Source organism: Antedon bifida, chromosome 4 (assembly GCF_963402885.1).
Source record: "Antedon bifida chromosome 4, ecAntBifi1.1, whole genome shotgun sequence".
Taxonomy (NCBI): domain Eukaryota; kingdom Metazoa; phylum Echinodermata; class Crinoidea; order Comatulida; family Antedonidae; genus Antedon; species Antedon bifida.
This window is the reverse complement of record NC_136229.1, coordinates 22,960,141-23,217,124: the sequence shown is the minus strand read 5'-3', so window position 1 is coordinate 23,217,124 and position 256,984 is coordinate 22,960,141. Positions and strand designations below refer to the sequence as shown.

Sequence of the window (256,984 nt, the reverse complement as noted above, 5' to 3'; positions counted from 1 at the left end):
ATCGCTCGGTTTACGAGACGTGCATGTATATTGACACAGCTCATTCTCTTATAGTTCACGCCAATGCAAACAATAGTCACTAGTATTAGTGGACACAAATGGTGGATAGACATGATTTTCCCATTGCCAAATTGTATTAAACGGCTGATTATGATGTTTATGATAACCCCAGAAGCAATTTAAGTAGTAACAGAAATGGTTGCTATGTACAATGTCATATTACACAATGGTATATATGCTACTTCAGTATCCCAGCTCTCTGTTATTACGAGTACCTATTATTTAAAGGTTCTGGTAGTAGTAGTAGTAGTAGTAGATAGGCAAAAATTGCTTGATACATTCATATCGCTCTGGTATCGTGATAATGTGGGAGAGGTAAGCTAAATTTCAATATAAATGAACAAAGTTACACATTTTTAACGAAAAGTCAAAAATGATGACTTGTACTCTTATAACCTTATTGTAGAAAATGACTTTATTGACAGTAGACATAATACAGTAGTTGATACGATTCTAGGTATTATGCAATTAAAAAACATATATTTTCGTCAATACTTTCTTTGCACGCGTCGTTCTTGTGTTGCATCCCCCCTTGTACTGAAACTTAACGCAAGGACGCAACCCCATTGTGAGATGACCTTATATCAAGAGACAGTTCGAATAATCCATTGCTGTGATTGGTCAAAGGACTTGCGCTGCACTCACGTCCTTGCGTTTCGTCCTAGTGGGAACCGAGCTTAAAGAGTAAGAGTAGGCCTTTACAATGTATAATACAAGTAATTGATCTGCCGTGATTGCTTGAATTCAACCAATTACGTAAATAAACCAAACTAAACTGTTGATAGACCAGTGATTGATTTTCATCGTGTGAATGGGGCTTTGATTTTGCCTGCCGTGGATCAGTTTTCAATTATCGATTTCGTACATTTTTTACAAAATCGAATAAATAGCTAAGCCACAACACATAGAACCTGTCTGCTGGGTTCTCATAGGGACAGGTCGTGTATGTATCCGATCAATAATTATTATCTGTGAAATATCAGCGATTCCACAGGTGGGCCTAGGTCTGTGATTGTGTGAGATCCTACAAGGTGCTGGGAGAGATGCAATGACTTTGAGGTTTTACTAGTAACAAAGCCAAAGACACGCGAATATGCAAATAACAGTTTAATTTATTCCTGATTCAATGAAAATTATTTAATTACGATCTGAATTATTGTTATTAGTGCTATTTATAAATTTTATGTTTGAAATGTAAAAAATAATAATGTCGGCCTACTAGATGGATTTTATTATATATTTCAATGTAGACCACATGACAACATACATATTTAATCTGAATCTTGTCAACGAAAATTAACAAACCTTTATTTGAAACAAAAAAAATTACATTATAAACCGATTTTAAAGAGTGGTAGAATAGAAAAGTTACGAAAGATATTATTGTCTCCTTGAAAAAATATATATATTTTTTAAATGTTTTTGCCACAATATGAATATGCCATTTTAATGTCACATAATAGTTATTCACTTTGATCAATTGTTTACCTGAAAAAACTAAACTAAAGCAGTCCGATTGACTAGAAGTAAATAGTTTTTTGTTTGAATTTAGGCCTAACCGTTTATTTTGTCTTTTTACAAGTGAGAATATCATTTTTTTTCTACGGAAGTGATTTTATTAAAACTGCGAAATGGCCTATTCAAAGTATTTCTTTGTATTAATCTTCAATTTTCATGTTTTTGGAGGACAATGATCTTTAACGATTTTGCAGGTAAAGTTAATTGATGTTACTCCTGGTCTTCTTTCTTCTCTGTTAAATTCATTTAGTACATTTTTGCAGATGCCGGGGATCTTATCATAATTATGTCCATTGTAGTCTTATATAACAAACAGTTTTTTTTTTGGTATTTATTTGTGGCTTCACAGAGTGCTATATCTCCACTTACTATCGATTTCCGAAGTAGCATATAGGAATATTTGGTTACAAAGCATCCCATTTGTATCATTAGATTTTACTACTTGATACATTGTGATAAACATGGGATGTTGTATTACCAAATATTCTTACTTACTTCGGAAATACTGTAGATACAGTATAGTACCGAGAATCGGCTGTGGCTTGATATTATATATGAAAAGAGGGCTAACTGCAATATACAGTAATCAGATCAATTGAATTGACTAAATACTTTGCACTCCCTTCCCTCTGGATCCATACGGTCCAGAGGAGAGGAATGCTATTTACGTAAAAGGCGATCGTCTATACATCTATTTAGATTGGTGGTTCACACTTGGCGCAGCACAACGACGTAGGCTCAGCGCAACGCAAGTTAGTTGGACACCAAATTAAAGCTTGGTTCCTACTTACGACGCAACGCAGGCGATTTGACAAACACTCGAAAGTGTTCGGATAACCCCATTGCTTGTGTTGTGGCCAGGGGAAGAAAACCAGGGAACCTCGCAGTCCTACCTCACTCTCAGTAGTCACCCAGTTGGCTTGATCTCACGCGCAGTATATCTAGCCCATTATCATATCCCCGACCTACGTACCTACCTCCAAACCATAAACCGAATATAATTAATACAAACGTATATTAATCATACATTAACTAATGACCACACACGTTTACAAACTATACGCGATAATTCTACATCGATCAACTACTCTGTTGAATAATGCCGTTCAAATATTAATTTCTTGCCACGTGCAATTGCATTGTTTTCGGAACTTGATCGATTAAAACGCTTCAAGGCAAAGTTATATTTTACGACTTGAAAGAAGCGTCTATGTTTCTATAGTGTGTCGAAATAGCAATATTGGGTTTGTGATGTATTTGTTATAGAGACCATGCCACCCCCTTCCCATCCTGAGTATCCAATTCACTTACTGTTGCTGCAACCACTTGAGTGGTGGAGGGGTTGGGTAAGGATATAAGACAAAGCCGCTTTATAATGATCACACATAAGCGGTATCCATAGCTTTTGTGAAAGTATCAAGCCTTCGGCAAAGAGGGTACACTTTGGTGTCAACCTAAAATCAAGGGAAGATAATTTATAGGCCTATATAGACAAGTATTTATGATAGAATGGCAATAATAGGCAGCAAGGGACAGACGAAACGACGATGCACCGCGTCTGAAATTGTGTACATTTTTTACATTACATTTTTTTTTTCAAAAGAATGATATATATAGTTATATATAGTGTGTTGCGTAACATTGTAAATAAATTATATAAATAGACTCTCGCATGTATTTGATCAAATTTCTAAATAACAAAGATCAGGAGAGTTAGGGCAAAAACCGCTATCGTATGAAAGAAGTCGTCAGGTTCGGATCCAAGAAAAGTAAGCAGAGTTCCGTGAACAAAAAATGAAACTTAATAATGAGATGGTGATTATGTAGTTTGATACTTTGGTTCTGGTGTTGATCCATTTGCATCTCAAAACGAAGCTATACTAGGATTATTGGTAACAGATGAAACGTCAAATGTGCAAAAACATAATATGTACAAAGGAGGATAAATGAAGAAACTAAAGGAGCATTTTGCTTTTAAAGTGTTTAATTCAGTTGAAGTTGTGGTAATCTTTTATATAAGTGATGTTAAGTAGCTCTGGTGACTGGTACACTTCAGAGACAAAGATTGTATAAAGAGTGCTTGCCAGACTAAATGGAAAATATTGTTATAATGACTGCAATAATAATAACGAAGCACTTTGAATAGGAGACTATCACAACGCTTCTGAATTATTGATAACTTAACTCGCATTCCAATTGTAAATAACAAAAGTGGCACGCGAACAAGGCAAATAAACGTAATTACTGACCATGTTAAAATATTTACTAAAACGAATATGTTTTGTACGCAGTTAGTGAGGTTAGCTACCAAGACGGCATAACAATTGATCGGTAACATCATACGCTCTTTATTAATAATTAGCAGCTATTGAAAGTGAACCACTCGAGCGGAACCCTTGTTTCTTTAGTGCCGTTTATTCGACAACTTCGTCTTAAATAAGCTAGAGATGGATGAGTGTTCTTTTAAAACAGGAATACCACTATATAAACTGATATAAAAGAATGATAATTTCAATCCATTTTACAGTCCAAGTGTAAACACCATCTACATATATAGATGTACACTGATGTTTACGTTTCAGTACCGTTTTTCTTTGAAAGACCCGGACCTAAGCTTTCAAATCATTTTCATATATTATTAATGCCGCCCCATTTTGCAACGTTTTATCATAAAGGAAACAACTACTTATACACGGAGACGTAAATCTCCCTGCTTTATATTGATGCATGCATATAAAATAATATATATGTAATATAATTAATTAAAACCATAATTGATGTACTTCAAAAATCCTACCTGCATCAGCGTTGGTGCAAATTGATATTATAGGTTGTTTTTGTGGAAGATGCTATATTGTTAATTTTCTGGTGAATTTGTTAATAGTTTTGTATGTTTTGTATATGGATGTACTATTCCTAATTCGTTCCCGATGCAACGCAAGGAAATAAGTAATTTGACCAATCATACGCGATGAATTATTCGGACTGTTGCTTTGTCATTAGTCGTCTCGCTGCTTGCGTTGTCTTAGTGGGAACCAAGCTTAAAGCTACGTTCACACTGAGCCATGAAGGACTATATTTTACGTTTGTTGACCACACACGTACGGTACGTTTATACGGAATGAGTAGAGTGTGCACTACACCCATTTTCCACGATTTCTTTTTCAGGCCATAGAAAATAAGCTCGGTGTATTATTCATGATCTCTGCCTTAATCTCATAGGAGAAAAAATGTATCCAGTCTCAATGTAAACGTAACGTCTATTTTTAGATAAAGGAGTATTAATAGTGGATCATAGTTTAAATAAAAGTTGAACAGTGACGTCAGCTTCGTAGTCTGTTTGTCGGGAAATTAGCTGTAAACGTAAGCAAATCATTGTTAAACGGTCTTAAGTTCGTTTATAAATACTTTGTTTCATCTTTCATTTTATATCATGTAAGGTTTATTCTTACTTTACAGTAATTTTGATTGAAAAGGAGAGTTATCATAAATTATGTATTGTTGTCAACTTTTAATTTCCAATAAATTAATTATTGTCTTAAAAACACAGCTGCTCAATTAAATGTTTAACTGGAAAACTTACAAAGACTTTTAACCCATACCTCCACAATAACAATCTTCTGGCTGAACTTTATAATTTTCTGGAAATTGTTATATTCTATTCAGACTAACTTGCATTATCGAAGGCAGACAACAAGGCACATTATACAATAAAAGAGAAAGTACGGTATCAATGAACAACGGTCTTTGAATTAAATATTTAACCTTAACTTTAAAGAACTCCTGAAGAATTGCTGAATAGTCCACTAATCTTTTTTTGTGTTAATCTTAAAATGCAATCACATTCTATGACTATCCTGTAAAAACATCAACATTAATCGTACACAAACAAAATAGAAACGGGTTTATATTGTAATTTTAATATTTGAGCAACAGACGTCGCTACTATTACTTTCAATCAATTGTTTGTGTTATTTCGCGCGCGCCTCCTCATTGTCTCCTTGGATTATCTTTATATGCCTTAACACTAATGCACAATACCTTCTGAAGACACTGAAATATAAAGACCTGTTTATAGGAATCCAGCATAACAGATGAACATTTACAATCATTCACCAACATGTTTATTCAGTTAAAACATGAAAGATCCTTGCTTTAAACCCCAGGAATCCTGTGTGAATAGAAATTTCTTGGAAATTATGGTAAATACCATCTGTTTATAAACCAGAATGAACTTACGTCCGTTCAGTTTCAAGTCAACTTGTTGCTCGATCAACTGTATTGGCACGTTTTAGGCCTACACTTGTTTTTTTAACTAATTGCCCAACTCAGATTTTATCAGTTATATATTTATCAAATTGTATAAAAATGAAATCTTTCTTGAAATATAGTAGGTTAATAATGTTTGCACATGAAAACAATTTTATCTAGCTTCAGTTAATGATGAACCAATATGATAAGTCAACTTGTTGATCAGTTCAACACCGTTGTCTTGAAACGTGTTTACATTAAATTATATTTTATGAACTATTACCCAATGTTTGTAACCTATTTATAATAAACGTTATATTGAACATAGAATAAAGTAATGATAATTGAAGCAGAATAGAGGTCTATACACAATATAATACGAGTATTATTACAGGTATAAGAGATTAGTTCCAAACTTAAAGACGTATTGTCACCCAAACATTAAAAATAAAAATTAATAAATTCAGACTTTGAATACGTCATTTTGTAGTTTTAGTTTTAATAACGTTAATCAATTCCCATAGAAAACAACCCCAAAATAATGTTTTCACAAAAAGACAAAATAAACGGTTAAATTCAACCAAAAACCCATTGACTGGCGGCCAATTTGACTGTTTACCTTTACACAAAACGTTATAGCAGTTAACTGGTTGGATAAAGTACGGTATACGGTAAAGATTATAAAAACCCCTTCAATATGTGGTGGGGATAGCAGAGGACTAGTTCTTGCCCAGACGTTCAAAGAGTTGAGATCGATCATCAGAGTAAGTATTGTTAAAACTATCAACAAAACGCCTTTAATATCTGGTGGGATACCAGAGGACTAGTTCTTTCCCAGACGTTCTAAAGAGTTGAGATCGATCATCAGAGCAATTATTGTTCAAATTATCCACAAAACGCCTTCAAAATCTGGTGGGATAGCAGAGAACTAGTTCTTTCCCAGACGTTCTAAAGAGTTGAGATCGATCATTTAATCAGAACAAGTATTGTTAAAACTGTTAAAATTCAATTCTTTCCCATAATCAAAAACAAAACACTTGAACCATCAATGACAGTGTTTATGCTACAAATCGAGAAGACTTTTCACAATTGTTACAATAGCAATATTCAGAACAATAAGTGAAAAAACAAGAAAACAAGAAAAATCGAATATACTAAACAATGCGGAATGAAGCCACCATTACATGGTTAAAGAGATATGTTATGGATAACTGGTAATGAATCGTAAAATTAGTGTTTAGATAGGATAAAGCGTTTACAATTCAATTAGTTCTGACTTATTGAGGCAGAAACTTCTTAAGCATGAATCGTGCCTGGGCACAGGAGACATGGGAAAGTCAACAAACACAGAAATCTCAGCTGAATGGTACTGAGGACTTGGTCAGCTGGGTAGAGATGTGTGGATATTCGTATCACTAGCCACGGACACATAGCAAAGACGGATTGTGAGAAAATTGACTTCATTGTTACCGAATGAATTGTAACAATTGACTGACACACTCCGTTATTGAAACTCAATCGGAGAAAAATCGCTTGCGGACACCAACGTCCACATAAGTGTATATCACTTCGACTTGTTATTCTTATGTTTTGTTGTCATCAAGTATTGAAATTGATACCTTCTCTATGTATTCATTGTACGAAATACTGATACGAACAAGAGGACATATTACATAAACGTCGCTCTCACGTGCCTACGGTATCCACGTGTCCGCGTTTTTCCTTATTTACGTACATGGGGTATTAACATGATATTCATCATTGGTGATCAAACACGCGTATTGCTATAAGATTATCAATAGCAAATATACGACTATAGAAACGGTGAAACTTTGGCCGTTTTCTACCATTTGATAGCCATGAGAATCTCACTTTAGGCCTCCGGGCTTTTGCTGACTTCTTAAATCTCAACTGTTCAAAAAGTCATCATTCCAGATATGTCAAAGTTATTAATATTTTGCTATTTTTTAGTTACACTGACTATATCACTTTAAAATGTCAGTTATACATGGGTTCAAACCACGACGCAGTCCTAGAATTTACCGCATGTCCAAAAAGCGGTTGATGGTGAGATGTATGTGTTTCATCATCCTGGTAAATGGATAAATGAGAACATTATCAGTAAACTTCCTATCTTCATAATTCGTACAGATAGTCAGGGAGGAGTGAATGAGATCCTAACGAATACCGTTACCGCTGAGTTACAGCGATGTATTTTGCTTTAAAATCTGCCCCTGGCCAACATTTTTTCATCTCTTTTTTTTAATATATTGAATTGATTTTTTGCTAGGTCAAATAAATAAACGAAACGAAAAATACGTTCTCGCTACAAACGTTTGCTAATGTGAATAATAAAAACAGAAACACACATTGTATATTGTGTGACGGAAACTTTTTCTGGAAAGGCCAAATGAATAGATATTTGAAGACCATTGATTAATGCTGGGTTCTCACCACATCGTGCGCGCAACGCAAATAATCTGACCAATCTGAAGCGACGGATAATTCGTACTGTCGTTTGTGATTGGTCACATTAATTGGGTGTTTTTTTTGCGAGAACCAAGATTTAGATAGAGTATCTCGTCTGTTTGTAATACCCGGTATACGGGTTTCTAACTGAAGCTCTCGTACTCTTGTATTCGTTCGTTTTAAATTAATGTTGTCCTACAAAACACCAAACCCAGGTGTCCCAAATAAGATAATTTGCGTTTTGTGTATCTGGTCGTCTGACGACGACAAACAACTCGCGCACACCTTTCAGGCGAGTGGTTAAACCAAGTGTAAGGTCATTAATCAGAGTACTTAAGTTTTTATCGATTACCCTCTCACGTGTATCGACCTATGATCAAATCAATTCGAACAATGATGGTGTATTTCCGATGTAGGCTTGATTCCCAGATTCTAAATCGTTTACTGATGATACCTAGTGTTAATATTACAAAAGACACTAACTAAATTATTGATTTGTATTCATAAAGACTAAATATCATAATTGTATACGTCCGCTTCTCTAATGTTTGTCTTGTTTATGCCCCGAAGATCGACACCTGAACCAACTGTGATGTCATCACTCACGTGACACTTGTTGCAGCAGACGATACATTCGTATGTGAGGAGTAATGATGCCTTTGGCAGTTTAAAGCACTTTGGTTTACGGACAAAGGGGATAATTATACTGTTGTTATTATTCTAGATAAATTTATGTTATTACAGAATCGAATATTTACTAAGAATTTTAAAATCATAAAATTGACAACCGACCGACTTAAATGAATGCTGGCTATGGAGTTTCAAATGTCTTTGTTGTCATTAATGTTAATTTAATAATTCTGAACATTCTCTGAAATCATTTTAAAAGAGCCGACAAAACGCAGATGTGATTTTGAAAGAAAAAACAAATCATCGTATGAGCTAAATTAAAAATGCAAATTAACTCAACTGGTTTGTACCATTAGCCCCACGTTTAGAAATCAAAATGTGTAGGCCTACAACGCTAGTCTGAAGCAATAGACCTGTGTTTTTAATTTTACAAATGAAAACCGACATTATTAACCATCATTTTATGTGAGCAATAAAAGGGGAGAAAAAAAACAATTTGGAGTCCGGAACGAGTAAACAGCGTATCGGAAGCTAGTCCCCCAGACGCCGAGTTGGTCTAAATCTGATCTTATTAGAAGACAGTGGATGGCATGTTAATTAATGTCATTTAGCCCCATTTCAATTAAAACCCCAAAGAGTTTATAATATTATACGATGGTAGGTCTGGTAATTATCTTCGTTTGGGACACAATGCAACTAATTTTACCAACGCGTCACGCGTCACAACGCGACTGGTTATCGCGTGCGAGTTAGATTCAGAAAAGTGTCTTGACTCTAAAAAAGAAAAAAAAAAGTATATAAAAATAGGGTACACATGTGATCATTTTGTGAATGACGCGACCCTCGCCACCTCTGTACTTACACGTACCTCTGCTTCATTGTACATAGTCTAATTCCGTAAATCAGACTTAGGCCTTACATCAACATGTACATGTTATTAATGTTCTCAGGCAACGCAAAGACGTACGCGCAATAAAATATGAATCATATCCTAACTGTTGCTCTTGCTATCGGTCAAATTACGTGTGTTACATGTAGGAGGCCTAAGTTGCCTCCTAGAGAAAGTTCCCACTAGGACGCAACGCAAGTGACCAAGCGACAGTTCGGATTATCCGTTGTGTAGTGATTGGTCAACTCACTTGCGTTGCGCTACGTCCCTGCGTTTCGTCCTAGTGTGGGGATGCGGTAGCGCGTTGGATAGCATTTTCAAACAGATTTGTCTTGCAATTTCATTCAAATTGTCAATTAAGGGGGGGGGGGGGGGGGGGTCGGGTGCGGTGGTGTTGAAGATGGCTATGAAGGTCCATGGACAACATTATATGTGAAGGATAACAATCGGAGAAAGGTGTGGTTGGTTGCATCTATGCTCGTCGGCAGCTTGAGTGTGAAGACAATTATTTTATAATTTATACATATTGTTTGAATGTACCAATATCAATAATTAATTCATTGTTTATTGTGTATAGAGGCATTCACAACTTCAACTAGATGCGCAGAAAAAAACCTCTTTGTATAAGTTCGCTTTCTCCGTTTATTAACTAATAAAAACCTTCATTGTTGCACTGCATTAAACAATTGTTTACTTGTTTTGTTTTTATATAATAAACAAAAGATACACACTCGTACATGAATTTTTAAAGAGCGGGTGTTATCATTACCTTGCCAACGAGGCGGCGCCCAATTTCACTTACTCGCTAAAACAAGCCTATACATTGTCTGCTTTTTAAGTCTGTATATATTATCATGATTGTTTTTATTGTCTTATGATTTTATGTATCAAGGGCACACATGCATGCATTGTTTCAGAACTATTTCATTGAAGCTTAACGTCTTTGTATAAGTTCGCTTTCTCCGATGTAAAAATAGGTCTAGTAGTCTTCCACTCTCTCCACCCAAGGACTTGCAATCTCTATTTTAGTAGTCCACGCTCACAGCCAACAACCACAGGTGCAAGAAGAACTGAATAACGCGTATATGGGTGACACGATTAGTGTGCATTAATTTAAAAAATTGAATTAATGTATTTTAAAAAATGAATAAATATACTACAACAGACTATACTACAAAAAAGTTTAAAGTTTTGGTAAAGCAAGAGACATAGGTGGCGCTATCACTCAACTTAATTGTTGCTATTATTGTCATGACGAACGCGCAATGGAGGATGGTTGAAAATACTTATAAAAGGATAGCATCAGTACGAAAAGATAAAACAATGTTGAAAATCAAATATACGTAAAATAGAAACATTGAGTCGATCAGGTCGTTAGTAAAAAAAAACTTATAATAAGGTTATATTGCATCATGTGAATGCATGCCTATTATTAACAACCAACCTTTATTATTTCCTCTTTTTTTTCATTCGGGTATAGATTATTACAAAGAGAAATTGACACAATTAATAAGAATGAATGAATGTGTTAAAATGTATAAGTCTAATACTTAATTTATAGAAATTGTATTCTAATTATTACAATTAGTACCACAAAATGCATTACAATATTTGTTTTATACAAAAAAAAAATCCCACAATAATTATAAAAAAAATTTAAATATTTGCTTATCAACGATACCAAAACAAAGTAAAGTAAGATCCTTCCATTTAGTTTAGTCAAATTAAGAAGTTTCCTTTCACACGAGACCATTTGATACCGGCTTTAATTATTACAGCATGAATGAATTCATTATCTTAGGTCTTTGTCATATTCAAAAACAGAAAAATGAATACTCTGCGATATTATTTTCTAATTAAAGAAGTAATAATTAACTTACTAAAATAAAAAACGGAGACAAATTCTAACCCTCTAATATCTTCGACTACTCAGCAAAAGCAGTTTAACTCGGATAAACGATTTGCATTTTACACAAAATTGCAACGTTTTATATATTTTTAACTCGAAAGTTTGGTGAGGTAACAACAATGGGAGAGGTAGAAGAACCGTTGAATGGATATACTTTGTATAATATATCATTTTGAGAGGTGGTCTGGAAGCTAAAAACAAGCGGCTTCGATAGGAATGTCTATCTCGACCCAAAAGGACTATTTCGAACAGAACTGAACCCGACACAATAAAAAAATATATATACATTCGGAATTCGCGCGCGTTAAATTGTGTTTTTTCGTGCCAGGTCGCATTATTTTTTTTCCTATGAGGTTAAGGCAGAAATCATGAATAATGCATTACCTTAATTATTTTCTATTATAAAAAATTGCAAGATAGCTGATCTACTTCCTAAATATACTAAACCTAACCCTCTAAATAATCTCTCTCAATGATGTCATAATTAATTTTGATAAAAAATACTGTCGGGTCTTAATGTCATTTCCTAATCAGAGTAAAAATAAAACAGTACCGAACGAGAAAGGGACGTACTATATACAAGAACTAAAAATAGAATATAATATTATTTTTTTCGATAATTTTGTCAATTCAATAGAATAAAGCCACGTTCACACTGGAAAATAAGAGGTGAAAATGGTGTAGTGTAGAATAGAACCGTTGTTTACACAACATAACGTAGTGTGTGATCGAAAAAATGTTACCGGCCAGTGACCGAATCCGTTGTGTGAACATAGCTGTAGTATTAAGAAATACGTATATAGCGCCCTCTTGTTTTTTTAATTAAATAAATAGTACGTAGTGTATATATTACATAATAATTTAATATCAATAATTTATTATTATTAAATAATTATATTATAATATCACAATGAAAACATATCATATTTTGTTTGCTAATAAACATATGCGTTCGAGGTGGTAACAGAATATACTGTGATATATGAGGCTGCAGCTAGATAGAGAAGGTTGGTTTCATCTGAGATTTGTTTCAATTGAAAAAGAAAACTTTCGTTGTTAGCACTCTCAGTCTCAGAGACTTGCTTATTTAATATTAGTCGATCAGTGAAAAAATAGTTCATTTTGTAACGTTTCAAATATACATTCATTCATTCATCAGGCCATTATTATTATTTTTGTTGCTCCATAATCAGACTACAGGGTGCTGTACTACAATTACAATATACAGTATATGGCCTTTTCACATGAGGAGGGTGAATCTAAAAATAGATTAGAACGTATTGGTTAGATTTATCACATGATAAAAACTGCGTTCTGGAGTTACAATTGTGACGTAGGCGTTCACGCGTTTCAGATTCGTGTGCAGATGCAAATTCCTGCTAAAATCGCGATTTCGGAAACGCATTCAAGATTTTATCACGGAACATGGAAAACAGCGGAAATGCCGGTGAAAATTACATTCACCAATAACAATTTCAAGACTCAAAGTCAGGTTTTGATGTAAATAAATTATGAAATTGCTATTATTGTTTTTTTAATGTGGTATTAAATGTAATGAACTCAATTGAGTTTGGTGGATTGTGTAACGCATGTTACGTCATCACCTGATCTGCACACTATCTGATGATCAGAATAATTATTGGAGCACAAGAACGCAGGGCACCACCAGTTTGCTCGTTTTTTCTGGTTGATGATCCTGGCAAAATGGCTTCGGTGAAATGGTAGGTAAGTGATGTGATTGTTTACAAATTATAATTTGTGTGTTTACCAAGTGTCAGTTGGAATACGGCAGTCAGTATTGTGATTGTATGTGTATGCGTTTAGAGGTATTTGTGGACTTTTAATACTACGATAATTAAAAACATCTCGATTGTCATTTGTTATATTATTTTGTTACTCTTCCTTCCACCACCGCCACATCTCTGTTCAAAACACGACGATAAGCCTCCCTAGCAGCTCTTCACACTCGCTGATAAGTATGTACGTACGACCGATACAGCAGACAGTGAGTGGCAGGGCGCCAACATTTCAGGCGTTCACTTTTACAGTAGGCCCTAGGCTAGTTAAGCATAGCCTAAAGATTAGGCATATTATCTAGCCTTACTATCTAGTAGGCCTAGTAGGCGAAGAAGAAGGCCAAGTCTAGCTAGCTAGGCCTATCTATTTATAAATTAAAACCAAAGCCTTACAATTAAGGGCAAACTAGGCCTAGCTTATTATATAGGCCCTAGGCCTAGGCCTATATAATATATTATACACGGTTTTTTTGATAAACATGCTGTTGAGATAGTACATTAAATAATGAACGGTTTTTTTCAACAGAAGTTAAATAATGTGGTAAATATTTATGACATTAACAACTAGCCTACTCCCCACATCTCCATTGGACTACTGCACAGCTCCAAATAATATATTTAATTTAAAAATATGATTCATAGAGAATTTCTAAGTTTGTACTCTCAAAAAGCATACATCAGTGGGTTTGGGTGCACTATGTACACAAGCTTTACGTCCCATCCGAAGGACGAGGCAATGAGAGTAAAGCATCTTGCCTAAGCATACAGTTAGTATGGTACAGATAGGCTCAAACCCATGCCTATCACATGCTAGTCCGATATTATCATTACACCACCACTCTCCGGTATATACAGAACCTGTCGCCGGTCTTCCATCCAGAATGCAACCGGGCCAAACATTGCATAGCTTCGGTGATCTGACAGTGTTTCATCGCTGTAAAATAAGATTTCAAATTAACATGGTGTCCAGTAATCCCCTGAGAATTCTTTTTTTTTTTATGCTCAGCTGGCCACAACAAGACAGTAGTGCCATTAATTAGAATAATTACTAAAACATTAATTAATCCATGGAATCTTTGAATTATGTACACACACCATGCCTAGTTAGGGACAAAAATTATTCTACCCCAGTTACTGCAGTAACTAAATTGTGTTATTTAATTATTTAGCAAGTTTGTTTTATCATACATACTGTAGCATAAAAAATGTAGCTACTGTACTGCAGTAATTGCAGTAAAATTTAACAAGGCCATATACATGGATGCAGTCGTGTGTGCAAATTTGAGTTAGTGTTTACTGACCGACCGACATAGTGAGCTATAGCGTTGTGCGACTACGCGATTAAAAATAAAGAATCTCATTTAAAATGAGTGGGCTTATATTATGAAACATTGGAATATTGTGAAACATTGCCAAAATCGAAGAGTAAATGGATTTAACTTGTAAGTGGGTGTATTCAGTCAGATGATATCTCAACATCTGTCCTAATAATGTCACAGCCTTTCCCTGTTTTTTTATAAATCTGAAATTGTTAAATAGATCAGAGCTGTAACTTTGTTGTAGCACTCGTATCCATTATCCTCTATTATTCATCTATTTCTGCATGCACAATCTTTCTCATGCATAACTTGACATTTACTTGGATTTGAAAGATTTCATTAACTTGAGCCTATCTGCAAAGCTCGTTGAGGCAACTCTACAGATCTTGTTGATTAACCTTATAAGTGTAATCCCCCCAAGGGATACATCATCATTTACATATTCCTGTAATTAGCTCTGATCTTGCTAACAGTACACATGATATAAATAGATTTTGTTATAATGTATTAGACAAAAATATCATGTTTGATAACCCTCTGAAGCGATTGACAAATGATTTTAGATGTAAATTATAATGTGATCCGGTGATTAATCCACAAACATTGATCAAATAACTTTGAACATTTTTATTTATTTTTATTACTGAAAGAAAGTATTACTGAAGGAAGTATAAGATTAATTATACTGCAGTAATTGTAATCAATCTTCCTGACTAAAATTGCAAAAGGGAAAAATACTCCTACCCACCTGTAAGTCAATATAGTTTGAAATTGCTTTATAAAGTTTCAACCACTGTTTTTCAGTATGTTACTAAAATAAAATACATAAATATATTTGCGTACAAAGCAAAATCAGCTATTTTATGATCCCAAGTGCTATACTAGCCCAACACTGGGCATAATTGAAGATCGGTATAAGATTAATTATACTGCAGTAATTGTAATCAATCTTCCTGACTAAAATTGCAAAAGGGAAAAATACTCCTACCCACCTTCTGCATCCCCTTTCATTTTAGTTTTGATTCTAACTGATATTAGGATTTTCGAAATACAGAGAGTAGCTCTTATGCCTATTTTTTTCGGGCACGTTTTCTCTTTCATCCTATAAAATGGCATGTTTGGTTTTCATGCAATTTTCATTTGCTGTATTAAGTATTGTAATGCCAGAGGGAAGAAGATATTTGCATATTTTTATCACTTAAGATTTCTACACTGCTTTAGATAGAATCAATCAATCAGTTTGATAAACATGCTGTTGAGATAGTTACATTAAATAATGAATGGTTTTTTCAACAGAAGTTAAATAATGTGGTAAATATTTATGACATTAACAACTACACCCCACATCTCCATTGGACTAATGCACAGTTCCAAATAATATATTTAATTTAAAAATATGATTTATAGAGAACTGCTAAGTTTGTACTCTCAAAAAGCATACATCAGTGGGTTTACGTTTTACGAAAGCATCATCATTACCAATACAATATGATGCGGTCAGGTGGTGAAATGGTCAAGAAGTTGCTGCTATCAAGGCCGTAGCTAGAGGATAAAAACAGACAAGGCAAAGATGCTTTAAATATATAATTATTGTTATATAATTTAGATTTAGAGGGCGCTATCCCTAGGACCACCATACTAATGATTGAATTTTTTTTTGTTCTTCTGTGTTTGTTTTTTTATGTATGTTATTGAAATAAATCAAATCAAAAGGTAAAAGAAATAAAGGTGGGTGTTGTAAACTGGCCAAAATTAAATGAGAATGAAGTGTTATTCGTTAAAGCATAGAGGCAGATGAATTGTTTAAACAGGGAACGCTAACATATTGTAACATAATAATCTGTCAAAAATAGTTCACATTTCATTTTAACTATCAATAGGTGGGTGCCAATAGCCCTACTCTTTTTTTACGTATTGACATACTACCAAAGGTTGTTACTGTAGTAAATCGACCATTTTCTGCAGCTTGCAAGTAGCATTCAAGGAAAAGCCAATCAATTCGGACCAAATTCGCTGAATTGAGTTGGCACTATATAGTACAGTAGATGATGTTGTCACGAAACTGTATAAACTATGTCACAATAATAATTTGCAAATAGAGTTATCATTTCTTTGATTTCTACTGTAATTTGTTTCAATTTCAAAAGAAAAACGCAATGCTTTGTTAAATATTTAGTTTCCAAACTCTGTAAGACCAATGAAATTGGTTTTTTTTTCAGTTCACTGAGTATCAAATCCAATTAAACTTGATTGCAAAATAAAATATAGTCAGCCCTGTAACCTCTGTTGTCTATTGTTAAATCAAGGTTACACTTTCACAAAAATACAATGAAATACTGCACTGCAATATTCCATATACCTTTAATGTTACTCTAGCCATTTTAATGACCTCATTTGACTTCTTCTTCCTCCTTCCCCTTCTCACTGCACTCTAATGCCCTTGTTTCTAATGTATTCATATACACACTGACAGTGGAAGAAGTACTGTAGCTTCAGTAAGTTCATAAATAAAATGCCCTTTTAGATTAGACTTTTCCTATTGTCTAATTTGTTTTCTTATTATTTGATTAGCTTCTGGTCTTTTGATGATAGCCATTCAAAGCCATAATAAAACTTTTTGTAGCAGTTAATAATACTGTACAAGTCCACATTCCATTGCTTATTATATTTTTCTTATTACAGTATATTTTTCTACCTTTGAAGAAAAGCGTATAATATATTATGTTTAAGAGAATGAATGAAATTTAAAAACACTATCACTGACTTTAATGTGCAGTAAAAAATAGTATACGGGCACTTGTTAGAGGGAAAGTTTGGAACTGCTTACACTACAGTATACAGTAAGTCAATATAGTTTGAAATTGCTTTATAAAGTTTCAACCACTGTTTTACAGTATGTTACTAAAATAAAATACATAAATATATTTGCGTACAAAGCAAAATCAGCTATTTTATGATCCTAAGTGCTATACTAGCCCAACACTGGGCATAATCGAATATCGGTTTTTGATAGCCCAGGGTGGTTTATACGATATATTGTGTGCTGAGCTAAATCTAGCCTCACTTTAATGTGGGAAAGCAGACGAATCCTGAAATCAGGAAGCTGTTTAGCTGCAACCATCATGGAATTATCTGACCTTTTAGATAATTGTTATTAGAATAAGGAAGATATTAAGTCTTATCTTTGTATCGGCCCCTTACAAGCATCTGAAGAATAATAATACCTACTAACTAGTAATACACATTTGTTGGTATTGTTCTTGGAACTGGGATTATATTTTTTACAGTAGTTGCCCTGTTTGGTTGATTACACTAAACTCATTCATTAAAAGTAATTAAAATATGCTGTTTTAAAAAATCAATGATATATTTTTGTTAGTGATCTAAAATGCTGTTAAGAGTGATTGTTTTTTTCGTTTAATATGTCGCAAGACGAGAGGCGTAATTGACGATGATATGAAGTAGATAAGACAGTTTACCCCCATGAAAGAGAACAACAGAACAACCCATAGAATTAAATTACAGTACAGGTTTAAATTCACAAAATTTAAGTCAAAATTTAGTAAAGTAATATTATACTTGCATTGTTATATATATTCTTAATTCAAATTTTAAAGTAAATATTTAACAGTTTCATCTAACACATAATATTGTGATATGAGGCCTGGTATTATGGAAAATATAATTATGATATCCATAAATAGATAAATTTGAAATCAAAAGCATTTGACTGAGAGTGCTCAGAGTTGCTACTGTTGTAACATAGACAACACGCTGTGCATTTAGCACTTTTTCACACTGATCAAAATTCTTCACATTGTGATGAAAATTAATAAATATAAAATATTCATATAAAAATAGAAATCTCATTTTAAGAAACATTTTAAATTAGGAAATAAATACACAAATCGAAATAATTATTTTGCTGCGTAACATTGTAACAGATTATATTAGAGGCGTGGAAGGGATCCAACAGCATTCATGGTTGACCGTCTTCTGTGTCTGACCGTCTTCCGTGTCTTACCTCCCCCGCATCGCTTCTTCGAAAACTCTCTATACTGAGATCAGGCGAGATCGAAGACCCCTTTTACATACAATATAATAAATAAAATCAGCAATGACATATTATGCAAATATACACTTAAAATGGTTTTAAAAACCAGATTTTCATAGATCTTAAGACAGATAAATTCTGTATGTTTTCAAATGGTTTGCTGAAATTGTTGAATAATTATTTTTTGCAACAATTTATAGAACACTGACTGTTGCTGTTGCTCTCATAAATTCTGATAAATTAATTTATTAGAGGTAATAAAAGAAGCACTAAATTATTTTGTACATAAAATATCAACTCGTTTCTTTTAAATTATTGATGACTATATGTATGTACACTATTATGTAACTGACTGAATAATAATAAATCAGGGCTTCCGATTAATATTATCAGTTTAACCTAATGATGCTAAGTAAGTAAATGTTATTTGAACCTAAATTACATTCTAGAAAACATAATATTTAAAATTTGTTATTGATATGTCAAGATTTTATCTGTGTCAAAAGGTACTCTACTGTATAGTACTTACAAAAATGATTTACTTTTTTTTTCCAATGTAGAAGTTTACAAAGCATCACCGCAGTAAACATTAGCATGATCCCCCACCCCCCTTTTACCCCACGAAAAAATATCTGGCTAATTAATTATTACCAATACATAAAAGCAATGTTTAAAAAAATACATTGGAAGTACTGCAGTGATTGCAGTTGAATAAATCAGTACATTAAGGAAATTGGTTTTATTATTAACATTCAAATCAAAACAATTTTTAAATATTCTGTAATGAATTCTGCATTAATTTGTAGCTTCTTTATGTTAGTGTTTAAATGCCAAGAAGCGCTTCTATTTATAGAAAGCCTATCTCTATAGTTACAGCTTACTGTATAAGGCCAATGCCAATGATGTCTGTAGTAAGAGGCAATTACTGTAGTGTATAAAGGTCATTGTAAAAACTAATGGCCAGAAGAAGGTAGAATTAACAACTCATTTTAACTAAAATTGTGTCATTTTGAAGATTAAAATCTATTGACGACAACAGAGAGTGAGAAAATGTGAACACATTTTAAGAATAAAGTATACGCTTGAATTATTCACACTTACAGTTATGATAAGACTGTTGTACAAGGTCGAGACGACATCATAGAACGTCAATTGTGACTAAAATTGTGTCATTTTACAGAAAATTGTATCCAACAACACCTACTGTATACTCGGGCATACTCAGGAATGAATGGTTGTTTTGATATTCCCAAATTTCTTGTTCTTCAGTCATTTTATATACATGATTTGGATGTAGAAGAATGCGAACAGCGGTGTAGCATAGCTTGGATGAAATACTAATGCTGTACATCTACGATATAATAATTGTATAAACTATATCGTGTCATTTTGCAGGTTAAAATCAATCGACGAGTGAATATTAAAATTACAGAAATTACTACACCAAATAGGTGGAATGGATGTATACATGGATTCTACTAGCTGAACATAAACATTTTCTGCTCAGGACGGAATAAAAACGGATTGTAATATATTTCAGGAATTTAGAATACGAGAAGGATCAACAATGAGCAAACATACAGGTAAATGATCATTAACATTCTTAAATATACTGTTGATTATAACACATTTTGTATCATGTGCTGTACATTAGTTTCTTCCATTTTAATGATTGAAGCTACTATTGCACTTTTAGCTCTTTGAAAAAAAATTTGAATTGTGCGATGTAGTATGCCAGACCTGTAGAGTGCGCCATCTACACTATAACTTCTTTATTATCATGGTTAGACTCCAACTGCCTAATTGTTGCATGACCTTTGACATTCTGATTCAAGATGGAAACAGCTGAATAATTTAATTGAATAAAAGTTTACTCTAAAAGAACATAGGTGTGAAAATAATGAATGTTTATAAGTTGAATAGGCTGAATATTTGAATCATTACTTGAAAGATTGACTGTTTCATTATTATTATTCAACAAGATGTTGTTTATTCTTGATAATAACATACTGTGTACAGCCTTACCATGTTGAAACACCGGGTCTCGTCAGATCACCGAAGTTAAGCAACGTTGGGCCCGGTTAGATCTTGGATGAGAGACCATCTGGGAATTACCAGGTGTTGGATATGGAGCTGGGGTCCCATTAGGCATTTGAAATCAGCACTGCTGACTCTTATGGCAGCCCCTGCGCCTAGTATCTGCATCAGACGTATTGGCTTATGCCTCTCCTCTCGTTAAGGTGGGCACTGGACGAGAGAAGCCCTTGGTCAATATTGGGCCGAGCCAAAGGTGCTATAAACAGTCCTGGCTTAGTCATCATTCAGATGAAATGTAAGACTAATTGACAATGTCATTTACGACAGAAGTTGGCCATTAAAAAAGAAAAACGTACTGTAAAAAGCATTTAATACTGTACTTTATCATTGTTTCATATAAAATTTTGATTACAGTATTCCTAACAGTTGACAGTGACTGTCAGTCTGTTATTACATGAATCATGTTTTGGTATTTTTAGTGAATTTGTCAGAATATCAGCTTGTGTTTTATGAGTTTCCTAATATTGTATGATCTTGGCCAATTGGGAGAACCGACCACGCAGTTTAAAGAGGAGTAAAAAAAAAATAACCTACAAATTTATTTTAAAACTTATATTATCAGTAATTAAATGGCACTGTCTATTTTTTTTCGCAAATGAATATTTAAGATAAAATTGAAAGTTTTCTTCATAAAGCTTGGTTGCCACTAGGATGCAACGCAAGGACAAAAGTATAAGGCAAGTAATTTGACCAATCACAAGCAAATGATTTTTTGAACAATCAACATGTTACAATATAAGGCTGCTGAAGCAAGTAGCCAAAACTTAGCACAAAAAAGTAATTCTATTTTCATGGTTTATTAAAAAAAGTACAAACATAATAGTTAGTTAGGTTTTAGACGTGATTTTACTAGGTCCTATATTGCCAATAAAGTATAGTTAGGCTAAATTTCAGACATACTGAGATTAATAAAGTATTTTATATCCCACCGACCTTCGCATCAATCAAACTCTACGCAAAAAAAAGGTTTATACATTAGGCTCATGAGGCTTACATGTTCTTGTTTTTGGAAAAGGTGATAACATTTTAAAAGAGTAATAAAGGTCTGCTGGCAAGAAAAAACGTTTTTTTTAAATGGTTAAAAAAAAAACTGATTATCATAATTCATATCGTCATGGTAATAGAAATAGAACATTTCTAAATTTGTAATATTTATCAAACATTCTCCAATATTCTAATAATATCAAATAGCTAAATAAATATTTCCTCATTAAATATTTACTTAGCTAATATAATATTTGTGTGTTGGTTTCTAAGTAAAAATGTGATTTTATCCCCTTAATCCAAGCGCCATATTGTACCAAACCACACAGCTTCTGTGCTTACAGTATGTTATGTTATTTCACATTTTATTATCAACTAACTGCACAATATTAATTGTTGTTCACGTCTTTTCGTCGTTCAGACTGAAATGTTAAATCAACCAATAGATTGTTTGTGTTACTCTCTTCCTTTTAATGTACAAGGCCAAAAATAGATCTTGCATGCAATTTACAAATCTAAAAATAGTTTCTCATCAAAATAAAGGCTTTCAAATTATCCAGGGTATTTTTATACCCTGGATGGTTTAAGCTTATTCAGCTCTGGCATTTCAAGTGCCACTTTCTTAAGTGTCTTTAATGACATGAATCGACGACGAGTTGGAAATAGAAATCTGTCGTCTTAATGCAGATTGAGGCAATACAATGTGTACCTGCTGCATGTATTTAATATGTTGATTTGATTTATCTGCCTCTGGATAATTTTAAACAATCAGTTTACAAAATGGCCGCTGTAAAGCAAGATGATTACAGTACTGTATTTGAAATTAAAACCCAAACAATTACAATCTGTAATTCATTACAAAATGGTTGGATCTAAATATTATTTTATTTTGGGAATTAGTTAAAGTTTACTGAAGAGATGCAGGTTTATTCTGTTTTAACTGAATAATGATGGATACTGTCTTTAGTTTGGATGGGAGATGCATTCGCAACACCCACTTTCCAACTTCCAACCCTAACTAAGTAGCAACTGATAACCACTTTCCAACTCAAACTAACAACACTCAGTTTCAAACTAGCAACACTCAGTTTTCAACTACAGTTAGCAACACTCAGTTTCCAACTACAGTAGCAACACTCAGTTTCCAACTAGCAACACTCAGTTTCCAACTAGCAATTAGTCAGTTTCCAACTAGCAACACTCAGTTTCCAACTAGCAACAGTCAGTTTCCAACTAATAACACTCAGTTTCCAACTAGCAACACTCAGTTTTCAACTACAGTTAGCAACACTCAGTTTCCAACTACAGTAGCAACACTCAGTTTCCAACTAGCAACACTCAGTTTCCAACTAGCAACACTCAGTTTCCAACTAGCAACACTCAGTTTCCAACTAGCAATTAGTCAGTTTCCAACCAGCAACACTCAGTTTCAAACTAGCAATACTCAGTTTCCAACTAGCAACACTCAGTTTCCAACTACTGTAGCAACACTCAGTTTCCAACTACTGTAGCAACACTCAGTTTCCAACTAGCAACGCTCAGTTTCAAACTAGCAACGCGCAGTTTTAAATTAGCAACACTCAGTTTCCAACTAGCAACACTCAGTTTCCAACTAGCAACCCGCACATTCCAACTATTGCTAGTGACAATTTAAAACTCGCAAAAAAGAAATTGCTAGAAATTGTTGGTCTGTTGCTAATTTTACTGGCATCCAATACTGCCTACACATTGCTGATAAATGATTAATTTGCTGTTGATAGATTGACTTGCTTTATTTATTATTGTTTAAAGTGAACCAAATCAAGACATCTCAAGTTCTCTACGTAAAGTTTACAGTGATTACATTCTAAAAATTAGAAAATGTGTGTGTTCTCCCAAAGCTGGTTTTACTGATTTACCCAAATAAATTGCTTCCAACTGGTAAAATTGTGCAAGAAAATATAACATAATATAAAATAAACACTTGTCTAGTAAGCCTAGCCCTTATAACAAAATATTATAATGATTAATTGCAATTCATCGCCCATTTTTTGTGAAACCTTTATTTTGATGCCCTTTAACTGAATTCTGCTGCCAAGAAATTAGGGGAAATTTAGATAGGTTTTATTTTAGTCGGTTGTTTACTTGCAGTAGAAACAGGCCCTAAGACCATAATGATTTCAATATAATTGTAATGTACTATTAATAGCATAATTTATTGTTGTATCAGTATCCAATAAAGAATAGACCAGTATACAATAGGTGATAAACTAAGTTGTTTACTGCTCAACGTGTGATGTGACTAAAGAAGTACAAGGAGAATCTATATTATGCCGAATCTATAGTTATACTATTGATTTGTATTGTGATGAACTGGCGTGTTATATATCCTATTCTTCCATTCATTACTGTAGGTGCCTTATAATAGAAAATTCAATACACCTATTTCTATTGTTAAATTGTTGTTCTCCGGATATGTTACATTTTTCGTAGTTGAGCAATTTTAGCCTCACACCATTACTACTACTTCTTTATATGTACTTTTATTTTAACTGTACAGTATAGAATACTGTATATTTTTAGTTATCTTTTGTACTGTATCTTTTATGTGTTATTTGTACATACTATAATTCTGTATTTATTATTCAAAACCTTCAACAGGTAAAAACAAATCAACAGTATAACAATGGATCATTTAAAAATTATTGTTATAGTTACTGCAGTAACTTCATGTTTTACTGCAATAATGTATGATTTTAGTTTGTTTCAATGTGTCAACTCAGGATGGCAGTATAGGCAACTAGAGACGACAACGTTAAATTTGATAAAAAAGCTTGTTTGAATGGGTTTTCAGACGGTACATAATAAATGTTCTAAAACATTGATTAAACTAAATGAAAATGAAAATAAATGCACTGTGTGATATCACAGGGAAGGCCACAAATTGCGAAAGCCTTTCAGTTCACCATACAATTTTGGCAGATAGGAATGACAATCTTCAGGTTCTGCTCAGATGCTAGAGAGCATGGTGGCACTCACTGTTGGTCTTAAAGACGACAAGAAGGATCTTGGAGTCCAATATCACCAACCTATAACTTTTTTGTTAAACCAGTTAAAAAGTTAACATTTATTTTTTAAATATCCATTTGAAACCAGATGAAATTTTTTGAGAATATATTGCATTAAGTTTGCAAGTTTGTGCACATGCGTTTCTAAAACAACCAAATATTTTTTTTCCCATCAATTTAAGAATAAAATAATTTAATCTAATCTAGACTTTGTGCCTCAAGCATGCAAACTATATTGATATCACGCAAGTATTTATTTTGTAGAGTACTTATTAAATATAATTTCATATGATTCTGTTTGCTTTTTGTTTTAATTCAAGTTTAAGAAATGTTGCTCTTATAATCTTATGATCTTATGATAAATGTTGGAGTACAAGGTTCAAGCTGAAGTATTTACAATAAATACCTTTGTAGATAGAATGGTTTCAACTTTTACTAGTCTGCCAGATTTATCAAAGAAATAAGGGTTCACATCAAAAGTATTCTACTGCAGTGATTGCAGCAACTACTTTTTTTAATGCAATAATTATGGATGATTTAGTTTATAAGTCAATAGGCACAATTAATTTCAGTCAGAAATAAATCATAAAATGGCATTCATTTGTCAGTGAATATTATCATACTGTTCAATCATCATTAAACAAGGCAGCTAATTTTGAGACAAACTACTGTAAATACTGTAAATACTACTACACATTAACATAATAATCATATCTTTCAATTTTGGCATCAACCAATTGTTGTTATTATAGTAATAGTATATTTTAAGGGACATTACACAAAGCTTAGCATCCTCCAGGTGCCGTAGATTGCCAGACTGCGTTGTAGACCATCAAGTTTCCTAGATTTCCCAGAAATCGTAACAAGATTCCAGAAACTACAGGGATACTATGCTTTCTACCCAATTCAAAACAAGGAAGGCTTTTTACCCATCTCAACTGGCAATGCATGCCCTTGTGAGCACTTGAAATTGACGTCATACCTGTATCGGTCTCCTGCCTAGCTAGCTGGCATTTGATTACAGGGCTTCGTTGATAACACAACGTCATTAGTGCTAGGGTACTCATGTTGTTAGTATTCTGATTGTCTGGTATTGTACTACTATACAGTAGGAGCTTTATCATATGCTGAAGCTACATAACAGTAAGTTTCTCCATTTATTGGGGTTTTTTTTCCAGTAATTTATTAAAAGAAGTTATAATGTTATCGTTTCATACTTTAGAGTTTATCTATTTGTTGTTTTATACTTTCCTATAATAACTCACTTTCATTACTTACATATACCATCTTGACATATTTAGGTATACTTTAGCTATTATAAATTTTAAATTATCAATCTGTTTCTTTGTTTTGTTTATACTGGCAGGATCAATGCAGATATTTAAACAAACATTGACAAAAAAGACTGGGTAAATTTAGTTGTACTGTAGGCAGCAAAATTTGTATCAATGAAATAAGAGAACAAGAATGAGGTTAAAATACAAAAATGTGACATCAGAACCTGGAAAAAAATTGTACCTAAACTGTTTTAAAACTAGATTCCACTTCACTCTTTATGCTCTGTACATGTTTGTTTGATTTTTGAAGACAATAGTAGTAGAACAAAACAATTTTATTTCAAATTTATTTCTTTTTTTAAAATAATTTTTTAGAAAAAACTTATCTAAATTTAACTCGTTCATCATTTTGAAGTTATATAAAATGAAAATTAATTGTGTCTGTATCAATGATGATGATGATATATGATGATGATTAAACATAAATAGACCATTTCACAAATTGATTTTTCTTTGGTTTTTTAATTGTTTGTTTGCCAACTGCTTTACGATCTATTTTCAACTGTTGAACAGTAAGGTCCTAATCCTTCTCTTACCATATTTCTATTGTTTACCAATACTTATTTAAAATGTCTGGATTTACCTAACAAAAAGATGTATAGAGGTGAATGCATATGACCTTAACCTACTTTCTTATAAACCATTTGACCTATGACCTTCTTCATTTATGAACTGGCATACAAATCATTCTATTATTAACTTTCACAAGAGATATGTAATATGTTACAGTAGTATAATCTATCAGTTATGTAATTCCTAGTTTTATGTCTGGATGTCATTGTGGAATAAGGGTTTTCTCTTCTGTCACATGATCAGTCACATGATGATTTAAACATTGTTACTACTGCTTCTGCATCAGTTTTCTACGTAAAATATGCATACAGGTTAGTGATCAAAGTTGACAGTTGTTAGTTTAGAAATGTCCTTAATCTTGACAGTAGAACCCCTTTCACATCGCATCACAAAAACTTCGGAGTTCACACACACCGGGCCCACACACACTATGCAACTGCCAGTGTTGAAGCCCTGGTGTGTGCTCTGGAGTTCTGCTATACAGTGTGAAAGGGGTATTAGTTTACAGTTCATGGAAAAGGTTTATCTTATTCCATTTCAATAATTGATAAACAATCAACACTGATGAAGTTTTATAAAATAATTACTTCGTTTGAAACAACCGGGTGGTTACAGACAAAAATAGTTTGATTGAGAATGCTATATTACTTTAACAAAACTCAAACCTTACATAACCTACCATGCTTTGTATTGATGTCAATGTCAATGTTATGAGGTTATTATGTTATTATGTTTTAGATGTTGCTGGTACTCAACCATTCTGTAATTAATTTCCATTGAAAATTCTGTTAAAATTCAAATAATGAAAGTATTCATATAATATTTAGATCATTAATAATTATGCATACTGATACACTATGCTGTAATGTACTTGAAATTGTATATTCTTTTTATGTGAATGGTGGTTCATTCCATTCATTGGTAGATACAGATAGATATGTCAATGCAAAATTTTCAATAAATAATATTAATCGCGACGTCGAGCCTTAAACGAAAGTGTTTTTCGCATCTGCTCAGTTTCGCGTCAGATTGCGAGTACAGCATTAGCAACTTTTTTTTCGCGCATCCATGTGTATATCTAGTAAAATAATTGGGCTGCATGGAGCGTCATAAAAACTAAACATTTTGAGATGCGATTTCTAGTTATAGAAGGGTGTTTTGTAGAATTTCTTTGCAATAGACGATTGTCACATTCTGTAAATATCAGCCATATTCTACACTGTATCAGGTCCATCATGAATTCACTAATTACAGTAGATGGTGGTCATCCATTGGACACATTTTGAAATGAATGGGATAATATAATTTGCACGTTTTGTCCGCAAGTTCTGTCCAAGGACAGAGATAAAAGTTATAATTAGATTTTATCTTCACTATTACTTTAATAACAACAATGTTGTTTAAAATAGATTGAACCTATCAATTGAGAGAGTGTCTTTGAGTAGAATCGCGTGTATATAAAAGTTTATTGATATTATTCTGGTATTCTACCTTTGTTATTTTATGTACATGTATAAAAAGCAATACTTGGATAGCAGCCAATTATCTTTGTGGCATTGTATTGAGACAATGTTGTTTGTAACTGAAAAGACTGCATTTTTTTCTGACAAACTTAGTTTATTAGATAGTACTGAGACAGGGCTTGTTTGAATTCTATCTTTCCATATTAATTAAGTGGAATTAATTGGCCAATCTGGAGTAGTAAATCTCAACAAATTACAAAATTGAGTCCTTCATACAGTATGTTGAGGGCAGTATTCTCTCTTTCTGAAGTTTTTACGTCAAATCAAAAACAACTATCACAGTGCTAATGTCACAATTGTTTCATCTCTTGTGTTTCAGTTTCATTGTCTTAAGTGACATTTAAAAGGTAAGTGACAAAACAATTGATGTCACTATAAGAGTTACACATTGAGATTAGAAAATGTTGTAACTTGTATAGTTATATAGTTAGCTGAAAATCTTACCAACCATGAGATTTGAAATGTCACAAATTTCACCACTTGGCTCGGGAGTTGTCGGCCAGTCTAGAACCCCGCTAGGGTCTAGTGGCGAATTGGGCTTAAATTATGTAGCTGCAAAAAGAGCACTTTTTTCCGACTGCTACAATGTACGTCTGTATATGGTCTGTCTACTATGTAGTACAGTACTATAATACAGTAATACTGTACTAATACAGTAATGCAGTACTGACCTACTGTACTACTACAGTTACTATTATTGTAATGTATACTGTGTATCATTCTACAATACATTAAATGTACATTAAATTCATCATTAATATGAATACAGTATAATGGTTATAAATGTTATCATTATTTTAAATATTAAACTGCATGGTATTTATTTAACTATTACAGTAAAAATGTGTTGAATTACAGTACTGTACATTACATACAGCTGTGAAATTAAAGTTGTTGACAGCTGAAACCCAACATAGACTGCAGCCGCATTCTGTTTACATCTTTCTTTTCATTTATTCGCTCGTTATATTGATTTCCTAAAGGAAGGTATCGTTTATTTTTGTCGGCGGTGGAACATATCCCACAAAGGGCAATCAATCGGCTATTAATAACCCTTGAATTGATCCATAACATATCCCTGTTGATAAATGGAATAGTCCACTTCCCCTGAAACGAGTCTTGAACCTTAAGGCTAGGACAATATGTAAATAAAATAGTCTTCTATTTTTAGCCGCACCAAATCTCTGTGTGCAAACCTAGATAAAGAATCATTTTATATTTAGGCCAATAGAGAGTGAGTCAGGGCTGTGTCTAAGGTACAATACACGAATCGCAAAGTCTTAGTCAGTCTGTGGACACAGACATACACGCTTGTTATTATATTACTTGATGTATAGGAAATTTCATTAGACTGTTTGAAAAATAACTTGTTTATAATGCCGGAGCTCTGTAAGCCAACAGAGGCTGTTAGCATGCTTAAGATGAACCATACAAGGGATCGTGAGAACCTGAAGCGCAGAGCAGAGAGACGTGTCAGATGTAAGTTTGTTCTTAGTTTAATCTTACGAAAATGTTTCGTACAATTCTGACATATTTTGGAATTAATCAGTACATTTGAGAATAAACTTGCTAACAATTTTGTTCGCAAGTTGTCCTCATAAATAATTTATACGAATACAGTACTGTAGCTTGCTACCACTGTATACTAAACAGTGGATACCGCACTAACGTGTTAAGTATACTGTATATTGCTGCTTACGTCTGTGGTGTGGGGTTGAAAATTAGTGGGGTCTAGCATGGTTAGGTAGAACCCTAATACGGTATTACTATTATATAGTGCCTCAGGTTTCCTTGCCTTATATAGTATTCTACTCAATTATGAATGTTTATTACTTTTATTTCTATTTTCATCATTCTCGGAGGCAATAGCCAATCACAATATGGAGAGGATTATCTACATTAATTACAACCTGAAATCAAACTGTTATTCTACCCTGGATAAATAAATAAATCTTCTTTCAGCTTGTGTTAAATCGAATATTAATTATATTTTTCTATTTTATACTTAAATCTGTTATGTAAATTAGCCAATGAATACTGTAAATATTCTCAAAATTATACTACTGCAGTTACTGCAGTAACTAATCTTTAAACCTACAGTATTATGCAATTATTTAGCAAGCTTTTTTGAAAATCATGCACAGTGTATTGCTGTGCAGTGACTGCTTCATAAACTTCCACATCAAGAATAATTTTGACATGGAACATACACTATAGTAGCGTAGTTTTCTAGGTTCCTACTTGCTTAATTTTGTAGTACTGCAGTATCTACAGTTAGAATAATGTTGACATGGCAACAGATTATACATTTTGTATTTGGTGTATTTTTCTAGGCCCCAACTCGTTGAACCTGTAGTACTGCAGTAACTGCTGTAGAATCATTTTGACATGGCCCCTAAGGCAATATACTTTAGTGTATTTTTCTAGGCCCCTACTCGGTCAACTTGTTAGTACTGCAGTAATCGCTGTAAAATAATTTTAACATGGCCCCAATAGCAATATAATTTAGTGTAGTTTTCTAGGCCCCTATTCGTTCAACCTGGTAGTACTTTCCAGTGCCCTTTTGACATCTGTAATCCACACTTTTCTTTACTCTTATTTTGTTATTTTAATCCCTCTTATAAAATCAGAGTAACTAGTCATTTCCTGACTTCTTTTTCTTCCGTAATTAAAAGGTCATCTCAACTTTTTAAGAATTAAAAAAAAAGAAACGTAGAAGAATGCATTATTTTATACAATTTAAGTGCATTCATTTATTTTTAAAATCCGGAGGCCAATAGGCCAAATTATGATAAATTGATTATTTGTTCTAGTTTAAATATAATATAATTTTAGTGATGTTTGTTTATTAATATCTACAGAAATTAATGTATTGAATGTAAAGTTTAGTATGTGCTGCAAAGTAGATGGGCATGTGTGCGAATACAAGACTCGTACTGTAATCATGTGTTAGTCTTATTATATAAACACCACTAATGACTTTTACATTGCTGCAACTAATTATAGGTTTAACTACTATTTTAACTGGAAATAACTTTCAATATCTTTGAGACTAACCAAATTTTATTACCAAATATTGCGCTAAATTTATTATGTTCTTGTGACAATAATAGACTCTTTAAAATGCACATAAAATGTAAAGTGGAATTTTAAACACACTATAAAAAAAAATACAAAAATAGGTTTAGACACATTGAACACACTATATAATATTTGAATAAAGTATATATATATATATTATATAATAGGTATTATATTATATAATCAATATCAGTTATTGGTTTGACACATTGTTAAGAATATGACTAGTGACATCTAAGTATTAACTACTGGTCTATTATGTGATGGCGGATCGATTATTTAATTTATTTATTCAACTACAGACAATAATTTACCAACAATGTAAATGTCAGTCGCTGTTTTTATTTAAGTTTGTACAAACTTTATTAGTTTTTAAGCTCTTGATAAAAAGATGAAATGTTTGACAAAATAACAAGCACTGATCTATACCTAAGGAAGACTATAGATCTAAAGTTGTTTCCACATGATTGGACGCAAGGCCTGTGTAAAGTAAGACATCGGAAGGGTAGAGTGGATAAAACCATAGGGATATTAAAGTGAATCTCTATGTTTGCGTTGAATCCCTGGGAAACAAACATTATAAACAGCCTCTTTATAGGGATTCTAAAAAAAAAGCAAGCTCATTAAAGTTGTCGTGGTTTCTTTGCTAGATTTTGAGGACTATTATTTTGAAAGGGAATTTCACCAAGAAGTAGTTTAAAGGGGGGTTCCGGGTTTAAAATGAATAGTAAAAAATGTAAAATATATTTGTTTGTCTCTTGAACGGTAAAAGTTTCAATTTATATAAGCGCCCAGTGAAGCAGAACGAAGGCTGTGAAATGAGGCCAGATTACAAGTGCAGCTACGGCGATATGACACTGTGTTACAGAATAGGAAATTCGTGAAATGGTCAATCTTCCGACGACTCGTTATCATTAACCATATCAATTACTTTTGTAAAATTATACTTATCTGATGTAATTTTAGTCGGTCTTCCCATTTATGAAGTCAATTTTCTATGAAAATTTATCAAAACAGTGAAAACTTAGATATGTTTGCACTTTACGTTTGCCGATTTTCGCACTGACTTAGGGAAAGCCTTCAAAATCAATGAAGCGTAACGTATACATTCCTGAGCGAGGAGAGCGAGACGACGATACACATGCTCTCTCTGCCCATGCCTGGCATCGTCACGTGATAAGCAGATACAGTATACAATACCAAACTGGTCGGGTCGAGTATACCCCGTCTATAATCACAACATGAACGATGTACAGTATTTGATTGAAGGTCGACTCGACCTACCGGAATGGTATAGATAATATAGCTCGAATGAGAGAGTTGGAATATTTGTAAACATAAGTATTGCTAATTTTAACAAGTGTAGCCTATAGTAAAAGGCCTGGTAGTATCAATTCGCATAGGGTCTACTACACTAGCTAGCTCAATTTTTAACTGGGCCGGATCGGCCAGGTCTCCTTCCTACTACCTGGTCTACTTGCTTGATGCAGTATCCGCTTTTTTGGAGAGTAAACTAGGCCTATTTTAGGCCTACTTAGACGATCGGGACACCATAGGCATACGTGCGGACGGCGATCGGACCTTGTTTTGCCTCAATATTTACAGCCGATTTTGTAGAACGTTTTAGGTTTAGATTGTTTAGGAGTTTGGTTGATAGGATGGGTTTGGATCCACTGAGTTTTGTTATTTATGGGCCAATCGTTTAGTAGTACTAGTAGGCTAGCTAGGCCCATGATGGGCCCCAATGTAAAACGTAGGGTAGCCATCGTGGCATGGAATCCCTAGTCAGAATGGCTCTCACCCATGACAAAAAATAATTTAGGCTAGGCCTAGCCTAGTACTTGAAGCCGATAATACGATCTGTACTATTCGAGGTATAAAAATAGTATAACTGTATACAATCTATATATAATCTGTACTAAATTTTGTATTTCATTAAATGTCAAATAAATATATGCTACTACTGTTATTATTACACTTTAGGCCTAGCTTAGAAAATCTACAAAAAATGTATTTCACAATGATCGGGTGGTTGTCGTTTGACAGGGGAGAGGGATGTAAATTAGTTGACAAACACACTGTACATGACGTCGCGAGTTTGGAATCCACTGATGACGTGTTTTGTGAATATCTCATGAATATTAATGAGCTTCCCTAAGCTGCTAAAAAACAGACTTTCCATGAATTTACCCTAAAATGTATATGAAATTTAATTTTTTTAATTTCTCGTTATTACTTCTTCATTCTGACATGTCTATATTGTTATAATATTTTTTATTTAATAAATAAACGATATTTAAAAGCAATTTTAAACCCAGAATCCCCCTTTAAGCTCTGTAATAGCTCCTGGTTGTCACCAAGTGAATTATTCAGCATGTTGCAATTTCTTGGAAATTATTTTCTACAATTTATATTAATATTAATTAATTTTCTAATGAGCTAATGACAAGTTACGTAGGCGGTATTTAAAAATATCCGAAGCCAGGATGTTACATAATACTTATGATGTCATAATGCATACTACAGTAATCCTATGACGGTAGTATGCTATATCAATTGTTATTAATAATATCAGATTCTGATATTTATATCCACTCTATGACACGCATAGTAGAAAGAAAAACAGTTAAAATCTTGTAATGGAAATTATATATAAATCCAATATGTAGATAGGGTAAATATTATTACTGCAGTGTTATTGTTGAATTTATTAGACTGTATTTCAGACTACTGTATTCTTAAAATGTTATGGCACAAAATAAAAAAAAAATGATTAAAATTTCATCAATTGATACAATAATATAATAATAAAACCTATTGTACAGTATTATTATGTTATATTTATAAGGTCAGTGAACTATCAATTAACAATAGAATGTTTTTGGGCTTGTCCATAATTTCCGATTTTCCCAAAATTCTGATTTTCACATAATACAATATTTCAAAGAATTTTATGGAAGAATAGGCCTTTTGATGAGTTTATGGGTTTGAAAGACTTATTTTGGACATTTATTAGCACTATAACTTGTAGTCTAGGAAATACATCTAACCACCTGATTCCTTGCTGTATCTGCACATGACATTATAGACCAGTATCACAGGCAAATTCTATAATACAGGCCCACTGTATTTATAATATAGCATATCATTATTATCACATTTCAGCCTAATTCCAGTCATTGAAAACCATTTCAAAGCTTTTTGCTGCAATAGTGCAATGCAACCATGATCTCAATTTGAATTTTTAGAAGGGCATAAGTTATTTGAAATTTGTCCCACTGTTTCTGCCGCCAACCAAACAGAGATAATTGATTCACACAGTATTTAACTGGTTATTTTCTGGCACTGGTGCAATTATTATTTACACATAAATCATTTTAGAATGATTAATGCATCCAATGTGAACCCTTCTTCTCTTTTGAGTCCTATGATAACCCTTCCACCTTTCGTTTGAGATAGATTGACCTCCGTCTCTTTTATTTAGGTCACCGAAGTAGTATTCGGATCACCCTTAGCCTTTACCTAGAAAAAGGAAACAGAACAAAAATTAGATAAAACATAGTTTCCATGGAAAGCAACTTTTTTTAAATATTGCTTTTGGAAATTGAAATCTCCGATTAAAATAAAAATTCTTAGAAATATAAATGCGCATAAAAATGCTTAAAAAAGTTAATAAACACTTTATTGACACGGTTGGCCTTTCATAGCTGCCAAGAAATGTCACATCGAGAATGTGACCCAATGTCAATGTTTTTTGTACAGTCCTAAAAAAAGTTAAACATTTTATATATATATATATTGTATTTGTGCTTCTTCGAATAAGAAAATAAAGATAAACAATTTATTTAAATAGCAATAGTTGGCTTGTGATTATTTTAACAATCATTGAGTTATATATCTTTAAAAGTTTAAGCAAAATAATTAATTATTGTGTAAATTTGTTTGATGGCAAAAGTGAATAAGTTTATTAATAAAACTACAAACAAAATGGCCTATTGAAAGTTTGATTTTATCTTTCATGTTTCGGTGGACAAATACACATGTACACTTTACTTTGGAAATTATTTCAATCAAAGAAATAATATCATTTGTCGGAACACTTCACTAAATCTATCATAATTTATATTGAGATATGGTTTCCTAACTACACTCTCTGAGGTCGTTAACACGATTGTTGATTGACAGGCCAACAATTTGATGGCCTGCCAAGCTGAATCCAAAATTAGTAATCTTGACAGTTCTCGCACAAGTTTGAACCAGTTGTATTCGTTAAGCTTTGCGGTTCTTTTTGCAGACCGTCCTCTTGAAATAAAGTAAAAATCTGGCTAGCCACTTGGTGATGTGCTAGTATAGCTTTCAACAATCAGCGAGCTACTAGAACTACTTTCAAACTTGTTAATTGTATAAACTTAATAATATAGGATAGAAATGGGCTAGCAAAGGGCATATGAGCTAGCAATGGGGCATATATACAGTAGCAATAGGCATATAGTTAACAATGAGGTATATGGGCTAGCAATGGGGCATATAGGCTAACAATGGGGCATATGGGCTAGCAATGGGGCGTTTGGGCTAGCAATGGGGCGTTTGGACTAGCAATGGGGCATTTGGGCTAGCAATGGGGCATATGGGCTAGAAATGGGGCATTTGGGCTAGAAATGGATCATTTGGGCTAGCAATAGCTAGAAATGGGGCATATGGGCTAGCAATGGGGTATATGGATTAGCAATAGGGCATATGGGCTAGCAATTGGGCATATGGGCTAGCAATGGGGCATATGGGCTAGCAATGGGGCATATGGGCTAACAATGGGGCATATGGGCTAGCAATGTGGCATATGGACTAACAATGGGACATATAGGCTTGTAACAAAGTGCATGAACTATTGAAGTTGCAGCTTATATTATTACTTGTGCAACGAGTATTGAAGACAAAAAGAGATGAAGCTGCGGCATTTGTGACTACTGCATCAATTACTACGTACTATTGCACGCCATGTGACCCCCAATCAAATGACAGGAATTTATTTAGGTGTTAAATGTTATCATTGTGTATATCAACTCCTTTATGCTTCAGGTTGTTGACAGTTAATTCGTAGGCTAGGGACCGTGAACGGTTTATTTTAAGTGATCTAAATGAACGTGTAAAGTCAAAAATGACAGAAAGCATTTTATAAGTTTTCACATTTGCCTTAAGGGACTTGTTCTAATATTGTATTATTAGAATTTGATATACAATGTTACTGAATTGTTCAACTTTGATTCTTCACTCTGATATCCATCGATGATCAAACTATCGGTTTGGGTGAATGCCAATACAACGGTTACGAAGCATGTTCTCATTCATGGCATAGATCATTGATTTTTATAGTGAGTTTAACATACTTTAAACTTTAGCCTACAGACGGAAGAGTATAGGAGGGGGAGGGGGGTGGGGGCAGCTTTATATTACTCGTAGATACCTTTGAATAACCTTAACCTATATACATTACTGTAATTATTAAAGAAATGTAAATATTTTTTAAATTTAGTTTTTGTTACATCTTAAAATATTTAACGTTTATTTTATTGAATAAAGTATCTGCCAACATTCAACTGCAGTTACTGCAGTAACTGCATTTTGTTTATTGACCTATTATGGAATTATTTAGCAAGCTTTTTATCTAATCATACATTCTGCATCATTTACTGCAATAATGACTATACTATCTGATAAACTTCCACATTGTTCACAAATTAAAATCATTCATTATTACAGTAAAATGTAGTTACTGCAGTAATATAAACTGTTCATTTCGGGATTATGTCACAATTATTGTACTTCAGTTCTTACAGAAACTTACTTATTTTTACTGCAATAACATGGTTTTAGTTTGTTTCAATGTAAGCTTATGAAGAAGTCACTGCAATAAACAGTGTGTGCTAAATAATTACAGATTAAAGAGTAAACAAATGTAGCTACTGCAGTATTGCAGTTGAATAATTACAGCAATGTCTTAAAATAGCTGAATATATCAAATGTTCACCTGTTACAAATTATTTTTAATTTACAAAATGATAAACAGAAGAACTTGCGCTAATACGTTATTGATTACAACGATAACCGTTATGAAGTATTTTTAGCCGATGGAACTTGTGAAATTCATTGCAAGTTTGTGATAACATTCTGCCTGCTAATCCCTGGGAATACCAGGAATAGTGCTGTTAACCAAACTTTTGTTATATTTTAAAACGAAAACTATTTCACTTTCGATGTATGATACGTTGTTGTTGCCTAAAGGTAAAAGTTAAACGATAACGTTCAGGTAAAAATTTCTTTTAAGAATTTTGTTTAGCAATATTGCTATCAAACTGATAGTCTATATAGTTTTGTATTGTATTTTTTGCTATACAATTTTGTACAAGTGAACAGGTAGCACTAAGCTAGTTTTGTATAGCTTTTTGCTACATGCTACTTTGGAAAAATTGCATGACTACAGTACTGTATATGAGAATATTTGTAATGTTGCTGTATAATAATGTGGATTCTCAAGTCCTACACTCCTTCCCCCCTCAACCTCCTCTCTTTCCCGTCCCCCCCCCCCCACCCCCAGCTTAGCATTTCATTACTATTTAGATTACTATCATAGATCTATCTGAAAGAATGATAATGCATTGAAGTAGGAAGCATGTTTCTGCTTCCACATATAACATCCATGTTGCTCAGATTATGGGTGAGGTTTACCCTCGCACAACAAACCTCATTGAAGCGCTTATTTGACCTTATTAAGCAAATAAGTCTGACAGACATCTCCTCATCTCGTAATGTGGATAGAGATGGTTATTACCACTAATGACCTAATCTGATTGGTCATTGACCTCAAGAAGAGATTCTATACCTTTATATCTTATAATTAATTAGGAAGGAAATTAATTAAGCATATACTTAAAGAATTTAGTCATTTGCTCACACTCTCTGCTATTTATAATAAAACTGAAAGCTTGCTATATTTAATTGTTATACCGTAGTACCATAGTACTATAGTGGACACAGTTAGCCCAGATCTATCTAGAGATTTCTACTTAATAAATTGAGGTTATTCAATTATAATGTAAAATAGAAGTGTAATTTCTACTTTAATAAGAATTACCCTCCCTAACTTTGTCTCTGTCCTGAGCCTAGTTCTTTATTTCATTATTGAAGCATATTAATCCAAAAAAATATTGCATAATTATAGAATATTAATAGTACAGTACTGAGTAGATACTGTACTTGATTGTACAATTATTATATTTCTGATGCAAACAAAACACACCTAAATATTCCTGTCATTTGATTGGATGATTGTTGCAATAGTACACACTATTGAGTCTATACAACTGTAGAATTATTATATTTCTGATTTCTTATTTAAAGATGTACAGTATTTTTTTGCCATATGCCATTTTATTGTCACATAATAGTTATTCATTAAAACTACAATATGGCTTTAATCAAAATCTGATTTTATTAATCTTTATTTTTCATGTTTTTGAGGGACAATACATCTTTTATAATTAACAAGTAAATAGGGCCTACATGTTCATAATACAGTAAATTGCACATTGTAATAATACGATTGAATTTGAATGATACTCATTTAGTTTTTTTTATATGCCATTTTAATGTCACATAATAGTTATTCATTAAAAATTCAATATTCAAAATCTTTTTTTATTAATCTTTATTTTTCATGTTTTGGGGGACAATACATCTATAATTATTAACAAGTAAATAGGGCCTACAGGTTCATAAATAAATATAATTTTCATAAATAAATTGCACATAGCAATAAAATGATTGAATTTGAATGATACTCATTTAGGAAGAGTTGACTCATAGGATTGTTGTTGTTGTGACTGAACCAATCAACTGGGGACTATTATCAAAATATAATGCATTTGTTGGAGCACTTTGTAAACGAATACCTTCTCAGGGGTCCTTTCAAATAATATGTCATATAATAGGTCAACTAGTTTACCTCATCCAGGCACCGTTTTATAATTGTGTTTGATGATGTTTTTAGGCATGATTATTCTGTTTCAATTCATGTATTAATAGATAAAGATGTATTATATAATAAGAAAATAGAGGAACAATTAACACACACAGACACATACAGGGTGAAAACATATCCTCCTTGGCCAGATAATAAAAGTATGGTGCGTGTTTTAATTATAGTACAGTAGGACTATGATATTAGAAACAATTATTATTAAAGCTACTAAAGCTATCATATTTGGGCATATCACTATCATATTTGGGCATATCACTATCATATTTGGGCACATCACGCTAGTTTGATAGTGTAGATAAAGCTTCAAAGTATTGTATAATTTTAAAATACTCTGTACAACTCAAGTAATATACATTTTGTTGAATTAAAAACACTTATGGCAATTTATTTTTAACAAATATCAAAACGAATGCACATGATGCAATGTCTTTTTTTAATTAATTGAATTTGGCGACAGAGCACACCTGCTTTAGGTGAATATTTTTTATCTTTACTGCTGTCAAATTTGTAAAGAACCATTTTAAAATAATCACAATCTCATATTTGCAATGATTGATATAAAATGAAAAGTATTTTGATATTTCAAATAATACAATTAAAGACCAATTAAGCAACTATAATTATATTTCTTTTTAGGGACTGTGTCAATATTATTTTATTGCAGCTACTACAGTAACTATTTTTGTTTACTCTTTAAATTGTATGCATTATCATGTTTAATGTAGGATCATACACACTTGTTACAGTATATATTGTATTGACTGTCTCATAGACCTATTTAATTGTTATTGCAGTAAAAATGTAGTTACTGCAGTATTAACTGCAGTAGAATAATTTTGACCATACTTGATCCATAATGTCAAGTGTATAAAATAATGACTATATTATTGCCTATAATAACAACAGCTGTTCTTTACTAGGTTTACATATGAACACAGGCATATATCTAGACTTGTATTGTACTATATTTCTCACTGGGCTATTGAGATTCAAACTTTTTGTTGCTATTGTATTATTAAAGCCCTGTTCCCACCAGATTTTGTGTTTGTGGCAGAATAAAATGTGATGATGCTTCCAATCTGACATATATTTATCGAATATGCAATTGATTAAACCGCAATTCAACTTCAAAGTGAACCGCTTTGATTGTGTGTCACCATCGCTCCTCCGTGTCTTAATCGAGTCTTAAACTTTCCAAAACCAAATCACACTTGAGCCAGACCAAAAAAGGTTATATGGTCTCACTGAACACAAAAGTGTATAAAGAAATATAATTTTTTTTTTACTATTATAGATAGTAAAGTCTTGGTTCTAAAATATATTTATAGTACAAATAATTTGGACCTTTTAGTCAATTTCTGGATTTTGGGGTTTTTTTTTAGTGCAGTATTGAGATGTGTTGACGCATGTATTATGGAAAAAGCTGATTGTGGTTATAATTTGTTATATGTGTGAAGATTTAAGGCTCAAAAGATTGATGTGGTATACAGGAATAGAATGAACGATATGTGGCTACAACTTGCGAGTGGCAAAAAATGAAATAAATATTGTTCACACAAGCCCGAATATACTGTTAATATTAAAAATATAATTTCAATATCGACTGCACTTCTGTTCAATTGCTCCCAAATAAGTGTTTAAATCAGTGGATGGTCATCGGCAAAAAACAGTAAATTTTACCCAAAATGCAATGTGTTGAGGCTATCAAATGTTCAAGATACACCAGTAGTTGATTAAAGTCAATCAAATATTTTGCAGCTAAAAGTTTCACAGCGATAACTGGTTACATGGCATCGCCATTCTAAGTTTTTCAGCATTAATTTCAAGCTGTCATTATTTTTTTTGAAAAGTTGCCCATGTTTAAAATCTGGGTTAATTTATTTACACTGTTAATAATCGTTTTTTTTCTGCAGCAGTAACAGGACCATTTTAGGAAAAATGGACATAGGAGTATCATACAGTAGAATGGGCTAAAAAGCCCGTCGGTATTAGAGGCTATTATCCAGTTCTATAATTTCTTTCTATACAGGATTTCAGAGAAAAAGTTAATTTGTTGTTTCAAACAATGTGAAATAATTATTAAATGCATAAGATTTTACTTCTGGGTTATTGACATTTAATTAAAAGCATTTCATATGTTTTATTGAATTATTTAATTAAATAAAATATTTCTTTTTTTAGTTGTAGATACTACGATATCAGGCTCACAACGAGACACCAACTCTCATTACAGAATGCATATGAAAGGTATACTATTTTTGATTTTAATAAACTTAATTTACAAATTCTATATTAACAGATATACTGTAACTAATACTAATATTGTATTAATGATAAATGGAAGATACCAACTGAGACAAATATGAAAACACAATAGGACTTAATTAATTTCTGTTGATTCAAAAATCTAAAGACAATATCAAGCGATAGGAGATTAATAACTTAGTTGGTGGGTTGTATGCACCTGTTACTTGTTACGTGATCACATAACTATTATAAAAACATTTTCATTTTTTTGTGTATTTATGATTTTGCACAGATTCTCAATTTTTTCTATTGATTCTTTATGTCTGAAATAAAGAAGGAAAGAAAAACATTAATACCAGATTCACACACATACTGTACACACACTGTTATCAAATGTTATTGAAACAAATTTTACATCGTATACAAATGTGTGAAAATTTATGTGTCAAAAGTCGTCTTTACAGGTGTAAACATTACAATATCTTTATGCCTGTTTCTGCTGCCACATAAATACTGTATGGTATTTTCTAAATACCGTATATATATGATATATTTTTGGCAGCAGAAATGGTGCTCGCAAAAATATACCATATTTTGCCCCACCAAGTTTGTGGATAAATATGGTATTTATAAATTTTTATCATATTTTGTGTACTGTTTCTTGCTGCCAATACTGTATATTTTGATTTTTACACATTGATGGTCTATAGTCAACGAAAGTAAGTAACAACATCAACAACATGTGCAATTAATCTGTTGGGAAACAAAGATTTTGGGAAAATTAAAAACAAACAAGACAGCCAGATTTAGAAAGATAAATCAATAGCAAAAATTAAAGGAGAGTACGGATGTGCGGACTTGTTGTTGAAACAAACAATAAAAAAACAAAAAGAGAATGTGAAAGTAGAGGCTACAACATCGCCAACGACAACAAATTCTAATTCGGGCAAGGAAGGAATAACTTGTTCCCATTTTGGGGGATCGAAAGGCAGGTTGGGTAAAAAAGATGCATTATAACACGTGATAGTGTGAAACGGTATAAAATATACCATATTTTGAGGATATGCAGCAGAAACAGGTCCTATGTAACATTATTGTATGTGCTTATCTTTGTATTATCCTGTGATTATAAAACATTACACCATGACATCGTGTGAAACTTGGTAAGATTATACAGGCAGATATCAAAAATAATTTGTTACGTTTTAATTAATGTCAAAATTATTCTACTGTCGTTGATTACATTTTGTGTTTCAATGTAGAAGACAGCCACTGCAATAAACACTGTATGATTGATACTCAAAACATGCATTAGAATAATTTTGAGATGGTCTGGTACCAAATATATTTTTCCGTGTTCGCTTCCTTCCGTTTCCTTGCTGGTGAATGGTGTCAAAATTGTACAGTACAATCAACTTAAATATATTCGGGTCTAATAAGACCACCAAACACACAATTGGGTCAAGTTTTAACCTAATACATTTAACTATTGAATTGTATCCTGCATTATTATTGTGTGATTGTATCTTGAGTGGGAGCTGGACCTCCCAACATAATGCAGGCTGTCTTTGGATGATGTCATACCAGTGTTCATACATTAAAACCAGCATGTGGTTCTTTACAGTTCAGTAGATCTTCCCTAACTAACCTTCATTCATTCATAGGGTGTCTAATTAACCAGATACCAGGTATTGGTTAATGAACTTTGACCTTGACCTTTAGTGACACAGCCATAGAAGATCAATGAGATTACCACTGAAAAGATGAACATGACATTGAACTTTTAAATATATAAAACTATTTAAATATTTTTTATCAAATTTGTGTTTGAACTTCATAAAAATGGAGCTTATCTTGGTCAATAAACTTCTGTAAAGTATAATCAAATGGAATATTGTGGTTTATTATTTCATCTTGAATTGTCTGAAATTCTACAGTTCTGGGTTCATTTGTGGACCTGGATTACATATGAATTCAGTACCAACAAAAGTGATCTCATTGTATCAGTGGGCTATATTGTTGATACAGTTTAATCAACCTATACTACTTATTTTGTGTTTAAGCAAAAAATGTCCTGTACAACCCTTTTTAAAGCTCTGTCTACACTATCAAACTAGTGTGATGTGCCCAAATAAGGTAGTGATATACCCAAATAAGGTAGTGATATACCCAAATAAGGTAGTGATATACCCAAATATGGTAGTGATATACCCAAATATGGTAGTGATATGACATCATGTCCATATATGGGCACATCACATTTTTTGTCACATAAAGTTTGATAGTGTAGAAAGAGCTTAAAGGGGGAATTATATTTCACGTTGCTTGTTCTGCTTTTACCACTGATGAAAAATAAGAGAGCGTAATTATAAATTTTGTTGCAAAGGTTTATATTTTATAATGAACAATAGAGATTTTAAACTGGAGCGACCCTTTAATTAAAAAGATTTTTAAAATTTCCAAACAACTATATATCTAGTCCTATAATTGTTCAGCCTTGTCTGAAACAATAGCCAAACTTGTGTGGGTGTTTACAACCATGGCCATGTTATTAAGGTGGTTCTACTATAATACAGTATTGTCAACAAGAAGTTGACATTTGAAAACCACGTCATAGAATCAAGAACTCCTTTAAATTAAAAAAGCAATGATGACGTCATTTTAAACGCGTGATTTAAGAATAGATTCTTCACAGTTTAGCAGTGTAAACATACCTATAAACACACTAGGCATGTTAAGCCTTTAGGTTGAGGTGTTCTGCTGTTTCGTGGATTATCTTATTTCTGGATTATAGTAGGCAGTAGCGTTGTACTAAATGTGTATAAAGTAATTGTAAGTAATCAATATTTTCTAGAAATAAAACCTTAACAACAAAACAAAGATTTTTAAATAATATTAAACATTTCTATTTATAATTTTTATTAAAAAGATATTATAGTTATTAGTATTATAAAATCTATTTTAATTTTTTATTTGCAACATAAGGTAAGATTAGGGACCATGTCAACAAAATGTCTACATTTCTTTCTGCTGTAATGTAAAGTATGATGGTAGTTTCAATGTATACTCATTTATGACAGTCGCTACAGTAATTAAAAGAATGTGTATAATTACCCAGGAAAAGCTTAATAATACTTGCAAATAACAAATGAAGTTACTGCAGTAATTGCAGTAGAATAATGTTGACATGATCCCTTAGTATTATTCAATCATTCTATCCAAAAATAGTATAAACTAATCAGCTAAATTGAAAGCAGAATTCAAAACATCTGTATATACAGCCAAGTATAATAAATTAATATCAACATTTTTCAAATTAAAAATATCGTTACCTGCCAAAATAACAATTCTTATTATACTTAATGTTACATTTTTAGAACATGGATAATTAATAGCAAATTCCAAAATTGATGTGTTGATTTCTGTGCCAAGTACATGAAATAAAAGTAAAATTTCAAAGAATTGGACCAGAATGTTTTAAATTTAACTTTTTTGATTTATCTAGTATAATATGTTGCTATTATCTTCCTGTATAATCTTTTAATCATAGTCTAGTATCTAGGCCACCTGTTGTTCAGTACTGGTATTTATCCTGCACATTCCAAAATAAGCACATTTATATTGTCATGTTTGTGGCATTAAACATTACTTTTTTCTTTTTTGGATCTTCTAACTTGTATTCATTGCTTATTTTTTAAACTTGACAATTCTTTCAAAATTACTGTGCTGGGAAACATTTTTACAATTAACTTCCAAAACCAAGAAAACATTTATAATGTTTTTCCAAAACCATTCGTGGTGCTGTAGTTAACATTTTACAATTCTTCCAAAACCATGTCAGTAAACATCTTATGTGTATCATCTTTTAGTTTAATACTAAAATTAAATCTCCTTATAAATTTTCGAAAACAATAAGTTATACATTGTTTTATTTTTAATAATAATAATATTAGTAATTTTTTTAGTTACTTCACAGTAGATATTGTTACAATATGCTCATCATTCAATAATCACAATAAGTTGAAAAGGGAAAAATCTTGTATAATATTTTATTGTTGTTTGTAGTTGCCAGGTTGTTTGCTATTTTTAGCCGAATGTGGGTTGCCAGACAGGAAATGTTGTTATTGAGGTGAAATTTAATCAGTAGTTTAATCAAGTACTTCCGTTAATGAGGCTTGGGTTAAAGACAGAGTATCTCTATCATTTCTACTCCCTGTATGCAATATCTTATGCAACATTATTGTTTTATATCGTTCTACTTTAAAACATTCCACTGTACATACTTTTTCAATTGGCTTTATAACTATGGGTGCTTTTACAAGTTCCCAGGACGTTACAGATATTAATTCATATCATTCCTAACAAGTTTTCAATGGCTGTTTATCTATGAATTTTAGCAGGGCTTTGTTAATTGGAATTTACTGAAAATTATTTATGTTAATTCTGAAATTTTTATGCAAATTCGCTTTCGCTAACAAATTTGTTTTTCAGTGACAATTGTTTTTGTGAATGGTTTTTGTTGATGGTTGATTCGAGGACGTTCCCGTTCTCTGGTGTATTCAGAATGATTTGGACTTTTCAAAAAAAAAAAAATAGCATATGTTTTCAGTATACACCATTATTGCGTAAAACAAAATGACATGTCATTCACAATGATGTGTGAAGCTCTTAATTAAAAGACAATGAGGGCTTTTGTATTTTTAACAATTAAATGACATAATTAACATATTGTGTAAACTGTAGCATTACATAGAAAGTTTCTGAATATGAAATATTAGCAGCACCGGTCTGGAACAAGCTTGTTGGCGTATTTGGTTAATCTTCTTCTCATTTTTTGTTATTTATGTATTTATAGTCGTATTATTATGTTCAGATGTAGATTAAATAAAAAACAAATAAAGCCTAAAATCTTCATTGTTTTTTTTACTCACCCAAAAATCAAATACAGTAAAAACAATATATAATATAAAAAGGAAGAAGAGAAAAGTCAAATAACTGGTGGAAATCTCTATGTTTTTCTGTCAAGCATTAATAAAATCGTTCTTGTTTTGTAGATTCTGCAAACATCGTGATGTCACCAGAATCGCAACGGAGGCAATTGCATCTGACACCGGCGCAGCAGGCTCGGTCTGAACAAGAACTGCAACTAGATTTGATGGAGTTGCGGAAGCAGCAGCAGATTCAGCAGCAGATGTTGATGGAGAATTTTAAACACCAGAGTGATCGACTGGTGAAGGACTATCATAAACAACAGCAGCAAATTATTTCTGTAAGTTTCTGTGTTTTCTTCCCTAAACTATAGCACTATAAAAACCTTTGCTACACATAGTAGATTTCAACAATGGCTAAAGAGAATACACAGTACTGTACAAGAAACTCAGCTACTGTGTAGTCAAATGGCCGAGGGGTTATTAGGCAGGGTGCCGTTTACCGGACCTAAAAAGACCCAAAAATATTGGCATCGGTTCGAGGCTGACTCTGGTTCTGGTGGTGGAACAAGTCTTCTCGGAAATGGATTATAAACCGTAGGTCCCAGGGTACACTTTATTGAGCCGAGTAGGGGGTTACCCTGGTAAACTGGTTCACAAAATTTGTGAGAGTATGTTAGAAATTTCCATATTACAAAATATGAAATCAGTGGATCTCTAAATATTTACAGAACTTAATAATATTTTATTGTAATATTAAATATTACAATATTATAAATGATAAAATACTGTATCATTTAAATCATTTTTTTTTTTTAATTTGCATGAATAATCACTAAATAATAGTAAGTGAATATTTTGTAATACTAAGTTTGTGGGAAAAAGATAAGGTTGATTGTAAAGTACAGTATGTATTATGGATGGTATTCTTCTTTGTTTTATTTCAAATTCAACATCAATTATGTTGACAATAACAAATATTACAAATGAAACAGCAATTTTTGAAAGGGTCATAAACATCATCATCATGAATTTTTCTATTGAGGTTACTGCAGTAACATTAAACATCATTTTTTTAATTTGGCTTATTTATCTATAAATACATAAATTATCAAAAAGTGTAGGATAACTTTTATTGCACACATGTATTTCAAAATATGTGTTCATTTTTTGTGTCTTTTATTTTAATTATATCTCATTATATTCATATGTATCTGTATCATTTTGTTTTGATAGCAAATTCAACAGCAGAAAATCTTAGAGCAACAACAAGCTAGATTGGAACAACAACGAAATCAGATGATAGCAAAGAAAGACAAACCAAGTAAGAATACCAATAAAGACCTGTTACCATGCACAATAAACAATGATGCTAAATCGATAAATATATATGTTAAAAAAAACAAAAGAATTTTGGAAAGTTTTCATCCTAAAACTATAGAGTAACCATTTTAACACGCTGAAATTAATGATTTCAAATGTTCGGTCAAATCGATCATGATCAATAAGAACAACAAAATCGTTGTATCATAACGATTTAATTGTGTTTATTGATCATGTTGCTATTTTGATTAGATTTTGAAATTTGATTTATACTTTATACTATACTTATACTATAAAACAAATTTTAAAAGTTTTATAAGTTCAAGGTAGACTCTGTCCATAGGGATGTTAAATCTCTACTTTTCTACTTCATACAATTTTTTTTTAATTCAACATCTTTTAGGTAAAGATTAAATTTGAAATCCGATATTGTAGACTGAATGTGAATTTTGTTCTCCTGAGCTTGACCTTGCGTTGCTGACATTTTGTTTGAGATAAATGATATTTAAATGTCGTGAACATGTGCACATTTCTTTCTGACATGGTGCCAAAAATGTTCCTTTAAAAAAAACAACATTTTTCAGACTTGAAAATTATTGTGTCAAAAGTTAAATAATGTTATAAACTGATTATAATCAGTTTGTTTGGTAAAAAGCTATTTATTTGAAGGGGTAGTACAGTAGTTAGTAGAGGTTGGTACTACTGTTGTAAACCTGTTTTTGTGTAGTATGGGTAAACTTGTTTCCTACGTGGATGCAACGCAAGAATGTAGACGTAGATGAATTGACCAATCACAAGCAAGAGTTTGGATGATCCTTTGCGTCATGATTGGTCAAATTACTTGTGTTGTGTCATACTATACAAAAACAAGTTAATAATAACCCTATAGACACATCATCCATTTCATAATTCTTTTTTTTTTCTTTTAGATACAAATCCATCAATTGCAGTGAAGCATAAATTAAAAGATTTTGTTTTAAATCGACAACAACAGCAAAACTTTAACCATTCCCCACCATATGGATGGTAAGATATTAGTACATAATACACCCAATGACAATCTAGGCTGCTTTGAAATGCTTTGAAATACCCTATGAAAAGAGATTTTATAGCCATTGACCTATGTCAAAATTACTGCAGTATCTACATTCTACTGCAGTATCTACATTCTTTAATGTAATAACATATGATTTATAGTTTGTTTAATTTTGTTTAATTTTTTGATATTTTTTATTTCTCAACTTGCCAATTACAGGAAGGATATATAAACTATTTTGTATTTTATAATTTTATATTTATGGTGCTAATAAACTGAGTCTCATTTGAGAGTGGAGTTTAAAGAGTTAAACTAAATTAAAGAGTTACAACCCTGGCACTAGGTCAGGATTGAACCCTGGACCTTGGAATTGGAAGGAAGCACATTAACCTACAGCTCCACTAGGGAGTTACCGCCAAATACAATAGTAAACACCAATGCTAGTTAGTCAATGCAAAACAGACAAATAAAAACAAATTAATTACGATCTACATTTATCTACATTTGTTTAATACACCATTTTAATTAATTGAAATTTTAGGAATGCACAAAGATTAAACAACCAACATTCGCCACCCCACGGTGGACAGTATCAGGCGCAAGTTTTTGGCCAGTATGACAACTTTCCTCTTCGCAAGACAGCTTCCGATTCTAACTTAAAAGTACGGTCAAAACTGAAAGAGAAGGTTGCAGAGAGACGTAGTCACGGAAGTCCACTTATACGGCGAAAGGAACACCAAATCAGAAAGGGTAAACCACTATCAAGTGAGTGATTGATATTGATGTCTATAGTTTGTGTTAAATAGAGTATAGTGTATAAACTGCAGCAACATGCAGACAGCAAGCCACTGTTTGGAGAAGATAGTGGTGCCTCTCTACACTAGTTACTGAAGGCTGTCATATCCATCTATAGGATCAGCAAAAAACAGTTATTTATTTTTAGTAGGAGGGTACAAGGCATAAATTTTGAAATTAGTTGACTGGTATAACGCACATTTTCTTAACAAGCTCAGAGTGTGCTCAAGTTTTGGAAACTAAAGTTTTGTCTACACTATCAAACTTTATGTGACAACAAAATGTGATGTGCTCATATATAGACATGATGATGTCTTATCACTACCATATTTGAGCATATCACTACCATATTTGGGCACATCATACTAGTTTGATAGTGTAGACAGAGCTTTTAGTTTGCTAGTTTCGACTGTACTTGACAGTAAACTGTGTTTTCTTGTCTACAGTTGATAATTCATTATCAAGCAGCAGTGCTCCTGGTTCTGGACAGAGCTCACCACAGAATGCAGTTCACCTAACTGAAAATGGCAATGGAGCTTTTGTCACGCACCATGAGGTATTAGGAACTCTACATTATCATCATCATTCATCATTATCATTTATCCTCATTCATCATCATCATCCTTCATCATTATCATCATCATCATAATTGTCATCATCATCATAATTGTCATCATCATCATAATTGTCATTATTGTCATTCTCATTCATCATCATCATTATCATCATTGTTATCATTGTCATCCTCATTCATCATCATCCTTCATCATTAGCATCATCATCATCATAATTGTCATCATTGTCATCCTCATTCATCATCATCATCATTCATTATCATCATTGTCATGCTCATTCATCATCATCATCATTCATTCTCATTCATCATCATTGTTGTTTTTATTGGATTTTAATTTAAATTAGAGAGTTGCAATGTTTTTTTTATTGTATTTGAGGACCCCAATGGAAATGAACTGAAATAAAAATGAAATGATTCATTATCACCTTTATCATGATCAACATCACCAGAATGATTTCACCAGACTGTTGCTGTATCTTTGTCATAATATCTAGTTTTCTAAACAATTTTGTTTTTCTCATCCTGTAGGAACTTGCCTATCCTCAGCTTGTAAAACCACAGTGTAGCCCAGGATCTGGTAGTAGCAACAATATTAATCTTTATGCTTCACCTTCTCTTCCAAACATCTCCATTGGAATCCCCACCCAAACGTCCGGCAAGCTCTCGCCTCAAACGGTAAGTTTCACTCACTATTTTGTCATCTTCTTTTCACACAAACTCATGTAAGTTCTGTTCCGGTGAGTTCTCAATTTGGGAGCTTCAAAGCAGAGTTAGGGAAAAGGTTCCTCTGCATCAACTTTTTAAAAAACTTAAAGCTCTGTCTACACTATCTGATGATATGCTTAAATATGGTAGTGATATGCTTAAATATGGTAGGGATCATCATCATCATATTATTTCATTTTTATGGTTAACATTAATTTGTGAGGCCTTCATCTGGCAGTATGGATTGTGTTATTTTAATAGAGAAGTACCTAGTGGGTTAGTTCAATGCAATCAACTTTAGTTGATTTGGAGGCCAAAATGTAGTCTTAAATATTAGGAAAGTCGACGGACCTCTCTAACATACCCCTTGGTCTGAAAACACTGCAGTTGTAGAGAGAACGTTTGAAAATATGAATTTAGAAGAAAACAGCATATTATCAACATTTTGAAGTATTATTATTTTTTATTTTAAAAATCCTATTGTATAGACAATACATTTGCAATAGAAAGGGTTTTTTTTTCATAAAATCATAAGTTAAAAAACAAGTTGTAGCAATGACATCATTGAGGAACGTTCATAAAAGTGAATGTTTGTTGAAAATGAGAAGTGTGTATATGAGAATGTTGACTATCCGTATACGTGCATCACTGTTGTAATAATAGATTTTAAGAAGATTTTCCGATGACGTTTGAGACAAATTTGGTTGTTGACAATTCTAGATGCATCAATCAACTGTTTGTTTGCTGTGTAAGATGTAGTTATATTAATAGATATTGATTTTATTAGTTTTATTTTTAGTAAAGCGGTCATTGATAAAATCTTTTAATCTGTCAAAGAACACAGCAGTTCAGCGTCAAACTGTTTGTTTTCAATTATTCATGACATAATAAGTGTTGAAATTGAGAGATCAACGTGGATAGCCTGAGTTTATTACTTAGCCGTGTGATGATGACATCATAAGATGATGATAAATTCAATCTCAACATTGATATCTTCAGTTTATTATACCTAGACGATGTATGTTGATGAAATAAAATGACGATGATCAATATCCACCTTTTTTAAAGCTCTGTCTACACTATCAAACTAGGTTGACAAAAAAAGTGTGATGTGCCCATATATGATAGTGATATGCCTAAATATGGTAGTGATATAACATTATCAAGTCCATATATGGGCACATCACATTTTTTTGTCACATAAAGTTTGACAGAGCTTAAGTTTTCCCGATGAAGTTCATTTTTACAATGTTTGCTTCCGTTTGATTTAAAATATATATATTTTATAGTTGTCTGTTCTAAAAATAATTATGTTTGGTGAGTTGAAGCAGCATCATTTTCTAGGATAGAACATTAAATACACTTTAGACTAATTCAGATGATGTTTAATTTAACCCACGTTTTTTTATTTTTAGAATATAAATTATTTATAACTTCAACGAACATAAAACCGATAAGAGTAATTGATAATTTTTAGCGTAAAGAAAGGATTTGTGTTGAGGTATCGGTTGACAATAATGTTGAAAACGACCTCGTTTATTAGCATAGACATCTGGCCGTTGTAAGGATGTTGCAAATGTTCAGTAAAGAGACTGATGATCTTCTAAACTTAACAGGGATGACAGATTTATTTACTGTATGCAGTAACACAATAATAACTTTTAATTAGATGTATTTGCTTATGACCTTTGGTCTTTCATTATAAGCAGTTAATTTTAAAGTTGAATTAGGGATGTCAAAGATTTTTTTTTTTTTTTCAAACATTTGTTAATAAGACTGAACTATGGAAGAATACATAAAAAAAGATCTGACAAGATTTTAACAGCAGCTTAAAACAAATGTTCTTTCAGTTTAAATAAGAGATTAAATTTTGATTTTTACAAAACCAGGTACAAAAAATACATGTAAATACAAGAAAACAAATAAAAATAATCTGTAATTATATCAATTTTATTTTAATTTTTTATATTAACATTACATGAAACTAATCAAATATAATAACAAAGATATTTATGAAATATAAAAAAGTAAAATATATACTATAGCCATAACAGCTACCAATCAATATAATATGTTTGATTGTAAAATTGTAAGTTGAAAATAATGCTAACATTACAATAACAAATAAGCTTGATTGAACGAGGTGTTGTAAGTATGTGTTGCACATTCATTAGTTATCCGCTTGGTATACCAAGCGGATAACTCCTTGTAATTGTATGAGATCAATATTTTTTTTCTGTATTATTAGTTATCCGCTTAGTAGCGGATAACTCCTTGTAATCGTCCTGTTACTTTTTTTTTTTTTTTTTTTTTTTCTTATTTCTTTCTCCCCCATTTTTGTGTCTCACGTATCTCAAAAACTTGTAAACATAACATTTCATAACTTTGTCAACATATGGGCATTTACGTGAAGTTGTGCACCTCCTATTTTTGAATGACGTCAGAGTTGCGCAACGTGACTTACGTGCGTTTTTATGATTTTTTATGATTGATCATAGACTAAAAACAAAGCATAACTTTGTTTTGACACTTTGTGAAAATTTATGTCATATCAGGGGCAAACTTTCTACGGATTAAAAATGGCATGTTTCACAAGAAGTTACGCGCGCACGCGCATTTAAAATTTCAAAATGCGCAAAATTAATTTCTAATCAACTTTTTATGCGTTTCTTGTCATTTTGAGCATGTCAAAAATTCCCACGGGCGCGCAATTGTTTACGCACGCGGTGCGCACGTAGCGTTAAAAACATATTTTTTTCTCTTGAATTATATTTTTCAAGTCTTTCCTAGTAATTTTGAAAACAATTTAGACCTTTTCCAGTTTAAATAACGCCATACGAACACGTTGAATTAGACAATTCGTGCGCGTTTTTTATGAAAAAGCTTAAAAAATCGTCAAAATTATGTCTTTTTTTAAACAGTCATAGTTTCTAAAGTAAACCGTGAACCGTTTATTTTTATTACAAAATCTAGAAGTTGATGAGTTGTAGATATCGGATCATGCATCGATAAGGCTAAAAAAACATTGTGACGTCATCGTATGGCCACACGAATGTAAAATATAGGATTTTTGTCTCTTTCGTTATTGCTCATCACATTCAATGGAGCGCATCACGCTTATCTGTATTCCTTTTTCTCCTAAATTTATATATTGTGTAGGTCAATCAACTTTCTTTAGCATGAGATAAAAATATTTTAATTTTTATGACGTCATCATGCCTAAAAATTTTAATTACGTGGGTCATTAATTTCATCTTTACAGTAAATTTTAATCTGTAATAGCTCGTAAGAATAAAATGTGATAATCACGATTAAAACGTTTTCTGGAAGCTATTGGATTGTAGATACGAATTCATGTAAACATTTTGCCAATCGGATGTTGTGACGTCATCATATGGCCAGTTGAATAAAAAAAGTCGTATTTTCATATTTTGCGTAATAGTTCATCACATTTAAAAGGGTGCGCATCTATATTTTACGTATTCAAATTTCTTCTACACGTTAATATGTTGTTTCTGAGATAATTTCCTTCTGAAATTGCTATCTAAGTGTTTCATTTTGATACCGTCGCCATGTTAAAAATTGGAATAAATGGCGGGTCCCGTAATTTCACCTATTCTACACTGTATGTAATATGTATACAGCTTATACTGTTTGCATGTATATACTATATGACACAAAATTCAGCACTAACAGCATGTCATATTCTTCAGTTCTTGTCATAATGCCATAATCTTTATCTGTGTGCAATATTCCAACGTATGACGTGCACGTGGCGTTTGTCGTGGTGCGGATAACTAACTCGTCAAAGTGACGAGTTTCATGTCTAGTTAATTATTATTTTAGCTATTTCAGGATTGTAGCACACATGACTGATGATTGTAAGCATAGTGTTATGTATCTCTAGGTTGTTAATCATCTCATTGTCAACTATCCACTCACAATCTTTTCGATGTCATTCCGAATTTCAATAATGTCATTTAGAATTTTTGGGGTTGGTAATGCAACAATTTAAGTTGTATTGTATGACATTAAAGAATATTAATTTTATTTATTACATGCAAATTCTATGTCTGAAATAAAGGATGGAGGCAAACTGAATTGATTGAGTTCAATCTTCAACGACTACAGAACTCGGCTGCTCGAATCACTACCTTCACTAACCGTCGCTCTCACATTACACCTCTTCTTCGAGAACTTCACTGGCTCCCCATTGACAATCAGATCAAATTTAAAATCTTGCTCCTTACATTTAAAGCACTTCTTTGTAACCAACCTGCTTACATCCGTCAATTAATCACCATTTATGTTCCTGGACGGACTCTTAGATCATCTGATGATTTCTTACTCTCTGTTCCACGCATAGCTACTAAAACCTTTGGTCATAGATCGTTTTTTTTTTTGCAGCACCCACACTCTGGAATTCACTCCCCGCACAAATTAAACACTGCTCTTCTGTTGCCTTATTTTAAAAATTGCTCAAAACTTATTTTTTCGACCACTAACATGCATAGCGCCATTGATTTTGTACCTCGGTCTTTGAATTGAGGCTTTATAAATTTTGATATAATAATAATAATAATAATATCAAAGTATCTTTATTCTTAAATTAAGAAACTGATAAATTAAATACATGTCAATGTCATATGTTAAACATAGTAAGAATGGCATAAACATCAAATCTAATTGTGTATATTGAATTTCTGTCAATGTCATTTGAAAGTGATCATAATGTGTCTTATCAGATTTAATTGTATATAATTGTATATAATTTTATATTATGCAACTCCTAAAATAGATGTTATTTGTACCATGGAGGAATTATTCTAAATACTAACATACTACCAAATACCGATCCAGCCCATGTACTTTTCATTAAATTGTTTCTTTCTTTCCACAGACTACTCCTCTAAGTAAACGTGTAATACACGGGAAGGGGCTAGCGATAGGCCCTGGTATACTTGCCCCAGCTTACATGACAACAGCTACACCAGGTGAGTTGCCCCGGAATATCATCGCCACTTGGTCAAAAACCTCTCAATCATCTTATAATACAGTGATTAATTTACTATAGGTAATCCTGGGCCATGTGCCTAAAGACATAACATTTAAAAAAATTAAATAGATCAGAGAACATTTTGGCCAGTGCAACATAGAAAAATGATAGATTAAACTACTTTATTGCTACTCATGAAATAGGAAAACATGCAGTGCAAAATTATATTTCCTACTTAGACTTAAGATCGATTATCAATAATCAAAATTATTAAATGAAAATATTCATTGTGGACGTCAACCAACTGCCTGTTTTGAAAAGTGCCCATAATTGCATATATAATATTATCTTTTTAATAAATGGGTAATTTATCATAACTTGTATAAATAATTAAAGGCAACTACCCAACGTCTGGTTTATATTAGATTCAAAGAATTTCACTTTTTATTTTGTTAAGAGCGAATGAAACAACAATACTATCGCCTATTTTTAAAACGTTAATATCCAGGCATTTCCTTCTTGTTATTAGTGTTGAGTATTTTGTTAAGAATTATTAATGTGTAATAAATCTATGTCCAAAATAATGAAAGTCAAACTATATAATATAAAACTCTACCTAAAGCTCTGTCTACACTATCAAACTTTATGTAACAAAAAAAGTTGATGTGCCCATATATATTATTATTATTCATTCACATTTATTTGAAACAATCAAAGAAAAAAAGCAAGCATACATTTACAATAAGTTAAATGGTAACAATAATAATAGGAGCTGTTTCAGGGATCGAAAATAGAAGTAAAAGCACTTGTCTTATACCAACCTCTAAATTGAAAAAAAAGACAAATAATCAACTGTATGACATATCATGTACTAATGTTAGATATATAAATAATAATCAACAAATTCATAAATGTTTCAGATATTTCATTTAACAAATATATGGACACAATGATGTCATATCACAACCATATTTGGGCTCATCACACTTTTTTTTGGTCAAAATAGTTTGGTAGTGTATACAGATCTCAATACTCAATTCACACATTCCCCTGTGTCTTAAACAAGTTAAATAACACACAGTTTTATATGAATTATTGTTTTATGATTAAATTTCTCTGTAAACAAAAAATATTCTTTAAAAAATTCAAATTGTTTATTTTACTGCTCTTTAATATTTTATTTGTTTATTCCATTCTTCTTATTTATTATAGTAACATTTTATATATATTATTTAATACTACTTCTTGTATTGCCATACCATGTTGCTTATCAACTTGCGATTACAACAACACGTACATTCTGCAAGCTAATTACCAAGGATAATAATATACTATTAATAGCACAATCTATACTGCAAACACTTGACTAAATAATCACGTAGTGTTACAATAAAAATTAATTTTAGCAGTAAAAAAAATCTTGTGACGTACATATTATATTTTGATGTAAGATTTAGATAAACCGTAATTTCATAAAATAAACATGATTATTGAGATTTTTTTTAGTTCATAGACAAGTAAAGAATTAAGGCTTATCACTGGTGCGTGTAATCCAAGTACAGTACTTTGTTACAATAACAGTTTTATTTCACTTGATTAGGGATCTTCAGTTTCTGCTTGATTAAAGCTCTGTCTATACTATCAAACTTAATGTGATATGCCCATATAAGGACATGATGATGTCATATCACTACCATATTTGGGCATATCACTACCATTTAGGCACATCACACTTTTTGTTTGTCAAACTAGTTTGATAGTGTAATTTTATTAACTTATGACTCAATAAATTAGGAATCACTGACTTCTGTAAATTGTAATTTTGTTTGTACAAAACAATTAGGTTTAAATTACTGAATTTCAGTCGGTATTTAACATGTGTTACTGAGATTCATGTCAATGCCTCATTTGTGTTTTATATTAAGATATGGAAGACAAAAAAGTAGAAAACAAGATTAAGGAGACTTAAAACATACTATATATAGACTGGGCCAATAACCATGTAATTATCGCATTGATTATAATTGAATTCATGAATTTAAATTTACATTACTAGCATAATTACTTGAATTTCAGTAAAAATAAATCTGGACTCTGATCTATTCACTTTCAATAATACTGTACATATTCATTTAATAACCTTCAAATATAAATTAACAAATTATTTAAGCTGTTAAAATTTATTTTTAGCTTGTATGTTTTTGTTTTCGCTTGTCTGTAAATTAATTTTAGAATAACATCATGCAAAAATAAGGCTGTAACGTTGTCATTTGGCAAATAGAATTAGTTGTATTAGTATGACACCCTATTGAACGGAACAAATATTAAGGTGCCTACAGTTGAGTAAAACACATCTTTACAATCTTTTTTTGACGTCGTCTTTATAATATTGGTTGAAAAACATGCAAAATTTATTTTTTTAGTAGTAGTGGAAAGGAGCAGTTTTAGTTTTTTTTTAGCCTTTTCCCTTTATTGGGTTGTTCCAGTATGAAAAGTTTATCGGGTCAAAAAATAAATAGAGCCAGCAGGTAAGTTTTAACCAATCAAATACCTGCAATCTATGTATGTAGTTAATAACTATTTTAAAATTATATTTTTCAGGTACAGAAGTTAATAGTGCATATAGTGGGAGTAATCCTTCTCTCGTCCAGACTGGCTTACCAACCATTCCTTTAGTACCAAATGCTGTGCTTCACCCTATGATGGGCTCCCTTCCTGCCTTCAAGGATCCCAATACATGTGCAATAGCCCAGGGCATGTCACAACGGATGATGGGGTAAGTACACTCAATGGTGATCTTTCTGTATCACTCTCTAGTTTGAATACGATATTACCCTCTACCCACAATGCAACTGACAGTGTCCATGATCTCATTTAGTGGTGTTATTATCAATGTTGTTGCAAAAGTTTATATTTTACTAAGGACATCCGGGCTACCCTTTTTTGCAAATCGAACACTACAATCTCTTATTGATTGCGCATTTTTTCACTTAAGTTAAATATTTAAGAACACTGTGCATGCTTTATAGGCTCAATAAAAATAGTGACCAGGAATTAAACTAAGTTGATCAATCTTTTTACCTCTTCTGAAACAAATTTTAAAAACTTGGCATGTTTATTCTGTGAGTGATATCCTTTCTGTATAATTTGTTCACAGGCCTGTACACCGCCCTCTAGTTCGAACGCGATCTGAGCCTCTACCCACAAACCCAAGTCAACAGATTCAACAGTTACACCAACAGCAGCGGTTGCTACTTCAACAACAACAACAGCAGTTTCACCACCAACAACAGCAGCTTCTGCAACGACACAAAGCCAAGCAAGAGGTACATACTTATTATTTGTTGTTGAAAGGTCTATCTACACTGTCAAACTGAAGTTTTAGTTTAAGTTGTTTTAAAATGATGTTTTTATGTTTAAATGTGTCGTAGGGCCCCTCGGAAGAGCAGTTTTATTTTATTACTGAGAGGGCTACCCTACTGAAAGAAAACGAAATAAATAAATAAATAAATGAACTAGTTTGACAAAAAAAGTGTGATGTGCCCAAAATATGGTAGTGATATGACGTCACCGTGTCCATATATGGGCACATCACAATTGTCACTTATAGTTTGATAGTGTAGACAGAGCCTTGGCTGCTTTGGTAAGATTTTGGATGAGGCCTTTACAAGATGACATGCAATTTGTTTCATAATATAAAAGTCTTAATTAAATTGAAATTGGCTTTCCTATGAATTTGGTTTGTTCTCATAGATGTATATATTCCCACTACTATTTTGTCAGCTATGTAGACGAAAAGAAATAACTTTTTTTTTTTTGCTTTAAATTGTAGGCGTCAAATTATAAACGTCTCCATGATAGCAGGGTAATCGAACGGTATGTTGAAGAAGATGAAGAAGAAGAGGCAGTTCAACAGATGGCAGATGTTGTCAAAGTGAAACAGGAACCAGTAGATAGTGAAGAGGAGAGAATTAGGTTACAACAGGTGAGTGAGTTTACGAAGCAGTAATGTGAGGATGACGACTGAGTGATTGTTATTTTAAAGCTCGCCACAACTGGCATTGCATAGGGTTTTGTTCAGTCATCATGATTTATTGAATGACTGAAAACAGTACTGCTGTAACAGCTCAGGCTTGACAATATCTGTGTGCGTCTGCCGAACCTTCACAACAATACTTGGTTTACACAATGTTTTCATCCTATTTCCAAGTTATACAGTTCATGTTGACAATCATTACTGGAAAAATTAATGATTTCAACAATTATATTTAATTTTTCTTTTGAATTTTTCAGGAACAAGAAGAGTTGATGAAACAACAATCACTAGGGCCATTAACACCTTCAGGTAAATAACATTAAGGATACCAAGATGAAACAAGTTTTTAGTCTTGCAGATTTCATCATCTTTATACTCTTTTTCAAAATATTACTTGTCAGTTATTTATATTGCTGGCCTGTAGTGTTTCTGTATTCTTTTTCAAAAATTGCTTAAATTTTATTCTATTTGCTGTGGGTAAAATGAACAACCACCAATGTAAATGAGAATTATGAATTATTTTTAATGATGATATGTAGGTCTTGGAGATGATTTGAATTCTATTCACAAACCAATAAGTCGGACAAAGAGCTTACCACCAGGTACATCAAGCACATTCCCAAGAAATGACCAACTCAGAAATGATTGTACAACTGGTAGGTTGGTTTAAGTAGTATCCCTTGGTGTTTTAAGTTATATCCCTTATGGTAGCTTGCAGGCCTTGTCTAGGTGTGCTACAAATTGCAATCCTCAATACATTCAGGGGTGCTGTAGGTGTGATGTTTGTATTTTGGTGTGTAGAAGTTTACTAAATTTAAGCGTGTTGTAAATCGCAATCCTCAAGGGCAGTTTAGGACTGTGTTAGATGAGTGATTGCACTCGTTCGCCTTAAAAGACAAGGCCTGAGCTTGGTATGTTTATATTAGCAATGTCTCAATGCTAATACAGATCAACAACTAGAAATTGTCATCTCACAGAACATGGCAAAACTGTATACCATCACTGGGCTTAAATGTATTACAATTCGTCCTCAGTTGAGAAAATTCAGATTAGGCCGTCTGCATACAAATGGCAGCCACAGAGCAGCATCTAATGATCAGCACACCAGGCGATGAAACCTTATATAATAGTGTAACATGTTCTTCATCGTGCACATGTACAATGTGTGAACATGAGACAAATTATTGTATGTCTTATCTGAAGGATGGGTTAATGAGAGTAAACCATCTTGCCTAAAGATACTGTATTTCTTTTGTTTTGTTTTATATATTTTTTTTTGTAGTTATATATATTGTACATTGTATATTATGTATTCCCATACATATTTAATTAATTAATTAATTTACATTTTGTTTTGATGTTATGTATCAGTTAGAACTTTGTGGCTTATGTTATTTGTAACTTTGTCTGTAAATTGGATGCACCATTAACTGATAAATGTGTGCCACCGATATAATGGTGATTCCTATGAATAAATAAAAATAAATACAAGCAATATGGAACAGACAGGTTTTGAATCCATGCCTCTGATTCTTTTACCATTACACTATATAGCACTGTCTAATATGTCAATCATTGTTGCTTTTTAGGGTTAGCATTCGATCAACAGATGTTGAAACACCAGTGTTCTTGTGGGGACAACTCAAACCACCCGGAACATCCAGGGAGGTTACAGAGCATATGGGCAAGGCTTCAAGAGAGGGGTATTGTTGCCGAATGCCACGTAAGTCAAAGATGGACTATCTTTTGTTTGTTTGTTCATTTTTTATAATATTCATCTTCAATTGAAGAAATTTTGATTATGTCCTCCACTGACCCATGGAACTTCAACATGGACAGATTTTTGGTCTATTATTTTTTATCTAGTGGTTAAGTACTCATTGTGTATGCAAATATCTCAACCTGAAGCCACTTTTATTGTGCTGAATTTTAAATAGAACACGCCTTTTGAAGATCTATGATAAAAATATGTTATTGCTCTTTTATTGATTTATAATTAATTGTAACCAACCCACCAGCTCTACTCTGATTGGTTGATTGATTTTTCTATATTTTTTTGTTGTTGACAGCAACTTCATGGGAGAAAGGGGACATTGGAAGAGATACAATCATGTCATAGCGAAGGATATACTTTATTTTATGGTACCAACAATTTGAATCGATCAAGATTAGACAGTTCAAAACTTGGTTAGTACATTTACATTGTCATTTATAATGTCATTTATAATGTCATTTACATTGGCATTTACATTGTCATTTACATTGGCATTTCCATTGTCATTTACATTGGCATTTACATTGTCGTTTCCATTGTCATTTACGTTGTCATTTACATTGTCATTTACATTGTCATATTCATTATCATTTATATTTTCATTGGTACCAACAATTTGAATTGACCATGATAAGACAATGCAACATTTGGTTACTTTCACACACAGGTCTAACCATGCAATAAAAAAAGAAACGTCAAGTATATTGATGCAGCAAGATCTATGTATTAACTACTTTTAGTGACTAAATAGTTAGATATTTATGACATATATTTATTTTATTTTGTTTGTTAGCAATCATTCCTCGGCTAAACTTTACCTATTTACCGTGTGGTGGTCTTGGTGTAGATTCTGACAATGACACTGTCTGGAATGACTACAATTCATCAGGTGCTGTGAAAATGGTATGTTACAGAGGGCAGCTATCAAATAGATACTTTTAAAGTAGAACCTCTATTAAGGGGACACCGTCAGGACCCAACAGGTGTCCCCTAATCTAAAGAACATATAAAGAATATGTTTCGCCTCGTTTGTTTCACAAGTGTCTTTTGAATACAAGTGTCATAAAGGAACCATACTGCTATAAATAAAAGAAATCATTTTTAAAATTTAATAAACCTATATTAGTTAATGTTTAAAGCTCTGTCCAGGAGTTTGATCAAATAGCGTGATGTTACTGAAATATAGTAGTGATATGATCATCGTTTCCATATTTGTGCACATCACGTTTTATAGTGTAGACAGAGCTTTAGACACTAGTTTGTATGTTACTGAATATGCTTCTTTCTAAACTGTTAATAAATAAATACTGTAAATAACTATTTACATGATGAGTCTATTTTATACTGTAGTTATTAAAGAAGATTTAACTTTTACTTACTAAACATAATTGCTTGTTATTGTTAATGTAGGCAGTGGGATGTGTAATAGATCTTGCTTTCAAGGTATCTACAGGATCTCTTAAGAATGGTTTTGCTCTGGTGCGACCTCCAGGTCACCATGCAGAGGTCTCACAGGCCATGGGCTTCTGCTTCTTCAACAACATTGCCATAGCTGCCAAACAACTGCGCAAAGAACTGAAACTCAACAAGATTCTGATTGTAGATTGGGTAAAGATACATTTTGTGTTTAGTTATTCTTGTACAGTTACTGTAAATCTTCTCAATAGAAACATTTACATTACTGCAGTAATTGTGTCAATGAAATTTACATTTCTGAACTAATTGTTTCAATGTGGCCGAGAATGCAGCATTCGGCAGTTTCAAAGAAATTGGCCTAAAAAAAACACATTTTTCGTACAAATTTTACGTTTTAATATAGCTTAATGGATAAAGGGGAAGTAAAAGGTGCCCCAACTCAAACAGACTTGTGATTTAGGAAGAGATGAGGAACACATTTCGGCTTAGTGCTATTATAATATAGATGTTTTAAGAAAATGGAAAATGAAAAAGACATAATTATTTTTGATTTGTAGGATGTACACCATGGCAACTCAACTCAGAAATTATTTTATGATGACCAACATGTACTCTACATCTCGTTACATCGTCATGACAACGGAAACTTCTTCCCAGGGACAGGTGCTTCTGACGAAGTGGGTATTTTTTATTAATGTTTAAATAAAACAGGAACAAAATGAATGTGCTGTGTAAAACTATTAAAAGTAAATGATATAAAACAATTTAAACTTTTAATCACAAAAAAATGTTCACCAGTCAGTAGATAAAAGTTTGGAAGGTACAGTAAATTTTTCCTATTAGTGTTATGATCAAAAATTTAAATTTATTGACTTAACCTTTAGAAAACTGTTCCATATTAATTTTTTATGTTAATAAAGTAAATGAAATTGTTTTTATTTACAGTGTGGTTGTGGTGATGGTCTTGGATTCAATGTGAACGTTGCGTGGCATGGTGGCCTTGATCCTCCCCTAGGAGATGCTGAGTATTTAGCTGCCTTTAGGTTTGTTGATTTCCAGCATTATGCAATTCAATTCAAAATTCTTTAATCATCCCACATGGGGCAATTCAAATAAAAAGGTCTGGATTGAAATGATCTTACAAAAATATACAAAAAATATACAAAGTAAGGGACCATGTGAAAATGTAGTTACTATAGTAGAATAATTTTGACATGATCCCTTATCATTTAAATGAACAATAATTCTTTTAAACAACTAGACTAAATTATGGCAGAGTTGGACAAAACATCTTCTGACTTAAATACCTGAATCATACGTTCAAATCAAATCATTGTCAAAAACAGTGATATGCTTCGTGAACTGGATTTGACGGTGCCGTTTTGTTAAATAATGAAAAATGAGTATTTCGATTTGAACAGCACCATTTTTCATGAACCATAACAGGTGTTAATGAAGCTTTAGCCTGTTTTTTTTTTTTTTTGCCATCCCATAATTTAAGTTCTTCACTTTTATTAGGACTATTGTGATGCCGTTGGCTAGAGAGTTCTCACCTGATGTAGTGTTAGTATCAGCTGGATTTGATGCTGCCCCAGGTCATCCAAACCCACTTGGTGGATATGAAGTATCGCATGCTGGTAAGTAGTAGAAGTGATTAGTTACATCATGCGGCAGGAACATTGGGATCTGTGCTTCCACACTCAAGTTTTTTAAGATTCTATGTCCAGTCGACGACCAACGATACATTATCCATAGTTCCTAGGTCCTAAGTTGTCGTGTATCATGCAGGGACATTGGGATGTGTGCTTCCACACTCACTATATATTGAACAGTTTTAAGAGCTTCGGCTCGTTGCATAATCCATTTTGTATCAAATACCATGTTTTCCGTTCATTATGATTTAGATTAAACTTATAGAAATATTCTTGTAAAAGAAATACTGTATATATATATTCTGGTGATACAAAATAAATGGTACGTCTAGTACCGCAAATATCTATATTAACAGTATTACATAATTTAAAAATGCTCTATAAGCATCTTAAAATGAGTGTGTATAAGTATGTGTAATTCCGCCCAGACGTCTATATATATATATGACATGTAATGATACACTATAGCATTATACTGGCCCATTAAAGTAAATATGTCTGTCATACAACCTTTGACACCACATGGCTTGTGACATGTGTATTGTATACAGTAAGTTCAGAGTGTCTTGTGTTTCATGTAGGATTTGCATATATGACTCGCCAGCTAATGACCCTAGCTGGAGGCCGTGTGGTGCTCGTATTGGAAGGAGGCTACGACCTGACTTCAATCTGTGATGCGGCCGAGGCTTGCGCCATGGTGCTTTTAGGTAAAGATGGACCAGAGTTACAGTTTTCCAGAGAGGTCATGGAGAGACGACCTTGCAAAAATGCTGTTTTATGCCTACAAAAAACTGTTCAAATTCAATGTAAGTAGAAAGTTCAGTATTCGTTTATTTTCCTCTTTACTTATAATTATTTCATCGACACCCAACAGCAAGATTGCTCGCCATTTACCGGATTGATAAATTGTATCGTACTTATAAACCAAGACTCATTTGAGACTTTGAAGTGGAGTACAAAGAGTTGTGAGTTCCAACCCTGGCACTAGCACAGGATTGAACCCCTGATATTGGGTTTGGAAGGCAAGCACAGTAACCACCAAATTACAACTCTACTAATCATGTGTTTATGCTAATATTTTGTGTCCATGTGTACTCGTGTTACCACTATTTTACTCAATCATAAATTATTACATTAATGAATGAATCATTTGACAGCCGAGTTCTGGACGAGTGTGAGGAACAAAGCTAACCTGGCAGCGTGTTCAGCTAGTGAGGCTGCTGACAAAGAACATGAAGAAACAGTTAATGCAATGGCATCACTCTCAATGCAAGTTAAACAAGAACAACCAGCAGAGTAAGTAACTAATTTTAAACATATCCCTTCTGGGCTCTCAGTTGCCCTCGATCCCGGGCAACTAAAAATGTACGTAGGGCAACTAAAAAATAAAATAAGAAAAAAGACCATGACACCAACTTACCAGATATCTTAATTTAGTCTGAACAGGCCCAGCATTAAAATGATGATTACACAATAACTCATCATATTTCATCAGAAATTCATTGAAAAAATGTTTGTTTGGTCTTGGTAGTGCAAGTGACAATTACAAAACATTTGAATTTGTTTGGACTTTAAAAATATGTTGGGGTGTTCATCAAATTCTAAATTTATTTCAGAGAGGAGCCAATGGATGCAGAAATAATAATAGAAGAAACACAAGCAGATACTTCATAGTGACTGATAGAAGACTACAACATAAGATGCTTCATAGTGGCTGATAAAAGGCTACAACATAAAGATGCCTCATAGTGGCTGATAAAAGGCTACAGCATAAAGATGCCTCATAGTGGCTGATAGAAGCTACAACATAAGATACTTCATAGTGGCTGATAGAATGCTACAGCATAAAAATACTTCATAGTGGCTGATAAAAGGCTACAGCATAAAGATGTCTCATAGTGGCTGATAGAAGGCTACAACATACAGAAACTTCATAGTGGCTGACGGAAGGCTACACTATTGAAGGAAACTGACTATCATCGTTTGAGATGATTTAAAATGTAACCAGCAACTATCTATCAATAAGTTGGTAAAGTAGGGAATTGAATTGTATATTTGAAAACAATATATCAATATTTTTTTGCTGACATGGCAGTTACAGATTTGGCTTAAAATAGACAAGTTACTTTGTACATTTGAACACAAACAGCTTGGGCCAAGTGAAAGATCAAGTGTACATTTAAAAAGTTGTATTTGAACAGAAAAGCTAGTACCTAGAAAAGGATTAAATTTATATTGAAGCGTGACATGGATTTATTTTTCTTATATCAAGAGTATAATATCTGTATATGAATACAAAATATGAGTCGTCTACTTGGTGTAGTTCAGATGTTTGTGTGAACGCATATTATCAAGACAAATTCAGCTGTTTGTGAACTCATATTATCAAGACAAATTCAGCTGTGTGTAAACACAAAATGATGAACATACAAAGGATGATGACAAAGAACAGTGAGTGAATCAAGAGTGACTAAATGTACATACTGTATAAACTCAACATCTTGCGTGTTACCGGCGGGAGATGTATAATAATTTGACAAAATCAAAACATGTTTGTATCCTTAATACAAGAATTACAGGAGCTGAATCCTGTATTTGGATTTAATGTGAAACAATTTCAAACATTGCAATGTGAATTGTCAAGCTTTTTGCTCTGTGTGAACAGAACCTATTTACGAATTCAAGAGTGTAAAACAGACAATGTGAACCTCCAGAAATGTACGTTATTAATGTGAACCAACTTTGTGCATCCAAGCGTGAAGGTTTTGACAACTGAACATTGTGATCACATGATGGTCTTGCTGTTGTATATTTAATATTCTCTTTATGTAATTGTATAATGTTATATTGTACTTAAATTGTAACGTTTATTAAGGGCATTGGATTATGTAAATACGATTGCTGGGTTGACATTTGAACAGATTGTGAATAAACCATATTGTACAAGCTCTTGATTGTGAATACAGTTGCTGCGAACGTTTAGGAGTGATACACGGTCGGTACAATCAACGATGCGATTCAGCCACGTTTTATCCGAGGAAGGATTATGGGATAGATATGCTACACTATATATAGACACACGGCAGACTTGCTGCATAAAACGATCACCACAGGCGGTGTGTAACAAGCGATGCGTAACAGACTTTTAAGCCGATGATGACAATTGGACTACAATGTTCTTTGTTTCTGTATTGTTTGTGGAAATTCAATATTATCGTTCAACACAAAGAATATTAGTTTTCAACAGAGACATATATTACCATGTCTCTGGTTTCATCTTTGAATATGCTCGTGCTTTCAGACTGCTGATGTTGATATCATTAGTCAATTGTTAATCATGTTTAGAGCATCATTCCAAATATTAGTATAAATATCAAGTTTGAATATTGTACCCTTTCAAATCAAAATACTATCACCGGTTAAATTGTTAAATATTAGTGCTACTGAGCAAGCTCCTTCATAAACAACATTCTAATGATCTATTGTTTTATGGTAATGTTTTGTTATTCTGTCATCATATTTGGGATATTCCCATATTGTAATGTTATTAAATGAGTATAATCAATATTATGGGAAATATAAACTATGTATATCACATGAATGTGAAATGTGTACACATGATCCAAAGGTTTATATCTTACAAATCAAATGTAATAATGATATTTAAAGTGTGTTACAAACTTTTCAGTTAGTAATGTTGTCACTAATAGAATATGGTATTTGTCTGTGTACACATTTGTATGGAGATAATTTTACTGTTTGCCTGTTTACAAAGTGTTTCATGCTGTTACATTTTCACCCCACACAATAATGGAATATTCCAATCTATTTAAGATCTTCTGTTTTTCATTTGTTGATATTAATAATTTTAATTTTACTTTGTGTAAGAAAGTATGTTTTGCAAATCAAAGAATGTTTGGCTTTTGTACGTGTTTGTTAAAATAATATGCCTCAAACAATTGACAGAAAAACAATATATAATAATGTATACTGAAATATGAAGTGTTCGGGGCACACGTGTACGCAGCATGCTTTTATATGCTTGTTCAGTGGCCCTGGATGCATACTTTCAAAGCCATTATACATGTTCAGGGGACCAAATATGTGATGACATGTAACTATGTGTGTTTATTAATCATGTTCAGGGCTGCTTTTTAAAATGCTGTTTTCATAATAGACGTGAAGTCGTGATATTTAGATAATTATATTTACTTTAATTTTTTTTTAAACAGATACTTGGATAGAGTACTGTAATAAACCAATTTTGAATGTCCTGATGTTATAGAATATTTTATTAGTAAAACGTATAAAATGGTATAAACTGTATTCGTATGAAAACAGATAGTTTAATGAAAGTGCCTGCTACAGTAACAAACAAATTTTGTTCTGGTAGTATCTACAAATATGTATTTTGAACAAATTTGTCCAAATTTACTGTATTTTATTGAATATGATATATTTTTCACACCTTCTACAAAATGGTTCTTGCTCCGATATGAAATACCTCAAATTTTAAGTTAATTTATCTGAAATAGTATTTTCAAATTTTATTTGCTATTTTGAAGAAGATAGTTAATTCCTGACTTGATAGAATTTAATTTTATAACATTTACGAATATAGAAACGATTGTAATGGCATTATAGTTTTTTGAAATATTAAGAGTGGTATATTTTGTTGTAGAGTAATTCAGATATAAATAAAATGTTAATGTTTTATATTGAAATTGTGTGAGAGCTGTCCCATGGATGCTAATAATCATTGTAAAAATAAATTTCTGTTGTACGCATTTTGAATATATTTATGTCCATAGGTTTTCCACTGTGTCGTTATACATTGAAGAGTCAGTTATAACCCCACCCTTGTATATAGAGTAATATTCATGTTGGATTAATCTGATGCATAACCTCTGGTATAAGCCCACCCCAAACTGGGCACACTTTTCGTTCAAAGGTGGTAGACTTATTCCCGAGTCAGTATGGTGAATGATTGTAATGGGTATACTGTAGGTAACATTACTGGTAACAGCACCTCATATACATTTTTGGGGTTTTTTTTTTAAATTTCATGTAGTTTTTATCTAAACTCCCTAATTCATACAAATATATATATTTACTTAATATGTTGGTTCTTATAGCTTTGGGTTGATACAGTGGTATACGGTGCTATTCTTATATAAATATTTTTTGTAACTCTATTGTTTTGCTGACAGCACCCCACAAGGCGACACAATACCATGCGTCGTTGTTTAGTGCACAAAGCGACGCAAGACGTGTATTCGTTATGTCGTTATATAGTGTTGGAAATGCTTCGTCACCGTAGTATCTGTGGCACATATTGTACGCCACATGTTAGGCCTATACACATTATTGTAGGACTATACCCAATACTGTATTACTATATATTAGGCCTTGTTTGTATGTTACATGCTCTCAGTTCATTTCTCAATCCCTTGTTGTTACTATTATATGAAAGTGAGCAGCGTTTATTTAGTACCTTTTGTAAGCTTGTGAAGTAGTAACTGGCCAATGCTATTGAAATCTGAAATAAAAACAGATTTTAATCATTGTATGAAAAATGTACAGTATCTTATCTACTTTTGTATTTTATTATACACATTGTCTTTTATGCGTTTGTGGCGTTCCATACTTTATTTGCTAGTACTGTTGGTACTTGCAGGTCTTGCTATGACGCGCCATACAAGCGAATAACAACGAATAATGGCGGGCATCAAATAAATTTACTATTAATTTTACAAGACATATGCCTGATCGGATCCGGTGTTGGAGGGAAAAGCGGAGTCAGCTGGTCTGGGCCCCTAAATTTTAAATAAAATTTAATAAAAGTTGAGCATCTCATTTTACAATCTCATCCCTCAATCTCATCCCTCAAAGATTGAGCTCGTTGGAAACATGTTAATTAAATTGTTTTAACAATTTGTCTATGTGCGGAGACTGAACTGTTTTATATTCGGGCAATGGAACATAATTTCATTCGACCATGGATAAATAAGTTAGGATCTCCATGATTCGACGAAAGATAAAATATTGTATTTTCACCCGTCTTGCCTAACCTATCTGTCACAATTAGTACTCGCATAAACATTCATTATTTTTGTATATTATCCATATATTGTTTTTCGAGCTCATACGGTTTCATTTTGAGCTGATTTACATTTATTAATGAATTTGATATTTAAATGGGGTTTTTTCTTTTATAAGCATCTGCTTCAAGAATTTTCCCCTTTTCTTTGTTTAAATCAATTTTGTAATTATAAATGTTAATTTTGTCGTTTATTTATTTACTTTATTTACAAAGTAAATAAAAGAAGTTGTCATTATCATTTACATGTACATATAGACCTATATATAAACAATAAATACGGATCTGCTTCTGAAACTTACATTTACATAATTCATAAATACATAAATTACATCCATACTTAGACCTGTATACATTAAAAATACTGAAAATTAATTCATATATTACGAACTTCATTGCAATTATATTGGTGGTTGTTGAATGCAATATTGAGAGTGTGTGTACTTGTCATTGGCCTTCCACTCTTTACTATCGTTACATTTATCTTAAATGTTTGTGCATATTTTTTATAATACAATGGCATTTGTCAACCTTCCAATCATAATCGTTTCCGCGCGTACTCTTTGAATACTGTATTCGAATTACGCTTCCTCACTTCAATGAAAAAGCCTATCAAGTATTTTACCAAGAGTATATCAAGTATTATCCAGAACCATTTTCAGTTGCGGTAGGCGCCTGAATTGTATCCGTCTTGGTATATAACTGTAGTATTGTTTATTGGCTGCTGGTTGAAAGATCATTGAGAAGTCTGCTGTCGTTGATGCTACACTAATACTAGTACTACTAGTTACAGGTACTGTAAATACTATTTTTCATGTATTTCGTGACGGAATAATCTTCGGAGGAGGATTTTTATCCTAACTAATTTTGTCCTCTTAGTACACAGTAGGTTATACTCGTTCAGTTGCGATCTACTTTTTTTTCTTCTAAATTTAGGCAAACGTATACTGTAGTATTTTTAAAGGCTTGAAAGGTTCTCTTAAGCTCTGTTTCAACACTATCAAACCTTATGTGACAAAAAAATGTGATGTGCCCATATATGGACATGATGATGATGTCATATATTTGGGCACATCACACTTTTTTTTGTCAAACTAGTTTGATAGCGTAGACAGATCTTTTCACATTTAACTGATATTTATTGTTTATTTTGTATCATGTGTGACCAAGTCAGTTTAACCATCATGTTTTTTCAGTAATTTACTTTTGTATAGGCCTAGGCCTACACTATCAAACATAGTTTTATCAGGGAAGATTGAAAATAATAATAATAATAATAATGATGATAATAATGATAATGATAATAATACTGTACTTTTACTCTTCCCTGGTTTTATCAACCATCGAATGTTAAAATAGATTAATTATTTGGTAATTGCCATAGAGGAAATTCAAAAAATAGTTTCTATTTTCTTTATGCTTCCACGATAGGAAATCATATAAATAAAACACACCCATGTGCTCATTGCAAATCTACTTTAAAATCAATGTGCTTGGCTAATCAGTGCAGGAGTGGCCTGTCTGTTTGCAAAATACAAACCATCAAACATTTTTTATTCTCTCTCTCTCTCTCTCTGTCGAAAAAAAAATGTTCTTCTATTTCCTTATATTTCAATATTAAGGTAAAATAATATTCTCGACTAAATCTATTAATCAATTAGTGTTCTTTGAACTAGGCTGGTAGTAGTTTTCTAATAAATATCAAAACATTACCCACTCACCTTTAATTATATTATATTGGACAGCATTATCATTGACAAGATGTACTTAGCTAGAACTCACTCTAAACCGACCTTTAAGATTTTACCAATATAATGTTAAGCACCATACTTATAAACCAGTATCATTGTACACAGTGAGAAACAACATAAGTCTGTGTTTCTATCCGAAAACAAATCTGTATTTGTCTATCAATTATTATCATTACGGCATATTAAGTATGTATGTTTATATTTACCGATGGTCAATCAGTGACACTAATTTACAAAATGTTACAATTATTCATAAATGTACTCTACATATCCAAGAGTTGTTGCAACCTTTACGTTTAAGATGGCCACGTTAAAAAACAAGGCCAACAGCCATTAAGTCGCGTGCTAAAACGCATAGTGATACCGGACCGACAGACAGACAGACCGACAGACAGACAGACCGACCGACCGACTAAAAATGTGTGAATAAAACAACAATACATAACAATTGAACGGCATACAGTGTTGCAATAAGCGATAATGTTATTATGACGATATATTACAATAAACGTTAGGCCTAATGTTACTAGGACTACTACTGTAAAATTGTGACAATTTCACGCATGACAATGTTACTCTATATATGAGAATGTTAATATGACAATGTTTACTACTACTGTTTACTACTAATCTACAGAATGTTTATAACAACTCATATAAATTCTATATTTTATTCTAGAATTCTTATACAGTAGATAGAAATTGTATATAATAAATAAATATCAATAGATATCGATATATTTTTTAAAGATTTCTCTATACAGTTCTGAAGCATTCTATATTTTCTGAATTTTATTTTTAATTTTGTATTATATTTTTTGGTGATATAAAATTACTCTGAACTCTATAACCACTGAACTCTATAGCATGTTCATAGAATTCTATCGACCATTTTCCTCGGGTATATGACAATGTTACTATTTCCAGCGAAGAAGGAAGCAGTTGTGTCAATGATGAACATCCTCCGTACATCATATCCTATAAAAATATTTCACCAACTACCACATGTAAAAGCAAAGTTAGTTTTGTTTTCAGTTGTGAAATTATATTTCTTATATTTACAGTAATTGCGAATCAAATCTCTGAAGTATCAGCGGCGATAATGGTGGACGAATATGCAAATGAAACAGGTGACTTCGTGTCGTCTTCTACCATCAGTCCTTTCCCTGTATCATGGTCACGTGGTGAACTCATCTTTCAAGTATTCTGCCTGTCACTTATAATGGTTATCGGCATTATTGGTAACGGTCTTGTCATCGTGTCTGTAATTATATCACGTCAATTACGCACAGTCACCAACGTCTACGTTGTCAATCTCGCCGTTACTGATCTACTTACTGTTCTGAATATACCATTGACGATTGTAGCAATGTTATCGGATAGCAATGGCTGGCCTCTCGCTGATTGGCTGTGCGTGTTCACGGCGGGATGTTTAATCGTCTGCGTAGCCAGCAGTATATACACTTTGGCCATGATTGCCATTAGTCGTCTGCTGGTGGTCACCAGGTTACGTGCTGACGACAAGGCACTGCCGTTCAGACGTTACTGGATAATAACCGCTTTGATTTTAATCTGGTCAATATCAATATTCATGGCGTCGATCCCAGCTATATTTGGTGTTGGTCAACTTGGCTATGATACTCGATATAGCTCCTGTACCTGGGTGTCGTCACACCCAAAATCATCAACATACAGCGCGATATTAGCTGCAGTTTTGTATCCGGTACCATTAGTTGTGATATTAACATGTTATTTGATCATATTCCGACATTTTCACAAACACATAGAGAAGATGATGTCTAATGCGAATACGGGTGTGAATACCACCAGTGCGACAAGTAGTACTAATGGACAACAGACGTCACGCAACGCCTGGACAGCAGGACAGAAAGGCAGTATGCAACATCGGTTGAATAAAATGAATATTAAAGTTACAAGAAACTTATTTTATGTGGTTGTCATGTATGCAATTTGTATGACTCCCTTCGGAATTTGCTTATTACTGACAGGTAGTGCTTCTATTAAAGCTACGCCCTTCGCAGGGGTTATTCTTATGATGAACAGCTGTGTCAATCCTTTAATCTATGCAGTTAAGCATCCACATTTTAAAGGTGTTTTCAAAAGCATTTTGACTTGCCGTTTAAAAAGTATTGCTGACAGGCCTTATGACATTAGAAATACCTGATTATTACAGAATATGTATATGGTATTGTTACTACCTGTAATATAAGCAAGGTGCTGTTCTCGTGCAATAACTTGATACTTTAAAATGTTAGACATGTAAATTAACTTCTAGTGGAAAATCGAACATCAGTTATTCTGAATAAGTGCGGAATAAGAAACCTTAAAAGGCCTTATTTCAATGGGAATTGTCAATGGCCATCAAGCCTATGTACTGTCAGCTCTTCATCTGTATAAATGGTAATGTAGGGTAGCTATTGTATTGGCCGTTCAATAGAAGTGTAATTATTATAAACAATATGTCTGCTGGCTGATGGCAGTTGATATATTTATCCGTACTTTATCTAAAATTAGTTTTTTATAGGCCTAATTAATTTCGTGCCGTCTGTTTGATCTTTAATAATACCGGTATATTAGCATTGTAATTAATATTGTCAATATTTATTTGTAAGCATAATATCACTCAACAAACGTACTAGATTAGTTTGTGCGTGTTCATGATTAAATACTATACTATTAAGTACTATAATCTTTTAAATCATTAAGGTTTCTCTTACCTAATGTTTCATTTTATTTCACTTTACTATTAACTTAAATATAGTAGAGGAGCCTAAATGAAAGCATAGCTCAAAACAAATATAAAATATAAATATAAAATAATATTACAAAATTAGGAACTCCAAAAATAATAATAATTAAGATTTTTTTTTCTTAACTAATATGTTTTCTCTAACACATATTTTTAACAAGTTCAAAAATAAGACAAGTAGGCCTAAATCTCGCAGTTACTGATCTACTTACTGTTCTGAATATGCAATATGCCTTGGACGATTTTAGCACTGTTGTCTGATAAAAATGACTGGCCTCTTGCTGATTGGCTGTGCGTGTTCACGGCGGGATGTTTAATAGTCTGCGTAACCAGCAGTATATACACGCTGGCAATGATTAGTCGTCTGCTGGTGGTTACCAGGTTACGTGCTGGCGACAAGGCACTGCTGTTCAGACGATACTGGATAATAACCGCAGTTGCGGTTATATTCAGTTGCACTATATAACAGTTGTACTTCATTTAGATTATTTTTCTTTTCGATCGTATTAATAATATATTAGTGTATTTAATATTTCAATATTTATTTGAGTACATGATATATCACTCATGTAGAAAATAGCTTGTGTGTGTTTATTGGTATTAAATTAATATAATCTTTTAAATCAAGATTTATTGTCTTTTTATTCCAAATAGTTCTAAATTTACTCAATTTCATTTCATTATTTATTTGTTCTCTTTTAATATTTCAATAAGCAAATTCAATTCAATAATCCAAATATTTTTAGGATAGCCCCCTCTATTGTTTCCAAGTTCACATTCTATTACAGGGAGTGGGAACAGAGTTAATAAAATCAAGGCGTAACTGCCTATAGTATGCAATGTATGTGCTGTCACACTAAATAATTCTGCTTGGATGAAAAAAAAAACAAAGTTGGATCCTGAATTTTATTACGAATCATGTATATACGATATTTGATGACACTCGACTTTGTTCGTTTGCTTGCTGTATACGCACAGTGTAAAGACGCTGGATTGGAGCTTAGTGATTGGCGACAAGAATCCTCACGTGGAACGTTTTTATTATTTTTAAATGTTTACATATATTTATATTACATTGGGAAATGTCAGACCGGTGTACAGTATACATTCTTCTTTTCTTCATTCATCACCTTCTTGTTCGTAACGATGGTGAACATCTGGTACAGTGATCTTAGAATAACATACCTTTCTAATGTAACAATCTTGTTTGGCACTACACTAGCTATAAATACGATATCGAACAAAACAAGTCGCCAAAGTAGAGACAGAACACTGGAAATCGATGTATTTATATAGGCATACATCTGTACATGATGTGTACCGTGTATACCCCTGTAAATGGCATGACACTTTTGAATGTTCCAAATGGTTGATTCAACCCCCCCCCCCCCCCCTAAGGGGACCATTTTTTTTCCTATCGCAAAATAATAAAGCTATTTATATCGTTATTAATTAAAAAATGGATATCATAATACATGATGAAACTTTCTCTGGCTTTGGTGAAACGTTGGCTGGTCAATTTTAAATTCTTAATTTTTTAAGCCGATTAATCAGTGTTCATTTCGGTACTTTATTTGTTTTGTTAGCGTCCACAGGGGTTGGCCTACCCCTTTTCATATCTTAACATTTTTTTAAACATTAAAGATGTATTGTCCCTTTGTCAAATTCCAAAAAAATAAAAAATAAAAGATTTCGAAAAAAAGTGGGTCATTTTGGAGTATCATAATAGTTATTAACTTTCACCAAAAATTAGTCGAAAAAAAAATCATTTAACTGAAATACAGACGTTTTTTGGTTAAAAAAATAACTTTGACTTCCAGTCAGAGTTTTCGATCAAAACATATCTCATAATGCAACGCGCTTATTTGACTACTCTGTATGCATAATCATAAAACTTCCTCGCGATCTGTGTGAAAACACCTTCTCAACCGTGACGAGTTGTAAACAATCCTAATTAGCATCATGCATAATGTATAATCATGGATTGAAATCTTTGTTTACTTTCGCTCGCGACGATTTTCCAGACGAAATGTAATCAAATTAATTTAGCTGTTAATTACGTAAAATTGTTGTTTTTGGCTCGAATTTTCACCTTAAAGTGAATAACTTTAATATTACTTTGATATGGCCAATTTAAATTTAGAATATTCTGACCTTCATTTTTTTGTGTTTCAAGGGACAATACATCTTTAAACGATTCAGTGCAATCTGAAAACCTAATTGCGAAGATTACTAATCTCGCTCTTTCCTACTGTAAGCCATAGAGAGCTAATATAAGGAATATATGGAATTCGAACAACAGCGGGTAATTTAAATTCAGGAGGCATTGCCATTATCATTTCCGAAGTACGTCGCCATCAAAAATCGTCGGTCATTAGTCGTCGATTTAACCTGGAGACGTCCATCGTGAACTGACAGTGCTGCTATATAAGCGGTTAAGATCAAACAGTCCATGTCCTGGAGGCCTAATACGGTAATATGCCTTATGTTGTATTGTTTACAATAGGAACATGGTAGCATGCAAATATGCATTCGCGGATATAATCGTCAAGGATATATCGTCAAGTTTAAAAAGATAATCGCCGATGCTTAGACTTGCCCCAAGTCTGTATTCATTTGTTTTTATTTCGATTTTTATCTGAAAATATGGAGTATCCAAGCTCAAGTAGTATACGTATGAAACGCCATATGTGCCAAAATATTTATCTTTTTACTAATATTAAGACAAAACTCCGCCTGGAAGCCAGACTAGCCGATGCTATCAGATGGCGATGAACAACTCTTTTCTTCTTACATTAATAACTAAAACACCCGCTCCTCAAAATCAGTTTTTACGTAGCGCCACCAGCTGGCGTTTTTATTTTTTTCAAGCTCAAATGAGTACTGTATGTTTCGACACGCCAAGATGTTATTCTTTTACGAATCTAGACGAATCTTAAACTAGCACTTTTGCTTTATAGTCTAGTTTTCTTGTCGTGAAATAGCCTTTTGAGGCGAGGTTGTTGCCCTGGTTTACTCGCTGTGGAAAAAGATATTGCGCGCCGTAAGTATGGTTGGCAGCACCGACATGAGTGGACAAAGGGAGAAGAATGTTGTTTAAAAGGTGTAACGCCCACGCTATGTTTCGAATAGGGCTCTATAATATACTGTAAATTTTCACTATTATCATAGTGTGTGAAGTCTTCCACAAAGCTCGACACTATGGGAGTAGTCCAAGATATTTTTATTTTAATATCATTTTTTATTGGCGTATTGAAAAAAAAACTATTTGTTATTTGAGTAAAGTAAAAGACGAAATCTTGATTTTGAAGTATTACTCCATTCAGAATTCTTACGTTCGACATACAAAGTAGCGATTAATTTCATTCGTATTTTATTTTGCAACAAATGCATAACATTCACCGATATTTTATACTGTGAATGTCATTCCCTATAACAAAGAGTATATACAGTGCCATCACAGAGAAGATTATAATTGTAATCTAATAATAATAAACACACACAAATTATAATATACTATACAAATAATTAATGTTTAATGGTACAAATAATGGCATGAGGTGAATGATGAAAGGTTATATTATTAACAAGGCGACAGCCGAGTTGATATTTAACCTAATTAATGCCATTATTTGTACCATTACACGAATATAAAACATTCATTATTACCTCCGCCAAGGAGGTTATATTTTCACCCCTGTATGTTTGTGTGTGTGTCTGTGAACAGCCTGGAGGCCACAGTTTTTATCCGATTCTCACCAAATTTGGCCACAATGATCTATGCCCCAAAAGCTCGGACGAGTTCGAATTTGAGGGGAAAAGGTCTGTATATATTTTCCGGGGACATTTTATGTAGAGGAATTTTACAGTAGGCGGAGGTTTGTACTCTCGGAGTACCCTCTAGTTATTGTATAATATTGAAGCATCTCCTAAAATAGGTCTACATTGAAATTGTGTGTGTGCAGCCATGTTTGATTTACAGATATTTGAAGTGCTGAAATAATGGTGGCCCATGAAACTATTATAATTCTTATTCCACACAAATTATTGATATTATTGATAGTAAATAATAGGCCTATACATAAGTAGAGAGAATAACATACTGTACATATATTGTAATAATCAGGTATTTCTAATATCATGAGGCCTATCAGCAATACTTTTTAAATCACATTTTTATTTATTATTATTCCGCACTTATTCAGAATAATTGATGTTCGATTTTCCACTAGAAGTTAATTCACATGTCTAATAATTCAAAGTATCAAGTTATTGCACGAGGACAGCACCTTGCTTATATTACAGATAGTAACAATACCATATACATATTCTGTAATAATCAGGTATTTCTAATGTCATAAGGCCTGTCAGCAATACTTTTTAAACGGCAAGTCAAAATGCTTTTGAAAACTCCTTTAAAATGTGGATGTTTCACTGCATAGATTAAAGGATTGATACAGCTATTTATCATAAGGATAACTGTTGCATATGGCGTAGCTTTAATAGAACCACCTCTCGGCACCACCGATAAGCAGATTACAAACGGAGTTATACACATTACATACACGACAATCACATAAAATAAGTTCTGTGTAACTCTGACATTCATTGTATTCATCCGATGTTTACTGCCATTCTTTCTTGCCCAGGCGTTGCGTGTTTGTTGTCCATTGGAGCAGCTTGTGACCCTATTTGCATGAACCATCATCTTCTCTGTGTGTTTGTGAAAATGTCGGAATATGATCAAGTAACAGGTTACTATCACTAGAAATGGTACTAGCCCATAGGCAGCTACTATTACATTGTATGTTGACGATTTTGGGTGTGACCAGTCCCAGGTACAGGAGCTATAATATCGAGTATCATAGCCAAGTTGACCAACACCAAATATAGCTGGTATCGACGCTATGAATATTGATATCGACCAGATAAAGACAAGAGCGGTTATTATGCAGTGACGTTTAAACGGCAAAGACTTATTGCCAACGTGTGACCTGGTAACCACCAGAAGACGACTAATGGCAATCATTGCCAACGTGTATATACTGCTGGCTACGCAGACGATTAAACATCCCGCCGTGAACACGCACAGCCAATCAGCAAGAGGCCAGCCATTGCTGTCCGACAGCATGGCTACAATCGTCAATGGGATATTTAGAACAGTAAGTAGATCAGTAACGGCGAGATTGACAACGTAGACGTTAGTGACTGTGCGTAATTGACGTGATATAATTACAGACACGATGACAAGACCGTTACCGATAATGCCGATAACCATTATAAGTGACAGGCAGAATACTTGAAAGATGAGCTCACCACGTGACCATGATACAGGTGAAGGGTTGATGGTAGAAGACACGAAGTCATCTGTTTCATTTGCATATTCGTTCACCATTATGAATGATACAGAGTTCGTTCTACGTACTGTCAAAATATAAAGCGCATTTCGTACGTTAAAATACATGCTTTAGTTGGACGATTTACAGACTGGTCAATCCACATAGATTACATAACTACTTTAGTATAAAAAAACACAACTTATCATTCAATTAAACACATGACATCAACTTTTGTGTAACTTGTAAAACTCTTTATTTTGTAGGGGTACTGTTTTCCGTGTACTGCACAAGAGGCAAGGAATAGATGTATAAACTACACAGGCAAAGCAAGTAATTTAGCCAATCACGAGCGACAGTTCAGACAATTCGTCGCGTGGGACTGGTCAAATTACTGTCGTTGCGCTTAAATAAAAGAAAGAAAGATTTGAACTAACCATCTTTAAACAACAATTCATGGGGTCAGTTACCATGTCAACGGAAGGAAATGTATAAATGGCATGATTCGTTTGATTCCCGGAATGAATTGAAGTGACCTTTTTTATAAAAAAAAATGAGATTGAGTTTATTAACAATGTCACAATTTGCAAAATCACACAAAAATAACGAACTTTCATGATGCCATCATCATCTTATCATGGTATCTGGACTCAGTTTTATCGACAAAATAAGAGCGTCAACATTGCCCATTTTACAACCACCAAACATTTTGATTTTTCATGATTCAATACACCCTAATAAGGAGGAATATAATATATCAATCCAAATATCACGTCAAATACATAAAAATAGTATCCAAAATACCTGTAGCCCTATTAATGGTTCTGGAGTGACGTAATGACCACCACAGGACAGGCTCCGCAAATGGTATAAGAATCTCCTCAAACTGGACAGGCGTAAAAGCAACGGAGAATTACTGAAACTGTATGAAAATATCTGATATGATCTTTGGTGACGATGATTCCTAACTTCAATTCACGAAAACGATTATGATTGGACAACAACAACGAGAAAAAAATGCGTGTGACGCTGCCGATCTGAATTATTTATCAGTCTCGTTCGTTTTATTACAAAATTCATCAAATAGATTAGGCCTATTATTAAATTTATTCAATAAGATTCAAAGCTTGGGAGAAAACCAATTAAGCTCAAGAAAGCTTTAAGCCGTGTTTCACCAGAAAAAAGTACTGCTAGCTAAGTAATGATTGTACTGGGACTGGGAAGGTTTTAAACTGTTGGAGTGATGTGGAATGGGATAGGACTTGTGTATCAACATTACCAGAATGTCAGGGCTTTTAGGAAGATTTTAAACTAAATATAAACCGAACTGAAGTTGTACTGCAAGGTTTAAAATTGCATTTGCAAACTGCCACGGTCGGGTTCTAGGTTGTGAGTAATATTTACTACTTTTGGAGTATAAACATTCTTTCTCATAAAATCTTTCAAAAAATTAACAAAGATAAATGTGATCTGTCAGCTCATGTATTTTGTGTGGATGCCATAATAATATTTATTAGTTTCTATCAATGGTAAAGCAATACAATAAAAAAGAGTGATAATTATAATGAGACAATGCAAAAATGTAATGTAAAACAACAAACGCAATATCTTAATAAATTTATTAATTCATTTTTTAAAAATAATTTATTAAGAAAAGATAATAAGACAACATAATATTTAATGAATAAATTGTGTATGCTTCGTTCTTTGTAGTAATTAATTGGAGCATTTTATTGTGATATATTTTTAAAATGTTGATATTCATTTCTCATCTACTTAAAGTAGACAATATAATTTCATTTAATAATGATTAAAATCGTCGTCATCATTTCTTCATCACCATTGTCATCATAGGTAAGAATTGATATCGTTTACATCTCTAACCATCACTCTTTAAAAGATAACTTTCCTTTTTTACTGTTCATTATACTTTACTAAAAGTCTTAATTATCTTATTTATAATTCCTAGGGTATAAATCAATACAAAATTATCATTCATAATCTAACGCGGTTACCTTATTATTGAATTGACTAGGTCTACATTTAAATTCTCTTATTTAAAAACATGTTTGTATGTTTGTAGTATCATTGTAAATAAGGCATCAAATATATCGCGTCAAGCACGTGTTAGCAGCAAGATGCATGTGGACTAAAATTGTAGGCCTATCATCGTAGGCCAGTATTATTTTAACGGTGTGTGGAGAAGCTTTTTGTTTACCCTTTAATTAAGTTGGACCACAAACGTCAGAATGAAAACTTTAAATTTCTAATTATATGACAAATTGCAGATTGCTGTTTAAAAGTGCATACCAGGGAGATGTAAAATAATCTTTGATACAATACCAATTACAATTGTACACTGTATACATTTTAAGAGAAAGTTGTACCGTACGTTTGTAATTGTTTCTAATTTTTGCTATTGGACGCATCCACACACAGGGGCTATCAAAATAACCGGAATTGTACTGGAAACATTTTAAATGCAATTGTTTATTTTCGCTATATATGAAAATAAATGTATTTTTGTTTTTTACTACTTTTGGAGTATAAACATGCTTTCTCATAAAATCTTACAACAAAATTACAAAGATAATGTGATCAGCTCATGTATTTAGTGTGGATGCCATAATATGTAAAACAACAAACGCAATATCTCATTAATACATTGATTAATTTATTAAAAATATTTGATGAAGCAAAGATAATAATACAACATAATATTTAATGAATAAATTGTGTATGCTTCGATCTGGTAGTAATTAATTGGAGCATTTTATTTTGATATATTTTTTTTATTTTGATATTCATTCCTCACCTACTTAAAGTAGACATCATCATCATCTTCATCATCATCATTGTCATCATAGGTAAGAATTGATATCGTTATATTTAACCATCATTCTTTAAAAGATAGAAAAAAAAGAAGAAAGATCCTTTTTTACTGTTCATTATAATTTACTAAAGTACGAGTCACAAATTGTTTTGAAGTCTTAATTAACTAATTCCTAGGGTATAAATCAATACAAAATTAGCATTCATACCTGTAATCTAACGCGGTTACCTTAACGACTAGGCCTACATTCTCTTATTAACATGTTTTTATGTTTGTAGTATCATTGTAAATAAGGCATCAAATATATTGGGTACCGACTGGTATGTCGCGTCAAGCACGTGTTAGCCAGATGGATGTGGACCAAAATTGTAGGCCTAGCATTGTAGGCCAGTTAGTACAGGAAAGATATGCTCAGAATCAGTAAAAGGTTGAAAAAATTGCAACAGAATTTTTTTCACCACAATGCATTTCTATAAGGTCCCTATATGAACATACTAAAAGTCTAGAAAAATCCAGGTAGGGGAAATAGGTTTTTTTAAACAAAATGGCCGCCAATGGCGAAAAACGTCTAAACATGAACAAAAAACATATATTGTATATCTAATTACCACTTGATAGCAGTTTTTATAATGCTTTTTATATTTCTTTAGTGTCAAACATTTAAACTGCAATATACATATTAATTTAAGTGCTATTTAGCAGCAAAAACACACATTTAAGTATCAAGATATCACCACGGTTATAATAATAGACAACGTAGTCTTATGCATTATAGTGCAGGACTACGGTGTCTAATAAAACAGTTCATTTACATTTGTACTGTCACAACAATAGAATTATACAATTTTACAATCTATTAATCCATTCATTTTCATTGTCCAGTTATCATCCTCTGTCTATAGGTAGGAATTAAGCATGTGCTGATGCCGTGGTATTCGTCACAAACAGTGGCACTGGTGGTAAATTTGTCATCAATGGACACATCACGCCATTTGTAACTTTCCATCCCCCATTCTGTGGGTTGAAGCGTATTTTCTATCTATTGCTGTACCATGGTAATATACACGCAGGGAATGACATTTTGCAGCATTTGTTGTTGGGGGAATAGACTTTATTTCAAGTGCTGTTTTGCTTTTTGCTACTTTCTCCCAGAACGTATTCCTCCATACAGCATATGGCTACCAATGCCAATTCCTCTGATTCGATGGTTTCTTTTTTTTGGAGACGTTTGGTTTTACAGAGTTTGTAAGCATACTACTGCCCAGGTGTTATGACATTTTAAGACTAAAACCTTTTCCTATACCAAATAGATGGGATGTAGTATCACATCCCTGGATTCCATGTATAAAAAGCAAATTAATTTTTACAGAGCTTCACACCAAGGAAAGACTTTACATGCATTCACAGTGCTCCCTTATCGAGAACATACGGTATTAAATCAATGAATGAAGCAACCGTGACAGAATATTAATTTAAGAGGAAAGAACATATTATTACACATGGGTCAAAATCAACCATATTCATCAATAGAGAAGCAGTGCACATTCCCTAACATATACTATTTCATCATTGATGATGATGTGAGACAGTCATACACAATGCATCATTTGTTGAAAAAGAACCTTGTACTTTTCCTGCAGCCCTCTTTTACTCCATTGACTCCATACACATACTGCCTACTGTATGTTATCAATGGGGGAGCACTGCTACATCAAACCTCTTGGCCCGAAACAGCAACATTTCAAGACATTTATTATGTACCATGTATGTTTGTTACGTTATGTGAAGGCAAAGCAAACTCTTGTGTTTAATGGCTATAAGTATGGGCCGTAAGTAAATTTGGTTTAGGAAAAGGTGTTGGTCTTAAAAATCATCACATCACAGTTGGAGTTGTATGTCAAATTCTGTAAACCAAACAGTTTCCAAAAAAAAGAAAACATTGCATCAGGAATTTGGCATTGGTAGCTATATATGGAGGGAAGTCAATGAAGACTTTAGACAGCCCACTTTTCTTTGAGAAAGTTGCAAAAAGCAAATCTATTACCTTGCTGCAAAATTTCCTTTCGTGAGTCTTTATTACCAGGTATAGCAGTGGATAGGAAATACTCTTCAACCCACAGACTAGGGATGGAAAGTATTGATGACAAATTTACTACCAGCACCACCAGAGAAACTATTAAAGTTGATTAGATGTACCTGTAAATAGGGTTGTAGTAAAATGAATTGCAGCTGCAGAAAATATGGTTTGGACTGCTGCTCCACTATTTTTTAAGAATGCCACGGCATCAGCACATGCTCAATTCCCCACCAATAGATGGAGGATGAGATACTGACAAGATGAAAGTGAAATGACCACATTTATTTGAATAAATGCCCTTGGTGGTTGATTTTTAAGGAGGGTAGTGGGGGCGTGTAATCGTCGTGAGGAGTTTATTCGGAGAGAGGCGTTTATTTTTGTGGGTGTAATTTGGTAACATGTATAATCAAATAAATACACCCTTTAGATATGAACAAATACAACACCATCATGTCATTCAGTGAATTCTATTACAAATAGAGATGTGTTAAAATACAATATTGTGTATAATATGCATGTGGCGGGGCGTACATTCGAGGAAATAAATTAAAAATGATGTCCGATGGAGGCGGGGGAGGGCTTGCGGTGGCGTAGGTTATTCAATTTTTCTAAATGTACCGTTTATCCGAATAAATACGGTAATAGATTGTAGTCCAGTGATGGCGCAAGGATTTTCCCGATGAGTGGGGGGGGGGGGGGGTGGGGGGGGGGGGGGTGGGGGGGGGGGTGTTGAGAGCGCAGCTAGCATCAATTGGCTGGGCCATCAATGGGAGCGCACCCAGAAGTTCCGACAATATTATACCGGTAAAGGGTAGTTTTAGTCACTTTTAAAAATGAAAATTCTTGAAACAGCACTCAATGGGGTATTGTTTTATATTAGGAAATATCATCATATTGTCTACATATACTCCCGAAAATAGCCAATTGGGGAGAGGGGATGGGGGGTGGGGGCGGACAGACTCCCTCACCCTTCCCATATGATCTCCCATTCCTATACTCCTCTCTGCTGGCACCACCAATGTTGTAATATATTGTTATAACAGTACAAATGTATTATTGACTGCGTTTTATGTATTATAACAATAGGGATATATCTAGATACTTAAACATTTGTTTTTCGGCCATTTTCTATATAACAGCACTTAAAATAATGTGTATATTGTAGTTCAGATCTTCGAAACTGTAAAGAAATATATAAACCATTGTAAAAACTGTTATAAAGTGGTAATTAGATCTATCATTTATGTTTTTTTGTCCTTTTTTAGGCATTTTTGCCATTGGCGGCCATTTTGTTTAAAAAAACCTATTTCCCCTACCTGGATTTTTCTAGACTTTTAGTATGTTCATATAGGGACCTTACAGAAATGCATTGTGGTGAAATAAATTCTGTTGCAATTTTTTCAACCATATTTCATAGTTTTCCTGTACTAAGTGTTATTTTAACGGTGTATGGAGAAGCTTGTTTAATACGAGTACTAACTCACTTGCCTCCTGATTCACTTAAAGGTAAGAACGCTTAATGGTAAGAACCATTTAAATTGGACCACAAACGTTATATCAGAATGAAAACTTTAAATTTCTAATTATAATGACAAATTGCAGATTGCTGTTTAAAAGTGCATACCAGGGAGATGTAAAATAATCTCTGATACAATACCAAAAACAATCGTACACTGTATACATTTTACTTTTGTAGTTTTAAATATTTATTACAGTATAATTGATTGTGTAAATAGTGTAAATACTGCATAATGAAAAGCGTTTTTGATCATCCATTATTTTAAAATGTTAAATTATTTTTTTATTATTTTTTTATTATGCATGCGTATCTTCTTCTTCTTTTTTTTTTGGAATAAAGAACTGTTGTTTGGAATCAATAAATAAACTATGTTTAAAGTATTTTTAAAACATGTGTAGGCAAATATTATAGGCCTACTTTAATTTCAAATCAATCAGGTTTTCATACCGTACTTTTTTTTTTATCATGTTATGGTTTAATCCAAAATGAATGATATGTTTTATTTAATGACTGTGTTTATTGTGAAATAATAATAATTTTTATCAGAATTTTTAATGCTTGTAATTTGTATCGTAAGTTGTAATGCGTGTAATTTGAATATTTATCATTTTATTTTATGTACGGACGGCGCTCTCTGACTGACTGGCATGGTTTTTATTCTTTAATTATACGATTATCGTATCGGATGTATATGTTAATCAGCTAATTTAATAATAGAGTGTTATATGTTTTTATTGTTGAATGTGGTTTTTATTAGTCTTGAATGCGTTTTTTACAATGACGACGACGACAATGTTGACTAGGTCAATATTTTCAATTATTCCCTGATATTAAAAAAAAGTTTGTATGTATTTACACGTTGGTGGCGCTATAACAGTTACTGACAAAAACGACGTAAACATTATTATTGTGTATAAAAAGGGTCAAATAAAATGCAGTGTTAAATTGATGATATGAATAAACAATTGTAAAATGATGGCGTGTTTAAGCAAACTAATTGGTTGTATTTAAGGTATGTTAAAAAATTGTATAGAACCGACATGCATAACATGCTAATTATACTTTAAAATGCTAGGCCTATAAATTGTCCATTATCTACGGCCATTTGTATGTTTTTTGGGCAGAGCGAGGAGCGATTCTGGGGTTGATAAGTTCACATGTATGCCTTATGCCAGCTTCTGCCTAACCTGGAAGTTTACAGTCTACAGATTGGCCTGGACATGGATTGTATTGCTGAATATAGCCTTATTAGTAGGTTATAAATAAATTAAATATTGAAAACGAGTACTATTTTATTGTTAAAAAAATTAATTAAATTATCTCAGTAATGTTAAAAAAAATATTTAATAGAAATAGAAATAATAAATATAGAGGCCTAGCCTAAATGACCAGCAGTGGACGTATATCTAATCTATTTCAGATCAGGTGACATTGAATTAATCTTGGACCTGATTGGCATCATTTTACACTTTTACTTCAAAAGATGTCTGGCGTTGGAAAGAAGCTTGGGAGCGGTGTTAAAACTGACTGTGAACAACTCCTTGACGCATTTGTAAAAACGGAAAATGTTCGATATGAGGACTTTGTCAACATCTGGAAACGAATGAACTTTTCTTTTATTTATTTGTGAGTAATGTCTCATTAATATCAAGCTATGAGAGCCACAGAAATCTTTTTTTTTTTAAATTTTCTAAATCATTTTCAATTATTTTATTTCTAGTGGGTTGAAAAACCAAGTTGATCAGCGTGATGTAAGTATGATTTTCAGAAACCTCTGCACATTTTTAGAAATTGTAAAAAATAGATGAGTCATTTAAGAAAAAATGGATAAACACTAAATATACAGTATTTTGTATGCAATAGAGGTGCATGGCAATAACTACACCATGGCTGACCGTTTAATTTAAATTATTATACAAAACTGAAAGCTCTGAAATATTCTGACAAAATATCATATGCATTTCCTAATTTTAAAATGTGCTTATATAGTTTACAGAGGAGGCTTTCCAAGTAGCCACTACATTCCTGATGTCACCGTACACATTTCAAGTCCGTATAGGCGCCCTCTATCTCTTGTATGGCCTGTACTTCACTCAAATTCAAGATCCTAAAATAAAGGTATGATTATTCTCGCTCTTAACATTTAGAATACCAGAAATCATTAAAAAAAAGTATTCGATCTAATTATCAAAGGTATAATTTGTTCTTTCTTTGTTCTCAGATTCGTATAGCTTTGAATAATTGGCAAGAGTTAATAGCTCTATATGAAGACATCCACAAGCAGAGACATCTAGATGCAGAGTATGTTTATCTGAGATTAAAATTTGACAAAGCATTCATGGTTACTGCTACTTCCAAACCTGTAAGTACTTAGTTTAAAGCTCTGTCTACACCATCAAACTAGTTTGACAAATATAATGCCCAAATATGGTAGTGATATGACATCATCATGTCCATATATGGGCATATCACATTTTTTTTGTCAAATTAAGTTTGATAGTGTTGACAGAGCTTTAGAGACCATGTCAAAATTATGTTACTGCAGATTATTTTAGTTTGTTTCAATATATAAAAAGTTTATAAGACAGGGTTCACTACATATATATAGCAACAGCACCCCTGTCTACCAATCCCGTCCCTCCAACCTCCAGATAACTTTATGAATGCATGTTTTTAGATGTTTTATCACAGAAGACTTGGTTTGAAAACACAAGAAAACACCGCCGCTCATATGCACCAACCACATAGTATACTTTCTGAGTCTATCGATAGCGAATCTCTAGAGGTATGTTTATTGTTCTTTCATTTATTTTCCCTGAAATTTCTCTCTGTTTTTAATATTCTTTTTTACTGCCTAAAGAGTTCCACATCATTCCCTGACCAAATAGCAATCCATATAAAAAAAAATCACTTATAAATTACATGAAAAATGACATTTGATGTTTTAAAATGTGTTTTACAGTATCTTGAAATGGTTCACAATAAATATCAGAATCTTAAAACAACAGTAAAGAGTGCCGATAACCCATCATTGCAAATAGTCAAAGACTCAATGTCGTCCTATATCAACCGGTAAGAACTCTCTGTCATTCAATTACAGTACATGAGGACTCTGTTTGAATTTGTTATTTATTTATTCTGGGTAACCTCTTCAGTCAAACACTGATCTCCCAGAGATCCCAGTTATGATCAGTGGCTGTGATGTACTAGTACACCAGGGTAACCCCTACACGTTTCGAAAGATTTTTACAGTTTATATTCCTTATCCAAGAAGACTTCTTCTACCACTGATGTTATGGCTACATAATTACGTTCCACTGTCTTACACTCTCGCCCACTCACTCATTATATGAATGGCACACAATTTTTTTGGCAATAATCAGTACCGCCTATTCATGAGAGTAGATGTTGGGAAAGTTGAAGAGAGATTGCAAGACCTTCCTCTGTTATAATTAATATTTTGAACTACAAACATTAATGTAGTTTTAATTGATAGATTTATAGCAGTGCCCTCCATTGCAAATTATATAAAATAGATTCTTAATTTTTATTCAAGTAACATTCAAGAGTTTTTAGAGCGCCAAGCAGAGAATAATCAAAAAGCATCACGCAACAACCAGGATGTCAGTGATGACGAAGAGAAGGCCGAGGTTGTAGCAGCTCATGAAAGAGCTTTAAGAATCGCTAAAATTAAACAGAAGTCTTTCTGTGGTAGCATTTCAGTAAGTTGGTATATTGCTCAATCCAGTCTGACACACAATTTGAGATAATGATGTCTATTTGTTGATATCAAGTTTGCTGTCAACCATGTATATATAATTCTGAAAATAACTGTTTTTCGGCATTTCGATCAATATACTTTGGTCGTCCTCAGGAATGAGAATGCAGAAAGTCCCGGAAAACTTGGAATATAAGTGAAATTGGGTGGGACTGGTGTGAAAGCTAAAACAATATCAAGGTTTACAGTGGGAGGGATGTCTATTTGTATAGATCTTGATTACTGCTCATGGCACTGTGGACATAGATGTTTTTAGCTACATTCTTCTCTCCTAAGCGTCACGTCAGTGCTGCCAATTCATGTGTTCTCTTGCTTCTCTTGCTTCTGTAGTAAATGTGCTTAGAATGTTAAAAGTTACATACTGATGACAATGATACGAATTTGAAAGATTCTGTACTATTTTTGTTTGTAGTCGCCTCATCATCACGCCAGTAGGGTTGACAATGCTGCATCTACTAGTGCACAGTGCATCACTTCATCAGCTACAATGCAATCTCAACCTGATTCACCTACAGGTAAATAGTACACAGAAAGTAAAATGACCTTATTGTAGTATTGTATACTAAATTTCTACGACTGTCTCTTTTCTCCACTGCCTCCCGCCTTTTGATTTTACGATCATTCGGGAAACCACCTCACAACGTTATACAGGTAAATAATGAAAGTGAAATGACCTTACTGTAATTTTGTATACCAAATGTCTTCTCTTTTCTCCACCTCCTCCCGCCTTCCCCATTACTTCTCCCCTAGTACCAATAGACTCTGCTACCATTTTTCCCATTTACCTTGGTAACATTTCCCTATTTACCCTCGTAACATTTTACCATTCAAGTGCGTATACAAATGATTTGTAAATATGAGAGGTAAAAACAAAATACCATACATAACCATACATGACTCTTTTTTTTATAGTTATCAATGTTTTTGTAATAAGATAGGCAATATTGTTTAAAGTTTTTATAATGTTTTAAAATATTTTTATATAGTTTAAATATTTGTAATCTATTCTATTAGTGGTGGGTTTCCAGCTGTCGAATGTGACTGAAAATAAATAAACATATAGCATAGTGAAAACAACTACAGTATATAAATTAAATAATATATTATTATTATTATAATTATTATTATTATCAATAATAATTCAATAATTATTATGAAGATAGAAGTTCAGATAGATCAGTAACCATCTTTCAAGAAACATACATCATGAGAGCAGAGAGCATTATTAATTTTATCTTTTTGTAGATGAAATCGTCGGTGAAAATTCAAAAGAAAAACTTGTATTGAATTACAAAATACCAGAGACAGGAAAAAAGAGAGGAAGACCAAAGAAAGCAAAAGAAAAAACAGGGAAAAAGAGAAAAAAGAAACGGAAAAACGATGACATTTAGTAGACCGAGAATTTGTAAAAAAAAAACCCTTAAAATGTTATATATAAATAAATAGATTTATATATCTCATTAATAAAATGTTTATATTTGAATGTTTTCTGTAGTAGTAGTTATTTACCTTTCTATCATACAGCAACGAATTCATAAAATCATAATAGTTGTAGTATTATGAGACTTGAAACTAGAGGTCCAGTGTACACATCTGGCTTGTGCGTATTTTGGAAAAGAGTAAAGTATACTGCAGCATTAATTAATTGAAACATGGGTAATTAATGCTGCAGATCAAAAACGAATTGAAGCTTTTGAGATGTGGTGCTGGAGAAAGCTTCTAGGTATTCCATGGACTGCCAGAAGAACTAATGAAAGTGTAAGGCACGAAATAGGCAAGAAAGGCACATTAATCGAATCTATTATCAAACAAAAACTACAATACTTTGGACATATTGCCAGACGGGATGGAGATAGTATGGAGAAAATGATTATGTTTGGGAAAGTTGAGGGGAAACAAAAAAGAGGAAGACAGAGACTCAGATGGATTGATGGTATAAGTGGTGCTGCAAACCGACCAATAATCAGTTGCTACAATGAAGCTCAAGATCGGCAAGAATGGAGACACCTCATCAGAATGGTCACGAGTACTCAGATATGAGTAGAACGGGGAGAGAGAGAGAGGGGGGGAGGGGGAGAGAGAGAGAAAGTATACTACTTGTCCATCAGCCTCTGTCATTGTTGGGGAGATCAACAAAGAGTTATAGGCTAAACACAGGATATTCCTTTGGAACACCCCTATTAAGGGGAAAGTTTCCTGTGAAACAGACAGGGTGAACTGTTTTAACATTAAGGGGAAAATTTGTTGGGTCCCGACGATGTCCCTTTATGATTGGTTCCCACTTGAGACGCAAGACAAGGACGTAACGCAACGTAAGTGAGTTGACCAATCACAAGCGATGGATTATTCGAACACGTTTGCGTTACGTTTACGTCCTTGCGTTACGTCCTAGTGAGAACCAAGTGGTTCTACTATAATTAAAACTAATTCAGATCATCTTCAACGTCATGCGCAATTATATTGGTGATTATCCAATCACAATCCGTTTCAGCGCGTACTATTTGTTATTGAATACTGTACTTCAATTAAAACCGCAACAGCTTTCATCGTTATCTAAGATTGTATTATCATCATATCTGGTTTTAATAAGTTTCCATTGAGATAGAAGTCATTTGGGGAAGATAGTGTTGATAGTTTATTAACATTTGTATGGTGCCTGCTTTTTGAATGATAATTGAGAGAAGCCTGCCGTGATCGTCGATGATGCACCTTCTTGATCATTTGGTACTAATACAGGTACTGTAAATTCTATTTCTTATATTTTTCGACGGGTTACTCTTTGGAGGATGACTTTTTATCCCAATATTGTCCTCCATCCGATATTTGGCATAGTACAGTACTAGGATTATGAAAATTTATGGTTTTTTTAATGTTTTTTTTTATTTGGCCATTTTTCGAAAAAATTAAGGGCATGCGCAGAATGACATAATGTGTTCTGCGCATGTTACCTCAATACATCTTTTAAACAATCGATATTTGGCCATTTTTCAAATGAATCCCTGTAGGCTCCTACTGTAGTACAGGAAAATGTTATTTTGGTAAATGGCATGCACAGAATTTAATAACATGTGTTCTGCGCATGTTAGTTCAATACATATTTTAAACGCACGTTACTTCAATAGATATTGAAAACAGTCGATATTTGGCTATTTTTCGAAAAAATATCTGTACTATAGTGGTACAGTAGTAACAGTCGATATTTGGTCATTTCGAGAAAAAAAACCCTGTACCAGTAGGCCTAGGTTTATTTGTTATAGTATTTTGTTCTATATATGACGATGATACAAAAGAACGGTACTTTACTGAAAGTTAACTGTTTTTAAACCAAATACTATTCTATGAACTACCTGGTTTTCTTCTAATAAATATCAAAACAATAACAATTACCTACTCGCACTTAATTGTAATGTTTGAACAGCATTAACACTAATGGTTATAATATTTACATAGAACTCACACACTGTGTAAACTAACCTTGTATATTATGATACTGTTAAGCACCTTTTTACACAATGAGAGAAACAACATCAGTGTTTATATATCAGAAAATAAATCTGTATTTTCTATCAATTATTACTGTATCATTATAGCCAATAAAGTACTGTAGGCCTATTCCAAAGTCTATTTACCGAAGGTTAATAGGCGACGACACTATTCACACTTAGGGCGCGTTCACACGTACAGTGTGTAAGTCAGTGGCTGTGTTCACCATTCACAATTAGGCTAAGAGAAACACCTTTTGAATTAAAAATATATCCAAGTGAATACAATTTAAGGAAAATACATTTTTTGTATTGAATTAAGTGAAATATATTTCACTTAAGTGTGATTGGTAAATACGCCACTGGTGCGTGGCTTAACACAAGTCGGATTATTCATAACAACACTGTATACATTATTTTAAGAGTTTTTACCTTTGTTTATTAGAGGAGACTTGTTTATCTAATAGCGCAAATTGAAAAAAAAACAAACAAAATAAGTAAATTAACTTAAGACATGAATTTCGTCGTGACAATGACAATAATAATACGGTCATTTTAATGTGACTACATAGGCAATGTAACAACGTAGACAATTTGACTACATGATAATTGTTATGTCAATAATAATGTTCTAGTATTAATATCTTCCGTGCGTTATATCATTGTTCACGGACAACACATTTTTTTAAAGCAAATACAATTTCAATTTAATTTATTAAAACAATATTGTTGTTCCAGGAATCAAATAACCAGGACTTGGTTAAGTAGGTCCGCTTCCATGAATTTTTTAATGAATGATGAACCGCAATGACCTACACGCAAGTAATTTGACCAATCACAAGCGGTGAATAAGAACTTTTACTTGTGATTGGTCAAATGCATTGCGCGCGCCTTGCGTTGACTGCATGCTCACATAAAATGTTACTTTTAATATTATATTATTATTATTTTAATATTATATTATTTAATAATATTTGTATTTAAATATAACTAATTTAGAGAGTTTGTGTTGCACTTTACAAAGATAAATAAAATATATTTAAAATAATATAGATTAATCGAGTTAATAGGGTTGTTTAAGTTTAGCTTGTATTCCACTAGGCGAATATGAAACTTGCAAATACGCATGCGTATTCATATATTTTATATCTTATACTTTTTGTGACGTGAAAAAAATGTAAAACAAATCAGAGCTCAGGAAAAAATTAGCCAACCTAATTAAACAGGCTTTTGGTTAAATATGATCAATCAATAGTAGTCTGTATGTAAATCATATATATATATTTTATCTTTTGACACTTGACAGTAACAGCGAATGGATACTCTTACATATCATCTATTCGTCATAATGGAGTATGCAAATGAAACAGGTGACTTCGTGTCTTCTACCATCAACCCTTCACCTGTATCATGGTCACGTGCTGAACTCATCTTTCAAGTATTCTGCCTGTCACTTATAATGGTTATCGGCATTATTGGTAACGGTCTTGTCATCGTGTCTGTAATTATATCACGTCAATTGCGCACAGTCACTAACGTCTACGTTGTCAATCTCGCCGTTACTGATCTACTTACTGTTCTGAATATACCATTGACGATTGTAGCAATGTTATCAGATAGCAATGGCTGGCCTCTTGCTGATTGGCTGTGCGTGTTCACGGGAGCATCCTTAATAATCTGTGTAACTAGCAGTATACACACTGGCAATGGTTGCCATTAGTCGTCTGGTGGTGGTCACCAGGTCACACGTTGGCATTAAGTCTTTGCCGTTCAAACGTCACTGCATAATAACCGCTCTTGTCTTTATCTGGTCGATATCAATATTCATGGCGTCGATTCCAGCCATATTTGGTGTTGGTCAACTTGGCTATGATCCCAGATACAAGACTTGTACCTGGGACTCGTCACACCCACAATCATCAACATACAATTTAATATTATCCGCATCTTTATACCCAGTACCATTCCTTGTGATAGTAACCTGTTATTTGATCATATTCCGACATTTTCACAAACACACGGAGAAGATGATGTCTAACATGAATAAAACAAGTATCACAAGCTGCTCCAATGGACAACAGACGTCGCACAACGCTTGGGCAAGAAAGAAAGGCAGCATGCATAGGATGAATAAAATTAATATGAAAGTCACAAAGAACTTATTTTATGTGGTTGTCGTGTATGTAATGTGTATGACTCCGTTTGGACTTTGCTTATTGATCACAAGTGATTTTTCTAAGAAGGCTACGCCATATGCAGCAGTAATCCTTATGATGAATAGCTGTGTCAATCCGTTAATGTACGCAGTGAAGCATCCACATTTTAAAGGAGTTTTCAAAAGCATTTTAACATGCGATTTAAAAAGCATTGCTGATCGACCTTATAGTATTAGAAATACCTGATTATTACAATATAATACTCTCTGTTTGGGATCACGTCAAAACTATTCTACTGCAGCTACTGCAGTAACTAACATTTGTTTCTAAACTGTTTATTAGCGATTATTTCTTATTAATTATTTTATTAACTTCAAGGGGAACAATGAACATCATTTTGACTATTAGTAAAATCATATAGCAAAGACCTAATTGTGATTTAGTACCTCAGTTTAATGTACTGTATGTAAAAGACGATTGAGTAATTAATGAGACAAAATGTATTGTGTACGGTGTACCAATGTTGTGCGTTTACAAAATAAATAAAAAGATTATTTAACTGTATTTTATCCCTTTTTAATATTGTGTTGTATGTTGTAGTCAAGGCGGGTTTTATCTGAGTATATATAGGCCTGTTCATGCTTAGTTATTTACCTGGGTAAGTTAGTTTCATGGACCAATTGCTAACTATGGTGAGTAGAGATAACCACCTTATACGGGTAACTTACTAAGCCTGAACGTGTCCAACATATATTCCTCCCTCAAATAAAATCCTCCCTAATATAATATGTGACAAATTACAAATATAATCAATCAAATTTGAATTATTTAATAATTTATTATAAATTGACAGTATTATATTTAATGTACAATAGACTTAAAAAACATTAATTTCCTACATTATTTTTGGAGACATCAGCTTATATCAGGCTTTCTGTATTTACATTGTATCCAAACACGATACATTGTCAGTTGGCGCCCTCTATTGACCTGTAAACGCTTGTCAGTAAGATTTTGCTCTTCGACCAGACCAGCTTTTGTGAACAGTTCTCGTAGGTCATCTATAAACAAAGAAGAAATAGAAAAAGATAGGTACAGTAACATTAAAACAAATAGTGCCATTTTATTTTTAAATAGTCTATACCTTGTGTGAAAAAGTACACTCGTGTTCCATCTCCACGAACATAGAAGTTTTCTGAGAGACATCGACCTAAAATAAACCAATATTGGAATTAAACTAAGAATTTGCCCATAACAAATAATTATGCTAATTATTCCTAAATCCTCCATTTTGGTAGACACATCATTTCTGTAAAGATATCACTTGCAACATTCACCATGTTAAAACATGTTTTCCACTGGGATAATCTATTTGCATGGATCATGTATTGCTGAGCTCTGCATAAACGTTTGATTTGTATGAATAAATTTGCCTAATGGGAAAATAATTATAATTATTATTTATTTAACAAATAGCAAAATGGACTGAAACATATAGCTTAATAAATCTAGCTAAAGTTTTAAACATAAAGTAATAAAGATATTTAATTACCTTTCTTAAAACGTAGTTGAGCTAAATCATATCTTCCATAATCTCGTAACACTATTCGTCCACCAGGTTTTAAGTGTCTAGCTAATCTGTCAATAGTCAATTGCATTCTAAGAAGATAAAAATATATTTACAAACTCTCTCGAATTAATGGAAATACTGAGTAACTGAAGGAAGAAAAAACAAATTGATTGTGAAAAAGATCAAGAGCACCACTGCTGCACAAAACATCACATTATTCTCTGGGTGTGTGTAGTAGTTTTTATGTAGATTCCATTTTCCTATTTGTAAATTGATTTGTCTGTTACATACAAGCACCCTTGGGTGGCATTCCCAAAGTGGGCTTCCTTTTGAATACAGGACACCCTTTGGTTAGCTTTCCCGCACACCCTTGGACGGCTACTTTCCAATAAAACATAACCTTCCAAATAGTAATACCTTTCTGGTTTGATTGCCGAGAGGACAAATATCATGATGATAATATCCAGACTATTTTCAGGGAAAGGAAATGGAGTCTCCGTATCAGTGACATCACAAACAAATGCATGGCATCTGTTAACGTTGTAATCTGTATGCGCCTAAAATAAGAAAAAAAAACACCATATTATTTAAGAGTCATCAGCTCTCCTTAAACCACATCCCTGACAACAACCACCTCTCCCAAATGCACATCCACTTTGATTGATGTATGTTCCTCTCAATTTTGAAATTTGCTTTAAAACAATACAATTTGACGCTGAATTGTGTGATTTTATACAAATTTCAAATGTCACATTGCGAGTTGCAATAAAGATGTGTGCATACCTTGACTAGATCCACAGCTACCTCAGAAAAGTCACAACAATAAATAAACAACTTATCATCACTGTAAAAGAAAAAATTATTCAATATCACTTATAGACAACAATGACTTAACAACTTTTTAAATGATTTTAATAGTTTTTATAAGGGTAGGGGACATGTCTTCACAGGAGTGAAAAAGGCATCTGTCTATCCAATACAAAAAATAACAAAAACCAGATTCAAGATCCCTGGAGTGGCCCCTGGATTGATCCCAGCTACCCTGCTGCTTACATGTTTGTCTGAAGAATCGGAAACACAGTATTACCAACACCACATCCAACCTCAAGGATCCTGGTGTTAGAGCGCCATCCAGGGAAGGGATCATCCCCCTCCTGATTTTCTTCTTTTAATATATCACTTTCCACATTGTCCTGCTCGTTTGTTTCCACATTTATGTCATCAGTTACTTTATCACACATTCCTGTATCATTCACTGGTTTTTCATTCATCTTCTCTTCATTTGATAGTTCAGTAGAAGCTAGTTCTTTGGAATCATCAGTAGTAGGTGCTAGTTCTGGAAATTCAGTAAACAACCAACGACGATCTTTGAAGAAACGGTTTTGATGCTGTGAGTAGAATTTGTCCCAGTTTTTTCCTGCCTCTCTTTCATAGGTTTCTGAGTATAAAATACAATATAAAAATAACACCTTTAGAGGCTATACAATTTCTATTTATTATTTCATGTGTAAATTATGTAAAATCACAAAAGCTGACAATAATGAAGACTTGCCTTGTGTTTCCTGCGATATGAAATCTGATGAATTCGCCTTGACTTTCTCTTTAGCTTGTTGAATTTGCTCTTCATCCCAGTCAACATTATCCCTTGAGGGGAAAAATTAATGATCTCTATCAATTAATGAATAGACAATAGGTTATGTGAGTCATATTCCGGTGTCGTAACAAAAACGACTTTCGGGGCGAAACGACCATATAATATTGACTAAACTCAACACAATGACTTTTAACCTAGTCAATAATAAAGTGAAAGGTGGTTTGTTACGACTGGCTTAACTTACCATGCATTATGTTGAAAAACTTGTTCAGGATCTGTTAGAAAACGATTACCAAATTGTGGACGTTTATCTTTAATGTCCTCTTCGACAGAATTCGACTGATTACTTGCCATCATCCGTATAACATTAAATAAAACACTGATTTGTCTAGGCCTAATAACCAGTGATGTGAGAAGTAAACAATGACACATGGCTAAGGCTTGCTTGCAGAGAGAGGGCAGCAGACAGAGTGTAGTTTCATTGGAATGACGCCCTCTATTGATTTAATGTTTTTTTGGGTGAGAAATCGTTTGTCACAATTAACAAAGTCTACAAACAAAAAATATTGAAATTATATTTGAACATTTTATTTACAAATACATTCCATTTACTGTAACAATTTCTTCATGTTATTCAAAAGATTTTACAAAGAATAATAGGCCTAAGTTTTTTTTTAATTAGTAGAAGGAAAACTGTTGTTATTAAAGCTGAAGGTTGAAATTTTATAAGCAAACTGTAAACTTTATTAATGGAATTGGAAATAATTGACCAGAATTAAACTACATCACCTTTATATAATGAATAAGCATATTAATTAACTATTTAGCATGTAATACAAATATACAATATTAGATCTGACTATAATTTATATCCTGTATTCCATATACATTATGTACATCTTATTCTTAGTCTAAGCACAAGTTACAAAGAAAAACACCTTTTACCAAAAATTCACCCCTTGTCTCATTAAGTTCCATCAACCCCCTTTCAAAATAAATTACACCTCTCTGCCTCTTATCAATAGAACAAAAAATATATTTAAAACAAAACTTGTTTTTCTATAAGCATATAATTTGGTCCATTGCGCTAATATGCCAATATTATGGTACTAAATAGACTGAGCATAACAAAAATCTGAGCATGCTCACAAAACTAAATTGGTTGTGATCACATACATATTTAGGACATACACTCAGTGTTCAAATTATTTAGTATTGTTTTATATATATATATATATATATATTGAAATAAGAATACGCTACTACAGTACTTAACTCTGAATATGTAATAATGAATTCTGCAACTCAAAAAAAGCTACCAAACTTAGTAAAAACTTGTACTACTGATTATGGCAACTTACTAACAACTGTATGGATAAACTCTACAATATAACTGATGCTTTTAGATTATTATTATTGATGCAATTGAAAGATAGATTACAAGTTGCAGCACTAATGCTATTTAATTTTAATGCAGTTGCGCATTGTGATTTTACATGAGTTGCAACCAAGTTGATTTTAAATTTTTAGGATAACGATATACTGTACCAAGTTTAACGTTAACAGAATCAAAGTACCTAATACAACAAAATGTACTATAATACATTCTTGCTGTGCAAAACACAATAATGAAATGTCTGTACTGATAGCAACATCACACAACAAACATCTGAGCATGCTCACAAAACTTGCTAACCAAACTTGTGTTGTGATATCACCTGCACTGTTATTATTCTACAATGTTCGCATGGTAATTTCTAATGAAAATAACAGTTGCAATTATGCAATCTAAACACAACATTAACAATTGTATTTTATGGTTAGCTGTTAATGGAAATAGCCAGTATTTCTCTTTTATTAATACAATATTTTTTATACAACTTAAGAAAACTATTTAAAAATAGGATTTAATTTACATAATTACAACTTCTTAAAAAACATGGAAAATAATTACTCTAAATACTGTGGAGATAACTAAACAAAAAGAAATTAAATGAAAAATAATATAATAATAGAATATGTAACAAATCAATGGCTAATCAAGGCAGTGAAATTAAAATGTTAAATTTGGATCGAAAATAAAAATAACTTTTTTTCGTAATTGGTTTTTAATTGTTATTTTAAAAATTTTTAATTACATTATCCTGATTTAACAATACACTTTTATAAAAAAAAAATTGTTTTTCTGAATTGTTAATGTTGAACTATGTGATGAAGTCAACTTTGGTACATGTCTCTAAACGTGTCAATAAGATTATTTAAACCATAAATAAACCCTTGATCCGGTCCTTCATGAATACATAAGCCCATCTGCCCGTGAGTAGTCTTTTCAAAATCTATCATTCTGACATCGACTTCATCCGCCAGTGAGCTTGTGGCATCACTCTGAGCATTGTACATTATTAATAGAGAACTGCTATAGAAGCGATAAGTGTTTTGGTTTTCAAGCGCAGTTTTTAAGTCTCTTAGTTTATCAAGTATTACAGGGATTACGTCTACTTGTATTTGGTAACCGTTGAATAGGAATTGCATGATTGCATTCCTGAATCCTTCTTCTGTTAGTTTACGTCCGTAATATTTATCCCAAAACATGTATGATCTAGAATCTGCACGATAAACCTAAGAAAAAAAGAAAATTGTATTATTAATTCCTTCTTTTTATGTACGTACATCAAAATTTGTTGATAGTTTTCTTTTTTTGTTATCTGTACAATGACTTCTTAGATTAAGCTTCTTTTTTTCTTTTTTGCTATGGATATATTATGTAATCATGGTATTCTGAAATAAAAAGATGAATGAATTGGGTATTAAATTTTACTTACAGACACCCTTGGTTGGCAGTTTTCAGAAAGCCTCGCATTGGGAGATTCTTTTAAATCACATTGTATTGTTGAGGGCCCCATAAAGCCAGCCTCATGCTGGCAGGTCAACCCTCTTGAAATAAGGTGAAATGAATACAAATTATATTGGTTTAAAATCTTATATAAAAAAAAGACTAAGTTTATTTTTGTGTAAAGTCTCAAAAGCCATTTACTGATTCTCACAGAGTTGATTTTTGGTAATGTAATGTATGTTTTGTTATATACAGTAAAAGGGTGGGAAACACGATATAATAAACAATATATATATATAATAAACATACTTTCATGCCACATATCCTAACACCAAGTTTAGCTGATGTGCTTGTCTCGGCCTTTCTTATGTGTGACAGTCTTTTCTCTTCAGGTTCGTCACCTAAGTAAGTTTGAACCCCCATCTTTAGGTCCAGAATGGAGGGCGTCACAAATTTAAACACTACATTCTCTAACAGTATGAATTCTGAAAACGTTTGGTTAAGATTATAACTTTTTTAGATGATGAGAATAATAATCTAAAAGTTCAGTCATTATTAACACACTATGCAACGCATGACGACTGCGATCATACAAGTATACAAAAATGTAATGAATTATAGTAAAATTTGTTAAGGGAGAAATGAAACAGACACTCTTATTTTTATATGTATTAAATTTAGTTAAAGATGTATTGTCCCCGTGAAAAAATAATTCTTCAAACGTTTCTGGCTGAACATGCCATTTTAATGCCACAAAATAGTTATCCACTTTGACAAAAAATTGGATTGAAAAAAAAAGAGGATTTATCTGAAAAAACTGTACTTAAAGCAAAAGAAATGGTCAAATTGGCTGCCAGCCAATTGGTTTTTGGTTGAATTTAAACATTTATTTTGTCATTCTATAAGTGAAAACATTATTTTTTTTTCTATGGAAGTGATTAACTTTATTAAAACTACGAAATGGCCTATTCAAAGTTCGATTTTATTCAACTAAATTTTTTTTCATGTTTTTTAGGGACAAAAAAAATCACATATAAAAGCAGAGTAGTAAATAAATACACTATTCACATTATTCAGAAGGATACTTTCATAGCTGCATTGTTCAGAGCGATTATGCATCTTAGCTATCTGTTGTCTGTGCAACTTCTGACTAAACAGGTTGCTTTCTCCTCCTCCTCCTCCTCGCTGATGATTCTGACCATGATGAAACTCGGAAACATCTTCTACATAACTTGTTTCAGCCTCTTTTAGAAGAGTTCTACGACTATTATTCTTTGGTAATCTAATGTAAATAACAAAAATTAAATTAAATTTATAGTTTGGTTTGCATGGCGAAATCATATGTTTAAAAATATAAAGTTTATGGTACACTACGTATATATCTAGTTCTGAAAAGAACTGTTGGGCTTCTCGACATTTCAATCAATATACTTTGATCGTCCTCAGGAATGAGATGGGTAAGAGATAACTTAACTTTTGTAATTTTTTCGGATATAACACAGCCCCACTCAAAAAAACTTCTTCACCTGAAAGTGATTTATTCCAAACACACACTAACTCTGGGCACACACTTCTAGACTTCTAATTACATTCCTTTAACTTAACTACTCATATCCCCTTCTTACCTATGATTATTTCTTCTAAGAGAGCCTCTATTTGTTGGATGATACGCTCTGGCATGATCATCCTCTTCTGCAGCCTCACCACTGCTATTGGGAGAGTTGTCGGACGATAACGACCTTCTCATGTCTGTGTACGCCTTTAGATGGACTACGCCGTCTTTACCTTCCTCTCTAGACACATATGCAATACCTACAAATTACACAACATATGAAAGATTGGTGAAAAACAAAGTTATTGTAATCAGGATATATATTACAGTCAACTCTCTAAATACCAGACGCTTTTGGGCTGGTCTAATAATATGTCTAGTTTTCTGGAAAATGAGGGTATTCGCAAAAGGTAATGGTAAAAATGAATTTGGGACCTTTTGGACCTCAAGAAAATCTGGTTTTGTCCAGTATTGGAAGAGTTGACTGTATTGGTAAGCTTATCTTATTTTAAATAAATTTAATATATAAATCATTATCTTAAATGGCATAATTTAACAATGTATGAGGTTACACAGTAAACAGCTTATAATTTGGTATGCAATTCAATTTAATTAGATGCCTGATAACTCATAGATTTCTGCACAATTTGTAAAGGTCAATGCCTATAAATAGAAACTTTCAATCAATGTGCATCAGCTTGCATCTGATATTGATAAGGTGGTGAGTACAGAACACCAATATCATTATCAATTGTTTCAATTAGAGTATATAGGGCCGTAGTTACTCTGTGTTATTAAAGCACAGAATATTCTGTTTTCTAGCTCTAGAAATGTGTACATACTTTATAATTGAATACAAAATTCACATTGTTACTTTCAAATATAATTACTTTTTGTGTGCATTTCCATACTATATACGCCCCGACAATTTGTACTAGAGGGAGGGCAGTGTTATCCAAACTAATGTTCTTGCAGTATATCTTAATACCTGTACTTTCCCTTTAGCTTTTCATACAGTAGGATTATCCTTGTATACCATCACCAGGGACCGTATTCATCAATCACATCAATACTAATCACATCAGTACTGTACTATGTAATTCACTTACAGTAGGACAACTATTTAAGAATTTCACTCAAAGTGGTATTCAATTAGATGAGAATTTTAAAATGTTTAGTGTGTTTTCCCTTTTTTTTAGCCAAGTGTGAGTGGTGACTACTGCCACTGGGAACCGATATGCACACACCTTATCAAGGCCCAGTTGTGGTATTATTTACTTACCTTTGTATTGAGGCACAAAGCACATGAGATCCTCTGGTAGAGTTTGATAGAACTGGTGTTCCCTAACACTCAATGGTTTACACAGTGTATTCTCATTGTATTTAAGTACACTATTATGGCCACCAACTTGAAACAAAAATGGACTCAACACCTGTCCACTGCTTTCCTTTTGCACCTTATCCCAGCCCATCCTGGGTGGTTTGTTTCCCTATAGTACTGGGTGTTTTGTTATCCTGATTCTCTAAATTTACAACCTATTCGTAATTGTCTATCCTCTTCTTCCGCCGCCTACGTTTATCTGAAAAATTGGAAAAGTGGGAAAATTAGTTTTATTTTCAATTGAACATAAGACTGGAAAATAGAATTTAGATTACTATTTGAGCTACATCACTTGATTTAGAGATAAATAAATATTATCATAAAAGAAATACTACTGTATTTCAGTCTAGCTTAAAATAATGACTAATTTTTCCATGATGACCCTAAATGATCTTACTACATTGACAACGGAATAACGATTTGGAACTGAATTAGCCAATGAGATACATCGCATGCATGACTGTACACTGCAGTTTCCCAGGGGTGGTGGGAAAAAGCTTACATGATACAGCAAATGAAATAAAGCTACTTGAACAGAAATGATTCATAACTAAGGGATTGTTGATTACATGTTTAACCATAGAAATCCGGGGTTCTGGGTTCAATTTAATGAGGGTTCCTTGATTGTCTGCATATGCATATAAAAAATAAATAAATTCATGGTTGGATGTAAAAAAAAAGTAATGGATGTACAATAATTAGTTTTGCGGAATATTAGGAGATCATGTCAAAGATAGTCTACTGCAGTTACTACATTTAAAAAAATGTTTTCAGGCCGCTTTTGATTAACAAAATAATAATTTGTTTTCCTAAGTTTCAAAATCAACATGAAACCAGTTGCCAGATGAACCAAAGTTACAAAGAAAGGTGGTTGTTTTCCAGGTACATTTTATACTTTTATATTTGTTACCGCTACCATTTTTAAATTACTCGATCCTACCTTGTGTACACATGTGATCATCAGATTATTAATTGCGATTTTTCCAATGTTATTGACAACAGAAGAAATGAATTAAGTCAATTGTCCAGTCAACTCACAGTCAGTATTTTATTTACTGTATACTCAATCTCTATTTTAGTCTTCATAAAATTAAAAAATATTCATTTGCCTTCATGTGATCAACATGTTGGGCCTTGAACAGATTCTCCCATTGTTACTGGATAATCCCTAGCTTAGAGTAGTCAACAAGTTATTTTTCCAGGTTCAAATACAGTTGTTTTTGCTCGGTTTTACCTTGATACTATGAAACGAGAAACTACACTGAAGCTACCCTACTTTGTTTACTAAATCTTTTTTCAAGAAAAAAACTTTAGCTTTAGCACTGAAAGTGTCATTCAGTATAAAGACAGAATAAATAAATAAAATCAACATACAAGGATTTCCTATTGTTACCCACTAGTGCCATAGAATAGATTACCTTTTATCCTTGATAGATAAACCTAATAATACTGTACCTTATTTGTGTCATGTGATCAACATGCAAGGCTCAGATAAAATATACTGAGGAACGTAGTACTTTATTCACTAATAAACTTCAAAGCTTTACAATTGTTGACAGTTACTACTGATTATCTGAACATTGCTATCAGACTTGTGATACAACACAACCACCAGTAAAAACTACCATACAGTACAGCAAAAGTGACACATGTTCTGCTTTGTTTATACATGTGATCAACATGATGGTCCATGCCAGGGACATCCTATTGTTGTCAAATGACCCCCAAGGTCAAAACAATGAACTTCTATCGGGGAATTCTTATTCATTGTGTTTTGGTCTAATAGCCCTTCACTTTCTAATGGATGTGATCCTGCTGGACTGAGATACTGTAGGTGGTGGCAACACCCACCTTCAAAGTCTGCTGTCACCCACCCTTAAAAAAAATATTTAATCCTTCCATAGGTTAACTTCAACATTGCACCCATTTTCAACTGGCTGGAACCTCTGGGTGCCTGTTGAAAGTTAACTGTTATACTCATGAAATACTAGATTAATAATACTAAAGAATATAAGAATGTACATGATAAATTTAGAGGACTAATTATCATCATCAAAATAGGATTTTATTGATTTTACTGTGCAGTGAGCAACCTAAATATATCCCATTTCAATCATATAATCTATACTAGTAGTACTTGGCAGGGCTTGGCATTTAGCTGGACCTTTTAGTGAGGGTGAAGTAAAAAACTGTAATTAACTACTTTACTACAATTGTGTTGTGATATCTATAAAATCCATTGACAAAAAATTGAATGTCACTTTTTTTGGGCTGTTTACAAACTCCAATGCCTAGAATAAATCCAGTACTAATATATCGCACCTGCTCATACAACAAAAAGTTTGTGAACGCAATTGTTTTTATTTACGAATACCGCTTGGCCCATCCGTGCATGCGGTACGTTTTACTAGTACATTCATGGATATTTCCTGTGCTACTTTAATTTATCTTTTGGATATTTAGAGGTCATGGACCAAAATGGTATTCTTTAGTGACCACTTTAGGAGATTTACAGCAAGACTTCTGTATATTACATAAAATGCTCTAAAACGCCACCCACAAATAAATCCTTCATACGCCCTGATAAACATGCCCTTTTTTAGCTCACATATTATAAAAAGTATGGGGTGCACACCTACTATAGTACTACTACACAACAACTATGCCTACTGTAGGATACTACTAGGCTTAGGAATAGTACTACTATTGGCCTAACTATATATACTAGGACTGGCCTAGGCAAACTACAGTACAGCTGGCCTACTGCAGATAATTATTATATTAATTAAAATTAAACTGACTTTGTTTTAATTTAATTAATAAATATTAAATGACAATTATCAATACAAACAATACAGGAGTAAGTATTATTAATATTAAAATTTACTACAATTAATTCCCACCAATAATGTGATACAATATTACTACTTAAGCTAGCTTGAGTATAATCATGCTTTGGGATGGTGTAGCCATCTCTACAGGTAGCTAGGCCTACTTCACCAAATGCATCACCAACCTTCCGGTGTGATATTAATGCTTGGCCGCGCCTATGTACCTACTTTTTGACTGCTGAGAGACTACAGTAGCCTAGGCCTAGCCTATTTACGAACTACAAAACTAGGAATCCCTCTTTCAAAATGATCAATTATATCTTTCTCACAGGTTGTTAAACATATTACGATAACTTACATGTTACTTACTTTTATGTATTACATTCTGTTTTTTTATTGTAAATCAACAAGAAATAAAATAAACGTTTTTTACAGACTTATTATTGAATATTTTTCTCCAAATTCTCCTGAAAGGAAAATGTCGCAATTGTAATTGGGCCGCTAGATTTACGCCCTCAACGTCACCTACGTAAATCTCGTTTATTACGTAATTATCAGATAAATAAATAAAATATAAACCCAGAGTTTGCTTTTAAAATACAATAGAACTCATTTGGGTACCCCTGTTACGGAAACATTTTGTTGGGTTCCGAAGATGTCCCCTTATTCTACTGCAAATCTAACAAAATATGACAAACATTATTTATTAGGCTACTCATCAGACAGGGGGTCCCAAAATATATGAATATGAATTTTTCGTTGAAAAGTTTATAGGCTACCCACCTCAAACCCAAAGTTGGGGCTGAGGTAAGAAAAATGTTAAAATAATGCACCTCTAAATGCCCGGGTGGCACTAGAACGAGTGTGACAATGACATTTTAAAGCTGTAGCCTAAATTGACATTTCTCCTCGGCGTGGAAATAGCACTATTTCTTTAAAAATCCGAGTCAGGATATAATTGATAGATAAAATTAACCGATAAACTGCCTGTTGAAACCGATTCCACTCAGGGAGAAAAATTAACCGATAAACTGACTGTGGAAACCGATTCCACTCAGGGAGAAAAATTTACCGATCTTGGAGTTTTCTACATTGTTTTTATTTCTCTCCTTCCTTTTTGTCCATTACTATATTTTCTTATGGATATAAGTATATTTCAAATCAATAGTCATGACGTGCTAATACAGCTCTTGGTATTCAATAATAGGTGCATTATGCGCAATTAATGTTTTCTATAAATAAATATTACGGTAACTGTAAACATTTAAAATATTTCGATTGAAGTGTAATGAAACGAATTACAGACTCAAAAACAAATGAAAACGTAAGCGAATTGTGTTTAGTTTGTTGAAGAAGAAGACAGAACCGTGACTGTGCATCTTTTTCTTTTTTTGTAAAAAACCCAATCATGAAGAAAATAATATGAAGAAATGTATTAGCTATATAGGCCTACTATCGTTAACACCACATTAAGTATAAGATAATGTAAATTACAAGAGGCAAAGAAATATTAAAAACTATATTCTTAATAAAAAAAAGATATATTTGCCTAAGGTATACATTTTTGTTTAAATTAAAATGATTTAGGCCTATCAGAGTTGAAATTTGTCAGAAGAAATTATAATTTATATACACTACAAAATATTCATTAAGAAAATAGGTTACAATTATGATTTATTAGATTTAAAAACAGGTCTTATGATGTATATTTGTATTATGATAGGAAAATATATGTAGATACAGAATATAACTATCTTTTATGCTGTTTACAGCTTTATAATTTGTTAGCATTACTATAATGTGATAGACATAATATATAAAAATTATGATTTAACATAAATAATGCTCAGTAATATAGGTATTATTAGTATTAATATAAGTATGAAATATGTGTTAAAACAATATTAAAGAGGATACAAAAACAGAATATTACGAAGAAAAAAAGGTAGAAGAACAAAATTGAATGGAAAAGAATAAATGAATAAAGGTGGTGGTTTACCTCGGAAGATAAAAAAAAACAATCATTACGAATTACATTAAAACTAATTGTTAGAAAGAACGCTGTTTTAGGTTGTAAAGTTGTAAGTACAGATTATGATCAAAATTATTTTAGAAAAAGTAACTTTGTATGTTTTATTTACAACCACATTAATACTGCAACAGGACCGGTCAAACGCTTTTTTAAATTGGGGATCCCAATGTTAATGTGAATTTTGCGACCGACCATATCAATTGGAAAGTCTAAAATATCCATGATAGTGCTGAGGTGAGCTAATTTTAATATAAGAAATGGCACTCTCATGGAAGGGGTTTTTTTTGCGAATGGGCATGTGACACAATGAGATACTGTATAATTATTACCAAATATTCCTATTGGGCAAATATTGTAGTATGTGGCATTAAGAATCGGGTAGTAATGAATAAAAGAGCAATAATATTTTCAATTAATTTGGTTTATTTCATATAATATCATGTCATCCACCAATGCATATAAAACGCTACCATTCAAAAAATGTTTTTTCTGCATTTGAATTTCAATAAGTCATAACGCGCTTACTACTCGATTGGTGATTCAACAAAAGGTGCATTAACGCGCAATTAAAGTTGTCTATAAATAAATACTCTGTAATTTCTAATATTTCGAAACTCGAAACAAAATAAAAACGTTAAGCAAATTTTGTTTAGTTCTACATCTACTTCGGAAGAAGAAACAGCCATTGTGTATCATGGCTTTCATTGATAAAGCAGTTTATCTCTACATAATTTTGGGTTTTTTCTCTTGTTTTTCAAAAACCGAATCATCACGAATTAAATTGACATTTATTGTTGGAAAGAATGCTGTTTTAGATTGCAAAGTTGGACATACAGACGATCATGACGTAGAATGGTATTATGATGGCAGTAATGGTACAACTGCGGAGACTAAAGTCAGTACTAACGATAGTGTTGTTGCAGAATTTAAACATTTATACCAAATTGAGTTTGAAACGTCGGACAATTATCGTCTTGTTATAACCAAAATTAAACCATTTAATGTAGGCCTTTACATTTGCAAACAGATTTCTAAAACGGGTTTAACATCTCATGTAGTGGAAATAAACGTCGATGTCGTGAATGTTCCAGATTTGTTGTGTGGTATAGATAGGCCTAAACCTGATGTTTCAGAAGGTGAGACTGTCACGTTGTCGTGCAATGTCACCATTGGTGGCATTGTAGGAAGTGTTGAAATACGGATGGTGGATACCAAACAGCCAATTGCAAAAGCGATCCTACGTCCCAATGGAAGAAAGAGTATAGCTACTTTGCCAATAAAAGTAACACGTGAAATGACCAGCTTTAAGTGTTGGCTGACGCATGATCTTATTCCAAAAACGTTGTCTTGTTCGACGCGACTTAACGTTCAGTATCGACCACAATTTGAGATGTCTCATACGATAGAATACGACGTAGGGGATTATTTAGACATACCAATAAATGTGTCGGCTAACCCGACGGCAGAAGTAACCTGGGACTGTTTGCGGAATGATGAAGTAATAGAGAGCATGGTTTGCAGCAAAGCTGAACTAGTTCAAAGTCAAGGGATTAATCATTTTTCCAACGAACAAAAACTGAGGGCAAATGACAACGGTGTCACAATTAAGTTCCAAGCTAAAAATGATGTTGGTGAAGCTAGTCATACCGTTGAATTAAGTGTCAAAAGTACGACTAACAGATATGCTCTTTTTAATTTAGTAAGACGAGTTGGTTGGTTGATGGTTGTGTCCTGTTGCTTGGCTTGCATTATAGGATATGTAATTAACCATGGAGTAAACTTTATAGAACAGTTAATTCGGAGATACATATAATTTAATACAGTAGGTCGCGCCTATAATTAGGCCAAATTATGCATTACTCAGTAGGCTATACCTTGGTAGAAATCAATCGAAACTGAATTAGAATGTTCTTTTGATAAAATAAGGAAAGTCAGTAATTTGTTTGGATTATCGATTATAAATATTTTTTGAAATGAAGGAGTCTCCAGTTTTATTATGGAAAATTAAATTGTATAGATTTTTACAGCAGTTTTCATTAGCCTATTATTGAACAATATTCCTTAATATTTGCCATATTATTATCAAACGAAATATAAATATTATTATGTGTATTATAATTAGAAATTGTTTTATTTCATCTTATTTTAAGCTAATATCATATGCTTGTAGGCCTACATATTGTCATAAACTGTAAATAGAGCAGCATAATTATAAAATATTAAATTTTTAGAAGAAAAGTATAAAACTAAATTACAAAGGTATAACAACACTGCAATGCGATAATACGTAATAAACTTATAAACATTGCACAGCAAATCAGAGCTTTGCATGTAATGTTTAATTTAGAAGGGTTGGGGAATTATGTCACTGCTGTTGCGTTGTGTTAAAATTTAAGTTACGGTCGTACTTGTCGGCCGGATTATATTTTATAATCACTTTTTAAAAAGTGTTTCCCGTCATTATTGCTGCAAACTCATAATAATCAAAGTGGATCACTTTTTGTTTGCATAGCAACTCCATTTTTTAAATTTTATTAAATAACAATATAAAATACTTTATAATGTAGATCTACTCATCATGTACGTGGCCAATAAAAATAACCATTTACTACAGTAGTAAGAAGTTGGAACCGTCAGTGACAAGCACAATGTGCAAGCTTGCTCTCATAGAATTTATAATTGTGTAAGGATGATATCGATGATTGCGAAACTGAAAAGGATGATAATTTGTTTGTTGATATAGACTAAAATCACGAAAATCAAGATAGAGGTTTGACTAAAACCGTTATAATATATATAATTTTTTAAAACCTGTAGGCTTAAAAAGTGTCTATAAAAGTTGAGAATGTAAACACAAAAAGTGGAAAACAGAAGAACATTACAGAAGAGGTAGAAGTACAACTAAGGTTTTTAAATCTAGATTGATTTAAGATTATAGATATACAATGTTTATTATCTGGCATCTAAAACTTTCAAAGACAATAATACGATTTTTCAATACTATAGATATAAACAAATATAATGTTCTATGAAAGACAGTGAGGCAATGTTATCAAGTAGGCCTATAAGATAACTCGAATTTAACGTTGTTGGGATTTTTCCCAGAGTCTAGAGTGGGGACAATAATTATGTAAAGCGAAAAAATTTATTTAACCACTTGATCAATCAATACCGCATACGAATGAATTAAAGAGCAATATTGTTTTCAATTGATTTGGCTTAACATTGTTTGTTATTGTGTTAACGACCAATTTATGTAACACGTCCTACCAGTAAAACAATGTTTTTCTACATTTCAATTACAATGAGAATCATGACGCGCTTATACTCTATTGGTTCATTCAACAATAGGTGCATTATTGCATAAAATGTGTTCTATAAATACTACAACTGTCAAAATTTATAATACTTCGATTGAAAATGTATTAAAAAGAAATATGCAACTTAAAATGAAATCATAAACGAATTTTGTTTACCGTACTTTGACTAAGAAACAACCACGTTGTGTATCATGGCTTTCATTGGTAAAACAGTTTACCTCTACATAATTTTGGGGTTATTCTCTAATTGTTTGTCAAAAACCCAATCATCACAAATTAAATCGAAATTTATTGTTGGAAAAAATGCTATTTTAGATTGCGAAGTTGGAAATACAGACGATCATGACGTAGAATGGTATTTTGATGGCAGTAATGGTACAACTGCGGAGACTAAAATCAGTACTAACGATAGTGTTGTTGCAAAGTTTGAACATTTATACCAAATTGAGTTTGACACGGCGGACAATTATCGTCTTGTTATAACCAACATTACACAATTGGTTGAAGGCCTTTACATTTGCAAACACATTTCTATTAACGGGTTTAACATCTCATGTAGTGGAAATATACGTCGACGTCGTGAATGTTCCAGATTTGTTATGTGGTATAGATAGGCCTGATGTTTCAGAAGGTGAGACTGTCACGTTGTCGTGCAATGCCACCATTGGTGGCATTGCAGGAAGTGTCGAAATATGGATGGTGGATACCAAACAGCCAATTGCAAAAGCGATCCTACGTCCCAATGGACTTCAAGAAAGGAGTATAGCTACTTTGCCAATAAAAGTAACACGTGAAATGACCAGCTTTAAGTGTTCGCTGACGCATGATCTAATTCCAGAAACGCTGTCTTGTTCGATACGACTTAACGTTCAGTATCGACCACAATTTGAGATGTCTCATACGATAGAATACGACGTAGGGGATTATTTAGACATACCAATAAATGTGTCGGCTAACCCCACGGCAGAAGTAACCTGGGACTGTTTGCGGAATGATGAAATAATAGAGAGCATAGTTTGCAGCAACGCCGAAGTAGTTAAAGTCAAGAGATTAATCATTTTTCCAACGAACAAAAACTGAGGGCAAATGACAACGGTATCACAATTAAGTTTCAAGCTAAAAATGATGTTGGTGGAGCTAGTCATACCGTTGAATTAAGTGTCAAAAGTACGACTAACAGATATGCTCTTTTTAATTTAGTAACACGAGTTGGTTGGTTGATGGTTGTGTCCTGTTGCTTGGCTTGCATTATAGGATATGTAATTAGCCATGGAGTAAACTTTATAGAACAGTTAATTCGGAGATACATATAATAGATAACATGGATTTAATACAGAGGATTTAATACAGTTAATTACTCAGTACCTTGGTAGAAATCAATCGAAACTGAATTAGAATATTCTTTTGATATAAGGAAAGTCAGTAATTTGTTTGGATTATGATTATCAATATTTTATGAATGAAGAAGTTTCCAGTTTTATTAGGTAAAATTAAATTGTATAGATTTTTATAGCAGTTTTCATTATTATTGAACAATATTCCTTAATATTTGCCATATTATTATCAAATGAAATATAAATATTATTATGTGTATCATAATTAGAAATTGTTTTATTTCATCTTATTTTAAGCTAATATCATATGCCTGTAGGCCTACATATTATAAAATATTAAACTTTTAGAAGAAAAGTATAAAACTAAATTACAAAGGTATAACAACACTGCAATGCGATAATACGTAATAAACTTATAAAAAGTGCACAGCAAATCAGAGCTTTGCATGCAATGTTTAATTTGGAGGGGTTGGGGAATGTGGCACTGCTGTTGCGTTGTGTTAAAATTTAAGTTACGGTCGTGTCGGCCGGCTTTATTGATAATCACTTTTTAAAAAGTGTTTCCGTCATTATTGCTGCAAACTCATAATCAAAGTATAACACATTTTTTTTGCATAGTAACTCCATTTTTTTGTTTTATTCAATAACAATATAAAATACTTTATAATGCAGATCTACTCATCATGTACGTGGCCAATAAAAATAACCATTTATTTACTACAGTAGTAAAAGTTGAAACCGGAACCGTTAGTGACAAGCACAATGTGCAAGCTTGTTCTCATATAATTTATAATTGTGTAAGGATGATATCGATGATTGCGAAACTGAAAAGGATGGTAATTTGTTTGTTGATATAGACTATAATCACGAAAATCAAGATAAAGGTTGCCACACACGACGTTTGACTAAAACCGTTATAATATATATAATTTTTTAAAAACCTGTAGGCTTAAAAAGTGTCTATAAAAGTTGAGAATGTAAACACAAAAAGTGGAAAACAGAAGAACATTACAGAAGAGGTAGAAGTACAACTAAGGTTTTTAATCTAGATTGATTTAAGATTATAGATATACAATATTTATTATCTGACATCTAAAACTTTCAAAGACAATAATACGATTTTTCAATACTATAGATATAAACAAATATAATGTTCTATGAAAGACAGTGAGGCAATGTTATCAAGTAGGCCTATAAGATAACTCGAATTTAACGTTGTTGGGATTTTTCCCAGAGTCTAGAGTGGGGACAATAATTATGTAAAGCGAAAAAATTGATTTAACCACTTGATCAATCAATACCGCATACAAATGAATAAAAGAGCAATATTGTTTTCAATTGATTTGGCCTAACATTGTTTGTTATTGTGTTAACGAAAAATGCATTTTAAGTTTTTCTGCATTTCAATTACAATGAGAATCATGACGCGCTTATACTCTATTGGTTATTCAACAATAGATGCATTATTGCATAATTAAAGTTGTCTATAAATAAATAACTGTAATTTCTAATATTTCGAAACTCGAAACAAAATAAAAACGTTAAGCGAATTTTGTTTAGTTCTACATCTACTCGGAAGAAGAAACAACCATTTTGTATCATGGCTTTCATTGGTAAAGCAGTTTACCTCTACATAATTTTGGGGTTATTCTCTAATTGTTTGTCAAAAACCCAATCATCACGAATTACATTAAAATTTATTGTTGGGAAAAATGCTGTTTTAGATTGCGAAGTTGGAAATACAGACGATCATGACGTAGAATGGTATTATGTCAGCAATGGTACAACTGCGGAGACTAAAGTCAGTATTAACGATAGTGTTGTTGCATCATTTAAAGATTCATTCAAGGTAACACACAATTATCGTCTTGTTATAACCAACATTACACAATTTGATGAAGGCCTTTATATTTGCAAACACATTTCTAAAACGGGTTTAACATCACATGTAGTGGAAATAGACGTCGATGTCGTGAATGTTCCAGATTTGTTATGTGGTATAGATAGGCCTGATGTTTCAGAAGGTGAGACTGTCACGTTGTCGTGCAATGTCACCATTGGTGACATTGCAGGAAGTGTTGAAATCTGGATGGTGGAGGTGGGTAGGCCTACCACACATTCAATTGCGAAAGAGATCCGCCTACGTCCCAATGGACTTCAAGATAGTATAGCTACTTTGCCAATAAACGCAACACGTGAAATGACCAGCTTTAACTGTTCGCTGACGCATGATCTTATTCCAAAAACGCTGTCTTGTTCGATGCGACTTAACGTTCAGTATCGACCACAATTTGAGATGTCTCATACGACAGATTATAATGTAGGGGATTATTTAGACATACCAATAAATGTGTCGGCTAACCCGACGGCAGAAGTAACCTGGGACTGTTTGCGGAATGATGAAATAATAGAGAGCATAGTTTGCAGCAAAGCTGAACTAGTTCAAAGTCAAGGGATTACTCATTTGTCCAACAACAAAAAACTGACGGCAAATGACAACGGTGTCACAATTAAGTTCCAAGCTAAAAATGATGTTGGTGAAGCTAGTCATACCGTTGAATTAAGTGTCAAAAGTACGACTAACAGACATTCTCCTCTTTATTTAACACTTATCGTTGGAGGGTTGGCAGTTGTGTGCGCTGTCTTCGTTTACATTATAATATATACTAAAAACAGTATAAATCGCAGCGCAGATCCCGGGGCGGGGGGTCTGGGGGACGTGTTCCCCACATATTCTTTAGTGCCCCTCACTTTTCAACAGCAAAATCATTAAATTGTTGAAATGAAATAGAAAGCAAGACTTCTATCGACATATCGTATGCAATTTCAGAAAATACAGTATCTAAGAAGACTGTATTTTGAGTGAATATAACCAGTGGCGCATCAGGACTAGTGTCTAAAAAGAGCGTAACCCAAAATAATTGTATTCTTTAATTTTTATGTGCTCACAAATCGATTGAAACGACCTCTAAGTTACTCAAAGAGCTCTTGGCGGCCCCCTGGCCCCAGCCTACAGTTGCTCGCAAAGTATTTGATTGTTATACGTCCCCCAAACGGATCTGCGCCGTTGATTCTTGCATCTCCCTTATATAGTCCCATAATAGAAGGTGAAGGGAAAATTATGAACGAATTTCAAGTTCGAAAATATAAATTAATTTCGTCTTATTTTAAGCTAATATATATTATATGTTTGTAGGCCTACATTTTTCCATAATTATAAAATGTTAACATTTAAAAAGAAAAGTATAAAAATAAGAGTTACAAAGGTGATTGGTATTGATGGTAAACGGAATGGTATGTGGGTTTTGTTCAGATTTTGGTAGCTTTTAGGTTTCAGTTTCCTAGTAAACGCCTAACAAATCTTTAAAAAGAAAAAAAAATACAATTTTATTAATTGATGGATCGATAGGTGGTTGGTAACTTTTTCAGTTATCTGCCTATAGATAACCATCATACGTTTTGTATATTACATACTAACACGATGAAACAAACTATATATGTATTGATAATCTCTTTTTAAAAAGTGTTTTCCGTCATTATTGCTGCAAACTCATAATAATCAAAGTAACACTGTTGTTTGCATAGTAAGTCATTTTTTTATTTTATTAAATAACAATATAAAATACTTTATAATGTAGATCTACTTATCATGTACGTGGTCAATAAAAATAACCATTTACTACAGTAGTAAGAAGTTGGAACCGTCAGTGACAAGCACAATGTGCAAGCTTGTTCTCATAGAATTTATAATTGTGTAAGGATGATATCGATGATTGCGAAACTGAAAAGGATGGTAATTTGTTTGTTGATATAGACTATAATCACGGAAATCAAGATAAAGGTTGCCACACACGACGTTTGACTAAAACCGTTATAATATATCACTTTGCTTATTATTATTATTTTTAACTTTTTTATTCTTTCTGGTGGATCCAGGCTTAAAGCCCCTTGGGGTTTAAATGGTATTCTCCAGGCATAATGCAACTATTATTTACTTAATTTCCAACCACTTGTATCTTTTATATTTTGTATATGTTTGCATTATGTGAATAAATTTGAACTTGAACTTGATATATATTTTTTTTAAACCTGTAGGCTTAAAAAGTGTCTATAAAAGTTGAGAATGTAAACACAAAAAGTGGAAAACAGAAGAACATTACAGAAGAGGTAGAAGTACAACTAAGGTTTTTAAATCTAGATTGATTTAAGATTATAGATATACAATATTTATTATCTGACATCTAAAACTTTCAAAGACAATAATACGATTTTTCAATACTATAGATATAAACAAATATAATGTTCTATGAAAGACAGTGAGGCAATGTTATCAAATAGGCCTATAAGATAACTCGAATTTAACGTTGTTGGGATTTTTCCCAGAGTCTAGAGTGGGGCCAATTATTAAAAAAAACATGTAAATCGAAAAAATTGATTTAACCACTTGATCAATCAATACCGCATACAAATGAATAAAAGAGCAATATTGTTTTCAATTGATTTGGCTTAACATTGTTTGTTATTGTGTTAACGACCAATTTATGTAACACGTCCTACCAGTAAAACAATGTTTTTCTACATTTCAATTACAATGAGAATCATGACGCGCTTATACTCTATTGGTTCATTCAACAATAGATGCATTATTGCATAAAATGTGTTCTATAAATACTACAACTGTCAAAATTTATAATACTTCGATTGAAAATGTATTAAAAAGAAATACGCAACTTAAAATGAAATCATAAACGAATTTTGTTTAGCGTACTTTGACTAAGAAACAACCACGTTGTGTATCATGGCTTTCATTGGTAAAACAGTTTACCTCTACATACTTTTTGGGTTATTCTCTAATGGTTTGTCCCATAATAGAAGGTGAAGGGAAAATTATGAACGGATTTCAAGTTCGAAAATATAAATTAATTTCATCTTATTTTAAGCTAATATATATTATATGCTTGTAGGCCTACATTTTTTTCATAATTATAAAATGTTACCATTTAAAAAGAAAAGTATAAAAATAAGAGTTACAAAGGTGATTGGTATTGATGGTAAACGGAATGGTATGTGGGTTTTGTTCAGATTTTGGTAGCTTTTAGGTTTCAGTTTCCTAGTAAACGCCTAACAAATCTTTAAAAAGAAAAAAAAAATACAATCTTATTAATTGATGGATCGATAGGTAGTTGGTAACTTTTGCAGTTATCTGCCTATAGATAACCATCATAAGTTTTGTATATTACATACTAACACGATGAAACAAACTATATATGTAGGCCTATTGATGTCTTTTTAAAGGTGTTTTCCGTCATTATTGCTGCAAACTCATAATCAAAGTAACACATTTTGTTTGCATAGTAACTCCATTTTTTTGTTTTATTAAATAACAATATAAAATACTTTATAATGTAGATCTACTCATCATGTACGTGACCAATAAAAATAACCTACAGTAGTAAGAAGTTGGATCCGTCAGTTACAAGCACAATGTGAAAGCTTGTTCTCATCGGGCGCATGCGCACAGACGTACGCACAACAAAATTAATTTGACCAATCAATTCGGATGTTCCGTCATTTGTGATTGATAAATTTACTTGCGTTGCTTGTATACGTCTTTACGTTGTCCTATATGGGAATCAAGTTCAAAGATAGAAATTAATGAACAATTGTAACTCTGAGACTTCTAAACCAACAGCATATACTAATATTAGCTAATATTTAAACTTTGTAGATTTTCAAATAAAATGTTTAAAATCTGAGTAAAATTTAACCACACAAGTCGTACACAAATAACTAATATAAAATCTTGAGAAATTTAAAAACCGTTTCTTATTTACAATATAATTACACTATCTGAATTCTTCAAATATATTTACAACCTTATCATTTTATCATCTTTATATTTATTAAAATCATCTATCATTGATTTTTTTAATCGCAAACTATAGAATGTTAATAGAAAGTTTACTTTATTTATTAAAGTTAAATGTAGAAAACCCAATAAAAGTGTTTTAATAAAGTTGTTTTGTGTAAAAAAGAAATCGAATTTGGCACAATTAATTTAAACAATTTCATTGACATAAGATTTGTTTGTAAGGAATATAATAATAAGATTAATTCCGTATTTTAGTTGATTGAGGTTGACATTATTTATCTCAATAAATTGATTTGACATTATTATTAATTGATAATCAAGATTATTATTATAAAGAATGATTCGGATTGTAATGGAAATTATGATTTAGTAAGGGTGTCAATGGAGATTCAAAGTTGAAGAGGATGACAATTGTGAGGTGATTTGGTGATTATGAAATTGTTTGTTAATAGATTATAATCATGAAAGTCACAAGAAGATAAAGGCTGGCAGGTTCGACTAAAACCAAGGCAGAACCGATTTTTTCCAATACTGTAATACATATTTAAAATTTTAAAAAATGTCTCTATAAAAGTCAATAAAAAGTGGAAAACAGCAGAACATTACATAAGAGTAGAAGTACAACTAAACTGCAAAGTTTTCTAAATCTAGATGACTTTAGATTATAGATATACATTTATCATCTGACATCTAAGATTTCCAAAGACACTAATACCTTATTTTTACAATACTAGACCTAAAAATATTGATAATGTGCATCTAAAATCTAAGATTTCCAAAGAAACCAATATCTTATTTTTTCATATTAGACCCAAAAGAAGAAAGATATAATGTAGGCCAATCTGATATTTTCCACACACCCTGTTATAAACAATCTGGAAGACTATAATAATAGAAATGTCAGTAAAAGAAGCCATCGTGTCAGCAAAAGAAGCCCTCAGAACAGAGTTCTTTCATTACAACAGAAGAGACCTCTCGACTGCTACTGCACACGCTGTTTCTTTTACTCTCACTCCTCGTTCTTCTCTGTAATGACCTGCTTGCTGCAACCTTCCTCTTTTTATTTGTACTTTTCTTTTGTGATTTACCTTTTGCATTGTTTGATTTTGTACCTTTTGTTTGCACACCCTTGCTAGCGCTCGAGTTTGATGAAGTGTTTACAGCTTCTTCTTCAAAATCATACACAGCATCAAGAGACTCGTTCAGTTCATCTGATTCTTGTTCATTATTGCTCTTGTTGATAAATTGAGATAAAGAAAGACGCCGTAACAAGTCTTCTTGTTCTTCTTTCAGTTGGTTCCGTGTCCGACGACCAGATTTCGCATACTTCATTTTAGGTGGTTTGAGCAGATTTAATGAGAACCGTGGTTTTTTATATGCAGAGAAAATCGGAGATATAACTTTGGTGCGAGCACGGAATGTGGCGGAGGTTGGTGTGGAACTGTGTTTGTCGTAAAATAACGTGAAAGGTTTATTAGGAGAAACTATTGCATTTGAAGTAGCGGCAGGCGACCGTTTGGCTTTTGCTGAAGTGCTTTTTTTACTACTTCCAAATAGATTCCTAGCAAACCCTTCTTTTGCAAAGTCTGGTACGTACACAGCAACATTCATTTTAATTGGTGATAACGACAACGCTTTGTTAAGAGAAATCACAGATGATAAGTCAGTGGCTGTAGATGGTTTGGACTTAACTGGACTTGGGAGAGGGCGTCCGGTTTGGGGATCAGCGATATGTTTAACTGGTGTCTTGATGGTACCAGTTCTCATTGGACTTGAAAACTTTGGAAATATGATTTCAATCTCAGTCTCATCATGAACGTAGTTATCTTCGATGAGTTCGACTTCTTCTTGAGGTGTACCGGGAGGTAGTTGAATCATTGGGGGTGACGCAGAGAATCCAGGAGACTTCACCAACCAAATCTTATCTTTCTGTTCAGGAGTGCTGAACATGCATCGCTGAGTCTTACAAGGTGTTCTTGGAGTTCTTGGTTCTGCACTTTTCGATCGCGCTCGTAGCTTGCTTCCAGGAGGAAGATGCTTAGATGGAGAATCAACCAACATATCATCAGGAACGTTCTCATTTCTAACAGACAAACCAGGTGATACAGGCGAGACTACTGGACGTGGCTCACCTGAAGACTGTGGACACAACATTTTTAACGGTGAGGGTGGGCATTTTCTTTGTTTATTTGGCGATTTTGATTTATTCTGTGGTGATACTTTTTGTTCTTGGTTTACTACATTTGGAACTGGCAAGTTTTCGATATCCTCTGCACTGCTATCAAATAAAATGTCTCGATGCTTCACTTTGACATCCGGAAAGAGATCTTCCACTGTGGTTCTCTGGTAACCATGTTGTCTTCTTTCAAGTATTTCTGTGATGAATGCACGACTAACTTGATTAGGAGTGGTTTGAGACCTTTTGTGAGGGCTGGATGATTTCAATGTGGGGGACATGTTTGTTCCATTTTCTGGTTTAGAATTGTCAAGTGTTAAAGCATCCTTTTCTGTTTTTGGTCTGTTATCAATGGTGTCAAACTTTGACATATATCCATCAACCTGTCGATCCCAGTCAGATTCACCTTGGGAGAAATTATCTACAGTGTGAAAAACACATTGTATTGCTAAATCCCGAGAGCTGGACCGAGCATCACTGTCTTCTTTATTCCCTTTGTCATCACACTTGACACAAGTGACCTCTAGGGCAGCATCAGTAAGCGGCACCTTACCAATTGATTCGTTAATTCTCAATTGTAAGTTAAGTTCACTCTCTCGAATATCCTCACTTCTAAACCCTAAAAACTCTGACCCTCCAAGATCACTACTAAAAATATGCTCTACCGATAACGTGGCATCAAATGTCCTATTTAAAACCTTGGATACCTTTTTACGCTTTCCTCTTTGTTTGTTACCCAGTACTCTATTTAGAAGCCCTTTTGCCTCTCTTGTGTTTGACGGTTGTTTCTTTTCACTGCGAGTGGTAACAGTTTTCTTAGTCGTATTGTTAGGTGAGTTTATTGCTGTTTTACGCAAGTTCCGCCTACCATCTTTGCTAGAGGTTTCTCCATGTGGACTTGAAGAAGATTTTCGTGGGCTTTTCTCTTTCACTGGAATGCAAGATTTCTTTGTCTCTTTTCCTTTGGTACTTGGAGGAGTATCAATTTGATTTGATTTATCTGGAATACCAACTTTCTTTTCTTTTTGTTTACTACTTTGCGGAGTACCAACTTTATTTGATTTATCTGGAATGTTTGATTCCTCAGCATTCTTCGATTTTTGTTTACTCATATCAGGAGTGCAAATTGTATCAAAGTCCTCTAGAAGGCAAGAATCAGTCGGTTTTGTCTGATTTTGTTGATTCGTAGGAGTGGTAACCAATTTATCGGATTCCTTCAGAACGCTAGATTCAGCGGCTTTCTGTAATTTTCTTTTACTTGTAAGAGTAACAAGCTTAGGTGATTTCTTTGCAAAATCTTCCTTAAAAACGTCATCATCTTCTTCCTCTGCAACAGTTTTTCTTCTTTTCTTTGGTTTCTCTTTGATTTTATAGGACATCGTGTCACTTCCATCACCCGTCTCTTTATCATCAAATGATCTTTTAACGCTCTTCCTTTGTATTATAAGTGGAGACACTAATGGAGATTTCGGTTGCTTTATCTCTTGAGATTTTGATGTACATTTTTTATTAGGTGACGTTTTGCATTCATTCAGTTCCTGAGAATTATTAGTGGGTTTATCAGTGATAACAGTTCCTATATTTTGTAATGTTCCACTAGTTTTTAATTTCTTTTTGTTAGAAATTGCATTTCTTTTCTGCATTGCTGTTCTATGTTTTATAAACTCATTGACATCAACTTCCGATGCACTCCTCAGAGGCGGCTCACCAAGCCACATCTCCTGAAAAACCTCCTCAACTCTAGAACTGTCCATTTCTTTTTCGTTGACAACTTCTGAAGAACGTTGTGAGGCAAGTCGTTTAGGCTGAGCATGTTCTAGAGGCAGGGACACACGTAATGAATTCTCTCGTTGAAGTCGACTAGAACCGCTTTGCCCAGGAAGGTCGCTTAGATTGGTTGCTGTAGTTTCTTTATTTCCTTCAACAATTTCTGGATGTAAACTGAAATTGAAAAATCATCGGTTATAAATAATTCATATTTAATGTTATGAATAGAAACCATAAGCAGATTTAGGTAAATATTGTAATGGTTTTTTTCACCCACACTACTAAACATAAACATATTCTTGCAAATTATTAGATATTAAGATAATGGATTCGTATTATATTGCAACTTTTATTTCTACTAACAACAACTTTTATTTCTACTAAAGGTCCATACGAGCTGCCACCAAACAATGTCAATGTCAATTTTTCTGTCCACAAAGACATCAAATACTTTCAAACTAACCTCAGTGCATCTTGTTTTTGATCTGCATGATATCTTATGACATCTTCAAGGAATGCCGCTATGTCCGGTCCTTGGGTGATCATTTGATCCAGAGCACTGTAGTGATTCTGTTTGGATACAAACTCTCTGTGTTCACTGCTACTCAGATGCTATACAACAACAAAAATTCTATTACAGTACAATCATTGTATCAATTCAATTTATTTCCACATACACCACCCAAGTCTGGGTTCGTACACTTTTTCCAGAGCCAAAATGTAAACAACAACAAATACTTATTTGAAAACACTTATTTATTTATTCAAATTTTACATGTTTATATATTTCTAAAACCAGTCATTTTCCTTGACAACACTAAAAATATATTTTGTTGTCGGTCGCTTGGACCTAGAATCTACCACAACTGTATTCAGGAATCGAGTGAGGAAACACATCCTAATGTCACTACATGCACACATTGAAGTAACATGACATAACTAGTTCCTAGCTTTCAATACAATAAATCTCTATTTACACATTAGATGCATTATAGGTTGGGTTATTGAAACATGTACTATGCATTGTTTGTGTAAGTGCAACTTACCTTATCTAGGTTATCAAATCTTTGCTTGCAACATTCACAAAATCCTTTCTTTCTCTCTTTCATTTTTTCCGCATTCTTCTTTCTTACTTGTATCAGAGTTAATCCTTTCCCTTTGGCACTAGTTAAAAATACAATTCTAACTTATCAAAAAATGACAAAGCAAATGTATTCAATTCTTTTAACAGACTTTTTTTTTAAACAATTGAATAAGTTCTAATTTTTGGAGAAACATTATTTGGCCTGTCAACTGTCGCCCTTAATTACATAGTTATTTTTGGTTTTATTATTACATTTTTTACATTTGTTTTTGCATTGCAATCCTTTTAAGGGGAAAACAAAATACTGTACAATCAATTTGATGGTATTTGCCCTATTGTTTCATACACTAAAACAAATTGTTTACACCAAAACTAAAAACTTTTTAAAGGTTAAACTAAAGATAACATAACATACATGTCTTTAGTAACGGAAGGTTTCTTATTTCTAGACTTGTGTTTATCTTGCTGATGTTTGCTTTTAAAAGCTGCTCCGTCATAAGGACAAGAACCAATGGGTGTGTCTGTGGACACTCTGGGCCACACCTCAAGTGATTTCGATATTGGTCTGTAATGGCTGCAAGTAATGACAACAAGTTTACATTAAAAGATAAAAAACAAATAAATAAAAAAATGGCCTATTAATTAATATTTTTGATTATATTTTCAGGGGAGCAGTATGTTTAAGGTTGACTAAAAATCCACCCAGAGTTAAAAGTATGCATTTCTTTCCTATAAATTGTCGTCAGATGTACAATAAATTTTAAGATATTCTTCTTTATAATTTGTAAATTTGGGAAAACAACTACTCCATCATCTGTATATTCATTGTATGCATTGAATTCAATGAATATTTAAATGTTAATCCTAATATAAACTATTGGTTATAAATTGCTTACCTGTTTCTATCTTCTACTTTAATAAACACACCAGACGTATCTACGGAAACAAGAACATTTCATACAGCATAAATAAAAACTAATTTAGCAAAATACTCAAGTCTAAAGCTATTTTTTCAAGCCTAGCTTATTTCGCTTTGTATTTTCCCTACCAACCCATATAACCTTTTGACACCCACCCCCAGACCCCTCTGTCTATATCCCTGAATACTTCCTTATTTAAGTTACTGAGGTGATGTACTGGACACAAGGTTAAGTCCTGACCAATGTCTGTGCTCAGATGCTATTGCAACTTTCAATCACAGTCTCACTTGACTGGTTGTCTATTTTATTATTTATTATTTATCAAGTCAGTTCTCCAATTATTTTCGAAAAACGATAAATAATATTATATCAGAAACATACCCTTAGAGGTAGATGACAATCTTTCAGTACTTGTCTTGCTTTTCTGTAAAAAAATTGAAAATACAAGGAAATTATGGCACTTTGGAAACCAGATTGAATATAGGACTATTGACACAAAAAAAAGTGTTCACCAATTCATAGAAATAAAGTGTGGCTGTTAAAACATATAGTGGCGCTGCTGCACTGCTTGCGCCAAGAGTGTTTTAAATATTAATAAATGTACTATACCACAAAAAATATTTTTCTATTGAGGATGAAATAAAGTGATTTGATTTGAGTGTGCATTGTTTGTTTCTCGGGAAAGGAGGGATTCTACTGTATATTATAAGCCTTACATGCTCAGTAGCAGGACTTGTTCCAAGCTCTCTTTTGATGTACTTTAAAACACTGTCTAGATGTTTTACTTGTACTCCCCACTGGATGGCTTGAGTTAATATGCTAACAACTCCAAGATGCTGTAAAAAAAAAGATAACATATGTATGTTATTTATCTATTATAACAAATTAAAAAAGGTTTTATTGATTCAAAGTACAAACTTATTTGAGAAACTCTCCTTCAAATGAACAGAAAAGAAATCCAGAAAAAAGTCCAGTCATAAATAATTGATAAAATAACCATATAAACTAAATAATTATTTACCTGCGATGGTAAAGCTCTGCTGGCAATGGCTTTTCCCCTGGAAGACTGGAAAAATGAAAAATATTCATTAGGAATTCAAATTAAATAATTTAAGGGGTTTAATCTAAATTCTGGTTATTTCAGTTTACCTTGTAAACACAAGCAATATCTTACTTGATAATGTCTTTAGAGACAACCAGTTGGGCCCATACAAGGGTGTCCGGTGAGTTGACGGTATTAATTGGACAGAATGTTAACAAAAGATGTGGAATATAAAGTTAAGAATACAAACTAAATGCCAATGTACATACACTATTTTTCTCTGCAGCTAAAGCACTTGGAGAATCAGTAGCGTCTTTTGAAGATCTAAACAACAAGAAATAAATAATGTGAGTAAATATGTCACAATCTCATTACATAGAATAAGTAGGAGTAAACAGATGACCAACCACATAATAGTTTCAATCATCTAGCCCTTGAACATTTAAAGGATGTGTACTATATAAATCCTATTATTATATGGAAAAGAAAGAGAATCAGTCAATCTTCCCAACTCATAGGATACAAGAAATATTTAAAATGGGAAACTGCAATGAAAATAAATATTTGGTAAAGGCCAAAACATGAAATATATGTGGCTGCATCATTACATACAGAGACAACTATATTAAAATATAACTGTAGTATGTTTGCTGTGAGAAGCATTTGAAATACACACCCTTTGCCTTGTTGGAATGGACTAGGCGTTGATACACTGGGGCTTTCTGCTGATGTGCCAGCCACAGATCCTTTCTTCTCAAGTTCGCGACCCTCTGGTCTATTTGTGATTACGTAATGAATTCCGTTACTCAAAAATTCCTCCACTTTCTGAATGTAGAAACAAAAATGATTTTGTTGGGTATAATGTCAGATAATGATGATGCTATGATTGCGAATGTAGAGAATCATGGTGATGATTAAGATAATGATTGACAGATATGATGATTACAACAATTTGATATCAGCTTATTAACCCTCTTAGTTCCAAATTCCCGAGAGAGAGCCATTTCCCCTCAACCGTATTCTTTTCAGAACAGCATTTTTGTAATACTCCAGGGAGTTGAAATTTTTCAAACAGTAATTTCATCATTTTATCATAAATGTATGAAAAAATGTTTCTAAAAACAAATATTCCATATTAAATTTCCTGTACAATGATGTATAATGTATATTTGTATGATTTATTTTTATTTATGAAATGTATGAATTAAAAAAAAATTCTAATTTTTAATTAAAATTTCCAAGAAATTGCTTTAAAAAATCGTATAAAAACGATAATAAAATGATATTTAGAAAACCCCAACAAATATTTATAATACATACCTATAAATGTATATTTACTTGAACAAAAGTAATAATAGGAGAATTAGATACGAGTTATTTTATTCAAATAAACCGCCATCGTATAATCTTAGCCTAGGCCCAATCAAACCATCCTATCACCATCGTTAGTCTGAGCATGCCCACTATAAGCAAGTTACTCAGGCGAGTAAATTCTGACAACGTGCTGCATGGGCCTACAAACAATTCGTCTCGCGTTGCACATTTTTCAACAAAGGAGTCAGTATTTCCGGTTGTGTGACTAGATACGGAGAACGTGTAATCAACAAACAACATGATTTTGATTAATTAATTAGTTTTTAATTGATATTTCCAAAAGATTTTCCTATAGCGAAAATTTTTTCGTTGACATTTTTCGAAAGAAAATTTTACGCTTGATCGAATAAAAGCTATCCCAGAATCCTCAGACAAGCAGAAGTTAGTGATTATCGCCCTCAAACACAGAAGGTACGTTTGGTGTGTATCGCCGACTAGGGGTTTTCAACGCATGTCCCATCCTAATGTTTACAATGACGATGATTGAAAAGAATGAAAACGATTTTGGCAAATATATATTATAACAGAGGCCGTACTTATACTCGGCTAGGGCATAAACATTGTGAAATGAGGTGATGAACTTAATTTGCATTACAATTTTTGAAATTTAGAGATTCCTCACCCTTTGAATTCTTTCCCGATGGTGTATGTAAATATATGAACTATGAAACTAAACATTTATTCAAAATGATTTTTTTAATGGCAAAGTTGATAAAAATAACTTACGCCTCCTAATGCTATAATATCCTTCTGTAGCTTGGCAGAATGTTTGTATTTAATGAGATCAAAATAGAATATCTTGCCATTCAGAGGTTTACAGTCAAAATTAAGCTTCCGTCTTAGTACATAATTTGTTCCTGCAAGAGTAACAAAAATGTATTTGAAAAAATAAATGTTTCTGCAGAGTATTTAACAAGTATTTTGAACATTATATTCAATAAACAATCCATACTATTACTATTCAAAAAGAGTACTTTAACAGTTTGGGTACTTTTTCATTGAAAATTTCAAGGAATATTTGATAGATTACCTTCAGTATTTCCATCTTTTTGAGGGCCCTTCTTATTAGGCCTATTTGTTGACATTTTGAACAGATCTGTTAGATGAATGTTGGCCTGTAATGCAGGCCTAAAACAGTACAAAACAAACTTCCTCCATAGAGATAGAAGCTACAGCTAAAAAAAATAAAAATTGTCAGTTAAAAAAAGTTTATTAATCAATAAATCCTGGCCAGGAGATAACAGAACAGGCTGCACTAGCAATAATAAGTAGAAGGGCTACCTACAACTATCTAGGCCTATACTAAGTGTAGGCACACTAGGCTAGTGACCTTGTAGAGTAGTAGGCCTACACCAACAGTTCCTAGGCCCTCTAGCTAGCTAGGCCCAGTCGGTGAACCTCGCTCTACTCGGTCGGGTACCACCTGGTCATTCATCACACACGCAACACAAATTCAAAACAATCGACAATGATCAACCTAATTATTAGACAGCGAGCAAAGCCGATTTTATGTCATCGACGTTAATTTAAAATAAGCACAATAACAAAAGTTCTAACAGAAGTGGGCTTACAAACCTAAAATAGATTCTTACAAAAATGTGATAACTTGTAATTGTGAATTTTAAAAATAACAGTCAGTTCCTCACTGATTGCGTTACCGCCATTGGACCACAATTCTTTGCAAATCAGGTCACATGACCAAAAGTTAAATATAGTCTAGAGTTGATCTGAGAGTACGATACCACGACTCTGAACGACTGTGTCACGCTGACGCTATATAAGTATATACTTAATGCAGATTATGAACTTATCAAAGAAACCTCTTTCATAGTTCTTTTCTTTGACTTTATTAGTACCTGATGATGCACAATATACTCAGGCGACAAATAAACTGTATACCATTTTAGGAGGAGTGTCGTCGAGCGAATGACATGCACGTGGAGCCTCTTTGGTGCGCGGAGTTTAGTTTCAACAGTTGGTTATATTGAAATAGTAAATTATTTCCGGGTAGGCCTATAGACTGATTTCTATCCTAATGCCTAACAGGAGGAATACATATATAAACCTAATGTCCAAAAAAATGTGAACAGCCCAGTGGCCCCTGGACAGCCGAAGATGAGTGAGTTATGAATAGTAGCCACACTTACGTGAGTAGGAGGCCTATCCACTCTGCCTACAGACGCGGGGTGCAGGGGCCCAATCCGAAGCTCCGGGTTAAGCAATAATAGGCATACAGAAGTCTTGCTGTAAATTTCCTAAAGTATTAAGTAACCCACCACTATTAATGAATACAGTTTAGGCCCTAAGTCCATTGTAAACAAAATCCAAAGGGTTAACTCATAAATACTGTAGGCCTATACGTACGCGAACGTAGTAAATAGGAACCACGTGCCCGCGTGCGCGGCCTATTCGTAGGCCTAATTTTAAACAATCGTTAATCGTCAAACTTGTTGTATCCTAAGCGGTCGCGATAACTCAACGAAAGTATTGTGTTAAAAGCGGGGTTAAAAGTGTTCAAATATAAATATATAGGTTTACTGAGACGGACGGAGGATACAGCCTGAACTGATCAAACTACGCACACGTGGTCACGAATGTAAATGACCCAGATCGATTATCGACGCGTGATGGGCCGGCAAACTTCTAAATATAGAGTTAGGCCTATAATGTTAAACGATTCCGGACCGTCAGGAAAAGTGCGTCACCTCACTATTGCAAGTGACTTGATTGTTGTGTTGCACCCTGGCCCTGTACACGCGCATAAGATGGGCCTGATCATGACACTGTGTTATCGTGGCCGCAACATGTTACTTGACGAGGCCCGCAATTTAGAAAATGTATGTAGTGTAGAGGACTATAACCACCATACGTTCCTTATCTTAGATATACAAGAGTTGGACTTTGGAAATAATACATTATATCCGATAGCCTCCTGCATAGTAGGACGTAGGCCTGTTTGCATTTGTTGTACAGTATTTGCATAGGCCTTGTAATGCCTCCGAGACGTAGGCCTACGGGATCAAACAAAAAGTCAGTATCGACATCCAAAGATTCATCGAAATCTCAACAGGAGAACCTACAGAATGGATGTTCAGACGATGACGATGCTGATATCCCAGCCTTATCAAGAGAAGCCAAAATTAAACATAGGCCTACGACGAGTAATCCAAGTCGAACAGTGTGTATTCTCGCCTTGGGGTTGACATTAGGGTTCTGTTTAGGTTGGTTCGCTCATAAGTATACAGTTGACCATAATGTTGTGGACAGCTTTGGATGTATAGACGATGATACATTAGAAAGTTGTAATGTACCACCATCAGAGTGCACTAGCGAATCCTCGTTCCCGTCCGATAACGTTGTGGTAGAACTACCGACAGAAAGCCTGTCCGATAACGTTTTGGTGGAACTACCGACAGAAAGATATTCAGAAATACATGCAGAAGGTCGTCAACAATCACCAAGTGATGAAGATGAGCATGATGAAGAGGTACAATTAGAAGAAGATGCGTTGCTGAACGATGTGAACGATCCAGTTATTAAACCTGAGTCAGAACTAAACAATGAACTAAAAAACAGTAAAACAGGAGAAAATGATAATAAAAACAATAAACACGAGGTTTATGATGAAGACAAATCTTCCGATAACAAAAAAGAAAAACAAGTATTTAAAACATTTACATTTAAAGATGGTAAACTACAAAAAGATGAGGAAAAACCAACAGAAAAGAAAAAGGAAACGAAGAGTAAGACTAAAGGAATTAGGGCGGTACCGGTAAAGGATTCGAAATCAAAAGATAAAAAGGTGACGTCAACTGATGCTTCACATTCAGCAACATACTTACATGGATTGGACATTGGATATGACATTAGAGTTGGAGGGAGTGTTGTCTCGCCAAAAGAACTGACCAATGGCACGGGACCAGTAAGGTTTGTTGAAATGGGTTTTTTTTCAAAATGAAATCGACAATTTCCTTTCTTATAAGACACAATGGACATTGTAAACAGACGTGACGAAGGTCGGTTTTAAACAAGGCGGCAATCTAACAACAGGACACTGAGCTCGCCTTGCCAAGACAGGAACGCGTAACAGTCCTTTAATCTTATGTCTGGCTGCGACAAATACTAACAGTACTGTACTATAATATCTTCGCGGCGTGGTGTCTGTTAAAGGACGTGGAACCGATCGAGTCAAAGCCAGATAAACCCTCTGATCTCCGGAGCTCGGCATCCTGTTGTTAGATTGCCTTGGTTGTAATGACGGTACCACGAGGTTCCCTTGCCAAGAACACGTCCTGCGTGGCGTCGTGACTAGCTAGCTCCGCGCATTGAGTTTCGTGTGCTATATTATTTTCACATGTTTGACCAATTTTCAGAGCATATATTTATGAGAATTTCCTGTCACCGCACGAATGTGAAGGACTAATGGGAGCGCATAACCGTCACGTGAGTGAGACGAATAAAAACGATCCGTTGATTTGCTTTGATGGTATTAGCACTTTGAAAAAACACCTAAAAGCCGCCAACAGCAAGTTTAAGGTATCAACAGCAGATTTTACAGAAGGTAGGTTAGGAGCATGACGTTACGTGGTGTGATGGTATCGGTACCTACCACAGTGATGGTAGAGTGGTGTGAAAATGGATTGGTGACGTAATAGTGTTGGCCAATGTTGGTGGTACGTAAAGATTAAAATTGTAACGTTTTGGGGGCCAACTTGTCCTGTGGAAAGGTGGTGCCAATGCATACAAATTATAAATGGCATGATGATGGTAGCGATAGTGGGATTTAACATTGGGCTACTCATCACACTGGTCATAGTGATAGATGATTATAAAGAAGAGAATTACGACGTCATGACGAGAAGGCTGACAGTGGTAGTATGAAAAGAGAAGGGTTATGCTACAGTTATAGTGGGCTGTTGATTTTCAAATTCGACACTCTAAAATAGGGCCTATATTATTAATATTCGTCACAATAGGAACAACTTGCATGAATGCTACCTTTTCTAAGATGCTAAAGAAGATTTTAAATTGGTCGTATAGCACGGCATTTTACCCGGGAGAAAGCAAGTTTTCAACGGTATTCGAACAACGCGTCTTGGAGGCAACGGGCCTTCGACCAGAGAACGGAGGAAAACTGCAGATAACGTCCTACAAAGAAGGAATTGGTGAGTAAACGAATGATACACAATGGAGTAATCAATTCACGCGTGTTATTTTGCGCGATACGCGGTAACTCTAACGATATACCAGGTAGGAATTTAATTCCGGGGAATTTCACTCGGAAAATACACGTATCTTACGGTGATATAGTTAAGGATTTTTGTAAACATGTTCTTGGTTCCCAATACGCAAGTAATTTGTCCAATCACGACGCTATTAGACAACAATGCCGCGTTACGCTTACGTTGCGTCTTAGTGGAAACCTTATTAATGTATTTGTAGGATACAAGACACATACAGATTGTACAATTGGCTCACAAGATAAACGAGACAGAGTTGCTACTATATTGGTATATCTTCAGGATGTCGAAGAAGGTGGAGAAACTAAATTCCCAGGTCAGTACATAAAGTGAATAAAATTCCCAGGTCAGTACATGAAGTGTCGAATAAATTCCCAGGTCAGTACATGGAGTGACATTCCCAGGTCTTCAATTGGTATCGAGCGAGTTCCCAACTTTATAATTATTTAAATATAATGCGATCTGGATATAAAAATAATATGCTTTTAAATTTAGAATTAAATATCAGCGTACGACCAGTGAGGGGGCGAGCCCTGGTGTGGAATAACATGAGCCCGTCCGGCGAATGTCAACCGTTGTCCGTTCACGAAGCTGCTCAGGTCAAAGAAGGTCATAAATACATATTACAAAGATGGTAAGCGATTTGACCTTCTTAAAGACATTTCATTTATTTAATTTTGCAGTAATTTATTTTTGTAAGAATTTTTATTTTAATAACTCTGTTCTGTATACAGGTATTATTATGAGAGTTTTTTTCATCTTGGTAAACGACCGTCAGAGCCGAGTCTTCCCGAGAGAACAGTCGGACAGCCTCGGGTTTCATGTGACGAGTACGAAAACGGAAGTTGTCGATGGTATGACGAGTGGAATTACGATCATATAATTGATTACCAAGCAGCTAAATCTAATTTAGTTTAAGTACGCACTTAATTGAACTTTACCTTAATTGGCATAATTAATATATCACATTATTAAATAACATTTAAACCAATTTATCAAATAAAATAAAAAAGTCAAAACGGATCCTTTGATTTAGATTTTCTTTTTACTGTTGTATTTATTTTTCCATTTCATTAAAAAAATTTATACTGTGAACAAGAAAGGACAATGAACGAACACAAACGATTTGATGTGAGACAACGGCAAACAGCTACAGCGTCCTCTACCTTTATATTGAATTATAACGTGTGAATTGGATCATTTACAGTATTACTGCCGTCCCAGATATCATTACGTCATCACCTCATCATCAATCATCCTAATTATTCATCGTTACCATCATTACGAATTAAGTTCATCGTATCTCGTCGATCTATATCTACAGTCATGTTGATCAATGGCGACGAAGGATACAAGTTTAAAGCTTGGTTCTCACTAGGACGTAACGCAAGGACGTAAACGCAACGCAAACGTGTTGACCAATGACAAGCGACCGTTCGAATAATCCATCGCTTGTGATTGGTCAACTCACTTACGTTGCGTTACTTGTCTTGCGTCTTAAGTGGGAACCAAGCATTAGAAAGGAGAGTTGAGTGCTGACATTAATCTACTAATATTATATGGGACTTTACGCATCATCAGGGCGGGAAGCGCGAGATGACAGAAATTCACTTTAATATTTTTAGAACGGGGAGAGTCCTAAGTCCTGTTCCAGAAGGTGTTCACATATTGGTTCTATTAATGTGAGGTTTACTGTACGAGAGTGAACGTGTCAGCTATCGACTGACATCTAGCACAATATTAATATTATTTGAAGATGGATTGATTGCTCACTTAAAGAGTGCAATGTTCGTCTGAATAGAAAACATAATTGCGTGGGAGTGCTACAAAAGTGTAGCAGCCCGCGCGTTGTGTCGAGCGTTGACATATTTTACATTGTGCTCAGGGTTTTATGGCTGCTTCACACAAGCTATGCCTTTTTTTTTTGGAATTTTGCCCCTCTTAGTTTAATCAAATTATTACTATGAAATAAATGTTAATTTGATTGATTGTTTGATTGATTTTTTCTCTTTCGTGGGTGTAGCCCACTTTTATTCTTTATTCCATTCCATGACAAAGATATACAAAGATTAAATTAAAAAAAACAACAAGCAACAACATGTGTTAAAAAACAACCTGTGTTTATAACGTGTATGTACTATAGTATGGTTAAAAGAGAAATCTTTTTAAAACATAACATAATTGGGTATCTTTTTAAAATATACATGAATAATATATATATTGGCACACTCATAAAATTTGGCCCCAAAATTTGGATTGTTTGATTGATAGTGCTAAACGAAAAGCTGATCATTTCATGATTTCATTTCTTTATGATAATATTATAAATCCCTAAACCAGATCTAAGTCTAGATAATATCGTCTTTTAGCTGTGTACGTGAGTGCCGGTGGTCACTTGTTTTAGATGAGTGTTGGTGCTCAATATACTTCCGGTGATCCGTCCGTTTCAGATTTGGTCAACTTGTCTGAGTTTGAGTTTTGTCTATAGGCCTACTACTGTCATGGATGGTGCAATAAATAACAAAAATGAAATGACGGGACCAAATCAAACCAAGTTTGTTAACAAACTATTCAGTGTATAAAAGATGTAGACTGATTATCAGTAGTGTTGTGAGGCTTAGGATTGTAACAATCTGTTAAGCGTTCACAATGCCCTTAAAGCAAATATGTTTGTGTGAACATAAAACGCTAAGAGCATGTGAATCGAACACACCGATTCCAGACGTTTTAACAAACGTGTAAAAGAGTCTATAGAAGTGTATTATTAATGTATGTATTGATCCATGAGCAAGTATTAATTCGACGAAACGCTCTTAAACCGACGGAGTTATGATGCGAATTGTGTGTTACGCTGAGCAATGGGTAAACCCGGTGTGAATGCATATTTAATTGGTACGCAAATAAAATTGAGTTTGTTAATTAATTGTTAATAAAGCTTGGTTCACACTAGGACGCAACGCAAGCGAGTTGACCAATGAATGAAAAGCATTTCAGTCTATCGCTTGTACGTTTGTACGTCGCTTTGGGAACAAAGCTATAAATAGCCATGGTTCCTACTGTATAGTAAGGACGCAACGCAAGGACGTCGTAAGCGCAATTTTTTATTGTCACATTCGATGGATTATTCGAACTGTATTCAACTTGTTTCATTGCGTCTACGCCCTTGCGTTGCGTCTCTATTGAGAACAAACAGGCCTATAATTTAAAAACCAAAACGCTGATGGTTAACCACCGACTGGAGATTGTTGTCTCAGAAAAATCCCAGATTCGACCTACCTGACGCGCAACGCAAATAATTTGCCTAATCGCAAGTGACAATCCGTTACCACGTAGGTTGGTAAAATCCTTTTAAGTACCGGTAATAATGAACTGTAGGCGAGTGATTATTGTCGGATATGTGATAGTGAATAAAAAAAACGCGGAACCAAACCAAAGTTTGTTGTTGGAAATTATTAATTTGATCTAACATTTGAAACTTAAATTTGACACGTGACAAGACATTCTACTTAAAAAGATGTTCCTGTAATTGAAGCATGCTGAGATAATGTATTCAGTGACTCAAATAATTATTTCTTCCCTGCCGCATAATGGAACAGTCTCTTCAAATGTTCTCTACCGACCGTGGGTTGATTATCGATCTGTTCGCTCTGTGTCTCGAAGGTGGTTGATTCTGACTGCCAAGACGTTTGCTCTCTGATGCTTTTTGATCTGAAGAGGAATCTTAACATTTTCACTGTTAAGAGGGGGTTTAATTCGATTAAAACTCTTTAAATCCGGTAAGTATTGGTCTAGCTTTACTCATGAAACGCGTTTTACTACGTTTTTGTATAATTAACATCACCCATGCTTGATATATCGACTATCTTTTTTTTTTATGAATGATGTTTTAACGATAGCGATCAGACAAAAGCTTGATGGGTCTGCTAGTCGGTGGCTTATCTATCAATAGCCTATTGAATATATTGAATTTACTAGGGATGTTTACATAAATATTTTTAGGTCACACAATAACAGTCACATACGTCGTATTTATGACTGTGCTGTCAATATAAGAGGTAAATAGGCTACATTATCTTGTTCTTCATGGTTAATAGAACCCATGTCAGATGCGTTTGGAAGAATTTCCGCACTGAATTTGACGTACAAAAGAAAGCGACTGATTGTGATTGGTCAAATTATTGGTGATGCACGTATACTCATTTTATAATTCTGAGCTTTCATACTTCTTTTAGATAGTGATATTGAAGATGGAATATAAGGCAGCTGATGAGAGGACCCACATTGTGGATAAAGGAGAGGTGAGATTTTGTATTTTCTTCTGTAAAAATTATGGTTAAGTTGGCTGAGCACCCATATTATATTTTACAAGTATTGGTTCAAATCTCAGTAGGGATCTTTTATTTTATATATATATATCAAGATAAAAAAGTGAAAATAATCAATTATGGGTGAGTTGGTAGAGCACATGAAGGTTATTTGGTCAAATCCTAATTTTATTCATTTTACATACAGTTATAATACGTATGTAGGCCTGCTATCTAAACACAATTAAACCAAAAGAAACGTTGGGAAAATATAGCTTGATATCATATTGCCTGTGAAAATGCATTAATCAGAATGTGTCAAAAAGTTAACACAAAGGAATCAAACTCATATAAAAGACCTGTTTGTCGCTAGTTATCTCGTCCTTCAGATGGGAAATTAAGTGCCTGGTTCGTAATGCAATACTATAAGAAACAAATCACTACAATAGTGCGTGGGTTGTTTGCTACATGATAGTATATACTGTATATAAATTGTTTGTAATTTAATCCAAAATTAATCTTGGAAATGTACATGCCAAGGAGATCTTAGCTCATATATTAAAAATGTTTTTTACTTAACATAAAAGGAATTTGAATGCAAGTTTTTAAATCCATATATTATTTTTAAAAATTAAAATGTTTTTATTTATTAAATATATTTTGTTTTGGTAACATGATTATGTAAATGACTTGACTTTGTGGCATTTCCAGGGCCTAAATATTGCAGAATAAAATGCTGAATTTGACTGGATTCAAATAATCATAATTTTCTAAATCAATTTTTATTAATATAACTGTAATATAAGAGTAGGAAAAGAGGAAAATAAATGTTTTGACTAAATTGACATGCCAGTAATTTAGAAAGCAATAAGTTGGAGACCATGTCAAATTATTCTACTGCAGTAACTACATTTTGTTTACTCCCTGTTTATGCAATTATTTAGCCAGCTTTTCTTGATTACAGTGACAGTTACATTGATACAAACCATTGAGATATACCTCCATGCACAATCGAAAAGTTACTGCAGTAAACACAATTTTGACATGGTTTTGAACATGTTACATGACTCCTTTGTCATAGCAGGGAAGAGTTCCCTGGTCATAGTATGATGATTAATTACTATTGATTTTCCAGTAACATGTGTTAATTAAATATACAAGTACTGTAATTTGTGATTGTTGAAATGTTTTTGTTCTGCATGTTAAATTAACATCAATTTGATTACAATAATTTGTTCTTTACTGGCTTGACCAACACAAGTTTAATTGGTGAACTTCAAATGTATTACTTCCAGGGAATTGACCTATTTATTATTTATACTTGCCATCTTTATTTTGTTACTTTGAAAAAGAGATAAATTTTATTTTTTATTGAATTGTTCAAGTTAAAGTAAGTTCATTTTATTCACACAAAGCAGAATACAAAAGTATGATAAATATAATGTAGCAATCAGTTTAGGCGTTGTGTTTGGAAACCAAAAATAAGCTCAAGAGCTGTAACACTGCTAGTGGAAACAAGGCAATCTAACAACTGGACACTGAGCTCGCCTTGCCAAGATAGGAACTCGTAACTTTGATCTTACGGCAGGCTGAGACAAATACCAACAACAGTTGGCCTTCCTACTGCACTATGTACTATTCTCCATGGCGCACGGTGTCTGTTAAGGGGCGTGGAACTGATCATGTTGCAGCCACAGATACATAAACTCTTTGATCTCCAGAGCTCAGCATCCTGTTGATGGGAATGAAGATTTAACATAAAACATATCAACTAATTACTACCAATGAAACAATGGTTTTCAATGTAGAAAGTAGTTTTTTTATTACTCTGTAATGCGTTGCTAAAGGCTAGTGCCCCATCCCTTAAATACACCTCTGCTATCTTCATGCACTTTCAGTTCTCAATTACATTTGGTTATTAAATGAGTTTAGCGGCAGGTGGGTAGCTGTACACCGGGGAAATTGATCAATTTAATGTACATTACCAAGGATCATTACACATCTAAACCTATGCAATCATTCTTTAGAAATTGGAGTAAATATTTGTACAGAAAGGTAAAATTGTACTTTGTTCAAGTCCCCAACATACAAGTACATTTGCCCAATAAGCACTTACTATGTTCACAGGTACAGTACAGTATTTTCTCAGCTCACAAATACTTTCTCTAGAAGACAAGCACGTTCACCAGTTCACAATAATTTCCCCAACTCACAAGCACTTTCTCAAACTTACAATCAATTTTACGCCCCTGCTAACAACACTTTAGCCAACTCACAAGCACTTTCACCAGCTGACAATCTTTCCCCATCATGTTAATTCATTGTGCACATACAGGGACATTGGAACTACAAGTTTTCTTACCGATTCCAAAACGGTTTTGGTGGATTTAAAGGCTAAACGATGACCAACGACACACAATATATATAGGTAACTTTATTTCCAAAAAATGTAACAAAACCACGCACTGTGGATTACAAAATCTGATGAGTTCTTACATGCATGCCTCTTACAAAAAAAATAAAATGAAATAACGTACAAAATAATGATTCAAAATAACAAAAGCCACTTATTTCTGTTGCTGGCAATCTCACGCAAATGAATTAAGTCATTTAAATTACTTAACTTAAAATTTCTGATGAATCATTTTTAAGTGTACTTAACAGATTGGTTTGATGTTTTCCAATTCAGCCTTTTATACACACAATATAGGTCTATGCTAATCAAAAGCTCCCCAAGGGACATATTCCTGGTTCCCGAGACCAGTCAATGGTGCATAAAAGAAAACATACAATTATGTAGGCTAGTAGGCCTATAAGTACCATTGGAAGTCTGATTTACTTTAAATAAAACATACTCAGAAATGATTAAGTGCATTGAAGTACCACAGAGATAAATTAATTTATTTACTGGTAGTATGGTTGGTCATTTTCTAATATTAAAAGATTCATGCCAGTTTTAATATTTCCTTTAATTGATTGTGACCATGCAAAAAGCCTTGAAAAAAACCAAGCTAATTAAACAAAATTATCCCAACAATGTCATTTTAAAAATATAAAAAATAGTATTTTTTGAGCTGTTTTTCTGGTTTAGTAGTATAAGCTTAATTAATACTACTCTACACTACAATATATTTTGTTTTAATTACAGGTCATAGAATCAGAGGTCCATAATACTAAATAGGTGTTTTTAATCAGAGTATTAGGATTAGAAGGAAGCTATTAAAACCAATAAGAAATTTACATAACCTAGTTAGGCATATAGAGTGGTCTTCATTGGCCATTTACAGCTACTTATGTGATTTAAAATTACGCAAATACGTTTCCTAGGCAAAAGGCGTAGAAATCAATACTTGTTACTGGCAACCAAAACGAAGAGAACAATTACCTCGTCCTTATTCACTCCTTGACTTCTAAATGAAGCAATTAAACAAGCCGCGTACCCCCGAGGGAACCACGTTCAATTCAACCAACATGACTTGGCTTGTATTATCTTAACCCACGGGTTAGTGACTCGTAAAAATCAATGGCTTATTGATTTCGTCGGTAGAATTTCGCTGGCTCAGGAGTAATATTTGATTGCTGTTTCTTCGCGGATAATAAAAGGTGTATTGGTAGAGCGTATGCTTCACTTGGTGCCTAATTTAGGCGCTTTAGTTATTGAATTATTTGCTTTATAGTAGCAAATAAAATCTGTTTATTTTAGCACAAGACTTACATTCAACATTTATTAAATCTTGAATGAGAATTCGTATCAGAAAATACAGTCGGATTCTTTCTTCATGCACTTCAAAAGAAAAAAGCTGAATTATATAATTTATTCAGGTTAACTAATTAAATTAAAAAAAATATTAGATCAAAGGTAGAGAATACAATATGTAGTAGTTAAAAGTTCATTTTCATTTTAAAGACATGGCCACTCTAGTGTAATAAAGTTATTCAACTGGTAGGATGGTTGTTGTGATAGAGGCTAAAAAACACCAGGGTAACTCTTCTGAAAGATGAACTGGGTTCTTTTAAGCATACAAGCCAGATGTGATGGACATCTTTATCGAGAAGACTTGTTCTACAACAAAAAGAGAGTCATAGGGCAGTCGATCTTATGGCTGTAGTTTGCCCCTCAACTCGATATTAATAATAATAATAATTGGCATTTATTTATATTTTGCTAGCCAATCAATGGAGCTATCAACACAAGTGATAGAATTGAACTCATTGAGGATGGAGAGGTGGAGAAACAAAGTTCAGTTACTGGAGCGAGTTTTAATACCGCTAACAGTATCTTAGGATCTGGTATCATAGGTAAGTTATACGTCAGTACAGTATCAGGGCCCTATGAAAATATTATGATGCACACAGATTCACAAATATAAGATGCACAAAAATAAATGGTGCACAAACCTAATATAAGATACATAAAAATAGAATTTGCGAACACCAATAGGCCTATTTATAGGAAGCATAGGAATATTAAAAAGATGCTTAAAAAGTGTACAAAAACATAGGTTTCTCAAAAATAGATGCACAAAACTAGTTAGAGGATTCACAAAATAAAAGATGCATAAAAATAGAGTATTCGCAAAATATACGCTGCACAAGAATTTTCAAAATATAGGATGCACAAAAATAGGAGATGCACAAAAATAGATAATGTACAAAATAAATGATCTACATTTATATATGAGTTTACAGTGTACAATATCTTTATTAGTATGCATTAAAAAATGTGAATAATCAGGCCAAGAGTACATGCTTTGCATTCATGACTTAGAGATACAAACGAGAAAAGAAAATAGCATTGACATTAGAATGACATCACACATAGCAATGATGTGCATGTACATAGTAATAGAGAATTATTGATTTTATAATGTATGTTGATATAACTGTTGCTTGTATAGCGAGTGAGGCAGTCAATTATTGGATTACATAACATTAAAACATTAAACATTTAATAATTAATTAAGTTCAGGATGAAATTAATATTGTCTTACCCATAATTGTTGGAACATTAACCAAATACGTACTTTGATGATTTTACATTCGAAGAGAATGTTTGAGGAGATCTTTGATTAAAAAATGTGTGCATCATGGTTCCATCCTCTCAGTTTGAAATAGCTACAGGAAAATCTATTAGAATTAAATGACATGGAAATTTACAACATTACTGTATTGAGGCTCTTTAATTATTGTTTTTGAATAATATATTTATATAAATAAAATATGATAAAACTAGAAAATCAACCATGGAATGTTGAAGTAAATAAGCTTAAGTTTAGTATTCTTTGTAGGTCTATTTCTGGAGTCAGCAGTAATTTTTTATCATTTTTTTTCTATTGTGTGGTTATCCAAGTCATACAAGATGTTGCATGTATCATTACAATGTTTAAAAATATTTATACAATATAGAAGATTTCAATAATCACTTTATTTTTTTAACTGAAAATTGTAATCAATTAAAAAAAATTAAATGACAAGAAATGATGTTAAAGGTGATTTTTAAAAGATGGAACATTTATCCTTGTTCTTGTTTGAGAAGAGAAGCTAAACGCTGTTTCAGTAAACATTTTTTAATGAGTGTTTTTATTATTTTCAGGTATTCCATATGCCATGATGAAATCCGGTCTACCTCTTGGTATTATACTTCTTATATTGGTTGCTGGAATTACAGGTTTGTCATTACTAAATTATTACCATAGTCAATGTACGACTTCCGCAATCCAACCTCATCAGCATTGTTGGTGCAAATTGATATTTTAGGTTGTTTTTGTGGAAGATGTTATTGTTAACTTCCTGGTTGACATTTTGTTGAAATGAATCAACTACTTACTTTAGCTATGCTTTGTATGCATTAATTTAATTTAAATATACTTGTGCTTTTTTTGGAAATAGCTATATACCAACAGAACGACCTATTGATTTTAAATCAATGTCTTCTTGGTGATGTCATAATTTATTAACATCTTGAATATACTGTCATTTACTTCAATATTTGGTGAAATTTTAAATAAACTGCTTATTATATTATTATGTATTGCAATTTAAAAATGGAAACACAAAGGTGTGATATATTTCAAGTAGCCTTTTATCTATTCATTGATTAAATTATTAACTAAAATTTAAATTGAAATGGAGATCTGAGGATTACCCAACTATAGTATATGAAAATGAATTGAATAATTGAAAGATCAATAATTAAATTGAATTTATTAAATTGAATAACATATCAAGGTGATCCAATCGGTAAAAAAAAAGGTCTCCATTGGGGCCCTTGTCCGACAATAGTACACACACAAAAAAAAAAATAAATAATACATACAAGTAACAGTGATAGTATTTGACAATAGTTTCTTCACTTAATTTGTTAAAAAGATTGGCGCTTTTTGAATTTAGACAAATCATTAGCTTTTTGTTTTATATTTTTCTAGTGAAAGTAATTTACAACGACTGTATTTGCAATGATTTCATAAAGTATTTTATGGCAAATGTATACAAATTAGGTAGGAAAAGATAAAATGTGTTGACAAATCTTACATAAACACACAGACTAATACAAGCATAAGTGAAGAGTTTTGAAGCACAAAATATAAATTCTATGGGTAATAAAAAAAGAACTACAGAATAAATGTTTGAGTGTACTTAAGGAGTACATACAACAGGTGTATTTTGAGACTTATTGATACTGGACAAATTATAAATACAGTACCAAAAATTAGCTACTAGAATTGGCCGTAAGGAGGCTGGTTACTTTATAATGTATGGTAGAAAAGTATGGTGATTTTCACAGTCAACACTCCCAATACCGGACACCTTTGGGCTCTGGCCTTATATGTCTGGTTTTCCAGAAAGTCTGGTATTCGGAATGTGTTTTTAATGGTAAAAATAAATTTGGTACATTTTGGATCTCTAGACAAGTCTGGTTTTAGAGAATTTCCAGTTTTCAGAGAGTCTATTATTGGGATTGTAATACATACTGCAGGTAGTGAGATACTGTAATGGATATAAAACAATAGAAATTATATGACTACATACAGTACATATATACAACAAGCTCTAAATTATATTATAATTTATTCTCAACACACATTGACAGAATATTTAAGAAATCTTTCCTTAGCATTTAAGCCTCTAAATAAAAAATGACATTCCTTTGAAATGTGAAATGCAACAAATTGAATAGAATATTTGATACCTTCCAGTTGATTTATATTTACATTGACATTCTAACGTTCTAAATTATTCATTTATCAGTAGAATTCAATTTACATTTAAAAAATCAAATACATACAAACACAATACATATTAAATAAACTAAAGATAATAATAATATTTATTGGTTACTCTACTCCATACAAAATGTTTATAAAATCAAATACATATAAGTTACAATATATGCACAAAAAAGTTAACGATTTACAATTAGAATATGTCAAGCAGTACAAAATACAGTAAATAATATTTATAAAAGAATTGGCCAATACTCTTAATTGTTGAAGATTATCATTTTAATTATAATTATTATAATATAGTCATTAAAATAATGCTTAAATTGTTTCTATGGTAACACCTTCCGAAGCATGTACAGTAACATACATAATGTATGCTGAAACCAAATGATTTGATATTTTAAATAAGAAATACATTAACTTGATGAATCAAAATAGCTGTTTGTATGAAGGAATTTTTGTGTAAATTTACCTTATAAGGGATGGTAATGAAAATTAAAGAAAAATGTAAGATTTCTACTGTTGTGGCACCTTGGTTTTTAAGATTACAAAATAAATAAAATTAATTTTGTATAATAGCTGATAGGCAGGTGCATTTAATACACAGTAATATAACCATCTCTTTTTACAAAGTGGATTGATTTTTTTTTTGTAAAATTACTCTCTCTAAAAAACCCATTGAACCATTTTACAGCGTTTTCACAATATGAAAAAAACAGTTGCTTTTTATTCAAATTTGCAAAATTAAATTATGCTTTGATGAATAAAATAAAGTGATAGCTATGATAGCAAATTAAACAACTGTTTTTTTAGAAAAGTATTTATTTGAATAAATATAGTGTACACAAAAGGCTATGAGCAACGTAGATTCAGATTGCTTTAATATGTTACATTGATTGGATGTTGGATTGGATTAATACATATCTTTACAGTATTGATTCTGTTACTTGAAATTTTGTAAATGATACTCCTTTGTGATTTGAAGCCTATGCAACAAATTACAAAACATTGCAATAAACATCGTCAAAAATGTCTACAAAGTGTACACAGTCAATTAACTACACTTTAAAAAAACTACACGATTCTAGTGGTAGGCACAAAGTGCACTGTAAAAACTCCAGTTGTAGAATAAGTCTCCATATATATATACAAGTCTGTACTTAAAAAGCTCCTATCATATTATATTATTATTGTTTTTCAGATTATTCATTGGTTCTACTTATTAAAAGCGGGCATTTATCTGGTACCAACACATACCAAGGGCTAGTTGAAGTAGCATTCGGGAGAGTGGGCTACTACTTTCTGACCATTGTACAGTTTCTGTATCCATTCATAGGTAAGTATAATCTGGATCAACACACTTGTGTTCAAAAATAAAAACTTAAGTTTCGTTAGGAAGGACTTAAAAAATAAAAGAAAATAAAACTTAAGTTTTTTCCCTGTTATGAATTTTTCTAAAAATCCACTTGCATCGGATATGGGACAAGTACTTTAGTATCGGACAACAGTATTTGAAAGACGTTCCTGTTCCCTTTAAGTAATGAAGTTTAAAGACAAGAGAATTTTTTTTAACCGGAAAGAAAATAAATTCCTATGCCTGAGCTATATTTATTCCCATTAAAGAGTGATAGATATATAAGAACATATTGAGGAGTCTATGCTATTAACGCAAAACAGACAAATTGACATCTTAATTTGCAGTAATGAGAGTAACAAGTCTTTATGAATGCATTTATCAACGTCATTATAATTAGTATGTTTATAGCTAGCATATTGTAGTTATTCACTAATAAATTATGTAACCATTAGATCTGAGACATCAAAGTTCTTTCCTGAACTAACTTAATTTATATGCTTCAGTGGTCTAATGGTTGGTCATCTGCCTTCCAAGATTTAAGTTTGAGGTGTCGGTTAAAATTGTTTTTACTAGTGTTTCTTCTTCTTCTCAAATTTACTAATGTTTTCTTGCTTTTACATTTTTAAACATCTTAATTTGCAGTAATGAGAGTAACAAGTCTTTATGAATGCATTTATCAACGTCATTATAATTAGTATGTTTATAGCTAGCATATTGTAGTTATTCACTAATAAATTATGTAACCATTAGATCTGAGACATCAAAGTTCTTTCCTGAACTAACTTAATTTATATGCTTCAGTGGTCTAATGGTTGGTCATCTGCCTTCCAAGATTTAAGTTTGAGGTGTCGGTTAAAATTGTTTTTACTAGTGTTTCTTCTTCTTCTCAAATTTACTAATGTTTTCTTGCTTTTACATTTTTAAGCATTAAACTTCATTTTTTGAATTTTTTTTCTGTTCAAATTTATGTAAACATTTTATTTCAACTAATAATGATTTTTACAAAATTTATCTCCTTCAGCAATGATCAGTTACAATGTGATTATAGGAGACACAATCACTGCAGTGTTTATAAGAGTCTTTGATGGTGAGTATTTCCTAACATGTTACCTGTATCATGGAACTTTCCTAGATACTGAACAAATTAAGATACAGTATAGAAACTGGGTGCAATAACAAATTATGCATTCAGAAACTGAGCTAAAAATGTGTAAATGTGTAAAATAAAGAGAGCAACAGAGGGTGTGCTATTTATTATTTCAGCCCATATTGAAGATAAAAATAACTCAAGATTTTAATATAAAGCATTTGTGATGTCACAAATATATACATTTTCTGAAAATCAGTAGACATAGTCTGTAAGTATGTAACTATTAATCCCCAAAAACTCAGGTTGATAACCTAAAAATTGTAGATGCTTTCGACAAAACAAACAAAAAATAAAGCAATTTTTTACAACAACAATCATTTGCCAGACAACATTAGCAAATGCAAACCCTTTCCTCTCGTATATTATTTTGATATCATAAAGCGTGGGCTTAAAGTATCACGTAAGCGGAGGATTATTGATTGGGACAGGTAATGACAAGCACAGAAGATGAGTTTTACGAGACGTTATTACACTAATTGTTATTCAAACCTCTGTTTTATATATAACATTATAGGCAATGGCTGTATAGCATTGCCATGCATTAGGCTACAGTGCGTGTGTATAAACCTACCGTATGCAATATGTATGTCTAATGGGATTGACTATAGATTGGTGATGAATCTAAATACTCTGATAGTAATATCAATTTATTGGTTTTGTATATTAATAAAAACCTTTTTAATTTTATGAGGGTTGTTGCTTGGATCCTAAAACCACAAACAAATGAGAACAATACAAAATTAAATTGATATTATTTTATCATTTGTTGTATTTTTTCCAGAACAACACGTGTTGGCAAATCGTTACTTTGTCATATCATTAGTAACAGTGTTTATAACATTACCTATATCATTATACCAAAATGTTGCTAAGTTAGTCAAGGTAAGCACATTATTTTAACATTATCAAATGTTATGTTTTTATGTTTAAAAAAAAAATACAAAATAGACTGGTTCATTGTTAATTACATTAATAACATTTTTTTTTAAACTTTTAATTATCATTTGTGTATACTTGTCAACCCAGTATCATTTAGTGATGTTGTTTGCTTATGTTATATTAAATAGTACTGGCTAATTTCATAACATTATGTATGTAGCACATTCAGTTATGTTTACAGTAAGTTAGGCAGACAAAGGCAACAGACCGTGAGACATTAATGGGTTAAACGATGTGGAAACTAGTGTAACTAATGTACACATTGACTATGTAATATTTTTATAGCTAGTCACGGAATGTTGATGGTCATCATACAATTAAACGTACATTATCTTACATGAAGTAGGCCTGTCAATGTGGCATTTGTACAGTAAACCTACACACCAAGTAGAAGGTTCCGATTCGAATCTTTTGGGCAGCTTTTTCAAATTCTCTACAGATTTCCTCATCTTAACCAATTAAAAAAGACATTGATAATTTACAGTATTTTTTTTATTACCAGTCATTTTTATTTGTCTGTGAATTACAGTAAAACCTCTGTATATGTATGTTGTGCAGAAGTATGCTGATTTTATTTTTTTTTTTCAAATTCCTCAACAACTATCAGTTTTAATATTACAATTTAATTATTTTTGTGAATTAAAATTGATTACATTTTAAAGCATCTTTAAAAAATGCATTATATATTTATTCACAAGCTTCTTTGTTATATGTAGCAGTCAATAAAGTAACAATCATGCATCAATTTAAAGTCCATCAATACTTCATTTGTCTAGAAATTGATTTTATTGATGTTTTTCTCTTCTCAGATATCAATTGCTTCATTGGTCCTTGTTCTATTCATCATGTTAGTTGTCATAGTGCGATATGGAACATTAAATTTGTAAGTTGGTCTCTTTTCTGTGACCATAATTTTAATTAAAAAATGTACCCATAAATTTCCTAGTAATTGAAATTCTTTCTCTGGCAAGTCCTCCAATTAGAGACATATTTAAACCTCCAACTACACCCTGCCTCAAATAATGCCGTCAACTTATAGAACCCAAATTATAGCTTGCATCAATGACCTCTAGAGCTATAATCAACAATACCTCTAATTAGATACCCATTCTCAAAAAAGACCTCCAATTAGAAACCCCTTTAATAAAATACCTCCAATAATCCTAATTCAATGAGAGCTGTATTCTATTCTATAACATTCGATGCAACACAATATAGACCTATGGTAATTAATTGATTCTAATTAGAGACCAACACAAAGGTCACAAATTAACATTCTCCTCAGCAAGCCCAGGTATCATTTACTTCAAATTCATTTTTCCAGTTTAATTAATTTGAAATTGAAATTAGTTAGCCTTTAATATTATCTGTACTAGTAGCAGAACATAAATTAGTTGAGGACAAAGAAGACAAGCTATTTGCCAATGATGAAGCTACAGTATCTTGAGTGGATAGATTATGCTGATTCTATGAGAGGCAATTTAAGGAGAATAAACAAGATGGCATCCTATTGTGCTGACCTTATCAAAAGAGATTTGACCTTAGGAGATCATGATTACGCATACATTACAAAAATAAAAATGATTTTATATTTTTAATTGATTTTAAAACCATAATGTTTTTTTTTCCAAACAGACCTGAAACACCAGATCCGTGGGTCTTTGGTAAAATCACTTTTCCTGAATCTATTGGAATCATGGCATTCGGTAAGAAACATACAGTATTCTTGTAGTGAAGGTAGTTGCTATGGAATTAAACTACCTGTACATCGTAGGGCCTAATAGAAAGGTATTTCAAAGCAAGGCCCGTCCTATAATAGCTGTCACACCTATTGAGATAGGAAATGATTAACAGGTGGCTGTTTTGTGAAGCTCAGATTCTTACATGCTTGTTAACTCATGCATTAATAAACATTATCAACCATTTATCTTTAAATATTTAAAATATTTTAATTTCACCATATTTGACATATTTAATGATATTTCTAATGGTCATGTACCATTTTATTTAACAAATTTATTCAATTTTATGGACTGGACTTTTCACTCTAACTAGAAGTCAATCAACTACTCCAACATTAATATTCCAACATAGAAAAATATGTCATGGAATTGATTGTAAATAATTTCTTGATGATTTTGGTGAATATGGCGGCGCCACAGTATAATTTAATGTATTGAAAGAGCTTTTCCAGGATAAGGAAAGATTTGTATTGTATTGTAAAAAATAAGTTCAGTGGCCTTCATAACCACAGTATGAACGCCACTTATGGTCTCTGCTATTCATGTATATCAAAATTAAGTACATGAATATTGTAAGTAAGTACAGTAACAGCATTCATGTTTTTAACTTTAAAGTGATTATGATTCAAAAGTTTTAAGATAAATCATTTTCCAATGAATATTTCTAATTATGTTAGAAATTATTTTATGAATACTGCAATGATATTAAAATAGATTCAACTATAAATCTATTTTTAATCATGCATAACATATAAAAGGAATTTACTATTATTTTATAATTATTATTAAGCACCATAGTGGCATTCTAGCTTGGTGGTTACATGCTTGCTTACAAATCACAAGGTTTTAGGTTCAAATCTTGGAATGAGTAACAGTACCAGTTGTTATCAAAAACATTCCCGTTACCTGATGTCTCATACTGTAGGATATTTAGTTTCCAACGAATGTTTAAAATTGTTACAAATTTTAAAAAGCACAAAATTGAAATGAATAAACACACATATTTACATATCTAAAGCCCTGTCTACACTATCAAACTAGTTTGACAAAAAAGGTGTGATGTGCCCAAATATGGTAATGACATGCTTAAATATGGTAGTGATATGACATCATCATTTCCATATGGGCACATCACATCTTATGTCACATAAAGTTAAATGTGGATATTATTTATATTTTGTTGGTATACTGTATGTAAAATGCATCTTGTAATGGGCATTTTATGGTGTTGATGTAATAAAACATTGATGCTATGGGGCTCATATGGGGGATTGTGCTCACATATATAATCTGAAATTATATTATCTTAATATAAGATCTGATCATTTAATTTATTATAAATTGAATTTTTATTTTTTTTTAATATTATTCATTATAGCAATTGTTTATACATTTTCATTTTTAAATTTTAATACCTACAAACCTCACTCCCACCCCCAAATATGAAATTGTTACATGTCTGGTTAGTATTTTTATTTATTTATTTATTTAAATAACAATAATAATTCTAATAAAGTGCAGTTATATGATATAAATATATTTTGCAATAAAAAATGCGCAAAAAAACACAAAATATTTATTACTTTATAAAACTGTATTCACAAACAATGAATGTATTGACATTTAGCCTGCCTTCATCTTCTAAGTGTTCTTGCTCTAATTATGTTTTGAACGGTAATGTTTTCTTGATGGACTTAGAGCTATATCGCTCACCAAATTACTTGTGTTACATCCAAGACGTTTTAAGACACAGGGACCACCATCAAATTTTACTTGTTGTGAATTTTTTTATTTGTAAAGGGCATCCCCAATATTATATAAAAACGGAATGACTAATAATTATACAAGAGAAATGCATGCTATACTGTATTCAAGATTTAAAAAGTCCTTTGGTCGTGGTAAACTCAAAATACTAATAAATAAAAATAAAGACACATGTTAAAAACTTTAATGGCTAGAATCATAATACTGATTATAGGAATTATTATGTCATATATGTGTACCAATTCAAGAGACTCCTTCCCCCATTGACCATAAAGTAAAATCGGGAGTTTGGGATAAGCATTTACTCAAGACATTTAGTGTGTGCACTTAGACAGGTTCTTCTTCTAGATGCATCCTTTGGGTTATAATACTACAATCAAGATTTATCAATTACAGTTTTTAATTGTTATTAATTTATTTTTCAGCCTTTATTTGTCATCATAATTCTTTCCTGTTATACACATCACTGGAGGATCCTACCGTCGACAAGTGGTCAAAGGTCACACACGTTGCTGTCTTCATATCATTTATACCTTGTGCAATATTTGGCATTTTTGGCTATGCAACTTTTACAGGCAACACACAGGGTAGGTTTTGTCAAAATAACAGATATATTATTTATACAGTATTGTTAAGAATATTTGTTTCTAAACCAAGACACCCTAATCATTATCTCCAATACTTGAAACACAATTAGAAAAGCAGGATCTAGGACCTACGACATACGCACATTGTGTCGTTGGTCGTTGTTTTACCTAGATTTCGCCAGACTATGTCAAAAAAGCATGTTCATGTCGGTGCGACAGGTGCGTACGCACCCCCACAAATTGCAAAAGGTCCACATTTTATAGGTTCTTAAAATAAATCTGTAGTGTATTACATTATATATATATTGCAAAGTTCTCAATATTATGAAAATGGTCCAAAATATATTAATCCGCACCCACCCAAATAAAATCCTGCGTACGGCCCTATGATGTATTAACTAGTTCCTACATAACTAGAGGTAATCTCAAATAGTAAGAGCCCTATTTAACATTTCGTAGACTTGATTGTAATTACATTTTAGAACATGCAACAAATTTTATTTCTGTTGTCACTAGTCACCGCTATTACAAAAAATTATTTAAAAAAACAAATTGTCCTGTGTGTGCCCCTGTATGTGTTAAAGAGTTTTTCAACATAAATTTAAAAGTGATATAAGAGTATGAGAAACACATTTTGCATTTAATAGCAGCATTGTACAAATAGTTGATGTATGTACTTTAGCATAACATTATATAGTATAAAATTAATAGTTTAGAATTGTCATGAGTCTCCCGAGAGTGGTAATTAAATTGCATAACAAAAGTATTACTGTATATTAAAATAATTTAATCTGAATTATTACTTCTACGTCGAGTCGAATCAATAACGCTGCAAGCTGCCTCTATTTTATTACCTATTTTATGATGATAATGTGGACAATCAATGAAAAACAGAGAGTATTTGTGTTTGCAAGGCTTTCTTTCACATTGTATCTAAGTAATCAATGCTGATGCGCTTCATACTGTTGATGCATTTGTTCCGTTTTCACACTAGAATTTAATGGATGTATGAAAACTGCGTCCTATATAATCACATTGAAATCGTGTTTGCACGTTTTCTGTTTCATAGCTAATAATATACTGCAATACTATTATGATTTCCCTATATTATATAGTCATGATTTGCCTATAAATAATCATGATGTGTACAGAGATGATGTGCCCATATATAGTAATGATGTGCCCATATATAGTAATGATCTGCCAAAAGTGATGATGTGCCTTATATAATGATGATGTGCCGATATATAGTGATAATTTGCCTATATATATTGATGATATGCCCATATATGGTGATATTATCCCATATATAGCCATAAATATGATTGATAATGATACAATGATTAATTCAGGCTGGATTAATTGTATATTACCTAATCTAAATAATATTTAAATAATAAATTAATTTAAAAATAAATTGATTAGTTTATTTATTATTAGAGATAATAAAGTAGATAAATTAGTTATATAGTTATTTGCAAATTAGTCATTTCTTAAAACCGTTTTCCAAGATGGAATCTACTATCTACATAGCATACAACTTAAGACATATTTAAGCACGACGATCTCGTCAAATACCATAGCAGCCATTCTCCTGCCGTGCCCCGAGGGTCTGATGACGACAAGCACAATTTGCAAAATCAAAATGCATTGCGATAAGGCAAAGCGCGTTGAAGTGTCATGATTTATTATCGACAGTCATATCGCAAATCGTTTCAAAATCTTTGTTTTATAGCACATACTGGCCAACATCATCATCATCATAGTATTTTATGCTTCTATCTAAAGACTAATAGTATTAAGTAATCTGAATATAATTTAAATATTACAAGAAGTAATAATTTAATTTGTTAGAACTGCGTAGTTATTTACTTTATAATGGAAGATTTAAGAATAATGTTAATAAAACATAATTCATACATTTACATACATTAATATTTAATTTTCCAATTTAATAACTACAATAATAATAGAATCTGAATATTAAAATTTAAAAATTAATAATATTTATTCGGTCACCAATGAAAAATAACCAGAGTAAAAATAGGCTAAAGCCCAAAAAGATTCTGCTTAATGGAAAACGTTTCTTTTTACTTTAAAGATGTATTGTCCCTTGGAACACAAAAAATGAAAAAAAAAATATTCTAAATTTAAATTGGCCATATCAAAGTAATATTAAAGGTATTCACTTTAAGTCGAAAATTCGAGCCAAAAACAACAAGTTTACGTAATTAACAGGTAAATTAATTTGATTACATTTCGTCGGGAAAATCATCACAAGCGAAAGTAAACAAAGATTTCAAACCACGAGTATGCATTATACATGATGCTAATTAGGATTGTTTACAACTCGTCGCGGTTGAGAAGGTGTTTTCACACAGATCGCGAGGAAGTTTTATGATTATGCATACAGAGTAGCCAAACAAGCGCGTTGCATTATGAGATATGTTTTGATCGAAAACTTTGACTGGAAGTCAAAGTTATTTTTTGAACAAAAAAATGTCTGTATTTCGGTTAAATAATTTTTTTTTTTACTAATTTTTGGTGAAAGTTAATAACTATTATGATACTTCAAAATGACCCACTTTTTTTCGAAATTTAAAAAAAAAAATTTTTTTTGAATTGGTCAAAGGGACAATACATCTTTAATTTTTTAATATTTCACAATTAAACAAATAAGCTATACATTTTTTATTACTGCATTAGTTATTATTTTATGATAGGAATATATAAAATGAGTGTTGTTCAAATATTTACAGTATTTAATGTTTATTGAATAATGAATATTTTATTTTCCATAGAGTGTATTTAATTTATTTAATTATTGTCTTTTCATATTTGTTATTTTATTATTATTCTTTTGTGACATTTTACTTTTACTGCAAAGCAGCTAGAGTAGAATTTGTCAACTGTTAAGATGTATATTGCATTCTTTTATATAATGAATAAAAAATAATTTCCCATAGAAGGAGTACATTATTAAAGTGACATTTTACTTTTATAGAAATCTAATCTATTATTTATTTTTTACTTCTTTGTAGGCGACATTTTAGAAAACTATTGTTACAGCGATGATTTAGCGAATGCAGCTAGACTAGTATTTGCCGTCACAATCATGTGCACATTCCCGCTGGAATGTTTTGTGTGCCGGGAGGTTTGTACGATTCTTAATAATTAATTACTTTCAATCTCTAGGCTACAAGAGACGAAAATAACAGCTATATAAAAGGTCATTAAAGGTCAAGCATTTTGATTAGCTAGATCTTATTTATCTGTACTAAGAGCAATGTATGGCATGGATATAATACACGGATTAAAATGTGTAATTAAAAGTTAAGCCTACCTCAAGCAAAAACAAATTCCTATGCCACTGAACGTCTTCCTGGCCACCTATCTCTTGATGGCAAGTCAGCTTCCAGAGTCTAGTTCAAGCCTTATGAGGGTCCTGTGTGACAGAATGTTTGTCATGATTTCTCTTGCAGTTTTGTAAAGAAATAAACACACAAATGCATGTTAATTAGGCATAATAATTGTTTAAAATTTGTCTTGATTAGGTAATTATTGTGGAGTATCAACATGACCAGAATTGTACTGGGAAGGTTTTAAACTACAGTGGGGTTGTGGGTTGGGAGTAGAGATATCAATATGACTGGAATTTGTACTGGGTTTTAAATTACTGGATTGGGGTGATGGAGAGTGACCCACACTGTGGCAGGTATTTCTTCTAGTGGTAGAATAAAGGCAAAATTAATTCATTCATCATTGGTTTTTTTCTTAGGTTTTAGAAAACTTTTGCGTTCATCAAGGTTGGATTGATGAACCACAACCATACACCAGGCATCTTATATTTACCTTGGTTGTCACTGGCCTTGTGCTGGCCTTCTCTATGAGTACAGCCTGTCTTGGTATAGTGCTATCCTTAAATGTAAGTAATCTCTCTTCTTGTATGCTTTATTCCCTTCATTCTCCAGATCATGTTTATATATTAGTGCTCAATCTTCATTCTTTACTGACTGAAAATATGAAACAGAATTATAAACTTTGGTTCCCACTTCAAATGTAACGCAAGGGCATAAGCCCATCATAATGCTCTGTCTACACTATCAAACTAGTTTGGCAAAAAGTGTGCCCAAATATATCACATCATCATGTCCATATATGGGCACATTGCATTTTTTTGCCACATAAAGTATGATAGTGTAGACAAGGATTTTAAAGTAATTTAAACAATCACGCCATGATCATCCAAATTTTCGCTTATGATTGGTCAACTCAAGCTTAAGTGTTAGAATATAAAATAACATACCTTTTTGTTTGCGATTTCCTCATATGCAAGTCACTCTGTTTCCTTCAATCTCAAAATCTCTCTGCATCCTCTTTTTTGTATTCAATAATGTTCTTAAATCTTAAAGTAAGTCTTCATCATTTATCATTTTTTTTTGTTCTTTCTTCTTGATGTTATTCAACTGAAATAAACAAAACAAACGTGTTAGAAAAATGTATTTGAATTACATTTCTTTTTTTTAATTAGGGCGTTGTATGTGCAGTTCCATTGGTTTTTATCTTACCAACTTTATCGTACATCAAGCTAGAATCGGGGCCGCTCTGTTCTCTACAGAAGATTCCAGCCTTATTAATTGCAATATTCGGATGTTTTGTGTTTCTTTCCGGAGTTGTCATGATGATACTAAGCCGTAACGATGGACGCTGTGAAACGGTCGTTGATTTGTCGTATTGTAACACTACAAGCGACATGACAACTACAATATCTGAACAATTATTTTCACTAGGTAGCACGGTCGTTACAGCAATTACTCCTTCATAAGAAAAAATATAAATTATCGATATATAATATATTAAAATACAGTGTATGACAGTGTGTGGATATTGGTGATAAATAGCTCCTAATAAGGTAGAATATAGATAAGTATATCCAAATATAAAAAGCCCCAATTCTCACTATTTAAAAGTCGTTTTTAAAATCAATAATAACATAGCACAATTATACAGCACTTTTAAATTATAAAACCCAAATAATTTGTAAGTATACAAGTATGCAATAAACCCATCTCATTAATTATTAATTAACTGATATCAATTTATAACTGATATCAATTTATAACTGATATCAATTTATAACTGATATCAATGTATAACTGATATCAATTTAAACTGATATCAATTTATAACTTATATCGATTTAGTGTATTAAATATACATTTATAACTGATATTGATTAATTTAATGCATTTTATATATCAATAATGAATGTCATAAAATTAGAAAATTACCTCCTCATATTTTATAAATTGTTTTAAGCCTTGATCAGTTCAAAATACTACATTTATTTGTACTGTATATAATCAATATAAGCATGTGTTCTAGGGTCACTCTGTAGTTACTGTAAAAGGGAACTTTTGATTTGAGACAACCTGAAATCCACATATTTTATGTCGTCAGGCTCCGTCTTGACACAATCAATCCACAAATCCTGTGTCTAAGAATCAAATGGCATGCACACAATGAATTAACATGATGTACCAAGGCAATCTAACAGGACACTGAGCTCACCTTGCCAAGATAGGAACTCGTAAACAGTCCTTCTATCTTATGTCTGGCTGCGACGAATACCAACAGTACTGTACTATGTACATATTCTCTGCGGCGTGCAACAGTGTCTGTTAAGGGGTGTGGAACTGTTCGTGTCGCAGCCACAGATAAACCCTTTGATCTCTGAAGCTCAGTATCCTGTTGTTAGATTGCCTTGATGTAACTAGTTCCTAGTTTCTTAATAGTTGTCTAAATTGAAAGCTCTATGTACTGCACAGGTTCAACCTTCAAGTTGTTCAACCTTTTCTCTACTGTGGTAATGATAGATTTACATTTTAAGTGTACTCTAGTTTGACCAAATACATACATGACAGGTTTATACAATATTTAAACATAAATATATATTATATTTTTTATTAGATTTGTTTTATCAGTGATATTGTTGAAGTATAATATTAAAAATGTATTAGCATGCTACACCACAATTGTGTTGCAAAGTTATGAAAAAAACTATTTAATTTAATGAAAAAAAGTTGATTTTGTTTGAAAGAGATTACTTGTGTCAGATGTATAAAACATGGTTAGCAAAAAAATCATCTTAGTAATTTCATGACAATGATTTTGCTTAAGTCAACTTTCAAAATAACCCAAGGAAATATCTGTACGTGTTTCTGTTTCTTCAACCTTAAATTTAATGCATAACTGATGAATAAGGCCTTATTTCTTATCTATTTTGACTTTAAGCAAAAACATTGAGAATTCATTTTTTTATTATTATCTTGCAAACAGTAGGCTGTCAATCCCCCTTGCATGTTATGGCAATTACCCATCCCCAAGGTCTGCGTCGCATCGCTTAGTATTCAAGTAATTTATTATTATATCAATAAAAACTATTGAAGCAATTATGGGTGCAATAAAAAGTATATATAATGCGTAGGTGTGCAAATATGCTATTTTAATAAATATTTATAGTTCTTATCATAAACCCCTACCCCTCCTAAACACTCTTTGCTTGCTTGATTTAGGTACGGTAGGTAGTACTTTATTATTTGTTTTGTCATAAAGTTTAATGTGCAAATACATTTTTAATTTCTTTTTTATTTTTATCTGTTTGGATATGTTCAATGGAGTAGACCTGTAGCTTTGCTGGCTTTGCAAAAGTTTTTTTTTCATATCTCAATCAAATGGTGTCACAAAACAATGTGGATCTTCTCTACTATTATTTTTGTTATAACATTTTGGTAATCCTGCCTCATTGTTTTACATTTGTTTTGTTTTTATGTACATTTTGTTTTAAAAATGGCGAAATAAATGATTTATATGATATGAAAAAGCATATTCTACTTATCAATCATGTAATTTAAGTTTTTATACATGCAGATATAAAATCTACCATTAATAGAATTGTAACAATGTATGTTTTCTACTTTTGTTTAAGAGTGCAATAATAATTTATGGAAAATAATGTTAAATTGTAAATATAACTAATTAATTTTGAAATATTTGTCCTATTATTTTGTTCATAAATTGTTATATTGGTGATTATCCATTAAACTATATGTTAAGTAGCAGTTTTTATTGTTGTAATATAGCTTGTTGTCAAAAATCACGTTTTTGGTGAAAGGGTTTAAAGACATAAACATACAGAGATCACAGCACATATAGCAGGTACACACTGAAAAATAGAAAAAAATCATAATTAAATGTTATGTACGTGGTACATTTCTGAAATAAAGTGGGCTTGCAGATAGTAGCCACCTTCCATTTTCATGTGCTACATGCTACTGAATCTAACAGTCATTCTGCATATGCTCATGTTTTTGTGAATGACTTTTTGACTAGACAGCACACTCCAATGATGTGTCGTGAAAAAGAAAGGTTGCCACTATAGTATAAAGAAACAGTACAAAAACCTACATAACAGTTGTTTGATATAACCCAAGTATGTGTCATGGAAATGCATGTTAAATGCAATGTTTCTATGACGATGGTCAACCAAACACTCAAATACACATTAAATATTTTTTATGAAATATATAAACAATAACTATATTATTTTTATTGTAACCAATTTTATTAATCAATTCTTAAAATGGAACATTTAAAAATACTTTTTAAACCACTGACGTACAAAATATTTACAAATCACGTCTGTACTGTAATTATACATTATATAAACCTGATCCGATTTAAAATATGTAAAATACATAGTAACGTAATTACTTGTAACATACTATAATCATTTTAACAGTTGCATAGAAACTTTAGAAATATTACAAAAACATATAAAAATAGAATAGCACATTCACAATAATTGACCTGGAAAATTATTACAAGAAACACTATACTATAAATTAAATAAATTGATCAAAATCAATGTAAATATTGAAAACTGAGAATCTGATGCAGAAGAAAAAACAGTCTATAACAAATTTAGGCTCCAAGAAAATGGAATTCATGTTCTGGTAAGGATTAATTTTGGTCAGACAGGAACTACTTTATTAATGAGCATTTATTTCAGATCACTTTGGTGATTGGCATTTGTTTCGTAGTGCCTGCACAATTGACGTCATCAACGAGCTGACTTGTTGATGAGCTCTGAAAATTTGTTCGCTTGAAAGTTGCGATAGATCTTCCTTGACAAACTCACTCGTTAATTCCTCTAAATTGTCAATTAGTTTACATTTCTTTGGAGATTGTTTCGGCGATGTATCTTCTAGTTTCCGTTTTAAAGAAGCTCTGTTGGGTGCGTTCGTGCCTGTTGAATTTTCTACAACACATGGAGTGTTCTGGTTGCCATGATTACTTGAAGTGGATGGTTTTTCATTGTCTGTGGCAGGTTTCTCTGTGACTGCAGCCTTAGCTGGTGAGGCTTCCTTTAGTGTTTGTGATAATTGATCCATTTCAGAGATGGCTGTTCCGGTGTTTTTCAGTAAGTTTTCAACATTTGTTGGAATCATCTCACTCTGACCTCTTTCTTGCTTAGCAACCTGTAGTACAATTAAGTGAAAATACTTTTTGAAAATAACAATTAGGTGACTTGTACTTAAGTGCATCATTCATGCGCGAGCCCACCACCATGTGGAAGGCAGCACACGAAACAGGACTATACGGATGACTTCAGAGGGTGTCTTAGTGTGCCATTCGGCTACCACTGTTTGCAAAAAAATGTGGCTTTTAGACCAATGTGTTTGGTAATTATCACAAATTCATAAACTCTTGTAAACTGACAAGTGGTGTGTTACATTGGTATTTAAATGCTGGTAATAATGAAAGATATTATGTAATTGTAATTTGCAATTTAGTTTGATAGGTGTGTATATTGTAAATTAACAGCTTATACATTCACTGTGTCCATAATAATTAGATGCTACGAGATTCAACACAGTTTCATGGAAAAGCATCTAGTGTAATTACCAGTTATATACAAATGGGAATTCCCAAAAGAGTTGCATCTTGATTCTTTAGTTATATACAAACAGGAATTCCCAAAAGAGTTGCATCTTGATTCTTTAGTTATATACAAACAGGAATTCCCAAAAGAGTCGCATCTTGATTCTTTAGTTATATACAAACGGGAATTCCCAAAAGAGTCTCATCTTGATTTTTCAGTTATATATTAATGGGAATTCCCAAAAGAGTCGCATCTTGATTCTTTAATTAACTCCCACACATTATTTAAATAAGTGAAGTGAGGTGTTACAGGGTTTATGAGGCTGGACACATAAACTGCTATATAGTGTTAAAGGTAATTTATTTTAATAGTTCAGTATTTTGAATAAAGAAATTCCTACAGTAAATACCTACACTTTAAGAAACACATTTTTTATCTGATTTAGAAAATTTATAGAAATAAATGATTAATCTCAACACATTTAAAAATTATTTTAAAGTAAAGTGATAAAAATTGCTGTCTTACTAATTGCAGATGAAATGTCGTCAGAGCATTCTTTACGGTTTTCACTTTGGGAGATCGAATTGGTAATGTTTTAAGCTGAGGAGAGAAATTAATAAAATTATACTTTACTAGTCCCAAAACACAATAAGAATTTGTAGAAAACGTTGACATTTAAAGTTACGAGTAGTCAACAATTTAAAACATCACTTGCAATTTTCTATTAATTTTGTTTTATTAAAGAACCACTTTATATAAATTGATCTAATTGCAACTGTTGAACAGTTCATAGTCATTTCTTTCGTCAAGAAAATGAAAAAAATTAAAAATTCTTTGGTTGTAAAATATTGATATCAAAAACATTCAAGATTGAAAGCAATAAGGAGGAAATATCAAAACAATAAATACATATAAAATTATTCTACAAATTGTTATAATCATAGTTATTGAAATTATTTAAAAAAATATAAAACTTACATCTGTTGGTGTTAATGCAGAAAGGTGTCCTACAGTTATTATGTTACGTGCTCTGATCAGCTGACCTAATCCTCTAGACCTAAAAAAAAACAAAAACATAATGATGTATACACCATAACAAGAGCTCTTTGCAACAACCAATAGCATCTCCGCAACAGCAAATAAGATCTCCGCAACAGCAAATAAGATATCTGCAACAGCAAATAAGATCTCCGCAACAACAAATAAGATCTCCACAACAACCAATAGGCTCTCCGCAACTGCCAATATGCTCTCGGCAAAGAGGATCTTCCCCATATAATACAATACTTACCACATCGACGATGTCAACTTGGGTAAGATCTTGACCACAGGAGCTGTGCAGTTGATCAATTGAGGAAAGACAGCTTTCAGTGGGTCAAATTCATCCTTCTCATAGTCACTGTCAAATCCGCTACCTGGAGAGCCCTGAGTTAGAGGAGAGTCTTGACTGACCTGTGAGCCATTTACATGAAAAGCCTAATAAGAAAATAAAAATGGCTACTGTGTAAGAAAGTTCAGAACAAAATATTTTTTGCTCCTGTCTTCATTTTGATGGTCTGAATGTAGCTCAAATTTATTGCAACTGTTTTTAAGGTCAAGATAAAGTCAAGCCTTTACTCACCTTTCTAATGAGCCTTGGAGATGCATGACTGTAGTCTCGTAGCTTTCTTCTCCTTTCATTCGGTGATTTACTAAATCTCTTAGCTCCACAGCTTACGCTTTTCAATCTGTTTTTTCTTGAACTTGACGGAGTAGTTATAAACTATACAGGAAATTAAATAAAAATGAGTTCTTAAATCAAGGAGTATACTGTACACGTTACTCTTAAAACTCCAGAAGATGGTTGTGGCATAACAACTAAAATGTTACAACATTCTCAAGCATACTCTATTTCTTGTTTGGAACACATGGTGTACCGCAAACCTAACTTTACAAGTGTTTATTCGCTTTGGAAAAAATGCTCAACTTCCAATCCAATTTTCTACAGATTTGAATAATTAACCAACTTACTCTAGAGTTAACGTTGACAACCTTTGATGGTGTTGTCGTTACCAGAGGTGATGTCGCTAGCTGTCTTTTCATCTCAAGACATCTGTTTACAGACTTCCCTCCTTCACTCAGTGCATCTTTGGCATCAGAATCAAGCTGCTCTATTGGGTCAGCAAAGCTTACACGTCTTGTCTAAATTGGGTAAAAAAATATTGAGAAACAAATTATTCTCTGGACTGTCTTTCAATCTTTGACACATTCTTTTTGCTGTATAGGAGCTGTTCATATTCCGCATAATTTGTCCTCCCATCATACTTCCTTTCTTGTCTACAAAACATTGACCTAAGATGACCCAGACAGAGTTTACAGCTTCTACTCTCTCTGCAGGTGAAATAAATTAATGCAGACGATGATTGTACACTGCATAGGAAGGTCTTTTGTTATCCAATAAGAAGCATTGTAATATAGACATTAGGTTTGTGTCTTTAAGATGGCCCTGCATCATCAAAACTTTTATATTTAGTATCTGCTCGCAGCACTCACTTGCACTTTGCAATTTTAAATGCAAATTAAATATAAAGTAATAGTTCTTACCCTTGGTGAAGGCGAGTCACTTAATGCAGGTTGTCGTTTCAAGATACCACTACTTGGTGACACATTAGGTGAGAAAACTCCAGGAATGGCATGTTCTGGAAGATCTGCTTTCCGAATTGAGGACTCTGGCGATGAATATTGTTGGCAGAATTTTACAGGAATGACTGGAGAAGTTGAAAGAGTCGTTGGAATGAGTTTGGTGAAATTTGTACTCATTGATGTTTTGGGAGATTCTATTTGTGAAAGGGCTTGTTTCAAGACATCAATGCGTGATATAGCTTCAGATGATTGTGAAGGACTTTGACTGCTGTTTATGATATCTTCTGTTTCATCTTTTTCTTCAAATATTCTTTTGAGATCATCTTGTTCAACATCTGTGACATTGTCTTCAATGAGGACACTATTAATGGAAAGATCTTTATCCTGAATAGACTCATTTTCTTTGTTGGCAATAGGATCAGACTTCATCTCTTCAACAGACTTTTTTTCTTCAAACAGTTCATTTAATACAGTTTCAATTGTCTTTTCTTTTACAGTAACACACTCTTCCTCCATTTTGATCTCACTATTTTCTTTGTTCTCATTTTCTGCATTCTCTGGGCAAGATTTAATCTCTTTATGATCTAACAAATCAACAGGGTTAACATCTAAATTACTAGGAATATTGTCATCAAGGATTGTGCTGTTAATCAAGTCCAAGTTTTTAGGAAGATCAATAGCCGATAGACTATCTTTGGTTTCTACATCAATTAAAGACTCTATACGTTTTTCAGGACTCTCACTGATTACTGGTAAGGTATTTTCTTTACTATTTTGTTCCTCAATGTTGAATATCTTATATTCCTGAGAAAGAAGTGGCTCATTTGAAATGCCATCAAAGACTGATTTTGATTTTATGAGACTCTTTGGAGTGGAACATCTTCGTTTGACCGGTGACATTTTACGACTTTGAGTTGGTTCGCCGGATTTTGAGCGTAATCTAGCAGCAACAGGAGCTGTTTGTGATCTCAACCGCCGTGGCAACATTACAATCCTTCCAGAAGATGTCCTAGCTGGTTTTATAGGCGATTTCTTTGGTGTTCTTTTGCCAGGAGATCTCATTGCTAACTTCAAAGCTTTCTTGGAGAAAATAGATTCTGGACTCCTTTTCTTTATTGATTTTAAAGTGTATTGTTTTTTATTTTCTTTCACTTGAAAAAGGGGAAGTTCATTTTCAGTTTCTTTATTAGAATGAGCATCAGAAATGACAGGTAGCTCTTTTAATTTAATCCCAGATTCTTCCTCATCGGCCGATTCTTGGCTATCACCATCCAGATAACATTGTTTTATTTCTGCAAGGGTTAGATCATCTTCACTTTCAAAATCAGCCTTTTCTACATTGACATCTAAATCATTTTCAACAACTGGTGCCTTCATTTCTAGAAACTTTTCTTTTCCATACGTTTTCATCACTTTTGTTGTAGTAGGTAGATGATTAGAAATTTGTTCATCTTCTGTCGTAACAGTATTCTGATCAGCAGTCTCTTGTGTGCAACCCATTCCTTCAAACATGTCTTCACAAGAATTGATGGACATGTTTTCCGCTTCAACATCATCAGTGGTTGAAGATGCTTTGTCAACAATTGAGGCATCATTTGTAACAGTTTCTTTTGAGTCGCTTGTAGAAGAATCTGTCTTTTTTCTTCTTTTTCGTTTCTCAGGTTGAACCAAATCAACCTTTTCTTTGTCAATACTCCCAACAGGTTCAATGTTATCAGTACTAATTTTTCTTTTCCTTCCTCTTTTTCCTTTTACCTTTAAAGGTTCATTCAAACTAATATCTGCTGGCTTCGCTTGATCTTTTATCCTGTTACTTTCGGATTGGTCAGAAGATTTCACAGCATTCTCGTCAATAGATTCCAATTTATTAAATTTAGAATTTCTCTTTCTGGCACTTCTTTTTACTGGTGTTACTCTTTTTACTGGTGTATCATTTTTTTTAATGGCAGACTTCTTGGACTTCTTAGTCTTGGAAATTTCTCCATTAGTATTCTGTGTATCTTTTATCTCACTTTGTTCAATATCAGAGTCATCATTCAAAGGCTTGATATCATCAAATTCAAACTTCTCAGCTAGTTTTGCCAAATCATCTTGAGTACAACTTAAACGTTCACAAGTGCCATCTGGGATGTCATCAACACTTTTTGACCTCTGCAAGGTAGGAGAACCGTGGCAGACAGTATCCATTGACTTTGTTTTTCGTAGCGACTGCTTTTTTTCTGAACCCTGTTCTGAATGACTACCAAACACGTTTGGACTACTGGTAACGTCAAGAGATTGGAAAGTTTTTGAATCTTTTTCTGCAATTTTAAAAATTTTCAAAACTGGTGTTGACTTTAGTTTTTTAATGAATGGTGAATCATCAATGTTTTCACCAACTTTTTTCTCTGGTGTTAAATGCGACGGCAACTGAATCACAACTTCCTCGTTGCCTTGTGTGTTTATCAGAATGTCCTGAGTTTCAGCAATAGACACAACCAACCCTGCATTTAATTCAGTACTGTTTGCTTTGTTATTTTCTGGAGTATTTACAATTTCAGAGCTTAAATCAATCATTTCAGAGTCAACGGCAGTCATAACTTCTTCTGATTTTTCAATTTTCTTTTCTTTCTCAATTGAGTTCTTTTCATCCATTTTGTTATCTGTATTGGATTCTCTGTTAGATAGAGACCCCTTTTCACCGAATGCATTATCAAAATTCACTTTCTTTTTGCTACTTTCTTCCTGCTGGTTGGTGTTTGTCATTGCATTATTCTTCCAAAAGAAGTCTGGTCCAACTGCTTCTTCCAGTAATGGGCAATCAGAATGTTGATGTAGGTTGTCATCATCTACTTTGCTAGAGATTCCTTGGTTCGAGTCCATACACGAGTCGATTGCTCCAGTTATTGCATCCTTCATACTATAAAAACAAGGTAAGGTTTTAAAGGTGATATTTGGATCATGCAAGTAATTTTTTTATTAAAATTTGTAGGTGTAGGTGCAACTACCAACACAGGCTCATCTGAGCAGTCACTTCTGAATCACCAAATTGTTTGCCTTGCGCCTACTTTCTTCCATTGTAGTCTACATTAGGACAGCATGATACTGGCAGTAAGATACCAGCATATCATCCCATTAAACTTTACACTAACAAAACTGGGGAATACTACTGTAATAAACTTTAAAAAAATTATCATACCTTGAATTAGTATTGTCTTGAGTTTGGCTAAACACATTTGAGAATAGCTGAGTGTCCTGTGATTGGTCCAAGTCATTGTACATTGTGGGTACCACACCTCGTTCTCTCATCACTTCCTTCTGATGTTCTGTCAAGATGAGTTTCTTTTTCGGAGAAGGTGCAATTGTGACATATTTCTAAAAGTAGATATGAAAGTTAAAAACTCTTTGGGAACTACATAAAATAAGTAAATACTGGGTAAAAAAATATTCATATATGTTTTTAAAATTACTATTAATAAAGCTAATCTTGTGTCTAGTAAATACTGGGTAAAAAAATATTCATATATGTTTTTAAAATTACTATTAATAAAGCTAATCTTTTGTCTAGTAAATACTTGGTAAAATATTTGGTAAATTACGTATTAAATGATTTTCTTGATTACAATTACAACATCAATCTATGTCTAGTAAATACTTACCAATTTGCGGTCATCCTCAATATTAAGACGTCTCCTTATTCCCTTTGTAGCAGACGTAGCAAAGGGTGATGCTGTAGCAACTCGTGCTGGAGATTTACGTCTAGGAGATGTTATATTTACAAGTTTTTCACTTTCCTTTCGCAAGAAGCTTCCATGCATCTTATGCGGTGAGGGTGATCCAAAAGGTCTGATGATGGGATCAGGTTCTACAAAACTTTGTGTATTGTGATCAACCTAAAAGAGCAAAAAAATTTATTTCATATCAATATTATTTTAAGCGTTCTCCCAATATAGAAATTAACTTTGGTCAATATCAAATTATATATGATATATGTTCAATCAATTCAAATGTATTGTATTATAGATCTAATTGACAAAATATAGTCTATGGGTTTGTTTTTTTTTTACAATGGCTATGACTGACCTATCACTCTTAGATTTTCTTAAATTCTTTCGTAAATCTGGCTGGAAAAACCTGCTTTGGGGTATTAGTAAATTATGATACAAATGTTTAAATGATTAAAAATACCGAAACTTACATCATTAAATTGACTAATTGGGGTTTCTTCCACAACTTCATCACCTTCATTTGACCAGCTTGGTAGCAATAGAGGTGTTTTCTGATTTACCTTCTTCAACACAGGCCTATAATCGAGAAAAGGAAGAAATAATATTCATTTATGTCATAGTAAACATAAATAAAAAAGATACAAGATGCTTTACTCACAACATTAAGCTTAAGATATAAACAAACAAATACATTCAACCCAGAATGACATATTTCATCTTTTCATGGTGCAACATATTACACTTTCCACTATTTTTCTCCAGTTCTATTTTTGTCCAGGACAGTTTGTAGGTTATTCCCAAAATCTTAAAATTAAAAAAATTCTTACTTAATATCTTTTGGATAATCAAGCTGTTTGGCTTTTCCAAAGGTAGAGTTCCAGAAGAGTACGGCTTGACTTTTAATATTGCGTTTTGGATGATTTAATGTCTTCTCTAAAATCGGTGACATGATAGCAAGTAATCTGTTATCAAATTGACCCTTGATCCTGTTCTGCACAGCAGTGAAGAGTTCAAGTAAGAACTTCTTAAGTTTGTCATCTACAGCTGATATCTGTGATGCTGTACAAACACCCTTCCTATAATTAAGGAAAACCCAAAGCAAATTCATTACATTAAAAATCATTGTGTTCTATGAAACTCCATTCTTTGCCATGTATAAACAAGAAAATTATAATTCCAAAAAATATTGGTTGAAAATTAGTATAGTACACAAGTTACTCATGGACATCAGAATGTTCAATGGTTTTATACAAAAACAACAAACATTTTCCACCAATTTTGTAAATGAATGGCAAACAAATTTTTACACTAATAAATTGGCATCAGATTGACAACAATTTTAGTTACCTTGACAATGGATCATAGAACTCAGCAACAGATTTTACAATCTTATCCAACAATGCTATCAGATGTTTAGGTAAGGTGAAATGAGCCACAAGCCGGGATAGTACCTCTAAGAAATTAGTTATGGCCGACACAATGTGAGTACCCATTGGAGGAACCTGTTAAAAGAACACAAAATGCAAATAAAATAGACACAACATACAATAAATTGATTGTACACTTATTTGTTTGTTTTGTTGGTTTCTCCACACACAAAACACCAATAATTGAGGGTTTAAAATAAACTTTTACTCACATCTGCTTTTTTATCAGACACAGTGGACATCTTCTTGTTAAAAGAACACATAACCTGACTAAGAACTTTCATGAACGATGTTAAGTTTCCAAGAGGTCGTCTGCTAAGTCCCGCTCTTTTATGAGGTGACATCAATCCTTGATTTTCATTGGAAATTGCAGAAAAGTCATAGTTTTGGATCATAACAAGAGAGATCTGGGATAGTGCATCCACTGTTGAGATGTTCTGTATTGGTAAAAAAAAAGAGTTAATAGTGCTCTGCAATGCAAATATATACAACTAATGAATGTTTAAGAGTGCAATGGGGTAAATAATTTCATGAGGTAAAAGATGAAAAGTTATATCGTGTATGTTACACAAGAATATGCACTCTGATATAAGTTTAATAGTACTATTAAACATCATGTGATCCAAAATCCTCCAATCAAATGACAATAATCTATTCAGGTGCGTTATAAAAATTGTATAGTTTTATAGATTATGGAAAAAACAAAAGCACTTACTGAAAGAATATTTTCGTGCATCAGTTTGATGATCTTTGCAGCAAGTTCCTCACAAGCATGGTTAGCCTCCGCTGTAGCCACTAAGGCAGAGCACCGAGAGAAAGTTTTGTAAAGCTCTGACCAAGTCTTCAGTAAACTCTTCTGACTGGCCTAAAACAAATAATGCACAATGTTAAAAAGATATTTTAAAAACAATGAACAGATTTCCATTTCCTATGTTGTTAAAATGTTGCAATAAATGTTTGAACTAATGCATATGATGGTAGTAAAGCTCTGTCTACACTATCAAACAAAATGTGATAGTGTAGACAGAGTTTAAGAATATCAACCCAAGATATTTGCAAGAGAAATTTTAACTGAGCTGAAAATACAATGAAGAACTTACATGAGGAATAGTGTTTGGTAAAATATGTTTAATTGGCAGTGTCAGGGCAGCATACATGGTACTAAAGTCATGCTCCAATGAGTCTCCCTGATTCACTTCATTTGTCTGCAAGATAAAAATAAAGTTAATGAATAAATGTAAAAAACATTCTCAACCCTTTTAGAATCACATAGTGTACCACAAACCTGACCAGTGTAAATATAATCTATACCTTTTCAATTTCATTTAACAATGGGTTGACCACAATACTCCATAGTCTCCATATCTGCTCTTTGTTTGATATCTTACTAGCGGCTGTGTCAACAAGGCTAAAGACAGATTGGGAAAACCCCAGTGCACCACCTGGTGTTGTCATACCACAATCAACAAGTGCTTCGAAAATAGAGAAAAACCTGAAAAACAGAGATGAAATGAAGTAAAATGTAAAGCTCTTTCTACACTATCAAACTAGTTTGACAATAAAAGTGTGATTTGCTTAAACATGGTAGCGATATGTCCAAATATGGTAGTGATAATTATGATATCATGTCCATATATGGACACATCACATTTTGTTGTCACATAAAGTTTGATAGTGTAGACAGAGTTGTTATCACCAAAGTTGTATTGTGTTGATGCTGCTAATAAAAGAATACCATACAATCCAAATCCTAAACGCATTTTCTATGTGCAATAATACCGTTCGACTGTCTGCTGATAAATAATACCCTCATTCGCATAGATGATTAAATATTGCCAGAAAATAATTATGAAGTTATTGCACCATACCTTTCCTCAAGATCATGTATAAAGCAATCATTAAAGAGTAAACCAATGAGAAACAAAGCTGGGGTACCCTGAAAATAAAACAAATTAATTCAACAATTATGAATTTCATTCAAAAATGTAGCTACAGTATTCTGAACGTTTGTGATGTAAAAAAACTGTAATACTTACATGAAGAAGCTGTACCGCTCCAGTTGTGAAAAAAGACGAACTCAATGCTTTTTTTGGTAAGGCACTCACAGCTTCTAATAGCCTCTGAACAAGAAAAAAAAACTTTTATGCTCTTAGGCAGGAATACTAGCTTTTTTTTGGTGAAAACCTGGATTTTTAGTTTTTGAACAAGATTCAAATACAAGTCTGTTTTTTTAAAAATATGTCTAGGGGAAAAACACATTATTTGAGAAAATTCTTTATATATCCATAGTTCCTGTGATTTAAAACGTACCAATACTGTGCACTTTGGTAAGGATTCTGCTTTCACAATACTTTGAATGCACATGAAGAAATGCGACAACATGTCTGAGCTCTCGCTACGTGGTGTGTTATCAATCAGGTTCTTGAGGTGGGCAACTACTGAATACCAAATATGGAATATTTGCGCACCTAAAAATAATCAGAAGTTAATTAATTGTGGTAATACAGAGGCAAATTACAATTACAAAGTAATTGCAGCCAAGGCATTAATTGTAGAGTCTAGATGACAATTTTACAATGATTTGTTATTATTAATAACATTTTAATACAAACATACGTTCTACATCAGTTGCTAGGGAACAGCAGACGATGGTAGCAGCTTGCAAAAGAGTGTGGCCTAATTTATTAAAAAGTGTCGGGCTTGTGACAATGTCATGCTTCAGTGGTTCTGAAAAAAAAAACATTTTTTTAATTAAAAATAAATGTTTAACTGCTTCATTTAGATTCAATGACATTTATTCAGTCTTAAACTTGTAAAATATCGACGACAAGAAGTTTAATAGGAATAAAAAGAAGCAACATATTATTCAATAAAAATTAACTAAACACACCTAAAGTAAAACTAGGCATGGGTAAACCAATAGACGGATCCCATTTGCCAAGAATGTGTGCCAGGGCCTCAACGCCTTTCAGCTGTATTGATTTGAAGACAGGATGGATTGGGCCTGGTGATCCAGTGAGGCTTAGGTTCAGTGTTGGTGTGGCTGGTGTAGCAGACCCTGAAACATAAAATTGATTTCATTAATTTATTGTTAGCGATCAACTCACTTTGAACCGGACTCAAAACTAAATCTCTTACAGTTCCAAATTTGTTCTTTCTAAATTTTTGGCTTCGGACAATGTTAGTGTAGTACATTTGTTAACTCATAATCAATTTTTCTTAACAGTTACAGCATAATTCAATGGTAAACACAACAATTATATTTACAGCCAGGCGGGGTTAACAACACTATCTATTTGTCCAGAATTGTGGATACAATTTGCATACCAGTTTTTCGAAAACCTATCATTACCTTTTTTGTGCTTAGGTGTGCTTAGTAGGTTTTTAATACCATTACCTGTACCAGAGGTAACAGGTAGGTACATCCCATTTGAAGGTCCCAGTCCAAGGGAGAACTGCAACAGGGGAGCACACACCTGCAGGAATAAGATTTGAGAAAATAGTTTAAAAAAATGTTATATTGGCATCATTTGGTGATAGGGCTTAGAAATTCAACAACAATTTTAAATTTATTATTAAGAAAACATTAAAATCTAAAGAAATAAAATGGGTGAAAGAGTTGAACAATAAAGAATATTAGTAAATATAAAAGTATATATACTTTATTCTGTTTAACCTGACCAAACATAAACAAACAAAACATTAAACTAAAACAAATTTATTAGTTAGGCCTAGTAACATTGGAGTGTTACCTGGTCAAAATTAGTTGCAGCCTTTGGTCCAAATTTCTTTATCAGAAACCACCATACATCAAATTTCACCATGGCAACCTTTTCCGTCTTAGCATTGTTCACTTTAAAAGGCTGCACTAATAGTTTGATGCGTTTCTGGTTGTAAATAACATCTGAAAAAAAAGAGATAACATTTAACAAAATAGTGCTGACAACTTGTATAGAAAATCAATAGAACATACTCAGGTTAGATACTTATGCAAAATTAATTAAGTTGAATTTACCTGGATCAAGTGCAAAGTTCTCAATAAGAATTTTCCAAGCATTAAAAGTACCAATCTTAACATCTGTGAGTTGATGCTTAAACCCTTGCTCAACTATTCCTAGCATGGAATTGATCAAACTGCCACCTCGATGCAATGTCTGAAGGGAAGAAGTATTTGATTTGATTCATACATTTGTTTCTTTCAATGTACATTTTTAAAGATTTTTCATTGACCTAAAAGCGTAATATATTGAACCTCTTCTTGGGGACACTCCTATTCATGGAGCACCGCTATTAAGGGGAAACTTTATTTTAAAACGAACAAGGGGTAACACATGTTTGAACAAATTCAGGGGACAGTTTATTGGGTCCCAAATGTGTCCTTTTAATAGGAGTTCAATTTCTGCTGTTGTTAATAAAACAATATAAATATGAAAATCCTAACCTTGCCAAGTACGGTCAAAAAGTAGCCCCAGATCTTGAGGACATATAGTTCATGCTTGCAGGCAAAGAGCTTATTCATCTCTGCTATGAGACTTGTCTTTAGGATGTGTACAACAGATGAGGATAGATCCTGACTAAACTTCACCATAGCAGGTAAAGCTAACTCAAAAGCATTCAAAGCTTTCAAGCGGACCTTCACAGCTGAGTGCACAAGGGAGGGCAGTATCAGCTTCGACCATCGTAAAGTGTTGACATGCATTTCATTTGGTAATGATTCCAGAAGCCTGAAATTAGAGAAATTTGAATTAATTAAGCTGTTTTGTTATCTGAAGTAAACCACCTAAACAGGATTTTAAGATTTTAAATGTATTGTATTGTATGTAACAGAAGCATGGTTATTACTTACTTGATAATTGCATTGATGGCCTCATGTTCAACTGTAACAGATTTAAATTCACCATTCACAAGAACATGTTCCAGAGAACACAATAATCCATGTAGCTGCAATACACAGAAAACAATATCAATAACACATCATAGGAACTGGGGTCAGGGAGGTCAAACGACCGCTTAAAAAGTAATTATGGGATGTCAATATTTTTATTCTTTAACATTTCATTCTGCACAACATAAACAAATTATCAATGAATAAAATCATAAACTGTTCATTCCATATTACACACACATAGTTTCACTAAAAATACAACAAAATTGCAGCTCTATCAATATCACATTGACCCGCCACGCCAACGAAAATCATTTCTGAGCAACTGTGATAGACAGATCATAAATCATATCATTTCTTTCCTACGCATTTTAAAAATTCTATTTTGTATCAATGTTTGAGGAATTTCACTAGTCTAGAAAAACATATTTGCCTCAAAAACAATCAATCAGTTACTAATTACAAAATGTACATACATGATCTTTGACATGACTGACGGGAAAGCTCTGCTTAGCGATACACCACAATGCACGAGTACAAGTTCCTTTATCTGTTGTTTTTAGCAAGACATTCTGAAGGGCTAAATAAAAAATAATTTATTTAAAGTGATCATGTTATTGTGAGTTGATAAAAATTTAGCTAATTAGGCTAGGAATGTCTATATATATATAGAATTGAGTTTCCAGGGTTGTTTGTGATACACATTTTTTTTTCTGCACGCATCCATACATCACAGGGTATCAAAATGGCCGTAATTGTACTGGGAAGGTTTATATGACATTTTAACATTATCTTGGATCCAATATAGCGGCCAAAATGTCCCACTTTTCAACATCTTGGATGCTTGTTCGTTATGCATCCATACACACGATATCAAAATTACCATTATTGTACTGAAAAGGTTTTAAATTAAGCCATCCTGGAGTAATGAGGTTAAACTTTTCCACAAACATTTTGCAATGATGCTTTAAAAATAAAACTGGCACACCTGAACAGATTCAATTTAAAAAAATATAATTTAAGTTTGGTCATTAACATGCTTGTCCCAAGTTTAATCAAGAGTACTTTTCATGATGTAATTATTATAAATTATCATTTTATGTAATAAAATAAAATAGATACCTTTTAAAAGAATATCAATGTCTGGTTCAGATAAGATTTTGATTATATCTTCGTGATAAATACAGAAGCCAACAGCTTGCAATGCAGCCTGGGAAATATCAGGGGACGTGCTCATTACATCAACGCAGAATATGTTGACAAGCTTTGACCCACTCTGAGTAAACTCTGCTACAAATTCCCCTAAGTTGTCTTTATATAACTTTCTAAAAAGAAATTTTCTAATGTTAATTTCGCATTTGAAATAATAAAACTAATGATATAATAGTAGTTACAGTATAATTAATAATTCATGTAATTGTTAATTGCAGATATCTATTGCATTTAAGTTGCATTAAAGTTGGGAAAACGATTTAAATAAGGGGAAAGGGGTTTACGATCAGTGTCACGTTTGAAATTGGTCTTGTTTCAAGTTGGTAGACCAAAAAATATATACCTCCAGGCAATATTGAGTAAAAGCGAGGTGGTTATTGTAAAGCCGGACTGACCCTTGTACTCAATAATGATAATATGATTAAAATTCTGGAAGATGCTATCGCAACCAAATTTGCTGTCACCGGGTAACTTACTCTGTTAGCTTCTTGTATGCTTCTAACTTTTCTTCTGATAAAACTCCCTTTGCTTCCAATTTGCTAAGAATTTGGGGAAATTTAGCGACCCCTTCGCCATCATCGCTGACGTGAGTAACTGTTACCATCATATTGTTACACAGCATCCATCAACAATAATGCTCTGTAGCCTTTCAAGTTTCCTAGACTACTGAAACCAGGGAAAAAATATGTGTACATTAAATAACTCATTACATTACATAGAATAAGATCCTGTATCAAAGCGTTTGGCTGCTAAATATATGGTAAATTGCCAAGAGACAGCTTACAATACTCCCTAAAAAATGTTCCCTTTTAATTAGCAAATGGCATGTAAAGGCATAACTTTTGTCCTCATTGAAACACGATGGTGAGTAAAAAAAAGTATTCATTATTTAGGAAGCATATTAATCATCGATCAATGTTAAAAATTGTATATGAATACATGATGGTGGGACAGTAGCGACATCACAACTTCACCTTTTGATACGGTACCGTATCTTAGACACGCAATGTTTTCGCTACAATGGTGGCAGTGTATCGACACTAGTCACTCTATTCTATGCAACGTATCACTATACTGGCAGGATACCCTACACCAGACATATATTATTGTCATTTTGTTGGTTGGATAGTTTCATGAAGAAACAAAATGGGAAAAAAGGAAAATTTTATTTCAATAGGAAAAAAAAATAAGTGTGCAATTAAATAAGTAGCTAGTAGTAGTTTAGTAGTAGTTGAGGTGCTGGCTTCATGCATACATAAATAAATGGTTAGACATTCAAGAAGCTAGGCCTCGGCACCAGCCAGAATATTCCCCGGTTACCCCTCACTCAGTCAATAGACCTACTAGGCCTCCTATCTAACCTAGGCCTAGCTAGGCTTTATGAGAATTGAGGGGTCACACAAAAAGAAAGTCGTGAATCAAACTTCATTCAGATACGTCAGGTTAACATACAAACTGAAATAAAATAATAATAAATAAAACAACAATTGAATGAAGCTAAATATTACAGATTACAAATACAACTCTGTTACGGCAAATTTACTTTCTTTTACTCTGATCTTGTGTCAGCAATACAACAAATACACCTATGTAGTATGTATGATAATATGATTTCGCGCGGTTTGGTTACAAAATACTGAGTGACGTGTACACTGTACGACACATACGTCACACACAAGACTCGACACGCGCCAAACCAGGTTCATAACCACAGTACGTCTGTATGAAAGTCTAATCGGAAGTACGAATTATCTATTCTAATTGGATGGTGAAGTAATAGTAGAAGTATTATCATTGGACAGACAGTGTTATAAGTTTGGAGGATTCGTTGTTTGTTTGTATAGGCCTGCTATATTAGACTTTGTGCCTATATATGATATTTTACGTAAGTGGACATGACAATGCAATTTACTTTTAAATACTGTATAAATACATGTTTATTAAAGAATGATACGTTTTATTTTCGATGAAATAGTGGGAAGAAAAAAAGTTCATCATGTTATCCTCCTCATCATTGTGATCCGAATGAAAGAACTGTTTATTTAGCATAATGAATCAGAAGTGATTTGTTTAACCCATTCTTAACGAGTAATATCACAGATGTTATAGAGAAACAAAAAAAGTCAAGTTTAAACGATATCTTCGCTGCGCCTGCCGTAATTATGTTCATGCGTTTTAGGTTTAGCTTTTAGCTATAGCCTAACTTTGAACTTTTCATTTTATATCGTAATAATATATAATACACACACAAAATATAAAAAACTAGCGAGTCATCACAGTTAGAATACTCCACTTGTTGCTCTTACGTGGTGGAAACCAAGCTATGTCCCGAAGCACTAAATTATTTAAAATAAATTGTAAAAAATATAAATTTCGATTTTCTTGTTACTGTTTCTGTCATCTATCTGATTTTTTGTAAACAGTTTTCTTCAAATTAACAGACTGAACGGATGATTCAACAATAGGGCCTACTTGCTGCTGTATTTAAATTTCCAATTCATTGCGATCGTATGAAAATCTCGCAATTGTTCTAATTTTTAGTAAAGGTAAACAATTACCGTACAGTTGTCATTTAGTCGCGTGCGTGCAACGCGACTCTACAGCTCACTATGTCGGTCGGTCGGTTGGTCGGATGGTCGGTCGGTCGGTTGGTCGGTCGGTAAACACTAACTCAAATTTGAGCACGCGACTGCAGCCATGTATATGGTCTTGTTAATCCAATAGATCATGAAGCAAGGCACGTGACCATTTAAGCATCAGGACCAATAATATTATTTGTAATTTGTAATATTAATTGTAATATATTATGCATAGTTTTAACTATTTTTAAAAACTAAAATTGCATTAGTGTATTTCGTGGCTTTTAAAATTCAAATAAAAGGAAGCAAAAAAAGCACTTCGGCGGCCATGATTATACAACTCACGCCATGCATAACGTAACCTTTACACATTGTTGCATAAGTGTTAGTTAGCGAAACACTACCTTTGCCCCTACCACTGTTGTTAATCACCCCATCGCCCTATTTCATCAGATAAACTTTTATTTACTTCGAGATTACTCGAGAACTAGCTCGTTTGTTCCCGTTTCGATGGAACTTTATCGAATAATTATCGGTTAAATTGTTATTGGATAACTGAGAAAGCACGACCTAATATAGTCTGTGTGTCCATTATAACTTATTTCGGTAACACACGAGATGAACAAGTGCATTGATCATGTGCTAAATCAGCCAAAATGACGTTTGAAATCATTACCATTAATACCTGTATTTTTTTAACAATGTTTTGCTGGTAAAAATAATTTAGGCATCTAGATTTGCTTCCCCCGTATCACACACTTTCGAATCTAATCTAATAATTTGCTTAAAATACCTTATAGATTTAAAACTCAAAGATACAGGATGTCACCCGTACCCACTTTTTAAATAAACATCATAGGTAAATTTTATAAGCGTTATTCTTAAATTGGATTTTAGGTTAGAAAGACATTTTACATAAGCTTTAAACAATTAATCAACTATGTATTTGTGCAATAGGATCTCACAATTGACTTATAATTGTAATATAATTTTATATTTGTCATTGCCCATTGTCTTGATTTTCCTGGTGTGTGCTGCCCATAATTTTTTATATTTTTAGTACTATATGTACATACAGTGCTTTTAGCCTTTGCTGCTTTTTATATTATATTTTTATACCGTAATAAAATTAAAATAAAGTGGGAAGGGTTTTTATCTAAATTAAGGTACGGATGGATGGTACAGTTTTGGTACTACCATGCAATCACGTAGATCCTAATAGAATTTTGTGGAAGCAATTGGCCAATGACAAATCTATGAAAGGTGTAGGGGCGGGGCATGTATCGGGCGCCAAACCTTTCCGTTTGATCTATGTAAAGCGTAGTGTCATGTTGTTTGATTGACTTGGTTTCATAAACATTCTATCACGCCATAACCTTTGTCCAAACCATTATTGACTAATCAGGTAAAAGCCCTATTTTATCAGATATTATACCTCGTGATTTTGGACTTGAAAACGTACATCAATTGTTTCTGTATATCATTTAGCGGCAAGATGATCGTTTAACTACATGATATACTCTTGTGGTTATCAGGCCAAGTAGCCGATGATTCCGCTTTTGATTATCCGACTTGGCGACAGTCGGATAAAACACCTAAAGCTTCGATTTCATCAGTTCAGAAGTTTAAGCTTTTAAGTTTAAACTTGTCATTACCTAGAAGATTGAAATATTTAAGTGAAGAACATGACCTTTCAGCCAGCCTGTGGCAAGGAAAAATAGAAGAAGGAACAGACCAGTGATAACCTGTGAGTAGTCTATACAGCCCTTATGGAAGCTGTTGTGAGAAACAATGATTTTCCTTGATTTTGTTTAACTTATTGCCTCGTAGAATTCAAATTGTTATTTTTAATTACTAAGGTTTAAATATTTTGTAATTTTAAAACACCAAATAAAGAGTGAATGAATTTTAACATAGCCACTCACAAATAGGCAAGCGACTCTGTCAACAAAGAACCAAGCTTGCAATGAGTAATACTCATGTACTTTGTAAGGATCTTCTTCTCCATGTGCCATGAATGTTGTGGTGGTGGTGATGGCTTTCCATACTTCTATTCTCAGAACTCTGAAAATGTCTTCAGAATTCAGTTGGAGTTCTTTTGCAATCCTTTCTCTAAACATGATTGTCTTCGTTTCGTCCGGACCCCTCAATTTCCCCAGCTAAAATAAGATGTTTTGTTTTTCTTTCTGAGTAAATGACCTAGGAATAATATACACATAAATTACCTGGACATTAATTAATATTTCTATTTCGAAGACAATGGAGTTACAATAAGCCGCATTGCTTAGATTCCTACTCAATAAAACTTAGTTCCATTCATATTACGTTGATCATCACAAATGAAAGCAAGATCCATTTGCGATCTTTATGTGAACCATTACATTTAACATTAAACTTTCAAGATTTTCCACATTTTTTATGCAACTTGAGAAATCGGTAAAGCAGCAGTTCCATCCATCTCCTGTCATCTTTTATAGTTTGATTTGATTAATTTATTCAATTTCGGCATAACAAAAATTACAGAAAAATACAATAATACAAATTAAAAATGGATTGCCAACAGCGGACCTAATTAAATATAACTCTAAATACTTTAAATAAATTTGATATTTTTCAGAAATGAAGAGATAATACTGATCAACATGGCTTCAGGTAAGATAAGATGAGATAATATATTATTCCTTCTCAAATGGAAATGATGGTGCTGGTCTCACATATAAAGTTAAAACAGTAACGAAAATAATGAAATTCAAATAATCTATTTTATCTATCAATAATTATCTAATCATAACAAATTCAAACGTTACGTTTTTTAACCTCACATTTTATAACCTTCTTATTTCAATTTTCGTAGATTTTGATGTGGATTTAGTGAACGTATCAGAATGGTATGATAAACACAACCTCTTCAAACAGCTGAAAGTGTTATACCACGATTTAATTGCAGTTGCAGACATAGACAAAGCCGGTACAACGATTGACTTACTGAATGAATTGAGGAAATCAGGAATATTAAGTTCAGAAAAGCTTAAGATACTTTACGAAACAATAAAGGTAACTCAAACGTTCGGTGTTATTAAATATCTCCAACAATGTCTTCTCGAAGTTCGTGAAGTTGAAATTACAATTTTAACCCCATATCGACAAAGAATTGTAGATTTCGAAAATGGACTGACAAAGGCTGATATTAAGAAAATCGATTCACTCTACAATGATCCCTTAACGAATTATGAAGATGCTTGGAGCATGATTCTAGATTTGGAACACCGACAAATACTTTGTAAAGAAAAAATTGAAGAATTTACCAACAGGCTAAAACAAATTGGACTGGAATCAACGGTAATATGCCTGACCAAAGGTATGTGGTAATGCGGGGATCAAGTTTAGAACAATTAACTGTTCAATATTTTTTTTAAAATCTAAACACCATGCATGATGCCCTATAGTATAATTTATGTTCTACGATATCAAACAAACAAACAAGCAAAAAACGTTTCATGTCTGGATATAACCTTATAACTTTTTTCAGAAAAAATAATGTCACAATACAAGTACACTGTAAGCCCAGAAATGATAGCCCTTTCACATAATGCTTTTAGTTGATTATATTTTACCGTATAAAGTGGAAATTAGCAGCGTCGTTTTGAAGAAATGCGACGCTTTTAGTAAAATATTTACAGCGCAAGTCATTTTCTCAACATTTATTACATTTTATTCAAACACGCGTAATATGGAAATAGTTCTGCTGCATAACTTTTTTATTTCGTTTCTGTTTTATACATAGTAAGTGCATTCTGACACAAGCTTCGGCTTTCATATACAATTTAACTGATTCTTGTATTCGATTAAGAAAGAGAAATAAATGTTTTTTTTTAATTGAATGGATGTAAATAATATTTCTTATAAAAATGGAACACATATGAATTTATGTTGCCAACCATTGTTTTTCGTGAGGTACCGTACAATACATATTCATTTTGCTATCTTTTTATTTATTTATTTAGAAGTGCAAACGACTAGTAACAAAGAACTAGCATTGCAAACAGAGGTTACAGAAGCAGGTTAGTAAAAAATACCCTATTTGTGGTGGCGCTCGTTTGATGTTTAAGGTTATATCAACAAAATGAAATCACAGATTTCTGTACATTATGCGGTAATGTTTTTTGTGTGATGAAGTTTATTAAATGCGCAATGTCTGTACCCCTTCCTAATTGTTATTTTGATACATTTTGTAGAAAAATTGTGAAATTTGTATAATTTGTTTTCTTAGCATAACTGGATTGGATTAAACGGATTATTTTACTTCCGTTCTTAGGTTTAATAAAGTTCACAATGTTTTATTTTGGAGGTTTTTCCCTTTTAGTATGTGCCACCGATTCAATGATGAATTGTCAACAATTTTATATGGATAAAATAATATTAAACCAAATATGCTTGTCTACTGTTTATATATTGGCCTTTTTCTAATTTACGTTTTAATTTTTGAATTCTCTAATTCTTTTTTGTCTAATAAAACAATAATACAGTAATAATAAATGCAAAATTCAACTGTAGTTCAATGACATTATATCACAGCTAATATATTAAAATATTTTTATAGTATTACTATTCATCACAATTGATATTGTAACTATACTAAAACACATTTTTTATATAGGTAAACGACCAAACAATAAACGACGAAGGAGTGAACCTGGACCATCATGGAGCAATAAAAAAAGTATGTTTTATATTTATAGGGCTCTGGTGTCAATATTCTACTTTTAAATTTAAGCAACTTTGATGTCAGTTTTCACATTTTATATAGAATATATTTCTTACATATTTCCAACAAACACATTAGGAAGTTAATATTCTGGATGGCTACATGAATTGTGTCACTAATTTATTGCAATGCATCATCAAGCTATAATGTAAATTGATGATTGTTTTTTAGTATAAATAATAAAGAGTATAGGTTTGTGATGAACTAGGACCTATGCACATTTTGTCGTTGGTCGTCCCTGGTGATATAGGTAGTAGAATGGTGTGCGAGAAATATTCTATTAGTTGTAAAAGAGTGAATACATCAAAAATTGATAATCTAACTATTTTACTAAACAATTTCTTTATAGGTAGGCCTGAACGACCAAGGAGGGAAACCGAACCATCAAGCAATACAGAGAGTATGTTTTATTCCCATATGGTTGATATGTAACTTGTTTACTCAATTTAGGCAACAGGACGTCACAGAATTATATTTCCTAATTGTCCTTAAATTTGAAAAAGATTTATGCATGTATTACGGTAACGATCAAACAAGCAAAGATATTTTATGTCTGGATATTAATCTATTTATTTATCATTATATTGATTGATTTTTACGTTTTAAAATAGTCGATTGAAATTGTTTACAGGAAACCGTTTTAGGCCTCATTGCAATTTGACGCAAGCTAAAATAATGTTTATAATTGGAATACATTTCTGAATAACTGTACAGCTGTTTTTTCAATGTGAATTATTTTTCTTATAAACTGAACACTGAACATGACAGACATTAAAGCTCCATTCACATTGTTCAGTTTCACGAAATGGAAGTTGGCGCTAATTCTAAATTAATACATTTTTGCACTATTTAACAAAACGGGTGTGAACCAATCAATATTAATAATGGTCATTTGAACAAAACAACACAATAAATCATTGTAAATTCAATGTTTTTTCTTCTTTTTTATGTAGGCCTATTTGTAGTACCAACAACTAGTAACCAAGAACAAGGAATTCAAACAGAGTTTAAATCAGAAACAGGTTAGTGAAAGTTTCACGCAATAGAAATCGGCGCTGTTCAATTCGATATACGATTTTCGAATTATTTTACATTTTTACGTCTTCTTTCGTGTTTGAGCCAGGTTTTAACAAATTTGATGTAATGTAAAATAAATGAATTTAAAATCATCACCATAAAATCATTTGCTACTCTTGATCGTAACAGTGGAAAACAATTTAGTAATAATGGTCATCAAATAACACAATAAATCATTGTAAATTCATTTTGTTTTCTTGTTTTATGTATTTGTAGTGCCAACAACTAGTAACCAAGGACAAGGAATTCAAGCAGAGTTTAAATCAGGAACAGGTGAGTGAAAGTTTCTCGCAATGGAAGTCGGCGCAGTTCAATTCTAAATACGATTTTCGAATTATTTTACATTTTACGTCTTCTTTCAGGTTTGAACCAGGCTTTAACCAATTATTCATTTATTACTCTTAATCGTAACAGTGGAAAACAAATTAGCAATAATGGTCATCAAATAACACAATAAATCATTGTAAATTCAATTGTTTCCTCTTTTTATTTATTTATTTTATTTAAGTGTCAACGACTAGCAACCAAGCACAAGGAAAGCAAACAGAGGTTACAGAAGCAGGTTAGTAAAAATATCTTATATATATTTTTGTTTAACAATCAGTAGTAAACATTTTGTGTAAAATAGTCTGGCCTACTGTACAGAACAAAAATATAATCATAAACTAAACTACAGAATATGTAGGCCTACATATTCCAGGTATCTAATTTATAGGTCCATGGTAGGAGCATTAATTACTCCCATACTATGGGGTAATGTTAGGTTTTAAACATTTTAATCACACAAACTGTAATTTTGTTTTTATTTGAAGAGTCAAATTAATGAAGACAAATTACAAATAACTCTGGCTTGATTAGACTCACAAGATTGTTTAAAAATTCAAAAAAAACTAAGATTTATTAAAAGAGGAGAGTATGTTCCCCTCCAAAAAGTATTCACTATTTTTTTTTTATGTATAGACAAATGGTCGGATTTGAATAATTTATTTTCGTTATGATTAACTGTGATCGCCTTGAACATATTATTTTTTTGTTTTTCGGTTTACAGTTAATTAACTATTTTTGTTTTTTGCTGGACTGAACCACAATGTTTGCATCGATTCAATGATTCAAATTATATTTTATATGAATAAAATAAGTATGACCCAAGATAAGTGCCTGTAGTAACCTAAGTCGTTTTGTTTTATGTTTATATTTTTTACACATAACCAGACGGCAACAAATATATCTAAGTCATTAGGCAGACAAAATATCTGAAGTATCTGTTCATAACATAAAGGAAGTATCCATGACGAAAAATATCCTGCAAATATATATGCTGAATTACAATTATGTGTTTCTGCATTTTTGTTGATTAGGCTAAGACTTTTCTAATCACAAGCAAACAAGTTTCATTCATAATCAATGACAATTCTATGTTATTGTTATTATAGTGGAAAAAAGAATGTTACGATAACAGTGTATGTAGATTCCAAAAAATATAATAGCGTTCATGAATTTGTTGAGTTGATTTGACCAAATCTGCGTCCTAAAAACCTATTCAATTGTGATAAATTTATTTTCTGTTTGCTGCCTTCTGTTGGGATATTTTCAACAAAAGTTTTCTTCTGGTTGATTACAAATTATGTTTGTCGCCCTCTATTATTACAAGCACGTTATTGACAAGGTCTAAAAAAGAATCAAACAATCATGTATGTGTATGGTGATGCATCATTATATCAAAAATATAATTATTTTAAAATAACAATATAACGCTATATAAAATTAGATTCAGTTTACGATTTCATCTGAATAATTTTTTATATTTTAGGTATTTATTATTATTGTTATTAGGTGATCATTTAGAATGCTAAATGATCACCTATTGTTATTGTATGAAATCTTTATTTTTTTTCTTTTTATTGTTTCTGTACACTATTTTGTGTAACAATTATCTCAAAAAGTTTAATGTCAATGATTACCAAAATTTCAGAATATCTTTCAAATAATATAACTTAATCCTAATAAGCTTTCCAGCATGATCACTCATCCGTGACGACATTTATACGCCATTTTGCGAAATCACATTATCAATCATATCTCCATAATTCATTATCACATATTAATGAAATTCACTACACGTAAACTTCAGGTCAAGGGTAAAAATATTAGCAAATAAAAACGCACGCGCACGTAGGTTCATGCGCGTGATATCGCGCGTTAAAAATTTAAAACGCTCAAAATTAAGTTTTGATCAATTTAGAGCATGAATTAGGCCATTTGCGTGTTTCAAAAAATTACTGCGCAAAAATGCGTTTTTGCGCGCGCGATACTTAAAAAGCGTAAAAAATATGAATTTTTTTTACAAATCTCATTCTACTCACCATCCTTAGTACATTCACCAAATTTGAGTCAGTTCCGACTTAAAATAACGCTATACGAGCACGTTAAAAATGACAAAATGCGCATATTAATTTTACAAAAGTTCTGAAAATGGTGAAAAATAGGTCTTTTTTAAAATGAAAATAATTCTTCAGAATGCAAGATGACCCCCGATTTTTTTAACTTATTCTGGAAGCCATTGAGTTGTAGATATGAATTCATGTACACACTTTACGTACAAAATGTTTTGACGTCATCAAATGGCCACTTGAATTTAAAAATTAGGATTTGTTATCTTTTTGTGTAGATTATCACATTCAACAGAGCGCATCTTGGTTATGTGTGCTCGAATTTCGCACAACTTTCAGTATGTGCTTGCTTAATTAATTATCTTTATCATGAGTTGACACTATCTTCATTTTAATGACGTCATCACGCGTAAAAACTTGAATAACGTAGGCCGTGTAATTTCACCTTCGCAGTAAATTTGAATATCTTACAGCTCTTCAGAATTGAAGGTTACCTTGATGATTATAATTTATTATGAAAGCTGATGAAATGTAGATATTAATTCATATAAAAATTAAGCCTATCGGATGTTGTGACGTTAACATATGGCCAGTTGAATTGAAAAAGTAGTTTTTTCAAATTTTTCGTCAAAGTTATACACAATTCAAAGAGCGCGCACAGCGCTTCTACGTGCCAAATTTTTTTCAAAATCTTATATTTTTTTGCTCAATTAATTATCTTTCGAAATTGTCATCTTAAAGTTTAGTTTGATAACGTCATCATGCCAAAAAATTAGAACATGTGTGTCCCGTAATTTCACCTATGCTACACTGTATATAGTGTACATATTGTATATGGCATATAGGCACAACTCAGCACTATAAGCATATAATAGGATGGCATACATCAACATTTTCCGATCGTATGTTAACGTACGTGCATGTTTAAAAAAATTAATTTCAGTAAAATGATAAAAATGATCACCTATAATTCGTCAAAGTGACGAATTAAATTCTAGTTATTATTTATTTTTGCATTTAGAAAAGATAGAAAAATATCTGCTTCGACAACAAAAGACCATCTGCAGCGAGGCCAGTAAGTTTACACCAGAAACGATGAATAAAGAATATACAGTTGACATTTCGCAGATGTTTACCGATATGGAACTGCTCAAGGTAGGGGAAAACAATACAAGAAATAAACCAACAACACTGGAAGAATTGGTAAAGCTTATCGAACCCACACCAAATCAAATCAAATCTTGTAAAGTTCTTATTGACGGGGAGGGCGGTATTGGTAAAACTACGATGTTAAGGTATTTATCATACAATTGGGCTACTGGCGAATCATTTAAAGTATTTGAAGGTAAAATAGTATTTCCTTTAAGTCTAAGAGATTTAGAAAAGGATGACGATATTTTAGATATGATTGTAAAGCAAGTGGATATGAAAGATTTCAGCAGGCGTACAAAACTATCAAAAGATTCTATTGAAGATTTTCTAATGACTCATGATGTTAAAATTGTGTTGTTATTAGATGGTTTAGATGAATTAAGATTGGATAATCAACGCGTAATTAGTCTTTTCAAAAAAAAAAAATTAGAGAAAAGTATTGTCATAGTAACTTCACGATTAGAAAACATAACTGAATTCAAAAAAGCAAGCGACATACACGTAAGAGTTAATGGATTTAGTGAAGAGAGCATTGTAAAGTATATTGGCAAATACTTTATGCAAGTTAAAGAGCCACAATTTGGAGAATCTCTTAAGAGGGAATTAGATATTGGCACACAGTATATGACCGGAGGGAACTATCCAGAAGCATATTTAATGTGCAAAAATCCAATGCTACTTCTTTCAATCTGTATTCTATGGGAGGACCATCAAAGTCTTCCTAAAAATAAGACTGACCTTTTTAAAGAAATGTTTCGTACTATTTTTAATCAGTCTATCAAACAAACAGAAAGCGATAAGATTTCTAGGTTTGAAAACACTCCAGACAAATATATACATGCTATGATTTTGTTAGGAAAATCTATGTATAATAATTTGAAAAAAAATAAACTTTCAATAAACAAAAAAGATTTGAAAAAACTATCAATTAAAGATAATATGGTTGACATGGCCCTACAACTTGGATTTGTTTACGAAGAAGCACCAATTTCAAAATCTAACTTTGAAAAAATGTTCATGCCTCCTCACAAGTTGATAGTAGAGTCATTGGTAGGATTTTACTTATACAAATTATGTGAAAGTAAAGGTATGGAGCATGCATACACAAAAGATGTAAGACAATTACTCACACCATTAGATGATAATGAATGGGAAGTAATTAGGGAAAGTGAGTATTTAAAGATGGCGAGAGAGTTTGCAATTGGCTTCCTTGGTTCTAACGCTGTTAAGTTTTTACAGCATTGGATAACAGATCAGTTATCAACATGTCGCTCTCTGCCGAGTAATTTAAACTTGGCTAAAAAACATGAAGATGTTGTGGTAAATGCATTAATTAATCACATGACAAGCAAAGATTTAGAAATAACAAAGCATAATATGGCTGATATATCTAACTCCATAAGAATGTATATTAACCACATTAGTCCAAGTGTACAATGTAAAGATCATTTCATAGGTCTACTTCAGAAACTTTATTGTATGAAAGAACCGAATTTTACTAGACGCAACAGTTTGGATACATTTTGTAGTAAGATGGCATCGGAGTGCAAGGGAAAAGTTATTGCACACATTTTAAGCATTGAAGCTAAATGTAACAAGGTTACGATTAAGAATCTCTCAGGTGACGTAATGAATCGCATGGTTGAAGAGTGTTTAGATAAACAAGTTCAATTAGCATTAGATTCACTCGATATCTCTGGTAATGATCTTTTCAACATTGATGGTACTTTACTGGGTTCTTTATTGATTATGTCTCCTAAGCTGAGCTGGTTTTACATGAGGAAATGCAATGTATCAGGTGAAGTAATCAATCACATGATTAAAGAGTGTAAACAAGTTCAATTAGCTATAGGTTGCCTCGATATTTCTTGTAATACTCTCCTCACAATTGATGGTACTTTACTGGGTTCCGTATTGATTATGTTCCCTAAGCTGTGGAGCCTTAACATAAGTAATTGCAAACTATCAGGTGACGTAATAAATAACATGATTCAACAAGTGTGTTCAAAGAAGTTAGCATTAACTGAGCTCGATGTCTCTGAAAATAATCTTGACAACATTGATGGCACTCTACTGGGTTCTTTATTGATTATTTCTCCTAAGCTGAGAAAGCTTTGTATGTGGAATTGCAATCTATCAGGTGACGTAATGAAAGACATGATTAAAAAGTGTTCAGTTGAACAAGTTAAATTAGCATTAGAAAGGCTCGATATCCCTGGTAATAAGCTCTATAATATCGATGGAACTTTACTGGGTTCTTTACTGGGTTCTTTACTGGGTTCTTTATTGAGTATGTCTCCTAAGCTGATGAGTCTTGACATGAGTAATTGCAATCTATCAGGTGACGTAATAAATCACATGATTAAAAAGTGTTCAGATGAACAAGTTAAATTGGCATTAGAAGGACTCGATATCCCTGGTAATAAGCTCTTCGATATCGATAGAACTTTACTGGATTCTTTATTGAATATGGCCCCTAAGCTGACGATGCTTGACATGAGTAATTGCAATCTATCAGATGACGTACTCAATCACATGGAGGCAGAATGTTCTACGAGAGAAATTGATTTTAATTGAATTCGGAATCTTAAATTCGTACATAAATGCGCGTGAAATTCAAAGCAAACTTACTGAGTATTCTAGCACTTGATGTATGTGTGAGAGGAGAAAAAAATGCGATTTTCATTTCATTCAAATCTTGTAAAGTTAAACTTTTTAGCCACCCGCGCGCATGAAACATAAGCGGAGCTCCAAGTGCCCAAATGAGACTTCGTTAAGATGTCTCATCGCCACCTCTCTACAAACTTAGTACACCAAGTTTTTTGGTTAGCCTACACCCTTAGGAAAAATAATTCAGAGGTGTACCGTTGCAAATTCACTGCGGTCATCCTCAAATCAAAGATTGCCTCCAAAATACACATCATATATGCGCGTGAAATCCCATGGAGTAAAGAATTGCTAAAACTGATTTTACTATACTAGCTCTAGAGCAAATATTATATGGCGCCACAGTAGCAGTAGTAGGAGTACAGTATAGGAGCAACATAATACTTTAACTTGTTCTTATATTGTTTCAAATTTAATTGATTTGACGGGGATAATTAGTAAATGGTCGCACTTTCAGAAAGCAATAATTTACGCTCGTGTGTGCGAGAGCTTTTAAGTTCGACTGCTTATACCCTTTTCACATCTGCACAGATGAAATCTTGGCAGATTTTCCAGAAAATTGTCTTCACACAATGCAAATCTTATCACAACTTGTTACAAGTTATTACTTTTTGCAGGTATTAAAATGGCATAAATAAATTGAATAATTTTTAACAGTTCGTCATTGTATGTTATCGTAATAACGTATATATATTTGTCAATGTACACAGGAATAATAATAGTATTTGACTGGAATGTATAAATTAAGTTTGTTGCAGCTGGTAATATAGTAAGCCTACCATTTATATCAGTTTGAGTGTTTTAGTATAGGTAATTTTGTATTGAGTTAACCATTGTATGTTATCGTAAAAACGTATATACATATTTTAATGTACAAAGGAATAATAATAGTATTTGACTTGAATGTATAAATTAAGTTTGTTGCAGCTGGTGATATAGTAAGCCCACCATTTATATCAGTTTGAATAGGTAGTTTGTACTGAGTTAACCATAGAATTTACGGCTAAACCATCATTGCCTATCTGCCATGAATTTAATGATTATTTAAATATTTCAAAGCAAGAAGAATGTACAGCTCATTTTATGTTGAATGTGTTATATGTTAAGTAATATGCTCTTTCTTTTGTTAACACATACTTCTCTAATACAGTACTTGATAAGTGTTATTGTAAATCTCATAATCTGAGAGGGGTCGACAGATTACAATAAAAATGAATGAAAAAGTAATGCCTTAGGCAATAGTTTTATATTATAGTCACATAATATCAACCTTAAAACATTCACTTTCAATTAATCTTAATTGCAATCAGTATAATATCAAGATTGCTGTTATAAGAGCTGGTTGCTTTGTTTGTATAAAAGCAACAATCGGTTTGTACTAATTAAAATGATAACTAAATATTGATGTAAAAACATTCATCTGGTTTCAATGTAGATCGAGATAGTGAACCCTATCTCAGACAGTGAAATTAATGTAATTTGTAACTGATGATATTATAATGTACAGTAACAGCAGAATTTTTTTTTTTTATGTTATTAAGAATTGCAGATCGATTCGTGATTTTTAAATATGTGAAGGGTGCAGGGAATAAAAGTTGTATAATAAAGTGCTGAATTTAATCAGGGAGATGGTTTATCTTTTGCACTACACTATTTATCAAAATCTAGGATGATGGGGCCAGTGGGACAGGTCGGGTGCCCGTCTCTCCCCGGATCCGTCTTAACTTAACTCAAACAAGGCTTATTGTATAATTCAGACAAATTGTTGAGATGTAACTGTTACTTATTATTAATGTGTTAAAGATGTATTGTCCCCCTGAAAAATAATTTTTTTAAATTTTTGTTGTTGAATATGCCATTTTAATGTAATAGTTATTGACTTCTACCAAAAATTGGATCGAAAAAAAATGTATTTACCTGAAAAAAATAGAATATAAAAACAAAAAATGGTCAAATTGGCTGCCAGCCAATGGATTTTTGGTTGAATTTAACCATTTATTTTGTCATTTTACAATTGAAAACATTATTTCTTTCCGTTTTTTCTACGGATGTGATTCACTTTATTAAAACTACAAAAAAACCTATTCAAAGTCTGATTTAATTAATCTTCATTTTTCATGTTTTTGGGGGACAATACATCTTTAATAACTTATTGTTATTATTATCATATATGAAATATGTGCCAATTTCTAAATTTTCTAATTTTTTTTATTAATGACAAATAAAATTACTTACCAGTAATTGTTTGTTTATCTTATTCTAATCTTTTATGTTGTATCAATACAAAATTAAATTGTATAATAATTATTTAGATGAAATGTATTACAATGCAATTGACATGAAATAAGATTATGATTAAATATGGAAATAATGGAGAGAATCTCACAAAAGAAGACAGTGTTTGTGTAAATCTATGTATTATGACATCAAAAGAACAAATTATTAATTAAACTTGAAATAGTGATAGTGCATAGTGCATATAAAAATCTTTCTTGTATACTATCTTTATTGAAAATGAGATTAATGTGCATACTATTCTCGGACTCGGGAGAGTATATCTAAATTATATTGGTCAAATATATTTAACAAGGCCATATACATGGCTGCAGTCGCGTGCTCAAGTTAGTGTTTATCGACCAACCAACCGACCGACCAATCTACCGACCGACTAATCTACCGACATAGTGATGTAATACCCGTTCCACAGAGCTACTAATTATCGGTTACCTTATTCATCCGACTAATTGCGGACTTGTGAAAACTGATTTCTAGGTGTTGATCACCGCACATCACCGTAAAACTAGATTATCTAGTACTTCCACTGGTAAATTTAGCAATTGGAGGGATATTTAGGCCTACTTGCTGAATGTTTCCGATGCACACATGACGTCACACCAAATTCACGGTGATTGGAAAATCGAAAATGTCTGAATTGTTCTGATATGTACATTTATAGGTACATTTGTCCAAGTAACCATGATGGAGCAAATTAAGCTGATGTGACCATTCAATAATGATTGATATCCTGATTAATGTGTTTACATTCAACATAGTTTAATTTAAACTAAATTTACATTATGTGTTTTTAATTTTAATAAGTTGTAACTTTTCTTTTAATTGAATCGAAATAAGGAAGTAGGAACTAAAACATGATTATACAAACATCACGCGATGCATACATATTAACCTTTACCCACCATTGTTGGGATTTATCAAAGCGAAGTTCCTTATACATTTTACCACTCTGTTGTTAAACTGAGCACGACAACGACCTATTTTGCCAGATAATTTTGATTCCGACTCGAAACTTGATCTGTTTGAGTTCATCTTTGACATACGGACGAAAAGCTTTGTGATGGTCAGCAAAATATAGACTTGCTTAAAAGTAAGAATTTTATATTATCTAGTGTAATATAGGCCCTATAGCCACAAGTGCTACACTGATGACGATCTGTTGGTAAAGCGGAGGGACAGTTCTAACATTCAAGGAAATCTAACAGTTAGATTAATTGCCTTGGTCGTCAGAGCATAGAGATAATTCTATAGCTCCATGATCTGATGAAATTAAGTAAGTAGATAGGGAAAGGAAAGGAAGCTGTCCGACACAATACCTTATGTCCTATAGGCCTACTCTGTGAGTAGATTTTTGTTTCGTTGTGATCCATTGTACTTGTCATTAGTCTAGGACCTGGGTCAGATTTGTATGCATTTAATTTAGGAGAGAATATCTCAACTGTTATAGGATAATTTGACCCCAAGGAACAACATGGGATATGTGCCAAATTTGCTATCCGGGGCGAACATGCCCAAAACCGGAGTCAATTAAAGGTTAAAAATGTGTGGTTCTTATATCTCAACAACCACTTGTCGTACAGATTTGGTTTTGGTGTCAAATTGTTCAGAATATACATATTTATATTCGGTCTAACACAACTTTTAGCAAAAAAATGACCGGAAATGCTTTTACTGACCTTTGACCCAAAAATGACCAAAAACACATTTTCTGGTTAAATTATTCTTTAAAATGGCAATGGACAAACTGTATGGTATCAAATGAAAGCATACACAATATGCTACTCATTGCTTCCCAACTTGTATTGAAAATTCTTAATTATGAAGCTAATTGTATGGAAAATGTGCATATTTTGATTACTTTTATACAAAAAATGAATATTAGGTAGCGTAATTGTTATGTTTATTTATATAATATCAAATAATTTAAGTGTTTGGAAGAACTATTTGGTATCAAATGAAAGCCCATAAAATATTCTATCCATTGCTACCCAACTTGTAATAAAAATCTGTAATTATGATGCTAATTTTGTAAAAAATGTGCATATTTTATTGTTTTTTTGACACAAATGAGTATACTAGATAGTGTAAATGTATTTTGGTTTTAATATTTATGATATTAAATAATTCAAATGTTTGGAAGACATATTTGGTATCAAAGGAAAGCACATAAAATATGCTATTCATAGCTACCCAACTTGTATTGAAAATGTTTAATTATGTGATGCTATTTTTGGAAAATGTGCATATTTTATTAACTTTAGTAAAAAATGAGTATAAATTAGTGTAAATTTATTTTGGTTTAAATAATTCTAGCGTTATATTTGGTATAAGTAATAAAACCCCATACAATATACTATCCATTGGTACCCAACTTGTATTGAAAATCTTCAATTATGACTTTTTTGAAAATATTCTTTTTTGTTGAAAAAAATGAGTATACAGTAAGTAGTGTAAATTTATTTTGGTTTATTTATAATATTATATAATTCTATATTTAAAAACAAAAGATTCATTTTCAATACATATTGGATAATATGTATGTACTAGGTAGCATGTTTTATGGGGTTTAATTTGATACCAATTAGTTATTTAAAACACTAGAATTAAATGTATAATAAACCAAAATATATAAAAATTTCTAAATTAGCTTTATAATTTTAACTTTACAATTCAATTGGATAGCATTTGATTGGCTTGATATGTAACATAGTTCAATAAACCTAAAAAATATTGATTTATTATACAAAAAACCAAAATAAATTTACACTACTTGCACTTACGTACAGTATACAGTACTCATTTTTGTTAAAAATTAATAAAATATGCACATTTTTTTTTTTAAATATCGTAATTAGATTTTCAGTACAAGTTGGGTAGCAATGGATAGAATATTTTTAAACATAACAATTACGCTACCAAATATTCATTTTTTCTATAGAAGTAATCAAAATATGCACATTTTCCATACAATTAGCTTCGTAATTAAAATTTTTCAATACAAGTTTGATAGCAATGGGTAGCATATTGTGTATGCTTTTACTTGATACCATACAGTTTGTCCATTTGCATTTTAAAGAATAATTTAACCCGAAAATGTGTTTTTGGTCATTTTGGGGTCAAAGGTCAGTAGAAGCATTTCCGGTCATTTTTTCGCTAAAAGTTGTGAATGTCAATATGTATATTCTTAATAATTTGACACCAAAAGAACATTTGAATTATTTAATATTATAAATAAACCAAAATACATTTACACTATTTAATATACTCATTTTTGTTAAAAAATAATAAAATATGCACATTTTTAACAAAATTAGCATCATAATTACAGATTTTTAATACAAGTTGGGTAGCAATGGATAGAATATTTTATGGGCTTTCAATTGATACCAAATAGTTTTTCCAAACACTTAAATTATTTAATATTATATAAATAAACATAACAATTACGCTACCAAATATTCATTTTTTCTATAGAAGTAATCAAAATATGCACATTTTCCATACAATTAGCTTCATAATTAAATTTTTTCAATACAAGTTTGATAGCAATGGGTAGCATATTGTGTATGCTTTTATTTGATACCATACAGTTTGTCCATTTGCATTTTAAAGAATAATTTAACCCGAAAATGTGTTTTTGGTCATTTTTGGGTCAAAGGTCAGTAAAAGCATTTCCGGTCATTTTTTCACTAAAAGTTGTGTTAGACCGAATATAAATATGTATATTCTGAACAATTTGACACCAAAACCAAATCGACAAGTGGTTGTCGAGATTTAAGAACCACACATTTTTAACCTTTGACCCCGGTTTTGGGCATGTTCGCCCCGGATAGCAAATTTGGCACATATCCCCTGTTGTTCCTTGGGGTCAAATTATCCTATAACAGTTGAGATAATCTCTCCTAAATTAAATGCATACAAATCTGACCCAGGTCCTAGACTACATGACAATACTGTTATGTGAACCAGCAATGTTATTCTGGCATGGGGCGTCGTTCGGGACATAAATGATTATGTCAACATAAATACAGTTATTACGAATACGAGACGGCGTCCCGTACTTCTTAATCTATACATGTTATTACAAATATTTATATTAATTTGAATTTAAATATAATTTACCATTAAAATATAAATTTACTAAGATACACTAGCAGTTATTTTTAAATATTGATTTCATACAAAGGCGGTGAGAATCAGGCCCCATCTGATTTCTTCCCCTTTCATCATTTAAAATAATTGTGTGTGTCAGAAAATGTGGTAATACTAAATTAACTTTAAGAATCAAGTCATGATTTATTAAATTCAAATGTTATGAATATTTTGATTGCAAGAATCGATTTGACTTTTTACAAACAAAAGTTTGTTCTTAAACAGCTTGAGGTTATGTATTCTAAATGTGTTGTTTTCAGGAATTAAGACAGAAGATTGAGTTGACAACATGGCCACAGGTAATGGAAAATAAAAAGTATTTTGTGTTGCATTGCATTGTGTATTTCATTTTATTTCATTTATTTTCGTTTGATTTATATCGAATACTCATCTTCTAATCTTATGACCAAACGAAGTAAAAATATCCTTTTATTAATATTTATTAAACCATAACATGACATAGTATCCCTTTCTTCTAATTTTCTTATTTTTCCATTTTTTAAGATGTAGATTTAAATTTTAACCTGACTTTAACTACAATCTCAACGTGGTACGATGATCGTGACCTACTCAGACAGCTGAAAGTTTTATATGCAGATTTGATTGCAGTAGCAAACATAGACAAAGCCAAGACAACGTTAGACTTACTGAATGAATTGAGAAATTCTGGAAATTTAAGTTCAGATAATCTTGCGTTACTGTATGAGACAATAAAAGTAACCCAGCAGTTTGGTGTCATCAAAGGTCTTCAACAATGTCTTCTCAACGTTAGAGAAGTTACAATTACAAAGTTTACTCGATATCGACTACAAATTGTAGATTTTGGAAATGGACTGACACAAGATGATGTTGCAAGAATTGATGGACTGTACAATACCCCTGTAAAGAATTATAAAGATGCTTGGAGTATGATCATGAATTTGGAACATAGACAAATTCTTTGTAACAAAAATCTGGAAGAATTTATTAAAAATCTCAGAAAGCTAGCCGTAACATCGCTGACTAAAGGTAGGTAAACATAATTACTATTTGGAAAAAACCAGAACAATTCCAAAATCTGGCTCCCATTTTGACTTTTGCCATTTGATCATGTTTTCTAAATAAACAAATTTGTTTTTTTTTTATTTATTTATTTTAACTATGCAGATTTTGAGTACTGTACAACTAGAAACAGCAAATAAAATAACAATAAATAAAAAAAAATACACCTTTTTAAGTTGCCAAATCAACTCAACATTTTCTAACCAGGTTTTTATTTATTTATACATTAAATTTGTTATGTATTTTTATACCTTATTAAACTTATTTTACTATATCTTTTATGACTGTATTTTCAATATTCTAACTCACGATTTCTAATTTTTTTTTAATTATTGTTTTATTGCACTTATACCATTTTAACTCTATTTTATGTGTATTTTTTGTTGTTGTCTTGTATACATGTTGACAATTATTTTGACCAAATAAAAATTAATCAATGAACCTAATTGTGTGTTCAAATAATAATAGTTATTATTATTCTTCTTTCTGCTGAATTATAATTCTTATAAACAAAATGACAATACAATTTTTCTGAATTTATGTTTCCAATCGTTGGCTTCATGGAATTAATATCATATATCATATTTTTCTTGTTTATTTATTTAACAGTAGAAGTGGCGATAACCAGTAGGAATGAACAAGGAATGCAAAAAGAGGTTAAATCAGAAACAGGTTAGTTACTTACACCTGAACCAAAAGTTTATCATGGTGGTAGTTTGATTTATATCGAATACTCATCTTCTATTCAAACGAAGTAAAAATATCCTTTTTATTACTATTTATTAAACCATGACGTAGTATCCCTAAGTGTTTCTCAACTGTTCCAATTTATCTGGCCCGAGGAAAGCCGCCATTTTGGATTTAAAATGGCCGCCATAAAATACAGATTTTTGCTCATATATCAGCTTCTACATCATGTATCATGGATATGATTTCGGTGGTAAAGTCAAAGTCATGATGATAGTCTATTTCTGATTAGTTTGTGTCTGTCGCCCTCTATAAATGTAATTGAATAATACCAAAGATCTTATTACTAAAGATGTGACACTACCAAAGATCTTTGATAATACTGTACAGTGCAATCAAATAATGTGTACGTTATTTATTTTTTATATTAATTATTAAATAAGATTAAATATACGATTTTAACTAAATTATTTTATCTGAATTTAGAAAAAATAGAAGAGTATCTGGTTAAAAAACAAAAGCACTTGTGTAGCAAAGACTGTAGATTTACGCCAGAAATAATGCGGGAAAGATACAAAGTTGATATTTCGCAGATGTTCACAGATATGGAACTACTCAAAGAAACTCAAAACAACGAGGGCTGCAAACCAACAACTTTAGAAAAAATGATAAATGTTATCGATTCCACACCAGAATGTAAAGTTCTCATTGACGGTGAGGGAGGTATTGGTAAAACTACTATGTTAAGGTATTTATCATACAACTGGGCTACTGGCAAATCATTTAAAGTATTTGAAGGTAAAATTGTATTTTTTTTAAGTGTAAGACAGTTAGAAGAACAAGATGACATCTTAGATCTGATTAAAAAGCAACTGGATATGAAAGATTTCAACAGACACCTAAAACTTCCAAAAGATTCAGAGTTGATTTTAGATTTTCTATTCTCCCATGATGATAAACTTGTCTTGTTGTTAGATGGGTTAGATGAATTACGGTTTAATAATCAAAGCTTAATTAGTCTCTTCAGAAAGAACAACTTAGGGAAGAGTACTGTGATACTTACTTCACGTCCAGAAAACATAGATGAATTCATAAAAGAGTGTAACGTACATGTAAGAGTTAATGGATTTAATGAAGAGAGCATAGGAAAATATATTGATAGATACTTTGGGTATTTTAAAAAACCACACTTAGGAGAATCTCTTAGAGAGGAATTAGATACATATATTGACATATTTTGGCATGAAAGAAAACATCAAGAGGCATATTCTATGTGCAAAAATCCAATGTTACTTCTTTCAATCTGTATTCTATGGGAAGACTATCAACGTCTTTCTGAAAATAAAACGGACCTTTTTAAGGAAATATTTCGTAGTATTTTGAATCAATTTATTAACAAACAAAAGTTTAAAGACACTCAAGAAAAAGTTCAAAAGATTTCTGAATTTGAAGAAACACCAGCCAATTATGTAAAGGCTATGATTTTGTTAGGAAAATGTATGTATAAAAGCTTAAAAGTAAATAAGCTTTCAATAAACATAAACGATTTGAATGATACACATTCTGAAACAGATATGATTGACATGGCCGTAAAACTGGGATTCGTTTATGAAGAAGCACCAATTTCAAAATCTAACTTTGATAATATTTTTATGCCTCCTCACAAGTTGATAGTAGAGTCATTGGTAGGATTTTATTTGTTCAAATTATGTGAAAGTGAAGGAATGGAGAATAAATACACAGAAGATGTAGGACAATTGCTTACACCATTGGATGATGATGAATGGGCAATGATAAGAGAGAGTAGGCATATAAAGATGGCGAAAGAGTTTGCAATTGGTTTTCTTGGTGTTAATGCTGATAAACTGTTAAGGCATTGTATTACAAATGAGTTATCAACATATCGGTCTCTGCCGAGTAATTTAAATTTGTTAAAAAAAAAAGATAAAGATGCCGTGGTAAATGCATTAATTCATTACATGAAAAGCAAAGATTTAGAACTAAAAAACCATATGGATGATATATCTATTTCAATAAGAATGTTTATTGATCACCTTAGTCCAGGTGTACATTGTATTGAGCATTTCGTACATCTAATTATGCAACTTTATTGCATGGAATATGTTGACAAAGAATTGTTTTCTATTATTGAAGAGAGTAACACTTTAAATACATTTTGTAGTAAGATGGCATTGGAGTGCAAGGGAAGAGTTATTGCACATATTTTAGGCATTGAAGCTAAATGTAAGAAAATTACGATTCAGAATCTATCAGGTGATGTAATCAATCACATGATTCAAGAGTGTTCAGATAAACGAGTTCAATTAGCACTAGCATTTCTGGTTATCTCGGGTAATAAGCTCGACAAAATTGATGGTACTTTACTGGGTTCTTTATTGATTATGTCTCCTGAACTGAATTCGCTTGATATGTTAAATTGCAATCTATCAGGTAACGTAATAAATCACATGATTCAAGAGTGTTCAGATAAACGAGTTCAATTAGCATTATATTCGCTCGATATCTCTGGAAATAATCTCTACAACATTGATGGTACTTTACTAGGATCTTTCTTGATTATGTCTCCTAAACTGTGGAGGCTTGACATGAGTAATTGCAATCTATCAGATGACATAATAAATAGCATGATTCAAGAGTGTTCAGATAAACGAGTAATTTTAGCATTAGAGTTTCTCGTTATCTCTGGTAATGACCTCCACAACATCGATGGTACTTTACTGGGTTCTTTATTGCTTATGTCTCCTAAGCTGAGGGCGATTTGGATGAAGAATTGCAATCTATCAGGTGACGTAATAAATCACATGATCACAGAATCTTCAAAGAGAGAAATAGATTTTTATTTTTAATTTAATAATCTTACTGATAATGCCTGGTCTCAATTCTATATGAACGCAGCTCGTAGCAAGTGACACATTTTCATTCTCAATAGATTTGCGTCTGTAATCCAAAGATTGCATGCAACATAATATAATAATTGTACCTTTACAAAACTGTAAAACAATGTCTTGTTAATCTTGAATACACATATCACTTCATTCTTAATCAACTTCTTAGATAATAGGCTGACCGCGGATCATACAATGTATGAATCATACGCGTGACGTGACAACCAAGAGCTGATGCGGATAATAATAAAGTATTCATTGTGGGTAACATGATATCAATGACATGCTATTGGATATAATAATTGCGAATTATATATGATATATTTTCAAGCATATACCCTTTTTTTTCTCCCATTAATTTGGTTGTGACTTGTTAATGTATACTGTTAGTGCTTACTAGCAATTGTATGTTGTACTACGTTTTTGTACGTATTTTTCAGTCTGTAATTATCAAGTTTATTTTTAGTTGAATTATTGTAATGTAATTATTGTAATTAATATAATATTTTATAATAATATTAAAATTCGTGCCAATTGCTGAAGTTAATTTTTAATTTTTATTGATGAAAAGTTAATTTAATTACCGGTAATTTGTTCTTTTTATTTTCTTCTTATATATTTTATGTTGTATCTAAAAAGATATGTATTAACATGAAATGTAATACAATGGCATGACATACATTATAATGATTATGATGAAATGTTGTAATAAAGAATGGAAATAAAGGTGAGCGTGAATCTCACAAACGAAAGCAAAAAACAGTGTTTTTATGTAAATATGCTATGTAGGCCTAGACCTGTATAGGCCTCTAATTATTAAACATCACAACAAATTATTATTTCAACTTAAATACAGTGTCACATACTCTTCATTGTAGGATAATAAATTTTTTATTAAAAATGAAATTAATTTTCATACTATTCCCGGACTGGGAAAGCATATCTAAATCATTGGACATGCAATCTTTAAAATAGACACTCTGAAAAATGGACGATGATAGAGTGACAATCAGTGCGCCCTCACGTTTGGACAAGTTCCGAACTTTTTATTGAATAATTTATAAAAATTAATCTTATGCTGCTTTCATTAGAACTTTTGAAAACTGATTTTGTAAGACATGAAAACTTGAGAACAGTGCATTCATGTGGAAAATTAGGGGATGACCCTCCCCATCAGGGCAAAACGACCCGGCGTGAACCACGTTACCATGGGGAAAACACAATTATTTGGAATCTCAAAATTGATTGTAGTATTGTAAATAAAACATTTTTTTTTTTAATTATTTTTTTGAAGGGTACAAGCAATAGTTTACTCCTGACCTAGGCTGATTTTCGTTCTAATATAGACTGATCTGGATATTTAAGACCAGGATATTATTATTATTGAACACGTTATATCATTAATTTAAATATGTTGTTTTCTGCAGTTTGTTGAATTACCATTGCAAAGTTTGAGGAATAATAGTAATACAATAGTGCCTGGTAAGTCGATGCCTCGTTTTCAGGTGCAGTAATCTGTTTCTTTGGTTTCGTCCGATGCCTCACATGCCTCGCTGACTCGCATTTTGTTATTACAGGTATTCGCCCTGGTGTGCTGGTACCGGTTGTCGTGGAAGATACTGGACTGGATTCACTAAATCCGTGACTAAATCTGAAAACTCTATTGATTGTGTAACGATTAATAATAATTAATTAAATATGTCTGAATTAGAAAAGGTCCAGCTTGGGTTTATTGGTGCTGGTAATATGGCCCAAGCCATGGCGTTTGGATTCGTAAAAACAGGTGCGTGTGAAATCTACCGATCGACGATCGACTTTGATGACTTGAGAGAGCTGAGAGCCACGCTGCAGTAGGCTACACGATAGGCTAGGCCATGGTCCCGGTGCTTATGCGTGAGAGGAAGCAGGGTGCCTCATTCATTAGGCTTAGGCCTAGTTATTAGACTTGTTTGATGTTAAGTATGTGCTTAGGCAAGACATGACACCATAATTATTGAAACAGCATGTTTATATTATACGTATGAAACGCCATGTGTGCCATAATATTTATTTATTTAAAAAAAGTTGAATCGCCATCTAGAACCTGGACTACATTGTGGTTAAAAAAGACGTTTTAATGTACAATTATTGTTTATATTGCTACAGGTCTTGTAACAGCTGACCGTGTTATGGCAAGTGCACCAAGTGATAAAAATCTTGTAAAGTGGCAAGTAAGTTTCAAAATAAGTTAAACACTAAATAGGCTAGCTCAGAGTCATTTTGGCATTAATTCTGCATTACCCAGATTTTTTTATCATCGCCTGTGGTCTGAACCTAACCCTAAAGATGATAAATCTCAGTAGCTGTGAAAGCATGGTAGCACCGTTATAGAATATATAAGTTTCATTTTATTACAGCAGTCGGGGAGTTTTATCAGATAATTCCAACTTTTATGTGTCATTGAATTTTTTTTAGGAAAAAGGCATGAAGACAACAAATGTGAATAGTGAAGTAATGAAAGATTGTAACATGGTATTCTTAGCCTGTAAGCCTTACCAACTTGGTGATGTATTAGCAGAGGTCAAATCTGAGGTCACAAAAGACAAGCTACTAGTTTCTGTCATCGCTGGAATGGACATCAAATTTATTGAAGATGTAAACAACTACATTAATTAAGACCATGCTCAAAGGTTTAGACCATGCTCAACAGTTTAGACCATGCTCAAAGGTTTAGACCATGCTCAAAAGTTTAGACCATGCTCAACAGTTTAGACCATGCTCAACAGTTTAGACCATGCTCAACAGTTTAGACCATGCTCAAAAGTTTAGACCGTGCTCAACAGTTTAGACCATGCTCAACAGTTTAGACCATGCTCAAAAGTTTAGACCATGCTCAAAATTTTAGACCATGCTCAAAAGTTTAGACCATGCTCAACAGTTTAGACCATGCTCAACATTTTAGACCATGCTCAAAAGTTTAGGCCTTGCTCAAAGGTTTAGACCATGCTCAAAAGTTTAGACCATGCTCAACAGTTTAGACCATGCTCATAGGTTTAGAGCATGCTCAACAATTTAGACCATCCTCAAAAGTTTAGACCATGCTCAACAGTTAGACCATGCTCAAAAGTTTAGACCATGCTCAAAAGTTTAGACCATACTCAACAGTTCAGACCATGCTCAAATGTTTAGACCATGCTCAAATTTTAGACCATGCTCAAAAGTTTAGACCATGCTCAAAAGTTTAGATCATGCTCAAAACTGTATGGTGTGAAATTGCCATATGATGTAGAGAATAACTAATAAATATCAATGTAATGCAATCTGTTAAAAAATTACTACAGGAACACAACCCGCTATTTAAGGGGACACCTTCGGGACCCAAAAAAGTTTCCCCTGCTGAATAGGAGTTGGCCGTAGTGCCTGTTCTTTTGGAAATTCATTTATTTTTCTTTTAGAATATTGGTAAAGAATGCAGAGTTATACGAGTGATGCCCTCAACGCCCTGCTTAGTATTGGCTGGTGTCAGTAGTTACTGTGGCAACAGTCTGGTCACTGATTTAGACAAACAACTTGTTGAGCTCTTTTTGTCAAAGGTCGGCATGTGCTTTGAAATCCAAGAACGACTCATGAATGCTGCCGCGATATGCTGCGGAGCTGTACCTGCATTTGTGAGTTATCTTTATTTTTAATTTAATTTCTTTTATTTCAGAAGTTGTATATTTATATCAATATATCCATATTAAATGAATATTTTCCCAAAAAATGAACGAGGGACAATATATGGTTTACCACTACGACCAACCCCTATTTGGGGGACACTATTTTTGGCCCTGAAGGTCTCCCCTGAATAGGGGTCCTACTGTGTTATGTTAAATGATTTTGAACAACTTGCATAATTTAAGTTGATGTTTATTAGTTATTCTCAGCTGTAGATGCTTTAGCTGATGGCTCTGTTATGGTCGGAATGCAGAGAGATATTGCCATCAAGATTGCTGCCAACAATTTGATTGTAAGATTTTTTAAAATTTTTTTTATTATTTTTTTTATCATTTATATTTTTTAGTTTGCCTACTTTATTTCTAATTGTATTTAGTAAGAGCCCAGTGTGAAATGTCTCCTAAAACGATGTTAGGCTTGTCAATCTGTCCTCTTTCTACCAGTACTTTGTACTAGCCAATCTCTCTCCTCTGTGCACCAGTTATTCGGACTAGCCAATATGTTCAATGTGCACCAGTTCTTTGGGCTAGCCAATCTGTCCTCTGTGCACCAGTTATCGGCTAGCCAAGCTGTCCCCAGCGCAATAGTTCTTCAAACTAGCTCTTTTGTGTGCCAGTTCCCACAAGCAGGGGTCATTAAACAACAGACTATTTGTGCACAGTGGAGACAATGTTTAAGTAATCAAGCATAGTTGCAAACAAACCCTGATTTTTTAAAACACAATCATACGTACATACGCAAAATTTGTGTCACACAAAGTCAACATATTAATGTTTAACAAAATTCACTTCCAGGGTGCTGGGAAAATGATCTTGGAAACAGGCCTACATCCTGGTCAACTGAAAGATAACATTTGCTCTCCTAACGGTGCAACTATACGTGGAATCCATGCCTTGGAAAAGGGAGGATTTCGGGACTGTTTGATATCGGGAATAGAGGCTGGTGTTAAAAGAGCTGAAAGCATGTCAAAGGATTAAAACACCAGAGTATTCTAATTGACTGATTATCAATACTATCTGAAATAGACATTTCTGTTGAAAAAGAGGAGAGCATGTCATGTTATTGTCAAATATAAATAATTTACTGTATTAAGAAAAATGTATTTTTCATGTTATATGTGATCACAAAATCTTGTATACAGTACTTATAAATTAAAATTTGAAACAGGGTGATCTGGGTATTGTATAGTGTATCATCGACTTCAGTTCAGTTGTATTTTATGCGTCGCATCATAATTATAAGATGCCATGATGAAGAAGAAAGAGTAAAATGCTAACTACAAGGTAGTTTTTGTTCTAGACAGCGATTCGACTTAATATTCGATAGATACGTATATTATATTATCCAGATGATCTCATCTGGAAAATCCCAGACCCGTATCGCGTACTGGAAACCCCCACAACTCTGCAACATTGGAGAGGGCGCCATTATTGATAAAAGTGAGGGCGACATTTAAAAAACATGCGCCATACCATCATCAAACACACAACCAACAACAACATGCAAATATCACGACGGTGTTAAAACAATTTGATTTCAAGGTACGTAAAATCAAAGAGTAAAATAGATGAGATATAAAGAAATGTTATACAAATCAAAATGTCGGCGGGGATGTAGGTCTTTCGTTCGTTCTCTAGTCGGCTAGCTAACCACAGTACACAGCGTGTTTTGTGACACAAATTGTGTCACAGACAGGCAGTAGGCCTATATAGGCCTACCCCACCCGATCATTAACCCCGCTCGGATCGACTGCTGTGTGAGTTGGTCGCAGGCTAGGCCTAGGCGTACTAACTGTACGTAGTCAAACGCGCCTACTGTATAATCTTCTTTCAATTAATTATTTTCTTTGCCTTGTTATTTATAAATAATATATCAAGCGCCTAGAGTAGTAGTCATTAATATTTGTTAATATAACTTTTAAGAAATTAAGTTGTTTACTTTCTGCGGTATTTTACAGATAAGACAATATGGAATTTCAACAAACAGACGGTAATGAAAGACAAACCATAATATCAGATTTGAGTGAATTCATTGGTGAACATGAAACGAAACTTGATAACCTGATGGTCAAGTTAAACTGGACACACGACAAGACCATGGTTTGTCAGCATCATTTTCTTAAAATAATATAATAATGAATAGATAAATAAATTATTAAAATACCAGTACCAGTATTTCATTTTCATTTTATTCCGATAACAAATTCACGAACAAGCTAAAAATGGGAAGATAGGGGGCACACGATGGCGAGGGTTAAGGTCAATCGAATGTCTTGTTCAGCAATAGAAGAGATTTTCGTGGTTGGCACACGGTATAGTTACACACTGTCAGTCAGTTAATACACAAAAGCAGAATACATAATGAAAAGAATTACTCTCTAACTCTCCCACAATGGCCGGCAGGATTACCAAAAGCGTACAAAAACACTGTCTTGTGGTTCTCCTCATCCTCCTCTAATTTTAAAAGACGCAGATGTAATTAAATGTTTTTATTTCTTTTAATAGGACTGCAAGCCATTGGTGCAGTGTCCAGTAAATAGTGATCATTTTGTATCGGAGGAGTCTCTGGAAAGTCATTCTAAGCAATGTCAGTTAAGTCAACACGGCTATACTTTGGAAGAACAGGTACGTCTAAACATCTATTCTGAAAATTATTATTATGACTTTTAAAAGAAAGTCCTTAATAGAACAAGTCACTGGTCTCAAAGCATTCAGTGTTCCAGGGTGGACAGTTGTCACAATTGAGGGAAAGATTTCTATGGTTGTATTGAGTATCACAACTTAACAGTCAGTAGCTGGGTTACAGATACTGTTTATGTTATGAGTAACCCATGATACTGTAAATAAATTAACAAATATCACATACTACTACTTTTCTTTTTTCAGGAACAAATGTCATCTTTAGATTGGTTGTATTCAAAAATGAAGAATGTAGTCTCTGTTAATTTAGGTAAATGAACCTGTAGGTTGTTGCTTATATGTCTTGTCCTACCAATTCAAAGGTCCTGGTTACAAATCATTTTTTTATCTTGCTTTACTCCTAAATATGTTTAAACTATAAAGCTCTGTCTACCTTATCAAAACAAGTGTGATGTGCCCAAATATGGTAGTGATATTCCCAAATATGGTAGTGATATGACATCATCATGTCCATATATGGGCACATCACATTTGTTTATCATATAAAGTTTGATAGTGTAGACAAGGCTTAATACTATTTATATATAGAAGGCCTCTTATTTCCTATGTATGTGTTTGAATTATTCACCCAATGCACTTCTTACAACTCGACACGTGTTCTTGCTCTTGTCTTGGGTGTTACCCAACCATCATCAATATGACTTTTAACTATTTTTTATTTTCAGATGAAAAGCTACAATCGGATATCCTGTTACAGGGAACAGGTAAACATGTATTCAGTATTATACATTTAATTTTAATTTGTTTTAGCACTCATACTCATGTTTTAACAGTCAACAGAATTTTACCAATTTGTCTCACAGCAATGAAACAACACATAAAAGAAGTTATGTGGGTTTTTTTTTTAATGTAATTTTTTCGGCCATTACTAATAATAGTGTGAATGTTCTTTACATTCTTTAAAATATCAAATTAAATAATAATAAAGTTAATAATATATTCATTGTATTTTTTCTTTACAGTGTTGATTCTCGTCTTGTTTTCTTCACATTCTGATTTTATCATACACCATCTAATATCCTTAATGGTATCCTTAACTGATAATTGATTTTTTAGACATAATTTTTATTCTTGAAAGAGCAACATTTACCTCCTTGGTGCTCGGCTACCAATCCTAGGGTCTTTGGTTCAAATCCTGTAAGATTCTAGGGTTTGTTTTTTTTAATGCCAGAACAACTCCACTTCCAAAACTTTGTTTGTATAGATTGTAGCTTCCTGTTGATGTTTTCCATTCAAAATGTTATTAAAGAAATATTTAAGTTTTGAGGCATGAAATAATTAAATTTTCTGTAACTTTTCTCAGAAAAAGTAAATTTAGCAAATCCATAGTAGACTTTAAACATACATGTACAAAGTGTGTCTATAAAATGCTTCCCGTCCGATAAAATTGCTGTGATAAAACAATGTTTCTATCAACACAGTTGAAATATGTGTAAATGTAATTGTATTCTTTTGATGATAGATGAAACATTATTGTAATGAAATTTGTTTCTTATAACAAAAAAGCAATAAAAGATATTACGTTATATATCTTTACCTTCTTTGATTTCCCCGTTCCTTTTTAAAATTATTATTTGTGCACTTGAATTTAGCAATACAAAGTGTATCTCAAACGTAATAGTACTATAGTAATCTGTTTGACAATAATGAGTGTATTGTATCGTAATATGCTTTGTTCTCCCCGAGATTGTGGGTTGAACTTTTTTGTTTCATATCCAGTACCTAAGCATCAAGTGATGGTAGTGTTGAAAAGTAATCTGTAATTTGCTATATTACTCTCTCTGTCCTGAAATAGAAACTTGTTGTGTTTGAACACAGGTCATTGAAAATTGGGAAAATCATGGAAAATTTGACTCTCATTAAAGAGAAATGCAAAGAAACACAATATTACTACAGCTCTATCTACACTATCAAACTTGTTTGACAAAAAAAGTGTGATGTGCCCAAATATGGTAGTGATATGATGTCAACGTTACCATATATGGGCACATCATGTTTGTCACATAATGTTTGATAGTGTAGGCAGAGCTTAATGCGCTTTACAATGACACTTTTTTTTTATCTGTCATGTAAAACTGTTCAAAGTGGATTTTGTTTAGAAATGTAATGGACCATCAAAGATATTAATTCCTGAGTAAGTGATGAAACCAGGAATACTGTTTGCAGTGCTCTTACAATAAACATCAATGTTTTATCCTCTTTTAGGTGTTTATTCTCAAAAGCCAGTTGCTTTGACAGCAGAACGAGAGGTCACCAACCTGACACCGCATGAAAGAGCGTTCATCCACGACCATGTTGTCAAATATGCTAAGAAAGTGCGAAGTGACAATGTAATAAGTGTCGATTTGACCTCTGACTCACTACTTCAGTTGAAAGGTAATTCATAGATATTTTTATAGAACCATTCAGATTTGTAAACAAACACTACTAAGTAGATGACCTTTGACATTAGCAATTAGGTCTTGGTATTACTTGTGAATTGCATTTATTTATAGTACCGGTGACTCAATTAGCTAAACTTATATAAATTTATTGCTTTCTACAGAAGAAAAGAAAGAGCCGACAACGTATTTAGAACTCCTCGCAGCTCAGCGAGATTACAAGAGGCGTCGGCAGACCTACAAAGGCAAGTCCAAAGGAGTGACGTCAAATAAGAAATCACAGACAGAGGTAGGTATGAGTGTGACCAAACTGCTTATCAAGAATTTAAACTCATCATAATTGACATAAATTATTTAACAATGCAAGATAATACTTAGTACTTACTTAATACTAAGTAATAAGAGGAGTGGCTTGATCTTGAGTTTAGGAATTGAAATTTTAGACAACAAAATATGACAGATTTGTCTAGTTAAAAACAATTTTAAGTGAATTGATGGAAACAAAACTAATATAGTCTCAAAATGTGGAGAGCAATTTAAGTATTAAAAAGCTAGACATTATAAAATAGAGTAACAAAGTTCTGTATTTCTATTGTACACATTTACAATTCATCATCAGATGTTAAAGAAGTATATAAACTACTTTATTTATTTGTATAGATTTTAAGAGAGGTTATAGACTCACAAATGGAGGATTTGTTTGAACTGAATACTAGAAATAAAATAGAGGAGAAAAATGACGGAGAACAAGATAGGAGAAAGACCAATACGGAAAGGTATGCTCATTTAAACTAATTTCTGAAGTCTTATGAAAGATTTCAGTTATTCTGCACATGCTCAGAAACATATGATGACTCATGAGCATTTGCAGAATGACTTGGTGACACAACAGCCGTGTAGTCTAATAGTGTGTTGTGTAAAGAAAATGTTGCTGCATGGTATATACAGTAGTGGTGACACGAAAGTAGTGTATTTTATTTAAAAAAGAAAAACAAATTATATTTTTGCTTAGTTTGTATGTATTTCTATAGTATTTATCTTCATATCCATACGTATGTTGTAACGTTCCATTGAGTTCATACTCATATTGTATAATGATTACAATGAATAAGTATGATTTTATGGGCTTGTTTGCTTATCTGTAAGCTTTCTTAAACTGTTAGTTTAATGTGGAGCACTTTACAGTTATTGGACAACTGTACTGTACATAATAAACGCTTTTCTGATGATGTTAGGCAACAATAATTGCACTACTTTCCAACAATATGAAAGTGGGTCATTTTAGAGTTATTGAATTGATGTCATCCATTAGAAAGGAATCATGTGTTGACATTTCATACTTATGTTAATAACATTGATTTTTATGTTTTTATTAGGTGTTTACTTAACTTTGAGTTTTGGAATAATGTGTCGGAAGATTTAATGATACATTGATTGATCATGAATTGCTCTAAATTTGTCATTTTAATTACCTTACATATAATCACTATTGAGTTTACATGTAACTTAAGTATGGTGATAAATAATATTTGTTGTGTACAATGCAGAAGAAGCATAATGGAAAGGTTTAGGAATGCGCCGAACGGTGTTGTGTCTGAAAAAGTTTCTAAATCAGGTTTTCCACCAGGCGATTCAAACATTCCTGACCTCTGATTGGTTGCATTTTTGCATTGCAAAAAATAGATTGAAATATTTAACTTTGCCTATTAATATATCTGTATTATCTGTGTTGTAATTAATTTATTTGAAAAATTTTAATATAGAATTTCTTCATCCAATATCTAAAGCCTGTTTTCCACTAAGCGAATTGAACATTCTAAACTCTTGCTGGTTGGGCATTGAACCAAATCGCGCAAATAAATTTACCTTTTTCATTTTTTTTCTAATATTTTTGTTATAGAATTTCTTCCAAACATTCCTCACGTGAAGGGAGCCAATGCAGCAGCAGAATTTCAAATGAATCTAGTCCACAACGTAATGCTTCACCGCATCGGACTAAGCCACATAAGGACCGACATAGACACAGAAGTAGATCACGTTCCAGAGACAGACATGATGTAGATAGAAAACACAAAAAACATAAGCACAAGGAACGAAGATGATTAAGGTATCATTCATTAATTTTTTTATTTCGGAATACCATGATCACATAATATATACATAGCAAAAGAAAAAAAATAAGCTTAATCTAAGAAATCATTGTACAGATAACAAACAAGCACGAATGTGTGATACTCGGGGTACAGCAAAAGAAGCTGTAATGACGTCATAAGACGGGATGTGACGTCACATACACATCAATAACTTCGCTACCAAATAGTTTATACGGCTATACGGTACCATCTTCGAGACGTCATATGGCTGCATCCGGTTTGAAATTTAAAAATCCGGCTCTATAGCTTTGAGGACAAAGAAAAGATTAAAAGTCAAAACACGTAATCTTGCTTCTGTAACATTAAGAACATTAATCTCACTGAAATTAATGTTTACCTTATAAATATGTCTCATCAGCATTCATGTACAAATATTAGCTTCAACCTGATCACCTTGAAAATTAACTCATGGCATTAATTACAGCAAGCATAATTTATTTAGTGCGGCAAATATAACCAATATCATGTTTAAAGAGTGCTAGCATTTGGCAGCAAACAAGTCGGCAAACAAACGAGTTAAAAATAAAACCTATACGCTAATTAACCTATCGCGGTATGTGTGTGTACACAATGTTAAGTTTCTTGTAAATTAAGTGTTACACGCATTTTCTGCAAACAGTCGCAACACAATATCTTCGTCAGCATCTTGTTTTATGCAAATAGCAACTGTCTTATTTCATCTTGTATGTGTTTGCTCGTAGATAAAGTTTTAAATGAATCAAATATGAAATTTAGACAATTTGATTAATCAACTTTTTTTTATGACAACAAAATAATTACATTTTGTCCAATTTATTTTCCTAATGGTTGGTTTTTGTGATGTGCCCATATATGGACACGAGGAAGTCATATTACTACCATATTTGGGCACATCACACTGGTTTTTGGTCCTCACAAGTATACAAACATGGAATATATTTTTATAAACTTTTATTTTTAGTTTATTTGTAATGTTAAGCTCTGTCTACACTATCAAACTCTATGTGACAAAAACATGTGATGTGCCCCATATATAGACAAGATGATGTCATATCACTACCATATTTGGGCATATCACTACCATATTTGGGCACATCATACTTGTTTGTCAAGTTTGATAGTGTAGACAGAGCTTTACATACAATAGCAGATTAATCAACATAACAATAACAATATAGAAATTGCTTTTCAATAAATATTTCATCAACTACCACTGTAATTTTCATATTCAACTCAAACAATCAATAATCCCATATACAGTTATTTATAAATAATAATTAGAGACGTGTTTAGATAATTGACTTCCTAAATTTATTGAACATTTTTTGTAAATATTCTCTATCAACTGCAGGCTCATTTTATAGATTCTTTAAAATGTTTATGTCATGAATTCATTAATTTTTAGTTAATTCATATGTTGTGTTTTATATTAATACTTTATATATATTTGATATTTTAATCTTAGCTCTGAAAAACAAACAACATGTAATTTTTTTATGCGATAATAAATTGAATCTTTATTTTATGGGTAATAATTGTGACTTTATAGTTTGTTTGATGCAAACCTAACCCAGTTAACGCATCATCACACTCTGAATTTTTTTTTTTACTTGTATGCATTGAATATTTTAATATTTTTAATGTTTTTTTTTTATAATAATGAATAATAATTATTGACATCAGTCTGTCATCTACTTATGTTTTTGTTTAGTTTCCTGAAATGTATCAATGTATTAAAATACATCTGCTCCATGATCAATACGCAGAAAAAAATGTTTGGACAAAATGCAATATTAGTATTTAGTGTAATTACAGGAACAGTATTGGTGGCAGATTTGACTGTACAATTGTCACATCACAGGGCTCAACATTCACCCTTATACAGTAGTATATATTAGTAGATTTTCAAAGTTACTAGTTTAAAATGTTTGCTGGATGTAGTACTGGTGGTAAATACTTTTTTTAGTGTAGCTAATCTACCAATATTTTATTTATTTCATAAAATTAATTTCCCAAATAATGCTTGCTGGTTTGCTGATTTTGCAGCTATCAAATGTTTTTTTCTAAACTCTACTATAGATATTTTAAAAAGCGAAATAAATATTTCACCAACAATATTAAAATTGCTTATTTAAACAAGATTTATACATGTTTCTAAACTGTATATAATTGTGTATGATGCATACATTTCATAAATTAAATGTAGGCCTGTGGGGTTTGCATTGATCATGCTCAAATCACCGCTTTGCTGACCATGCTTGCAATTTTGCTTCATGCATGTTTACATAATAATAATTGAGTTCAATCTGTTTGTTCTGATAGTTCATGAATGTTGTGCAGCTATTTTTGCTTTCAGGGTTACGTAATACATCGTATTACAGATATTTGTTTTCAGGGTAGGGCCTAGTACTGTATATCTGTATTGTGCAACTACTATTTACATTCATCATTCATGTTACACTAGTGCATCTGTGTTTTTACAGATATTTTCTTTCAGGCCTATTGAACTTCCGACTTAATTTAGTAATATGTATATCTGTATTGTGCTGATACTGTTTGTATTTGGTAGTAAACCTTTGTTTTTATTTTCTTTCAAGCCTAGTGAAAGTTATTCCGTCCTAATTTAGTAATAGCAGAGTTGTTGATAACTCCCCAGATAGCCGCAGACTACCATATCTACTGAAAATTAGTCCCAACTTATTAAATTGAGTAATTTAGTCTCAATTTGGCACGTCTAAAGACAACTACTATAACATTTGACTTGATTTAGTAATAGCCCAGTCTGCTGTGTCTAATGCTCTGTCTACACTATCAAACTAATTTGACCAAAAAAATGACATCATCATGTCCATATGGGCACATCACATTTTTTTGTCACATAAAGTTTGATAGTGTAGACAGAGCTTAAGAGAGAACTACTGATAGAGTGCGAGTCTGCCATGTCTTCTGAAAACTAGTACGAACTAACTAAATCAATCAATCAATCCTTTAGTGTTATTGAGATATTGCAAATCTGCTTTACAAACTCACGTAACACTATACACTAGACGCAGTTATGCCAGCTAAATAACATGTTGGTGAGTAACATGTTGCTGTCTAGTACATTGTGCTGTTGTTAAGTTAATCTTGTTTGTTTCAATTATTATACTCAGCAATGTATATCTTCTATTAATTAACAAAGAATAATCCTTCTTAGTGTTTTCTTACCAAGACATGCATTTATCCATGACAGTAATAATTGCTATAGAATCTCATAAGTCTGTTGATTACATTATAATCTGTTCATTCTTCTTATTAATGATGCCGAGTTGAATGTAAGATTTGTAGACCTGTTTTGTTGTCAATATTATATCAATAACTTGTGGTATGCTAACTTTAGTTTACAAATCAAATTCAATTTCCCTCTCATAATTTGGATTTAGGTTTCTCTTGTTACTTAATCGTGATCAGTGCATATATAGTATGTTCCACATACATTTTTAGATATCAGTCTTGGAGATGGGCTTAAAAAATAGTGAATAATGTGCTGAAATTTACCTATTTTTGTATTTATTTACTCATGAAAATATACAAACAAAATCTTGTAGAGAAAATGATCTATCATCCAGTACTGACAAAACATACAAATACACTTTATTAATACACCAATTTTATTTAAAACAGAGAACAATGTCAGCCCTGTAAATCTGCCCCTGGTGGAAATCCAAATTCTTTAAGCTTTACTCTTTTTATTAACCAACAAACATATTCATTAGATGGATTACAATTAAGCTTTGGCATTGAATTTAGAAATGATTTGCTATTGGCGTTGTACAGTGTCTTCGTTACAAAACTGTAGATAGATTCTGTCCACACTTCATTTGAAGGTGAAAAGAAATTGATTCAACGAGGCAAACATCGTTACATTTAATGAAACCGTTAGAGGAGTAGACACGGACAAGTACTGATAATGAGTTTCATTTTGATAGTATCTATGCTCAGTGAACCACAAGTTAGCAATAACATGTGTGGAATTTAAAGACAATTGGTAGATAACCACTAATATATTTATGATAGGAAATGTGCTGAGTTATTATTTCCTATTGCGTGTGTTCTATTTGTACAAAACAACTTTTGTCTGCCTTTCAGAATCAACCTTCTTATTTTGAGTACTTAAAACGTTTCTTTTCATTACTAAATGTTTCTGAGATTGTTTTCGGGCATCCATGTTGCAATATAATAAATTTGTTTATTGTCTCACAGAAAGTCACTTTTGAGAGATTATTTATATCTGTAAGCTCAAACCAAAATAATGTGATGTGCCCATTATATGGACATGATGACTGATGTCATATCACTACCATATTTGGGCATGTCACTACCGTATTTGGGCATGTCACTACCGTATTTGGGCACATCACATTTTTTCTTAAATGTCCTGTAATATCTTACGATGAATTGCATCATAGCAGCGAGGGTTTTACTAATGGCCAAACACAGAGTATGTGATAAGTGGCTCATTCTATACTGCTAACCAGTAATTTGTAGTGAATTGATTGAAAATATCCAGGCTCATCTATCCACTTAATTATCTAATATTCAAATCTTTCATTTAATAACTTCTTTCTCAAAAAATTTCATCTGGTTTCAAATATATATTAAATAAATCAATGTTAACTGGTTTAACCAAAAAGTTAACATTGATTTATTTAATAACTTCTTATTAATAAATCTCAGTATATGTATCTACAGTACTTGGATTTTCTCTGAATCGAGGTAAAAGGTAGAAACCAGTGTTGTGAAGGTGTATTAATCAATCACTAAGTAATAAATACAAATTATTTTATATGGTTGTGAATTTATAATGTTTCTTTGGGTCATATCGACTAATACTTCATTTACATCATCGCTTTGCTTTAACTATTTTTAGCTGCAGCAAACAGATTGATAAATAATCTTAGTTCAGCCTTCGTGTTCAAGCGATAGTTGATGACGAATTAACTGTTCTATTTTTGATATATTAACAAACGTAGGAAAATATATATTTTGACACAAACATTTTTTAGTTTATTGATTGTTTTATTTTCTGTGTTATTGTATACATTTTTAAAAGGAGTTTCTGGAAATTCAAATATAGCCATATAAAAATCACCCAAGAATGAAAAAAAAAAGATAATTTTTTTATTTTGGTAATCTTTCAATAATTCCCTGCTAAAGATTATTTAAAAGGTACAGTATTTTGAATCGCAATATCATTTTTGACAGATACATTTTTTTTAGGATGTGTGATGCTACACAAGTATTTTGTTATATGTAGCAACCTAAATATGTTGTTTGAATAAGGAATAATGAATACAATAATTGAATATTCCTGGTCTGGTCTTAACTCTTTTGTATTTAGGCAAATTGCCAGGGATAAACAAGACATACACATAAAATGCTCTACATAAATAAAGTCTTTAAACAAGTTTTTGGGAGTGGAGTTGTAATTTGTTCTTCCATCGCAACCTTTCAATGATACAGGCCTCTACAAAATCCTTAACATAAGTTATAGCCAATGTTTTCATTATGTAATTGTTCCAATTTATTCCCAAGATTTGAATGTTTGAAAAAATAAAACACTGTGAAAGCTTTGCATACATACAGCCAGCCCGGGATAATAAAACTAATTCTCAATATATAAAAGTGTTGTGGCATACTATTTTATTATGACCAAAATCAATGGATAAAAGAGAAAAGATAGTGCGATGGAAAGAACATTTGTTTGTGTGCAAGATACAGTAGTATTACCATTGATCATCATGTTGATCATTACAGTTTTAATATACAGTAGAATTGTAATAGTGCGTTACCGGTAACCTAATTAAATAGAATTTATAAATAGAAAATGTGTAAAAGCTGTATATTGAATATACCTAGAATTAATTATATCATATCAATTTGTTATGCCAAATCATTTGGGAGTTTATCGTGTTTATATACATATGAAATTCTGTATTGATTACATCAACGTCTGTTATAACCCTAACCTTTGACCTTCATTGAATTGTAAACTCGTAAATGACGTTTTAGCATCATTAAATGTTAAGTGAGGAAAATCTATTTTTGTTATCTATTCAAATTTTTATTTAACGATCACTTTGGTTAAAGTAGTTTTTATTGTATCTTTCTTTCTACATTGGTAGAGTTTCTAAATTTTAAAGTGCATCAGTCAAAAAAATATTATTTTATCTATATTATTGAATGCAAGCGTATCCAATTTTAATAATTTTTGTTATCCATTTTTATTATAACAATAAATTGCTTAATAACCAAATTCATTCAATAACCATTATTAAGTAGTTTTTATTATTATTATTTTTATTCATATGTTGCTAGTAGAGTTCAAAATTTCAGAGTTCATCATTCAAATCTAATTTTTACTATTTACATATTTATTTAGGTTTGCTTCATATAGTATTTATTGTATCTGTTTTCTGTTTCATACCTTTAAGTGGCAACTTTCGTTGCTATTGGTTTTGATGAAATAAAATAAAAATAAAAAAATAAAAAAATTGTAATTTTATTATTAAAAACAAGTATTTTACAGCTTTTAATTTTCACACTTATTAACTGATTATCTCACTGTAAAGGCATTATATAATTGTGTGTCCTATTTATTTATTTGCGGTCCTTTAATTTCCGCAGAAGTTAGTGGCTCATAAAAGCGTATGGAGAGTGATTACACAGCTATTCCAAATGAAAGTCAATTCTTGAAGGAATACTTAAAGTCAAGACAGCAAAATTCACAAAAGTGACAAATACATAGGTATCATTCACCATAATGTCACCTTATAAGTGACAAGTACCTAGTTATCATTCACCATAATGTCATCTAGATTTACATTGCAATGATCATTAAATAAAAGTTAATCTACATTTGAAGAGAATTGTTAATGAGCATCTTGTCGATACACAGATTACTGCTCTGTGTAGAACATCGTTTCCTAATAATCAACCCATTTTCTATCTTTACCATCTTCAACTGATATCTTTCTCCCTAGGGTGTTATTCAGTGTAACTAATGTAATAATCTAGCCATGGTTCTATTAATAGATAAACTTCTTATTTTGATTTTTACCTTTGGGAACATGTATTTGTACAGGTGTTTCACTTAGCCTAGATATAAAGCCTAGATATAACTGTATTCTCTTTATTTGTAAGATTCACGTCCAGGACATCATTTTCAAATGTACAGTACTGTACCCAGTAATTCCCGTCATCCCATGATGAATTCGTGCAGTAACATATTTATAATGTACAAAAAACTCTCTCCCTAATATCATAGATATTTTATTATCATATAATACTATTTTAGTGTATGTGCAACATATGGTGTGTCATTTCATATAGTTTGATCATCTTGTTGTAGCTTCTAATTAGTAGTGTGTATTTGCTATGCTGTGTGAATGATTAAATGATGAAGTATCATCTCTGTTTGTTTGTCTGTCTGTTCATGTACCAGATATCTCAAGATGGTGATATCTCAGAACAGGTCTGCTGTCTAAACCTACATAACAATTAGTTTAATTTATTCTAGAGAACATGGAATTACGTTTTCCAGCTGTACTTAGTGCAATTTTCTTTTATTTTTATTTTTTAGTGTATTTTTGTTAAACAAGCAATGTTGCAAACTGGCAATGGTTTTTTCTCATTCCATTAATTTTATTTATATATTTTTCATTTATATCAAAGAGAAATATCATTAAAGAGAATAGAATAAAATACAATGTCAAATTTGCTAGCAATGTGACAGTGTCACAAATGTATGTGACAAGCTTACATGGTCACAAAAATAATAATAATGTTCAATTTAATTTAGCGCAGGCCACCTCTAAGTGCTGAACAATCAACAGGAAACAAAGATATAAAGAAGAAGGAGTAAAAGATTAATGTTGAAAGGGCAAATTAAAAAGGTGGGATTTGAGGAGTTGTTTGAATGTGGTGAGCGATTCAGCTTTTGGTTTGGAAGGGCATTCCAAAGAACTTAGCTGACCAGGAAAAGGCGCAAAAAATCTTGTATGTACAGTACTGTAGATAAATTGGCTGTAATGTCTGTGTTTGTAGCAATGTGACAAGCTGGCAATGTGACAAGTTGGCAATGTCACAGTGTGACAGTGTCGTAGCAGTGTTTGTTGGAGAGACTCGCCCTTTGGCGATAGCTGTCTTTGACAGCTCTTATCTGTCCTTAGTGCTCCATTTTTATGTATCACTGAAAGAAATAAATAAATTTCATGTTATATATTGTAATTTTATAGCAGCAGTGTGGCACTGGACTTAATAAACTTATTTTATATTGTCAGAGTATAAATACTGGCGATCACATTATTATGAGAATTGCATTTATATTATAATTGTGAACATCCATCTAGGGAAATGATTTGTGATAATAAGTAGGCTGATGTTTAGATTATAACATGGCTGAATGACAGACTGCATTAGCAAAAGAAAACACATTCTATAGTGATGAATGCAAGCCTAGCTATAGCCGCGCGATAATAGGTAAAATACAGTAGCTACGCAAGCGTAGATAGCCGCACGATAATAGGTAAAATGCAGTAGCTACGCAAGCGTAGATAGCCGCACGATAATAGGTAAAATGTAGCAGATATGCAAGAATAGGTGTAAAAATATAGTAGCTAGTAGCTGCGCGGATAGCCAGAGTTTCAGTAAGTTGTCAAATGTTGTGTTATTATTGATATAGATTACAACCTTTGGATATTTTTAATGAATAATTTTGTTGAAAAGCTATTCAAAATTCACTGACGAACCATGCCAATATGAAGCTGCCTACTTCTTTGGAATATTTTTATTGCTTTAATCAGTTCCAGTTGCTGGTTGATGAACAAGGCAAGTGTAATGTTAATGAAGAAAACCTGCTAGTATCCGAAATGCTGTATTAAACTATACTTGTTTGGAAACAATGTGAAATTAACACATTGACAATTAATAAGGAACGTGTGTATTAATGTTAATGGTGTACCTGGTAGATTCAGAAATAATAAGTAATGTCATAAACTAACCATACTTGTTTGGAAACAATATGAAATTAACACATTGACAATCAACAAGGAATGTGTGTATTAATGTTAATGGTGTACCTGGTAGATTCAGAAATAATAAGTAATGTCATAAACTAACCATACTTTTTTGGAAACAATGTGAAATTAACACATTGACAATCAACAAGGAATGTGTGTATTAATGTTAATGGTGTACCTGGTAGATTCAGAAATAATAAGTAATGTCATAAACTAACCATACTTTTTTGGAAACAATGTGAAATTAACACAACAATCAACAAGGAACGTGTCTATTAATGTTAATGGTGTACCTGGCAGTGTTAGATGAAAAAATAATAAGAAGTGCTGTACACTATTACCATAATTGTTGGTGATCGAGACTGCAGTACAAACAATATAGAATTAACACATTGACAAAATTATAGCACTCTCAACTACTTCTGTTGTACAGGTAGTAGTATTAGGCCTTTGTTGGTGATCGAGACTGCAGTACAAACAATATAGAATTAACACATTGACAAAATTATAGCACTCTCAACTACTTCTGTTGTACAGGTAGTAGTATTAGGCCTTTGTTGGTGATCGAGACTGCAGTACAAACAATATAGAATTAACACATTGACAAAATTATAGCACTCTCAACTACTTCTGTTGTACAGGTAGTAGTATTAGGCCTTTGTTGGTGATCGAGACTGCAGTACAAACAATATAGAATTAACACATTGACAAAATTATAGCACTCTCAACTACTTCTGTTGTACAGGTAGTAGTATTATGCCTACTGTTAGTTGTACTGTACAACAGCATGTTTGAGAGGGTGTCTGTACAATTTAGCTTGAACACCTAGCAGCATATTTATGTCACTTTGGCATCATTTATTAAATGCAATCTCTTCATACCTGTGAATCTTAAGGGGTGGGCAGAACCTTCTATAGTTTTTCCTGATTTAAATAACAATTTTTTATTTACAGTCAACAGCTATTAGCAGAATTAGCTCACCTCTGTTAAATAGCATTAGTAGCTATAGCCAAATAACCACTAGATAATCACACCTACAGCTATAGCACCTATTAGTAGCTATAGCAAAATAGCAGCTATCATGATCATATACAATAATCGCACCTGTACTAAAATAATCATACCTATTAGTGTAGCTACAGTATAGCATAATAATAGTAGCTATAGCATAATAACAGTTATTATTAGCAGCTATATCAATTGTTCACTATTTCCCAATACAGCAAGTGTAGCAATTATTATGCTATTTTTCCTACTACAGTATAACTAATCCTGTGCCATAGTGAATACAGTAGTTGTATAACAAATTCTAGTCATATACAACTATTATAACAATACTGTATATTATAACTCCTACATAGGCCTCTGCCATCTATTCAGATATGGTTTAAATACATATGACATAGTTTTAATAAGATTATCCAAACTGTGTACAGACCTATATATCATGTTGAGAATTGATTTTAATTTAATCTATGTCGGCTGCATATTGGTGTATTTATTTCTAGCTCAACGTAAATGACTTTGGAATGCAAGTGGAATTTCAAAGACTCTATGTAAACATGCATAAATTCTTGATGAGAAACGCAAATATAGGTTTTTATTAAAGGAGGCATCATTTGCGTTGACCATGTACTGACCACACTATACATTCTAATGGAAAAAAAATCTGGAAAACATCAAGAAAAAACAGGAAAAAAATATGGGAAAAAAGCCATAGAAAATAAATTTGGGACAAAAAAAGGCAAATTACCAGGTAAAAATGAAAAAGGGTGAAAAATAGTAATTGTGCTAATTCAAGATTTAGGAAATAGAAAGATGTATAATTTTCATTTTTTCCTCAATTAATACATCATTTGATTTCATGGATTAGGCAAATGAGGTTTGATAATGAATCCCAGAGTAGTAGGTCTAGCTAACCAATCAACCTTTTTTATTTTGTGATGACCAGGGCCTAGGACTTACAGTATGCAAGGTGTTAATATTCCTAGAGTAGCAGGTCCAGCTACCCAATTAATCTTATCAGGGAAGAGTTAAATCTTCCCTGATCTTGTGCAATTATGGTCACATGATCAATCCTTGAGCAGCTATGCAGTAGGTCCAGTTACCAATCAAACCAATTAACCTATTCAAATTGTGACTACCAAAAGCCTCAAATAATTAAATTTGATTTTTACTTTACAAAATTACTGGTGTGATTTGAACCCAGTAGCCAGTTAATTTAGCCACCGATCTAGAGTGACACTACAGTTGTAATTAAATGCTAGCGACATAAATTTTATAATACGTACTTTACATGCCGGAAACAATTTTGATGATTTATAATGCAAATGAATATGAAAAGTTCACATAACCTTTTAGGCAACAATATGTATGAGTCTGATATGTTATTGTGTTATCATCCAACAAAATAAATAGATATTTCTAATAATAATCATAGCATCTATGTTTACTCAATTGTTGATTAAAAAGTTTTGTTTTCACCCAAATAATGCAGAAAAGATAACGCCATTTTATGTGTTATCATCCAACAAAATAGATAGATATTTGTAATAATAATCATAGCATCTATGTTTACTTAATTGTTGATTAAAAAGTTTTGTTTTCACCCAAATAATGCAGAAAAGAAAACGCCATTTTAAATAATAACAATTCTCAACGAGCCCTTTAATATTGTAATTGTATCTTCAACATTACTGCTTCACAATTTGAATATTTTATTTCAAGATGTTCTTTTCAAATATTCAGTGCATTCTACATTGATTTTTGCTAACCAATCTTAAAGAATCAGGCTCTATCGTAGATAAGCGTTATAATTCAAATTGCCAATTACCGGAACTATTTTAAGGAGTGTTTGTAGAAAGTATGCCTTTTGCTCAAAGACCTAGCTATTTCAATGTGTTACATGTACAGTATTTACAATATTCAGATGCCAAACTCTTGTCTTTAATGATGGAATGAGCAGAAATTAAATATAATTTGTAAAATGTACACCTTATGTATGCTAATATTATTAATAATACAAATGACATTCAACAGTTTAATAAGTTATATTACATACCTCGCAGTCATAATATGTTTATCCTGATTTTTAAAGGGCATCATGTTAAATAAGAGTCATTAGTTATATAAATGCTAAAGGAAAATTGCATACATCTATTATTAGTAATACAAGTATGCATGTTATCATTTTTTATATGCTTAAATACTAAGCCTGGATTTTCTTTTTATCCTAAAGCTCATCCATCAAACAACCACATTAAGAAATCTTAAAGCAATATAATACATTTTAATCATTTAAATAAAGATAAAATACAAAGCATGTTCAGACTCTGAAATAACTATAAATTAGGGTGTTTTTTTTATTTTATGGGTTGAACATTAAACAAAACTGAATCATGTGTAAATGTCGTAAAAATCTTATATAACAGCATTTTTTTTATAAAAGCATTATACGTTTGTATTAATTACAAATCAAATGTAATCAATTATTTTTCATAATTTTCTTCATTAAAGCTTGGCATTATCATTTGATTTTTGCCGTTTCACAATCCATCCATTGGTTCTAAGGTCATATTTATGTCCACTTGCACTTTGTGAATTTCAAATTCAATATTTAACTTTAAAGCATGGTCTTGTTATGTGAAAAGTTGTCGACGGTTATTCTTCATAATTACACAGTAAACAATCTAGCTTTTTCGATACAGTAAAAGAAAGTATCTCTTGTACCAGGAGCGGATCCAAGATTGATGTATTGATGTAGCGATCATAGTTAGATGAGGAGAAAAGCTTTGGAGGTTATTCTTTTTTTCTCGTTCACCTGGATCCACCCTGAGTAGTTTGTGGATTGCAACAGAATTGTTATCAATTCAGTAACTTCTATTTACTCAGCTTTTGATAACAATAGTTCTTCTTTGACTTGCATATACAGACTTATTTACTTGTTTCCATGTAAAATTCAAATTAAGCTAAGCACATTTCCATGGGAAATTCCAAATAAGTTAAGGATGTTTTCATGGGAAATTCCTGGAAATAACTGTGATTCCCTAATATAAACATTGCATGGAACGATCCAATTTGCAAGAAATGTCCTAGAGATCATTAAATAGTATTCATTTTCCATTTCATACAAAGATAGTAATCCCTTGCCAAAGCCTGATCTGCTATTGATCTTGTGTGTAAACCCTGCGGGCTTAGATATTACCAAGCAATCTATCCATCTTGCATATTACTTTCTGTTGATATTAAAATATCACAAATGAACTGTTACCAACAATCATCATTAAGTGAGTTCTTTCAACAAACTTCATCTGTAGCAAAGTACATATGTACTAATTATGTCGTTCTGCACGTTAGCCAGTTGTACTTTGAAATTGTTGCAAGTTCATTGGTTCATTGTTATCATGTGTTATGTTTCTGACGATGACAATTTGTTTTCTTCTAAGCATGGATTTGATTCTTCTGTCGGACTTTCCGCGGCGCTGGATTTACCATCTTCATTTCCTTCTGAAAATAAATGAAATTATCAAATGCATGACAATTTTGAAATTTTACTATAATATTAATAACATAATGTAGTTTAAACTGTGAAACAATCTTCTTTAAAGCTCTGTCTACACTATCAAACTAGTTTGACAAAAGAAGTGTGATGTGGCCTAATATGGTAGTGATATGCCCAAATCATCATATACTGTATGGGCACATCACATTTTTTTGTCACATAAAATTTGATAGTGTAGATAGAGCTTGAAAGAGTCGCCTTCAATCAAAGTTTCAAAACCCTTTTTAGTTGATTGTAATTCAATCTTTCTTTCATTTTTTATTATAAGCGCTTTGGGACAATCTGCTGATTGTTAAAAGCGCTATTAAATGCAACATTAGCATTATGAACATCGTTCGTTTAATTTACATAGAAAATAAAAACTAATTATGATAATGTAAAAAAAACTCTGGAAAAAAGTGAGTCAAGCTATTATGATTCTATATTGAAATAAAATTAATGTTACTTATTACTTCATTTGGGGAAACTGCTTACAGTACATATTTTTATGAAAACCAGAAAGTTTGAAACCAAATAATAGTAATTTTTGGCCAAATTTTGTATTTTTAACAAGAAAGCTCAAGTGACTTTATTTCAGACACCATAATATTTTAGAATATAACAGATTATGTTTTCATTTTGATGAATTGCTTCCGTTTTTATTATAATCCGATATAATTACCATTTTTTAATTATAATATTTTCAATTATTGGTGGTACTTGTAAATGTAATTAGTGGTTTATGACACATGCGTTGTGGTATGCTTTAAGATCTTTGAAAGAGTAGATCATGCATCAAATATTGGACCATAAAAACTAAACTTGAAAGCATTTGCCAAGGAACAGTGAAAACCAAAACAATAACATTCACTTTATATAACACATACTATCATCAAAATATCATGATTATAATTATGATGAGTATCGTCGTCATAATCACAATTATTATTATTACAGAAAATTGCTACTTTTATAACACTACTAAAATTATTTCAGTATTGTCACAGAAAAAAATTATTCATGCACGCAATAAATATTGCCAAAGATCTATAATATACTTATGCTTAGACATATATAGAAAGTAAAATTTGCATATTTCAAATTAGAGTATGGTTACAAGTCATCTTTTAAACCTGATCAATAGTCAAGAACATTAAGTAATACATGATCTGCAGGTTTAGTTGACATATTAGTGATAATCAGCCCTTCTACCCATTGTCATGTTTTATTAATGTTTAAGACTGAGATTTGTGCTTGTTAGCATACAGTATAACCTCATACATCTAGTATTAATGTTCAGGATTGAGATGTTTGCTTGTTAGCATACAGTATAACCTGACACATCTAGTATTAATGTTCAAGACTAAGATGTTTGCTTGTTAGCATACAGTATAACCTTATACATCTAGTATTCATGTTCAAGACTGAGATGTTTGCTTTTTAGCATACAGTATAACCTTATACATCTAGTATTAATGTTCAAGACTGAGATGTTTGCTTTTTAGCATACAGTATAGCCTCATACATCTAGTATTAATGTTCAAGACTGAGATGTTTGCTTTTTAGCATACAGTATAGCCTCATACATCTAGTATTAATGTTCAGGATTGAGATGTATAACCTCATACATGTAGCATATTATGCATCTAAACATATATCTCTTTTTTTTTTTTACTTGCCTACAGATAACTGGTCCAGTTTTTCTACCAGTTCTGAGACTGGTACTTCATTTGAAACGTGTAAAATATCCGGCAATGCATTCCTTCTGCCAGACCTGCTCGTTTGTGCAAACTCCACTAGCTTTGGTGCTACCTCAGTCATGGCGGTTTAATTATCTGAAAAAGGAATAATGGTGTCAACAGTATTGCCTGCCTTGTTTTTGTAATTAACGACAATTCATCAATATAATATTAAGTTTTTAAATTGCTGTGTTCAATAAAGCATCTGAATTAATAATTCCTAATTTAATTTACAGCTATCTTAGCAAATATGACATTTCAAAATGACCTTTGCATTGTCTAATGGTAATTCGTTAGTTAAGTAGATTTTTTTAAATAGTCAGAAATCGGCTATTATGAACAGTGATGGTTGAAGACCTACTTGGTTGTACAGTAACAGCTGTATTTGAGAATTAAAAATAGACCAACATCACCTGTACTAATCAATCGTATAGCAAAGGCATTGTTTGCATGGGAAATGACAGATATTTTAAAACATGGAATAGCTTAGAGTAATTTTGAATTGTAATATGTTAATTTCATGAATACAAATACATCTTCTGTCTCCATGAGAGAAATATTTAATAAGTAAATTAAGCTTGGTTCCCACTAGAGGACCCAACACAAGGACGCGCTGTACAAAATAATTTGACCAATCACGAGTGATAGTTTGGATGATCCATCGCGGTTAATTGCTTACGTTTACGTTTACGTCGCGCTTACGTCCAAGTCGTAACCAAGCTTTGTGCGTGGTTCTCACTAGAGACGCAAAACAACGACATAACGTAACGTAAGGGTTTTGACCAATCACAAGCGATGGATTAATCGAACTGTCGCTTGTCATTGGTCAACTCGCTTGCGTTGCGTCTACGTCCTTACGTTGCGTCCAAGTCGTAACCAAGCTTTACAGGGACGGTATATGAATTACGCGTGTACCATCAATTGAACGCGTACATTGAATGTTGATATTATAATTTCTTCAACAATTTCACCCAACAGCGGAAACCTCAACACTGATTAGTGGTTAAGATAAATGCACAATGCAATAACTGTAACTAGTAGTGACTACTTTTGTACACGTCTGCGCTGTACAGTTGCGAACTGAAGGGACTGTCCTTACCGATTGCTACTTCAGTGAGAAGACGTACCACTGTTTTCCATACTATATATTAGGCAAATCTATTCATGCAAATCGAACATTCCTGAGCTCTTATTGGTAGAGCATTTTGGCGCACACTGCATATAGAGTAGTTGTAGTTATCCATGCGTATATAAACCAATTAGATTCGCGGGAAATAAATTTCGCATAGACGCTCAGAAGCTACCTGGCAACCAGCAGCTTTTACGACTTTTCTGTAATGGGTTTCTTTAGTGTTTTTATAGCCGCTTTATAAGGTGTTTGCACGGGTAATAAAACCGATGATTTCCATTGCATTTATATTTATATATTCGTAGTAGGTTGAGCCAACTGCAGTAGTTGTAATGATAATGAGTAGCTTACGTGATAATTTTATTTTAAGCTCTTTTCATTTATAATCTGGTTATCGGTACATAAATAGGAATAGAATGCAATTTAGTGCTTAAGTCTTCATTTCTTACACTGATGTAGGCTACATAACTATTAATGCATGGCTGGATTTTGTCTCTAGGGTGACTGTGTTCCAAACTGCAAATGGTCACGAACGCACGTGTAAAAACGATATTTGTCGCTAGTAGTGGTGGACATCGTATTTTGTATGTAAAAGTCTTAAATTCTTGCACATAACTTAATTTCACAATAATATTCACAACCAATTCCGGTGCCAATACTCCCTCCTTTTCTCTCTGCTTCTGCCGCCTTCAAAATTGCTAAAACTCCGTTCCCACTTGAATGCAACACAAGGGCCTACTCTCTCTGAAGATGTAAGCATTGAATATTGTTACAAACGTGCTAAATGAAAATAACGTATTTTCTGATGTGATCATCAAAGGGAACTATACACAATCAAAATAATCCGTCACGTTAGTCAAACTGCAAATTATGCTATAAGAAAATGCAACTTTTAGCATCCTTTTCTCTCTGCTTCTGCCGCCTTCAAAATTGTCCAAGCTTGGTTCCCACTTGGATGCAATGCAAGTAATTTGACGAATCACGACGCGGTGAAGCATTCGAACTTACTTATGATTGGTCAACACGCTTGCGTTACGTCTACGTCCTTGCGTTGCGTCCAAGAAGAGGGAAACAAGTTCAAAGCTCACAGGGAGATTTCGATTTTCGACGTCTTGTTAAATGATGTATTTGTCCACTAAAATCGACCGTGTACCCAAAAAAGGTTTATTTGAAATGTATATGACTTTGATCTTTACTGTAGCTGTGGTGTCTATCTGTAACCTTTTACCAAAAATGGGTTTTAAAAATCTTCAAACATAACAGTTTATCCCTCTTCTCGGCCGCTAAGTCATGTTGAGTGTGAATGCAAGTCCCATTGACGTCAGATATATATTTAATCTGGTTTTCTCTTTCTCATCAACAGTCGATTATCTATTTATATCCCATTCATTACCTATTAAAAATGTATATTCTTTAATTTTTAATCGAATTACGTCATTGACGCTAAGGGGCACGATAGTCAAAACAGAAAACAGTTGAGGCTACAGTGTTGATGAGAAGTGACTGCCACAGACGTCATTTTATATAATAATGAAGAAGAATTTAATAACAAATTAATCATTATGTTCAAATTGTAAATTACACTTTATGTAACTCTATTACTGTCGTAATATATCAAATACTTGTCATCATGAGTGGATTGGGATGAAAGTAACTCCTCAGAGTAAAGGGTCGTCTCTGCTGCCAATTCTTAAAGCGGCATGATAATATCATCTCTGTACGATATTGTAAAGAGACATTCAATTAAATTATTTTCCTTTCTTTTGTAGAAATTAGTAAAGTGAAATGATTGCTAGCTAAAATTTGAAATGAACATTCACTCGTTTAGTTTTCATCTTGATTTTCTCGGAGGTCCAAAATGCAGCATTGTCTGCTATATTTAAAGGGACATTTACGTGGATTATTGTTCCATTTCTGTTATATTACATCGGGAAAGCTAAGGACTATTGAGGTATAACCTGTTGATTTCAAATATTCATTTCGGCATTTTCTTATGTAGCATCATTGTATAAATATTCTGGTTTTGATACCGGTAAAGCTTGGTTCCCATTTGGATGCAACGCAAGTGAATTGACCAATGAAAAGCGACAGTTCGGATGATCCATCGCGTCTCGTGATTGGTCAAATTACGTGCGTTACGCTTACGCCTTTACGTTGCGTCCCTAGTGGGAACCAAGCGTAAAAGATACATGCTACTCAACTGTATAATTTATCATGACTCTAATTATGCAATGACAAATTGCTCATTCAAGATGAAGCTTTCTATTTTTAGTAATTGTTATAATTAGACGATTCCACGTGACATTTTACTGCGTGTTGCTGATGACATAGCAACCGTAACTAAGATACAAAAAGGTATTCTGATTAGTAGACATTTTAAAATTGGAAAACACTTTGTAAGTGATCACGTGATTACACTTGCATCTAAAAATAATCTAAAAATAAATACTATATCAACTATTGTGACGCCCTTTATTTTATATGGCCCTACTTTTAATATTTCAACTCAATTCATCTTACTGCATGTTGCCCTTTATATAGATCGCAAAGAATTTTATGTCCTCTTTCCTTACATATTCAATTTGTTATACTCATAAATCGAAAAAAAAAAACATATTAAAACAAGGATGTATAAAAGAAATACAGATACATCCCCCTTCCAGCAAATTGATCAGTTACCGGTATCCACGCTGTACATTCCGTTTATTGGTTCCTACTAGGACGCAACGTAAGGTCGTATGCGCAACGCAAGTTGACCAATCATAAGCCATGGGTAACCCGAACTGTTACCTGTGATTGGTCAACTTACCTGCGTTACGCCTACGTCCTAGTGTGACATAAACCAAACTTTCGGACAACCGGCCGCATTTGACCCGAAACGCACATCATCTCACGCATGTACTCGAATTATGTCTCTTCTCTTCGATATATAAATATAGCTTTTAAATTCCTCCTTAATTTCACAACTCACTGATGTAAAATGTAGATTAACGCATGGAATCTTAATTTGAGTGAGACCGTGCTTTTATCAGATCTAAATTTAACGTCAGTTCTACTAAAATGTCCTTGAATGATGAAAGTGTAACAATCTTCAAGCGATCAAACAATTAGAAAAATGTTTTAATTGAATCCGCTTGCAGTGTACATTAACCGAGTATAGATCCGAGTTTGACTTAACAGTGTACATAAACCGAGTATAGATCCGATTAGATCCGAGTTTGACTTAACAGTGTACATAAACCGAGTATAGATCCGATTAGATTCGAGTTCGACTCTTTAACAGTGTACATTAACCGAGTATAGATCCGATTAGATCCGAGTTCGACTCTTTAACAGTGTACATTAACCGAGTATAGATCCGATTAGATCCGAGTTCGACTCTTTAAAAGTGTACATTAACCGAGTATAGATCCGATTAGACCCGAGTTCGACCCTTTAACAGTGTACATTAACCGAGTATAGATCCGATTAGATCCGAGTTCGACTCTTTAAAAGTGTACATTAACCGAGTATAGATCCGATTAGACCCGAGTTCGACTCTTTAAAAAGTGTACATTAACGGCGAGTAGGCCTAGTGCTCACTCAACTCTTTTATTGATTCATATCCTGCCTTTACCGTCCGAACTACACATCTTTCCAGTATCATCAGTCAAACCATGGTACGGAATACTATATAAAATCTCTCTCATAATGTACAGTTAAAACAGTTAAACGGTTGCCAATGAACGTTGTTAATGGACAAAATATAAATTCGATTGTGATCGATTTTATAATGTCATATTATTGTGTCAAATTAGTACCCCCTTTTTCGTTTATAAGAAAGAAGAAATATTTGTCCTTCATAAAATGTAAACATCATGCTGACATTTTCTATTGTTAGTATTTGTTAAAAAGAAATCGAACAATAGTAGAAATTGGAAGCCTTCAAAAAAGAAAACTTACGAAATGAGGTTTTGAAAACATACAAATTGAAATGGGAAGTTAGAATTGTAGTAGTGAGTTTAAAGGCCAATTTACACACACGAGCGGTAACGGTAATACAAATATAGAATCTATGTTATTCCTTATGACCATTTACACACGACGCGGTGGAGCGGGCGGGGCGCGGTGTTTCCGCTCAGGATAGATATAGATTCTACGCAGTTTCCACTTACCGTTACCGCTCGTCAGTGTAAATTGGCAAGAAGCAGACGATAGTATAATCAAATAAAATTAAAATAACATTTGTTTTTTTTCATTTAATCGATAAAACCTTTCCCCACAGACATCAACATGACCCCACATATCTAGACCTATACATTTGTGTGTATACTTTACTGAAAACAATAACATTTTCGATTTACTGAGAATATTCTAAATTTAGATCCTGTGAGAACCTGATTGCAAAGCAGGATAGCTTGGTGTTTAATTATTTTCTATTACAATAGTGCGTGCGTCTGTAGTAGAGAAGCCACACACGATATCCAGCTACTACTCTAGTCCAACATAGCAATTTAGATTTAATTGCGTATTAGCTTCTAAAAGATAATTGTCTTATGACAATAAGCAAAGATATAAATAGATTTTGAAATCAACGGCGGTATTATCATTTTTATGTGAAATCGTAGTAGTGATGTTTACAGTTACAATAAAGTTAAACATTTATAGTAATAATGTCAATCATTCGTTCAATACCAAGATGGTGTGTATGTTGTTATTGCACTTATGACGTCGTTGCGTATCCGGACTTTATTGATCAGGCTATGACGCAACGCAAAGACGTTAGCGCAAATGCAAGTAATTTGACCAATCAGCAGGACGCCATGGATCATCCTAACTGCCGATTGTTTGTCACTGGTCAACTCGCTTGCGTTGCGCTTACGTCGTCTATTTCCATGATATGTGTTACTAGCTAAGTTATTCTGTGGTTATTTTTAAATAATGTTTATGAATTCATCTAGTATTGATTTTCTTCGTTAATATGGATTATGTATAACCTGTGTCTAAATGGTCAGAAGATTTCTAAATTGAAATAGCGGGTGAATACTATTTAAAAATATTCAATATTCTGTCAAGTATATAGCTATATACGGTAGCATTGCATTACTCAACACATCTAAACCGTGATACGTCATCAAAGTCGACGCGCGCGTACAACAGTTGTAAACGAGTATCAGAAATGTTACGCGCGCGCAATAACACCATTTTGACATAAATGAATACGCAATTTGTACCTATACCAAATAAAAGTTATTATTTGTCTTTATTATTATTACACCATCAGCATCTTCCGTATTGTTAATCTTACTGGATTTTGTTTTTCTTAATTTCGACCAAATAGGCTACTTTACGTTACATTAAACATCAATGCTCAAATCGTATTGCATTCGATATATTTAGAAAAGAAAATGATGACTGCAATGTGTACATTATATTCATGAATTCATTCCTCCTCTATTTTAGATGTAAATATCTTCGAAACAAGACATTGGCAATGAAATATCACTTCGGCGGGAATGAAGATGGCTGCTAGCAAGGGACAATCTATCATGGATTATTCTATTTTTAAAACATCGTGACTTGAATTTCATTTCAACTGTATGAAGATTTATTTTGGTAATTGACGTAGAGGAAAAAGTTGAATATCTGTACTGTGAATCGTGCTCTACAAGAGACAAGGTGATACAGGTAAACGTGAAAGGAATTACGTATGGGGCGCATTTAAACGTCGGTGGGTGCACAACGCATGTATGATCACAGGCAGCGTGGTGGAGCAATAATGTTGTACTTGGAAAATTCTATTAATAATATTACGACCATACTGCTTGCAATCATATGTGGAGAGTGTGACACACTACTAATTATATAACAAAAATATGATCGCCGACAGATAATAATATTTTCTGGCTTTTCTACTTTATCGTTTTGATTAATTTTTTGCTTATTTAATTTATTTAATGCTATTTGAATTTTTATATAATTTGATAAAATTTAAATTTTAAAATTGTATAATATTTCCTACTATTTTTGCAGATATAATAAATAAATAAACTAATTTAAAAACTCTTATTTTATATTTAAATAAATTCTTTCGATAGTTTTATTGTCTCGTGTTCATGTTTGTGATTTTTTTTAAAGAATTACAATGATATATCAATCATGTCGACTGCTCGGAAGCAGGTGTGTCATTGTCTATTCAGAATGAAAGTTTATTTCCACTGACCTAAATTCAAGGCAGCCGTTACTATAATATCTAGTTATATTTACGATTGATTGATAGATGGTCATGATTGTGTTTACGATCGAGACAATCATCACACACGTCATCAGTTATGTAACTATTTATAAATGTGATAATAAACGTCAAATAGATCCAAAAACTCTTCACTTGGTGTTATGGTATCCAGTTTGTAAATTATAAATAATCACTTTAATTTGACATCAGATAGACTGACATTTATATATACTGTTATATAATGGTATTTTTAAACAATACTTACATAACTACAATGTGCCTGGATAACCCTATATGATATGGTAGGTGTTATTATCTGTAGGCTACCGAATTGTTTGTTTAATCCGAATTAAATTACTTCCACACACACGGTAACTGTCTCTAATGTCCCCAACTGCGCCCCGTAACAAACATCGCGATACATGATCATATAACTTTACACATACAAATAGACCTACATTCATTTCTGTACAAGTAATCAACTTTTAGTTTAGTCAACCAACCAATTACATCACTGGTGGCATATCTTACTATTACTACAAAACAAATTTTGAACCAATTGGGATCGTTGTTTATAAAAACACAAATAGATGATTAGATGGCATGACTTTTACTAGCTCTGTCTACACTATCAAACTTTATGCGACAAAACAAATTTGATGTGCCCATATATGGACGTGATGAAACTAGTTTGATAGGTGTAAACAGAGCTTTACCTCAACTTTTTCTTTAATTACGGTTACGGTATAATAATTTGGATTTTTCGATATTTTTGTGAATTACTCATGTGACATTAAAATGGCATATAAAAAGAAAAATGTTTGAAAAAAAAATGTTTTCAAGGGAAAAATATAGCTTTAAAGTTGAAATATTTTATCCATGCGTACGATGGCGTGTATTTCATTAGTTTGAAATGTATTATGCTTTAGGTAAGTGAATCATCCTATATTGTATCGGAATATGAAATACTATGCTAAACTAATAATACTGTTACTTCGTTACGCGAATGCCCACACCAATAATTATAGATTACGAGCCGGCATGGTATTACAATACGGTGACATTGATTCTTTAAATTGATTATAAACGAAGTAGTAGGGTAATTGAACGCGCGCTCCTTGATTAGTTCGCAAGTCATGGTTGTTGCTATTGATTTCTGCACTACATAACGGAGATAGTAGCAATTGTCAGAATTATGATGAGGAGGAGAAGAGTCTTGATGATTGTGGCGGAGATGATGACACATGAGGAGGATGAAGACGAAAAAGAAATTGACCTGATGATGGAGGAGGATAGATGATGCCAAGAGCAGTGGCGTAGCGCAGGAACCCTCCAACGCTGGATGCTATAGCATTTTCGACATATTTAATACCTGTTTTTCCTCTGGAAACTTCTTAGGGCCCCCATAAGCTGCAGAGCCCCTGGGTTTAGCCAGTGAGCGCTCATAGCCACTACGCCACAACCTCGTTGTAAGAATGGATATAAGAATGGCCAATTTGATATTGATGATGGTCGAGATGATGTTGGAAGAGATGATGCCAAAGGATTGGTAGTCAAATGCTCAAGAAATTATAACAAATAAAATATGAGAGGATGATTAAAGATGTTTACAAAAACGATGATGGCGATGACGATGAATATGTCACTAAGATTAGTGTTTATGGCTTTTAGTGTCAATAGACACGAACGACGAGACTTGGTTTCCACTAGGACGTAAAGCTCTGTCTACGCTATCAAACTGTCTGTGAAATGTGCTCATATGGACACGATGACGTCATATAGTACTGCCATTAGGCACATCACACCTTTTTTGTCAAACCAGTTTGATAGTGTAGACAAAGCTTACGCAATGACGTACCTAAAACGGAAGTAATTTGGTCCATCCATGGATAAAATATGTAGATATTTTATCCATGGTCCATCACAGACAGAAGATCTTCCAAGCTTGTTCCTATAGTGGGAACCGACCTTATGCCCTCTAAAATACTACCGTACCAATCATTACAAACGAAGCATCATTATAATTAATTCATTACCGTATGTTTACACTTTTTCTTAAATCCAATACCGTCGACCAACACGCGACTACGTTTACATTTCTTACTTAACATTAACTTACTATATTGACCATGTCTTAAATAAACTCGCGTTCACATGTTGCCGATCGAACTGTCTGCTCTGGCATGAAACCTGGTTTTACACGATCGATATAACTAAATAGACGGCAATGTTTTAACAGCAGTAACAGCAGACTGTGTTAGATAATATTAGACAAAATTAACACAGCGTGGTTTGACTGAAATAATGCTCAAGCAATCACCGATTAGGATTGATATCGATTTTGTTGACAACCTTCAGATTGATATACCATCATATTAAGCTCTGTCTACACTAGTTTGACAAAAACAAGTGTGATATTCCCAAATATGGTAGTGATATGCCCAAATATGGTAGTAACATGATATCGATTTTGTTGACAACCTTCAGATTGATATACACCATCATTATTTAGCTCTGTCTACATAACTAGTTTGATATGGTAGTGATATGCACAAATATAGTAGTAACATAACATCATCATATCCATGGGCACATCACATTTTTGTCACATAAAGTTTGATAGTAGACAGAACTTACGACAAGTAAAAGTTTTTCATTCATTCATGTTAATCATTTCGTTTTTTATGATCCAATGCATATGTATTAGATCATCAAACGAATTCCTTAACAAGACAAATGTGAAGAGCTTGTCGCCTCGATGCATTCATTATGAGTACGGGGCGGTGTAGGCCTAGTATCGTCCGCACGATAACTATACCTGCGTGCGCCAACGATCCTGTTTCGAAACTCATATGCAAACTCGTATATCGGGAACTAGTCTGTATATTGCCGATTTACTATTCACTATACATCGTCTGAAACCAGGCTACATGATTGACTGAAACATACCTACATGCATCCACGAAACGCTCGATCATCATCGTACTCTCACACAACACATTATTGGCACGTCTACCTTCCACATCATGTGTAATGTCAAACATGAACGTTCGCTAATCAAATAGACAATGCATACAATCAATTGTTCTAAGCAAACAATGTCGGACTTTAATAAAGCTTGTTTACTCACTGGCGCAACACCTTGCCAATGCCAGCAAGATGGACGAAATAATAGTTCTTCCTTGTATAAAGCATTGGTTGCCACTAAAGCTTAGTTCTTCCCTCTATAGACGCAACGCAAGAACGTAGACGCACGGCAATGACAAGCGACTGTTCGAATAATCCATCGCTTAATGTGATTGGCCAAATCACTTGCGCTGTGTTACGTACGTCTTTGCGTTTCGTCTCTAGTGGGAACCAAGCTTGTTGAGACGCAACACAAGGACGTATACGCGTAACGCAAGCGAGTTGACCAAATGACAGTTCGGACTATCATCGCGCTTGTGTCCTTGTGTTGCGTCCTGGTGGAAATCAAGGCTCGTCTTTCTCAATAATTGACACTAAAAGTCATAAACGTTTGTTTTTCCATGATGACCACAAAGTAGTGACATAATCACCACCGTCATCATCATTTGTTTATTTTCCGACATCTTACGTAATACTTTCTTACGATGTAAACACTTTTCAATATAAACAAATCTTCAATAATTATAATAACTTTAGGCCAGTAAAACTGGAACAAGGTTAGAATATTACCAATCGATCAAAATCACATGAGAAACTGTATAGTGTTCGACTCGACTGGCTTTCGATTGAATCGGAAATGACAGGCCCCCGTCTTATTTGGTAACAAAAATCCGAATAAACGGAAATACTTGAGCACAATTGAATCTTTATTATTATAAAGCATTACTACTGTATTATGCCATGTCGTGTCTTGTGACTTCAAAAAGCCTAAGACGTGTCCATTTAGACGTTCTTTAACGGGGGTTGTACGCGCCTGTTCAGACGCTGTTTAACGTGTTTTGTACGCGCGCGTCGAGTTGGTATTTTATATATTGTCGCTGGTGAATTCTTATGTCGTATCAAGGTACAAGTATGTTTCTGAATGTTATCTTCGATAGGACCTACTTAATTTTTGGTTGCCAGTAGGACGTATGTACGCACGCACAAAGCGATGGATTAACCCGGCCATCTGTCGCGCGCTTGTAATGGTCAACTCAATTGCGTTGCGCGTACGCCTTTGTGTTGTGTCCAGCAAAGCTAAGCATGGAATACTAAGATTGTGAACCCAGGCCTCTCTTCAGAGATTTTTATCCTATGCATGTAAATTATTTACATCAATTATTAACACTGTGCTGCACACACCTATTACATTTTAAAAGTATTTATAATTAATATTATTAATATAAGTTATATTATCTATAAATATTTTCGTTTTTAATACCGTCTATGCAAAATTTATAATGCGCCAGATGTCCTTTCAAATAATAATACACCACCGCATTATACAAATTCAGCTAGCTGTTTAGTACACTAATGAATATAGCTTAAAAATAAAATGCAACTGTATGCATATATTTTTTCTAGGCTGTATGCCACGTACTTGTAATTATGACGAAATAATATTATATATAATAATATATATTACATTTGACTTATATAGGGTAATTTGTTACCTCCAACTTAAGTTATATTCTTACCGATTTTAAGTGGCTGTAGAAATCCTTTCGATATTATATCTTCACATTATCGTGTAATCGTCGTCTGCTGAATTGAATAAAATAATCCGGGTTTTTAATATGGTCGTTCGCGGGAAACAAACACTCCAGAGCAACTGAAAGGACCACTTTGTGGTCCCGTGTAAAACACCGCACTATTTCCTATGGTAATATATTCCACGATGACCGCCGACTGCACATTGACCAAGTGTAATTTGTAGGATGGCCTGGACAACACACATACACGGCGCACATAGGATACATAAAGTATCTTTTGGGAGAGGGCGCACTCAAAGCGAAGAGTTTGAAGACTAAACAGCAGGGCTAGACGATACTGTATATATAGAAAATAAGGCAAAGGCGCGCACGCACACGGGGAACATGCATTTTACCATATAATGCGCGCCGAGGGCAAGCGACATGATCCCACCATGGAGGTATCCTCCATGATCCCACGAAGAGGCCCTTAGTCTAGATATCTTTCAATATTGAAAATTAAGGTTTAATACCATATCAGAGTCACCAAGTTGACGCGCGCGTACATTTCATCTATGTTTAAACGCGCGTGCTATATTTGCTGTGTTCTTGCTGCACACTGATAGGCCTAGAATAAGAAGTTGAGAAAAATGCATTGAACAATTACTAATGTGGTCACCGTAATAAATAAAAACATTTAGACCTACTGTACATATATTGCCTAAATCATATTACGTCAGAGTTAGTGAGGTCAATCAAACTTAATTTTTTTAACTTTGAATGTTTTCCAAACGCGCTTGGATCCGTCCCTGCTCTATGATGATCAAGACAACATTACTCCGATTTTGTTGCGCTCGCTCCACTGCAAACCAATTATGACTGCATCGACGTGTCATACGTGAAACCACGTGACACTCATGAGCGTTTAATGATTTGACAGGAGTGCGGTGTACAAATGTTGTATATAACTTCGTATGGTCTAAACTATTTTTAATCATTATTATTATTTGTTTATTATTTATGTATTTGAATACATTTTCACCCGTAAAATTTAATTGAAAATACAGAATACTAAAAGGTATTGCTGCATCTGCATTGCAGCAGCAGCTGCTGCTAATTTGTAGAGAATTATTGGGGAGAATGTTTTCCTGGCAACCTAATCTTTCCAACAGCGCATGTCCAAGCATCGCCATTGTTTCGTGAGTAGGACATCGTTTCCTGAAAATTTACAGGAAATCAGAAGTGATTTTTCTCATATAAAACTCTTATATTTTTAAACTAATACTTTCATTGATCGTTCAGCAACTTATATTTGTGATTTTTAAAGACATTTCATACTTGAACTAATATTAATTGTTATATTATCGGGCAATGTCTGCTGGTGTAGAACAGGTATGTTGACGTAGCTCTAGCTAGCTGCTAGCCTCTCAACCTTTGATTGCTTCCCTGCTGAAGTAGGGAGAAAGAAATGAATGTGGCCTTCGAAGGAATATGCTAGAAATAAAAATCAATTCTATAATTTCAAGAAAAGATTCGTTGATTTTCAGTATCGTGATTGTTGTGTTGGACGCATTATTTTCTGCTTATCTGTCACAACAAAATTTAAGCTGCAAGAAAAAGAAGTATTTTCGTCGGTTTTATGGAATATCGTTTGGTCAACAACAACATCGAATCCAGTTTTTCGCCAGATGGCGCGAATCATGCTAGTGTCTAGTCTGTGTAGTGTAGACTAGTGCATTACTGTATGTTGTGTAATGTTCATGAGTTGGCAATGTTGTCAAACATTGGACAATCCAATATTGCTTACAACCATAAATTAATAAAAAGCATTTAATTTTTTTTGTTGGTAATTTAAGATGTATTATCTCCCAAAAACATGAAAAGGAAGATTACTTAGGAGGTCTAATATGAAATAAAAAAGAAAGACTTTGTTTGAATAGGCCATTTGGGTTTGGCAATTTTAATCACAGCCATAAAAAAAAATGTTTTCACTTATAAAAACACAAAATAAAGGGTAAAATTCAACCAAAAACCCATTGACTTCCAATCACTATTTTTTGTGTTAAATTACAGTTTTTTTATGTTAATATTTTTTTAATTTGTCAAAATGTTTTTGTTGTGAACAAAAACATTTTATTTTACATTGCATAAAACTTGTGACCGCAATTAAATCACCATTTTACTGTTTTTTGAAAAGGCTTCATTATTTTTTAAAATTTTTATAATACATTTTTTGTAGAAAAATATAAAATTATTAATAATATACAATGAAACTGAAAGAAAGATTCAAAAGCAGATAAAATCCAAACAAGGAAATACAAGTTCAGTTTTTTGCTTTAGTCCTTAAACTTGTAAGATGGATCATGTTTTGTACAGTATTTACCACGATATTTCGAACAGGGAAATGCTAGCCATATGATAATATATTCTGTAAAAAATAGATATCAAAATGTAGTACATACAGTACATTTATTTTAACCGTCCAATTTTGTATTATTTAAATTATGTATTAATTTGTTTTAAATTGTTTTTACAGCGATCACGAGGGCAGAGAAATACAGGTAAAATACTCTTCCTGGTTGTTTTACGTGATGTGTGTACCAGCTGGATCTTAATCATAGCATTTATTTAACCAAGTTCATTTTATGTTAACCAGATTTATTATTGTCCCTTAGATAGGTGACATTAACTATCAAAGTCCAAACTGTGACGTCAATATATTGCCAATAAACTATCCTAATTTTCTATGGCATCAGTCATGCCATTAGCTTTTCAGTACAGTACCTACATTCTACAATTTCTCTAGTAATACAACATGTAACAACTATAGTACTGTATATCACAAGAACAAGGTCACATGTGACAATTATTTAATATTTACCCTAAAAATATTCATGATACAGAATTCACTCTAGATATTGGACAAATGACCAAGGCCCAGAGGAAAAAAGAGGCATTAAAATATATTTTTAAAAAGGCTAAAAATGCCAAAGACCTCCAGCCTTTGAGTGCAACTTAGGGTTCCTAAACCAGGGGGCCTCAGGCCACTGGGTAGAGGTAAACTTGGATAAGAACCATATCTTTATTGGATTCGTTTGAGTGGCTGGTGAAAATTCTGGGGTTTCAATGGAATCTGAAATGAGTTAGTGTGAATCAGTCTATTAAACACCACTACACTCCATTTTCAGGATTTTTTATCCGGAATCTAGACACAGTGTCAACGTAGGTTAAAGCTTCATACTCAAGTATGGTTTTTATTTGCCAGATTTATCAGGCTATCAATCTAATGGTTTATTTACTTTGCTCTTCAGTGCAAAATGGCCCAGTTAATCCTAAAGATTCGATGATTGAAAACGAAGACTTTGTAGATCGCTACATGCAAAATAATCAACCAGCACAGGTATTGTTTGTACAGTACACTATTTAAGTTATCTGCTAGTCTATGTATATATGTCACTTCAATTACACAAAACACTAATCAAATGTCTACAAATCCTGTTATTTTCCGACCTTTACTCCTAATTTCTTCGCAAACTAGATGGTGAACTCCATCATAAAGCTCAAAAAACAAACCACAATGGAGAATATTATTTTATAAGCTGTAGAATCCACTCTTATGAAGCTGAACATTGTTGGGCTAGCTCAGAATATTACTTTTGGGATAGTTTACTGTTCAGAATGCACTGTTTATGTGTTATTCAGGAAAAATGGGTAGAAAAGTGAACAAGGCAATTACAATACAAAATTACACAGAAAATGTCCTAGAAAAAATCTATTTTTATTAAATTTTATCATATTGTTGCTTCTTTACACTTCTACTTGTATTGAAATGTACACTTGTCATTAAAGCCATATGTGTAATATACTGTACCTGTTTCACTCCAGCAGCCTGGTCACAGTTGATTAGTTCTATTGTCCTTTTTCTATAGTAATTTATGACAATTTTTGTATGATTTCTTTACTGCATGTACAGTCAACTCGCTCAATACCAGACACCATTGAACTCTCCCTACTTTACTTAAAAATCTGGTATTCTGAATGTGTTATTAACAAAGTAGAAAAGATTCAAAGAGTCCAGTAATGGGGCAGTCGACTGTATTTTCCTTTGATTCAATCAATAAATATACATTTTTAAACTTCTTTTGAAATATAAATTTTATTGGATATACATTTTAAAGGCTTTTAGTATTTGTATTCTAATTGTATTTCATTTTTTTCAGCCCGCCCAACAAGGATACAACACAGGCGTGAGACTGCCACCAGACCAGCAGCCGTTTGTTCAAAGCTACTACCCTTACTCGTTCAACACTGCCCCCTATTCTATGCCCGGCAATGAAACTCCCTGGTCAACTACCGGTGGAGAGAATTTTTTCAATTATGGATACGACAACAGCGCTGCTAGTTACATGCAAGAGACCACGACCTCATCTAGCTATTACAACCAACCAGGAACTACCCCTCCTTATCTTACTCAGGGAGGTTTTAACTTTTTCCCTGGTAATGCGGACTTTGGCACTGGACCATGGGAGAATAATGCAGCTAATCAGGGGCAGGCAAGCCTACCTACTGCTCATTATTATGACTATCGTTATCCATCACCACAAGCAGTTTCTAAACTTAGACCCTACCAAGAACTTAACGGTACAAACACTTCAGATGGAAAATCTCACGGCATGAAGCTTGTTGAACAAGGTGTTTCGGGTTTAAGCATTGGAAATGCAGAAAAATCGATTGTTCAGGATAAAATGGACTCGGATGTTCGTGTTGTCACTCAACCAATGATCGTTCCACCGGTTTCTCAAATACCGCCCCCAAGCGCTCCTGTACCTGCAGCTCCTGTGCCTGCTAAGCCGACATCTTGGGCGGCCATTGCTAGTAAACCGGCTAAACCTGTGCTGAATAAATTAAGCAAAAAATCTGCTGCTCATGCTCCGGTTCCAACCCAACTGCCCACCATCAAACAAACAACTTTAAGTATCGGTACTTGGGATGAAAAAAACATTAAGACTAGCTCTCAAAATTCAGAGGAAATGACAAGCCAACAACCACAGCAGCAACAACAAGGACAGGCTCAGGTTCATAGACCTCCTCAGGGTCAATCAGGACCTCAAAAAATACAGGCAACAGGCCAACACCCTAAGGTGCAAAGTCAGCGTTGGGGTGGGGCAAACCAGCAACCAGCTAGAGACTCGAGCTATGCTAACCGCTCAAACCCTGCAACAGCTGCGGCTGTGACCGAAGTTGCCCAGCCAACCGGCGACGGTGTAAGTCCGGTTTTGCAGAAATTACGAGCCAAAAATGAGTACAATCCGCCATCTTTGAGTCTGAACACAAAGAACGCTCGTTTCTTTATAATTAAGAGCTATTCTGAAGATGATATTCATCGTTCTATCAAGTATAGTATTTGGTGTAGCACTGAGCACGGCAACCGTCGCTTGGACAGTGCTTTTAGACAGCAATCCAGCAAAGGACCTGTTTACTTGTTGTATAGCGTTAACGGTAGCGGCCATTTCTGCGGAGTCGCAGAAATGTTATCGGCCGTCGATTACAATGTAAGCACCGGAGTGTGGGCGCAGGACAAATGGAAAGGCCGTCTTGACGTTAGGTGGATTTATGTAAAAGACGTTCCGAATAGTCAGCTTCGTCACATTCGTTTGGAGAACAACGAAAATAAACCAGTGACTAATTCGCGCGACACTCAAGAAGTGCCGCTTGAGAAAGGCAAACAAGTTGTGAAGATAATCCACAACTTTCAGCATACAACTTCAATTTTTGATGATTTTGGACACTATGAAAAACGACAAGAAGAAGACTCAAATCGGAAAACTAGTGGGAATGTAAGTATACTGCCCTCAAACTAAATCTCCATTATTTTATACATTTTAATTTGATACAACATAATAACTTGTCATCACTGTGATTAGTTTTATTACCCACAATGTGTAATATTCAAACATGAAACTTTCATTTATCAATATATTTGCTAAGGTATTTTTCGTTAAAGTTTTCGTGAAGTTAGCCTAAACTCTGTACATGGGCTCTGTAGATCGCTTTACCTGTAAATTACTATAAACCTGGTAGTGGGCTTAAACCTGGTAGTGGGCTTAAACCTGGTAGTGGGCTTAAACCTGGTAGTGGGCTTAAACCTGGTAGCGGGCTAAAACCTGGTAGTGGGCTTAAACCTGGTAGTGGGCTTAAACCTGGTAGTGGGCTTAAACCTGGTAGTGGGATTAAACCTGGTAGTGGGCTTAAACCTGGTAGCGGGCTAAAACCTGGTAGCGGGCTAAAACCTGGTAGTGGGCTTAAACCTGGTAGTGGGCTTAAACCCAGCGTGTGTGCTTAACATGAGTCTGTATGTTTTTAAAAATATTTTTCTGTTGTAAATCTTATTACTTTCCATGTTTGTAAGAGTAGTGACATTACCTTATTTTCATATTATATCCAAAATGTTTACTCACTGTGTTACATTTATTTTTTGTTTTAGTCTCGAAGATCGAACAATCCGAGAAACTAAGAACTAGAGGTACTTGCGCTCAACCATCGATATATTGATAGCCTGATTAGATACCAACTAGCCTTGCTTGATGACTTAGAATAAATGTGTCGCCATATTGTAGCTGTCTATGTGTCCTAATATATACACTCTATTATACTCTTTGAGGAACTAATCTGATATACATTAATAAACTTGATTGAAATACAGGCACTATGGTTAATTAGTGCCCTTGAATGGAGGTTGTAATACAAATGTCTAGGAGCACTAATAATGTGTACTTGTTGCAAATGTTGATGAAGAACAACTATAATCATATAATTGTAAGTGGCTAGCATCCTCTACGAAATACACCTGGATTTAGTTTAAATTAAGGAAACGTTTTCTTTTTTTGAAATCAAGTTTGTGAAGAAAAACGGTTGAAACCAAATATTGTTTACCCTGCAACAACAGTGATAAGTGTTTTTACTGGAATATATTTGTATAACAAGATCGTTGCATCCATGTTAAGTGTACGAATTATCAACATTTAAGTTTGTTTTGATGACTACAACACAAATTAAAGCGTTTGTTTGCCATTCCTAAGCATTTTAAACGATAAATCGGAAAAATTTGACCATGTTTCAGGTGTCACTGAGAAACTTTTTAAATCTTTCGAAAAATGCTTAGTTTTGTGCTGCTGTATGTGACAACAGTATCATGGCAAGTGAAGTAAAACTGATGTTCAGAGGAAGATTGAAACTGCTATGGAACCCAAGAAAACGGTAGCGATTGTGACCAGAAGTGTCTGAATTGCTTGTTTACTTGATACATTAACCCGTACTGTACTAACAGTCTTTTGGGTTTGACTTATAAAAACAATTTATAGACTTTTAACAAATTATAAAACAAACTTCAATAAATTTTAAATTCCACAATGTTCATTTGTTGAACAAAAGACATGCTAAAATACAAGAGACAAGTTTGAACTTGATTGCTGGATTGAGACCAAATATGGTGAACGTAGAATTAGCTAAGGCACTTTACTGAAGCGGTCAAGTATTTGATATCTACAGTTGTTACACTTTTTTGTTTATTCTAATTACAATTTCAAATGTTTTTGTTTACCATTATCATCATTGTTAAAATTACTCAATTATTACATATCTAATAACAATAAATGTGATAAAAATGAACTTATATGGTCATAATGTGTCCATATTTGGCAATAATTTTCCTACATATGGTCAGAACACCTTGATTGCCCATATATGTACATGTTATGTCCATATATTGCTATAGTATGCCCATATATAGCCATAACATCCCATATAATGTAGGAAGTATAATATTTTGCAATACTCTTATGGAATGTAATACTTATGAAAATGCCACACTTTTATTCACCGTCCTTCCCATTTCAATCATTTTTTAAACGATTTCCTTTCAGGTTTTCTATATGGCTTGTTGTAATCATGTGATTGTTCATTTACAGTTTCTATAGACGTATTAAATATTAAATTCACTGCAACAACCCTAGTGTTTGCACAGCCCTATATCTCACAGAAGATGTTTAGTTTAGTTCTTATACTTCAGTTCTTAATGTAATGTATGGATATATAATAATGTTAATGATTCGTCTTGTCTTTTATTCGCATGATATGATAATACATATATTTCCTTAATTGTTTCATTTATACAAATTTATATACATTAATTTCTCGAAGAAATAATTATGAATTTAATTCTGGAATTAATTTTGCAAGTTCTTTAAGGATTTGTTTTAATTTAGCAAATTAAGCATTAACGTGGTCTTGATCAGCTTTATTTTAACTATTTTTCATCTATTTTTTCTTAATTGAAAGCTTATCCCTGTAGCACAACGTGTTATTTGTTTTCTTTTGTGTATTTGTCTATTGTTACATATGATAAGGAGCGCAAGTGAACACCATACCTGACCAATAAAAACCACTGAAACCTATGTCTTTCGTTTCATTCATTGCAATTTTTAATATCAACAAAGTTATATGTAGGAATAAATAACACTTAAAAGTAACAAATAAAGTATATTTTAACAGGCAGAAACCAGGCTGGTCAGGCCGTGGCCGTAACCAGTAAGTCCGCTCAGGACATGGCTGTAACCAATAAGGTCCTAACCAATTTTCTGATGAACTACATTTCTACGCAATTGTTTTTCTTTCACACCGCATTACAACTGATTGTTAAGTTTACAGTCTGTCCATACTAAATCTATTGCAATGAAACAGTGGAGGATTTAGGGCAGTGGGGACCCAATGCCTAAAAATGTGAAAAGAATGTTATATTTAATTTAATGTTCAGTTTATGTACTCTTAGCATATTAACTGAAAGAAGTCGAGCCAAGTTTTGAGTAGCTTGATTTTTGTGAGAAATGAGTTTTTTTAGTATGGATATTATTTGTTGTTCGAATTGGTATTGTTAAATTGATTAATAACATGCCTACTGTAGGCATTGAATAGAAAACACTCTCTGTTGTGTTGTTAGTATTCAATTTGATTGATTTAGTTTATATACATCTTATATATCACCATCAATTTATATATATCTTTGTATAACCTAGCTAGAGTAGGGTTCAGTAGATGCCTCATTGTCTGGAGCACTGCTTTGCATTTTAAATCTAAAAATGTTGTTTTTCTTGCCAGTCTTACCTATCACCCAGTTTGGCCACCATCATCTCCATCAGCAATTTATGTATAGTAATGTAAACAAAATAATGCAACAAACGAAAATAATTCAATTTTTGTTTATTGAACTGCCATAATGAAACTTCCGAAAGTGTTCATTTGAAATGCAATGTTTGGAGGATTTCACAAAGAAACATCGCAATTCTCAACAAGCAAAATGAAACACATTACTTCTAACTATAAAAAAAAATAATGCAAACTGTACAAAGATCTTGTAAACATATACATCCACCTGATAAATAGAAAACTTAATTTACAGCTTTTTCCTGCAAATTAAAAAAAAATATTTACATCATATTCATTGTTTAATTTAACAAAACATTTTTATTACGGTTAAACCTCGTTAAAGGTTCAATTGAAGTGTTTTGTGTATTTTCTACAAATTCTTCGGGATTAGCATTAAGAATTACAAAATATAAAAGCTGGTATGGACATTGTATAAGCCTGGCTAGAATACTCACAGGGAATACTATATACTACAGGACAATAGTAGTATTTTATTAATGAATAATGGGACTATTGTAAAGTAATCTTTAGACTGCATGAGCGATTTCTGTTTCAAATATTAACAAAAGCTATAATCCAATTTAACATTCCAATTTACCATTTTCAAGGTCTAAGCCCAATTAAACTTGATTGTAAGTGCGAGTTAAAAAACGTGCATTAAATAATTTTTAAATTCTTGTTATTTTTATAATTTAACCACATTTATCCTTAATCTTGCTTCTTTTTACTATGAAAACATATTTACATAATTGTTTTTTTCATTCCCGACATTAATGTTACAAATTTGAATCCTGATTTGAGTAAAACACTGATTAACATTTAACTTTAACATTTTGTTTATATTTTGAAAATTTAATTTAACATGTAGTTTGAACTTTGCATAAATATATACCGTATATCCTCGGGTATAAACCCACTTCGGGTCTAATCCCACCACCTACTTTATGTCTGATTTCACTTTCAGGCACATCCCTGGGTATTGTAGGCCTCTCTCTAGCCAGTTCAGATGAGTTTAAAAAAAAAATGCTTATGATCATTTTTTTCCTAAACCAGGGTTTCCCCAGGTATAGTCCTACTATCCGAAAGTTGGCCCAATTCTGTGTTCTAGGGGGATGGGATTATACCAGAGGATATACGGTATACATATATATATCTTTTGATTAAAAATAATCTTTGAACATTTGTGACCAGTATATATAATATACTTTCAAAATCATTAAAATGTTGTTATTGTAAATTTAAATTTGCACAGAGACTGATTAGAGAAGAGAAACTGGAATGGCACTGTAGGCTATCATCTTCAACTTGCATTATAATCTTTGATTAATGTTCGGTACATGCAACATATTAGGTCTTAAAATAACCTGTTGCCCACGTGGTCCAACCATGCTTCTGATAAGATTCTGCGGCCGTAGAACAGGGAACTGCTGTACCGGTTCCAACCGGTACAATCCAGCTTGATTTGGGGGAGGTAGACGTGGGTTTTGAATCGGTGCTGTTTGTAAAGTAGCTCCTGGTGGCGCTTGTACATAATGTATCAATGTTTGCATCTTGTTTTGAGTGGCCGAAGCCGATGGTATAATCTGTACAGGATGTGGTAGACTTGTCAATTGCTGTAGAAAATAAAATGAATGCGATTAATTTATAATACCAATTAATTTAATTACCAAAAAATTCTGGATCTGCCTGTGACCAAAAAGTGCATCTCAAAAGCCCTCAACAAATGTATTTTTTGTGCTATATGAACTCATAAAAGGACATGTATTTTTATAAATTAAATCATGCACCACACTAGAACTCCCAACTAGAAAAAATGCAAGTTCCACTGTACTACAATGAATACCCTAATATTAGGATTCCATGACGTTTTATTGGTTTTGTCATCAGCTATTTTGTATTATCTTGATTATGACCTAGTTTGACCCTAGACCTGAATTGTGACCTAGGCATTGTAGTTTACCTGATTGTTTGACCTCATAGCATCATTTGGATTTGGATTCATAACGGATGACTGAATTGGCATTACAGGCTGCTGAAAAAACACACGCATATCAATCCATTAGTATTGAAATTAATATACAGTGAATTGTTCTGTACAGCAATAGAACTCATCCTTTGGGACACCTTCCCATGAAACAAAAAAGGGGAAATAATAACAGTGTACATATATACATATTATATGTTATTAAAGCCCTGTCTACACTATCAAACTTTGAGACAAAAACATGTCATGTGCCCATATATTGACACGACGACTATCACTACCATATTTGGGCATATCACACTTTGTTTTGTATTATTATAGAATTGTGGTACTGTATGGTTACTAAGGTATAAAGTAGTTGAACCATACAATTTAAACAATGTTGAGATATTGAATCCTACCTGATGGTATGTATTTTAATGTATGGAATATGTATTGTCATTTTGTACTAAGGTACAGTAAGTTACTGTACCTATAGTACTTACTTTGTTGCTTTTCTCTGCATTATCTGCTGATCCCAACTGCTGGCATGTGCTCATGTGAACAGGCCAATGTTTTTGTTGACATGGGTAGTCACAGTAACTTGTGTTCCAACAGCAATAAAACACAGCTTCTTTCACACAGTTGGCGCACTGTGAATAAACATTAATTAAGATTGAAAGGAAAGTATAACAAAGGACATTCTATTACATGAGAGACTGCTTTTAGTATTGTGTTTTTAATACTACTTGAATGTACTGTAAACATACCCATTGTTTCTTTTTGGTCTGTTCAACTTCTTTTTGTTTCTCTGTTTCCATCTGTTTCTTCAGCGCTTCCAATGCTTTGGATTTATCATGATCAAACGTGCTCCTCATTTCAGATATTGTCAGGGCTATATAAGAAGTTTTAATTCAGTTTCAGTAGAATGTTAGCTATTGTCAAGTCTATATATTACAGTATAAAGTATTTAGTTTTAGTTATTTGATATTGTATAAGTGATTAGGTACTCTTAATGAACTGGTTTTTTTTTTACGGTAAGAATGAACCAACTTTACATCTGTTAATATTAAATAAATTATTTGTCTAGCCAGGGAAGAGTTAAATTAAATTAATTAACTCTTCCCTGGTCTAGCCAATGTTTTTAATTGTTGTAATCAAGATTTTACATTCGCTAATGAACCATTGATGTTTTTCTTTGTTGTTTTTCTTTGTTTTAGTCTTACATTGCTTATTAATAGACCAGTTTTAAATAGAATCCTGGATCTTCCACATACCTGCCACATGTTTAAATTCTTCCAACTCTCTTGTATGTCTCCACTTAAGGAAATCAACTTCTTCTTGATAACCTTTCAATACTTTCTTTGTTTCTTCTTCTACTGAGTTCTCTGCCACTTCAGAATACATCTCAATTAATGTCTCCTTTACAACATGTGATACCTAAATTATGTTGATAAATAATAATAAAATGTTATATTTTATATTTGTTCTATCTATTGAAATCTATCTGGTGAAAACAAGCTTTTTGAATCTCATCAATATAATGTCAAGTTTTGTTCTAGTTTGGTGTGCATACAAAATTAGCACACCTCGTGCTCATTTAGTCATATATATGGCAAATTTATTATTAACTGTTGTGTTTTCAATGGTTAAGTACAGAAATTACAATACTGTATATTTGAAATGCTTTCTTTCTTAAAACCACATTAAAAGTGAAAAGAAATTGCAAGAGTTCGAGCCTCACTGGGTTCTGGTGGTAGAACGAGTCTTCTCAGATAAGGACTATAAACCGTAAGTCCAGTGTACACATCTGGCTCATGTGCACTTTAAAGAACCTAGTACATCTTTCGAGACAAGTAGGGGGTTACCCCGGTGTACTGAAATATATAAAATAAATAAAATTTATCTACCTTTCCAATATATTTGTCAAAATTTCTAATCCTTGCTGCAATTTGTCCAAAGTTTTCCGGTTTATCCTGTTTTTTGCTCGTTTTTGGCTCATCTTCATCATCTTCAGTTACTATTTTTGGCAGAACATTTTTGTCTTGGTTTTTACAAGAGTCACCTTTTGTTGGTGTTTGTTGGTTAACTAAATCTACTATATCTTTTACATGGTCAAAAACTTCATCATTTTCTAATTTTCTTTCTTGTTTACTTTCATTCAATTCAATTTTTAAATCATTTTCTGTACTCTCTTGCGTTTCTATCGATTCAGAACTCTGTTGCTTTTCATCCTCCTTTTTATCAATTTCCACTTGATTATCATCTTTTTTATCATTGTTCTGTTTTGTTTCTACAATTTCCAGTTCAGGTCCAACCTCATTATTCGTTTCTGGCAAGACGAAATCAGGTTCCACACTATTTTGTTCATTTTCCTTACTTGCATCTTTACCATCAATTTTGTCTTGGAAAACACTATCATCTTTGTCTACAGTTACCTTATCCTGTTCAGGTGTCTTTGATTCATTTGTACAACTTTCTTTAAGTTCATCTTCAATTGTTGGTGAACACTTTCCATTTTTTTCACTTGAGTCATTATTGACTTCCATAGGTTCTTCAGAACTGCAACTTCTCTTTCTTCTTACTTCATATCCAATTTCTTCAATGTCTTCATCAGAGCTTTCAGATTCCCTTTCACTTTCCTCACTTTCAGACTCTGTCTGCATTTCTACTTCTTTATCCTCAACTTCTGCCTTCAAACCAAGAATTGCTTTACAAGATTCAATGGTTTTACCAAGTTTTTCCATGAATGAATTGCGTTTACTGCTGCCATTCTTTTCTTCTTTATCCAACTTCTCTTCTTCAATATCCTTCACTTTTGTTTCATCATCATTTTTCTTCGATTCTGAAATATCATTTGAGGTTTCCATCTTTTCTTCTCTTTCATCAGTACCTTCATTCATTTCAACATCATTGTTGCTAGTCTTTTCAATTTCTTTTTCAACATTTTCAGTAACTTTATCAATGGTATCCTTTTGTGATTCTTTCTGGTTTTCTTCAACCAGTTTTGTTTCGTCTAAAGACTTTTTCTCAGATGACATAGTAGTACTTTGTTCAATCTCAGATTTATTGGACTCAATTCCCGATTTATTGGACTCAATTCCCGATTTATCGGAATCAATTCCTGATTTATCGGAATCAATTCCCGATTTATCGGACTCAATTCCAGATTTATTGGGTCCATTTTTTGTGGACACATCATTCTGTTCTGGTGAAGATACCGGATTATCATTGTTTATGTCTTCATTTCTTGGCTCTTCAGTTTGATCAGGTTTTTTCTGCTTTATTTCATTTTCTTCAAAGGTTTCAACCAATTTATCAGATTCACATTTTTCTGTTGATACATTGTCGCTATCATTTTGTTTAACCTTAGTACTGTTTCCTTTTGTGATATTTGTACTTTTCTCAATGTCCTTTGTTTCTTTTTCATCTTCTGTTTTGTTAGTATTGTCAGATTTTTTAGTATCCTTAATATCATTTGTTTTTCTAGAATTTTCAACTTTCTCAGAATTAAAGATTTTTGTATTATTTATAACTTTGTCCTTTTCTGTACCTTTTGAACTTGTATTTTCAATGTGACCTACTTTCTTTTCGTCAATTTTCTTTTGAATATCTTTTTTTTTCATTTTCCCATTATCAGTTGGTTTCTTATTTGGATCTTCAGATTCAGTTTTTGTCAACTTTAAGCTGATTTCTTCATCAACTATAATAAGTTTATCGGATTCCTCTAAAGGCTCTTTCTTGATGGACAAAATTGGTGTATTTCGGAAGATACTATTTGCCTTGTTACTTTTGGAAGATTTTTCAGATAATGCGTTATTTTTCTTTAAATTTGAAATTTTAGGATCATATGATGTCCGGTGAGGAGCATATTCAAAATTGCCAAATTTCTTTCGTATTTTCTCAATATGAAGGGTCATCTCTGTGATAGCACTGTTTAGCCCGTTTGTTTTTTTCTTGGCTGGACATGGTATTTCCTCTGATATCTTGTAACAGTTTGCCACTGGTACCCAAGCCCTAAAGTTAAAAATAAAAACATATTTTTTAATACAGCATATTTTTACATGTACAATTGATTTCAAAATGTTTGTTGCTTATGGTCTTGGAATCTTATGACTGTATTTGGGTGATAAATATTTAAAAACATGTAAGTATACTTACCTATCATGTTGACCAAAGAATCGTACATCTACTTGACCCTTCTTAGTTTGCAAAGCCTTTACAAAAAGGTAATTAGAAGTTGTATATAAAACAAAAAAGAATTTAACTAAGTTATAGAGCTTAGAAAAAAGTACTGTACATGATCTGGCCTACAACTGTATATAGGAGAGGCCTATAGGATGGGGATTTAAAGGACTATGGTGGTGGTACAATGCTAATGCTTAAGCTGTCTACACTATCAAACTAGTTTTACAAAAAAAGTGTGATGTGCTCAAATATGGTAGTGTTATGATCAAATATGGCAGTGATATAACATCATCATGTCCATATATGTACATGATCTGGCCTACAACTGTATATAGGAGAGGCCTATAGGATGGGGATATAAAGGACTATGGTGGTGGTACCATGCTAATGCTTAAGCCCTGTCTACACTATCAAACTAGTCTGACAAAAAAAGTGTGATGTGCTCAAATATGGTAGTGGTATATGCTTAAATATGGTAGTGATATAACATCATCATGTCCATATATGGGCACATCACACTTTTTTGTCACATAAAGTTTAATATTGTAGACAGGGCTTTAGTATTGTTGTCGTCTTTTGTCTGCGTTTGTTATTCTTTGTAAATTGTATGGTTTCGAAAAATAAATAAAATACCTTTGCTGGCCAGAATGGAAAGCCCTGCAATCGTGCCCATACCAAAGGATGAGGCTCTCTCTGTCAAAATACAAAGTCAATATAAGTGAAAAACATTATCAAACAACTATACACAATATTTCATTGAACAAAGTATCAATCATCAACATACTTTTAAAAGAATCAGTGCCAGCTATATACTTCCTTTGCAACTTGTGTACATGTAACAGTAGATAAAATTGGATGATTAAAAAGAAGTTTAATCAATATTTGGACTTTCTAAGAAAGTGCCTAGGGTTGTTGATTGGTGGAATTAAACTAGGAATAGGAAATCTTGACCATATTTAGCAAGTAGAATCCAAAACCTGATATGACAGACACTTACACAAGGTTCACAAAACCAGTTTTCACGTTTAATACAAGATGATAAATAACAATC

At 32.7% G+C, this 256,984-nt stretch overlaps 16 protein-coding genes and 1 pseudogene across 26 annotated transcripts in view; 10 read left to right on the top strand and 7 right to left on the bottom strand.

Annotated features, from left to right (window-relative positions):
- Positions 1-13,417: 13,417 nt before the first annotated feature.
- LOC144841033 (histone deacetylase 4-like) lies at positions 13,418-70,426 on the top strand. 2 transcript variants are annotated; one of them, XM_078697184.1, is made up of 25 exons: positions 13,418-13,451; positions 20,291-20,478; positions 41,754-41,819; positions 46,874-47,088; positions 47,984-48,071; positions 49,000-49,096; positions 49,648-49,871; positions 50,348-50,457; positions 51,007-51,153; positions 56,084-56,177; positions 58,781-58,955; positions 59,337-59,505; positions 60,012-60,164; positions 60,473-60,524; positions 60,755-60,871; positions 61,805-61,938; positions 62,285-62,402; positions 62,783-62,892; positions 63,400-63,597; positions 63,963-64,082; positions 64,351-64,448; positions 64,924-65,042; positions 65,639-65,863; positions 66,215-66,353; positions 66,674-70,426. In XM_078697184.1, exons 2-25 carry the CDS (start codon positions 20,463-20,465, stop codon positions 66,729-66,731), a joined length of 3,042 nt encoding a protein of 1,013 aa, XP_078553310.1. In that variant the 5' UTR covers positions 13,418-13,451; positions 20,291-20,462; the 3' UTR covers positions 66,732-70,426. The 2 variants fall into 2 exon arrangements, with proteins under 2 accessions (XP_078553310.1, XP_078553311.1); XM_078697185.1 differs by having other exon boundaries at positions 13,423-13,447.
- A 1,401-nt stretch (positions 70,427-71,827) lies between these two features.
- Positions 71,828-76,305, top strand: LOC144841055 (melatonin receptor type 1B-B-like). The gene is made up of 2 exons (XM_078697228.1): positions 71,828-71,950; positions 73,973-76,305. The coding sequence occupies exon 2, from the start codon at positions 74,011-74,013 to the stop codon at positions 75,091-75,093; it is 1,083 nt and encodes a 360-aa protein (XP_078553354.1). The 5' UTR covers positions 71,828-71,950; positions 73,973-74,010; the 3' UTR covers positions 75,094-76,305.
- A 3,572-nt stretch (positions 76,306-79,877) lies between these two features.
- LOC144841056 (melatonin receptor type 1B-B-like) lies at positions 79,878-81,091 on the bottom strand. The gene has a single exon (XM_078697229.1). The coding sequence runs from the start codon at positions 81,071-81,073 to the stop codon at positions 80,018-80,020; it is 1,056 nt and encodes a 351-aa protein (XP_078553355.1). The 5' UTR covers positions 81,074-81,091; the 3' UTR covers positions 79,878-80,017.
- Positions 81,092-88,317: 7,226 nt separating this feature from the next.
- LOC144840202 (snRNA-activating protein complex subunit 1-like) lies at positions 88,318-92,704 on the top strand. 2 transcript variants are annotated; one of them, XM_078695930.1, is made up of 10 exons: positions 88,318-88,455; positions 88,864-89,069; positions 89,164-89,194; positions 89,433-89,561; positions 89,665-89,805; positions 90,121-90,228; positions 90,406-90,515; positions 91,000-91,165; positions 91,634-91,736; positions 92,467-92,704. In XM_078695930.1, exons 2-10 carry the CDS (start codon positions 88,927-88,929, stop codon positions 92,610-92,612), a joined length of 1,077 nt encoding a protein of 358 aa, XP_078552056.1. In that variant the 5' UTR covers positions 88,318-88,455; positions 88,864-88,926; the 3' UTR covers positions 92,613-92,704. The 2 variants fall into 2 exon arrangements, with proteins under 2 accessions (XP_078552056.1, XP_078552057.1); XM_078695931.1 differs by lacking the exon at positions 88,318-88,455 and adding an exon at positions 88,680-88,694.
- A 3,347-nt stretch (positions 92,705-96,051) lies between these two features.
- On the top strand, positions 96,052-97,366 carry LOC144839265 (melanopsin-like; annotated as a pseudogene).
- A 319-nt stretch (positions 97,367-97,685) lies between these two features.
- On the bottom strand, positions 97,686-100,474 carry LOC144841052 (tRNA N(3)-cytidine methyltransferase METTL2-like). The gene is made up of 8 exons (XM_078697222.1): positions 100,268-100,474; positions 99,982-100,073; positions 99,483-99,867; positions 99,213-99,273; positions 98,847-98,986; positions 98,412-98,518; positions 98,004-98,069; positions 97,686-97,920 (listed from the first exon to the last, which is right to left on the bottom strand). Exons 1-8 carry the CDS (start codon positions 100,453-100,455, stop codon positions 97,775-97,777), a joined length of 1,185 nt encoding a protein of 394 aa, XP_078553348.1. The 5' UTR covers positions 100,456-100,474; the 3' UTR covers positions 97,686-97,774.
- Positions 100,475-100,591: 117 nt separating this feature from the next.
- Positions 100,592-109,112, bottom strand: LOC144841053 (inositol hexakisphosphate kinase 1-like). Of its 3 annotated transcripts, XR_013611984.1 has the most exons (7): positions 108,990-109,112; positions 105,691-105,988; positions 104,482-104,668; positions 103,942-104,138; positions 103,166-103,341; positions 101,567-102,642; positions 100,593-101,357 (listed from the first exon to the last, which is right to left on the bottom strand). XR_013611984.1 is itself a non-coding variant. In XM_078697223.1 (6 exons), the coding sequence occupies exons 2-6, from the start codon at positions 105,878-105,880 to the stop codon at positions 102,241-102,243; spliced, it is 1,152 nt and encodes a 383-aa protein (XP_078553349.1). In that variant the 5' UTR covers positions 105,881-105,988; positions 108,990-109,112; the 3' UTR covers positions 100,592-102,240. The 3 variants fall into 3 exon arrangements, 2 of the variants coding, with proteins under 2 accessions (XP_078553349.1, XP_078553350.1); XM_078697223.1 differs by having other exon boundaries at positions 100,592-102,642; XM_078697224.1 differs by lacking the exon at positions 108,990-109,112 and having other exon boundaries at positions 100,592-102,642; positions 105,691-106,351.
- A 2,234-nt stretch (positions 109,113-111,346) lies between these two features.
- LOC144839264 (sialoadhesin-like) lies at positions 111,347-121,680 on the top strand. Its single transcript, XM_078694580.1, has 5 exons — positions 111,347-112,319; positions 114,288-114,371; positions 114,532-114,954; positions 117,031-117,879; positions 121,631-121,680. The coding sequence occupies exons 1-5, from the start codon at positions 111,347-111,349 to the stop codon at positions 121,678-121,680; spliced, it is 2,379 nt and encodes a 792-aa protein (XP_078550706.1).
- A 226-nt stretch (positions 121,681-121,906) lies between these two features.
- Positions 121,907-131,204, bottom strand: LOC144840645 (uncharacterized). 2 transcript variants are annotated; one of them, XM_078696542.1, is made up of 13 exons: positions 131,117-131,204; positions 130,572-130,716; positions 130,268-130,398; positions 128,844-128,992; positions 128,437-128,491; positions 128,147-128,191; positions 127,842-127,961; positions 127,507-127,549; positions 127,102-127,141; positions 126,621-126,779; positions 126,168-126,285; positions 125,585-125,733; positions 121,907-125,295 (listed from the first exon to the last, which is right to left on the bottom strand). In XM_078696542.1, exons 2-13 carry the CDS (start codon positions 130,624-130,626, stop codon positions 122,100-122,102), a joined length of 4,260 nt encoding a protein of 1,419 aa, XP_078552668.1. In that variant the 5' UTR covers positions 130,627-130,716; positions 131,117-131,204; the 3' UTR covers positions 121,907-122,099. The 2 variants fall into 2 exon arrangements, with proteins under 2 accessions (XP_078552668.1, XP_078552669.1); XM_078696543.1 differs by having other exon boundaries at positions 131,134-131,204.
- Positions 131,205-132,424: 1,220 nt separating this feature from the next.
- On the top strand, positions 132,425-135,927 carry LOC144839915 (uncharacterized). The gene is made up of 6 exons (XM_078695496.1): positions 132,425-133,468; positions 133,915-134,102; positions 134,518-134,706; positions 134,984-135,097; positions 135,277-135,415; positions 135,516-135,927. The coding sequence occupies exons 1-6, from the start codon at positions 132,534-132,536 to the stop codon at positions 135,697-135,699; spliced, it is 1,749 nt and encodes a 582-aa protein (XP_078551622.1). The 5' UTR covers positions 132,425-132,533; the 3' UTR covers positions 135,700-135,927.
- A 2,365-nt stretch (positions 135,928-138,292) lies between these two features.
- LOC144839586 (putative sodium-coupled neutral amino acid transporter 11) lies at positions 138,293-158,924 on the top strand. Its single transcript, XM_078695016.1, has 13 exons — positions 138,293-138,557; positions 139,014-139,079; positions 143,255-143,384; positions 144,679-144,753; positions 147,510-147,644; positions 148,687-148,752; positions 149,597-149,697; positions 150,564-150,637; positions 151,390-151,460; positions 153,686-153,847; positions 156,889-157,001; positions 157,626-157,772; positions 158,379-158,924. The coding sequence occupies exons 2-13, from the start codon at positions 139,029-139,031 to the stop codon at positions 158,670-158,672; spliced, it is 1,419 nt and encodes a 472-aa protein (XP_078551142.1). The 5' UTR covers positions 138,293-138,557; positions 139,014-139,028; the 3' UTR covers positions 158,673-158,924.
- A 2,535-nt stretch (positions 158,925-161,459) lies between these two features.
- Positions 161,460-178,169, bottom strand: LOC144839413 (uncharacterized). Its single transcript, XM_078694753.1, has 30 exons — positions 178,153-178,169; positions 177,121-177,307; positions 176,555-176,757; positions 175,909-176,012; positions 175,394-175,488; positions 174,989-175,271; positions 174,563-174,701; positions 174,300-174,451; positions 173,900-174,023; positions 173,438-173,605; positions 173,164-173,274; positions 172,858-173,015; positions 172,584-172,667; positions 172,416-172,483; positions 171,859-172,039; positions 171,648-171,752; positions 171,263-171,412; positions 170,760-170,984; positions 170,468-170,622; positions 169,948-170,196; positions 169,591-169,696; positions 169,052-169,285; positions 168,592-168,767; positions 165,375-168,312; positions 164,802-164,972; positions 164,413-164,553; positions 164,083-164,267; positions 163,770-163,848; positions 163,317-163,391; positions 161,460-162,387 (listed from the first exon to the last, which is right to left on the bottom strand). The coding sequence occupies exons 2-30, from the start codon at positions 177,264-177,266 to the stop codon at positions 161,920-161,922; spliced, it is 7,473 nt and encodes a 2,490-aa protein (XP_078550879.1). The 5' UTR covers positions 177,267-177,307; positions 178,153-178,169; the 3' UTR covers positions 161,460-161,919.
- Positions 178,170-203,942: 25,773 nt separating this feature from the next.
- On the top strand, positions 203,943-207,221 carry LOC144840226 (pyrroline-5-carboxylate reductase 3-like). Its single transcript, XM_078695965.1, has 6 exons — positions 203,943-204,138; positions 204,501-204,565; positions 204,810-204,989; positions 205,790-206,002; positions 206,251-206,343; positions 206,846-207,221. Exons 1-6 carry the CDS (start codon positions 204,054-204,056, stop codon positions 207,026-207,028), a joined length of 819 nt encoding a protein of 272 aa, XP_078552091.1. The 5' UTR covers positions 203,943-204,053; the 3' UTR covers positions 207,029-207,221.
- A 305-nt stretch (positions 207,222-207,526) lies between these two features.
- LOC144839733 (U11/U12 small nuclear ribonucleoprotein 48 kDa protein-like) lies at positions 207,527-228,687 on the top strand. 2 transcript variants are annotated; one of them, XM_078695204.1, is made up of 10 exons: positions 207,527-207,592; positions 208,009-208,150; positions 208,556-208,675; positions 208,937-209,000; positions 209,416-209,454; positions 210,956-211,126; positions 211,296-211,420; positions 211,792-211,907; positions 213,032-213,238; positions 228,548-228,687. In XM_078695204.1, exons 2-9 carry the CDS (start codon positions 208,019-208,021, stop codon positions 213,231-213,233), a joined length of 969 nt encoding a protein of 322 aa, XP_078551330.1. In that variant the 5' UTR covers positions 207,527-207,592; positions 208,009-208,018; the 3' UTR covers positions 213,234-213,238; positions 228,548-228,687. The 2 variants fall into 2 exon arrangements, with proteins under 2 accessions (XP_078551330.1, XP_078551329.1); XM_078695203.1 differs by lacking the exon at positions 207,527-207,592 and having other exon boundaries at positions 208,003-208,150.
- Positions 224,978-228,683, bottom strand: LOC144839734 (uncharacterized). The gene is made up of 2 exons (XM_078695206.1): positions 228,542-228,683; positions 224,978-226,828 (listed from the first exon to the last, which is right to left on the bottom strand). Exons 1-2 carry the CDS (start codon positions 228,681-228,683, stop codon positions 226,731-226,733), a joined length of 240 nt encoding a protein of 79 aa, XP_078551332.1. The 3' UTR covers positions 224,978-226,730.
- Positions 228,688-241,764: 13,077 nt separating the features above from the next.
- LOC144839510 (YTH domain-containing family protein 1-like) lies at positions 241,765-249,034 on the top strand. Its single transcript, XM_078694900.1, has 5 exons — positions 241,765-241,973; positions 243,118-243,142; positions 243,893-243,981; positions 244,802-246,418; positions 247,066-249,034. The coding sequence occupies exons 1-5, from the start codon at positions 241,953-241,955 to the stop codon at positions 247,093-247,095; spliced, it is 1,782 nt and encodes a 593-aa protein (XP_078551026.1). The 5' UTR covers positions 241,765-241,952; the 3' UTR covers positions 247,096-249,034.
- Positions 249,035-249,820: 786 nt separating this feature from the next.
- The window catches only part of LOC144840646 (uncharacterized), a 14,888-nt gene continuing 7,724 nt past the window's right edge, over positions 249,821-256,984 (bottom strand). For 4 of the 5 annotated variants that reach the window (XM_078696546.1, XM_078696547.1, XM_078696545.1 and 1 more), the window contains exons 10-18: positions 256,931-256,984; positions 256,567-256,626; positions 255,907-255,962; positions 253,656-255,762; positions 253,023-253,185; positions 252,516-252,640; positions 252,252-252,398; positions 251,743-251,814; positions 249,821-251,395 (exon numbers count right to left, since the gene is read on the bottom strand). The exon at positions 256,931-256,984 is cut by the window's right edge and continues 24 nt beyond it. In XM_078696546.1, the coding sequence (XP_078552672.1) occupies positions 251,093-251,395; positions 251,743-251,814; positions 252,252-252,398; positions 252,516-252,640; positions 253,023-253,185; positions 253,656-255,762; positions 255,907-255,962; positions 256,567-256,626; positions 256,931-256,984 (3,087 nt within the window). In that variant the 3' untranslated portion in view covers positions 249,821-251,092. The remainder of the gene's footprint in view (positions 251,396-251,742; positions 251,815-252,251; positions 252,399-252,515; positions 252,641-253,022; positions 253,186-253,655; positions 255,763-255,906; positions 255,963-256,566; positions 256,627-256,930) is intronic. The other variant, XM_078696548.1, reaches the window with a different exon arrangement.

What these genes read in the sequence shown, in the direction of transcription:
- LOC144841033 (XM_078697184.1), top strand. An exon ending in AACAGCAGCAAATTATTTCT is followed by an intron (nt 47,089 to 47,983) that starts GTAAGTTTCTGT and finishes TTGTTTTGATAG; the next exon opens with CAAATTCAACAGCAGAAAAT. An exon ending in GAGTATTTAGCTGCCTTTAG is followed by an intron (nt 64,449 to 64,923) that starts GTTTGTTGATTT and finishes CACTTTTATTAG; the next exon opens with GACTATTGTGATGCCGTTGG.
- LOC144841055 (XM_078697228.1), top strand. Translation starts at nt 74,011, where the DNA reads ATGGTGGACGAATATGCAAATGAAACAGGTGACTTCGTGTCGTCTTCT.
- LOC144841056 (XM_078697229.1), bottom strand. Translation starts at nt 81,073, where the DNA reads ATGGTGAACGAATATGCAAATGAAACAGATGACTTCGTGTCTTCTACC.
- LOC144840202 (XM_078695930.1), top strand. Translation starts at nt 88,927, where the DNA reads ATGTCTGGCGTTGGAAAGAAGCTTGGGAGCGGTGTTAAAACTGACTGT. An exon ending in ACCAAGTTGATCAGCGTGAT is followed by an intron (nt 89,195 to 89,432) that starts GTAAGTATGATT and finishes GTGCTTATATAG; the next exon opens with TTTACAGAGGAGGCTTTCCA. An exon ending in CTTTCTGTGGTAGCATTTCA is followed by an intron (nt 91,166 to 91,633) that starts GTAAGTTGGTAT and finishes TTTTGTTTGTAG; the next exon opens with TCGCCTCATCATCACGCCAG.
- LOC144841052 (XM_078697222.1), bottom strand. Translation starts at nt 100,455, where the DNA reads ATGTGTCATTGTTTACTTCTCACATCACTGGTTATTAGGCCTAGACAA. An exon ending in GTTTTTCAACATAATGCATG is followed by an intron (nt 100,074 to 100,267) that starts GTAAGTTAAGCC and finishes TTTCCCCTCAAG; the next exon opens with GGATAATGTTGACTGGGATG. An exon ending in CATATCGCAGGAAACACAAG is followed by an intron (nt 99,868 to 99,981) that starts GCAAGTCTTCAT and finishes TTTTATACTCAG; the next exon opens with AAACCTATGAAAGAGAGGCA.
- LOC144841053 (XM_078697223.1), bottom strand. Translation starts at nt 105,880, where the DNA reads ATGGGCTGGGATAAGGTGCAAAAGGAAAGCAGTGGACAGGTGTTGAGT. An exon ending in CTTTGTGCCTCAATACAAAG is followed by an intron (nt 104,669 to 105,690) that starts GTAAGTAAATAA and finishes TGTAATTTGTAG; the next exon opens with GTATTGCATATGTGTCTAGA. An exon ending in TGAACAATGCAGCTATGAAA is followed by an intron (nt 103,342 to 103,941) that starts GTATCCTTCTGA and finishes AAACGTTTTCAG; the next exon opens with AATTCATACTGTTAGAGAAT.
- LOC144839264 (XM_078694580.1), top strand. Translation starts at nt 111,347, where the DNA reads ATGGCTTTCATTGATAAAGCAGTTTATCTCTACATAATTTTGGGTTTT. An exon ending in GGCAGAAGTAACCTGGGACT is followed by an intron (nt 114,955 to 117,030) that starts GTTTGCGGAATG and finishes ATGCTGTTTTAG; the next exon opens with ATTGCGAAGTTGGAAATACA. An exon ending in CGTTGAATTAAGTGTCAAAA is followed by an intron (nt 117,880 to 121,630) that starts GTACGACTAACA and finishes GTTTGTTAATAG; the next exon opens with ATTATAATCATGAAAGTCAC.
- LOC144840645 (XM_078696542.1), bottom strand. Translation starts at nt 130,626, where the DNA reads ATGTCAACAAATAGGCCTAATAAGAAGGGCCCTCAAAAAGATGGAAAT. An exon ending in TAGCTGCAGAGAAAAATAGT is followed by an intron (nt 128,192 to 128,436) that starts GTATGTACATTG and finishes TCATTTTTCCAG; the next exon opens with TCTTCCAGGGGAAAAGCCAT. An exon ending in AAAGTAGAAGATAGAAACAG is followed by an intron (nt 126,780 to 127,101) that starts GTAAGCAATTTA and finishes CATTACTTGCAG; the next exon opens with CCATTACAGACCAATATCGA.
- LOC144839915 (XM_078695496.1), top strand. Translation starts at nt 132,534, where the DNA reads ATGCCTCCGAGACGTAGGCCTACGGGATCAAACAAAAAGTCAGTATCG. An exon ending in AATGGCACGGGACCAGTAAG is followed by an intron (nt 133,469 to 133,914) that starts GTTTGTTGAAAT and finishes ACCAATTTTCAG; the next exon opens with AGCATATATTTATGAGAATT. An exon ending in AACAGCAGATTTTACAGAAG is followed by an intron (nt 134,103 to 134,517) that starts GTAGGTTAGGAG and finishes TCGTCACAATAG; the next exon opens with GAACAACTTGCATGAATGCT.
- LOC144839586 (XM_078695016.1), top strand. Translation starts at nt 139,029, where the DNA reads ATGGAATATAAGGCAGCTGATGAGAGGACCCACATTGTGGATAAAGGA. An exon ending in ATTGGTTGCTGGAATTACAG is followed by an intron (nt 144,754 to 147,509) that starts GTTTGTCATTAC and finishes ATTGTTTTTCAG; the next exon opens with ATTATTCATTGGTTCTACTT. An exon ending in ATGTTGCTAAGTTAGTCAAG is followed by an intron (nt 149,698 to 150,563) that starts GTAAGCACATTA and finishes TTCTCTTCTCAG; the next exon opens with ATATCAATTGCTTCATTGGT.
- LOC144839413 (XM_078694753.1), bottom strand. Translation starts at nt 177,266, where the DNA reads ATGCTGTGTAACAATATGATGGTAACAGTTACTCACGTCAGCGATGAT. An exon ending in TGCACGAAAATATTCTTTCA is followed by an intron (nt 170,985 to 171,262) that starts GTAAGTGCTTTT and finishes TTACCAATACAG; the next exon opens with AACATCTCAACAGTGGATGC. An exon ending in AAGTTGACATCGTCGATGTG is followed by an intron (nt 163,849 to 164,082) that starts GTAAGTATTGTA and finishes GTTTTTTTTTAG; the next exon opens with GTCTAGAGGATTAGGTCAGC.
- LOC144840226 (XM_078695965.1), top strand. Translation starts at nt 204,054, where the DNA reads ATGTCTGAATTAGAAAAGGTCCAGCTTGGGTTTATTGGTGCTGGTAAT. An exon ending in GCGGAGCTGTACCTGCATTT is followed by an intron (nt 206,003 to 206,250) that starts GTGAGTTATCTT and finishes GATGTTTATTAG; the next exon opens with TTATTCTCAGCTGTAGATGC. An exon ending in TTGCTGCCAACAATTTGATT is followed by an intron (nt 206,344 to 206,845) that starts GTAAGATTTTTT and finishes ATTCACTTCCAG; the next exon opens with GGTGCTGGGAAAATGATCTT.
- LOC144839733 (XM_078695204.1), top strand. Translation starts at nt 208,019, where the DNA reads ATGGAATTTCAACAAACAGACGGTAATGAAAGACAAACCATAATATCA. An exon ending in GCTATACTTTGGAAGAACAG is followed by an intron (nt 208,676 to 208,936) that starts GTACGTCTAAAC and finishes TTCTTTTTTCAG; the next exon opens with GAACAAATGTCATCTTTAGA. An exon ending in CTCACTACTTCAGTTGAAAG is followed by an intron (nt 211,127 to 211,295) that starts GTAATTCATAGA and finishes TGCTTTCTACAG; the next exon opens with AAGAAAAGAAAGAGCCGACA.
- LOC144839734 (XM_078695206.1), bottom strand. Translation starts at nt 228,683, where the DNA reads ATGACTGAGGTAGCACCAAAGCTAGTGGAGTTTGCACAAACGAGCAGG. An exon ending in ACTGGACCAGTTATCTGTAG is followed by an intron (nt 226,829 to 228,541) that starts GCAAGTAAAAAA and finishes ATTTATTTTCAG; the next exon opens with AAGGAAATGAAGATGGTAAA.
- LOC144839510 (XM_078694900.1), top strand. Translation starts at nt 241,953, where the DNA reads ATGTCTGCTGGTGTAGAACAG. An exon ending in ACGAGGGCAGAGAAATACAG is followed by an intron (nt 243,143 to 243,892) that starts GTAAAATACTCT and finishes TTTGCTCTTCAG; the next exon opens with TGCAAAATGGCCCAGTTAAT. An exon ending in AAAATAATCAACCAGCACAG is followed by an intron (nt 243,982 to 244,801) that starts GTATTGTTTGTA and finishes CATTTTTTTCAG; the next exon opens with CCCGCCCAACAAGGATACAA.